We start from the raw sequence: 261,591 nt of genomic DNA on the forward strand, positions 1-261,591 counted from the left end.
TAAAGCGCAGTATTACAAACAAAGTCTAGAAATCAAAGCGCGATTATTGGATGACGCATGTTGAATGCATCTCCTAACACAATCACTCCTTTCTTCTTATTCAACATAGTTGACATGCTCTTAGTTGCCACCACGTTCATCCTATAGCTCCATCATTGATAACTCAAGGATTTTTGTAGGTATCTGAGATTAGAATGAAAGTTACTGTCTATAATATTCGATCAGTCACATAATTATACCCACAATTTAACTAAAACTATGATGAATGCATGTCTATATTTTGCATGGACCGTTTTCAAATGTCAGAATGTGCTCACGTGTATGTCTCATCTACGTACTAGTCCCACTAGCTTAATTAGTAATATCAATTCTCTGTAAAAGCTGATCACAGATTAAGCATCTATTAAACTTGATGCATACCGCAGGAGCCATACTTTTCTCGAGGAAGCTAGACATATTTCACCGACTGTTATAGAAGGAACACTATCGGCAGGAATCTCGGCAATACAACGAACCTCCTCACTGCTTATTTGATAAGTAATGCAGACAATTGGTCTAGAAAGAATAAACGGCCAGTGAGTTATGTACTTAATTATCTCCACTCATGGACATGGACCACATGTTTAAGTGATGCATCCTTTTTTTGCTTTGTTATAACTAAATGGTATAGAGACTAGAGCAACTCTTTCTTGGCTGTTTTATATGAACACGACAACATAAACCTCACGACATAAGTTCGTCAATTATTGGGACGACTGCACCAAGAAGTTAGTGATGTCTACAAATTTCACTAAATTCAATTTGTTGAGAAAATTAGTTTGATTAGGAGTGGAATGAAAATTAGAAAAATCAATTTAGAATTACATTTAAGAGATTAATAATCATAAAACAAACTAAAAGTATGAAGTAGCAAAACGTGATTGCAGATTCTAGGTGATACCTGACTATGTCGTGTTCAACTTGATTAAAAAATATTTTTATTTAAAGGTATGTATTTTTCATGTACTTAAAAATAAAAGATTTTAAGGGAAAAAAATTATTGTCTGAAATTACGTGATCACATTTTAAAAACTCATTTTTGTTAAATTATTGAGCTTTTGATAAAAATAAATCTGGCAATATTATGTGGTAAATTGTGATAGTACTATTTTCATAGATTCTACTATCGTACAACTTCTATTTCCGTATATTACGAAAAAAAATCATGTAAGAGAATTAATGCCAGCAATTGTACGAGAAGTCGTTTTCTTATTACAATCCTTTTCTGTCTACAGAATATACCGACATGTATATATTCCAACTATATATATACTAAATAATAGTAAGCACAGTGCAATACAATTTTAGCAAATGCACAATCACAAAGCTGAACGCTCCATATATGTTGTTATATTATTCGCGGTTCAGAGCATCGATGTTTAAAGAGCTGTTGTGGCCATATAGCTTTTGCGATACGCGATTGCATATGATGGAGACAACATTTGGCTAACCCCTTCAGCCTTGAGATGAGGAACCAACATTTTCATAGACAACTAAGGATTCACATTAAAAACAAAAAAAATCAATATCAAATTGTAATATGGTAAACTAAAAAGATCAACACTCACACATTTACGTAGAATTAAATTTCGACAAAAAAACAACTAAAATATAAGGAGAGACATAATGACTTACACCAAAAAGTCTGAGGCTATGCCAGATGCTAAGAGGAGAGGGAAAAGGAGAGAGAAGTTGACCAATGGAGGATAGTGTAATGGCGCAGAGATGAAAGATGAGAGAGAGTGGACGAGGGTTCATGCCGCCGAGCAGAGCCATCAATCCTGACGTGCGAAAGCCGCCACTAGTGAGGTAATCGTAGCATCCCTGTCTCATTGCTTCTCTTGCTTCGTCCGTCGATGCAATCAGCACTTGAGAAAATGCATTCCCTAGTGTGTTCACCGTCGCCGACATTGGCTTCACAACACAAAATCATGTAATCTTTTCAAAACACCTTTTTGAGGTTGTATAAGCGGTTTTAGGATTCTCATAAGATTAGTATGTGACGTATTACGTATATATGCTCACCTTTCGAATGACATAAAATGACTTAATAACTTCTGAGATTTTGTTTGCATCACCGAGGTTGGCCAATGGCTGGAGAAGGCGGCGTAGAATGAGAACGTCAGAGAGTAAAACCATCATTCCAGAAGCGACTACTGGATGACGCATGTTGAATGCATCTCCCAACACAATCACTCCTTTCTTCTCGCTCAAAGTAGCGTCCATTCTCTTTGTTGGCATCGCTTTTATTTGTGCTCCCTCTTCGATCCCTTTCAAAAATACTTTGCGGAGATTTTGAGGTACCTAAGAAAACAAGTGCAAAGAGATGTTCAAATGCATATATATTCTGCATGGATTCATGAACCGCTTGCAATTGTTAAAAGTGAGTACGTATATTTGGTACAACTAAGTAGTAACACCAAATTAATAGTATTGATATCAACGATTAATAAGTCCACAGTGCATACCTGAGGAGCAATAGAATTTTTGAAAAAGTCAGCCATTTCACCATTTGCCATAGAAGGAATATTGCCGGGGAAAAGCTCCGTAAGACAACGAACGTCGGTGCTGCTGATTTGATACAACATGGTGAAGGAGGGTTTAGACATTATCAACTTTAACCTTTCTGGATCTTCAAGCTGACAATTCTTTGAGATGTAACCAACTGTGTACGACAGAACCTCCGCCTATATCAAATTAACAAAACGAATAAAATTGAATAGTATCCATTATATTCTTAATTTGTGAGTAAAAAATGATAGGAAAATACTATTCAATTTAAAGATATACTCACATTGTTGTCGTTAAGAGAGCGACGGAGGTTAGAGTAGCAACCGTCGCATACCACAGTGAGAGGTGCAAAGGCAGTTGTTTCTTCGCCTGAACTGTTCTTGTACGTAACCCCTTTAATCACTCCTTTCTCTTCTATCAAAGACTTCACCGTCCCTTCTTCAAGTCGCACACTGCCAAATAATAGTTATTGTCAAGTTTAATAGTAGCTTCAAGTCAACGGAACTATCTAGTAATCAATTATAAATTCCAAAAATATTGTATTTATTTACCCCATAAAATAACTTTATGACTAAAAAAAAAGTCTTGTAAGTTTGGTCCGAAAATAAGGTATTTTTGTTGTAAATGAAAGTTTGGTCGAGTTTCTAGAAATTTCATTTTATAGAAAACAAAAAATAATTGTTTGTCAAGGTTTATTAATTAGGTTTTGTCTAAAAATCAGTTAGCAGCGATTTTGATTCATATTTTTTTTGATATATTAGATTACATCACTTACACACCAATTCTTATTTTGGGTCAGCTTTAGTTCTCATAATTCATGGTTTTCCATCTCAAAACAAACAATTAGTAACGTAGAGAATAGTTCAATTGTTGTATATGTTTAACTGAATCCCTTTACCTTTTCTATGTGGTATTTTTAACATCTTAGTAAAAATGGTGAATATATAGAGATACATACTTGGGGAGAGAAGAGGCCTTTTGGCGCAGTCTCTGGACGAATCGACCATTGTGAAAAGTTCGAGCAGATGGTTCATAAGGAAAGTTGTTGTCCTCCACTGGAAAAGGCGCGACTGCTTCTTTACCGTCCTTATAAACTGCTAAGCCGGTGGCTATCTGTGCATCTATTCCCTCCAAACAATCTATATATATATACGCACAAATATATTATCATGAAACGAAGACAAAATATGTCTTACGTTAATTTATGTAAATGTATAGATGAAAAGTGAAGCGTAGTCAACATACCTTGAAGACCAAGCTTAGAAAGCAAGAGTCGTCCTCCTGGTTGCATAAACTCACCCATCATTCTCTCTGGTTGTCTCATGTCTCTCTCTATCACATGTACTTGACGCCCGTCCTTTAACACAAAATTAATAAATACAACTGTTCATTCCAACCTAAATATTGCAATCATATTGTAACTGAGCTATATATTGTATAATATTGTTATTCTACCATCCATGCACAAATAGTTTAAGAGAAAAAAAAAATTAGCATAAAGTGCGATTTTACGTACCTTAGCAAGAGCATAGGCGAGAGCTGAGCCGCCGACACCGGCTCCGACGATGATAACGTCAGCACCACCGTCTCTTCTCTCCCCGGCCGCCACATCCACCAACTTCGCCGCCTTCTTCTTCATGTTGGTGACGTGGAATATTGTCCAAGTCAGCACGAAGGCGAGTAGCGTCCATAAACAAACTTGCGTAAAAGCCATGTCCATATCTATTGTATTATTTTTCAATATGCTTTATGAGATGAGAGAGCTGAGAAAGACGGACTCACCGATTTATAGTCGCCACGGACGTGACATCACCACATATGCTAATTTATAATTATTAAATAAAAATGGCGAGATATCGATATTTTTTGTTGTCCATAGGATTCTTATCAATTGTGACTTGTCTAAGCTGACAAAAACAAACGATATTTTCTTTAGATACAAACACAAGTTATTGTCCACCCTAATAAATGATTATGTTTGCTATATGGAACAAACAAATAAAAAGCACCGGCCACTAAAACTAAAATTATTGACATTTCTGTAGCTCTTGAATGATGAATTAAAGAGTTAAGAAATGGCAATTCATGTTTTGATTAAAAGAGGAACGTACCAAACTGGTTTTTTATAGGAAATTTCATATAATTTTCTCTACCACCAGTTTATATGCGGACAAAAATCAACTTTCATTATAGCTGATGGAGTTTTTTTTTTGTTTTAAATAAATTAGGTCTCATAACCATAATTCTTTTTAACAGAAATATATTGACCATCGATTTAAAAAAAAAAATTGATGACCATTTGATGAACAAGATAGGCGAACATAGTCAAGAGCTTAGCCAGGGGTGGTTCTGTGGGTGTGCAAGAGGAGCACAAGTTCAGGGCCAAAAAAAATTTCAAAATTTTCCACTAATTTGAGGGTCCAATTTTCCAAAAATACAGAATTTCCTCTAAATAAGTGTCCAGATTTATTATCTGACACATGACCAATCTTATGTTTGAGACTTAGCTAAATGATGAATTCAACTCTTGAATGATGAATTAAAACATGTCAATCAATGTTTCGATAAAGTGAAACGTCCCAAACAAGTTGTTTAAGATAAGAATTTGATTTCATATGATACACAGTATTCTCAATCAGTTTATATGCGGACTAAAATCAACTTTCATTTTAGCTGATGATGCGTTTTTTAATGAGAAATAGGTCTCATAACCGTAGTTACTTTATAATTAACAGAATGACCATCTATTTGAAAGAAAAAAAATTGGATGACCATATGATAAAAAGTATAGGCGAAAATTTTCTAGTACCATATGTCAACGTTTTGCGATAAAATATATTTTATTCCCTCTCATTTTGTTTCTATTTTTTCAGAAAAATATGTCTTTATCCGTCCTCTTGGAACATTTACATTGCTATATAGATATGGCATCAACATTTAGAAAATAGTAGCGTCCATAAAGGTTTTGCGATACGCAGCTGCGTTAGCTGGAGACACCGAGACAGCATTTGCCTCCCCCATTCAGCCTTGAGATGGGGACCCAACATTCTCAAAGCCAACTAGTAATTCAGATTAACACAAGTAAATAATATCATTAGTGTAAGATTATAAAAATTAACTAAGAAAACTATATAGAGTTACGTAAAAAACAATTTCTTATACAAAAAAAAAACTAGTAAGGAGATATCTAATAAATTACCGCAAAAAGTTTGAGGCTGTGCCAAATGCGAAGAGGAAAAGGAAAGGGAGAGAGCAGATGGCCATCAGAGGATAGGGTCAATAGAAACTCAGAAAAACGGAGATACAAACGCAGAAACTGTATATAAATCAATAGAAGCTTATAAAAGATCCATGCAGATTTGATATGTGAAAGAATTATACGAACCTTAGCAAGAGCATATGCGAGAGCCGAGCCGCCAACACCGGCTCCAACGATGATGACATCAGGACCACCGTCTCTTCTCTCCTCCACCGCCTTATTATCAAGCCAACTTTGTTGACGTTATCTTACTCCGGTTGGCCACGTACGTGGAACTCCGGTTGGCCACGTACGTGGAACAACGTCCACGTCAACACGAAACCTATTAGCGTCCATAACCACAAGTACGAGAAAGCCATATCCATCATTACCGTTTATTTATTTTTCTATTAATTGCGTGATACTTTAGTCTTTGATCTGATCTATAAGACAATTCAAATAAGCGGAGTGATATATATATATATATATATATATATAGATCATCTTCAGTCGGCACAAGCGTCACGTCATCACATTATAAATATCACTTCTGATAGTTTAAAAAGGAAATCACAGTGAATAAATATACTCATAATTAAATTAATTAAAGAAGTGGCTAGCTAACTATCTTCTGAAGCACTTGAAATTGTGTATGTGTTAACCGAAATTGTAACACAGTAAAAATGAATAGTGTATTTTCGATGATTTGAAATTTGATAATATATTGTAAAAGAAGTGGCTTTGTGTATATAACGATTAGATATATATATATATATTTTTTTTTTTTCCTTCTTGTATCTGATTTTGGGACATATTATGGATTATAAATGTTTATAATATTATTTACTCAGTTAATAATAAAACTTTACACACAAACCTATATTAGTCGTCTCAATTATCTATTCTTCATTGCGATTTTATAACATATACCAATGAAAATGCTATATAGAACAACGAAATTCCAATTATATAATTTAAAGTTGACAATTGTAGGGAAATTGGTTACTAGAACGTGATACTTAATATCATAAAAGTCATTAACCCACAATTGTTAGAGCATCCACAACGCTGTTTCTTAAGCGTTTTTAACAAAAATTTATTAATATAATAATTGAAATGGATTGGATAAAATGTTGAAATGTTTTTTCTCTAGAAACAATTAAAACCGTTTCTTCTGTCACGTGTCAATTTTTAATTAGTTAGCAAAAAAAATTCTTCCTTTCTCTTTCTTCTTTTTTTTCTTATCAATTTCTCTGTCCTTTTTTACCTTTTTTAGTATTCCTCAAATTTAATAATATAAAAATTAACAAAAAAATATATTTTGCATTTCAGCGTTGCGGATGCTTTTAGTTTACGTGTCCTACGTTTGTCTGCCAGTCAATTCGTTATTGCATATCAGATTAACAGCACGCATAATTTTCGTGTTTTTGTCCCTACTTGCACAGAACACCATTTTCTTCGTATTATTCATCTTAAAATTCCTTAAGGTCAAAAATTTTACTAGGAAATCTTATCATAAAAAATAATCAAAAACACTTATGCTATAGATACTTAAACACTTCACAACTAAATATTTCTATAATTAAGCCGATGAAATCATCATACTTAATAATCACTTTTTGGATAAATACGAATCTAACATCATCCACGAAACCGAAACGATAAAGGTGAGAGTTGTTTTTACTTGCGTAACCATATATGGTCATCTTGAAAGAGGAGTTCAAGGTCAACGAATGATGTCACTCATCGTTCCACGTGATCTATAAAATTTGGGTTGCCATACATTTTTAGGGATGAGGTTTAACTCCTTTTTTTGGCTGCTTTCCATAAACACGTCACTTCAGTTCTCACCACATAAAACCTTATTACAAAATGAAAAAAAAAAATCTCACCACATAAATTCATCAATTATAGAATGAGTACACTGTATCTATCTACATATATATATGTATATATATTTATGAATTTATTCTCTTGAAGTTTCCTTCTTCAAATTTACATTCTCTTCTGAAAATATACAAACGTACGGGGAGAGAAGTAAACCAAAAAAAGGTTAAAAATATTAAACATTGTTCAATTCTAAAAGTTTAGTTTTATTTAATGTATAATATAATTTTTAGTTTTTATTATAAAAATTAGAGAAAAAAATTGAACTGTTCAACTCTTTGATTTAAGGTATTTCCTCTGTTTCGTTGAACTTACTGTTTCCTCTGAGGAAATACTACAATTCATTTTGGCTTTCTAAATAAGTGAAATATAAAACTGTTAGTGTTATTTGAACCAAAAAAAAGAAAAACTGTTGTGTTAATTTACAGAAAGCCCAACCCATGAAGACTTCGTCGGGCCCATTAGCCCATTAAGTTCAAGATAAAGATAAGAGCTTTAGTTCGTCTCTATGGAAAGAAAAATCAGAGCAAGAAAACAAAGCAATCATTAATTCAAGAATCATAGGAAACAGAAGATGAAGAGAATTCCTCGTATCAAATTTCCTCAGAGACACTCTACTTCTTCCTCCTCTGCTATTTCATCAGGTTTACATTTTTCTTTGAATCCATAGATCGTCAAAAGAAAAAAAAATCATTTCTTAGTAGATTCTCTTTCACTACTTTTTGCTTTTGTTTTTGTTTTTGTTTGGTTCTTGCTTTATCAGATGCCAATTTCTTCGCATCAATAGCTTTATTTTTGTTCTTCTTTTTTGTCTGTGACATTTCTCAGGCTCTGGACCGGTGCCGGGATCAGTTGCCGGCGGCAAGAAGAATGTGACGGCGAGTTCGGATGTTCCGGCGGCTCCGAAGAACACTGCTGATGGAGGAAAAGCATCTCTTCAGCCGAAACGCACACCTGTCTCCGACAAGGAAATTGAATCCATAATGGTGAGTGAAATTAATAACTCTTAACAAAACGCTTTCATTACGAAAATGGAAAGAAAAAGAAAAACAATTCATAATAACTCAACTATGAATTTTGCAGTTGGGTGGTTGCATCTGACATTCCTGTATTTGAAGATATGATCGACACTTTGGGTTCTATCTCTTTTCGGCTGGTGAAGTTTATTATTATATGCTTTTTTTCCTTTTTCTTTTCTTCTTTTAATGTAAAGAAAGAAAGAACTAATAATGTAGAGAGATGATTTTGTATGAATGATGCTCTTTCTCGTTGTCAAAAAAGGCCGTCCTAGTTTCTACATTATTGTCTTCACAATTTTTTCTTTTTATATGGTAAGTTGCACACTTGCACTATAGTAAAATGATAAATGTTGCATTCTAAAAATAATTAGGTAAATAGCAAAATACTTCAAAGTCAGATTACTACCTTCATCTTCGAATAATTTATTAAACCATAATAAACACAATTCTAGGAATTTTTATCATTTGGGATTCATTGCTTGTAAATTAAAGTTGAAGAAACTGTACTCTTTTAGAACCAAAACAGAAAAAGAAACTACTCATAGCTCGAGTTTAAGCTCCCAATAATTTTCAGCTGGCGAACAAAAATCTAATACTAATATACTGTTATTAGGTTGACCAAAAAAAATATATATACTGTTATTAGAAAACTCATCATCAACTTATTTTAGTTGGTCAATGTATAAAAACCATGTAAATTGAGAACTCCGATAAGTTGTTTGAATAGAATTACTATTTGCAAATCTGAAGCTGCAAAAGAGCTTCAAGCAACAAACTACACACAAGAGGTTAAGACCCCAACAAAAGAAAACCAATCCGCATTACTCTGATTCATGTGCAAGCAAACCACCGGATCAGGTCAAACAAGAGAATAAAATAAATAACAAACAAATAAGTACGTTGAAGAAGAATCAGATCTCAAGTTCTTGAGACCAGCAAACTGATATATGTGCTTTGTGTTTGCTGCCAGATGGTCTGACTATAGCTCGGTGTCGCAGAGACGGATCATTATTTCAGAGACCATTCTCCGTGCGAATGGAATATAACTGAGGCTATACCTGTCATTATCATGTGATGTGTATAAGAAGAAGATGTTCAATCCATAAAGGCTCAAGAACCTTATAGAAACAAATCCGGTTTTGGACTTAAACTTACCAAATAAGTGCACAGGTCTCGCATAGGATGGCAAGCACCGTTAAAATTTTGCTGTGGATCTACAGGAGGTGAGAAAGAGTTTAAAAAGACTGAAATTTCAAGCTGAGAAATATTTGGAACAAACAAAATTGCAGGCTTTTGAGATTGGCTGAGATTAGATCTTGCAGTTACTCTAAGCATCTAGTTTTGGAGCTAAACATGGTCATTGGTTGTTGCATGAGAGAGCAAGAAACTCACCAAGAGAGCGCAAATGAGTGCAACAACGACGCATCCAATATAAATGGATGTAGCGTAGATACGAACAGGGTCCAACATCATATTTATCTGTTGCTCAGCTCCCATGAGGAAAACTGTGCTGCCAAAGAAACATTGATCTCTTGTGGTTTAAAATATAACAATGTGGATATAGAAAAACTGCAAAAGCTTTTGTTAGATATAAGACAATATCATCAGATTCTGGAAACAACGTCTAAATTGGAATTTCACCTAAACAATATCAATGGATAGAAGCAAATGACAGTAAACATCAGAAATCAAAATGACAAAACCTAACTGAAATCCATCCTACGCACACACACACAAAAAAAGAAAGGACTCAAAGATCAAATCTTTGAAAGTTTTAAGAATTGAAATCCCATGAAACCGCTAGATGTTAGTCAACACAGCAAGTTCTCTCCACGACATTCAAGCAAAACATACCTTCCAATAGCGAGTACATTTCCAAATGTGAAGAGCAGTGCAAATTTGATCGGGATAGCAAATACAATCATAGACTGCAGAAGAAGAGTCATAAAACACGAATTACTTCTAGAATTGGCTTCATGATTAACAAAATTATACCAGTTCGATCCATAGAACGTGATTAAGAAGAAGATCAATAAACACAAGCCAATACGAATAAGAAATCGAAACCCATGACATGAAAAGCAACTACAGTCTCTTAGCTAGCTGAGTAGAAACAGAAAATTTCACATTCTTCCAATAAAACAAAGGCATTGATATGTCAAATTGCTCTTTTTACCAGAAACATAAGCAGCAAACCAGCGGCCAAAGACGCTGCGAATCCGTACATTCTCTGCAATTCGAAGAAGATTAGGAAGGTACACAGACAACAACAATCCCTAGAAATCGCGAGGAGAAGACAGGGAGAAAGAAACCTGGGTCGGGGAGAGAGAACAGAGACCCTCCGATCCATCTTCAAGGAAGTTATCGGTTGTCCCGTCGCCGTCTCCGTCTCCGCCACCAGAGAAGAGTTCGTTCAGCTTCTGCATCTCGATTACTGCTTCTGTTTGTTCCGATGATCGGAGAAATTATTAACCAAAATCCAATCAACGACGTGCAATCATCTCTCAAATCTGGGCCACGTTAAGCCCAAAATCAACAGTGACACATATTAGGCTTTGGCATTCGGGTTTTTAGATGGTTTCGGATCGATTATTTCGGATAAGTCGGATCTATTTATTAAATATTAAATAGTGAGGAATCGCGTATATAAAAAAAAATTTCTTGTCACTTGGATTTTATGTGTTGATTTATCCAAACTAAAGAAAGTTAATGTTCATGAATGGAATTTAATTTTCACTTACAATTATGTGTACATAAAGCCAAATGGTGTAAGAAAGTGAATTAATATAATACTACAGTCAAATCCTTATATTACTAAAGCACAAGTCACTTCACCAATTATATGGTGACATGTGGCAAAATTTTACAAAAACAAATAACAGAAAAAAAATCTCAAATAATAAATTCTCAAATTTTTTTTCTCAATTTCAAATCCCTAAAATTTCTTCCTCAACTCCACTATCTCTTACATTAACGACGATGGATGTCAATATTTTTTTTTTAATAAAAGAAATAAATGTGTGAAAAATCATCAATTTATGGAAAAAACTACCCATGATCTCTACTTCTACGGTTATATTTTACTGCTTTACAACATATTTCACGTAATCTACACAGAATAATCATCAGACAACACCACTCACTTTTGTTAAATATTTAAATTAATCCTTAAGTAGATATGTCTCTTCTCTAAATGACATATACGTTTCAGAGGAACTTGGTAAATTATCAGAACCTTATCACAAGATCTATGTATGATAAGCAGCTAAACAGTGGAAGAGGCACTTTGCTTCACCTGTACGATGAAGTAATCCAACAAGAGATGCTAACCAATAATTCCTTTCTTTTTTTCTTTTTTGTATGTCATCTTCATATGTTTTGCTAACAAATTTGATCAAATGCAGTCATCAATTCCTTCTTCAGGCTGATAAAGCAAGGGTGTCCCACGAGCATGCAAAACGAAGCATTCATCAAAGAAGAATTCAACGAAAGCTGCAATTTTCATGTGGATGATGCTGTCAAGAAGCTTGAAATGAATCTCTGCGTCTCTCTTCTATAATCTGAACGTTTCTCCATATCTAAACTAATATTGTGAAAATAGAAAGGGAGGTGTGAATATGAAGGAAGTAAACGAGACCATGGGAACAATAACAGAATAAATCAAAGATGGTGCTGGAGAAGAGGTGGTGAATACAAAGTTGAATAAGAGGCAGCAGAGATTGATACTAACATGCAAACCTAAAGAGTTAACAGCAAACCACCCCAACATTTAGAAAGCAAACCACCTCAATAACTCAAAACGTAAGTTTGTATCTGAGTTTTTTGTTTGTTTGTTTAATATATAATGTCACCTTCTTCAAATTAACGACTATGTTCTAATAGATTTTTTGTTTTCTTTTTTATTGAACCAATTTTCTTTTATTAATATTGAGACTATTGTATATAATAAGGAAATGAAATGTTAAAAAAAAATTATTTTAAATTATTCACAGATTTTACATGCAATAATTGATTGATATAGGTAACGTTATCGGTGCATAGCACCAGGTATAATCCTAGTTAATTTATAATTATAAGAAACCAATTCAAATGATGAGCAACAATAAAAAAATTGTTGACCATAGATATTTATATTAATAATATTTATTACGTTTGATAAGCTATGATATGTTGATATTAGAGATTTGAGTTTTCTTTCGTCTAAAATTTGATTCGTTAGCGTCTTTGATATTGAATTGACATGATATGAATTTAGATTTGGATTAAGTGAATATAATATCGTTGACCTGATATATAACACTCAAACTCAAAATTATTTTGGTAATTCGGAAAGGCATATTTAAGGGAACAATGATTGTGTGACCTCATTTTCACTAATCCAATCTTAATATATCAAAGTATCATACTGTATATTCTAATGCAATGTTAGTAAATCATAGTGCAAACCATTCACTGCAAATCATAGTGTCAGCGTATGGTTTTTAATAATATTTATTAACCATAAAAAAAATGTATTCATTTTATTGACATTTTACTTAGTAAAAATTTGTTGTTTTTGTGTACTCAAACATGGTTTAGAAATTTATTTTAAGATTAGTCGATTGTTTCGATCTTTCTAATAGGTTTGAAAATCAGATGAATTATTTAATGTTCTATTATAGGGAAAACTTTGTAATATTGTTTTTCTTAAATTGGTTTGATGATGTAGCACTGTAGTCTGTAGATAAAGAATGCTTCTTTTCCTTATATGACTTGATAAACCGAAACACTTGTACGCGGTCTCGGAGACTTATTCAATCGATGTATCGATCGATTCACACTTCTTAATATGTTTTTAATTGTTAATTTGTAGAATTTTTGTCAATTTGTAAATAAAGAAGCAGTTGATAAGGTCTGGATCCAAAATGTCATCTTATTTTTGTCAGTGCTTGTGTCAGTGCTAAAGGGACAATATCTCTGGATCCAAAAAGTCTTCTTATTTCTAGCATCCTATATATTAGCAAGATGCTTTGTCTCATGACTCATGAGTGTAACGACTCCTTAGTTCTTTTGTTGAACACTTGTTGTAAGAACATCAAAACATTCAGTTCAAAAAAAAAAAGAACATCAAAACATAAAACAAAAGAACACTTTAGCTAGTTTCACTTCATCAGATTTCGATTAAATTCGATTCTGATTGACCTGTTAAACCACAGAAAAAGGGTATGTTTTTTTTTTCCTTCTTTCTATTTTCACCATTTTCTGCAATTTCCCTGCTTTTAAAAATATTTGTAAAGAGTGACTGATACTTTTGACACAAGGCAATGAGTTCCTACGATGTATTTATAATATGTCATCTGAGAAAACACATAGGTATCAGCTTTTTCTTTCTGTAGTGTTGATTTTTAGTAATAGGAGGAGATCTACACCAAAATTCAGATTAATCAACACAACATGCATTACTATGAGAGTTTTGACAGTGGCCAAAAAGAGGGCATCCATTAAAATTGATTTTCCTGAGTACTTTACATTTTCTACGTGTGTTTTTAGTTAATTTTCTACAAAATATTTTACACTTATGGAATTCATCCCTCGTTAACCTCATGGCTCATGTTGCTAAATAAATGAATGTGAAACTGATATATGTAATAGTGTAATACGTAAAGACCTAACTTTTTTTTTTTTTTTTTTGTAAAGACCTAACTTTGTAGTATATTTGCATTTTGTTCTTCACCGTTTAACTTTAAATTTGTTTGATTACTAATTGGCAATGTTATAGGAAGAAGAAAAAAAAATGGGACTAGGAGCGAGAAACCCAGATAGAGAGATCTTCAGCAATTTTGGCCCCTCCCATCTTACATCTATTGATTGGTCAAAATTTTACTTTATTATGTACTATTTTAAAAAATTTGGTTTTAAACTTCGAAAACATTGTTTCGTATAGGAGTGTAAAGTATAGGAGTTTAAAAAACAAAATTTAAGGAGAATAAACAAGATTGTGAATTGATGTGGAAAACAGATTATAGAACGTAAAGCGTTAACAAGTGTTTTTAGGATAGACAGAGTATGCAAGTGATATTTACTTTTTATAATTTACTTTGAAGAAGTAAATATGTCAATCGAGCTACAAACTTACTATATGAACTCATTGTGCCGTGCACGAGTTACTAAGTCAATATTGACCTTTCAGAATTAGTATGGATAAACACTCATTTTGTTTTTGTTTTTGTTTTTTTCCAATAGGACTAATTCGTACCATCGAACCTCAGTGGCATCAAGTTTGGTAAAAGGAGTGTACACAATGGAAACAGACAGGAAAAAGAAACGGGTAGGTCGCGAGGCTAGAGCGAAGCCCTGGTGGGACTTTTTCCACTTCACTTTACTCGAAGAATTGTTTGACCCAAATGACAAATCCATATACGGTGCCGTTTACGAATACGAGCTCTACAACTTATACCAAAATACCCCTCATTTGAGAGTAGCTCCACGTTACGTGATTGCATTCCGTGGTACGAGCTTACGATTAAAAACAATCTACTGTGATGTGAAACTTGACCTCCGATGCTTCTTCAACTGCCTCCACAGAGGCGCCAGGTTTGTGCATGCTATAGAAGCAATCACAAATATGGTAGGTAAACACCAAGAATCAGCCATCTGGCTCGCTGGACACTCTTTGGGAGCCGGCCTAGCATTGCTGGCCGGCAAGACCATGATAAAATCTGGATACTTCCTCGAGAGTTACATATTTAACCCTCCAATCTCCTCTATTCCTCTAGACCAGCTACTTCAGAGCCAGAGGCTTAAAAGTGTGCTTCGAATCGCCGAGAGTGTCCTCAAATCCACCCTAACTCTGCTCTTGAAGGATCTACAGGTAAATAAATAAAATTTTATATGAAACTCAAATGTTGATTTTCTTATAATAAACTATAAATCTTTTCATTGATTTTTTTTTTTTTTAAATTTACAGCTTGAAGAAGACGATCCAAGACTAGCATCGTGGACACCTTATTTATATGTGAACTCACAAGATATAATCTGTTCAGAATACATTGGTTACTTCAAACACAAAACTATCATGTCTAAGATAGGAGTAAGCAAAATCGAGAGCAGGGGTGCTAGAAGCTCAATTAGGAGTCTATTGGTCCAAAGAAGAAGAACATCGTCACCGTCCGATTTGTCAACCGAACCTCTTCACCTTCTTCTATCAGCCGATATGACTATAAACAGGAACAATCCGAGTGAGTCTAAGACAGTTCATGGGCTTCACCAATGGTGGGAGCAAGATCCGGCCCTGAGGGCAAATTGGGAAAGTTGCTGCATTAGGCCCTGCACTGAAAGCAAAATGGTAAAACTGTTGAATTAGGTCCTAGAATAATGAATTGGTTTCATTAAATCTGTTCAAGTGATCTTGAACGCGGAACCCCCTAACAATCCTTTTCCATTTTGTTCTACTTTTGTGTTTTTTTGTTTTCTCTAGTTTTCCTTCCATTTTGTGTTGCTCTCCCTTCCCCGTTTTTTTTCTTTCTGTTCTTGTGTTTGATCTTTTTTCATGTAACTGTTTATATATATGTTCTTAAAACTACATTTATGTTTACACAACCAAGATGATTTGATATTAGAATCGTATAGTAAAAGTTATAAGTAATTAGCCAAAACCATACCACATTTATTTTAATATATGATATTTAAAATTTACTAGAAAGAGCTAATTTGTGCACTAGCCATATTTTGTCTAAAATTAACCATGTATTAATAAAAAATTAAGTGAATAACACTTAATATACAATTTATATACGAGTGAATACCCATTTGTAACCTCTTTGGTAAAGAGGACATAAAAACTCTCTCTCGACTCTTCTTCAACCCTTCTCTCTCTCTCTCTTCTATGTGAACAAAGAAAATACTTATAACCCTGTCATATTTTCTTCTTCAATTTGTTTTGTTTTGATCTCGATAGACATGGTTGGTTCCATATGGTCGGCTATTTGTTATTGTTACTATAACCTGATATTTTTCTATATATATATTTTTTGACAACCCTGCTATTTTTTTCTATGTACAAGATCAATTCGACGACAAAAAAAGATCAATTCATGGTTTTTGATACAAATTTTCTATATATTTCTTTGATTGACAATTTGTAGATAAAATAATTGTTGATACACTTTTGCACGTTTCAGTGTTAAAGAGATGGTCCTATTTGCACAAAAAAAAGAGAGAGAAGATATGGTCCCATTAATGTCTCCAGATGACCAGATCCATAAAATTTCAATACCCACAAGAAGAAGATGGCCATCTCATCTGTACAAAAACTCAGTTTCTTCCATCAGATTCATTTTCAGAACTCGACTAGTTTTTGATAGATCTCCAAATACCAAAAAGGAGTATGTTGTCTATCTTTCCTTGTTCATTGATTTCAGTTTTTCTCTAAACAAATTTCTCTCCTAGCGATATACTATAACAAATTTACCAATTTTGATGTTTTTTTGTGTGTTTTTGTGTGTGTTTTCCTCATTTTCTCTGCATTCATCAAAGAAAAGTGATTGATGATGATAGACGCAAGAACTATTAACATTTCTTTACAATATGTATTAGATGATCAGGTAGAGAAACAATGGAAGAAGAAGATGATGATATGGTCAAAGAGGGGCTAATGGCCTCTCAAAGAGAGATCTTCAGCATTTCTGGTCCCGTCCATTTAACCTCCATTGATTGGTATTATCTAATTCCATCTCTTTCATTTTATTGCAACCACATCTTTTCTTCCAAATTTATTTCACAGCAAAAAACTCATCACTAATCAGTTTTTTTTTTGGCTAATTCAACGGTTTAGCCATAGTCAACTATCAAATTCTTTATTCTTCAAACTTCCACACCATACATATACAGTATTCTACATTTAGCCAAAAAAAAACAAAAAAAAAAAAAAAAACTAAAAGTCAACGTCATTGATAGGAACAATTCGTACCATAGAACCTCGGTGGCATCATGTTTGGTACAAGCAGTGTACACATTGGAACGAGACAGACAACAAAACCGGATTGGTCTCAAGTCACAAGCCAATCATTGGTGGGAGTTTTTCAACTTCACTTTAGCCGAAACCCTAATCGACCAATCAGATGGCTCCATATACGGCGCCGTTTTTGAGTACAAACTCTTTTCCTACAATTATTACCATAATACCCCTCATTCGAAAACGCCTCCTCGTCACGTGATCGCGTTCCGCGGCACGATCATGAAGCGGCACTCTCGGTCACGTGACCTTAGGCTCGACATACGCTGCATCCGCGACAGCCTCCACGACAGCACAAGATTCGTGCATGCCATAGAGGTGATCCAAACATCGGTGGCTAAAACCGGCAACGCAGCCGTATGGCTCGCCGGACATTCTCTTGGAGCCGCCGTGGCTTTGCTCGCCGGAAAGATCATGACGAGATCTGGTTTCCCTCTCGAGTGTTACCTATTCAACCCTCCTTTCTCCTCTATTCCGATAGAGAAGCTAGTGAAGAGCGAGAAGCTTAAACATGGTGTTCGATTCGCCGGAAGTCTAGTCAAAGCCGGAGTAGCTATCGCCGTCAAGGGTCGCCACCATCACAACAAGGTACTCTTATCCATTAATTATAAACTAAATGTACTTTTAATAAGTTCGTGAATTAAGAAAAAAGTTAATCTGACGACATTTATTGGACCACGGTTGTCTCAGTGTAGTTTACTAGTTTGTCTTAATTAGTGTCTTGTGTATGGATATTATAGACAAGAAAAAAATGCATGTTATTGACATTTTTTACTAGTTTCTCAGTGCCTTGTGTCACAATCCAGATTCAAACTCTTATAATGCATGCATCATGCATGTTAGTATTGTTGGACATAAAAAAAGATACAAGAAACTGGAGGAAGGATATAATTTTGTTTCGATAGGAAATTGCAATTTTTGCTCTTTTACTGGTTCGAATCTGACAAGAAATTGGATCTAAATTATTGACAGGGTCAAGAAGACGATTCGTTTAAGAAACTAGCATCATGGATACCTTATTTGTATGTGAATCCGTCAGATCCAATCTGCTCAGAATACATTGGTTATTTCAAGCACAGAAACAAAATGTTTGAGATCGGAGCTGGAAAAATCGAGAGGATAGCTACGAGGAACTCACTCAGGAGTCTGTTGTCCCGAGGAGGAGGAGGAGGAGGAGGAAGCTCGTGTTCGGATTCTTCATCGGAACCTCTTCATCTTTTACCATCGGCGTATATGACGATAAACACTAGCAAATCGCCTAATTTTAAAAAAGCTCATGGGATCCATCAATGGTGGGATCCTATGTTCAGTGGTGAATATGTTTTGCACCAGTTTAATCAATGACTTCCGCTTTTGTTGCTTCAAAATAATGCTTGAAATCTTTCTACTGTTTTTAATTGTTTGAACTTTTGTTTTTAATTGCTATAATATGTACCTTGTGCGCGATTTGAAGGACAATATAGAAAAACGGAGTCAAAATACTATGAAAGTTTGTATGTTCGTCGAATACTTAAAGAGGAAATGTTATATATCATAGTCGACCAAAAAAAAAAGTTTGTAACATGAATTTTTTTTTTGCTTATTTATCTGACTCTCTTCATTAGAGTAATCTTATGTCTGTATTTAAAGTTCAACATAGAGGTGCATTGCAATGCAAGGAAGCATACTTACGTTATGTTATATTACAAGAGGTTAACATGAATATAAAAAATGTAAAAGGTGTCACTTGGCATGGGTCGGCCTCTGGTTCCGAGAATACTGGTCGAGGCAGCGATCCATAATGGCAGAGACGGTGCTGATAAACTCCTCTTCCGTTGTCTCTGGGGACACAATGGCCTCTGCATCATGGATGATTTCTTCGATCACAGATTCTTTCTTGAGTGTTTCTCTGCACATTATGCTTCCGATGGCAAAAGGTGTGAGACCCTTAGCAGCACCTTTCTTGAGAAGCATTGTCGAGATCCGGAAGACACGGGCGCATGAAGGCGGAATCTCCCAACCGTGGAATCTCAGAAGTTTCATGTCTTGCTCCGGGTCCAGGGAATTGATGTATTCCAATGTCTCTGAAGAGTATGGCTCTTTTGCTTGAGGCCAATATAGCCACTCGAATGTGCAGTCTTCAAACTGTAACAAATAAGATAGAGCTTTAGTCGAATATATTCTGCAGCTGATTTCAATTACTTTTTGGTTGAGATTTTGGAACAAAAGAATGAATGTCGAATTTTGTATATAGTAGACTCGTTTACCTTATTTGGAAAGCAATAGCCGTGGTCAATTGGAGTGAGCACGATTTGACCATCTTCTCCGTCTCGGCTAACCAGAATGTTGCCACCGTGACGATCTGCATTAGCCAGCCTAATGTCCAGAACAGATATCTTGTGAACCTGATCAACTGGGAATACTCGGTATCCCATATCTTCACAAGTACCAACATTGCTCACAAACATCTGCAATGAACCAATCTTTGTGTTCTCGGGAGAGAAACTGTAACCATCGGGATGGTTGAAATCTTTGTGCAAGCATGTGACCATTGTTGTTGGTGGAACTCCAGCGAAACCGGTTTGGTCATGAGGAAACGTTTGTGGTCCAGTCATGGGATAGTCCAAAATGTACGCTGCTACTTCTCTAAAAGCTCCTTCACCAACCCGTGTGCCTTTCTTTAGTCCCTCCCCGTCAACTGAAACAGGCAGTCCGTGCGGATTGTTCACAGCCATTGGCTCCTCGTCAATGGGCTTGAAGACAGAGACATATTTGTGTCCAGATGAATCTTGCATGAAGTACGCTCCCCCTGATCCATCAGATGATTTTATTGGGCCATTTCCCTTCTCCAAGCCCTCTATAGTGTCACTGATAAGCTCTTTGAGCAATGAAGGCAGTTCAGTTTCACGATTAACAACAACAGGCTCCACTAAGAAATCTTGAGGCTTTGCTTGTGGTGATATGTATCTTCTTCTACCATCAACTGAGTTGTGCTTGTGAGTTACATCTTCGATAGAAACCTCAAAATCCTTCCCCACTGGTTTTGCTCTGACTTTAGCGGATTTCCTAATTAACAAGTGAATCACATTCTCTCCTTTTTTACAGAGATCAGTGATGAGTCTCTGGTCATCTAACTCTTCACCATCTAACGTGAGTTCATGATCACAGGGTTTCCCGAACACGATTTCCTTAGAAGCTATTTTCTGCTTCACGTAACCAACATTTCTACTCTTCTCAACAAAGAGCTCAAACTCCTTCCCGCCAAAAGTCTTTACAGAAATGGCTTGGAGATCAGAAAGCCTAATAACCAGATGCAACAGTTTATCATCAGTAAGACCACAATCTCGAATATGGGAATCATTTCGAGCTAGCTCTCTACCATCATACACCAGCTTCTGCTTCTTCACAAAAAATCCCTTGATACTCTGAATCCTTAGCTTCACGGATGCTATTGAATCTGACTCCATGACCCGCATCGGGTTCAGAGATCCCGCAATAGCCAGGAATATCAGGATTGGGTCGTCTAAGTTCAAACCAAACCGTCCAAAAACACCTGGAAAGTTCACAACTTCTTCCAGGGCTGGACTAAGAGCTACACTAGCAACTAACATTCCAACTGTACACTTCTAACCTAAATCCTGAAGGTCTGGATTCCTCGGAAAGAAGAAATTCTAGGAGATCAACAGGAATAAAGGCTGAAATCCCAGAACTCAACCCTTATCTTCTTCCGTGTGGTTTAAAGGACCAAGTTCCTGCACGGATTCAGGAACTCTGAACTGAAGGGCTTTGTAAATCACATCTTGCCAAACGCTATTTCCCAAGTGTTCATATTGAAGTTAAGACAATCCACAACCACCTATGGTCAGGCTTTCATTCGAATTACGGTAGCTAAAGAGTATCTTGTAGTCGCATCAACTGCAAAGAACCTGAACGACCAATGATCACAGGAATCAGCACTGGACAAATGCAAAGGGAAATTTAAAATATAAAAGAAAAATCCAATTTGTTCACAAAGATCATTCACTATCTCTAATTAACCACAGCATATCAAAAATGTAAAATATTCAGATCAAACAAGCAAGATTACAAAAAAAAAAAAAGACGTTCATGCCAACCTCTCCTCTGGTATGGATGATGAACAAGCCTCTAATTTTATCTTCCCGGAATATATAAACCTTAATTTTTTTTGTTCTTCGTCTACATAATTAGAAATCTCTGTAGCTAAAATTAGCTCAAAAGCATAACCAAACAACGGCCACAAATAAGTTTTAAGTCAACGTCTTATTTCGGATTTTATCAAAAGCCAAACAGGCTGGCCTAAGTTTTGAAAGTTTAGCTAAGAAACAAAGTTAATTTTAGGTTGATAAAGGAAAGGATAAATTGGATTTTACCACTAATTCTCACACTTTTACATAAGAGAGACGTTCTAGATCAGAAACGCAACACGCAAAATAATATGGTTCAATCCACATCAACAACAGCAACCACTACAGTTCTCACTTTTCTAATTTTTTTTTTCTTATCACTAAGAGAAATCACAGATCATCTAACGAGCATCCAGAATAAGGAACCGCTACAGAAAATCTCAGAAAATAAAATTACTCACATTTCCCGATCATCGAACAGATACAACTAGTCATTCATGATCGGAAGAGACAACGGTAAGAAAATCGAAAACAACAAATAAATCGATTCTTCAGGGAGATCGAAAATTGAAAAAAAAAAAAAAAAATAATTGGTCCATACCTCGGAATCAAAAACCGTGAAGCGATGAATCAACCGAGCCGGAGAAATCGAAACTAGTTCGTCAAAACCTAATTTCCGCCAAGTATTCGAGAATCGGAAACCCTCTCCATTATCCCGAGAAAATTTGAGCGTACCCAGAAAGAGAGAGACAACCCAGTGACAAGTCTTCTTTGAACAGCGACGAAATTTGTGGGATCTATTTATAGAATTAGACCTCGCTGACTTTTGACGGAAGTTTTATGAGATGTCAAACGCCGTGAACTGCTCTCCACGGCTGATACCGTTTCCGTAACGGACGCAATTGCTTACCGTTTCAGACGACTCTACAAATTCAATAAACCTATGCGATCTCTTTATTAAAAAAAAAACTACAAAATGTATATAAACAATGTGTGAAGATCGTATCATTTTTTCAATAATTATCATTTAATACTATTTGTTTTGGGTCAAGATACTAAAGCTCACATTTAGATATGAAAAAGTGACAAATTAGAAAAAAATAGGCATCTGTTCATTTTTTTTTAGTGCAACCAAAGAATTCCATAAAAAAAAAATCACAGAATAAATATCTTGGTCGACAAAAATGATAACGATTCTCATATTTGTCATCATCGATTACAAATATGAACTTTTTCTTTTAACCACATCACTAAGCCTCTAGCTGTTGTCTAATAGATGGAATAATTAGCATAAAATTTAGATTTACCACGGAATCGGATCTTATAAGTTTTAGTGTTTTACCATTGAATGTTAGTGGCCAGCGCGGGGCCGTTAGAAATAGAAATCCGTCAAAGCTAACGGCGTTTTGGGGGGGACCAGTTGTATATAAAACCGCTACATCGGTTAGGTTTGGCTTGATTTGGTTTACTTTTCACTATACAGACTCCAGATCACCGATAAATAACCGGAAATGTTCTAACATGAAATCAGCCGGTTAAATTACCAACCTCAGAATGAGACTTGAACTTCCTCCAAACACAAATCCAACAGAAACCTTAGGTAATAGCCAGATAAACCAAAATTATTAACGAATTAAACCGTGTAAGATAGTGAACTAATACTTAAACCTATTCAATAGGAATGAGAGATATATCATTCATTATTGCTGGTGAAGAAGAAAAAAACAAGAATGTGAAAACAAAAACAAAAGAATTATGAAAGTATCATCATCATAAGCTCTCCTCTATAAACTCCCATATCCTCTGTTCCATATAAACACGGTCCTTCACCTTCCGTGGCATATGCCGTTCATCTGGAAATATCAACAACTCATAACGCTTTCCCGCTTCAACAAGCGCGTTCACAAGCCTAGCCGTGTGCCTGAAATGCACATTCTCATCAATCATTCCATGTACTAACATCAGCTTCTGCTTATCCGTCAAGTTCCCGACATGGTGCATCACTGAGCTCTTCAGGTAACGCTCCTCAGAGGGAAGGTCCATGTACTTTTCTGTGTAGAATGAGTCATAGCCATCCCAAGATGTAACAGGCGCACCCGAGACTGCGCATTTAAAGATCTCAGGGTACCGAGTCAAGAGTGTAGCTGAGAGGTACCCACCGTAACTCCAACCATACACCCCAATGTGGTCCGGTTTAGCAAGTCCTTGCTCGATAAGCCATTTGGCTCCGGTTACTTGATCCTCTGCATCAACATTTCCACAGTTATGCTTGATCCAAGATTCAAATTTCAGCCCACGCCGTGCAGTTCCTCTGTTATCAAGCTGCCAAAAACCAATGTAAATATACATATCAATTCTAAAGCCTCATCCTTTGAGTGAACCTTATTCAATACTTTCCCAAAGAGAGAGGATAAAGAATTTCAAGAACCTTCCAAACTAAGACGCCTCTGCTTCTCAGGTACTGTGTCCTCATGTCGACTGTATTAATCCAAGAATCATGGACCAACTGAACGCTGGGACCTCCGTAAACGTTGATCATCGTTTTATATGGAGGAGGACCAAATTTCGAACTGTCCGGTTTGTAAACGGCGCCGTACAGCGTTGTCGCTCCATCATTGGCTTGTATTTGAACAAACTCCGGAGGCTCAAGTTTAAGCCTTTTCAGTATCGGTGAAGGAGATGTCTGCTCGTAGAGAATCTTGAGTACAGTCCCGTCTTTCAAAGAGCAAAGAGTAACCCGTGGAGGCGAATCAACTGAATCATGAATGTCGACGAAGTTCCTCATCTCGTGATCAAGCACGACGGTATGTTTTCCTTTCCCACGTGTGAGCCTCAGAGGTTGACACCGAGGTGCATCCCCAGCTTCCAGTTTTGTGTAGTAAAGATTAGTGTCAAGCGGTCCATTGAGAGTTGCAGTGAAATAAACCAAACACGTAGCCTCATTTACGCCTGCGATTTGCTCAACCATCCATTCACCGCTAGTAATGGCTCCAAGGCATCTCCCTCCAGACTCATAAAGATTTAAATGTCTGAAACCGGTCCTCTCGCTGGCCCAAATGAACCCTTCTGAAGGGACTTTCTCCAGAGGAGTAAAACAGTCATGTAAAGTCACCCAAGCATCGGATTCTTCCGTCAAAACTATGTTTGCTTGACCAGTCTTTATGTCAAATCTGATGATTTTCAGTTTAGTATGTGACCTACTCAGAACCTGCGCCATGAGAACGTTACCAGGCATCCAGTTGACTCTACCAAGATACTCGTCCTCCATGTTGCTTCTTCCTCCGCACACAAGATTCATCCAAGTGGTCTCACCGTCGCCAGCTGAAGAAACTACCCCGAGACGGACTGTGGTATTGAGAGCTCCTGCAAAAGGATAAGCATGATCTTCTTGTGCCTCTGAACCAACCGAGCTTTTTCCCTGATGCATTATTCTGAACAAAGGAATCTGTGAGGAGTCGACTTCTGTATAGGCGATATACTTGCTATCTAATGACCACCAGTACCCATTCCTCCGATCCATCTCCTCCTGACATATAAAAAGTTTTCAAGAAAATATTTTCAGATATAACAAACGATTTGTAGCATTAAATATAACAGGGGAAAAGTTTATCACCTGAGCTATGTACTCAGCAATACCATGAGTCTGCAGCAACAAAACATATCAAAATTATCTTCCCGAGAGTATGTTTTCATGGACAAATGAAGCTGACAAGACCACAAGAAAAGTCATGTAACAAAGCTTTACTTACCAGACTACTTCCATTGGCACCGTTTGTTAGCTGTTGCGTCTGGTTCTTTAACAAATTGAGGACATGCAACTCGGAGTCTCTTACGTATGCAAGCAATAAACCATTAGGAGATAGACGAGGATCAATGATTGGAGAAGTGGGTGAATTAGGAAGCATGAGCTCCGGATCTGGTGATGAATAAAGGTCCTTCACATACACCTAAACATGGTCACAACAGTAACCCAAGCGGAGTTAGATTATCTCAGGATTCTACAAAAAGAATGTTACAGGTAAGAAAGACCACTAATGCAGCTGATAGGATTCAGACTCTGGATTATAAAGATACAGAAACATTACCTAATTATTATCATTGAATCAACGATTACAAATGAAGAACCGTTGACAAAATCCTAAGAAAAGAGCCCCAAAGTATCTTGGAGAGTAGTTGAAGAGATTTCCTAACTCTCCCAAAGCCAAAAGGCTCCTAACTAACCACTTGGCCAAAGACCCCGGATATGTTCTAAACCTATTATCACATTCTAGTGCCTATCAGCAGCTTGCAAAATCCATCTCTTTTCAAGTTCAAATACAGCTGGTTGCTCTAAAAGTGACAACTTTAATAAAACTGTCCAAAGGGTTTCAGGATCTAACAAAGAGAGAAGTATTGATAAATAGAAGAAAAGGAGTAAAGGAACAAACCCCGGCAGGTAAAGGCACCAACATGAATTTCATCTTCAAGTTTGTCTTGACCCATTCATACCGAGTTACTCCTAAGCCACGCTCTCGCAACCTCTCCCTTCTCAGCTTCTCTTCCGGTGAAATGTTGCTCTCATCAACTCCACCATGAGGAGGACTAAAAACCAAACTTGTTTCTCCTTTCTTAACATCAAACGCGTACACCCTCCTAGTCAAATTCTCTTCAGGGCTAAACAAGTAAGTGACCAAAGAGTCATCAGGGCTAAAGCTGACTGCGGTTGGGGCTACACAACCGGGTAAAGGCGTCTGAACAATATCTTCAACCGTGAAAGGAGCGTCCTTTTCAGGCATTTCCGCCATAAAGGAAATCTTTTTTTGCTTCTCAAAGGAATTTGATTCGTTCAAGGCCTCGAAGCATGAGATGTAATTTTCAACAAGCTGCAAAATATGATCGAGATATTCATTACTCCAAGCATCAAGCTTTCTTGATCACATAACAAAATTGACAATGTAATATCAACCCTTTGGATTGCACTACAGTTTGTTACATACACAGATACACACACACACAAAAAAGAGTTAACTTTCATATCCGATGATCTGATTGTAATAGAAGGGAAGATAAAGCCTGCAAATCAATCAAATTTAACAAACAGTCTGTTTAATCCTGATGGATAAGATTAAATTTGACCTCAATGCGTACAATCTATCACCGCTCCAGAGGATTAACATCGTCAATGTTTATCCTTTTAATCAGTATCTACTCAATCTCTACATTTCCTCAAGACCAACAAGAACCAATTATAAACATGCGCATGAACAGAGAAAGTAATCATGAACTGAAGTATAAAAGAGGGTCAATCGATGGAAAACCATACCAATGATTTTTCGTAATTGACCAAAAAAATTGTCAAAGAGGAAGAATGAGATTAGAGTTGAAGATGGTAAGGAGACCCAAAAGAATGAAGCTGGTGTGGTGAGATAAGAATCGGAGGAATCTCGATGGGAACTGATTCAGCTATCTGGGAGATACAGAGAGATTCCTCTCCGGTGTAAATTGTAATTACTGAAATTAACGGATGAAGCCTTTTTTGGTCAATTGTTATTATTATATTTTTAAGGCTTTTTTTATTTATTTGTTTTACCAATTTTTTTAATATGAAAAAAAAATACTTCAGAACGATCGAAGACGAAAAATAATAAGTTAGATAAACCATATAAAATATAAATGTTTATGATAAATTGATAAGCTTATGAACTGGAATTTAATCAATAATAAGCTAATTTAAATATTAAACTTTTGTCGACAAAAAAAAAAAATATATATATATATATATTAAACTTTTTATGTCAAATAGAGAATCGAATGGTCCACATAAAATGAAGGACTAAAAGTACCAAGGATATGATCTTCTTTTTTTTTGCTAAAAAGAAAAGAGTACCAAGATATGCAAAAATGTACAACACAAGACAAGTCCAAGAACCTTATCAAGATTGATTTTATTGCAACTATTTCTAAAGAGTAATTGCAATAAAGGGTAATAGATGTTAGCAAAATTAAGAGATATCTTTTGAGTGTAGGTCCTATAAAACTATTCACCATAAAAAGATTATATCACCCTTATTCTCCAAAATTTTGTTATCAGAGTTATCATGATAATTTTTTAATTATTATCAATAAATATTCTAAATAAATTACTGTTAATATACATATTATGCTGATATTATTGTTAATATTTTATATAAATCATGTATTAATATAAAATTGTCGTAATATTATTGTTAACGTGCTATATTTCTCGATTATTAGTGTTAATATTTTATATTTAACAAATATTATTGTTAATATGTTAATATTTTATTACAAAATTTTGGAATTATCGCGTTATAATTATCTGATATATTTGTTACCATTTATAATTATCATATATATATTTGTTAACATGTTAATATATTATATGATAACAAAGTTAACACAAATTTATAGCGATAACTTTCATATTAAACATAAACTTTCATATTTATAGCGATAACATGTTAATATTTTATTACAAAATTTTGAAATTATCACGTTATAATTATCTGATATATTTGTTATCACTTATAATTATCATATATATTTGTTAACATGTTAGTATATTATATGATAACAAAGTTAACACAAACTTATAGCGATAACTTTCATATATTTTATGTTAACTAAATAGTTATCCAATAATAAAAAATATCTTCTCTTAGATGAATAGTATCAACGATGATGAACAGTATCTACAGTAATACCATGTGTAAAAAAAAAACTAATGGCAATTTATGTAAATAAGTAAAATTAAAAGGATAGTAATGGATAAAACAAAAAATTTTTTTTGCTACTTACTTAATTATTAATTTATGAATACTATATATTTAATTTTTTGATTAACCATTGATATAGAATAAATTCACTCATTTCTAAATCCTAACTTATATCTCTATCGTCCACTTTTAAGGAGATTTTGTACAAAAAGATTCAAAAAAAGAAAAGCAGAGAAAGAAGTTGGGGCTTTTTTTTTATCTTCTTTATCTGCAATCTGTATTGGGTTACTTAAAAATTTAGTTTTTGCAACTCCAATTCATCGTCTTCACAAGATGAAACAAAACTTGGAAACGCCCCCTTTATGTCCCTACATTTTACAAAGAAACTTATCATCAATCAAACCGGTCGGTTTGGCTCAAGAATGGGTTCTCCTTTGAGCAAACATTTTATAAATCTTTGAAGTAGTCAATGTAAAACTCACTTTAGATACGGCAAAGTCATGTTTTTGATGAGCGACGGATTCTTGGACACGAAATCTTTCCATTCATCTATATCAATTCTCCCATCGTTCTTGCGATCTGCTTCGATAAAAGCCTGTGCATATAATACAACACCATCTCCTTATATTAAGATTAGAATCTTCAACATCGAGTTAATATACTATAGTGATAGATAGAAAAATAAACAAATAGGTAATGGTGTGAAAAGATGGAGCACCTTATCCACCATTACTTCAATCATATCTTCGGAAAGTATAAGTTCGGATTCGTGAAGAAGAGCGATTACCATCTCTTTCAGCTATACGTAAGAACAACACACAAAGTTATGGTGATACATAAACTATAATCTTGCAGGTTCCAAGAAAACAACCGTAAAATGGACTCACTTCTTCCCGCTCGATGAATCCAGTTTGCCGTAAATCGTACAACTTGAAAGCAACTGCAAAAATTCATGGATAAAACTCATTGTTAGTTAACATAGAAAGAACACTTTAACACATAGAATGAATGTGAAGCAATGTGGAGGGGTTTAGAAAAAGTTACATTTGATTTTTTCATGGACAGATGCATCTGGATGGAAGACACCTAAAGACCGGACAAATTCCCCAAACTCGATCACTCCATTTCGCTTCACATCAAATACATCAAATATCTGCGGATAAAATATCATAAAACAAAACGTCATTTACAAAATACATATGTTTCTTTTGTTAAAAATGTGTAACTTTTTTGTAGCCTGTAGGTAGTTGATATATACGTACCCGATCAGCGAAAAGGTTCTTCCGATTCCTATTTCTGAATAAAGCCAGCTGAAATTCTTCCTACAACATCAATCACACTTTAAACTCTAAGCCAATATATATATATATATATATATATATATATATGAATACAAAAGATCTCAAAAAGCAAAGCAGAGGACTCTGTTTTCGATAATGTTAAAGAGTATATTGGATGAAAAAGAAAGAATGAAACCTTATGAATAAGACCGTCGTCGATAATTGAACTGCTTAGCTTCATGAACAGTTCATACAAAGCCTCCACTTCTGCTACCGTGACTATTGTCCCTCCCAATATCAAAAGTAGAATTAGATTGGAGTTTTGTCCGAAGTCTATTATGTGTATTTTCTAACGAGTATCATATTAACAAGATCAAGAACTTAAAACTGACATGGCGTAGCGGAGGCGAGAAGGTTAGGATCCTCATATCCCGGCGGTCGTGTTGCCTTCTTCCTCTTCGACGGAGAGCAGCCCATACAAACGCAACTTTGATTCTCTCAAACTGTTTATTAGTCTTTGCTTTCACTCTACAACCAAAAATATACTAATCTTGGTTAGAAAACCTTTCCTTTCTTCCTAATAACATGGTGAATCTCTCGGTCGTTAGTTTTACTAAAAAAAAATTAAGAACACGCCAAATTTAATCGTGTGCAATCAATAATATTCAATAGACGTCGACGGCTATATGAACGATTATTTCGTTGGTTTATGAATAATAAATACATAAGATGTAAGTTGGCCAAGTTACCAATTAAATTAAAGATAGTTGTAGCTTTCTCGACAGCTATAATAAGCTCGATTTCCCCAAACATCAAAACACGTTTTGTATACTAATCGAATAGCCAAAACTAGAACATAACGAGCTTTTTCATATTTAATCTATAATTTTTAGAAACTATTCCAATAAACAAATTGAAACCGACACAAAAACAAAAACTATATATTCACATAGACACGACATCGACGTACGAACAGACGTATAGATAAGAGAGAACTTATTTTTCCCTCCTAGTTATCTTATCTGAAATAACAGAGATAACTTATCAAGGTCTCCTATGCTATGATATATATGCATATATAAGATAATGGCATTAACAACAAAGTGCAACACAACCACAAGAACACTTTTAAGCGACCAAAAGCATTTAGAGATCTCTAGAAGTAGTACACTAATTCAATACAGCCATGTAATCAGTAGTCATATGTCGGAAAATCATATGCACGATTTTATTTTTCATCTTTCTCGTACCGAGGCATCTTAACCAAAACCAAAATACAAAAACAATTGTTCAAAAAAAAAAAAAAAAAAGAAAGACAACATCTTGTTACTTTCTTCCATAATTGTAGGAAATTTTATGTATATAATTAAAGAAATAAAAAAGAAAGGGGTTTGATTACACTACTGTCCATAGAATATATTCAGTATTCCCTCAAGATACAATGTCAGGTATGGAATATTGAGGACCCTATACAAATACATAATCATGTTCAAACTCAATATATAAGTAATATCTAAATCCAGATGCAGCGTTTTCATCTCGTTATCTGTAACGACAAAACTGTCCAATATTTTGTTGCTTATTCAAACCGGCCATGCAGTCAAGAAAGATGACGTTTGTTCATTAATTAATATCTCTACAAGTATTTTTTTAAAGGTAAATTTAAATACAACTTGCATGTGTTGACTTTTAATTATTTGTTATATATATATAAATTTATTTTCTTGCACGGTATTCACTCAAGATACAATCCGAAGGTACGACGAGTCTTTGCTTTAAAATTGATTTCTAAGTAAACACCCACCTACCCCCAATTCGATAACCTGGTTTAAGCTATATACCAAATCAAACCAAGCTAAACCGCACAGTCTCTCCCCTTAAAATGATTGGACATAACGGAACTGAAACCAAAGCAAAACCATATTCCATTGGATTATAAAATGGAAACTAGACACTCAATTAGATGGTAATATAAAATTTCAAACGGTTCAGTTCATCCCACCTCGCTATAAAACTCAATATAACCGGATTAAAAAAAAGGGTTTGGTTTGGTTTGTTTTTATTTTTAAATAAAATTAAACCGAACTACAACAATAAATCTTATAACTAGATTCCTTGAGAACCGGACCTATTTTTACCCATTTTCTTCTTTTTTTTGAACAAGACCTAGAAAAACCCAAAAAGGGGCATAAACTTCAAATTGTGAAGCCTCCATTTTTGAAAATTTTTTTTATAAAAAAAAAATCGTTTAGTCTGATTGGATCCTTGAATGTGATTATGTGTGGATGTTATCAAAAAAGCCATTGGAGAGAGAAGAAAGATTTTCTCAGCAGCTTCCGTTAAAAAAAATCTGTTGAAAAGTATTTTCTCGGGGAAAAAAGATTTACAAATACAAGCAACACAGTTGCATTTTGCCAGGGTCAACCCAAGAAAGAAAAAAAATAAACTAACCGAGGATGTGTGAATCTCTGCTCTTCTCGCCTCTTCGCTTCTTCTTAGCCTCTTCGCTTCTTGATCCTGAAAAATTGTGTGGGAGAGGAAAAGAATGGAAGTAATTAAATAGTGTGTTGGGTTTCGCAACACCGGTTCGGTTTTGTATCTATCCGTGCGTGGTGGATGGATCGCGATGTGATGTCATTTTCCAAAATTAAATTGATATTTTCTATAAATCATATATATTGTAAAACGGGTTATAAAAATATGTATTTTTATCAACCCTTCCTTTCCCTTTATGACAAAACTTAAAAAGGTATACTATTGTTTTGAAGCCCCACCGTACTTTTCTTTTTCCTTTCTTTTATGACAGATGATGACAGATGTGAATGGTGACAAATAAATAAAAAAGATTATGAAATTTTTTGAGTATTAAATTTTTTTGAAACCAATACTGTTTAGCCTAATAGCTAATAGCCTACTACAAATTATGTTTAAAATGCTGACAATATTTACTTAAAACAAAAAAATTCTCGGGCTTGGAACTGTTCAGCTCATAAAATACAAGAGCGCTTTGGCTCATTCAAATGTAGATTCCTCTTACACTTTCTTGCAACAAAAAGACATGACAACACTAAGGCTACATGTAACATGTGCCTACTTTTTCTTACCCTTCATCATGATCAGTTTTTCTTTGCTTTCTTAAACATATATGATTTTGTTTTTGTCTCAGGTTAATTTAAAGTATTTCTTTCGATATTATAGTCGACCCATCTTGTCATTTACTTTTTCAATTTAACAAAAATTAGGTTGTGATATCCATCGGGTTCATTAATTACGCATACAGCCTATAGATTTCCTTTATTTTGTTGTCGGTTGAATGGATGCGTAATAACCGAGCAGTAGAAAGGTGGTTTCACTATGTTGGAGAATAACTATGAAACTGTTGCGAAAAAACATTGACTATAGCTGTGGCTAATTTTAAGTTTTGTATTTACCTATAGGCTTTCAACTTAACAAGAGATAAAGTAAAATGTTACTTTTAATTTGTACTATTAAGCCTTACAATGCTGTCATTTTTAGATATCATCCATTTAGTTGGAAACTTACAAGACTGAACCGACCACTATCCAGATTATATTCACAACAAAATATCCTTAAACAAAAAACAATGAAAACAAAACATTGAGAACCAAAAAACAACCCAAAAAACCAAACCGATTACCCGAACTCGCAATACCAACTAGTAAGCCACAATGTTTAATCGTTGTGCTCGTAAGTCCCTTTAAGGCGGATATTCTCTGAGTTAGTCCTCAAAAGAAATTTTTGTTGTATTGTCAAATGTTTCATTAGTCTCCTTCAATTTCTTCTCTAACTTACACAAAGAAAACCTGTCCTCCAGTATCTTCTCTTCCACCATTCTCAGTCTGTCTTTTGCTGCTTCTAGTTGTCTCAGCTTCTCTCCTTCATTTTCCGTTACTGTTATCGGGAAATGAATTTCCGTTTTGCTGACACCCAAAAAAAACCATTAAACCAATGATCATATCAACATCTTCAGTCACATACCCAAACTTTATCTTGGAAAACAAGAAACGAAGATTAGGGTTCAAGTTTCGAGCTTTACTGTCAAAAAGCAAGAACTGAAATGGAAACGAATTAAAAAAATCTCAAGTACCTGCACCCAGAATAAAGAAATCCGTTTCCTTTTGCGATAAAACCATCTAAAGATACTGCACCACCACCATGAATGTGTGGAAGAGCTTCTACAACATGTGCTTGGGTCTCGTAAACTTGTAAATTCCCAAAGAGACCATAATACAGAGTCTCTCTAAGCCCGTGACCCGCATATGTTTTTATGTGCAAGTCCTCAGGAGCTAGATCAATCAAATTCACTGCATAGCCTTTGAAACCCGGTATAGGTTCCCCATCGGGCAGCTTTGGATCATCCATGGCTAATTTCCTCTGAGGATCGTTCTCCACAAGTCCATCAATCCAAGGTCTAAACATCACCAAAATACACATGTAAGTCTGTCAACAGCGTTATTAAAGGTTTTCCTATCAAAAAGTGTTACCTGATTGCATCAAGACATAGAACAAGAAACCGATTGCTTATCGATCTTCCGAGCCTAGCTGCTTCAGTTTGAAGCCTGAGATACTCAGCACTATTAGGTACAAATCGTGACGATCTGCATACCAAAGCTAGCATTGTGTCTTCTCCCAAATACTCAGACAATACCCTGTCATATTCATACCAAAGAACTTGAGATACTCAAGCTTTGTCCCGAGTTTAAGACAATATAATCATAGGAAAAAATGTGGCTATAAATTGATGTCGCACCTGCTAAGGGAAGTGGAGTCAACTGTAGCAAGCGTCACGACCAGGCCAAACACTCCTTTCTTCGACAAAAACAGAGACCTCGGAGACGGAGCATTTCGGTACAAAGAACAGAAAACCGATGCAGCAGTGTCTTGATGCATCTCTTCGATCTTTTTCATGATTATTTCTTTGGTCGATAAGCATTCTGGGAACGCAGCACTGAGATGTTCCAGAGAAGCTGAGACATGGAGGCAACATGAGTAAGACTATGTTCTATCAAACATTTTGTGAAAAGAATATCCAATCTAAACCAAAATAATAGTTACCTTGCAAGGTACGCAACTCTTGCTCAGCATGTTCTTTTTCAACTTCCAAACATTTTAGACGCTCATATGTTTCCGCTCTGCGTTCGATGTAACTACTGAGATTTGCTTTTAGCATCTGCACGAAAAGGAGCATTTTCACACACAAGGCCGAGGCGAGAACTCCGAATACAAGTTGGATCTTTCTTGAATTCATTATGCTTTCACTTAGGCATACATAAAAAAGAAAAAGATCAACAAGTGTGGCTTAAAAAGTGATATATGATCATACCCCAGTGTACTGTTCCATATCCATTGGGCTAGTTTGGCTACTGAGAGCCAATGATGACACTGTCCTCATGGCCAAAACTCTACACTGTGAGCTTGGAGTCTCTTGAGTTGGAGTCACCAATGGATTTGTGGTTGAACCCATCTTTGATTGAGGTGTAAGGCAAATCCTTGGATAAGGTGTTGAACACCCAGCTTCATCAATTTCAAATGTTTGAGGAGAAGTTAACTGAATCTGAAAATCAAGGAGTGAATATCAAGAGGGGTTGTTATCACTTATCAGAAGCAACATGCATTTTCACCTCACTGGTGTATATATATTCAGAAAATAATACCTTTAAGATCATATGAAGCTCGGGATACCTAGAATGGAAAACCTTGAAGGAGAAGGCACCCTCTGTCTCAGGCAGAGAGAGAGAAGGAATTTTGCAGGTACCATGGAGAAAGGCATATCTGACTCCACTCTCAACGCTGCTTGACTCGGATTCAATGCTCATTGTGTGGGAACATCCGGATTTTTCGTCATCATGAATACTTGTATCCAAAGAACCATCTGATTCCGTAACTTTGAAAATGAGGTTTGTAAGATTTGAACCAGCAGTACAGTACTCGGGCAGCTGATCAAAACAATCAGTTTCAGAATGAGAAAGGATTACAAAACATGACAAGTGTGTAGGCAGAGAGACAGAACTCAGAACAAGAGAAACAAACTCAGATTCCGTTATTGAAACAATGTAACTGTTGTTACAGTTACAGATATTTACCTTTGTTAAGAGCACGAGCTCTCTTTTCTCAATAAGAGACTCTTTCTTGAAGATCTCTTTTTTGCCAGACATAACAGCGAGTGAAACTACAGAGAAACAAATATATTATTAGACAATCAGATGATATATTCATTGTTACATCTTACAAAACAATGGCACCAGATGTTACCAGATTTTCCATAGCCTGCTGTGACTTTGAGAATTCCAGACAGATCAATGCAGCCATGACTATCAACCTATGAAATGATCGAAGAAATTCAAAGAAAACTAATGTGGATCCTAGATAATTATTATCCACTGCATACATGCAAAACATTGGAACCGTTAGTAACACGAATTGAAGCAAAGAACCTTCACATACCTTTCGGTTTAAGCCCATCGAGTTCGAGTCTTGGATAGAATAGCCATCAATACAAATCTTAACATTGGTACCTTCTGCAACATGGTTATTATATCCATCTAACATCTGCATAAAAAAGATTGTTCTCAGGGTGATTTGATTGAAATATTGAATACTAAAAAATCACATGCCTAGACCTTGATTGTATATATATACCTGCAAGATATAATCTTCAACAGTAGAACCTGGAAGCAAATTTTCCAAAGCCTGTGAATTATTCTCGACAACACGCTTCAGAGGCCCAGGATTAACTGACATATGAAAAGCTCATTAGGCAAAAACATCAACCTACTCAAACTCTACTGAATCAGGTTATCTTGAATTTCAATACCTATCCTGCTGTTGTCAAATTTTAGTATAGAAAGAAAGCACATGTTACAATCCATAATACATAGCTAGAAGTAAAGTTCAATTGTCTCAGTTCCTTAAGCAAAGCAGTAGTTAAGTGTCTCCCACTACAAGCTTACCTTTACAAAATCAAAACATTAGGCTTACCTTTACAAGCAACCGAGACAGAAAATGGTTCGTCCTTTGAGCATATCTCTAAGGTTGCTTTATAATCTGGTCTGATCTGATCTAAACCATCAGTCTCCACGAGCATATTCTGCATTAGTTTTAAGAAAAAATTGGAAAACTTAAGAGTCAGCTGTGGAAATTTGATTAGTGCTTGAATAATGGAAGGAGATAAATACCTTGACTTTGAGAATTCCACGGTCAATCAGGCTGGCGTCAATCTTTTCAATGGGGACTTCGAATCCCTGGCTGGCTTTTAGTTTAACTTCCAGACTTGGAACACAAGTGAATGGTATATGATTCTCATACTCATCCAAGCAAGCGATAGAGCAAGGAGGAAGAGACGATCCCACACTGTAGATACACACATTATATCAAATGAAGGAACAAGAGAAAGGTGTAATATGTTTACATTTATCAATCTTACCGGACATTAATGGTCTCCTGGTTACTAGCAAGTTTCCAACTTCCCACCTTCGAAGATGATTTGACAACCACCTTTTTCTTACAAGTAATTGAATTTCCCTGAAAAAAGGAAAAAAATAATTTTAGATTATATGATAACAAAAATGGCAGGTAAAAGATCCATAGCGTTACTTACAACAGAGAATGAAAAATTGTAAGTCCCAGCTTTCTTGAACATGGTTGGGAACTTGGACTCAAGTGGAAATATGTAAAGACCATGAAACCCTCCACGTGATGTAGGAAAAGAACAATCCGTATACAAAGGTTCTGCATTCTTTTCCTTTGATTTCATATTGCAGTCTTGTATATATTCCACTTCCACGACCATCTCTCCATCCATCTTCACAATTTGCTTCTGATCCAACTTTTTCGACATCTTTGAAGATGTGAAGCAACCAGGTCTAACAACTGCAACAATCTGTTGCGGAGGAGTTTGTCCGGCACACATTGTATCAGCAAGTGTTGACTCCTATAACATAAGTTCCAAGGACAAGTGCTTAGTTTCATGGAAACAACAGTTTCAAAAGAAGGCCACTTTGGAGTCCCAAATATGCAAAACCATCCAAAACAATTAAAAATCTTTGTAGACACGTAACAGTCATTAAGGTTATTACGGAAAGAAGCAGTCCTACCCCATTAAGGTTCAATGCAGAGCAATCTCTGTCGTCTAGCAAATCGATTCTGGATGGATCTTTTTCCTTTTGCCTTTCGAGTTTTTTATTCCATTCGGTTTCATCCAGATGTACACACTACACAAAATCATATTTCAGAGTGAAGTTAAAAGAAGAAGAAAAATTTTGGTTTCAGGGTTAAGTGATTTACATTTCCAGAGTCTATAATACTGATTGGGAAAGATGAAGACTTTCTAATTTCCAGTCTTGAAATTCCTTTAATGATTGAAAGCTCGCATCCCTCAGACTCAGAGAAATTGATTTGCCTAGATAACCATAAAAAAAAAAAAAAAAAAATTTACAATACAACTAATGATAGTGTACTCAAATTATTCAGAAGTAGATAAAATATAAACAATCACCTGCATATAATCCGGGCATCACCTGCTTAAAAGAAACATAAAAAAAGAGCTCAATCCACAATAACTACAAAACCATGTTTCTCATTTGTAGTCTATATAGAAGTTTACTTACCGCCAGTTTCGTCCTCGAAATTTTCTATAAGGAAATAGTCAATAGTCGCATAGACATCGTTCTTGTGAGCTCCTGTACATGCTCCTTTGAGAATCTTGATCTTCTGTCCACGTTCCCATGACATCCCTTTTCTCTTCATTACATTGTGCACCCTCACAGCTACAAGCTCAAAAGCAGTTCAGTTACAAAATAAACGATTTTATACATTATCAAGATCATGAAGTGTTTGCAACTACATACCTTTACAATCAAGCGAAATGCCAAGAGCTTTGTTATCCAAAGAATCACATATAACAATTGCGTCATCTTCACCTGATGCATGTTCTTCATCATAAGACTTATGCATATCAAGAACCCAAGCCTGAAAACTCTGTTCCAGTTGCACGTAATTCATGCATTTTCCTCCTTTATGAATCACGATACTGACATCTGTAAAACCGAGAATTAATATCTATTCTATAGCCACAAGAAGAATAGCAAAACATGAGATTTTCTAAAACTGACCTGTATCCTTCTCTTTCAATTTACTACCAAAATTTTTCAGAACCAGAGTGAATAGGTTTTGGCTTGCAAGGTCAGTCTGCAAAAAAAAGCATGATCAACAATCGAACAAATAACGTACTGATTACGTTAACTAATCTAGGATAGTGTTTGGCTCACTTTTGAAGGCGATGGGCTAAACCCCGCATCCAAATCTGTAACCACCAAGAGTGCACATGAAACATACACTCATTAACACACAGACATATGTAAAATTGACTATGTATGAGAGAGCTTCTTACCAACAAAGCATTTCACCCTTTGGCAACATTTCTGTAAGGTCGAGGCTCTGGCTCCTCTTTCCATAAACGGAATTGATTTCTATATCACAGTTATTGGTACACACAAACAAGGGATTGGTCAAATTCTTTTAGTCTGAAAACAGAAATGTGAAAAGCGCCAAGCTGACCAGATAATGGGAAACCAAAGAAGACTAACCCAAGGGACTTCTGGGAGTAAACGACCGAGCCTTCGTACAGAAACACGACCAAACGTTTCAAAGCTTTGAGAAACTTTGTTCCCATCCTTCTCTAAGGTTTCCAAAATTGTATTAATGCTCTCCTTACCCTGCAACATGCAAAGTTCAGAGCTTTTAAAACTGTTCAATTCAAGAAAGGTCATGTTCACTTCATTTTGAATAGATTTTCATACGTTGATGATTGGAAAATAAAGAAACTTGAGTCGAGCGTTTGCCTCTTGTGATGTACTCCCTGCACGAAAAAATAGATATATAGCCAGACCAATAATATAAGATAAACGTTTTTGGATTTTTTGGTCTTCTGTATAAGTTCAGCATTCTACAGCACATATATGTTGTGCCAAAGTTTTCCTTAAAAATTCCGATGAAAACAGATATTTTATTCCTATGCAAATGGCTAGCAACAAACATGACTACATTTTTGTTACAAAAGACTCATACTTTCTCCATTCCAAACAAAATATATGTTCATTGGAAAGATGTGATCTCTGGCTGTTATCTAGAAAATGATGATGCAAAGCAGCTAGAAGCATCTTGAACTGTTAAAGATGTGATCTCTGGCTGTTATCTAGTACTCAGTACCTTTTCTTTTGTCAACAAATCGAATCTGAAACCAAAATTCATCACCCTTGGAGGAGTTTAGGTTGGTGGTGGCAACCTCTCCACCAATTACCCCAGCTAAATCTTTTCCATTGACCTTGAAAAAATGTACAAGAAAAATTACCAAGGAGAAGCAAATATTGCATCTAAGAGCAGAGTAAATAAGAATGATAATATCAAACCCGAAACTCTACAGGCGTTAAAGTCTTCCCCGTTTTGGAGATTTCATCACACTACATGTTTACAAAAGCAAAAATGAAAAACTCCGACCAAGAAACGGTAGAATAAAGAGAGTGTCACATACAGTATTGTTATTTAATATTAGCTAGATACCTGGATGTAAGGAAAATAAATATCCTTAAGTTTGCACCGAAGTTGATCTATTTCTGGGATTCTACCTTTGGGTTCAAATATCTCAACCTGGAAACGAAATATATTAGCAATTGAATGTAGCCAGATAAAGAGAAATTCATATTTCAGTTTTCAGAATCTCTAGTCCAAAAGAATCCACGAACAACAATATAAACTAACCAAAGAAATATTGGTAAGAAGTGAGAAAATTACAGAAATCCATATAAAGTTAGCAGCATAGAAAATTCTATGTACCTTTGTGAAGCTTCCATGAGGAGATAACGTAATTTCGTCATCTAAAGGATCCCTCATTCCACCATCCACCTTTAAACACAAAAGTTTAAATCCACTATTTAAGGAAAGGACTTGTGTGCATGACAAGAAATGAAGAAGGCAAATTTACAAATGAATAATTTTGTTACCTTCCAGTTTTTTCCTGAGTTAGAACGATTGCCAATCAAATTTTCTTTATTGAGTTGCAAGGTGAATACTTTCTTTGACTGTTTAGTCTTTGAAGACACCAAAGTACGCCTAATCATGTAAATGTCAAGTGAGTTAAATGCACACACAAAAAAAAAAAGCACATTCAATGGTCGACTTCAACAATGATGGGTGGACAAGAACTGAACACTCACCTTCCCAAATGCATACAAGCATAAGCACCTCCATATCCAAACATCCCAAAGAAAGGCTACATAGAAAGATAGTGAATCTTCATCAGATCAGTAAAATAGTCAGTTTTGGCTCGGATTGAACAATGTATTACACTTTTCCAAGTTCTATACTTATCAATTCAAAGATGTTTTGTTGTGTATAAAGACTCATGCAAGAAGAAAACATTCTGAGATTCTTTAAGCATAGTTAACTACCATAAGATATGGAGGTTTCCCTCCAATAGCTTTGGATTTATGAGATCTATGTATGGACGCCCCTATTTTCCCCCTGCACAAATGGTTTAAAAAAAAAAAAAAATGCTCAAACTTGCAGTATCAAATTGATTAAAGAACATTTGATTGTAAGAGTGTGTGGAGTTATTTGTTTTATAAGTGTCTTACTAATATTAATATTTTGTAATACTGGAAAAAGGCCTCACCATTTAGCAATAGAGTTTTCCTCGCTACTGTCCATTCCAGGACCAGAATCAAAGACTGAAATACGATCTGCGAGAACATCCACGCTGCAAAAACAATCACATGAAATCAGAAGAACAAAGATAGAACTCAGTCTTGATTTTCTGACCTGTAATGACAAGAACAAACCTAATCAGTCTTCGTTCTCCCGTGGAGCAAGACCACACAGCTTGCAATGAATTATCCTGTGATATAAGCAACATGAGAATAAACTTGAAAGCTAACACAAATAAACTTACAATAAGGCAATTCTACCTTTTCAGGTAATAGTTACTGAAACACTTACAATAAGATCCGCAAGAGCTGTGTCGAAGCTATAATTTTGAGGTAGTTCTTTAAGCAGATCAGTGTCGGGTGTTAAGTCCCACATATTCTGCAAAAATGGAATTTTTTTAATCATCTTCACTAAACCAACTTAAGGAGACAATTATTTCCGTAGCATAGTTGTATACAGTATAATACTGACCTCATACATAATGGAAGCTTCTCCAGAACCAGACCCATCCTGATCAAGAGATTAAAATTAAAGAAAAAAAAATCAGAATAACAAAATTAACTACAAATTAACACATAAAAACAGAACAAGCGAAAACAGAGCAAAAAAAGAAGAATACAACTCACATCAAGACGTAGTATATTACACCAGTCAGGCTTAAACATCTCAAATCGAACGGTTCCTTTAATCTTTTCACCGTTAAACTCGAGAAAAGACTTAGCAGCCCTCTCCCAATCAACCTGTTTCCTCTTCTTACCAGACAAGACACAATTTTTCCTAGTTTTTTCAGACACTTCTTTCACCTGGTTAACGAAATTCTTCATTGACATTTCGGATTCTGTGTTAGTGAGTTCGAGTGTCACATTTGTGCTGTTTGGTAACAGAACCTTGAGCTTGTAAAACTTATCTTTTTCTTCATCATCATCGCCTAGATCCAATACTCTCTTGAGCGATCTCTTGCTACTCATCTGAAATGCAAACACATGGTTCAGAAGAAAACCGACCATAAAAAAGATTAAAACTTCCAAATAACTGGAAGCACCAACTACTTCAAAAATCAAAATAAAATAAAAAGTCCCTTGATTTCAGAAGAGTAACGATGTATAGTTGTAAGAGATTAGCCATGAAGAAGAGGTACTATAGATTACCTTTCAAGGGGAAAAGGCAGAGAAAGAAAATGTAAACTCAACCAGATTGGAAGAAGAATAAGAAGAAGCAGAAAGAAGAAGGAAGAGAAGTGAGTGTGTTAGGATTGGAAACAAGAAGATGAAGAGCCGAGGCGTGAGGGAGTAAATGAAGAGTCTCCTCAAAGTTTATATCACACGCTTCCACTCACTAAATTTTTAAAATACAGGTTTTACAAATAAATTGTGATATTATTGGTTTTTTTCATTGGGGCTCGATTTCCCAAGAGAAGCAAACTATTTCAATAAGTCATGATGATGATTGTTGACTTATATCAAATATCTTTTGCTATTAACGTAGATACCCAAATTTTTTTTGTTACTAATTGAATTGCTCCCAATCTTTTGCTATTTACACTTACGTTCTGCTAAATTCATAGAAACCCAAGAAATTTGTTAGTTTACTGAGTCGCTCGATATGTGCCAAAATACACAGATCTTTTGATAAAAATGAGAGAAGTGGGATGGAGCCGACTTTTCTTTCCTTGTAGCTTAATATTAAATGAAAATAGGCATACGAATAACAAACATGCTTTGAAAAAAAGAAGCTTTTATAAACATGGGAAAATATAGACTGAACCAAACAATGCAGATCATCATATTCACAACAGACCAGCCCTAACCGAAATAAGAAACAAGTTTCAGAACTAAAATCAATGACCCCTATAACACCAAAACGATCACCTTAATCTCCATATCTTCTTATGTCCTGAGAGACTGTCATAGCTGCAAAATGTTGGTATTTTTTCGTTGTCTTCTTCAACTTTTTATGTAGCTTCCGCAACGAACCATTCTCTTCCACTATCATCTTCTCCGCCTTTCTCTTCTTGTCTCTTGTTATTTCCAATTTAATCAAAGCCTTTTCTTCCTTCTCTGTTACTGTTATCGGAAAGTGAATTTCTGGTTTGCTGTGACAACCCAAAAACACAAGAAGCAAAGATCATTCAACAGTCACAATAACCAAAGACAATATCTAGAAGGTTTGCAAGTCAAGTCTCGAGCTTTAAAGTCCATACCTAATAACTTAGATGGTTCTAAGGATAAAGATAAAGCAAACGTACCAGCATCCGGAGTATAGATATCCGTTTTCCTTGGAGATCCAACCATCTAGGGACACAGCATTTCCACTATTGATGTAAGGAAGCGCTGCTTCAAGATCCTTTACAGTCTCGTATACTTGTAAGTCTCCAAAAAGTCCATAGAAAAGCGTCTCTCTTAGCCCGTGACCAGATTTTGTTTGTATATTCAGCTCCTCTGAAGCCAACTCGATCATGTTCACAGCATAACCGACGAAACCCGGTATAGGATCTCCATTGGGATGGCAAGGGTTAACCATGGCTAATTTCCTCTGATGATCATTTTCCACAAGTCCACTACTCCAAGGTCTGCATGTTTTGTATTAGAACACCACAAAGCATTTGGCTAAGCAACATTAAGTATTAGCAACAAATCCAAAAAAAAAAAGCAAAAGAAGAGTCCAAATTACCTGGTTGCATCAAGACAAATTATAAGCAGAGGACTGGTTATAGCTCGTTCAAGACTAGCTGCTTCAGATTGAAGCCTCAGGTAATCAGCACTATTCGGTCCAAATTTCGATGATTTGCATACCAACGCAAGCATTGTGTCTTTCCCCAAATATACAGATAATGCCCTGTCATATCAAATAACTTGAGAAATTGAAGATTTGCCCCAGCTGTAGACACTGTGATCAGTAAAACTGTGGCTAGAAATTGATGTCACCTGCTTAGTGAGGTGGATGCAACTGACCCAAGAAGCGCTACTATGCCAAACACTCCTTTCTTTGACAGAAATAGAGACTGCGGAGGCGGAGCCTTTCTGTACAAAGAACAGAAAACTGATGCTACAGTGTCATGGTGCTTTTCTTCTATTTCTCTCATCAGTGACTCTCTGGTGGATAAGCACTCTGGCAACGCTGCACTGATAGGTTCCAGAGAAGCTGAGATGAAATTTACATGAAAAGGTGAGAATTGCCCGTTTATATTCGCCATTCTTTTGTGTTAAAAAATTGTTGAAAATGAAACGATGATTAAGTTTGAATTGTTTCTAAAGTTAAAGATGTAGGCAATGTTTTAGACACCAAATAAAAGGGGTAGTCTTTAAAAAAAACGAAAAAAAAACAGAAAGTGAAAAGGACCATCAATGCAGCTTCAAACCCCATTATAGACCATCAAATTTCAGGAAAAGAGTGTCAAATAAACAATATCTAATCTTCACTGAGATAACAATTACCGTTCAAAGTAGTCAATTCTTGCTCAGCCTGTTCTTGTTCAGCCTCCAAATATTTTAGGCGCTCCTCGATTTCCACTTGGTGTTCTCCGTATATACTGATTTTTTGTTTTAAACGCTGCAGGAGAGATGAGCATTTTTCAAATACGCCGTAAAGATGAACGTGAAAGACAAATGTTAGATCGTTCTACATACTGTATTGCTCTTGGTAGATGAAACAAAAATAAGATCAATATTTGTGGCTTAAATTGTGATGATGATACCTCAGTGTACTGCATTATATCAACTATGTCGGTTTGGCTACTGAGATCCAGTGACGATATGGTCATAACATCAAGCTGTGAACATGGAGTTTGTTCCAACCCTAAATTGGGAGTTGGAGTCAACCCTGTATATGTGGTTGAAGCCATCCCTGATTGAGGTGTTGTAGTCGTCCTTGAATAAGGTGTTGAACACCCAAACTCATCTCTTTCAACTGTTGGAGCAGACGTTAGCGGAATCTGATTACCGAATACAAGAGAATCAGTGTGAAAAAGTGAATTAACACGAGCATCAACTGAAAATCAGGAAATAGTAAAATAGTTCTACCTATGGTAGATACATGTTGCAATATATAACCCAATTCACAAATAACTACCTTTAAATTCACATGAAGCTCAGGATATCGAGAATGGAACACTCTGAAAGAAAAGACACCCTCGTTCTCAGGTAGGGAAAGAGTAGGAACTTTGCAACACCCGTAGACAAAGGCATATCTGATTCCACTCTGCATGTTTCTTGAATCTGAATCGATGCTCATGGTGTGGAAACACCCAAATTTTTCGTCATGATGGATGCTAGTATCCATATCACCATCTGAATCCGTCACTTTGAAGATGAGGTCTACGAGATTCGAACCAGCAGCACATGAAACAGGTAGCTGATAGAAACATACAAATTCAGGAAGAGAATTCAAAGTTTGTAGGAAGAGAGACAAGTTCCTGACAGAAGCTTGGCCGCAAGGTAGTAAACCATAACAAAAATAAATAAATGAAAAGAACCCACACTTCACCAAAAGAATATTTACCTCTGTTACAAGCCTTAGCTCTCGTTCCTCGATTTGAGACTCTTTCCTGAAGATCTCTTCATTACCAGACATAACAGAGAATGAGACTGCAGAGAACCATTAAAGACACTACACAATCAGAAAACAATCGTAAAAAGGAATGACACTAGATAAATATAGAAAATGAAGTCGAGATCATGTTACCAGACTGCCCATAGCCTTTTGTGACTTTGAGAATGCCAGAGAGATCAATGCAGCCACGACCATCAACCTATCAAAATGGTCAACGAACTTTAAAAAGTAATTGAAACGGACACCCAAATCATCTAAGAAACTGAGTCGTCATCCACAAAGTGTTACAATGGCAAGAACGGTATACGATAAGATTCACTCAACAAGTTAAACAGAGAATCCTATAATTTATTAGAGTAAGCTTCTCACACCTTACGGTTGACGCCCATCCAGTGTTCGATACAATAGCCATCAATATGTATCAGAACATCGGTCCCTTCTGCAACATGGTTATTGTATCCATCGAACATCTGCATGAAAATTATGGTCAACTTGATTTGGATGAAAAAGTGATTACTGTATAACAACGTGCATATACTTATAAAAATATACCTCCAGGATAAAATTTTCAACAGTTGAACCGGGAAGCAAATTTTCCAAAGCCTGGGGATTATTCACTGCAACACGGTTCAGAGGCCCGGGATTCACTGAAACAAGAAAAATTTGTACATATTACAATTTTTGTTAGTTCATTTTGTAAGTCCTTACGATGTCAATATTTATAAATACATACAGAGAACAGACCAACTCCTTGGTTTCATAACTATCAGTAAATTTAAATTTTCTCAGTTCCACAAAAGGTGCACAAATTACAGAAAGCTCCCGCTTTCATATTGTTTCAAGTGTGAATACGTCTCTAATGAGTCTTTTGTGAATTTTAATACAAACTTTTTCAGAAAGACTTATGAAGATCAATACTATAGAATTAAAGCTTACCTTTACAAGCGACCGAAACAGAAAAGGGTTTTTCCATTGAGCGTATCTCCAAGGTTGCTTCATAATTTGGTCTGATCTGGTCTAACTCATCAGTCTCAACAAGCATATTCTGCATTAGATTCAGAAAATCACGAAATTATGTAGACTTCTCCAAAACAATAACCACCTCGAATGGTAATGTTTAACTGCCTACACTACGAGCTGTATATAGTATATATTCTTGCTTTACATTAACCATGGAAATACCAATATACCTCAATTTTGAGAATTGATCCTCTATCTATCAGGTTAGCCTCAATGTTATCAATCTTGAGGTGGAATCCAGGGTTAGCTTTCAGTTCAACTTCCAGGCTTGGAACAGAAGTGAACAGTATCTGATTTTCATACTCATCAAAGCACGCAATTCGGAAAGGTGGAAGAGAAGAACCAACCCTGTAGAAACGCAATTATATTGACCAAATTCCACAATCTAAGATTTAACGTGAAGGAGAGTGAGAAAGGTTTGATGAAAATATATGCCATTTCTGTCTTACCGAACGTTGCACAGCAGGGACTCCTGATTATCGTCAAGTTTCCACTTTGCTGCCTTTGAAGAAGGTCTAACAACCACCGTTTTCTTGCACCTTATCGAGTTTCCCTGAATGTAAAGTGTTTGGAGAATTACATTATTACTCGGAAAAATCAAGTGGCAGATAAAACTGCGAGGTGGAATACTGTTAGATTAAATTCAGTGAATCATCCTTTAAAATATATTTTCAGATACAAAAAGAGAAAGGCGTCAAAAGTTACTTACGATAGAGAAAGAGAAATTGTAAGTGCCAGCTTTGTTGAAAAGGTTCGGAAGCTTGGACCCAACCGAAAAGATGTAAAGACCACTAAACCCTTTACGGGATGTAGGAAACAAGCGCTGCGAACACATATGTTTACCAGTTTTATCACTTGATTTCATATTTGTGTCTAGAAATTTTACGTCCATGACCATTTCTTCCCCATCCATCTTAACAATATGTCTCTGGTCCAACTTCCTCGACTGGTCCATCTTCTTCGACGGTGTTAGAGATGTGAAGCATGCAGGTCGGACAACTGCAACAATCTGTTGCGGGGGAGCTCGCCCAACACGCACAGAATCACCAACTGGTAATTCCTGTAACATATGAATACAGAAAACGTTAATATCTGTGATGAGCTTGAATGAAATATTGCTTACTGCTCATTATCAATGTTTGCACGCAAAGGCAGTTGATATCAAACTCTATTACTTAATCTGACTCTATACTCTATAGTTTATACTAAATTTCCTACCCCATCAATGTCCAATTCTTTGCAATCTCTCTCAGCGAGCAAATCAATTGTTGACGGTGCCTTTTCCTGTTGCTTCTCAAGTTTGTTAGTCCATTCGTCCGCATCTGCAGGTAGGCACTATACAAAAACATTTCTCAGATCAAAATCATTAGCTGTTTGCAGAAGAAGAGTATAAAAATAAAGGAGATGGAAATAGTTACGTGATTGACCTTTCCAGAATCGATTATAGTGATCGGTAGAGATAAAGACTTCTGAAGTTCCAGACTCGAAACTCCATCGATGATTGAAAGTGTGCATCCCTCCTTTTCAGGGCAATTGATAGGCCTACAGTTAAAGCTATAAGATACAGACCTAGCAATAAATGTTCAGAACTAATCAGACGGAAAAAATCACCTGCATAAAATCCGAGTATCACCTGCTCAGAAAACACATAACAAGAGAGATTTAGCACAGAGAGTACAACACATGGTTCCCTTTGTAGTTTAAATGACTGCGGATATGGTACTAACCGCCTACTTCGTCCTCGAACCCTTCTATTAGAAAATAGTCGATGGTAGCGTAGACATTATTATTGTGAACACCAGCGCAAGCTCCTTTCAGAATCTTTATATTCTGACCACGTTTCCACGACAATCCTTTTCTTGTAATTACCTTGTGCACCCTCACAGCTAGAGCCCAAGAGCAATGGAAGTATGAGTACCCAATTCAGACAAGGAGATAAACTTTAAAATACGGAAAGAAAATATTCATTAAAGAAAAGCTAATACATACCATCACGCAAAATGCATAGAGCTTTTTTATCCAATGATCCAACTATAAGAATAGCGTCATCTTCACCCGATGTAGCTTCTTCATCATGGGTATCATGCATCTTCATAACCCATTCTTGATAAGTATGCTCCAGCTGTGTGATGCCAAGTGTTTTTCCTTCTCGGTGAATCACAATTTTGACATCTGTAAAAACAAGAGTTCCTTAGAATCCAAGTACCAGAAGAAGATGAAAATTTGCAAAAGGATTTTAAGAAACTGACCAGTATCCTTCTCCTTCTCCGTCAATTTACTATAAAAATTTCTTAGAGCCACTGAGAAGGGATTTTGGCTTGCAAGGTCGGTCTGTAAAAAGCATGTACAATGATCAGACAATAATGTACTGAATACTTAAGTTAGGACAGTGCTTAGCTCACTTTGGAGGGCGTTGGGCTAAAACCAGCATCCAAATCTGCAACCATGGAGAGTGTACATTAAATTCATAAAACAAAAATAATAAAGCAGCCGTACATATACAACTGACTATGCATTGAGCACTTCGTACCAACAAAGCATTTTACTCTTTGGCAACACTTCTGCAAAGTAGACGCTCTGGTTCCTCTTTGCATAAACGGTATTGAATTCTACACATAGTTATTGGTAAACGCAATAAGTCGTATACCTTATTTCAAGCACATTCCAAGAACTTTCACGTATTCCACACCATAATTAGTATAAAAATGGCGACAAGAGAAGACTAACCCAACGGACTTCTGGAAGTAGACGACCGAGCCTTCTTATTGAAACTCGACCAAAAGTCTGGAAGCTTTCGGAAACTTTGCATCCTTCTTCTTCTAATCCCTCCAAAATTTTCTCAATGCTTTCTTTTCCCTGTAAAGCTTCCAAAGTGTTCAGTTCAAGAAAGTAACCAAAGGTAATGTTTGCTTCTTCAGAAAAAATTGTCATACCTGAATGATAGGAAAATAAACAAATTTAAGGCGAGCATTTGCCTCTTGAGGTCTCCCTGGAAAACAATTATATAGTCAGACTCCAAACAAAGAGATAAACATAAGGGGGTTGCGATTTTCCTGCTTTTGTTAGGAGCACATTTCAGCGTTTCTCTGCACACACATGATATGGGCTCTCTAAGAATTCCAGTGTAAGAAAATAGCGTATGTGTTTACCGCCCACAGACACAATTATGACTCATGTATCATTAAATTGGGTTTTAGAAATGTCTCCAATTCACCGCAAACAAGACATCTCTTCGATGGAAGATACCAACACTATTTTTAATAAAGACGCTGCTACCAACTACTGAAGCAGAAGCAGCCGGGAGCTTAACTGATAGAAGACATCATGATCTGCAAAAGGTTTTTTACCTTTTCGATTTTCACTGGTAAGAGTGAATCGAATTTGAAACGAAAATTCTTCACCCTTGGAGTTTAGGTTAGTAATCGCAACCTCTCCACCTGTTATCTCAGCCAAATCTTCTCCATTGACCTGGCAAAATGAAAGAGGACCAGGCAAGTATAATCAAGAACACTGAAGAGTAATTTATCTTGGAATGATAATATCAAACCTGAAACATAGTTATTTAGCTACAAACGATACTCTTAGTAATATCACACGAGGAACACAATTATTGAGCCAATGATAATAATGACAAACCTGAAACTCTACAGGCCTTTCAGTCCTCCCAGTTTTGGAGAGTTCATCGCACTACAGGTTGATAAAGCATATTAATACAACAGTGCAATAAACATGTGTTATGACAAGTTGTATTATTGATAGCCTAAGAATACCTGAATGTAAGGAAAGTAAATATCCTTAAGCCTGCACTGGAGTTGATATATTTTTGAGATGTCAAATTCTGATTCAAATATCTCAACCTAGAAAGAGTATAGAGTAGAAGTTTCAGATTAGCAATTGATAACATATCACAGCCTGCAGTTTTACGAGAATAAAATGTGAAAAGCTAAATATCAAACGGTGATATATAGGATGAACAATATTGGTAACAAACAATCAACATAACCTTGATGAAAAGCATTATAATTCTAGAAATCAAACTAGTTCAGAAACAAAAAAGTTTTTCTCAAAGAAAGTGAACTACTCACAACAACAAAAATGAATCCAAAAGGTTAAGGAGCAATGAATAAAACTGTTTTTCAGTCGACAATATTTTCGACTGTATTTGTTTCTGCATCTCTGATAATATTTTCGACTGTATTTTAAAAAAAAGGTGAACCTTAGTGAAACTTCCATGAGGCGATAACTTCATTTCCTCCTCCGACGGGTCCCTCATGCCACCATCAGTCTATACAAGAAGTTCAGAATTTAGTGTTTACGAAATATTGACAAGCGGAAAAAAGCCAAATTTAACAAATGATGAATCATATTACCTTCCAGCGTTTTCCCGAGATTGACCGGTTGTCAATCAAGGCTTCTTTCTTGTACTGTAGAGTGAATACTTTCTTGGACTCCTTCGTCTTGGAAGACACCAAAGTACGTCTATCCAGGGAAGAAATTTAAACGCAACACGATAATGCAGAAAATTATAGGTTAGGTAAACAGAAGCAGAAGTCGCACCTTCCCAAGAACATACAAGCATAAGGACCTCCATATCCAAACATTCCGAAGAATGGCTACATAGAAAAGGAGTGAATCTTCTTCAGATCAGGTAGAGATACAGAAAGAACAGTCCACGCTAACATATTTTGAGCGAAGGTGCTCAATTATCGATCACATATTTTTCAGAAAAAAATGTATAAACTGTAAGGGAAAATGTAAATTGAAGCTAAGCTATTTGCGACTAATAAATTACTTTGAGGTATGGTGGTTTGCCTCCAATAGCAGAGGTTTTTTGAGATCTATGTAATGAGCCCCCTATTTTTCCCCTGCACAATTTAAACAAACGTGAAAATGTTCAAGTTAAGCAGAGTATCAAATTGAGCAAACAAACTTGATTTAATATCATTATATGTTCTGTGTTCTATAGAACAATTTTCTCTCCGTTCATAATTATAACCCATTAGCCGCCCCTAGTATTCGTAAAGATTACCAATATCTTCCATGTTTTCTTTATAAAATTAAGAACAATCTCACCATTTATCAATAGCATTTTCCTCACTACTGTCCATTCCTCTCCCAGTATCAAAGACTGAAATCCGATCACCAGAAACATCCACACTGCATAAAAAAGTCACATGAATTGAAGCATCACACTCAATTTTGGTCATCTAACCTCTTATGACAAGTACAAACCTAATTAGTCTTCGATCTCCTTTTCTATCTTCAGAACAAGGCCACACAGCTTGCAAGGAATTGTCCTGTGAATTTGGCAACAGAAAATTAAGGATTCTAGAGGAAGTGTAAAAATTATGTTAGTAATGAAACAGTAAGTGAAGCTATATGTGAAAACTTGTCATGTTTAATGGGAAACACAATGTGTTTAATATCAGAAATCAAACAAGCAGATACGACTAACATGAATCCCTAGATAACCATAACTTTAGTTGCAAACACAATGCAGATGAAATATCTTTTCGATTTCTTTCTGTCCTTTAGCCATATGAACATGCTAACACAGAACACATATGATCCATAAGGCGTCCCATCTTTTAATGTAATTTTACTGAAACACTTACGATTAGATCCGCAAGAGCTGTCTCAAAGCTATAGTTTTCAGGTAGTTCTTTTAGAAGATCAGTGTCAGGAGTCAAATCCCACAAGTTCTGCAAAGCCAAGAGTAAACCATCACAGACCAACCTAAGGAGACAGATATATAGCAAGTGTATGTGTTTCAGAACAGTGATGCTGACCTCATACATGGTGGAAGTTATATTAGAACCATCCTGAATCAGATGTAGAAGTTGAGACAGAGAACATCAGAAGACGAAGAGAGAAATAATTCAGGGACTTCTCTCAGTTTTGTCTAGTTATTCTCATGAAACAAAGATATTATGAACAAAAAATAAACTCACATCCAGACGTATTATATGGCACAAGTTGGGCTTAAACGCGGCAAAGCGAACAACTCCTTTCATCTTTCCAGCATTTGACTCGAGATGAAACTTTCGACCCAAGTTCCAATCAACCCTTGTCCTCTTAGACATCAACACACAATTTTTTCTTGCTTTATCGTACTCCTCCTTCACCAGGTTGACAAAACTCTCCATTGGCATCTCAGGATCTGGATTAGTAAGTGTGAGGGGCACACTAGTGCTGTTAGGTAATAGGACCTTGAAGCTGTAAACCATATCCTCATCCTCATCATCATCTAGAATCAATGCTCTCTTGACCAATCTCCTGGAGCTCATCTGAAATGTGAAGACAGAATTCAACATGAAACTGAATAGTCTTAAATTACATAGTACGAGCACAAACAGGATTAAAGTGGAACCTAAACATGGAAATCATTGATTCCTAGGTACAGCAATGGAAATAGGCACATAGCTATTTAATGCTCTTGTATGAAATGGCTAAAGAATGGGTAGATCGCTATTGATGACTCATTAGAGAGAATCTACTAGAATCGCAATACAAGTGTTGCATCCAAAATACAAACTTTCATCCTTGCCTCTAATCGATTAAAATATAAAAGAACTGTGGAAGGCATACACTAATTCAATTTATTGGCTTATAAGACAAGTAATTAAAAGCTACATGTATACATACAAGCACCTACGTAATGAGAAATGATGGACACCGCATTGTCCATCTCCGTGAATATGAGAAGGAATTCATAATTTTTTGAGAAATAAAAAAGAGAAAAAAACAGTTCCATACTTCTATCAAAAGTCTAAAACATAAAAGCGTGTATACAGAATTGAATACTAACATAACAATGTAAGAGGTCAAATTCTGAAAAAGTGCTATTGGAAATAACGTCGGTAAAGATCCAAGCTTTACCGATAACCCAATAAGATAGGCATTAGCTTCTTCTAGAAAGCAAGCAAATTAAACTAAGAGAGGTGTGAAAACGAGGAAGAAAAAGACAATTTACAAAGACACTACCATTCAAGGATATAGAAGTAGTTGGGTATTTGCAATTATACCTGGGATAATTTATTAGAATATCATCCAACCTAAGACACCCCAAAACCAATTCAAGCTTCGAAAAAGTCACATACAAAATCTACCGATAAACCCAGTGACGCCAGAGAGAGGAAAAGAGTGAGAACAGTACCTTAGGCTAGTTAGGTTCACCTACTGATTTCTCTCCGAGATACCCAGTACACAAAATCTGACCAGGAAAAAAAACAGAAGAAGAAGAAGAAGAAGAAGAAGAAGATGATGATGATAGCGAATCAGAACGAAGAAGAGTAAGAAACACAAAATCAGAAACCTTTCTTGTGCCCAAAAAAATGTGGATACCCAACGATTTCGATAACTTTGTAGTGATTTGTTTTCCCTGCTTTACCAAAAAAGTTCAGTTTTTGTTTTTGGGGAAGCTGTAAAATACAAAAAATTCAGCTTTTTGCCAATCATTTTCTCCATTGCGATGAAGATGAAAGACACATTTCTAATTTTCTATCATCCAAAATCATTTGTTTCGCGAGAAGTTTACAGCAAGAGAAATCCGGAAAGAAAAAGGAAAAAAATCCGAACACAGTTTTCAGTGCATACCTTAAAACAGAAATCAAAACTTTGAAAGGAAAACAGAATTTCCAAGTTTTTTCTTTTTAAGTTCAGCAGAAAACAAAATATGTGAAAGGGAATACGAGAAGACAAAAAAAAAACGAGAAATCGATTTTTTTTCTTTCTTTTTTTGTTGAAAGCCTTATTCAGAAGAAATGTTAGAGTGAAAATGAGACATTTACCTTTCAATCGACTCTGTTTCTCAAAACCCAGAGTGAGAAAATGTGAGAATGTTTGTTCCCAGTAAAAGACAGAGAAACGTTATGAGAGAAGAAGAAGAGACTGAGAGAGAGAGAGAGAGGGCAAAAGCTTCGGGCACACGCACTTCTTCTTTTTTCCACTCCAATACAATTATTATACACGTCATATCACAATTCTTGTTTTGTAGTATTTGGCACATCATTACCCAAAACATACTATTTACATTTACATCTACCACTCAATTTGGTTCTGTTTTTAAGTAAATGCTTACACGCGTATAATCGTTATTATAAATCTGACATTTCTTCCATGCAGTAATGTATGTATTGAACTGATCAAAATATCTTCAATTTTCCAAAAAGTAGTAATGTAAAGCAAATAAAAACAAATCCAGCTGTTAACCAAATTTCTAACGGTGTTAACGTTTTTAATGGAACGAAGGAACAAAATGCTCTTATGAACCATCTAAATATAAAGCTTAACATTGCTGTACACGTAGTAGTAAGTAAGTATACACTCAAACTAAACTCAAAGTGTTACCTCCAATATCAACTAAAAACCTCAAAAAAGAAAGACCTTTATTCAAAGGATGGCATCGGTTTTAACTTTTTTGCAAAGTCCGCTTTGCATAGCCCAAAAGAAAGAAAAATAGATTTAGTGATTAATTACAACGCTTCTCTCACCGGTTCATGATTTCTCTCCTCCTTTCACTACATTAAATGTTAGTAAACCGGTATTCCTCTGTTTTAGTTCTGTCAAATGTTGAAGTCAAACCGATCTGGTCTAAACTAAACCAACCGAGCTTCCCGATATATCCTCCCACGATATCTCCGACAACGTATGTAATTCCGGAAGAGGCAACTACAACTGACGTATAATAAGCCGCTGATTTGAGATATGATTTAGGCGGTTCACGTAAGTTGGGGGGTTTTCGGACATAGACCTTGACCATACCGAGCAGAATCACGCAAACCAGAGAGACGGAGAAAACCGAGACGAGCTTGTAGTTCTTGATTCCGGTTTCGTAGAAGGAAAATGCGTAAACCAATGGAGGAATTAGGCCAAAGAAAATGTAAGACAATACCGCAACTAAAATATGCATCCGGATATTAGCACGTCTCCCCAAAAGTTCCTCGTACCGATCTTTTTCTTGCTCTGAACTGTTTCTTAGATCTTGAAGCTGCAAGGATAAACCGGAACCGGTTAAATCAAGAAACCGCTTAAGCAGTTTGTAAAACGTTATTAAGGGCTTCGAGTCGTTAATTACGTTTTGAGCAAGGACGATGAGCCCACCGGCCAAATTTGCTACCGCAAGAGCCAAGATATTCTCTGTAACAATCAAAATTTCATATATCAGCTATCATTTAGATTAAGCACTAATGAGATTATTAGCCAATAAACTAATCTTGCATCTTTTTGCTAAATAATAAAAGAAACACAAATAGCGTTGACTGGTGACATACCGGTGGAGGATCCGGCGGCAGAGGCGGAAGATACAACGCCGAGGCTAGTGATGGTCTCGGAGAGACCGCCGTAGACGGTGCTCTTCAGTAACTCAATGGCTAATCTTTCTCCGTCCGGTTTATTTTGAGCCGGTGGTTCAGTGGTGCTACTACTCTTACTCGCCTCTAATTGTGCTACAATGTATAAATGTAGATAGTGTGGTGTTTTTGTCGAAAGAATTGGATGTAACTTTAATGTTCTTCTTTAAATTCACTATAACGTACCTGGCTCATCAACCGGTTTTTCCCTGACATAATCAAGTTGTAAGATCCTGACTCCTGAAATTTAGAATCAAGAACCCAGGTAAAATTCGAAAATCAAGAAAATTCAAAGAGAATAATTTGAAATGAAACCTGTTTGGAAACAGTTTGATTCACCTGAACGGAGGAAGTGCTTTAGACAGGCCAAGCAAGTGAAAATAAAACCCTCCTTTTTGTCTTCTTGATCATCATTCTTATTACGAGTCTCAGGGACATGAACCTTAACCGGTGGTTCGATCTCCTCGATTTCGCTTGATTCATTAACGACATGCACATCAGATTTCAGGTTCGCAGACAAATCACCTAGCTTCTCATGTTTCTTTTTCTTGAGAATCACCTTTCTGGTGATACACGAGCTACAGCTTGGACAGTAAAGCTCGTAGTTTTCTTGTATCGCAAGCAACTTCTCTAGGTCTGACTTCTCTTCCGGCTCTGATGATGATCTCTCGCTGTTTGCTTCTTTTTCTTCTTCTATCTCACATTCTTCTTCTACCTCACCTTCTTCAGTGCTCCGTTGCCTTTCGTTCTCTGCATTTGGTAAGTTTGTGGAGTTCGACTCTAACCAACTATTACCGCTTTCTTCGTTTGAACCGGGTTCATTATCTGAACCGGTTTCGCTCGTAGTATCCAGAATTATTGGATCTGAATTGGAAGATACAGATGACATGCTTTCATGAACAGACGTGTTTCCTACGAGACCTATTCAGACCAGAAATAAACGAGCGATTGGTCTACCGGGTTATGCAAGATTGTGTCCGGTTAAAGAATTGGGGGTAATTTGAGATTTTCTAAAAGTAGCAGACGCAATTGGATATTGAAGAAATTATGCTTACACCAACTAGTCAACTACCATCATAGCCAAAAAAAAAAAAAAAATGAAATAAACTGATAAGTTGACTTTACCTTGAGATCCATCATCGTCCTCTTCACCCTGCATCTCGGTGGTGTTGTCAGGCGGCGCCGTCACCTCCGCCTTGAATCGAATTTTACCGGCGGGAACATTGTCTTTACCAAATCTATAGGCCTCGAGAAGATTCACCAATAAATCTGCATCAACAATTTCACTCTCACCAAACCAGTCTCCATTAACTGGTCGGTCCAATTTTTCCATATAGACGTAATGAAACCGATGCAACTGTTCTGTATTTCGTTAAGAACTACCAAAGATTTTGAGATATGAGGAAGATTTCAGATTTGCGACTTTTTTTTGGGCTGAAATATACACATTTGTGCCTTTTTATTTGTCTACTCGAATCATCTTATCTTATATATATATGCAATAAACTATATCCACGAGGGAAGCACGAGGCGTTAAATATTTGTGACTTTACTTATCTACAACGAATAACATCAAACTACTTATTTTTGGGATTTTGGTATTAGAGAGAGAGTCAAAGTTAACTAAGTTCCTTCCTCTCCATATGCAACTCTAGCCATTTTTTGTTGGGATTATTTTGTTATTTTAACTTTATTACAGGGTTAATATTCCTCAATTTCAGAAATAGTGTTATAAACATTGAATTTACACAATCTAGTTCCAAAATATTGATTAGTCGCATAAATTCATGAATCCAAAGACAAATAAAAAAACCTTAGGATGTATGGTCAACTCGATAACAAACAGGGTGGTGCACCCAACGTTACAGTTAGTTGGTAATTAACTAATTATGAAAAACATATTCAAAACGTGTAGAAAAAACACGACCAAAATATTTCTTATAAAGCCTATATTTTGCTACAAAATAAGCCCATTTAAAATTTAAATTAGAAACTTTGAGCCCATTGCAATAGCTCAGAGGTTGTAACTTAAATAGTGGAGCCCATTAATTTCACCACGTGGCAGAACGTGAGGCTTCGATTTCACATGAAGTCTGGGTTGTGATCTTTTTCTCCACGTCCTTAATTTTCGCGCTTTTCTGATTGATCATTGGGACTTGGGAGAATAAAAATAATTGGAGTAACACTTAAGAAATTTTATCTGCATAAATCGGAAATCCAAATAAATTTCAAAAAAGTATATTTTTGCAAATAAGCTTAAAGGATTCGAGTTATTTTTTGTTGACTCGAGTTTTTGATGTTCAAGAAATAAAATTACGTTTGATTCTGTTTCAGTTTTGAGAAAAGATACCGAAGTTTTGTCCTAAAAGATCTAAAAAAACAAAACAAAAATAAAAATAGACAAGAATAAAGGTTAGTGAACTATGTGGTTACTTTAAAGTTTTTGGAAGCATGTCGGCGAAGTTCGAAGGATTCTTTCCGTAGTAGATAGGCCACAGGTGGTTTCAATCCTCCCCAAGAACGACCCCAATTCCAAAAATTCTACATTCTCAATCTCTTTGGCTTTGTGTTGCTCGTAATCGATCAAAAAAATCTCCTCTTTCCATCGATCAATGTCTTCGCTTCAGATCAGCAGTGGCTCGGTTAGGTTCGAGCCGGTCGTCGGATTTAACCGGACCGGCCATTTCCGTCCGATCGGTAGTCTCGGTTTCCCTCGTTTTCGCCGGAGGTTCAGTATCGCACGACCATTGCTTCTCCGCCGTTCTTCCTTCTCCGGAGACAAAATCAGTGGCTCTGGAGAGTCTGAAAGTGATGACAAAGGTTTCATTACAGACGCAGAGAGAGATGGCTCTGGCTCCGTTCTTGGCTTTCAGCTCACTCCTCCTCCTGGTACTTCTACTTCATCATACTGTTTCTTTCAACTAACACTGAATTATTTATCCACTCTTGTGTGTACTTTAGGGGATTTTCTCAGTGGAAAGTCACTGAATTTTCTTTTCAAATGTGTGTGTAATACTATATTTTATGATTTCAATTGTTAAAAGTGAGTGATTCTCTTCAATTTTTTTCTTCTTAGCTTGTGGTCCTCAGATTCAAGGCTTCTCTTTCTCACCAACCATAACGTTTTTCAAATCAATAGTCTTTGATTTTCAAAATCAATCAATGCTGAACTCGATTTCTCTCCTACAGGTGAAGAAAACTTCAACACTAGCACAGAAGAAGCTACGCATCAAGAAGACAAGAAAGAAGCTATTGATGAAACAAAGATGGCTGATTTTGGTGTTCCTGGAAATAGAGCTGTTGAAGAAAGAGGAGCTGCGGAAATTTCGATTAATAAAGCCGAAGTGGTTAACAACATCGTGTTTGTTACATCCGAGGCGGCTCCTTACTCGAAAACAGGAGGACTAGGAGATGTTTGTGGTTCTTTGCCAATAGCTTTGGCTGGACGTGGCCACCGTGTAATGGTTGTCTCTCCTCGGTACCAAAATGGAACCCCTGCAGACAATAACTATGCTCGTGCTAAGGATTTGGGCGTCCGTGTCACCGTTCATTGCTTTGGAGCTTCTCAAGAAGTCTCCTTCTACCACGAATATAGAGATGGTGTTGATTGGGTAAACGATAATCTCTTCTTGCATCAATCTTTGTGGAGTTTTGGCTACCGCCATTGCTTTACAAGTTCTTGTTTTTTTAACTCATTCTCAGGTTTTTGTTGATCACCAATCTTACCATAGACCTGGTAATCCCTACGGAGATAGTAAAGGAGCATTTGGTGATAATCAGGTACTGAATCTGATTTCTAATTCTAGCTCGTCTTTTAATGTGTAAATGTTGTGTGTTTTGAGCTTATGTGGTTCACTAAAAGGGCCTCGTCTCACTTTCTTCTGTGCTTACAGTTTCGGTTCACGCTACTTTGCCACGCAGCGTGTGAAGCACCTCTCGTGCTGCCTCTTGGTGGCTTCACTTACGGAGAGAAATCTCTTTTTCTTGTCAATGACTGGCATGCCGGACTTGTTCCCATGTAACCATTTCTTGTTCTCTTTACCTTCTACTTTAAGATAAAACTGAACCAGCTGTGCAGAATCGTGTTTTGAGTTGTGGATTTTAAATCTTGTATATATTGTGGATCCCCTTTGAATCCAGACTATTGGCTGCAAAGTATCGCCCATACGGAGTTTATAAGGATGCAAGAAGCATTCTCATTATACATAACCTCGCTCATCAGGTGAAAAGCAGAAAGCATTTCCCTAGACCTCGAATATATCTCTCCTTGTGTTGTTTTGCTTGTTTAAGTTGAAGGATTTTTTGGCATTTCATAATTTGGTGCTATTACTGAAAAGGGTGTGGAGCCAGCAGCTACTTACAGCAACTTGGGATTGCCTTCGGAATGGTATGGAGCGGTTGGGTGGGTGTTTCCAACATGGGCAAGAACTCATGCTCTTGACACTGGTGAAGCGGTTAATGTTCTCAAGGGTGCTATTGTGACCTCTGACCGTATCATTACTGTGAGCCAGGTGATGAATCTTTTGTAAGTATAATAATGATTGCAAATTAGAGAAATGTGTTCTGATTCCTGCATTTTCAGGGCTATGCATGGGAAATCACTACTGTTGAAGGTGGATATGGCCTGCAAGATTTGCTTTCTAGTCGGAAGAGTGTTATAAACGGTACTGGCCCTATAAACTCTGTCTGTTATCAATTTAACATTTTTCCGAGCTGATATCCCTGCGATGCTTATCAGGGATCACGAATGGAATCAATGTTGATGAGTGGGATCCGTCCAAGGATGAACACATTCCTTTCCATTACACTGTTGATGATTTCTCAGAGAAGGTGATGTGAACTTTTCTTGAGTAAAAGGTGCCAAAACCTAGCAAATCCAGTGGTTTTTGTTAATGGTGAATTGACTTTTTGTGTTTGGTTTGGGAATTGCAGGTCAAGTGCAAGATGGCACTACAAAAGGAATTGGGTCTCCCCATTAGGCCTGAATGTCCTATGGTGTGATTTCAAAAGCCAAACTTTTAAAAAAATTCTTAACAGTAGTCTTCAATGTCATGTGATCAGGCTCATGTTAGCTTGGGAATTTTGACAGATTGGGTTTATAGGAAGACTTGATTACCAGAAGGGCATCGATCTGATCCAAACCGCTGGTCCTGATCTCATGGTGGATGACATTCAATTCGTAAGTGAGTCTTTTGTACGATTTAAGTGGAACGCGCACAATTCAAGTGACTGCTGTGATACTCATTTTGTCATCCATCTCGCAGCTGTTTCGCTCATTTCTTAAGCCCGAGGCAGATTTTTTTTTTCTTTTTTCTTCTTGTGTAGTGGTTTTCTGCATTCTGTAAGTGAAAGACATGTTTTTTTTAATCGATCTGTTTAACGTGGTTTGGTTACTTTTCAGGTAATGCTTGGTTCAGGTGACCCAAAATATGAAAGCTGGATGAGGAGTATGGAGGAAACATATAGAGACAAATTCCGCGGTTGGGTTGGCTTCAATGTTCCCATCTCTCATCGCATCACTGCCGGGTAATAAAAAAGAAAAAAAAAATCTTTCTAGCTTAGAGTCAAACTCCAAAAGGCATGCTTAAAACCTGTTAGATAGTCTTTACTTGATGTGAAGGAGTTATTGAAGAAAACTCAAAATTGCCACAAACATCTCATTGGAGTTTTGTTTGTTTTGTGAAAACCTATAAACAGCTGTGACATTCTTCTGATGCCATCAAGATTCGAACCCTGCGGATTAAATCAGTTATACGCAATGAGATATGGGACCATTCCAGTCGTTCATGGCACCGGAGGACTTAGAGTGAGCTTTTGCAAATCGTGTTAGAACAGAGAATGGTTTGCTAGTTAAAAAAAGGCTATCATTTATAACTTGATTGTTAATGTTTTCAGGATACGGTTGAGAATTTCAACCCTTATGCAGATGGTGGAGCTGGTGCTGGTACAGGGTAATAAAAATATTCTGTTTTTGAGAAAAATTGTGACAGATCAAGTTCAAATGATTTGTGGATCTTATTGGATCTTTATATTGTTTCAGATGGGTTTTCTCTCCCTTGTCGAAAGATAGTATGGTGTCGGTAAGTTTTATCGAACTATCCCATTTCTCTTCAAGATTTTTGGTTATGTTAATGACACTGTTTGTGTTTACTTACTTCAGGCCTTGAGGTTGGCTGCAGCAACGTACAGAGAGTATAAACAGTCATGGGAAGGATTGATGAGAAGAGGAATGAGCCGAAACTATTCTTGGCAAAACGCTGCCGTTCAGTATGAGCAAGTTTTCCAATGGGTTTTCATGGATCCTCCCTACGTCAAGTAGATTACCGGTTTTATCCGAACCGAACCGAACCGAGTTGGACAGGATCAGACCAGACTAATCAGAGGAAGAAAAAAATGGCTCGTGAGGAAATTCTTCACCCGGTTATCGAAAATCCATGGTTTTCAACGTTATCCACAATAAACCGTGTATTTATGTTCTATTATGTATCTTTATAAGTCTATGATTTTTGTTTTTGGGGAGGTATAGAATTTTTGTTTATGAGGCTATAATTGTTTCTTTTGTTGGTCATGGGATCTACCTTTCCCATTTTCATTCTCTGAATTTGATATCTATTATTAGGGAAAACCGATCACCAATGTTAAAGTATGATAAATTGGCAATGATGCTTTCATAACAAACTGGTGGGTTCGATTCTTCAAAACAACTAATTCGATCAAACTTGTTTAATGATAGATGGGGAATGAGTAGTAGAGCAGTAAGTAACACACAAATAAAAGAAACGTAAAATATAATTAATTCCTTTAGACGTGCTTACCTTATTTCTCAAAGATTTTGAAGCATCAACGATTCTATAGCATGACGCTAATTAGAAGGAACAACATTGATTAGACAGATTTTGACTAATAAAACGATGCTACTGAGAAAAATACCATCACTTAATTATAGACGAAACAATTCATTAATCTTATATATATGGTTAACATTTTTGAATTGGATATAGTGACTGATCAATCGATTATCTCTTCTTGTTCTCACGGAAATATAAATCGTAGAAACCTTTTCAGTTACTCAAAACATGTAATCGCAGAATACGTTTGGGAATTAGTCCAAAAAGGTCTCTTGATTATTCTTTGGTTTATTTAGTTGTTAATATAATGCTTCGTTGAAAACGTAATCGTTCGAGCACGCACGATCCTAATTCTCTATCATTACAGTAAAAATTTACTATACCATATTTGCAATTCACATTAAAGAAGGAGGCTTTCTTTTTGGCTTTTTGCTGACCAACTAGTTCACATTTGACTGTCCCTTTTGTTGAAAAGAAAAAGTACTGAAGATATTTCTTATAAAAAATTATACTTTAATTTAAAACAATACCAAATGGATAAAATGGATAATGTCTTTTGTTCACGGTAAAAACAATACTCATAATTAGTGAATCCTCTTACGATGTTACTAAAAAAAAACAAATAGTGAATCCTTTTTACACTATTCTTCAATTTTTTTTTGTAAATAAAATCGAATGTGTAGTGGGGTTTGTATTATCTTTTTCAGTGGCATTAAGTACTTCAACAACCATTTGAAATTTTTGACATCCTGAATAAGCTTTATTGATAAGTTTAATTCCCCTAACAAGAAATGATGAACATAATTAGACCGAGGGTTGCTCCGGAAATGATGGGACAAAAGTGAGCAAGTCAGTGGAATTGAGTTTTCTTGTGATACCAAACACAAACCCCTTTTTCCTCACTTTCTCCCTCCAATTTACTCTCTTTCGTCGCTCCGCATTCCTCGCTTTCCTCTTTGTTCGTACGTGTAACCTTGCAAAAAGTTCTCTCCTTTTTTCTTTTTTCTGTGTTTAAATCCCCATTGTTTCAGTTGTGTTTTTCGAGCAAAATAGCGGGAGGACACCAAAGCGAGAGGCTTGGAGTGAGAAAATCTCAGGTTAGTTACTTGTATTCTTCTGGCTGTCCCATTTCTGTTTCGTTTTTATCTAAAATTTCAGTTATATATGTTGAAAGATTGAGACTTTGGACGACTGTGTTCTCTTTTGTTTTTTTACCTGTGTAGTAAATAACCATCTTCAGGATAAAATCAGTAAATTCGAATTGGGTCTGTTCATATGGTAGAACAAGTTGAACCCTTCTCAATGTTCTTGATTAAGGGTTTTAGGTAATCTGGGTTTCATTTTGGGTGACAATTCCTTTGTTAGGGATTTAGATTTTTCACAAGAAAGAGCTGGAACTGGTCTTTGTGTGTGTGTGTGTGTCCATCTGCTATGGACAAAAGCATTGGAAATAAGCTAGTATTGATTGTTTGAAAGCAATTGCAACTTTTCTCACGGCGTTTTTTTGGTTTTTAACCAATCTGTTGTAGTCTTCTTTCTGGGAGATTCTGTTGATTTCTTACATACTTTTTGTAAAGAGTATTGTTGAAGATTCAGACAAAATCTGTTTATTTCTGATCAAACTGTTGGGTTGCTTTAGAGCTGTGGATTCTACTTCTTGTCTGTTTGTTATTCTTTATTAGATAAGTTAGCGTGTTGTTGTTACCTTAAATTCTGTACAGAATCATAAAAAAATTTGGTCTAAATTCCTTAAAATGCTTTAAACTGTTAGATTCTCTGTGATCTATGATCAAATCTAGCAGCTTGAACAAATCAAATTTCAGTTGCAGCTGATGATACCAAAGTCTTTTTAGGGTGTTAAGAATCAACGATAACTTTTTATTCTCTAAGATTCTTTTCTCTTATTCTTTTATTTCCATGACGGTAACAAGTACATTCAAGATTTTTTCTACGACAATGGTTTCCAATCTCAGCTACAATCTCACTACCTTATTCTACACTCGGAATATTAGTCTCTCATATATATTCCCAGTTTGTTTGTTTTCATTGTCTAAAATTACTTGCTTGGATCTTCTCTTGTCTTCTGATTGTCTACGTTTGAATCACTTTTTCTTATTGTTTGTTCATGTGTTATAAAAAATGTGGCTTTCAAGTATTCTTACAAGAATCACCACTGAAAATTGAGTTCTTTTTTGTCTTCATTCTTATTTGATCATTTCATTCCCACAGTGAAAGAGAGAACAAGATTTGAGATTAATCTTTGAAAGGAAAATGAGTGCAGCGGCTACAATGTCCATGCCCCGAGAAGCAACAAATTACGATGAGATCTCTATGCAACAGAGCATGCTCTTCTCTGATAGTCTTAAGGTAGATTCTAAATCTTGAAGTTGAATAACTTAGTGGGTCTTGTGATCATTGCTACAGAACTCTGAATTTTCTTTCAGTGTTTCTACGAGTTAGTCTGATTATTAGCCAGATAAGGATGTCTAGTAAGAATATTTTGTGAAATTTGTTTCACAGGATTTGAAGAATCTGAGAACACAATTGTATTCAGCAGCTGAGTATTTCGAACTATCCTACACAAACGATGAACAAAAACAGATGTGAGTGAGTTTATTACCCCTCGCTACTCCTTGTTCTACTTCTCGATGATCCTAGCTTACATTTGAATTTGTATAATTACGTGTTTATGCAGAGTTGTGGAGACGCTGAAAGATTATGCGATAAAGGCTCTGGTGAATACAGTTGACCATTTGGGATCTGTTACATATAAAGTTAATGACTTTGTGGATGAAAAAGTCGATGAAGTAGCAGGAACCGAGCTACGAGTGTCTTGCATCGAGCAGGTATCAATTATTCCTCATTAAATTGTTTCTAGAAGATCATTGCTCCTGCTTTAGTTTGTTATAGATACGTGTTTTAAGATCAATATGTTGTTTGGGTTACTGAGTTTTCTTATACATGTATAGAGGCTACGGATGTGCCAAGAGTATATGGATCATGAAGGTCGCTCGCAGCAATCACTCGTGATCGACACTCCAAAGTTCCACAAGCGATACATCTTGCCTTGTACGTTTTGTTTCTCTCTCTCTCCACGCTTCTGCAATCTTTCTTTCTCTTACTTATTTCTCAATTCTCACTATCAAAAAATAAATTGTCTATCAGCGGGAGAAATTAAGAGAGGTGGCAACCTCGCAAAGCTCAAGAATGTTGAAAGTAGTTTTGGTGAAGAAGATGATGAATGGAACCAATTCCGAAATGGTATAAAATTGCCCATTTCATCTATTTTGTTCAAGATTTAAGATTTCTTCCAAACCTGATTCTTGATTTGATCTGTTTCTTGTTACCTAAAGCTGTTCGTTCTACAATTCGGGAAACACCTCCACCTCCCGTTAAGTAAGTTCCCATGTCCCTTGTAACTGACCAGAAAGTTTTAAACTTTTATGTGCCGGTTTAATCCTTTTTTTGTTTGTTTGTTTCAGAAAAACGATACTTCAGTCTCCGCCTACACGGAAACCTCAACGTTCAGCAACATTTTCTTTCTCCTCTATCTCCACGGCACCAAAGAAGGATCAAGGTAAAAAAAAATAACAGCTTTAGCTTGAAACTCCGTTTACAAAGTACAAACCTTTGATTGTGTTTTTTGGTAAACCAGATAAGCGAGCAGTATCACCGCATCGGTTTCCTCTGATAAGATCTGGTTCGGTTGCTATCCGACCATCATCCATCAGCCGGCCAACAACTCCGATCAAGAGTAGAGCAATAACTCCTAAACGGGTAAGCTTCGGTTACATTTCAATCACTGTCTTGCCGGGTTTGGAACGTTTTCTGCTTTACCGGTTTTGATTCTTGATTCTTTCAACGGTTCAGTATCCGTCAGAACCGAGAAGATCGGCGTCGGTTCGGGTTGCGTTTGAGAAAGAAGCACAGAAAGAACCAGAGCAGCAGCAACAACAACAGCCAAGCAAAAGCAAACGGCTGCTTAAGGCGTTGCTTAGCCGACGCAAAACCAAGAAGGACGATACGCTCTACACATACTTGGATGAATATTGAACAGAGGCGCTGGTTTTTGTATTTCTATTGGTAAACCGGAAACTATATTCCAATTTTAATTGCATTTTTCTGTTACATAATATCAGTATGTATGCTTCTGTGAATTTTTGTATACCGTACGTACGACTGTCAAAATGTGAATGCAATATTTTCTTACAAATTTTATTGAAAATGTACAAGAAAAACCGCTGTTAAAAATACGAAACTTTTGTGTCAAACACAAACGAAAACGGAATGTGATGATACGAATGTTTTTAACTTTCAAGTTTCAATCATGTGTGTTGATTAAAATTAAGCTTAATTTTTTCTCTAACTAATCTTTAAGTTATAAATATGTTTTTCCAAACTGAACTACTTAAGGTTTATTAGATTGATTAACAAAATTGAAATATTCGAGTAATCAATGGAAAACTGGTTTAATTTCTCTGCTGTGTGAGGGAAAAAAAAAAAAATTCCCTGCTGTGTTAGTTACAAAATACAAAACAATACATTATTTTGAAACAATACTTTATTATCGTCACCAACAATGAAGGCAGTACAAGCGATAAACAAAGAAAACACACAGAAAACATAAAAGAAAAAGAAAAGACAGAATCGAATCAAGTCTTAGTTAAAACATTGCACATCTCGTAAAAAGATAAAACCAACAACAGGACATGCCATTTCCCAAACATGACACCAACTTACGAATGTTCTCCATGACCGATGCTCATCACTTAGATACCGGTTTGGGATTCGTCTATTGTAGCTTTTTTATGGTGGTGTGGTGGAGGCGGTGATCTCTTGTAAAATTCTGCGCCAAGTGATCGGTGAGAAGAAGGAAGAGAAGCTTGAGGAGAATCCATCGATGGAGGATTGAAATAAGAGGATATTGGTGTGTATTTATCTGCATGAGTATCAAGAAGTTTCCGGCTGGTTTGAGCCTGCACGATCATGATCATCATAGCTAGGAAAAGGCAACATTTCAAAAGATGATTCGGAGAAGCCATCATATTTTTTTTCCGGTGATCAATAGAGTTTTCTTTGCTCACCAATGATGTGTGATGTCTATCTATGTATAGCTCCATAATAGAGGGTTCCCACTATGTATTAGATTGTTTCTTTTCTTCCATAGATTCTTTACAATTATTAATGATCAACCTGTTTGATTTTTGGTATTGGCTATATGATTTTTGTTTGACAAAACAAAAAACAAAAGGTAATACATAAAACCTCTATAAATTAATAATATCAGGATCATAATATTTTATTAATTTATCGTGATATCAATTTATAAAAAAAAATATTTTCCGCTTATAATTTTTTAAAAACGTTTTTGGAATAGTGTTATATTTAAAAAATTTAACAAATTTCGTAATATAAATTATGATTAACAATCATAACTATTGTAATAAAATAGTTTTTAATATCATATTGGATTGTCCATATAAAAATATACATGTTCATAAGTTTAAAATTTATAAAAAAAACTATAACTACTATCCATATTATTGATGATAAAATTGAAGATAACACTACAATACATACAAAAAAATTTACATGTAAGAAAATCAATTATCATAACAAAAATCATCATAAATTTTGAAGGTATATAGTAAAACACTAATAAGAGCTACTTATATAATAATTAGAGAGATAAGATCCAATGAGATTTCAACCTTAAGTCAAAGCAAACACATTACTCATACTTTAGAATATTATATTTATATATATTTACATAAATTTATATAATTATTAATTTATGTTTTCGTTGGGACCATATATTTATATAGGAGTTTCAAAAAAAAATATTATCTTATAATCTTATCGAATTTTATAGATTTTTACATTGGTCTGACTTGGAATCAGCAAAATTTATTAGTTTATAATGATTATTAATTTATCGAATATTAATTTATAAATGTTCTATGATTAAATAATAATGCTAGGGGTGATTTCTAAACCGGCGAAAATTAAACCGAACCGACAACACTGTACCGGAGAGCGTAATGTATATATCTGAGCTGGGGTGAAGAGAACCCGGTTCTATCTATTTACCGAAAGGTGTAGCCATGGCTTCCTTGACCTGCTCTTCGATTTTGCGTGTAAAAATCTCTACTTTTTCGATCAAGCATCCTTCGATTTCCATGTGATTGGTCACTTTCATTTCGTATTTTACTAAACTGAAATTCGATATTTGTATAAATTCAGATTGGTGATGCGAGAATCGGGAACTCACGAGCTTCAAGCTACACAGTCCAGTCTCTTCAGGTCCGTGTGCTTGATTTTTGTTAACGAGTATTCGCCGGGAACTGATTTTGCTTGGTTTATCCAGGTTTCTTGCGGGATTCAAAGAGATGATAATGGGCGCCGTATTTGGCGAAGGAGAACATTGGTAAGAACATTGTGTTCTAATATTCAGTTCCATGTTATGACCAAAGTGGGAAGACTGATTAGTGAATCAAAGCTTTGCTTTTGCTCTTTCACCGCTTTGAGACATTGCTAAAAATCTGCGCTTTTAGGAATACCCAAGGAAGCATTGTTTTTTCTTTGAATTAGCTTTAGAGGATCTCTCCCGTTTCAAGATTTCCTGAGTTGAACTCTAGTTCATCACAGAAACTAGCTTAACGAAGCAAGATATGGCTTTTCTATTAATTAGTCTTTACCTAGTAATCGCGATAGCTTGCATTATTAATCAATCATAATGCACTTGGATTGCATATTATGTATATATATCAAACTATCAGTTTCCGTAGTTTGATCGTGTCATGTTGATGATACTCAATACTCATTCTTCCTTGTTCCTTTCAAAGCTAGAACAATTCGTATTTTGGCTCCAATGTTTCTCAAAGCATTGTCTGGATTCTAAGTTTCTCAAACATTTTCTTTTGCATTGACCAAATATATCAAAGTTTTTATTCAACTACATTTTCAGTTCCTTTAAATTGAAGTCAGATATCAAACAAGTGTGGCATTAATTGCTTCCTGTTTTTGTGAGCAGACAAAGAAGGACGATATGTTGCGTTACAAATTGCAAAGAGTTCCATTTGTGGAAGAACAAGTGAGGAAGATAAAAGAAGTTGGGAAGGTAATGACAATGGATATAGAGCGGTTGCTTTTGAGCGAAGACAATCGCTTTGAATTTGTAAACAGCGTAGCAGCTGAAGCAACAGAGTACGTGGAAAGAAACAGAGACGAATATGGAGGCACCAAAAAAGCCATCTTTCATGTTCTGAGCAATCGTGTGAACGATCTCGGGTTTGATCGCCCTGAAGCTTATGCTGAATCAGATCCTTACAAACCCGGTCCTGGCTTTTTGAAGGAGTATTACACATGAGAGATTTTATATAACAAGAGTCTTTTTAATGTAATTCGCTCGCAGCTTCCTTGTTGTATTAGTATATTACTAAATCAACTTTGTTGTTGTAATTTTGGCAGAACAATTTCCATCTTCAGACTGAGAAAAAAAAAAGAGTTTTGGATCAAGGGTTCTATAAGAACCGTTTAAAAAATCACATTGAAAATGTAAAATGATATTTTTGTGAAGGAAAACATAACTCAAATTATGTATTTTTATTTTAACTTATCTGAAATATTACATAGATTTTCTATTTGGTCAACATTACATGATTATTGACTAATGAATAATCGTAGTACTTTAATTTTCGTTAGGTCTTGTAATTTTTCTTGGTGGTATTGGGTCGGATGGGATGGGCGGCCGAGCCGGCCTTGGATGCGGCTTCACATAGTCCATCTCCAGATCAATCCTTCCTTCATCGGTCACCACCTCTTCAACCTTTTTCAAAACAACAATTTTTCATTATTACTATTAAACTAAATCAGTTTTTTTTTTTAAAAAAAAAAACTATATAAGTTTCGATGCATATTTGCAATCAATATATATAGCACTTTTGGAATTGTGGTGATATATTACCTTGTAGTGGGCGTTGTCAAGATGCGAATTCTCAACGAGTCCTAACATAAGTATAAGAAATCAGTAATAAATGTCTATGGCCATGATTTTGTGGATTTTTAACACGCTGTGATAGTTATTTATGTACCTGAAGAAAACATTGGGAGAAAGAGCAAGAAGGATACTAGGATTACCAGCTTCATCTTTCAGTCAGATTCTGTAATGTCTCTCGGACTTTGGACACATGTGACATGTAAATATGCGTATATACATATATATATATATATAATTTATGAAGGCAACAGATTAATAAAATTGACTAAATTTAGATTTGATATATGATAATATGATATAGGATGAATCGATGACAAATGTCCCTCTAGATTATGTCTATGGTCAAAAAGCGAGTACGTGATCTATTAAATACTAGAGAATCATTGACCAGAATGTATTTTATTTTTTTACTCCTCTGTTTTACAAAATTGTCAGTATAGAATTTTATTTTTGTTTCATAAAAATTGTCCCTTTATATTTTCAATGCAAAAATTAAAACAAAATTCCAAATTTAGCCTTATTGATTTAATATATTAATTAGTAAAAGAAAATAATATAATGTATTAATTAGAGATAATATAGAACTTATATTACTTTTTTTTAATATGTATGAAATGTGTCTAAATGGCATTCTTTGTGAAACAAAGAGAGTAACTCTTTTGTGGTTGTTTTTGTTGCTCTAGTTTTTAAGTTTGTTTCATTAATAATCGGGTATTTTGCTCTGGTTTTTAAGTTTGTTTCATAGATTTAGTATTTTCTTATTATCTTTATGTATAACAATCACTTTGAATTTGTAAACAGCGTAGCAGCTAAAGCAACAGAGTACATGGAAAGAAGCCGAGACGAATATGGAGGCACCGAAAAAGCCATCCTTCATGTTCTGAGCAACCGTGTGAATGATCTCGGGTTTGATCGCCCTGAAGCTTATGTCGAACCAGATCCTTACAAACCCGGTCCTGGCTTTTGAAGGAATATAGTTTTATTTGACAAGAGTTTTTAATGTAATTCGCTCGCAGCTCCCATGTTGTATTAGTATTACCTAAACAACTTTGTTGTTGTAATTTTGGCAGAACAATGTCCATCTCCAGACTGAGAAAAAGAGTTTTGGATAAAGGGTACCTTTTAAAATATCACATTGAAAATGTAGAATGATATTTTTGTGAAAGAAACTCCAAAATGATATTTCTTGTGAAATGAATGAAGTAGTTTCTCTTGTTATTCTAAATTATCTGAAATATTACATGATTCTACATGTGGTCAGCATTACATGATTATTGATTGATTAAGGAATAATCGTGCTACTTTGATTTTCGTTAGGTCTTGTAATTTTTCTTGCTGGTGGTGGTGGGTCAGATGAGTGGGGCGGCCTTGGATGCGGCTTCATATAGTCCATCTCCAGATCGATCCTTCCTCCATCCGTCACCACCTCTTCAACCTTTTTCAAAACAACAACTTTTCATTATTACTATTGAACTAATTAAGTTTTTTTAAAAATATGTATATATATCAGTACCAAATGCATATTTGCAATAATCAATACTATATAGAACTTTTGAAATTGTAGTGTTTTATTACCTTGTAGTGGGCGTTGTCAAGATGCGAATTCTCAACGAGTCCTAACATAATATAAAGCATATTAACATTTGCATAATCAAAAGATTCTGTGAACTCTAAGTATATCTTTCGAGTTTACACAAAATTACCGTATTAAATGGATTCGAATAACAATTTTTCTCAAAAGAAAAAATATCAGGAGTAAATGTCTATGGCCATGATTTTGTGGGTTTTTAACACGCTGTGATAGTTAATTATATGTACCTGAAGAAAACATTGGGAGAAAGAGTAAGAAGGATACTAGGATTGCCAGCTTCATCTTTCAGATTCTATAATATCACTCGGACTTTTAGCACATGTATATATGTATACAGATATATGTATATATACATATAATTATATGAAGGTAATGGATTAACATTGAATAAATGTAGATTTGATATATGAGAATATGATATAGGATGAATCGATGACAAGTGTCCCTCTAGATTATGATGGTCAAGCGAGTATGTGATCTATTAAATACTAGAGAATCATTGACCAGAATTTATTTTAGTTTCTACCTTTTTTGTGGTTATTTTTTTGCTCTAGTTTTTAAAGTTTGTTTCATTAATACTTGGGAATTTTGCTATAGTTTTTAAGTTTGTTTCATCGATTTAATATTTTATTATTATCTTTATATAACAATAAATCGATCAAATGTATATGCAGCTAGAAATGATAACAGAATTTTGTCAAGTGTGATTATGCTAATAGTACTTGATATTGTTGATTCGAAGCAGAACCCGAATATTTATGTGAACCAGAACCCGGATATTAATGGCTGCAAATTACATTATAGGACGATATGCTGATTTAATAAGCCACCAATTTCGAGGGATACAAAAAAAAAAAAAACTTGTGTATTTTCATACGAATGCAGCCTGATATTCACAATTTCCATAGCCTGCAGATATTAAGTAAAAAGGAAAAAACATTAATATGAAAATAATTAAGTTTTTCCAAGTATATTTAAATTGAGAAAACATACTGGGATTTATCGCAGTAATATCTCCAGTCTTGTCGAAATCGCAGTCGAACTCGTGTTTTCCCATCGTCTGGTAAAACAAGTTCATGGCGTACGCTGAATGGGCTTCCACTGTGTTGGGGAAGAAACAAGCCCCACCTTTTATAATGGGCCTACAGTCCAAGCCCAGCCCACATACGTAGTCTATATTCCTTTGTAAAGCCACCGTCTCTGCACCGGACTTTGTGACGCACCAACGCTTCCCCGACGATCCTCTTCCCGGCGATCGCGGATTGTTCTCCGGATTCGACGTTCTAACCTGTCAATCTCCGAAATCCAAACTCGTAAAAATCAAACACTTTCGAAATACAGTGCAATGTGGCTGCGATTACCGTTGGCCGGAGGATTCCGATGTCATAGATCGGTGTCAAATCGGATCGGAAGAGGCCGAAATTACGCTCCGACGTCGGTCCTGATTTGAGATTCTCGTTGAAGAGCGCGAAAATGTACGTCTCGAAAGTCCGATTGGGCATCAACGGCGTTCCGATACCGGAATTTACACGCGCCACCACTTTCTTGTTAAACTCGGCTGCGGTGGCGACATCGACGCCGATTTGACCGCCGTCTCCCTCCGAAGGCCATCCGATTTCTCCGACGACGATCTCGACGTCTGAAAACCCTAGACGATCCATAGCGGAATAGACGGAATCAAGCTGAGCATCGAACATGTTGGTGTACAGAAGCTTCGAATCATGGTCTAATAAGCCTTGATTAGGTCTAAACAGAGCGAAATCGAGCGTGTCGGGTGAGTAGCCGAAGAACGGGTAAGGATTCACAACGAACGGCGAGGCGATTGACCGGAGGAAGCTGAGGAGAGGCTTGAGAACGTGCGTGTCGTAGCCTTGCCGGAATTTAGCAGAAGACGGAGGGGTGGAATCAGAGAGAATTCCTAAGGAATGCGGCGTGGAGATCTGGATTCGACGGTGGAGAGAGGCGGAGACGAGGGCGGTGTGAAGAGATTGCATCGCCGGGACAAGGGTTCTGATGAGGAGGTGATTGGCGGTGGAGATGACTTCGTTTCCGACGAGGATGCGGATGATGTTGGTGGATGGGAAGTGAGGTTGGATGTGATCGGAGATCCATTGTTCGGCGAAGGAGAGATTGGTGAGGTGTGTGATTTGGTGGTTGGGGACGGTGACGGTGACGGCAATACCGGTGTGAGCGAAGGCTCGGAGAATTTGAGGATCGGCGTCGAAGAGGCGGATGCGGTTAATGACGGTGGAATGGAGGAGGAACTCAGCCACTTGACGCGGCGGAGGAAGATTGTTGGCGAGTGTGCCGTAGTTTACACCAATGCTCGCATTGGCTCCTGATATACATATGATTAGCGTTGATCAACATTTGAAACTAACATCTTCAAATTTCAAAATCAATTGAGTGAAACAAAAGCTACATATACATATTCTTCCCTCCCAAATTTTTTATATTTCCAACGCTATTTGGTTCTTTTATACTAGTAGTAGTACTATAGATTTAAATAAAAAAATAAATTGATAAAATGGAAACTACCTGTCGAAAATATGATAAGAGCTACAACCATAGTAAACATACTAATAGGAGAAATAACCCAGGAACAGGAGAAAAATAGTAGCATATAATTCATGGTTAAGGTTTTAAGAGTCGACAATCATAATGGAGAAAGAGGGATAATGTTCCAAGAGTTTGATATTTATCAATATGTTCACCAAAATATGCTTTGCTTTGTCTTTGGGGGATTGTCAGAGGTCGAATCGAGTCAAATTATCGGCAGCAAAGAGTCATTTATATTTTCATTAAAACATGTAAAGTAAACTCTACTAGACTAATCTACAAGTAAAGCCTTATACAGACAAAGCAACATAGTTTTTTTTTAACTCTGAAGATAATCAAACAGATGAAATCTGAATATTGTTCTCAGCAAACTTAAATAAATTATTAAAATTTTGTTTCTTAAGCCATTCTGGAGAGGAAATTTTGATTCAAGTTTTGATAATACTCTATTCTGTACCAAAAAATAAAACCATGGTATTTACACGGAAAAAAAAGACGGGCCTCAGTTACATTTCCCCTATATATTATTAACTTACAAAAAAAGGCAAGTATAATTATACTAATAATAACTTTTTTTACGATAAAAAAGGCAAAAATCTGAGTTACCCTTTCTTCATTTTTTCTCGTTCCCCTACCTCCGAAGCAATTCCAAACCTTCAGCTCCGGCTAAGTCCAAACCTGGTGAGACCAAGCTACAAACCACCGGGTAAACGGGCCAACGTGTTAGGCCCAAACATAGGGCCCGAACAAAACTCCTAAACTTCACCATGTGGCTCACCAGACGACACACGAGTGCGGAGTATAAACTATACGTCAACGTTTTCGACAATAAGCAGCGTTTCGTAGCCGTTGGATTTCAAACGGGAACAGGCAAACCATAGTTGTGAAACAATCTGATCCGTCCATCCCACCCGCCGGTGACTATAACCAATCCCCAAAGATGAGAAGACTCCGACGTTCTCCGGCACGACGATCGGAGAAATCTATAATGCGATCTCCGGATCGCCTTCACCGGAGAAAACGAGCTTGCCAGCTTCTCCTCCGGCCAAGTCGCAGATCCCTTGGGAGAATCGAGAACGTACTCGCGTCCCAAAGAGAAGAGCGACGGCGATAGCTCAGATCCGCCGGAGATTACAGGAGCGAATCCGCACCACGGGATAGCGACTGAAACATCTACGGAGAATTTCTCAAAGGATCGGATTTTGAGTCGTTTAGTGTAGGAGAAAAAACCAGGAGACGGTGGTTCCGGATCGTTTTCGATGCAGTTCCAGACGTAGACGGAGGAATCGTCACACGCCGAGATTATATGCTTCCCGTCTGCTGTAAAAGATGCCGATATTTGATTCCCGGCATTTCGAGATCCTAGAAAGATACATTCACACATTTCAGAATTCGAGATTTTTATTTTTTGTTCGATTAATGTGCTTTTAAAAGCATTTACCTTTGTATTTATGGACAACGTTGCGACCACTAATGATCCTGACTTGTGAATCTGCGGATGCAACCATTACTCTGCTTGGGTCGGTTGAATCAAACTGCGGAAGAAACTAGTTCAGTATCATGAAAAAACAAAAAATCAATCTTTGGGAAACAAATTTGAGAAGAAAAATGCACCTGAAAGCCGATTATTCGTTTATTTGCGGACTTCTTTTTGCTATGCAGACATATCTGGCCATCGAGTTGAAGGCAGTGGCCTGAAGAAAGAATGTAAGAATTACAGGTTTCTAAGCAAATCTCATGTGTGCGTAGTGTAATCATCTATGAGCATTACCTGATACGTTGTAGAAGCGACATTCGCTCGTCAAAGTTCCAACAATCCCTGCCTGAAACAGATCAAAGTGTTCTTGTTTTAGAAAGAAAAACAAACTGAGTCGACTAAATAAATAAAAGAAAGGATTTTTGGCTTCCGAGTCAGACCTGGCCGTCTGGGCGATAACAAACTGCGGTTACAATGCCTCTAGCGTCGGCCCAATCTACAACTTGGCACTGAGAAGTTGACCAGATGCGAACTTTTCCATCTATTGAACCGCTGATGAAGTGATCATCATCAACCGGGTTGAACTGCACAGATGTAACTGCAAATTTGCAAAACATTTTGATTGAATGATCTACTAACAGGGGAGGAAACAAAAGCAATACACAACGAGCAATGCTATCGTAAATACAGAGGAGAAGAATATTACCATAGTTACTGTGAGAGAAGATTCCAAGACACTCTTCACGGCCAATCTGCCAAAGCCGAACGCTATTGTCTACAGAAGCTGACAACAGACGCTGCCACCAATATCACAGAATGAGCAACTCGGTCTAGTTTTTCTGTTCAAGATTACACATACAGGGACTGAATCTACGTTCTTGTGTTTTTGAGATCTCAAAACATAACGAAACATGCATAGAAAAGGGTGTCTAGCTATTTCAAGAAAGCAACTCTCTACAATTCTTGAAGCTGTTTAAGCCTAGAGCAGGTCAACCTAGAGTCTGGTTCAAAGCATTAATGTAAAAAATAAAGGAAAGTCCAAGAAAGCAAACTCACATTGTTCTTGGACCATGAGATATCAAGGATATCACCACTGTGACCGAGAAACTCGTGAACTGGTTTCTCAAGCACCCGGAAAATCTTTGGGGGAATTATAACACAAGCGGACTCTGTTGTCTTCCTTGGACTCATCAATGAGCCAGTAATGCCCTCCTTTTCTACGGCCACAGGTCTCAACTCAGAGAGTTTGCTCACTTCAAAGTATATACAAGAGGGATCCATCTTGGGAACGTCATGTTCATCACATCTTTCGTCTTCAACAATGCTCCAAACCCGCAAAACCCTGTCTTCACCGGAACTTGCAAGGTACCTGCCATCAGGACTAAACTTCATAGCGAGAATCGCTCCTTCATGAGCTTGTATTTCTTGACCCTTGAAAAGAGCAGAAAGCTCCTTGGTCTCTTTCTTAAACTCCTTCACCTTAACTCTCTCGATCCTACTCCCCAAAACCGCAGCTTCACCAGCAGATCTTTCCTTGTTACGCACTCTATTCAGCCGACCCAACCATCTCTCCTTAACCCTCTTCATGATTCCGCCTACATCTCGTTGTTCTGCAGGCGGGTTTGGTGACTTAAACTCAATCTCTTCACCATTTTCTTTCACAATCTTATCTGTTAGACCCGATGCAGGTGATCCAGAACAAAGGCTAGAGCTAATATCATCATCATCAGAACGCAAACTCCTCAAAACCATTCGACTACTTAAACTCCCAACATCTACTTCTTCTTCCTCTTTACACAAACCCTCCTCCTTCACAATCCTATCTACAATCTCCCTTGGACTAAACACAGAAGAATCACATCGACAAGAGCTGAACTCGTCGTCTGATTTCAAACTCCTCAAAACCGCTGCTTCACTAACCGAGCTTGAGAAACGATCCACATTGCCTGATTCAGGTGGCTCCTCCTCGTGATGAGTTTGGCTCACACTTATCCCCATCCAGTTCAAGAACTTCTCTCGACGCTCCTCAGCGTTTCCTGGGCTTTTGATCCAAACATCGTACTGGAAATCGCCAGAGATGGTTGATGGAGTTTCATCGTACTCGATTGTACTGGAACATGATGCGATTTCGTCTTGTGCGTCGAAAAACCGAGATTCTTCGTATTCAATTACAGATTCCATTTCTCCTCTCATTTTGATTCTTAAAGCTGCCTGGAGAGAAAACAACCGAGAAAGTTGTTTCCTTTTTCTGAGAAAATAAATGAGAACCAAGTGTAAGAAGAAGGAAGAAGAGAAATTAGTAAAATAATCAGAGGAAGAAAGAACATTGATAAATGGAAAATATATGCAGAGCTTTTTATAAGAAAAAAAATACATAAATACCTAGAATCAATCGAACAACATAGATCCCGATCAAATGTAAAGAATCGAGAAGTAAAATCAAAAACAAAAAAATAAAGGAAATCTGGATCGAAAATCGAGTTTCAATTCCAAGCCATTAAAGCTGAAACCTAACCTCAAAATGATAAATTTTGGAAGAATCAAATCATAAGAAAAAAAAAAAAATCATATGAATCCAGAACGAAAGGACAAGACATGCAGTGATGCAGATTTTGTTAAGAAATTTTTTAAATCGACGAAAAGGTTTTTGTTTTCAATTTATTTGTTGTTGCTAATAACTTCTTACATGTGAAAGATTTGTTTTTTATGCGGTTCTACGAGGTTTATTTGATGATGCTGGGAAGCTCAAGAAACGAAGACAGCGAAGAACAAGAAGAGCCCATGAGACATCTAGAAGTTGTTTTCACTCTCTTCTCTGGTTTTACGGATTTTGAGAATAAACAAAACTAAGTTGATTTTTGATTTTTGGTGTTTTCTTTTAGTCTGACAAAAAAAAACAAGAAGAAAAAAAAAAGGAAGCGTAGATTGAAGGAAAGGGAGAATCTGTGCCACAGACGAAGAAGAAGGAAATTAATTTAAGTTTGGGAGATTGTCCGAATCTGATTTGGAAGGACATTAATTTACTCATATTAATATATGCGGTCACATTAATAATATTATCGCTTTTTCTTATTTCATTCTCCATTTCTCCTTACCGTCATTTTAATTAATTTTATTTGATTTTATTTGATTTTATTCTAGTCTACCATTTCTCTCTCTTTTTTTTTTTCTCAGGCAAAATCATCCATCTGTTTATTTGCAATACAAGCATTGTTTTATCAGCTCCCAATACAGATATAGACGAAAATCTGGAATAATATAAGAATACTTTATCAGTGTATTAATCTAGTCAATCCAGAAACAAAAATCATCCAAATAATAACCTTTATAGAGTATTGTTATATAATTCAAGAGAAAAATATCAGCATTAGCTTAATTATGTAAATAAACTACTTAGGTATTAATTTGGTCTAGATCTAATTTCAATTTACTTTAAACGTGTCTTTTCTTGACTTTTGCCAAAATACATTAAGGAATGTAGATTTTGGATTAGTTTAAAATTTCACTTAGAATCCTTATAAATCATTTCCTTACTTTAATATCATTAAGTTGTTACATGTGTTGATGGCATATCATACATGACTTAAATCTAAATAGTAAAACAAATCAATGATATCAATACAAATCACTATATTGTATTACGCGTTCCTTCTTTGGTGTTCACTCATAAAATCAAATCCTAGTATTTCGTATACCAGTTTGTAGAAAATAGCTAAAATGGTTTAAACCACTCCACTAACTGATTTTTTTTTTTACTTATTATAGTACTTAGATTATCAAACCATACAAAATTAGAAGCTATTAATTCATGAAATCATATTTTGGTTTTTCCGTGTGAAAAACGCGCCTGCACCCAGCAGCCAGCAGTTGTGTCGATCGCACAACAATTTCATTGGACCTTTTTCGCATCTTCTTAGGCTTCCCATATATCTCTATCTTGAGCTGTTATTTTCATCAGTGGTGTTGCCAGCAGATTTCGTCATTAAAACTACATGTATGAGTTGTTTCTATTAATTATAAACTTATCAGTTTTTGTTATTGATTATGATAACAACTAGCTATGCGAGTATCCTAGTTACAACTTACAGTTGCGGTATTCTTCAAACGATCGACATTTTTAATACAACAATAAACAAGTTTGTGTTTTTTTTTTTTCGAAGAAGAATAAACAAGATTATGTTTGAGAGATCGTAGATGATTGATTTATTGTATACAGGGGATTGATTTCACTTGTATGCAGCTTACGAGACATTGGTTTTTATAATATATCTTGCATGATTTTTAGAATTTTTAGTCCTTTATCTGGAGTACTCAACATTATAATCTGCATACTATTAAATCATAAACACTTTCATATATTTATAATTAAAGAAGAAGTTATACGAATTGCGGTATAACAAAGTTACAAGATGACTAATTTATTTTTATAGCTTAGGAATATTGGATATTTAAAACGACCAATTTTTAGTTTTCGGAATGAGAAAAAACTGTTTAGTTTAGTAAGTCAGCATAACATCGAAGGTTTTATTATTATAAAAAGTAAACATGGTGGGGTTAGGTGCTTCATGTTTGCATATATATATATATATATATTACGTTTTTTTCCCAAGTTTGTATAATTTATCAAGAAATAATTTGGGAGAATATAAATATATAATAAAACGATGCCAAACAAAAAACTATTAAACTAAGCTACATATATGTTTACCATGTCTATCTTTCATGGGTGGTTTAACTATTAAACAACGTAACCTATTGAAACTGTTAGTTCAACAACAACAAAAACTATTGAATTTAAATTTCAATAATATATTTTGAACAAAATATCGTTTGAAACAATAATTTAGGTTCTATACTAATTAAAGCTACTGGTTCAAAACTCAATGGAAATGCTACGCGAACTTATTTTTCTTTTACACATATATATATATATATATAAAATTATATATATATATATATAAAATTATGTTTGCGCGTGTGTATGGATATTTTACGGATTAGGTAAGACACAAGTATAAACATTACAACTATATGTGCTCATAAGATTAGTCCATTTTTACTATTTTAGTAAATTAGTTTTTGTCTCCGTTTGAGCCCGACACAACTGCTCCTGTTTTTTTCCTTTTCTAAATATATTCTCTAATTTTGTTTCTTCAGGTAACTAAGGTAACCAAAACGACAAAATTATTACTACTAGTAAATATAGACTCCTAGGAAACAAATGCGTGTGGATCGTTACTTTGTTAGCAATGACATCATTTTCTTCCAGCTTCTAGCTTGCTCCATTCGAACAAGGATAAACAACAGAATTTGTAAATTAATAATTCTACCAACTCCATAATATATAAATATAAAGGCTTTCTATACCTAATTATGAATATAAACGAGAATACAAATGGTTGAAAATGTTGTTGAAAAGAAATACAGTGTTCTTTCTTTTAAAGGGAAATACAAAGTAGAAACATTTTTTGAGGTTAGTTTGCAAAAATGATGTGGTGGAAAAATTATGAATAAGTGGATGTTGATTTCATGCGTGTTTTAAATAAATGGCTTGATATCGCATAAAATACTATTATTACTCTAAAATGTATTAAGGAAATCTTTTTATTTACGATTTTTGTTTGATATGTAAACTTCCAAAATTTGATAGTAAACACATGTTTAGCTCTTTACGGGTGTCGGAGGTTGCACTGGGTCCATTTTTTGTTTTTTTAAATAGCTTTAGTTTCTAAGAACCTATTTTGTAAAAACAAATAGCAAAAATGTCTAATTAGTTTTCTTTGAGTTATGCTCAATTGCTCATAACCCTTCTTTCATTCAATGGTAATGATTTTCTTTGAGCCGAGCCTGAGTAAATATGTTCTTAACTATCTTTGTTGACAGTTTCCAACGCTCTTAAAACAATAAATTTCTAATCGAACTCAGAAGTTCGTTATCTATATATTATACACATATATACGGCAAAACATAAATCTTTAAACAATACATAACTTAGCTCTTACCTTAGATTTTAAGAAGATGCTTTGAAAATTAGATATGTAAGGACGATAATAATGTTCCGATGCTTTATGAAAAGTGGTTAGCTAAGAAAATCATCTGGCTAACTCAAGTTTTTGTTTCTAGTCTTTAAAGTCAAAACCACTGTCAATTGTGAACATTATGTTAAATTATTCTAAGTTTCCTATCAATTTGGCCGAAACCCATTAAGCAATGTCTACATTTCAAACAAAAACATAAAGCTTTTTGAAATATGATTACATAACCGACGTTGGTGATTTAATTTAAAGATCAATTCGTAGAAGTATGCTTGATCAAACGGTTTACAAATTAATTTTAAAGTAGAGAATAGTAAACGTCGGTAGCCAAATGGGGCCAACTCCCAACCGTGGACACATAATTATTGTCATCATTTTAACCTTAATTAACGACAATTACACCTTCTACGAAAAAGAGAGTGAGTTAAAGCAAAATGAAATTTCAAAAAACTGTCGGTAAAATTATTCAGTAATATGAGGACTATTTTCAAAGAGTCACTAAAATATAATGTGGATTAATCGGTTTTGTAGTTAGTCGATCATCCATCGATCGATCAACTAGGCAACTATCGATTTTTAAGTATTAAAACATTACTTATTTCTGTCTGCTTACTGAGTTTATGGACTTGTAAAGTTGAAAGTGTAATTTGTCCAATATTTTGGATCGGTGTATAGGACGTAAAAAAATAAAGTAGTGTCTTATGTAGCAATTTGAGCCTTTTCTTTTCTAAAGAAAGAAATGATTATGATCCCAATTAGAAACACTAAATGTAGGGAAAAGAGGGGAGACACTGATTAGAGATTATAACCCTAATTAAAAGACAGCCCGACATTAATTATTTATTAATCAAAGTCGCACGGATAGACATTGTTTTCAAAGTGATAATGATATTTGTCTTTCTAATAAGGGAACAAGAGAAAATAATGATGTCGGTAATAGTTGGTTATTCTGATAACCTAAGTCCTAACAACAGTTTCTGTTTACTTTCTTTACTTTACAGTTTACAATTTAAAACCAACAAATGTTGGCATTTTGTCTTCACTTCTGTGGTTGAACAGTTGACTCGAGATAAGGAACAAAATGTTCAACTTTTTTATTAATTATATTATCATGTAACCTAATTGAATTCGTTCATTGCAAAAAAAGGAAGATGTAATAGGAATGAAGAATGTCAGGGAATAAATTTGAAATACATAATATTTTCATAAAAATGTTATCGCAGTTAGTATTCAAATTATAATTAAATATCAGTTTATCATATTTATTGATAAAACTCTAATTATAAAAACAGAGATTCAGTATGTAGTTTCTTCATTAAAACAAAAGACTTGTAGTTTTGATATGTATAAAAGTTACGTTAGAAATTTTGCGGGGATAATTTGATATTTTTTTATATATTTCCATAATTTAAACTATACTTACTGAGAGTGAAAGAGAAAGAGTGAAGAGAAAAGGCAAAGTCCCAAAAAAAAAATTGAAAGACAAGCATTTCTGGTCTGATCAGTCAAAGATAGACCGAAAATAGCCAAAAACAAATGACTAGATAGAAATAGATCAAACTTAGTTCAAAGAAAAGCCATAATGAAATGATAGTATTTTGCCTCATAACATTACGGCGATTAGAGAAAGAGTGGCGTCAATCACGTGAGGACAATATTCAACGAAAAATAGCTTTTATTTACGTATTTGATAACAAGCCTTTAATTGTTTACCTTTTTTCTTTCTCTTCTTTATGGGATACAGAAGATTAGAGAAATATAATTAACCAATTGCGTTAAGAAAAAATTACTATCCCCAAAAAAAAAAATTGCTTTAGAATCTGTAATGGTGAGATTTAAAGAAAAACCGAAGAAGAATTAGTAAAAATGATCATGTTTGATTTTGAACAAATTGTAAATTCTTGTGATGGCGTTCGTTAAGTAGTTACGAGGGCCAAATATTAAGGAGACAACAAATGGTGGGGTGAAAAGTAGCTTTTGCAAATAATAATCATTTTTATCTCGGGGACCAAGCATGTAAATATGATTTTCTCTTTTATTGTTATTTGTTACTGTTGAAGGCACCAAACTCTTAAAACATCCCCCCCCCCAAAAAAAAAAAGATAAGTAAAAAAACATGACTGAAAGTAATTACGCTGGAATTTACTTGGCCGAAACAGTTGTCACTTTCACTAAAACAATAGAACCCGAAAAGACACTAATCTGATACACAAGTTATTTTATGTTGTTATAAGTCGAATTTGAAATATATAGTATCGGTTGTTCGATGAAGATTTTCATATATTTGATATTGATTTTTTAAAAGGATATGTGGTCTCAGGTTTTAAAATTCTACTATTTTACCCAACCGTTTGAAAATATCTTAATAACTAGGTGATGCCCTATGTTGTGCATAAGATTAGTGATTATGTAAAAATAATACTAAGATCGTATTTTCCTTGTATAATGAAATTTTGAAATAGTCTCCAAAATCACTTCTTTGTTTTACAAAGAAAGCAATCGAAGAAAAATCAGACAAGAGGCCAAGTTATTTGTTTAGTCTGAATTTCTTTTTTTTTTTTTGAAAAAAATCGAGTTTTTAGAATAGTTGTCTCTTAAATATGTATGATCCCATCAAAATTGAATAAATTTGTTGGAGAAATGAAAAATGTGTGTGTGGGCCTTGAAAGGGAGGTTGGATACCTTAGTGATGTGCAGAAATCAGAAAGGAAGGGGTTTTTGATGCTAACTCTCAAAGTCTTTGAAGGTACTGTCAGAGACTCTTTAGTCTCTTAGGTGTTACTTTGGGACCATACTATGCTTCTCTTCTCTCCTCTCCTCTCATCATTCCTGCTCTGTTTTTCTTGTGGTCCTTTCTCTTCCCTTCCTACCAACAATCTTTATTTTGCATTATCGACATTGATTGTTATTTTCTTACAAATAAAAGACAAGGCTTCTAGTTTTGGTCCTACTTACATGTAGTAAGGCTTCTTGCTGCATGGTCTAAGCCCAGTTAAAAATGCGTGGGGAGACAAAAACACAGAGACCATTTTGGTTTTCTTTGTGAGAAGCACGAGGAGAAACCAGATAGTGAATTATACATAAGTCTTGAGATACTTAAACACTTAGCAATGTCATAGATTATACATGAAAAGAAAAAAGAGGATAATTAAGAGTCTGGAAATAGCTCAACCACATGAGGACGATGCAGCGGAAAGAAACAAAGCAAAGGAGTCACCGAGGAATAACAAAACGCAAGAGAATCGCTCAAAGAAAGGACACAACACGAATCATATATCATCAGGGGAGAAACCACCGAGCATCCTTGAGGTTAAACTTGGAGAGAACCGGGAAGCGTTTGGTGGTCTTTGTTGCAAGATTGTACACACAGATGTCGAAGCGTGGAGTCCTCCAATCAGGACGGAGACGGTTATCATGTGTGAAGTAGATGGAGTCTGGCTCAATACCAAGGGTATGGTCAGCAGGTACAGTGAAGCCCATATCAAGAAACAGTGCCTCATCATCACCTAGAGAATCCACCTGAACAAGCCTAGTGTCTCTGGTATCAGGGTCTAGATCTTTAGAATCCCTCTTGTACACGCGGAACAACCTATGTTTTTCAAAGTTTTTGTTAGACTCGTAACCTCTACTATGGACAATCAAAGCCTCTCCTGATGTTGTAACAACAATGGTATCGCGGCATGAGATGGTCGTCATTCCGAGTAGTTCCTCATTCATATAATCATCTCTCCACATTGGAAACCTATGGGTCTCGGACACATCCTTGAAACCATCTTGTCCAGAGAGATCCAGGTGTCGAATGTAATCATAAGACGTGAAGATGTAAAGACTGTAACCTTTGAGTACCAGATCACGTTGGCCTCGTAACTCCCTGCGAACATCACCCAACTTGGCTGTTGGAATCTCGCGGTAATGATCATCCCCTTTCTTGCAATAACCTAAAAATTGTTTACCTAGCTCAACATATTGCCAAACAACAACGTAGTCTCCACTCTTGTTGTCTACCCACAAAAGACCTCTCAGATCATTTGCGGTTAAAACAACCCCAGATCGATACGACTCACTAATTACTTTGCATTTCAATTCCTTATCTGCTACTCGCTCAAGCTTATAATAACCACCTTTCATTGATTCTAGAGGTGGGAGATGGATCTTCTCCTCGCTAAAAACGTTTATAATATAGAGATCTGATCGAGAATCTACCACCAGGAACCACTTACTCGAGTTTCCAAGGATTCGGTATCCTGAAAAATCAATACTCGTTGTCTCGTAAGCCCTATCTTCCTCTGGGCTGTATAGACGACACCCATCCTCTTCATCTGGAGACAGCAACAACAATGGAGGAGATCTGCCTACTTTTGGCCGCAACGTTTGTTTGGAACACAAGTACCAATTCGAACACACCAGCTTAGCGCGGTGAAAATCCACAATACACAAACGTTCCAACAGAGATCTCAATATGTCCACAGGGAGCTCGGACCAGCGGCGTGAATCAGGAGGAGTCTCCATGCTTTGTTGCACGAACCCTGATTTACTTCTGAAACGTGAAAATATATCCTTCCTTCCAAAACCCTTTCTACAAAAAAAAAACTTTCGCTTGTTTAATAAATATTTTCTTACATATAAAACACAAGGTTTCTAGTTTTGGTCCGACTTAAATGTATTGCTTCATGGTCTGAGCTCAGTTAAAAATGCATGGGAAGACAACACACAGAGACCATTTTGGTTTTCTTGTTGAACAAGATTATATTTTGCTTATATATACACTTGTTAGGGTTATACAAAATGTTCTGTCGGATATTCATGTTCATATCCATTATAATCATAATACAATCGCTCCCCTTTTGATATGTCTCTATTAGCTACCAGAAGAACCCTAGCTTCTCCGTTGATGTTGAACCTCACACACTTCAGGTTCTGCTTCTTCCTCCCTTCTCTGCAATTCACAAAATCAAAATGTCAACAATAACAACAAATGAGGACAAGCAAATACTAGAGTGTTTCCAGCTCAAATGTCCGTTTTTAGTGTTCAATTCTTGGATCATCCTGTACGGTTCTGGTTCAATTACTTTTTAGATATTTTGTTCGGACAAGGGACCAAATCGAAGGGAAGAGAAACTCACGGGGTGTGATTGTTGATGCCGCTGATGAAGCGGGCGATGTTACTGCGTTTGTCAGGGCAAATAACGAGGCACTGTAAAGGATCAGAGGCATGCAGTAGAGTCATCATGCTGTCTCCATCATAGTCATCTTCTCTGTTGCTCAGATAATCAACATCTCCGACATACTCTGTGATTATAGTTAAGTCTTTAATAGACCTGTCCGCCTCTACTGTGAACCTGTTTCAGGTTTAAAACATCTAATTCAATATCATTCTTGATTGTTAAATGCATTACTTTTGAGTTAAAAAGGTAGAAACAGAAGCTAATACGAAGGTTAAGTACCCTTCATAAGGATCAAAGACGACCATAAGAGGCGGGCATTCACCGCGATCCATCATGTTCTTGCACAAGGCTAAGGTCTCTGCGTCTTGTTTACATAGAACCTGTATGAAATTGAATACAAAAAACATATCTTTCATGAGTTGATACTAAAACAACGCAAATGAGGATGCAAAATATTTTCAAGAAGAACCATAATCAATAACTTAACAAATATACCTGCATGCCTCCTTTCTCAAAAACAGCTTGGTTTACTGATCTTGGAGCCTTGCCAGATACATAAGTGAGGTTGTTGCTGAACTCTGTGTTGGATGCTCTCAACGCGGTGGCGAGGGACGCCATTTGCTCGAGTCTCCTTTGAGGATCAATGGTAGGGTTGTATGGAAGAAGCTTCCTCTTCTTCTTTGACATCACCAAGCTGGTCTTTTTCCGTTTCTTCCCAATGCTATCTACACAGACATTATTCTATGGATTTAGATTTCTTAATACAAGACAGAGATATTGGATTTTGACTTCCAATCTGCAAAATTACAAAGATGCAATTTACCTGGAGAACTTGAGATATAAGATGAGTCTGGAGACCGCTTAATCCGGAAAAAGTCTATGATTTTAGTCTGAACAAGAGGGAAAGCTGCATTTTTACAAAAAAATTCATTTAGTTATTTCAAGGAATGAAATTTCATAGACAGATTCAGCAGAAGACATGATTTCATCAAAATGGGTATCACATAATCTTTTCCTTCTATGATTTCACCGAATTGACCCAAATGAATTTCAAGTATTTAGATCTATTCAACAAAAGTATATAATCCGATAGTCTAAATAGATTCGTTCACACAACACCCAAACCTCAAACCTCAAATCAAAGACAGATATAACGAAACCCAGAATAATCAATAATCTATAGCTCAACAATGGCAATAACTGATTCAAAAGAACAAAAATTGTTTTTTTTTTTAAATTTGTTGATAAAACTTACATTTGGGGATCTGGTGTTTAGAACACGAAGGGCAGAACCAGGAGCCTTTGGGAACTGAAACGAGGATAGGCCTGAGACAGAAAAGATGAAACCCTTTATCGCATTTGTCACAAAGCAGCAGCTTCGCCGGTTGTTTCCCTGAGCTGCATTCTTCGCAGACCGTGTCCAAATCCGAATCGGAATCACCCGCCATGGATTTCCGAAGAACGGATCTAGGGTTTGACGCCTGGGTTCTTCTTCGCCGCGAAACCACCATTGTCGAGCTTTTTCGATTCACCAGCAAGAGAGAAGAGAGTGAGAGATTATAAATGTGAGATTTAGCCGAAAGATTTCGCGCTCTGGATTCGCGGGGAAAAATAGAGACCGGGTTAAATTTGGCGCCACTGTTACGATTCGCGGTTTAATTTCCGGTTTATTTTGGTCTTCGCCAACCGGTTTGGAGAAATCAAACCAAAGCCGGCATAAGTTAAATAGGATCTAAAAACCAACCGGAGATGTAATTTCAGTAGAATTTCTGTGTACGATGGAAACCGACCAGAGGATCTATCTGGTTTCGTCCACCGACTCGCCCGAGTTCACTCGCCTGAAATGTTCTCTCACTCGTTCCACGGCCATTGCCTTGGACGCCGAATGGAAGCCTCAACGCACTAATTCGTCTTCTTCGTTCCCAACAGTCACTCTCCTCCAAGTCGCTTGCCGGCTCGGTCATGGCACGAGTGATGTCTCCGATGTTTTCCTTATTGATTTGACTTCGATTCATCTTCCGTCGCTGTGGGAGCTGTTGAATGATATGTTCGTGTCGCCGGATGTGTTGAAACTTGGGTTTCGGTTCAAGCAGGATTTGGTTTACTTGTCCTCGACTTTCACTCAACGTGGTTGTGATGTTGGATTCCACGAGGTGATTGATTGCTTGTGTTTTTTTTTTCTTTTTCCCGGTTTTATGTTTCTGCATTGAAATTCTTCGACTTTACATCTTAAGGTGAAACAATACATTGATATCACAAGCATATACAATCATCTGCAACATAAACGGTTTGGGAGAAAAGCGCCAAAGGATATCAAGAGCTTGGCAGCTATATGCAAGGAAGTGCTTGACATTTCTCTGTCCAAGGTTTGTCAATGATTCCTTAAAGAACTTGCCTTTTTAGTGAAATTTGAATGATCTATTGTATAATCTCAAACTCCGGAGAGATCAGACTAGCTTTGTCATTCCAAGGGATTACATTTTTAGGCAATCTTCATAAGTAAATAATGTAAGAAATGTAGATGGTAGTTGGTAGAGAAAACCTAAGGCTTTTTAACGAGGTTTTATTCTTTAGGAACTTCAATGTAGTGATTGGTCGCATCGTCCTCTTACAGAAGAACAGAAACTATACGCTGCGACAGATGCTCACTGCTTGCTCCAGATATTCGATGTATTCAAGGCAAGTCTTGTTGAAGGAATCACAGTGGTAGATCCTTCAGAGATAAATGTTGGCCTAAAAGAAATTCTCACTGTATCGGATTGTACCAGTCAGATTGTCACGGTCAGACTGTGCAAGGCGACATATGTAATTAGAGCACTGACTGAAAATGGTCAAAACATTGCCAATGGAGTGGTTTCTAGAAAAACAACGCTAAACACTATGCCGATGGATGAGAATCTGTTGAAGATCGTGAGGACGTATGGAGAAAGGATCCTGTTGAAGGAGTCTGATCTTCTACCAAAGATCTCCAAGAAGAAAACAAGAAGACGTGCCTCCTTGAGGACTGTGAACACAGATAAGCATTTGGTCGGTTCTGTGGACTGGCAAGGTCCACCACCATGGGATTCATCTTTAGGCGGTGATGGCTGCCCTAAATTTCTCTTGGATGTGATGGTAATTGGATAATTTCTGCCGATCTTGTGTTTATTAAATAGCTGATCTTAGTTCTTTTTTTTCTCAAAATGGGAAAGAAAACAGTTTTCTTTATTCAGTATTGTAAGTTTCCTGATCTTGAAACAGATTTCAGTTATTTTTTTTTCCCCAAGCATTTACCACAAAACTCTCTGCTTTGAAATGTAGTTTGTATCTTGAATGTAGCCATTTTCAGTATAATCCATGTGGTATATCATCAGTTGCTTACGAAACTACTCTGTAGGTTGAAGGTCTGGCGAAACATCTACGTTGTGTGGGGATCGATGCTGCAGTTCCACAATCAAAGAAGCCGGATTCAAGGTATTTTTTTTCCAAAGATGCTATTATAATATTTACGTGAAATGGGTTGATCAAGACATCTGATTTAGGTTTCCCTAATGTTGCTGTTGATTTGTTGACACAAATGACAGGGAGTTGCTTGATCAAGCATGCAAAGAGAAGAGAGTTCTTTTGACAAGAGATACGAAATTGTTGAGACACCAGGACTTGGCGAAGCAGCAAATATACCGAGTCAAGAGCCTTCTTAAAAATGAGCAGCTACTTGAGGTACAAATAAGCATTAATTCTCAACAGATAAGCTAGTATATGCAAAGATACGTGATGGGGCATGGTTTGGTTTACTGGATTTCTTCTGAGTTACCACTGAAACAAATTAAGCTCTACAGGTGATAGAGACTTTCCAGCTAAAGATCAGCGGAGATCAGCTGATGTCAAGATGCACGAAATGCAATGGGAAATTTATTCAGAAACCGCTCACCATTGAAGAAGCTATTGAAGCAGCAAAGGGTTTCCAAAGAATACCCAACTGCTTATTTAACAAAAATCTAGAATTCTGGCAGTGCATGAACTGCCACCAGCTTTATTGGGAGGTTAGTCACTCACCCATTTTCTGCCGTTTTGCATATATACCATGTCAACATTTGACTGGGCCATCCATTTACCGATGAGTTATTTGCCTGGGAACAAAATTTTTGTTTTGCTGATTGAAGAGTCATTTTAGTCTAGTCATTTTCAGTTGGCCATGAATATTTATCAAAATCAGAAATTTAACTACGAGTTTAAGAAGATACGTAAAATGTTGACTGAATGAGAGCTATCATAAAACTAGATCCAGGGGTTTTTTGAGCTCCCATCTGTATATCGTCTCTAAAATACACCATTGAATGAGAAAAGATGGCGAGATGCTTAATGTTTGTTATGTGGTTGCAGGGAACTCAGTATCATAACGCAGTTCAGAAGTTCATGGAAGTTTGCAAGTTGAGTGAGTGATTCAATTTTTAGTTCTTCTTTTGCTGAAGTGTTCCAGGTCACTCTCTGGTGATCTCTGTTCCTAAGATGTTTTGGTCAAAGTCTCTGAGCAGAAAAGATGTGTGTTGTAACTTGTGTTGTTTGCACACACCGTGAGTGAAACTTAATTAAATAGTAGAACATGTATTACAGTGACTGCCGAAAGCATCTCCAAAAGTTTACCAGCCAAATCATAATTTTTGTTTTTTGTTTGGGTACAATTGAAAAGAAATCTAAACCGGCTTTTGGAAAATCAAAATTTTAGTGAACTCGGCAACTGTAATCGGTTAGTTATGCCTTTCAGGATAAACCGTATAATTAAGACGAGAAAACCTTTAAAAAGAAAAAGCTGCGAACCGGATGTTTCGATTAAACCGGACGGTTTTTGTAGCTAAAGACTGTCAAGTTTCAGTTAATTTGGTGGAGTAGAAAACCGGACGATTTCACATAGTCGTCGTGCTTTCTCTGTTCGTCGGCGAAGCTCACAATCTACCCAGTCGCCATTGTTCACGGCTTCTTTCCCGAATTCTGAGCCTAATCAATAACCAAATCGTGCTCAGGTATTCTATCGACCCTTGTCTCATACGTTCGATCGCAACCTCTCTTGTATTTCGGTTTGGCCAATTCTCCAATTCATCTTCAACTTCAAGTACCTAAGTGAATTTGTCAAGGGTTTTCTGGAATCTCTTCAATTTTTTTTTGTTAAAACGATGAGAATGCTAATGTTTTGGGGTCAAGCTGGGAAAATGATGTTTTTTTTTTCATCTTCTCAGCATTCAGAGAGGAAAAAACAATATTTGGACGTTTCGTCTCATTCTATGATTCTTTATCCGGCTAATTAGATCTCCGAATCCAATCAATTAAACCACGAAAGTGTCTGAGTGAAGTTGTTTAGCTGAAACCAATTACATCTTCAGATTCGATCGATCAGAACCTTCAGATTTTTGCCTTCGATCATCCAGTTAAGCCGCATCGTGATCCCAGACGACGTCGGAATTGGTGTGCGGATCGATCTCTCACTCCCCGTGGGCCATTGATCATGGAAAGGCCTGGACAAAAAGTTTTGTACGAGATACGTCATCATGCTTCATTGCCTTATGTTCCTAGATATCCTCCTCTTCCTCAGGTACAAGATTCATTCTCATAGAGTCAACTAATCGCTGTGAAATTGTGTTTATATCTTACATTGTGCTTTGCTCCTTTGATCTGCTGGCCAAGTTCAGGCAGATGGAAATGATTCCACAGGAGGGCTTCGGTCCCTTGTCTCCATTAGAGGTTAGTTGCAGATGGTTGATTCTCTAGTTGTTCTACCTACTTTAATTCTCTATCGGTGTAAAAAGCGAAGCTTTATCACGTTCTCTAGCTTTTTTTTTAGTTTTCCAGAAATTGATTGAGTTCTATGTAGCCTACTTTTTTCCTCTTGTTCTGTATCATTATCCTCAGCAACGGCTCATCGTAGGGTTTCCTTTCGTGTGCATTTCTCTTTTTCTTTCAAATAGCATTATATGGCCCATTGCTTGATACATGGTTCTTCATCTCTATCCTCTTATGTTATTAAGGTGTTAGTCAACTCAAGGAAAAGTGGAGTGAATATTGGCATCCGAGAAAAAATAATAAACCGGTTTCATTATTTATTTCACCAAGAGGAGAGTTTGTGGCTGTCACTTCGGGGAATCACGTTACAATCTTGCAGAAGAATGATGATTACAGGAAACCTTGTGGTAGTTTTACAGGTAAGATATTCCAACTGGGTTATCTTCCTCAAAATTTCGCCTGATAAGATTTTTTGGGGACGATTGCCATAGCTCACTCTAATAAACGAGGTTTTAAAATGCTGCATAAATCTTGTCAAACTGTCTGTTTGGTTCTTTGTAATAACAAACTCGCGTAATACTTTACAAATGCGTTTACCTTTTCCTTAAAGTTTATATGTGGATTCATCTTTCTATGAAATCTTAGACTGTTCCATTCTCTTATTCTGTTAATTTTCCCAAAAAAAATGCTTTTCTCACTATACCGTTTTTTCTTTCTTTCTGTTTTCTTAAGCATGGTCCTTTCCATGTTCTCACTATGGTCTTCTAACTTCTGTTCTCTGTACCAGCCAGCATATCAGGATCATTTACTTCTGGAATTTGGTCCGAAAATCATGATGTTCTTGGTCTTGTGGATGATAGCGAGACCCTCTTTTTCATCAAAGCTAATGGTGAAGAAATAAGTCAAGTCACAAAAAGAAATTTGAAGGTTTCTTCATCAGTATTAGGACTGATGGAGGATGACGATGTTTTGCAGACATCATGCTTGTACGTTTCCTTTTGTCTCTTTTTTTTTATTCATTAAGACTTAAAATATTGGGATCCGGATGTGACATTCAGCACCACAGTATGCTTGTTTGCTTAAGCCCTACCGGTTATATGAAAAATTGTGACTGGTCTATCACGATGACATATTCCCTGCAGGTGTTCATTCAGCGTACTGACATCAGATGGACTTGTTCATCATGTCGAGATCAGTAAGGAACCAAGTGCTTCTGTCTTCTCCAAGCATGCTTCAAATGGCGTCCCAGCTTTGAAAAAGCAGTTCCCCAACCATGTTTTTTGCTTTGATTACCTTCCGAATCTTTCTTTTCTTCTCATTGTTGGTAGTGCTGCTGGCACATCACCGACAGGGAGTTCTGGTAGGTTTTATAAACTTATTTTAGTTGAAGAAGTTTAGAACTAATAGTACATATTGTTAAGACGTGTAAAAGACATAAAAGCTACATGCGTGTTGGAAATCAATCAATTTGGCAACTTACTGGTGTGCTCGTTTATAAGTGTACGCATTTCATACTTATCAAATTTTGTGATCGTTGAATGAAAAGTGTTGGTGTTGAACCTATGAACAGAGCTCTTGGATTTATAATTCTCCGATAATTTATTTGTTATTTATGTACTGTCAGGTTCATCGTGTATTTCACTTTGGCGTAAGTGTCAGAATTCAGGTCTGGAACTGTTGTCCACCACGAAGTTTGAAGGCGTGTACTGTGAGAGAAAAGATTCTCAGTTGGCATATCCAAAGGTTTTGATCTCACCTCAAGGGTCACATGCTGCGAGTCTTGATAGCAATGGGTGTCTGCATCTCTTCCACTTGGACAAAGCAAGATTCACACTTTCGTGTTGTACTTCTGAAGACATTTCTGATTCACTGAAGCCAGATAAATCACTAGAAAGTCTAAGAATTGTTGTAGATTTTACATGGTGGTCTGATCATGCCCTTACAGTTTTAAAAAGGAGCGGTAATGTTAGTATATTTGACATCCGTAGATGTGTTATAGTTCAAGAAGATGCCACCATTTATTCTATGCCTGTGGTGGAAAGAGTTAGGAGGTTTGAAGGACACATTTTTCTTTTAGAAAGTTCAACGCAGGAAGCAAAATCAGCTCTGGCCAAGGTTGACAGGGATCCAAGTGAATCGCATCATACTAGTGATCGTGGTATGTTGTGGAGGCTAATATCTTTTACTGAGAAAACAATTCCTGAAATGTATAAAATCTTAGTTGAGAACTGCCAGTATCAGGAGGCCTTGGATTTTGCTGATAGTAATGGTTTGGACAGAGATGATGTTTTCAAGTCAAGATGGCTGAACTCAGAAAAAGGGTTAAGTGATGTGAGCATGGTTCTATCAAAGATAAAAGATAAAGCTTTTGTGCTCTCTGAATGCTTAGATAGAATTGGGCCAACAGAAGATTCCATGAAGGCCTTACTTGGGCATGGACTTCATCTTACTAACCACTATGTATTTTCTGAATCTGAAGATCAAGAATCCGAACAACTTTGGGAATTTCGAATGGCTAGGCTTCGTCTATTACAGTTTAGTGAACGACTCGACACATATTTGGGGATAAGCATGGGCAGGTATATGTCTCTACACTTGCTATCTTCTTTTCCTTTCTTTTCCTTACTAGGGAGTTACATCTAAAACTGGTTAATGATATTGTCTCCCACAGATATTCAGTGCAGGATTATAGAAAATTTCGGAGCAGTCCTATAAATCAGGCTGCAACTGCACTTGCTGAGAGCGGGAGGATAGGGGCCTTAAACCTGCTCTTTAAGCGACATCCTTATTCACTTGCTTCTTTCACGCTACAAATTTTGGCAGCCATTCCTGAAACAGTTCCCGTTGAAACGTATGCACATCTTCTTCCTGGAAAATCTCCTCCGACCAGCATGGCGGTGAGAGAAGAAGACTGGGTTGAATGTGAGAAGATGGTTAAATTTATTAATAAATTGTCTGAGAGTGGCAAGAATGATTCTCAGATTAAAACTGAGCCAATTGTCAGGATGTGTTTGGGGTATAACTGGCCATCATCAGAAGAACTTGCTTCATGGTACAAGAATAGAGCAAGAGATATTGATTCTTCCACTGGGCTGCTAGAAAACTGCGTTTGCTTGATAGATATTGCATGTCGAAAAGGCATATCTGAGTTGGAACAGTTCCATGAGGACCTATCATACTTGCACCAGATAATTTATTCTGATGAATTTGGGGACGAAGTTTGCTTCAGCTTGAGCCTTGTTGGTTGGGAGCAATTATCTGATTATGACAAATTTAAAACAATGCTTGAAGGGGTTAAAGCGGAAACTGTGGTTAGTAGATTGCATGACAAGGCAATTCCATTTATGCAGAGAAGGTATTCGGAGACAAACAACCATAATGAGTCCTTTCTAGTTAAATGGCTGAAGGAGATGGCAGCAAAAAGTGATATGGAATTATGCTCAAAAGTGATAGAGGAAGGGTGTATGGATTTATATACTGTTTGTTTTTTTAAGGATGAGGTTGAAGTTGTTGATTGTGCTCTGCAATGCCTGTATTTGTGCAAAGTTACGGATAAGTGGAACATCATGGCAACAATGCTATCAAAGCTACCAAAGATACAAGGTTAGCTGTCCAGATCCATTGTATCCCCAACTCTAAATCTACATAACTAAATAATCAGATGTCCTAACAACACTTACTTCCATGAAAAATGCAGATATCCATGGTGAAGACATTCAGAAAAGACTCAAACTGGCGGAAGGTCATATAGAAGCAGGGAGGCTTTTGGAACTTTATCAGGTTCAAAAATGCGTCTGCATCTTAAATTAAATACTTAAATGCCTTTTAGCAAACCAATATGTAGTCTTTTTGAAATGACCTAGCTTAGGCATAGACATATGTGCACCTAAAAATGGATTTTATATCTGAAATTTTGTGGAAGTTATAATGCTGCCACGTTTTGCTCCGCAGGTCCCAAAACCAATTAGTTATATTCTTGAGGTTCATTTGGATGAAAAAGGTGTAAAGCAGATCCTTCGACTCATGCTTTCAAAATTTATTCGTCGTCAACCTGGAAGATCTGATAATGACTGGGCATGCATGTGGCGTGATCTGCGACAGTTGCAAGAGAAAGCTTTTCCTTTTCTTGATCTTGAGTTCGTGCTGACGGAGTTCTGTAGAGGACTTCTGAAGGCTGGGAAGTTTTCTCTGGCTAGAAATTATCTCAAGGGTACGGGCTCAGTTGCTCTCCCATCAGAGAAGGCAGAGAGTCTTGTTATTAATGCGGCAAAGGAATACTTCTTCTCTGCTCCGAGCCTTGCTTCTGAAGAAGTAAGTGGTGTTTCTTTCATTTGTGTATAATGCTTTTGTCCCTGCTAAATATATTTATGCAACTTGTCATCCTGTTAAGTTCTCGCGTCTGGTGATCTAGAGTTTTTTCTTTTTTTTTGGGTCACAAAGTTTAGTGTCAACATTTCACTTTTGTGCTTAGATATTTTTTCATTTTATTTTTCAGATTTGGAAAGCAAGGGAGTGCCTGAATATATTTTCTAATAGCCGGACTGTTAAAGCTGAGGCCGATATCATTGATGCAGTTACTGTTAGGCTTCCAGATCTTGGGGTTACTCTCTTACCAGTTCAGTTCAAACAAGTAAAAGACCCAATGGAGATTATTAGGATGGCCATCACAGGGCATCCTGGGGCTTATCTACATGTTGAAGAACTTATTGAGGTTGCTAAACTTCTTGGGTTGAATTCTTCAGAAGATATATCATCTGTTGAAGAAGCTATTGCTAGAGAAGCTGCAGTTGCAGGCGACCTACAGCTGGCTTTTGATCTATGCCTTGTTCTAACCAAAAAGGGACATGGTCCTATTTGGGATTTAGGTGCTGCGATAGCAAGAGGTCCTGCACTTGAGCACATGGATGTAAGTTCTCGAAAGCAGTTGCTTGGCTTTGCGTTGGGTCACTGTGACGATGAATCGATCAGTGAGTTATTGCACGCATGGAAAGATCTTGACCTGCAAGGCCAATGCGAGACTCTGGGAATGTTATCAGAGTCAGATTCTCCAGAGTTTCGCAAGATGGACGGTATTTCTTGTCTGAGAGATTTCCCTCAGATGCTTGATGGGCTAAGCTTTGATCAACAGCTAGATTTGAATAATATCAAAGATACACTTTCTGTTGTGGCTAAGGACTTGCCAGTTGATAATAGCATGGACTTGGAATCTCTTCTAAAGGAAAATGGGAAGCTTCTCTCATTTGCTGCTTCACATCTTCCTTGGTTGCTTAAGCTGGGTAGAAATAGGCAATTAGATAAAAGTCTGGTACTTGATTCAATTCCTGGAAAGCAGTTTTTCAGCACAAAAGCAACTGCTCTTGTTACCATTCTTTCTTGGCTGGCAAGGAATGGTTTTGCACCAAAAGATGAACTGATAGCCATGATTACAGACTCGATCATTGAACAACCGGTAACAAAAGAGGAAGACATTATAGGATGCTCCTTTCTGTTGAATCTAGTAGAAGCATCTAATGCAGTAGAAGTTATAGAAAAGCAGTTGAGAATAAGAGGGAATTACCAAGAAATTCGAAGTATCATGAGTCTAGGGATGATATATAGTTTGTTACATGACTCTGGAGTAGAGTGCACGGCTCCTAACCAGAGGAGGGAGCTGCTACGGAGGAATTTTGAGAGAAAGCAGATAGAAAGTCTCTCTGGTTAGTGTTATCTCAAAATAACTGGTTGTTTCGAGCCTTTTTGATCTCTTGGTGCCATTTTATATATCAGTAATCAATTGTGCTTCTGTTTATTCCTGCTTGCTCTATTTTTTTCAGATGATATGAGTAGGATCGACAAACTTCAATCAACTTTTTGGAAGGAATGGAAACATAAATTAGAGGAAAAAATGCATGTAGCTGACCGTTCTAGAATGCTGGAAAGAATCATTCCCGGGGTTGAAACTGAAAGGTTTTTGTCCCATGATATTGACTACATTAAGGTTGCTGTTTTCTCACTCATTGAATCTGTGAAATCGGAGAAGAAGCTGATTTTGAAGGATGTATTAAAATTAGCTGATACATATGGCTTGAAGCAGTCAGAGGTAAGAAATATACATATAACTCGTTAAAGGTTATATTTTCCGCAACTGCATCTACTATATGTCTGTCTTTTTCTTCTCACCAGGTGATATTAAGGTATTTAAGTTCTATCCTTTGCTCTGAGGTTTGGACAAATGAGGATATCACGGCTGAAATATTACAAGTCAAGGAAGAAATACTTGCCTTTGCTTCAGACACCATACAAATCATAAGCACAATCGTGTACCCAGCGGTTAGTGGTCTCAACAAACAACGCCTTGCCTACATATACAGCCTCCTTTCTGAGTGTTATTGCCGTTTGGAAGCAAGCAAGGAAGAATCATCGTTGGTGCAACAGGTTCAACCGCATGGTTCTTTCGTCGGGTTATCAAATTTGTATAATATTCTTAAGCAAGAATGCAGAAGAGTGTCGTTCATCACAGACTTGGATTTCAAAAATATCGCCGAATTGGGAGGTTTAAACTTTGACAGCTTCAACAATGAAGTCCTTGCGCACATCAATGAGATGAACCTGGAAGCTTTGGCCAAAATGGTAGAAACTCTCACTGGCTTCGTCATGGAGAGTTCACCCAAGGGTCTCGTTTCCTGCCAAAATGTCTACAAACAGTACATTACGAATTTGTTAGATACATTGGAAAGTAGAAGAGATCTTGATTCTGGAAGTGCAGAGAGTTTCCAGGGATTCCTCAGTCAACTCGAGCAGACCTATGAACACTCTAGAGTATATATCAGGATCTTAGAACCTTTACAGGCTCTGGAAATCCTGAAACGGCATTTGACGGTAGTTCTACCGCCAAATGGTTCCGACGTGCACATCCCTGATAGTTCGACATGGCAAGAATGCCTTATCTTACTGATTAACTTTTGGATAAGATTAGCCGATGAGATGCAGGAAGTAAAATCATGTAGTCCAAGTTTTGAGGAGAATCTTACCTTAAGCCCTGAATGCATTAACAGCTGTCTTACTGTTCTCATAAGACTAGTAATGGACGACAGTCTCTCCCCAAGTCAGGCATGGGCTGCAATACTTGTATACCTTAGGTCTGGCGTGGTTGGTGATTGTGCCACTGAAATCTTCAGTTTCTGCAGAGCCGTAGTCTTCTCGGGTTGCGGATTTGGGCCGATCTGTGATGTCTTCTCAGATTTATCCTCTCGGTATCCAACAGCTTTGCAGGATCTTCCGCATCTTTATTTGAGCTTACTTGAACCTATTTTGCAGGATTTGGTATCTGGGGCTCATGAAACACAGAATCTTTACCGATTACTATCTTCTCTCAGTAACTTGGAAGGGAATTTGGAAGAACTGAAGCGTGTTAGGCTTGTAGTGTGGAAAAAACTCGTAGTATTTTCTGAGAACCTGGAGTTGCCAAGTCAGGTTCGTGTCTACTCCTTAGAGCTTATGCAGTTCATCTCGGGTAAAAATATCAAAGGCTCGTCGTCTGAGCTACAATCAAACGTGATGCCATGGGACGGTTCAGCTGAGTTACTATCATCTATGCATAAGAGTGAAGCCACACTTAACCAAGCATTGCCTGACCAGGATGATGGCTCTAGCAGGCTCACAAACACTCTGGTTGCACTTAAATCATCTCAGATCGCTGCAGCGTCCATCTCTCCAGGATTAGAGATATCCCCTGAGGATCTATCGAGTGTTGAGACATCTGTTACCTGCTTTTCTAAACTCTCTGCTGCGGTTACTACAGCTTCACAAGCTGAAGCTCTTCTGGCGATTTTAGAAGGATGGGAAGAGCTATTTGAAGCTAAGAAAGCCGAACTATTGCCATCTAACGAGGCAACTGACCAAGGAAATGACTGGGGCAATGATGATTGGAATGATGGATGGGAGACACTTCAGGAATCAGAACCTGTGGAGAAAGAAAAAAAGGAATACGTAGTCTCAGCTCATCCCTTACATTCGTGCTGGCTGGATATATTCAGAAAGTACATTTCATTAAGCATGGCTGAAAATGTTCTACGACTTATAGATGAATCCCTTCAGAAACCGGAAGAGGTCCTGCTTGAAGAAAATGAAGCAGAAAGCCTGACCGGGATCGTGGCCAGGACCGACCCATTTCTCGCACTAAAGATTTCTCTTTTATTGCCCTACGACCAGATCAGGTCTCAGTGTCTCAACGTTGTTGAGGAACAACTGAAGCAAGAAGGCATTCCGGAATTATCGAGTCAGAGCCATCATGAAGTTCTACTTCTGGTTCTATATTCTGGGACTCTCTCAACGATCAATTCCAATTCTTGCTACGGCACAGTCTTCTCTTTCCTCTGTTATCAAATTGGAAAGCTATCCCGGGAGTTCCAAGAAAAGCGGGTAACACAGGCCGACAACAGAGAATCGAAAACAAGTTCCGAGAGACGGTTTCTGTCATGTTTTGGGGAACTCATGTTCCCGTGTTTTGTCTTAGAGCTTGTGAAGGCCGATCAACAGATATTAGCCGGGTTTCTGGTGACCAAGTTCATGCACAGTAACCCATCTCTGAGTCTGATTAATGTTGCAGAGGCAAGTCTAAGGAGATACCTGGAGAAGCAACTTGAGTCTTTAGAGGATTCGTCTGGTGAGACCACAGAACTTGAAACGCTGAAGAATACAGTGTCAAGCCTAAGGGGCAATTCAAAGGAAGTTATACGATCTGCCTTAGCATCTCTTTCTAGTTGTACAAACAGCAGATGATATATATTATATGAAAGGATGGTGCTTCTTGCGAGGTGAAATGTAATTTAGGAGAGGGTAAATCTGTTTAAATGATAGTGCCATCATCTTGTATTGATACAATTCCAACGAAAACCAGATTTAGTAGGAATTTTTTTTATTTAAAATAACCTCTGCTTTTTGACGGCTTCTATGGCTCCAAAAACCAAGGAGTTGAAAACCTCCATTGTTGCTCTTTGCTTCTTCTATATTTTGGGAAGTGCCAAACCAACCGGTACAAACCGTGAACCAAAACCAAATTTAAAACCGACCGGTTAACGTTTGTCATTATCGCATAAAGAAGGATCTGTATAAGTTTCGGTATTTCATTTCCCGACACAAATTTTGCGAACTCAAATCGCGTAATCCCAAAAATAGATCAGTTCTTCTCCGTTTTCGAAATTTGATAATTCTCCGATTCGTAGATGAGATCGCGATAAACCCTCTACCCTCAGCTGAAATCGATTGTCTATTTTTGTATCCAGAGGAGAAAGTTCATGGTTTTCCAGCGATGAGAGGATCCGCACTACTTGATTTCGTTGTGTTCTTGCTTGTATCTCCATTAGCGCACAGTCTCAAGGGATCTGAAATCTCCAAGTTCTCTGAGAAATCTGTTTCGAATCAAATCTCCCAACCCACTCGGTTCGTCTCTTTGATTGATCGATTATACATGATCTGTGCTTGACTTCATTCTCTTCTCGCTTATTTAAAATTCCATTGGAAGCAAACAAAAATCAAAAGTTTCACTTTTTTTAATCTAATTTATGTGTCATTGTTTTTCATTTGATCTATGTTTTGGTTAATCTTGTTATGATGTAACATTTTTTCAGTGCTTCCGTCTTAAATTTGACATCTTGTTTAAGCCTTTGAGGTTTCTGGATTATCCTATACTTCTTCTGAATTTTGCAATCCCTGTTCTAAGCAAGCTGATGATTGTGATTTCTTCAGAGAATCTCGTTATTTATTGATTTCTACGGTAGACGGAGCGATATCATTGGTAGATACGTCTTCAAAAAAGGTTGATTGGACATTCCATACCAACGAGCCGATATATTCATCCTACAAGGCTCCTCATTATCATTATAGCAACGATGAGGAAAGTGCCCCTGTGCTTGATGATGACTTTTACATGGATTGTGATAAGGATTGGAATCTTTACAATTCCTCTATGCGAGAAGGAAAACGCATAAATGAGGTATATAACTTGGCAATCTTTATTTGTTGTTATTCTCGGTTTTGTTGATGCTAAGGCTGTCTCTCATATGGTCTTAAAATCATTTTCTTAAAGATTGTCTATTGGTTGAACAGTCGTAGAAAAGCAGCTAAACATTTTAAATTTAGAGTTGTAGATATTATATATGAGTCTTTTACATCGTGAAGTACCTTTATATCCTTTTTTCTCTCACTATAGTCTTATCATATGGAACTCTTCTCTTTCAGATAGTGGATGCTTCGAACTTCATTGGAAGTTTGCCGTACTCATTGACGGATAGGATTGTTTTGGGTAAAAAAGACACATCTGTGTTTCTCTTGGATGGCAAGACTGGAAATTTGGTTAAGAGGTACAGAGTGGACGACCTATACTCTAACTCTGTCGTTCAAGATGCTAAAGAAAAGGCTATTGTTTTGTCTGAAGAAGCTCCGATACTACTTGGATCCGGGTTTAAGGAACCAGAAGATCGTCCCGAGCTGGTTTACATTGAGAGAAAAGATTTTAAACTCCAATGTGTATCAAAATTTGGAGATGTTTTGTGGAGTCTTTCTTATGCTGAGATGGAAGCTAAACTACAACATCATGAGAGCGCACAACTCATGGGTGGGTTATCATCATCAGCTGGTATTCCTATTAGAACTACAAATACTCCGGTGCTCCGATTCCGTTATAAGTTTGAACAAATGTTTCCGAGACTTGGTTTCCAAGATGGAGCTTTGTATCTTACATTTCAAGATAGAAAGCCAAATCAGTTGGCTCCTGGAAATGGGAATCCTTTGGCACTTCCGAGCAACAATGAGGCTGAAGAAGTCCTCTCCCTTCCTCTGCCTGAGACTGTAATATCTCAGATCACAGATATCAGTGATGGAAGCTCTACACAGACGGGCGTCGCAAAAAAAATTTCTGATTTGATTGTCCTACTTATCGGCTTTTGCGTAACTGTCCTTTCTCTTTGTGGCCTTGTCTTTCGTCGAATAAGACAAAGCAAGTGGATCAAGGAGCCTTGCGTATCTGAAGTGCCAATCGTGATACCTAAGAAGAAAAAGTCCAAGAAAAATGGGACGACAAAGGCTATTCACAAAAAGGAAAACGGGTATATATCTGGAGGGAACAAAGATCTCTCATTTGAAGAGAACGAGAAAAAATTAGTTACGACCTTCCCTGGCCTTAATAATAGTCCACTGGAAGGATATAGAGTTGGCAAACTGTTTGTCTCCAACAAGGAGATAGCTAAAGGAAGCAATGGAACTGTTGTCCTAGAGGGGTCCTATGAAGGCCGTCTTGTAGCGGTTAAGCGTCTAGTACAAACACATCATGATGTGGCTCAGAAGGAGATTTTGAATCTCATGGCTTCAGACAAACATCCAAATATTGTCCGTTGGTACGCGGTTGACCAGGACGAACATTTTATCTATATTTCATTGGAACGGTGTGCTTGTAGCTTAAACGATCTCATCTATGCATCCTGTGGACTGCTTGAAAATCCAGTGGCTTCAAGTAGTATACATTCGATTCAGATAAACCCAATCCTTGATAATGGCAAGGGTGTTGAACTATGGAAGGAGAACGGACATCCTTCTCCTGTTTTGTTGAAGTTGATGAGGTTTGTTTAGTTTCTCACTTGGAGACTTAAATCAAAATCAAAGATTGCATACATCTTTTTGATCTTTGTACATTTGTGTTACAGGGATATAGTTGCTGGTCTAGTTCATTTGCATGATATTGGAATCGTACATCGAGATCTAAAGCCTCAAAATGTGTTGATTGTGAAGAACTCATCTGTATGTGCGAAGCTATCAGATATGGGTATTAGCAAGCGCTTGCCAGCCGACACAAGTGCCTTGACTAGAAACTCAACTGGTAAGAATCTTGAGAAGTGAGATGATACAATGTAATAATGGAAACAGAGAATGATAGTTTTCTTCTCGTGTATAATTTTTGTTTCTCATGATAGGCTCTGGAAGTTCCGGGTGGCAAGCACCTGAGCAACTCCGCAATGAACGACAAACAAGAGCCGTTGATCTCTTCAGTTTAGGATGTGTGCTCTTTTTCTGTATGACTGCAGGAAAACATCCTTATGGAGACAATTTTGAGAGGGACATAAACATTTTGAATGATAGAAAAGATCTTTTCTTGATCGAGAGTCTTCCAGAAGCTGTTCATCTTCTCTCTGGTCTCCTACACCCGGATCCAAATTTGAGGTAAGGAAATACGGTTGGTACATTTGGTTGACGTTTTCGCTATCGTCACTTGAAAATACTATTTATCAAAACTAGCATTTGCTCACACAAAGTTTACATCGATAACTTGTGGGTTTATCTGTTTGTATATTAGGATTTAATTTAAGTTTGTGGTAGAAAGAGGTCCTAGACTTGATGATTGTATTTCATGGAAACTCTCCTTGTCGCTAACGAAGCTTTTTATATATATTTGAAAATATACAGACCGAGAGCACAAGAAGTTCTGCATCATCCATTGTTCTGGAACTCTGACATGAGACTGTCTTTTCTCCGGGATGCAAGCGATAGGGTCGAGCTGGAAAACCGAGAAGAAGGGTCACAGCTCTTGGCTGCACTTGAAAGCACAGCAACGGTCACTTTAAACGGGCGGTGGGATGAGAAATTGGATAGTATATTCCTAGACAATATCGGGCGTTACAGGCGGTACAAATTTGACAGCATCCGTGATTTGTTACGGGTCATAAGGAACAAGCTGAATCATTATAGAGAGCTTCCTCGAGAATTACAGGAACTACTTGGTAGTGTACCCGAAGGGTTTGATAGGTACTTCTCAAGCAGGTTCCCTAAACTTTTGATTCAGGTCTATACAGTTTTATTTGAATACTGTAACAATGAAGAGTTCTTTTTTAAGTACTCTAAGACCACTGTATTCTAGGTGTCTTTTCTTCTGTTGACTCTGTATAATGAATTTACTACTAAAGTTATATAATTGATCTGATTATAAAAGAAAATTTGTTGCCGATATGTGGAATGGTTTATACGTATGTTGATGCTTAAAGTAAAGTTTTGATTTATGCAATTGTTTGTTAGAAAATTCTTTTTGGATGATGGTGTTAGTTGTTAGTACATTTTTTTTTTTTTGGATGATGATGTTTAGTTGTTAGTACATTTTTTTTCTCATAGTTTGTTGTTAGTACGTTTTTAGTTAATTTGAAGGTAAAGTGTGTTGATCATAATTTGGTGATGGTCTCAGAACTTATACATCCCAAAAACATTATATCAAGGGTTTAATACAATAAATTAGTATCGCAGTAATATTACGGAAAAAGACAAACAAATTTCAACAAATGAGTATATATATTGACTGAAAACTCATTTCAAATATATAAAAAGAAAAAAAAAACTGATATTATGGGGACACATAAAAGTTGGGACAAATCAGGTAGTAACTGAAGTCAAACATGCAACCACCACACACACACACTTTCAAAAGTCAGTGATCTTTCCCTTTTGTGGGTTCACTGTCGACACTTTTAAGGGACTCCATTTTTTTCCTATTTTTATATATAAAATCAAAAAGGCAACTTTGGCATTAATTGTACTACGATCTCTTATTATTAATTTTAATTTGTTAATGGTATTACAAATGTAATCAGATTTGGTAGTAATTGGACCAACAAACATATCTCTCCCGCTCTGGCTTTTGTAACTGCAAAACGCGTGTACCTTTCCATTTTTCGGACATACGAACTTTGAATCCCAATTTCTGTACTGTCCTTAAAAAAAAAATGCAAACCCTAATTTGTACTTCTATGCAGTACACTTTCTCTCCTTCTCTCTCTCTTCATTCATTTCATTTCCCTTCTATAAAACTTTTCATTCAACATTCTCCAATATGTGATCTTCTCTGTTTCTTCTTCTTCTTCTTCTTCTTCTTCTTCTTGGATCTTACGTGAAAACCCGTCTCTAAAAATCCTTCTTTTTCTCTTTTCTTTTGTAATCTCCCGGATCTGGTAAAATTTGCTTACCGTGTGTAGGAAGCAAATCAATCCATCTGGGAGGAACATCGGAATTTCCCAAGTTTATTGTTTTTTCATTCCCCATTAGATCTCAATGGAAAACGAGACGAGTGTTGAGAGAGAACAACACAACAGTAATCACGAAAAACCACCGCCATGGAGGAAACAGATCACGTTTCGTTCGATCGTCGCGAGTTTGTTGATCGGCGTCGTCTACAGTGTCATCTGTTTGAAGCTGAACCTAACGACAGGTCTCGTCCCGAATCTCAACATCTCATCAGCTCTTCTTGCCTTCGTCTTCCTCAAATCTTGGACCAAAGTCCTCCAAAAAGCAGGATTCGTCACTACTCCTTTCACTCGCCAAGAGAACACCATTGCTCAGACTTGTGCTGTTGCTTGTTACAGCATCTCTCTTGCAGGTATATTAGTACACAACAATGTTCACTTAATAATAATAACAATAAAAACAAAAAATTCGATTTTTAACCGATCAAGCTTCGTCATCGCAGGTGGATTCGCGTCGTATTTGTTGGGTTTAAATAGACGAACTTACGAGCTTACGGGAGTGAACACGCAAGGAAACAACCCTCGTGGGATCAAGGAGCCTGGTGTTGGATGGATGACGTCATTCCTCTTTGTTACTAGCTTCATCGGACTAGTTGTATTAGTACCTCTTCGTAAGGTAATTTTACAGATTTATTTTGAGGGATTATGAGAATACAAGTTTGATTCAATGGTCTGATTTTCGATGATGAATGATTATAAAAAAAAAAAAAAAAAAAACAGGTGATGATCATAGACTATAAGCTCACGTATCCTAGTGGAACTGCAACTGCTGTTCTCATAAATGGATTTCACACTAGCAAAGGAGATAAGACAGCCAAGTATGTTCTCTTCTTGGATCTTGCTTTTTTTTTTGTTTGTTTCTCTCTTGTTCATTGATTTAATGATTTTTTTATTGATCTGACAGGAAACAGATTCGTGGGTTTATAAAATCGTTTGGATTGAGTTTCTTTTGGGCATTCTTTGGATGGTTCTATTCAGGTGGTGACGCATGCGGTTTCTCTCAGTTCCCTACCTTTGGATTACACGCTTGGAAAAAATCGTCAGTTTTTTGCTCTGTTTCCTCTGTTTTGATTACCTTAATATTTTCTTTTTCTTTTTCACAACAATTTTGATTGAAGAAACTTTTCCATATCGTTTTGGGGTACAGATTTTTCTTCGACTTTAGTATGACATATGTTGGAGCTGGGATGATCTGTTCACATTTAGTGAATCTATCTTTGCTCTTCGGTGCAATCCTCTCTTGGGGAATAATGTGGCCTCTGATAGCTCAGCTTAAAGGCGAATGGTTCCCTGCTACTTTGCCTGAGAGCAGCATGAAGAGTTTAAATGGCTACAAGGTCTGATTTTTATACTTTGTTTTTTATACATCTCTCACATACAAGATGTGTAAGCTGTGAAAGCAAGAAAAGATGCGATTAGAGTTTCCTTTGTGGTTTTGTTATCATCAGGTGTTTATATGCATTGCATTGATCTTAGGAGATGGGCTTTATAACTTCCTAAAGATACTTCTTTTCACTGGAAGAAGCTTCCACTCTAGACTCTCCAAAACCAACAGCATCAACACATGTAAGTTATCTGTGGATTCTATCTCCCAAACTAAAAACATTCTATATTCTCTTGTGGAAACATTTGTATAACCGATTCATTTTAGTGGCAGAGGTTCCAGAAGATGCCACAAAGGAATCCGAAAGCATGAAACGAGAGAACGAAGTATTTGTTAGAGAGAGCATTCCTCTATGGATGGCTAGTGCAGGATACTTATTCTTCTCCCTTGTCTCCATCATAGCAATCCCTCTGATGTTCCCTCAGCTGAAATGGTACTTCGTCCTCGTAGCTTACCTCCTTGCACCATCTCTCAGCTTCTGTAACGCCTACGGGGCTGGCTTAACCGACATGAACATGGCTTACAACTACGGTAAAGCGGCGCTCTTTGTGATGGCTGCATTGGCTGGAGAAAGCGATGGAGTAGTGGCAGGAATGGTAGCTTGTGGTCTCATAAAATCAATCGTCTCTGTCTCAGCTGATTTGATGCACGATTTCAAGACAGGACATCTTACGCTCACATCTCCACGCTCGATGCTTGTAGCTCAAGCCATCGGGACAGCCACTGGCTGTGTGGTTGCGCCGCTCACTTTCTTCCTCTTCTACAAGGCGTTTGATGTTGGAAACCCGGATGGTGAGTACAAGGCTCCTTATGCTATCATCTATAGAAACATGGCCATTATCGGTGTTCAAGGTCTCTCTGCTCTCCCCGAGCATTGTCTCGAGCTTTGCTATGGTTTCTTTGCGTTTGCTGTTGCTGCTAACCTGGCGAGAGACCGATTGCCAGAGAGGCTAGGTAAGTGGATCCCACTCCCGATGGCTATGGCTGTGCCGTTCTTGGTTGGTGGGTCGTTTGCAATCGATATGTGTGTTGGGAGCTTTGTGGTGTTCGTTTGGAAGAAGGTGAACAGTAAGAAGGCAGAGTTTATGGTTCCGGCTGTTGCATCAGGTTTGATATGTGGAGATGGTCTCTGGATTCTTCCTTCTTCATTGCTTGCTCTGGCTAAAGTTCGAGCACCAATATGTATGAACTTCACGGCAGCTCACTAGGGCAGTGAGATTATTCTCAGAGAGAAACCAAACTCATTTGGTGGAGAAATGTATACTAGTTGTTGTTAGGTTAGGAGTAGACAGTTAAAGAAGATTAAACCAAATATACATGTATTAATAATTTTGAATAAGAATGAAGAGAAAGAGTTGGTTATTCTGTTACCGGGGGAAGATTCTCTTTCCCGGCACAAAAATTGTTTTTTTTTAAAACATACAAAAATGAAAATGGAGGAAGCAAAGCAATTATCTCCAAGGGAACTCGCAGGCAGAGAAACCCACTTCTCAAAGTTTCACTACACACCACACAAATCATGCCTGTTTTGACTCTAGCCTTGATATGTTAAACCGGATAAATCAAATCCTGGACTTGGATTCTTTTCCAAACCCGGCTACTATCCCCTCACGGCTTTCCAAAAAACCCACATTGCACACAAGCACAAGGCAGTTCTTATACCAGATAGCAAATTCAATAACACAGTAGAAGAAAGATTATGGGATCGTATGTTCAATCTTGGTGTGGAGGGTAACAATAAGGTCATGTGCATCGTCTAAGAGCTTCCACACGTCTAGTTTCCCTACCATACTGTGGCACTCCCCCAGAATCTCCTCCATGCTATTGTACTTCTCTATTATGAGTTTCCTCCTCTGCAAAACCGAAGCAGCAATCGCATACAGCAACAAATCGTCTTTGGGAGGAGCTCGCTGCTTTACCCGGCGGCTCCAAGAAGATTTACCAATCCCAGCTCTTATTGCAGCTTGGTCTGCCCAAATCACTTCCCAGAGATACAGCGTTTGCTCCAGCGTCAGTTCTCTTCTAAACATCACAAGAACCATTCTGTACACAAAGAAACAGTCTTCAGCCTTGACTTTCTCAAGATGCTTGTAGAGCTGCGAGTCTTTGGATTTGATAATCTTTGAGACTATGTTCAACTGCCTTGTGATCCCGACTTCATCGAGCCTGAAATTCTGACGAGCCTTCTTCATGAACCCAACAAAACACCAGAATGCCTCATTGTCATCAGGTATGACTGAGAGTATAGGGGAGAGAAGATCGCTCATTCCTTGGCAATAGCCAATCTCAGGGTCATGTAAGGCATAGGCTTCAAGAAGAGCGACAAGCCGTGCAGCGTGAAAGATTTTCGAAGGTTCCAAATGACTATAGTCCTTTAAAACAACTGCTTCTGCAGCACGACGTGCTCTATCCTCTGATACCATAGCTTGAGATGGTGGATATGGTGTCCACTCTGTATCGGCACGGACAGCGTCTAGACGGATAATACGCTGCCACGTCACAAAATCCTCTTTGGTACGTGAGATATATCTGCTGGATGGAGAAGTACTATTTTCATCTTTACTTTCTTCAGTAGAAGGAAAGACATGAACAGAATCATTCTCGTCTGAAGAATCCGAGTCTGAGGACTCAGAATTGAGGCGTCTTGAACCAGTGTAGTCTCTGTCAAGCATACATGAGACGTCACTCATGTACCCAATATCTTCGGTGTTTTCTTTGTCGCTAGAGAGAGACTCGTGAGTGCTGAAAGCATCGTCAGAACACGAACTGTCAGTATCTTGCGCAAGAGACCAACTGTTACGGCCATCTTGAGTAGTTTCATTGGTCTTGTTTAGCTTAAAAGTCCCACTGTTTCGTCTTTGAAGCCTTTTGCACTGCCTGCGCAGTCTCTCATACGCTTTTCTGCATTTGTAAAGTTAAGTGATATCAAGTCACAGATGAACAAGAAAAAAAAAAGAATCAAAAAGATTCTTGAGCAATGAGTGATCTGTTTCTCACCTTCTCTGCGTTCTTGTAGCGCCTCTCTCTTCTTTGGAACTACTGAAATCGTACCTGTTTGTAGAGTAGACAATAAACAAGGGTGAGGAAAACGAAGCAAGAACACTATGATTTTGTGAGCATATAAGTGTGTTTCAACATAATGCGATGATGCTTCTTAGCAATCAATCAAAAATTTGCAACACTTTCAACCCAATTTTCACCATGAGCCAGACAATGTCCGTAATTTCTGAACTTAAACTTACACTCCAAGAAGGAACGGCCACACCTCCGACCGAATGCTAGGATCAATACCCTACAAAGATTTATAAGAACATTTCAATACATTTGAAAAAAAAAAAAAAAAAAAAAAGACTTAACAACTTTACAAGGCTGTGAAGGTTTTGACTCACTCGACTCCGGATTTTCTTCAACAAATCAACTCCACAATTCCGAATTCTACCCTCAGGGGTGAATAGTCTTTTCCAACGCCGTGGTGTGAGGGGCTTTTTTCGTTTTCTTCGTGACCATGGCGATTTGAGTCGATGCCTGAGTAGCAAACAGAAACTGATTCAGAAAAATTCCTGCTTGTTCCGATACAAAATCAACCATGGAGCATAAACAAGACATGTCGATAGAGCAACGCTGCATTTCGGGAACCTTACAATGAAACATAGAGGGAGCAGAAGAAAAGATCATTCCTTTTTTTAAAAAAACGCAACTTTTGTGATCAACCAACCAAGTTTGGATCATCAAATACAAAAGATACATACATATGTTGATCCTATGGTGGAAGTTATAAAGTGGGTCCATTAGGACAAAAGCAAAACAAAATCCAACCATATAATATCATCCGGTAATAAAAGAGCAATCTACTAAATTTCACTTCTTGACACAAGAATTCTATACTCTCATCACGAATCTAACCAAGCAATCGTTGTAAAAATTGATCCTTTCCGAAACTGCCATTACGAAAAAAGGATTCAAGAGTCACAGAAACGCGGATCAAAGACAAAGAGACAGACATTAATAGAGAGATGTAAAAGAGACTCACGGATCGGAAGAAGAAGAAGCTGGAGATGAAGAAGTGACAAGGACGAGAGCAGAGCGCAAGTGGGTCCACGGAGAAGACGACGGGGAAGAGAATAATGGCGACGAGGGGATTGGAAACGAAGACTTCGTTTGAATCCGTCGAAGAGCTTTCATCGAATCCCACCTTCCTCTCTCTCTCTCTCTATCTATGTATCTTCCTCCCCAAAGTTAAAGCTGAATCAAGTCCAAACTTGTGCAGCCTCCAAAAATCGGAAAATCTCCGTTCGAATCGCCAACCGATGTGATCCAGAGCTCCGGCGAGAACCATATGACCTCCTCCGTCTTTGCCGCGTCGTTTCAGCTAGCTTCCGCTTCTCTGTAGAAAGTTGGGATTTTTGTCTCTATCTCTCTCTCTAGAATCTTAGAATGGGAAGTCAATTCCAGAGTAAGAAGAAGGAGTCATAAAGCCTATTTATTTGCCTTCATAAAAGTTTCATATGACCTCCACGTAGAGAAAAACCTGAGATCTACTTTTCTTTTTCATTTATTTAAATCTTATCTAGTTAACGCTTTTCACTATTCAAGTCAATAGATTGTTAAAGGGACATAAATTTCTACAAATCATATATTGATCATCATCAAATTCGAAAAGTTTAGACAAATTAAGATATGTTTCTTGATTGGTTTTCAATATATAATTGACATATATAAAATATTGTGAAGCCAAAAAAAAAAACGATATAAAGAATTGTTTTTAGATTTTTTTTTAATTTTCTTTTTGAAGGAAAAAAAAACGATACAAAATTTGGTTTAAGAAAATATCTCCTCAACTACATATTTTTCTAACTCTCAAATCTAGGCTATACAAACTAGTCAAAACAACCAGGGAGAGAATTATGGTTTTGAACTTTTGATACATTTTGACTAAATCAGAGAAACCGTTGATTTTGACTGCCTTCAACATCCAATGAGACTAGTTTCATTATTTCCATGCCAAGCAAGTATACGCTTTTATTACAACAGTCTCTCTCACAAGTCACAACACAAATGGAGAGAATCGGCGAGTTAACCACTCGACCTAACCAACCATAAAGCAAACCAGACTAGTCTCACATTGGTACTTTAAATGCAAATTCTAACATCGGTTTAGAGCTTGGAAGAGGCCGGTTTATCAAGAAACCAAACCAGCTCATCTTCAGCTGAAACGGAACCCGCAGGTACATCCCCAGTCTTCTTCAGTGCTGCCTGCACGGCTTCTGCTTTCCCAGAACCGCAAACAACTAGAGCTATATGCGCAGAAGAGTTGATAACCGGAAAAGTGAAGGTGATTCTCTCAGACGGCGGTTTAGGAGAGTCGGTGATGGAAGTTACCCATTTCTTGCTCTCGTTGCAGAGACCATGTCCTGGGAACAGGGATGCCACGTGGCCATCAGGGCCCATACCGAGAAGCATGAGGTCGAATTTGGGGAAGCCAGTTGATTCAGAGACGCGGAGGATATTGGTCTTGACCAAATGTTTGAGGCATGTCTCATAATCATCCGCTGCAGCCTCTGCAGAAAGGGATTCGTTGATTGCATATACGTTTCCAGGCGGTATTGGAACCTGAAGAGAAAACATTACATTGTGAAGAAGAAGTTTAGCTGACTCTTATCAGTTCATTGAAAAAGTATTGAACGCTAGTTAAGATAGCAAAGAAGTGTTCAAATCAAAGCCAGTATCAAGAGTTCTATGATTTTAATTCTTAACATCTGTTGACCATTGATTTAGGGATCATATGTATACAGTACTGCAACCTTAAACACATTGAATTTGAACCAATTTAGATAGGTCCCTCCTTTTTTTGGTAGCAATTCAGTAGAAAACAAAGACAAAGATACTGAGTTACTAAGTGGTTACGAGAAGCCTGAATTTACAAGCTAGTGATCAATATGCGTCTAACAAGTAACAATGGACGAAAAGAATGTTTGAATACCTTGGACAGGAAACTATCATATGCCAGTTTGTAGTTGCTGTCGTCGTGGTGCTTGGGAACAACTCTCTCGTCGACCCAGAAAAAATGCCACTTTGACCAATCGATTGAATCAACGTAAGGGGATTCCACTAATTTCCTGAAAATTTAGAGCAAGCATTTGCCAATAGAAGAAACAGTTATTAGGAATGTATGTCAAAGCTATGTTCTTGATTAGCCATAACTGAGAGAGACTCTTCATACTTTGATGAACAAGTTTCTTGAACTGATATGAACCACAAATCAATAGAAAGTCTTTTTGATACAAGCAGAGAAAAAAAATAGGATTTTTAGAACCACAGATTGCAAAACCCAACCCAGAACAGTAATGTCTAATGTGTATCCATCCTCTTTACCAATAATCACAGACACCAAATCCATACGAGATCAAGATATTGGGAAAAGAGACACTAAATCAAGACTTTGCGACCCCGAAATCCAAATCGTTTCCACGAAATCTGAAATTAGAAAAACAAAAATCGAGGCTTTTTCATCGAAAATCAAAGAAAGATAACACACACCGGAGAGATTTGATTAGGGAGCCGCCAGAGACAACGACGGTGAAAGCGCCTCTCTCCTTGCAAAACTTATCGGAGAGATCAGCTGTGAATTTGGCCAAATCAATCGCCAAATTCTCCTCGAGATCAAAGATCTCCACTCTCTTCTTCTCCTCCTTACCGATTTCCGCCGTCTTCGTAGCCATGCTCTTCACCGCCGACAACTTTCCCCGTCTATCAGTTAATATCCTGATAGATCCACTTCCGATCGACGAAACCGATAACGACTCGAAAAGAGAAGCAGTAGAAGAACAAGTGAGATTCTTCGGGAAGAAAGCGGAGAGAGAATCTGATCGAGATGGGAGGCTAGTGGGTAGCGAAGAGAAGAGAATCGAACGAAGGAAACAAGAAGAAGCCATGAAAAAAAGTGAGAGCGTCTTTATAGGGAAAGTGAGTAACTTTGACTTTATGGATTCGAGGACAGGTGGATTATAGCCTTCTCCGACCAAAACATATAAGTATGTATGTTAATGTCTTGTTCTGTCTTCGATATGCTCAGGGTCTGTTCTCAAACTTGGACTGAACCGGTCGTTTAGATACTGAGGTGGTATAATTTTTAGTTTTATGGTTAATAATTTTAAAAAAAAAATTTATGGTTAAAATTAAAACCAAAAAAATGTTTATATGCAGAGGATTTTTTTTCTCGGAAAAATCGATAATTTTTTATTATAATGACCCAAAGTCACAGCCTGGAGAGCCACACATAACTAGAGACACAACAAATCGGCGATTACATACATTTGGTACTGACTGTACGCAAGATGCATTAGCCGGTTAATTATTTGACACACATGCAAGCAAACCGCACCAACTCGGTCTAACGAAGCAACTTAATTAAAGAGATTATTAAAAAAAGAAAAAACCACCATTATTAATGTGACTTGGCTCTCTAGAGCATGGAAGCAGCTGCTTGGTCAAGGTACCAAACATTTTCAACTTGAGCACTAAGATGAGCAGAAGGCAAAGGCTTGTTCTGCTTCATGATCTCGGCGACGGCATGGGCCTGTTCCTTGTCACAAACGGCCATAAGGTTGTACAAAGCTGAGTTGATGACTGGTAAAGTGAATGTGATTCTCTTTGGTGGCTGTTTGGGAGAGTCGGTAATGTAAGTGACCCATTTTTCCTTCTCATTGATTTGATTATGTCCCGGGAAGAGAGATGCCATGTGGCCATCAGGACCCATCCCTAGAAGCTCGAGATCGAACTGAGGAAATCCGGTCTTTGCGCAAATAGGGATTATGTTTTCCTTCACTAGGTTCCTCAGGCACTCCTCGTACAGTGTAGCGCAGTTCTCGGCGTTACCATCACTCGCCAAATGTTTGTCGATTGCGTAGATATTCTGGCTTGGAATTGGTACCTACGTACATGCATGTGATTAAAATTTAATCAAAAAATATACATATTGTTGAAATATACTTCCAAACAGTTTTTTTTTTTGAGTTTTTTAACAGATATTATTATAGTATACAAGCAAGGAATAAGTCAAATGAATAATACAAGAGAGTTTTCAACGGAATTAAAAAAAAAAAAGAGAGAAAAGAATCATAATAATATTATATTATTAATAGAGAGCTTAAACAAATTATTTAAAGTTTAAAAACAAAAACAAATTTTATGTTGTAACAATATACCGCCTATATATGATGAGTTAGTTAATCAGAAAATATAATAACACCTTGCAGAGAAAACCATCCATGGCGAGTTTGTAGTTGCTGTTTGGATCATCCCATGAACAAACCCTCTCGTCCACCCAAAACACATGCCACTTTGACCATTCGATTGAATCAATGTAAGGAGGTTGCACCAACTTGCTGCAATAATAATAATTAATTGATTGAATATTGGACAAAACATATGTATAGGAGAGAGAATTTAATAGATGAATTAGATTTAGAGACCAAAGCCAATCGATGAGATCACCGCCAGAAAGAACAACGGTGAAAAGGCCTTTCTCCTTACAGAACTTGGCGGAGAGATTGGCAGTGTACTTAGCCATTGCCTCGTACAATTCGTTCTTGCTCGGAAACACAACCACCTTCCTCTGTGTAGTTGCCATTGTTGCCTCTAAGAGAGGGAATTTGATCGATGATATTTGTAGAAAAAGATTTCCGGAAGAATTTGTTGAATCTTGAAGGTGTTTTAAGTGTTTGGGCTTCTTGGTTCTTATAGACTATGTGGGTAAGGAGCTCGTGACTAGGACTTAGTTTGGAATAACAAGTGGTTTATGGCATGCACTATTATTAATGTACGTATTCTCGTACTCATTTATTGTGGCTTTATGATTATACGCTTCTGCGATAGAAATATGCCCAAAATTTTTATTCAGAAATCAAATATTAAATTATTTTTGTTTCACTTACAACCCAAAGAATACTTCATTCCTTAAAGTTGGAAATCAACATTGGATTCCGAGGGTTATTAATTAAAATTTTATTCACCGTTTGTTTACCAAAAGTCACAGCACAATTTTTTACAAATTAGTAAACAATTTTTTATTTTTACAAAGTACATATGTTTCATTTTGTATCATTTATATTATTATATAGTTACTGACAGTCTTTCAAAACATTGCTCGCTAATCCATCAATTTGGTGAGTGTTTTTCTTTCCTCAATATAATAACATCAGATTCTAGAATTACTTTAGTTTTGTTAATATGTCATTTCTATTTCGCTTATTTTACGAGAGTGAGAGTTTTAATACATATCAGGTACATAGAGTAAGTTAGACCTGCAGTAAAACAGTACTCTCACATTTAGTTTCTCTCTCGCACATGTAAAATGAGTGTAACCAACCTCAACAATTAAATGCGGTTGGTTAAGGTTAGTTACACTCATTATTTTGGTTATTTTCAAATTGCTAAGGTTGGTTACACTCATTTAATTTTACATGTGAGTGAGAGAAAGTAAATGTGATAAATATACACTACATGGAATAAAACATTCCCTTTTTTTGTCAAAACACTAAAACGTTATCCTTAACAACATAGTTTTGCAATGGATTAGTTAAATGTGTTTGCAATGGAGTAGCAACGATTTAGTTACAGGATGCGGAATTATTGCTAATTAAATGGTCTAAAATCTTTTAAAACCCTTAAAATCAAATTAATAAGTATCGAAATAAGAGTTAAACGGCATTGCAAAAGGCACTAATAACGGCCAGATCTATGAAAATTTTGATCATCTACAGTTGCACACATAGTCACAGCCAGTGACTGACTCAAACACAAGTTACACAACTTGAGAAAAACAACAAATCGGCGATTCAATACATTTGGTACGTACTTCACGCAAAATGCATTATTAGTCGGTTACTTAACACACATGCAAGCAAACAGCAACAACTCGAGACAAGGCTTCTTCTCACTTTCCTCACTAAACCATTTTTAATTCACATATATATGGTACTAAACCATATTTAATTCTGCACAAACTTTAAGCTAAGAAACGCACGGAAACATCATTTCTTTTTCAAGAAAATTTTGGTTTGATTTATTAACGTGTGCAGCTATGCTGTCGAGAGTTGTCATTGAAACGTGCTCGCGATTTCGATTTATTATTACCAGATGATAATCCAATTAATTACAACGATACGGTAGCTCTTGAATTTTGATTTGGTCAAAGTCATATTGATAGATGGTTAGGGAATCAATTTGGCCAAGTGCTTTTGATGGCTAATTTAATAATCTCCACGAGGGAATTCAAATGATAAAACTAAATAAATTAACATATGGTGTGTCGAGAGTTTCGCTGGAACATGCTCGCGATTTTACTTAATTATTTTTAAGAAGATAATCCAATCAAACGAAGAGAATCAATTTGGCCAATAATAACTAAACCGAAAGCCGAAACCAGAACCGAACCAGAACAGCACCTCTCCCATCCCTTCTATAATATAATATGTTTTCCTTTTTTTTTTTTTTTTTTTGGGTTTGGTTCCTCTACAAACAAAATGCTCAAAGAATCATTTACAAAAGTACCTGCTTCCATTTCCACTGTATGTTGTATTTTTGAATCCAAGGTCTCTGATGGAGACGTCGTTTTTGGATGGTTTCTTAAGACTTGATTCACACGTTAGAAGGCTTTTTATGACGATGTGTCACCTAGGTCTTGAGCTCGAGCTTCGTACGGTCACACCATGCAAGAACTTAGCGTAGCCCAAGAAACTCAGCCTTCCGTCCGAACTCCGGATCCAATCTTTGAGCAGAGGATATGCATTTGGTCCCAGGCTCATCTCCTGCATCCCCAATCAAAAAATGTTTTCAATCTTAAGAAGGAGATGGTGGTTACGTGGAATTCATATAGGCTTAGATTAGGATCATACCCCGGCAAGTTCTTGGACGGATATGATTCGGTTTCCTTCGTGTTCAAAGTGCTCAAATGCTGAAGTTGCAATCTGTTCCCATTCTTCAAGAGCCTCCAGTTGGTAAACACTGACCGCAGCCGCACAGAACTCGTCAAAGTCGAGTTTCTTTTGCGCTAGCGGTTGCATCTTCACAAAAAGAAAAGGAAAGAAAAATGGCGAAATTTAATGTAAAGTAGTAATACATTCATAAGACTATAAGAGTATGAGAATCAGGTCAAGAAAAAATCAATCTCAAAATCGGCAGTATTTTTGATGACTCCAGCATGCTAAATCTAAAATCGATGATAATGGTCATAAAGAGAGATGTTAAAGAAAGAGTCGCATTTCTGAAATCTTTAGGATAACCATTTATTCAAGTTATCCGCAATATCTACACTGGTTAAGTGAATCTACAATCATTTTTCGACTATCAACCACCATGAAACCAGATCTTACAATCAGGATTGGTTCACCCATAAACTTCAAAAGCAAAGATAGAATATATAACAAGAGATGTGTTACCGTGTTTAAAACGTCAGGAAGCCTTGATTCCATCATCGCATCAGTAGCGTATCTTGATAAAGCCTGCAGTTACAGTAAAGGATTTATTTTGATGCGTATTAGCTTAGTGTTCTTTTTTTCACAGTGTTTCTCTTTATTGCTTTAGGAAACTATTTAATATCTCTAATTCATCGTTTCCTTTTTCCATATGATACAGTCTTGGGTATAACACTCATCCAAGCTAGAGAGAGAGCTTTTGAGGGTTTATCGGTTTTCAAAGGAAAAGCTTTGAGCTTTGTTTATTGGTTGTTCTGAAGGAAACCTTTTTGGTGTTTTAGTTCCGTTTTGTTTCTTTTTGGATTCTTAGCAGTTAGCTCTAATAAATTTCCATTCAGGAACTGGGACCTCGAGACCAATTAGGGATCCGCATAATAGATATAGATTAACGAATCAAAGACCAAGTCAAAATGCTGTGGCTAAATCAGGAAAGACACACTGACCGTGGTGAAACTGTTAAGCGATAGGCCTCCATCTTTAGGGTCGAGGAGCATGAACTGTGCCTTAAGGAACACAAGTTCCTCATCCGGTATAGCTTTGGAGAGAGCCTATTTAAAGATCAAGATAAGAAACAGACAAACATAAGAATGGAGGTTTTCAAATGAAAAAAAAAAACATCTGTATCAGGAAATCATCCACTGAGTGTCAAAAAGACGAGTAACATATTTGTAGCACGAATAGGCTGGCTATTAACATGAGTAGATCAGCTATGTCTTAGTAGAAAGAGGAAAGATCAGTGCACTTGGTAATCATATGAGCGTATCAAGAAGTTACCTTAAGTGCTGATCGTCTGAAAGGTGAGGCTCGAATATAGGACTTGACCAACTTGTAGACGGAGAAATCTAGAAGCAAACCAGGGTTTTCATCGCGTAACCACGGATGAGCTGCAAACACAGATCATATAATATTACCGCTAATGGAAAGCAAAGAAACCCAGGTGAACTTGTGATATGTAAAGCCACATATTCTTCTTTCCATTTCAAGATCAATGACTATTTCTAAACCAAGGAAAAAAAGAACTTACCTAGAGCTTGAGCAGCTGTCATTCGTTTCCTATGGTCCCTGTTCAGAAGCCTTTTCACAAAGTCTTTGCCAGTAGGAGATATTGAAGGCCAGGGCATATCCTCAAAATTAGGGTTTGCTCTAAGCACACAGCGGAATATTGCAGACTCAGTTCTTCCATAAAAAGGTCTGCTTCCACATAGTAGTATGTAACTTATGACACCGATGCTCCACATATCTGCTTCAGTGCTGTAAGACCTATGGAGTACTTCAGGTGCAACATAGTACGCACTTCCTACAACATCATTGAGACGCTGATCTACAGATATCATCAGAAAACTTTAATGTCAAATCCAGACTTATAATATGCAGAATCATGTAATGAGAAAGATGAACAAGGAAATAGATCACTACCGTATCTAATGAAATCAGACAAGCCAAAATCAATGACCTTGAGTATTGCATCTTCATTTCTGCTTGTAAAGAGAAAATTCTGCATACAGAAATGTACCATTTGTTAAAGCAAAGAAGAGAGCATTAATTGATATATCACAGCAACTTATAGAGGTAGACTGTGTACCTCCGGCTTCAGATCACGGTGCACAACACCTTGAAGGTGAAAAAATGCTGTTGCAGACAAAATCTGCACAAGAATACGTTTGGCATCGACTTCAGGGTATCGACCACCTCTGCAGTAATATCCAAGACAATAAAACCAAGGTTAAACCCATATTCAATGCAGAGATAGCAAGCTTGAGTTACTCTGAATTTACCTCGCCAAAATCCTGTCCAATAGCTCTCCACCTTCGCATAACCTGAAAGCATATTAGAGAGGAAGATTGAATATCTCAAGTCGACTCATTTATTTAGTTTGGTTGCTATATATCAAATTATTACCAAGGAACAATGTAGAGTTAAACTACTTACTCCATAACAACAAAGACATTATCAGCGTCCTCGTATACATCGTAGAACTTTACCATATGCCTATGCCCAGACAAAGCTTTCAGCAGTTTCACTTCTCGACGAACATCTTCAATCGATAAAGCCGATGTCATCTGAAAAGAAAGAAAAAACGACACAATTCATCATCGTAATGTCTAATATCCAAACCAATAATCTACATTCCTTCAATTGGAGCATAATGTACTCAAACGAGATCTTAAAAATGGTTTTGAAAAGTGATTATGTGGTGTGAACAAGAGTAACAAACACCTTAGCTTTAGAGATGATTTTGACGGCCACTGTTTGGCCCTTGATCTTCCCTTTCTTGGCCTTTGCCCAACAAGTATGACCGAAATGCCCTCGCCCTACCTCCTTCCCAAGCTCGTACTTTCCTTCAAAGTTCTTCCCGAACCCAAAATTCTTGTCTAGCCTCTCTCCGCCGCCGCTTTCTCCTCCGACGTCTACGTCTTCGCTGTCCTCCGGGATCGGCTCATCACGAGGCTGCGCCGCGCCGCCTCTTCGCCGTCTTAGCGCCGCCATAATAGGCTTCGCAGGTGACGGTGGCGGAAACGGCCACTTGAACTTCCTTCCCGGAGTTCTCGCCGGAGATGGAGCTACTCCCGCCGGTAACGGGCTCTGAAATGGGCTAATGTTGTAGGAGTTGACTTCGGGACCACCAGAAGCAAGCGGAGACTGAGGAATCGAAGCGTGACGGTGGTTTTCCGTCGGAAGATTCGGAAGCTCGTCGGTTCCGACGGGGATCTCGTCATCCTCGACGGCGGAGATGTTCCGGCTGTAACAATGACCCATGGCCGTCGGATGTGGAGCTCAATTGACTGATCGGTCAGAGTCAAAGCATCGGACGGTGAGGAGCCGAAATTGAATAGTAAGCTCGATATCAAAACAAAAATTGTTTCTTTAATCAAAATAAACTGTTTTCAAAAAGAAAAAAAAAAGGAAAAAAAGATTCGAGCTCGAAGATTTAATGAAACAAAAAAAGAGAAGGCGTTTCTTGTGTGGTTTGCTAAAACGACACAACAGGTGAAAACATGACCACTACAACAACCAAGACCCAAGAGCGCGTAGTGGCATTAATCACATTTAATTGTCTGTTAATTTTCTCATTTAATGTCCTTTTTATGGGACTTGTGTTTGGGGTACACATCATTATTAAATTTTAGAAAAATACGGAATCTATTTTTATTTTGACATCATACGGAATCTAATTATTGGGTGTAAAATAAGCGTCCATACTGATTTTAGAAGAGATTTATCTTCATTTGATTAAACTTGGTGAGACTTTCTTAACATTTTTACCAAAAAATAAATAAATTGGTGAGACGATTAAATGTGAATTCAAAATAATATAAAATGACGTTATTTTATAAAACGTAATATATATATATATATGAACGAATCCAAAACAAGTAGAACATTTCCCACGACATTTTAATTTAATATAATCTCTAATTTGGGAATTAAAAGTCCCCCACATCATTTAAACTAGATAGTTTAGTTCTCAATAAATAAACGTGAAAAGACATATTCGCATCAATATATAGATATATAACATGTAAGATTTTCATTTTTAGTTTGTTAGCTCTCTCATATTCGCATCGCGAAAACGAGTTAATACGGTTACCGACTACTCTATCTACTCCTCCACCGTCAAGTGAAAACGAAGACAACAAAAAGCCACTTTTACATCCCTTTATTTCATATAAACCGGTTTAAACCGCCTGATTCAAATTGGTAAGCAAGTTTAATTTCAAACCAGTGATGTTGATGTATGTGATATTGGTAGCAATTAGCAAATGGTAGCCGGTCAAATTAAGAAGAAGACAAAAAAACGATAACGATGCAGGCAAGACTTTTATTATGGTGGTCGGTTCCATTGGTTAACCTTAGCTAAAAACTAAAAAGCCTAACTCAAAATAAACCAGAACTATTACTGCTTTTGCTGCCTTCATAGAACGACACTCGTTCCTTAACCGCACGGTCCTGTTTTAATCTTTGACTTGGGTATTGTCGAGGGCCGTGATCATGCCTTGTGCCGCAAGATATATCTCACTTGGTGTCTGGCTCTGTGACGGTGAGCTTGTAGTCTCTCTCGGGCTATTCTTCACAATATTGACCGGTTAGCCGACAATGGTCTGATCAGTTGACATTTGTCATTCCGGTTACTACTAAAAATTTTTCAACGTTTGAATACGTTATTTCAATATAACAGGTTAATGTCCCAATCTTAAGCAAATAAGTCTTACAGTTACACAGGAGTCAGGACTTGGTCAACTATATAATCTATTGCCTGATTTATAGTTTATCAAGAAATTTTATCAAATGTCAACTAAAACTTCCATGTGTGTTGTATGCCTAATTATTAGTTGTGATTTCACACGTTGATGTCTAGTTTTGCCAAGGGTGCCCAATGCAAACAAACCAAACCCGATTCAGTCAATTCAATTTAAAAGTTCGATTTATGTTTTTGATTTTAATTGTTTTACTTTTCTATACTAACCTACACAAAAAAAACTTAATTTTTTAAAAAAAAGTTAATTGTAAAATATCTTGTGGTGGATAAAACAGAAGCTGTAAATTAATTACCACACAAAAAGAACCTAGTAAAGTGCATCTTAGTTGTGGAAAAGAGTATCTTAATTCATCACAAGAATAACCAACACTTTTGATTTTAAGCTAGTAAGTATAGGATTTTTTTTATTATTATTAAATGATTTGTATGTGTAATGAATGAATATTGTATTAAAATTCGGACTTCTCATGGTAAATAGTTTTGTTTGATCTATGAATATAAGAAAACATCGCTTTAGGCTAGCAACGGCCAAAATCGTCGCTAAATATTCGCAAACAAAATCTAAGGAAATGATCTAATGTAGAATCCTATTTCATAGCCAAAGATATAACTAAAATTAAAGTAAAAATATGAGCAATACTAAATAACAGAGAAAATAAATACTGGTTCTATAGTATCTATCAAAGACGAAACCAAACAAGATCAATGAAACCGAGCTGACAAAATTTATAAAAACCCAACAACTTTCACATTTATTGAATCAAACACTGAATATAATCATACCAAACAAAAAGGGAATGAATTCATTCAGCGAAAAAGAAAGGATTTGTTTTACCTTTTTTTATATATTTCTTTTCCTTTTCTCGGTATGAGAGAATTATAGAAAGAAGCGCAAATGATCGAATCGGTTAAAGTCAGGACCGGCCGGTCAAGTGCCTCTCAGGAAATCAGATATCGACTTAAAACGGCAGCGTTTAGCATTTCGCCATAAAGGCAGGAGACAAATTCCGTGCAAAAGCTCCGGTGGTTCTTCTACACCGCAGTGTGTTTTCCCGGCGCTCTTCAACTTCGCGCTTAGGGCACCTGTCTTCTCCGACTTCAATTCGAGTTCTATTGAGATCCGTAACCGCTACTTCTGGTATACCGTCGCTTTCTCTGTATAGCCTCTGCGTATTTAGATTGACTAAAGGTCTTCCTTATATTTGGTGTTTTTCCATGGTTTCGAACTCTATTTTTTTCACCAAATAGCTTTCGGATTTAAATAGAAAATAGATCAGAGGAAGAAACCTGTACCCAGTTTTAGCTGATAACTCATAATATTGTATCTCTTTTGTTCCTTGTATCACAGCAAGGTGAAATTTGGAAAGAAACGATGGGAATCATAGAAAACGGAACGATATCAGGTAACTTGCCGAGCAAGGAGGCATTTGTAGTGCACTACCCTGGTTATCCATCTTCTATTTCCCGAGCCCTAGAGACTCTTGGGGGAATCCAAGGAATCACAACCGTAAGACTCTCCTTTGCCTAAGACTTTCTTTTTACCAACTTGTTTCTTTGCATGCTAGTGTTCGTCAGTTTCTTTTTGCTTGTTGCATTATTAGATTTAGCAAAATTGATCACGGAACTGGTGTTTAAGTTGAACATCTCAAAATTGTTTAACATAAAGTTGTTAAGTTGATTAGTAGCAAAACGGTACACAAGTGCTTGACGGTTTATTCGATATGACAATTTTTTTTTATTGTAGGCAAGAGAATCAACGTCAAACAAGCTTGAGCTACATTTTCGCCCTGAAGACCCTTATGCACATCCTGCCTGGGGAGTACAACGTCCTTGCAATGGTTTTCTGTTAAAAATTTCTAAGGAGGATGTTAAGAAAGATTCTCTGCTTGAAACTCAACCTGTTCTTCCCACTACTGATGCATCAGAAGCTTCCCCAGCTCTCTGTGCTGATATCGTAGCTCGTGTGTCTGAATCGTATTGCTTCGATGGTAAGAACTTAGCTCTTCAATTTCTGCGGTCTTTTGCGTCTAAATTTGTTTTACATAGTGAGCATTGGCTTAAAAATTCCCATTGTTTTGAGTTATTTTTTTTCACTCTTATTCATGTGGGTATTGAGAAGGCATGGCCGACTACCAGCATGTTATTCCTATTCACGCGACTACTGCACAGCAGAAGAAGAGAAAATGGATGGAGGTGAAGTCTCTTGCAGGTGGTGGTTCGTCTCCATTCATTTTGTGTTTTCATTATAGTGCAAATGTTAAGCTGTGATAACATAAGTTGAAATAATTACTCTCTAATATCATGCAGGCGACAATGATCTAATGGACATGGCTGATGAAGATGTAATGATGTTATTGCCACAGTTCTTTGCACCCAAAGATATGCCAGACAACTTGGTGTAAGATTACACCGTCTTAATTATTCCTGACAATTTTTATCATTCTTACCTGGTAACACAAATTTTGTCCACGTGAAGTGATCTTTCTTCATCTGAATCTTAGTTACGAGAACCCGATGTTTAGTCTAGATTTTAGTCATAGGATGTCTAGTCTGGAGTATTTTAGTTACAGGCGAACGACGAAGGAAAGCGTAGTTGATTAGAGTGTTTTAAAGTTATATTGTTAATTCCACTACGTTGTTTGATTCACAGGCTGAGACTTCCAGTAACATCTGCCCCAAAAAAGAAAGATGAGGCAGCGACCCAAAATCTTGACGAGGTAAAAGAAGAAGTGAAACTATTCGACGTTTTTGTATATGCTGAAAACAGACTTTTCGAGAAATTGACTCAAACATATGGTCTTTGACTTTCAGTATTAAACATATAGATTCTGAAGCCTGTAATATCCCACAATTTCACTCTTGTGATACATCAAGGGCACGACTCTTCTGTTTTATACTGAATGTTAAAGATGTCATGACATTGTACTTGTGGTTCCTACTTCTTCATTTGCTAATTGCCTAATTGATTTCTGATGATGCAGATAGATATTGGCCCAGTCTTTGCAATTGATTTTAGTGTCACAGATATCCTTTTATATGCTGTACTAATCTTCCAAATCTTAATATTACGGAGTATGAAGCCATGTTTGTTTGAAGCTTCTTTTCATTTTGGAGATCTTTGATCGGTCCTTAGCGTTCATACAGATCCCAAAGATATTGAACTGGAAAGAGTTTATTGCTCCGAGTTCCAACCAATGGCAATGGCAGGTAGCAGTGTCTGCGTTGTTTGAAGAGCGACCTGTGTGGACAAGAGATTCCATAGTCCAACGGCTACTTGATAAAGGTCTTACATGCACACATCATATGCTAAACAGGTGAGTAGATTTGATTCGTTTATTATTTGTATTAGTTTTCTTAGTACTGCAATGACCAACTTTCTGGAGATCTCTCTGCAGGTTTCTTCTTAGGGCTGCATATTATTTCTCGGGTGGTCCGTTTCTTAGGTTCTGGATTAAAAGAGGCTATGATCCACGGAAAGATCCTGAGTCTCGTGTGTGAGTTATATCTCGATAAATTCATTCATATCACAAATGCATAGTCTGTGAAGCGGTAATGTAGAATTCTCATTTTCCACGTCAAAATTTGACACACCACCCCCTTTGTGTATATTTTATTTTCAGATTCCAAAGAATGGAATTCAGGGTCCCACCTGAATTAAGGGGTTATTGTGATGCTAATGCAACTAATAAGTAAGCTTTTCCTTGTAAACTCAATCTTTTCTCTACTCAAGAATCTCAATTTGCCAATATGTATGGGACACAAAAAACAGAAACATTATAAAAAAAATTTGCAAGTATTGATCCATTTGAAAAACTATAAGAACTGTAGAAGAACATGATATTTTGAAAAGAATGGGAAGTGTGTCCTAACTCTCTAGAATCAACAATTCACCTTTGTGTCAAAGAAATTGCATGCATGTTTTTTTTTTTTTTTTTTTTTTTTAATTCAAATTCCATGTAGTAATGTGTCTGGATCTTACGGATTTTAGTCATCTTCCTAGGATATCATCTAAATATTCTCTTTTAACAATTTTAAGATAGTATCTCAGGGAACATATCATGGGTTTAGCATTTATATTGAGAAATTGGAACTGAATCATTGGATTTATGGTTGGAGGGAAAGTGCAATTAAAGTATAAGGTGATTTTTCTTTCCTTCTTATTTGTGACAGGTCAAAGCCAAGCTGGGATGACATTTGTGCGTTTAAAGTATTTCCTTTCAAATGCCAAACATTTCTACAGTTGTTTGAACTTGACGACGAGTACATTCAACGAGAGATAAGAAAGCCTCCCAAGCAGACTACTTGTAATGTGAGTTCTTAGCTAAGCTTTTGTTCATGGCGTGAATACCAAAAAATTAGTCGCTCGCTTATTGTATTAAACAGTGACGGGTAGATATGCCATGTTGCTCCATTACGGGAAAGTTACAGATCAAACCTTTATATGCACTTGCAAAAAGGCCACTACCAAAACACTCACCAATCACACACAAATCCATGTATAACTTAAACACATAAAACTTTGACAAGGCCTTTGTTCTATATGAGGTGTTGGTTATCTGATATGATGTGTTTTGCTGCCAGTATAAAACAGGATGGTTCTCAGAAGCTCTGCTTGATAATTTGAGACTCCGTGTAGCTGTGAGGTTTGTATCTGTGTATCCTGAGCCAGGTTTTGAAGATGTTTTTAAATCTATTCAAGAAGAGTTTGAGAGGTCAGAGAAGACACGACTTCAGAAAGACGCACTGAAATCATGTCAACTAGATCACCAGGAAAAAACTAAGGGTAAGATCACCAACGGAATTTCATTTTTAATATTCTTTACGTTTTAGGCAGTCTATGTGTTGAGCACAGTTCTTCTGTCTAAATGGCCTTGAAACTGTGTTAAAGCATGGACATTGTTGGAAACATGCTCTACGACTTTATAAAAAAAATATAAATGGAACTAATTACATCTGCCAAAATCGATTCCACAACGAGACATGCATCATCAGGAGCTATGCAACCACGTTCTTCTCCTTAAAAAAAAATATTGGAAGTAACAGGTACTGATGTAAAATACTCTGCAGATGGGGAAGATATGAAAAGGTATAAAAACGGAAACAAAGAGAAAGAGGGTGATGTTAATGCGGATGAAGATGAAGACGAAGATGCTGAAGACATGGATGATGAATACGAGGAACGTGATGTTGTAACCATGCTTACAAACTTTATCTTATTTACTTCATCCACTAGTTTTCCCGAAAATTTTGTTTCTTTGTTTTTTTTTTTTCTAATATTTTGTTTTGCAGGCTGCAAATGATGATGAGATGTCGTTAAGCTCGCATGGATGTATCCTTCAAAGCATAAACTTTCATAACACAAGCACCGATTTATCATTACGTTATGCAGATTCTAAAAGTATTAGAATGAGATCAGAGAAGTTGATAACACAACTAAGAGCTTGATTTGGATTTTGTTTTTCTTTAACCGATGATAAAGATGGTGACATGGAGAAAAACTCGAGAACATATCTACAAGGTTTGTTCGACAGGTTTCCAAGCAGTAAACCAGCTTTGAATGGTTCTCTTGACGGAAGCGATGGGGAGTATCAGATTTACGAGGAAGAATCCAACGCTTTGGATGATGATGATAATGATGATGATGATGAGTGAAGAACTTTGAATATAATGTGTACATTTTTTATTTTCGAAACTAATAGGAGGGTCATAAAGGTAAATATTAAAGTGTGAAGATCCATTGTGCAATTAAAAAGAATCTAGTTTATTAAGATTTAAATATGCGAATACCGCTTTTGACCCCTTTACAACCTCCCCCTCATATTTATTTCTCTGGCCGTGAAAAATCTTAAAGCAACCTATAAATTTCTTCTCAAAATATCATTATGCCCTCTCTGAGGTCTGAGCATGAGCCACGATTGAGACTTCGGGGGCATTTTCGTCATTGACATGTTCGTTGGCCCATCTCCGCCGCATACACCTCTCGTGAACCGCCGTAACAACCACCGGCCTCGCAACGCCACCGTCTCCTCCGCACTTCCTGATCTGTTTCTCGCTGCCGTCTCTCTCCTCTTCCTCTGGTCCTCTCCTAAACCTCTCCTCTCCCTCCCTCCGAACAGATTCTCTTTCCCTCTAACTCCTCGCCGCCGATCCACCGCCATGTCCCGTCGATCTCCTCCTCCGCCGCAGCCTCTCTCCCAACGCTTCGCAAACCCTCAATCGCTCTCCGATTGGCTCGAATCGCGATTGCCTTCCGACTCGTTCGCCGCCTGGGGAGTCAAACCGGGGACCAAAAACGTGCACAACCTCTGGCTTGAGCTCTCCGAAGGCGAGACTTCTCTCGCCGACTCAACCCCGCCGGTACGCACCGTAAACGTCGTCACCGTCCGTGTAATCGGAAAAGACGGACGAATCCTCGTGGAATCTCACCAGGAGTTATCCGACGGGAGCATCCGGGAGAGATTTCGTCCTTTATCGGAGAAGATGAAGCCAGAAGAAACCCCAGATGAAGCAGTCTTTCGAGCCATAAAAGAAGAGCTCGGATCTATCTTCAATGGCGACGCCGAGGGTCAGAGAATCAAGCTTCTTCCCGGAAGTTACAGCAGAAGAGTGGAAGAGAAGAACTCGATGTCGTATCCGGGGCTGCCGGCGCGTTACGCTCTGCATTCGGTGGATGCGACGGTGCAGGGACTGCCGGAGGATGATTTCTGCACGGAGGAGAAGGAGTACGACGGAGACTCAACGGAAGATTCGGAGGAAACACGAGCTGCCGGAAAAGCTGTAACTGTGAAACGGCATCACTGGAAATGGGTTAGTCCCGATTCGATTCGACCCTAGAACTCAAAACAGCTTTCACAATTTCTATCAATCTAGAAATTTAATCACAAGTGATTCATCAGTTACATGAATAATCAAGAGCTATGTAGAAATACATACATACATACACATTTATATAATTCTCAGTTTAATCTTCTTCTTCGCTTGGCTTATTGGCTTTGTGCTATAATGTAATACTTGGTTACTGTTGGTTATTGTTTTAGTTGTTTTCAGAAGTTCTGATCTCAATCGAGAAAAATCAAAAGAATAAAAAAGATGTGGCTTGATGAAACTTAAAATTTAATCCCAAACCCGAATGTCTACGAGAACTCTTATAAACTCAAAGTAGAGCTTTTTTAATCTTATAAACTCAAAGTAGAGCTTTTTTGATCTTATAAATTCAAAGTAGAGCTTTTTTAATCTTATAAACTATTCTCTAGAGTTACAGGAAGATAACCCATCGTGTGTAATTACACATCTTAACGTAGATCCTAGCTAAACTCTCAATAACATGCTCCAAAGGCTGTATGTACACCAAATCTTCTTAACACCTCACTACGTATGTAAAGAGTTAGTACAAGAACAGCTCCTGCATTGGAGAATATAAAAATCCCCTAGTTGATACAAAATTGAACTGTATTGATATTACAATCAATTTGTTGGATTCACTGTGGAGCTTGTGTTGACGTCTCGGTGGATTGGACTTGACGAACGAATTGCCCTTTGATTCGTGGCCGTTGCTCTGCCAATTTCTTCCGGCTCTCATAACGGACCTGTATGTCATTCAAAGCCGTTAATACATTATTCTTCTTACAATCCATCATGTCATGAGTATTTTCTGATGAGACATCAAAAAATTTATTACCTTTTTCTCAAAACACCGGTCCTTGCGCTTCATTCGAAATTTGGTCAAAGCGGCTTCCCGTTGCAGAGATTGCTGAATTTTCCCCACCGATGATGAATATCCTTCTTCGTTCATCTTCTCCAGCAGTAGCTGCTGATGATCAGTGTAGTTGCTACTGCAGTGATTGCCTATTCCACTCTGTTCCGTTGCAGAAGAAACGTGTCTTCTCTCCTCTACATCCATGTAACCATCACGCTCTTGCAAGCCCTCGGGTTTACTGTTGAACGGGTGAAACATAGAACTGTACTCATGCGGGCTAACGGAAGTAGGGCTTGGAGAGAGTGAAGCAGGAGCCACCGCAGATGCATAAGCTGTGTTAGTTGGACCCCTGAACTGTATACCCTTGATGGGAATTGGCCTAGGGTAAGAACTCTGTCCAGGCCAAGAATTCATCTGAGTGCTAAACGGTGGACCTGGTGAGTCAGCTCTCGTGTAAAAGCCTGCTTCGTTTCTTCTTGGAGCACTTGGAGGCGGTTCAGATGAATTGTATTGGTTCATTAGCACAATGTTATCGCCTTGACTTGCTCCCGCAACATTCTTTCTTTGTTCAGAAACCGGAGAGAACGAACATTGTGTCTGCAACGGCCTGTGAACGTACCTGGCAGCAAGAACATATCGCACACATGATCAGCAGAAAGAACAAACACTGTAGAATGATTGATAGAAAGAGAGAATCAGGGAATTAGAAAACTAACCGTGTGAAAGCTGAGGCACTAGAAGGATGAAGAGAGGGACGTTCTCCAGAAGACTGGTTCTCAGAAGCGTTGGGTCTTCTCAGAGAGAGATCAAGCTCTATCCGAGATTCGTATTTGGAGTTACTTTCTTCTTTGTTACGTTGTCCATTTCTTCTAAGTGATGCTCCCATGAAGTCAATGGCTTCTTTAGATGAGTCTATAGAAGTTACAGGAAACATGTAGGTGGTTAATGATTCTGATGAACTTTTCAAGTGTCAGATGTTTTGGTAGCTTTCATAAAGAAGAATGTCACTTACTTTGAATGTCCTTCCCTATAAACCGTGGCTCGTTGAATAGAGACTTTGAGCTCTCCATTTGTAACGAGTCTCTCTGATTATCCTCCACGTCTGCGCTCTCACCTTCCATCTCTGGTCTTGAGCATGAGCTCTAAAAGAACAAAATAGATCAAAAAAAGTTTAGAAACAACAAAGGAAAAGAATCAAATTCACATGTAAAAATAAGATAGTCCAGAATCAGATTCTAACCTGAGCATCACCACCATTCCCAATTACAGGATGTTGATCGCTCTCAAATGCATTCCCGTGGTTACTGGTCGAATTGTTTGCAGAGGCTCCCTCTGGTTTCTGCTGTCCGACAAACTCATCCAGTGGAAAGCTACCAAGAGACTGCCAGGAAGATCAAGAAAAAAAACAGAAATCTGAGAACTCAATTATCTTTTAATAGACAACGAAATTTCCCAGAACTTAAATAAGGATGGTTAAGTAGTAGATTGCTCTGGACACAAGAAGGTTATAAAAGATAGCATGGAACATACAGTTTGTCTTCTCCAGACATGTTGCCAGAGATTTCTCAGCTCATTCCTCCTTAACGGCTTCACAAGATAATCAGCCGCACCTTTCAACATGCACTTATACACAGTATTCACTGAGTCCTGTGTCGACATCACTGAGGAGAAGAAAAAAATACAAGACAAGAAACAAGAGAATGAGCCGAGAATCATCTTTAAAGTAAAGGGAAATAAGAAGAAGAAGAAGCATAAGTGTCACATACTTATGACAGGAATGTTCTTGCAGAGATCATGCTCCATGATAAGAGTTAGAAGAGCGTATCCAGAAATTGAAGGAAGATCAACCTCTGTTAATATAAGGTCAACGCTTTCTGGCTTCCCTTTAAGCATCTCCCAAGCCTTCAAGCCATCAGGTACAGCAGCAACTGAGAAGAGACACAGTACACAAAAACATTAAACCATTGAGCTCATTGTATTCTAGAAACTGAGTTTAACTACACTGTAGCAATAATTCAAATCTCTGTTCTCCAGGGGAAGAGGAAAAAAATGACATTTTTTTAATCGAAAACATCATCTGAGATTACAAGAAAAAGTCTTTTACATGCCACATAAGAAATTACAAAAGGCATCATTTTTTTCCTTAAGACAACAATCTTCTTGTTGTATAACCGAAAATAACGAAACATCAGATGCAAAACCGAGAAATCGTTGACTTGCTAATTTGACTTTAATTGTGGCATTTCAAGGCATGATTAGCCGGAGTCATACAGTTAAGAGAAGATCAGATTCACATCATTAGTAGCCGAATCGAACTCGCGGGTTACAGTTCCAGATTCTCTGATTTGACCCCAAATATTCCCAAAAACATTTTGAGGAAGCCAGATCAAGAATTCGAAAGCACAAATTCCTAAACATAAGAAACTCAACGATGCTCGAGCGAAAAACCTCATCAGAACTGACCTCTGTAACTGCATTTCCTGAGGAGAGCAGAGATTATCTGTCTGGTAGAATCGTCAGCTTCGACAAGCAAAACTCTTAACGCGATTTTAGGGAGAAACCTCTCCCACTTCACCAAACCATCGCCGCCGCCATCTGCGGCGGCGTCTTTCCTCCGCATCCTCCGCCGCGCTGCTGACTTTCCTCCGCCAGCCACAGCTGCTTTCTCCACCACCGTCACCTCAACAACTTCGTCGCTCACTTCTTGCATCTCACAGCACTCTGCTTATTAAAACCAGATTCGATTTGAAACTCCGGAAAGAGAAAAGGAGAAGAAGAAGAAGAAACAAACAGTTAGAAAACAAATCAATAATATTTGTGAGTGGGAAAGATAAAGAGGGGGAAAAAAAATCTTATTCCTTCTCTATATTGCGGAGAAAAAGAGAACAAAAATAAATATCTTGAACTCTGGCGAACGGCTGAGATTAGCATCGCGCGGCTACCGGACCGTGATCTAACGGTCACGAAACTAGTAAAAGGATACGAAAAATATCTTGTAGAAGTTAGCTGATATGGCCCACGTTTGCCAAATCAGCAAAATACTGTACGAGACAAAGAGATCCAATACGCCAAATAACCTTTTTTCTTTTCTTTTTAATTGGTGTGGTGGCTGTGGCGTTGATTACTCTGTGGTTCATATTTAAAGTTGGATGTTAATTTTTATGCTTATACCAAATTATTTGTTGCCTATATCGATTCGTATCTATTTTGTAATGTGGATGTGTTAGTGTATTGCTTATTTTATAGCTAATAATCGATTAATAAACATTGATGCTGTTACTTAAGTTTATAATTAACTTAACAAAAAATGCTTAACAACCAATGGAAATTTATATTAATTATTCAACAATCACGTTTTTGATATACAAATAGGCCTCTAAAAAAGCCCACTCGTGACTTTTGGGATAAAATCAACCAAAAAAAAATCAAAATGCAAGTGGTCAACAAAACAAGTATCTATACAGTATATCCAAAAAGAATTTCGTATTGTTTGTTTGGTACATTGGATTGAAAAATTTATTTTCTAAAATATAAGAATATTATTTTCTTTTAAAAAGAAATACAGATATTTCAGAAATATTTTTTTTGGGGTAACAGAGAGATTGGGTCTAGTAGACGAATATTTAAAAAAGATGGGGTGTTAAATTGTTTCAATAATGACACTGCTGCAATGCTGATATTTTATTATTTAGGTTTTTATAAATATATAATTTTTGTTTTCGTAAACAAAAACAAAATCAATTTCTTACAATAGAGTTTTCTAAGGATCAACACTGAAAAATGTCATATAATTTGTTAGAAGTAGTCACGAATGATAATATTTAATATCGATTTAGATATAAAGGGCTGTTATCGATCATAATTTACCGAAATTTATCAGAATCTTGGTTTTTTCTGCTGACGGTATCTGATTATAATTTAGATTGCTTATTTAAAAAGACCACGTGTCAAAGTAGGGACCACTGAAGAGTTTTAAAGTAATTTCCTCGGCTAGATATTTAGGAGGGATAAGGCATTGAGACAGAAACGAGACACTTGTTTAAAACTCGTGGTCTTGGTGGACAAGAATAGTTACACGTGTATGGTGGTAATCTGACACAGCTTTTCACCTTTGATGGTAGCTGTCAGAACCAAAATATCTATTTTCTTGTCTCTTCACGCGCTGTTGTTTGATGGATAAGTCCTACTCGCTCTCTCATACCACTCACTTTCCTCTTATCACGGTATCACTAACTCAGTTTTGACTTTGGACTTTCTTTCTTGTTATAAACTGCGGTCTTATTGACCAATGCTTTCCTTTTTTTTTCCTTTCCTACAAACTAGTATTATGTCTTCATTTAAAAAAAAAAAAGTTTATCTTGTTCCAAACCGGCATTCGAGTTAAGAAACAAAAAGAAATCCCGAGATAGATGTATATATATATACCACTAAATAAAAAAATTAGAAGTGAGCATTTAGCTAATTCAATTCAATTTTATTCGACTTATATAAATTATTGATATTCATACTTAAAAAAAAAATTCATTCGAATCAAAGTTTATATGAATTTGTTTTTTTTATTTTAAAAAATTTGGATCGGATTTAGACTTTGTTTGGGTTTGGTTTCAAAATTAACTTTACTTCAAAGAGTTCAGTTCGGTTCAGAAATTTTGACATCTAAAACCTTTGGATTTTTATACTTGCTAATTTTGTAAATGGCTTAGGTTGAAATGTTGAATATAATAATAATAAAAACAATTGCTGGAAAAGGTTTGGGTTATATAACGATTCTATCATTTAAGTTGAGCAACCAGAAATAAGGAGCAAAATACATTTTTATTGTTAGTTTGATGGTTTAGTTTCCCAAAAGTAGCGATCAAATTTGAAACCAATATTATCGATCAAAACTCCTAACGTATCGATTATTCATGAGTCGACTTTTTTTTTTAATTATCAAATAAATGGCATAGAGTAAAATTATCACTTTATAAAAGTGTTATGCATTGCCTTGGTTGTGGATGATAACGCACGCGTGTGTGGAAGTGTTGTGGTAGAGCGATGACTTTTGCTTTAAGAAATTAAATCTTAAGATATTTTGGCCTAACTTACACCAACATGCCCCATCCTTTTTCAAACAGATATTTTTTGTCTGTGTGATATTTTCATCCTCTCCTTTTTATTTTAGTTTTTTGTGTGGCGCAACGCTTTTTGGTTTCCTTTTTGTTTCTTTACAGTCTGTTAGGATATTTTCTTCCTTTTAGGCTAATTGAGATATTTCGAAGTCGTATCATATGGCTATTTGCTTGTCCATTTATTTAAAAAAGTTAACTAGTAAGATATTAAATGTGCTTTAAACATCCACTTGAGACAATCTACATATCTAACCAAGCAATTAACTGAACAAGGCTAATGATGATTATACGTGGGTGAAGGGTCATTATGGTGGATATGCAAAAATCTGCAAATCAGTCTAGCTGGATTATTGAATTCATGCGAAAGAGATAGTAATCCTTTAAGATTGCTAAAGTTTTCCCGGTTTGTGTGTTTTTGAGTGCCCTACAAACTCTAACCAAATATTATTTTGTAGTGAAATGAGGAGAATTTTTTTTCCGTTTATGTTATAAGTAACACAAATTATGTAGGAATGTGATTGTAGAATAGCGGAAGACGAATGAGTTAAAGACATATGCCGAAAGTTTTGGAAATTAGTGATACGCGGTGATTGGAAAACGAACTCGTTATGGTACGTGGATGAAAATCAAATTTTACCTAAGGCTTATTATAAGAATGGCGTACAATTTGTGTAAACCTTCGTTTAAGCCCGCCTGATCTCAGATTTGGGGTAATTGCCGGAAGTTTGAGCTATATAACAAACGTCTACGAGTTGGTAAAGTGTTGAAGACTTGGGAGTTTTGGGGAAAATGTTATTATGTGATTAATTTCTCTAGACTTTTCAAAACTGGGAATCGTTATTTCGCTCGTTTAGCTGCTACTTTGTCAGCTAATTAACGACTACATCAGATGTATATGTAAAGTAAAGCGTAAGGTGACAAAGTTACTATGTAGAGTTACACATACACTGAAGGAATAATACAAAAACTATGTAGAGTAATTACTGGTTTGTATTTGTGGAGAATGTGGATGTGACGAATCAATTTAAGAGAAAAGTTACATCAAAAAATTCATGTAACTAAGTTATGATTGAACAGAATGAATCTTGATACAGGATAGAGTTTTGCTAAAAAAAAAATAATTAAACAGAGTAGAGTAGACGTCATATTCTCGTGTGAAAGTCAATAACTACCATTGAAGAGGCTGCTATATTCATAATGAAAGATAAATGGTTAATTGGTTATCATTCGGCCACTTTTGATTATGTTATTGCAAATGTGTTGAGCTGAAATGCGTTAGCATATTCTTCATGTCTAGTTTAAAAGTTTTTTCATGATTCATTAACTAGGAGGGGATAACCTACACAATCTTTTTGTTACCGAGATTAATGTTATCTCATTTGTGCGGATACTGAATGGCTGATAGGAAATTTCAACATCAGTGCCTAGAACATCCCTCACTAATAAAGTTACAAAGCTTTCTGGAAGTTTACCTACACTAAAGATTGGTCATGATGTTCGTCTTCATTGTTGTGTATGTTATTAACAAAACAAACGATATTAACTTGTTGAATAATCATAGTGTTATGCTATTCTTCATTTATTTCTCAAATGAAACTTTAACTAAGTAAGATTAGCTAGCTACTATGACTCAAAATGTCATTTGTTAATTTGATAATAATATACTTAGAGGGTGTAAGTTAAGAAAGAAAACCGGCTTTCATTTAGAAGGACAAAATTTAAACATCGTGTCAAAAGACCCAAAAAATTGGTATCAAATGATCCTAGATAAAAAAAATTCGAAAACGATGATAAATGCCATAAGAAAGGGATCGTGAATGCACCTATGAAAATAAGATGAAATAATGTGTATACAAAGAAATTAAAGGGTTCGCTTCATAAATAAACTCCTCCCCAATTGCGTATGTCAGCGTTCTTATCCATTTTTCACCTTATCCAAATATTCCCTTCAAAGCATTTTCCACTTCCAGAGACCAGAGTCTTCACTCTTCACTTCACAATCAAAAAGAATCTTTCAAATCCAATGGCGACACTCTTAGGTTTTTCTCAGACGAAGTTTCATCACTGCAGCGTCTCGATCTCTTCGCCGCCGTGCTCATCTTCTTCCACGGCGGTCTCAATGGTGAGCTCGAGCCGAACTGAATCGAACACGCTCCGGTCAGGTTTCCTCGGCCGTGTCGCTTATGATGATCGGAGACAAGTAGGATCCGGTTCCTGTAAATTGGGACGGAGAAGATCTTTGGCAGTTAAAATGTCGTGGGACGGTCCTCTCGCATCTGTCAAGTTAATCATCCAAGGAAAAAATCTCGAGGTTTGGATTTTTCTACACGCTTGGAATCGAATTCTGAACTAAAAAATTTGTGTTGTTTTCTTGGATTTTGTTGTGGGTTTCGGTTATTGGTAATTAGTGATAGAAAAGTTTTGAACTTTCGGCAAATGTTTGGTAGGTTATGACAAACAAACCTGTATATTCGAAGAGAAAACTCGGATTTTGTTAAAATGGTGCACTCTTTTGTATAGAACCTTACCATATATGATACTGTGTGATACTAATTCTGTTTACTCTCTGGTTATTTGAAGATAGTCCACTCCTAGCTCTTTGCCAATAGAATTTATTCTTTTTTATGAAAGTAGAGAATTTTCGTGTGTTTTGAGATTTTCTATTTTTGACGGTTAAAAGTTTGTTTTCTTCAATCATCTGGTTAACTATGACATTGTTGTGACAGTTATCAGAGCCAATCAAGCAGCATGTTGAGGAGAAAGTAGGGAAATCTGTTCAGAAACACAGTCATCTCGTCAGAGAAGTTGATGTAAGACTCTCTGTTCGAGGAGGAGAGTTTGGTAAAGGACCTAGGATCCGTAGATGCGAGGTAATGATGTCATTCTTATCCATTTTTTGAGTCTTGATCCCTCTAGGTATTTGATTAAGAAGCAACGATGTAGTAAATGTTTGTCCAAATCCATAAACTGTAACTTCAGGAGCTAACATATAGTTGCTATGGTAGTTTAGGTAACATTGTTTACAAAGAAGCATGGTGTTGTGCGCGCTGAGGAAGATGCTGAGACGGTATACGATTGTATAGACTTGGTATCAACAATAATCCAGCGGAAGCTGAGGAAGATCAAGGAGAAGGATTCTGACCATGGAAGGCACATGAAAGGTTTCAACAGACTGAAGGTAAGAGAACCAGTGATTGAGCCGGTTGTGGAAGATGTTGAAGACGTTACTGACTCGAGCCCGGGAGAAGTAGAAGACGAGGATGATTTGATCAAGGAGGTTGGTCCACACTTGCCTTATCACTGGTATTCACTGATATCCAACAACTGATTCATTTGTCAATGTATTTCTCATGGTTCTTCGCAGATTGTCCGTACCAAATACTTTGAGATGCCACCATTGACCGTGTCTGAGGCAGTCGAGCAGCTGGAGTTAGTCGCTCACGATTTCTATGGCTTCCAAAATGAAGAAACCGGTATGCATTTGACATAGTTCTCTTTTCTTTTATATACGCCCGATTGCTTCAAATGCAAAGGAGAAATGAGCGGAAGAAGATCTATAAGGAAGACTCACATTTCGATATCGTTTTTTGGTTGGCAGGTGAGATTAACATAGTCTACAAGAGAAGAGAAGGAGGGTACGGACTGATTATCCCTAAGAAAGATGGGAAGGCCGAGAAAGTTGAGCCGCTTTCAACCGAGCAATTGAATGAACATTCTTTCGCCGAGTAGACTGAGTCTGCTCAAACCAAAACTGATCTTCTACTCTCCTTACAGTTGTCTGTATAGGAGTTAGGGTGCTTGAGAGTACAGTGAAAGAAAGTTGAATCTGTTAGGGTTCAGGAAACAGTGTAAATAAAAAAGGCTGATTCTGTCTACTTTTGAAGTAAAAAAAAAAAAAATCTTTAAATCAGATGAAAGCAATACATTTTCACAAAGAAGAATGTAACATAATAATCATACAACAGTATCATCATATACATGAACGCAAAAACTTAGTTTTGTTTAGTGAATCTATCAGGCCAAGGACCTATGGCCACGAGCCTCTGGTTCACTGTTCTTCTTGCTTGCGAAAGAGCCTTCTTTCCTTGCTTTAGAGGGCAATCTGGATAAGAGAAGGAAGAGACAATAAATAAATATATATAATTAAAGAACTACGTTTTTGTAACATGTTTTTTTGTTGTGATAGACAAGTAGCTAACTGAACTTGCCTCCTCAAGAGTATTCGGTTGGCATTGCTACTTTCTGGATCATTATGAACCTCTTCGATTTGGTATCGTGGATTCTGCAATGAACATATAGATTTTATATTGAGGCATATAATACTTATTTAGTTACTCAGTTTGATTCGATTTGACGGACAAAGATCTTTCATAATAACTTTGCATCTAACAAGTAAGCTACTTGCCTTTTTAAGGTCGATGAACACTTGAAATTACTCAGGAACTAGTTTCTACTGCAATTTCAAAACGTACAGCCTACGATGTACTTCATAAGAGACTTAAACTAGAACACAGACCTAATCTCACAATTCGAATCCAGTTCTACTGCTCTTTAAGGTCGATCAAACTCAATGTTGCGACTAAATCAAAGCATCGTTCTAATCAAGATATCGAATTTGCAATAGCCATCAACAAAATTAAGGAGATTTGGCAAATAGGGTTACTCACATTGTCCGGAACTGATCCTGAAATCTTCATCTTTTTGCATTTCCCAGAGTTTTCACCATCGTCAACGTCGCATTTTCTCTTCTTTTTCTTCTTCTTCTTCTTCAACTTCTTCATCGTCTTCTTCTTCGAAGAGACAACACGCGATTTACCCCTCTTGTCCCTCACTTTCCACACGTTTCTTCTACGGAAGACCAGTTTCTCAGATTTCCAGATCTTGAAGCTAGTGTCGATCACCGTCACTTCGCTCCTCGAAAACCCAACCAGATCCTTCTCTCCTCTCTCTTCCTCCTCCACGCCGTCGGCTTCCGCTACGCTTCTTCTCCTCTCCCTCTTCTCGGGCGCCGGTTTCTTATTGTACGAACTTCGCGACGACGTGGCGAATTCGCGAGCCCCGGGGAGACAATTCGAATCGCGTTTCTGATTTAGCAACGGAACGTCGGCAAGAGTCTCAACGGAGCAATGCCTAGGGTTTGATTGTTTCCTCGGGAGCTTCTTACCGGGAATCGTGGAAGACCGAGAGGAGCCGCCAAAATTGAATAGCTCGGAGAGAACATCGCTCATCACGCCGTACCATTCTTCGCCGGGATTTGGGTCCAATGGAATCTCCGGTAACTCGAGAGCCGAAAGAATCGGAGCAGACGGAGGAGAATCGGAGGCGGGATCTCCGGTGATTTCGTTATGGTAGTTGCGGCGGAGGAAGTCGTCGAGACTAAGAGGATTACCAGAAGCATCGTCATCGTCGGTGGTGGAGAGTCCTCTGCTTAAGCGGAGACGGTCAAGCCAAGTGGAGGCGACGGGCTTGTCGTCGATAACGGAGCTGAGCTGCATCGGAGAGACGACGGAGATACAAATTTGTTGGCTCTTTTTTTTCTCTTCGCTGTAAACTTAAAAAACAGTGCGCCGTTTCGGATTACAGGAAAACAATAATTTCAATTCTGAGTCCAACTACGCGTCGTCTTCCATTTCTTATTTTGTGATATAGCTAGTTTACAAATCAAAATTAGGAGGTTTATTGGATTAGATAATTTTATTGATTTTGAGATCTGAATAAAAAATTTCTATTATATCAACTGATTTTTAAATTGCGAGAAAAGTCCATGAGTTCAGTAGTTAGTTGATCAAAATTTTATTTTTAATTCTTAACAGTTAAATTATGTACAGTATTTAAGTGTTATATACCGTTTACAGTCGACCTTTATAGTAAATTAATTATTTAATCTTGCATGTTTTTAATTGCAACAAAAAACTACTGCTTTTGAAAGTTTGATCGCAAGGTGTTACAATAAACAAACCTAGTTAAAGAAATCAAAGTAAAAACATGGAAGAGCTCATGGGAGAGGAATTATTCTTTTTCTCTAACAAAAACTGATATTCAAATCTCATAAAATTTAGAAGAGAAAAGCTTTTCAATGAGCAAACAAGATAAACACAATAGAAATAAGAAGAAGAAGGTCTTCTAGTCAAACAATCCGAATACCATGTCATCTTCACTCTCTTCCTTCACGTCCTCCTGAGAATACAAAACAATTCCATTAATTAGTTTTGATTGTAAGCTTACAGTTTTATAGTTAGATTAGTATTCAGTAAACGTAACCATGTGCTGATAAATGCAATAGATATATACCTTCTTCTTCTTTATATCTTCAGCTGCTGGGACTGCTTGAGTAGCTGCAGGAACGTCGTTGGTTGCAACCGGAGCAGCCGCACCACCACTGGCTCCAACATTCATGATGAGATCATCAATATTCTTCTTCTGACATAGCTTTGCAAAGAGACTAGGCCAGTATGATTCAACATTGACGTTGGCTGCTTTCACCAGCTTTGATATCTTCTCAGCCTGGTAATTAAATTAAACCCACAATAATCGATTGAGATCATGAAACTATATAGACACGCATCGCAATTACATAGTATATGAATAGATTATACATGGATGAAGGGCAAAGAAAAGATTAACGATCCTAAAGACTATATATAACAGAGGTTACAAATCGAGAAGAAGGAAGAAAACTTACGGTGATCTCAATTCCATCATCGTGGAGGATTAGAGCGGCATAGGTGCAGGCGAGCTCACTTGTAGTGGTGGCCATTATCTCCTTCCCCACTTTTTTTACTCTCTTTGCACTATGATTATTGCTTGCCTTTTTAAGTTTTAAGGACGTTGCTATGTGATATTTATACTAGGGGGTTAGGGTTCTGTGAATTAAGAATCGGACACATAACAGAGAAAAAAGAAAGTTTCCATAAGCTAATTTTCCTGTTTTTTTACGTATTTTTATCAAATATGAGTATCAATGTTTTCCAAAGTCAATTGTCAAAAGAAAATTTCCAGTTTACTCAATTTATATTTTATAACATCATCAAGATATGAGCGCAATAATTGCAATTATTAGAATAAATTAATAAATTTTAATAAATGGTAATGAAAAGCATGTCGACCAAATATTAGACGGTAAACGTCGCTTTTGTTTTTAGAATATTGAAATTAAAAATGGTAAATAGAGAAGAACTTTTTTTTTTGCATAAACATATCCATAGTAATTAACTTTTTTTCGGCAAGTGAAAAGGAAAACCCATTTTTATACAAAAGGAAACGTGGAAGCCAAACATTTTAACCCGGACTTTCCTACTTTCAAATTCATCTGTATCAAAAAAAAAAAAAAAAAAATTCTTACTGATGACAAAGTGCAGTTTGTCTTGTTGACATTCACAAAAGTGGCTTAATTTCCATTTCGACGTAGTTTTACCAAGAACTGTACTTAGAATTGTGTTTCCTAATCGTATTACGCCTACCGAAAAAAAAGAAAAAGCATACAGTATTAGGATTGTGTTTGAGAATTTAAGTCAATTCCCATTCTAAATTCACATATCATTACAGGTGTGTCCGAAGTTCGAACGTGTAACACATATTGCACAATTGTTTTGTTTAGATGGTAACTACCGATTGACAAGTAGAAGACGTTCCAGCATTGTAAGAAAGGTGCATTGTACTAAGTTCCAGTTACAAATCTAAAGACCAGAAACCGCAATATTTTCTGGTTGGGTTTATACACAACAGAGATAACAGTAGCAATTGGTTCATCAATTGAATTCCCTTTTAGTTACAATCAGATAGATACAAGCGCATGCTCCGAACCTACTATCTTACGCTCATGGCGATCATACGGGTCTATGCTAAATCCGATTATTGTCACTTTCACATCTCCATCTGACATCAAGTAAAATGTATAATTAATAATTATAAGGAAATGTTATTAGATTTTCTGCATATGTAATGTTATCGTGCAATCCAAAATTCTCTATACGAGTTACAAAAACCTGAAGCACAAGTACAAGCATTTCATCCGTTGTAATTCCCGATTACCTTATATATGATTATGAGTGACCTATAGCAGAGTAGCAATCTCAGATCCTTATTTACCCTAACCGGTATTTGTATTTGTTACGTAACTCATGATTTGTGTCAAATATGCACCCTAACACTTCCACACTCTAAATTTCCTAGAGACACAAGCCCCTTTGTACATCCCATCAGTGAAGAATCATGAGTGGAGTATCACACCTAGAACCCGAACAGTGCACAACTAATTTATCATATCAAACATTAAGTTAGGTACGAGCCAATTTATGACTACCAAACTATCAGCCATTTCAGCAACTGTTTTGTCAATAAGTTATTTTGGGACATCATAATGTTGCAACCCAAACTGTGATTTACGTATGCATAACAAAGAAACTGGTTTTGTCAAATATATTGAATAATCAGAAACTATAATCCAGCTAAAACCAGATTCGTGTCAAAATCTAGTTGCACTGCAATCAAGAAAAATCCCTAGAACCAAGTTTTGCTACAAGGCTGTCTGTAATAGCGACGAAAGCAAATTAGAGACAGACCAAACCAACAATCAACGCTTATTGATTTCATAGTTAAAACGATGCAAAAAAAGAAATCTCTAACCTCAAACTCTAAGGAGCTGCATTTTGTTAGCAAAAGCGATGCCAATCCAATCAGGCTGTGAGGAAGACCACTGCAACTGGTTAATCTCCGAACCGGCTGAGTAAACCGACATGGGATCAATACCGCTAGGTCCAGCTACAGTCGGAAGCTCCCAAATGAGAGCCTGTGTGTCATCACCACCCGAGCAGATGTGCTTGCAGCTCTGTGGAGCCCAAGCTATGGCGTTAACGCTAGCCTGGTGCCGTTCTAGCTCCGCAACAGGCACCGTTGGCGAGCGAATGTCGAGGATCACAACCTTATTCGAATCCATCAGAATCGTCGCCATGTATCTCAGGTCTTGTTTGTTCCAAGCGAGTCTTAAAAGAGGCGTATCGGGCTGGGGAGACTCGTAAATGATGGTGGAATGTTCCTTGTCTCGTAGATCGAAGATCCTGACGGATCCATCGGCGGAGACCGATGCGAAAACCCTAGCTTCTCCCCAAGCGATGTCGTGTACCTCTTTATCGTGAGCTATGAGCTGCGTCTCCACAACGGACTTCTCGATGTCCCAAATCGTGCAGGTCGTGTCGATGCTGCAGGTCCCGAGTCGTTTCGGCTCCACGTCGTTCCAATCGAAAGAGGTCAACGGCGCGCAGAACTCGCTCGTCTTGCTGTTGTTGAGGACCGAGACAGGCTCCACGGTGGTGGAATCGTCGCTGATCTCCCATAAACGGAGGAAATCGCCGGAAGAAGCGAGGAGATCGCCGGAGGAGGGACGACGGAGAGAGGGAGGGCTGAACATTAGCTTGGTGGGAGGGTAAGGATGTTCGAAGGAGAGATTCGGGAGAGGCTTCACGGTCATGGAATCGGAATCGAAGGAGAGAATGTCGATGCGGTTGTTGTAGTCCTCGAGGAAACTTCCGACGGCGATTCGGTGGCCGGAGGGAGTACCGGCGCGGATTGAAGAGAAGGCCATGGCGTAGAGTGGATAAGGAGAATCGTACGTGACGGCGGTTTCCGATCTGGAGAAGGAATCCGGAGCTGAGTTATCCATTGTCTCTACCTGAAAATGGTTAATCTGATTTGATTCGATGTTGGATTCTTCACGACGACATCTCCGTTTTTCAGAGGAAAATGACAGAAAGTTTGTATAGTCAGTGTCAGTGAGATTTTTGGAGCAGAAGAAAAAATCAAGGGAGACGGCATGCTAAACACTCTGGGTTAGTCAGTATCTTTTGATGTATTTGGGGGGCCTTTTTACACGTTTTTGGGCCTTGTGTCTATAGATAGTAGGCCTTTTCAAACGCTAAGCGAGCTGACACAAACAAACTTTGGGAAAAGAAAAAAAACGAATTTTTACTATTACGATCAGCATCATCGATCCCAACTTTTGTAGCTAATGAGAATTTTTACTTCATTTTATAGTGTATTTGTTCCATTTAGTTATTTTTATTTTAAGATTACGCAAATAACATTTCAATGTTTATTAATCTATAGATTCAGAATCTATTGCAAATATGAAGATATTTTAACCATTTTAGGTGTCACAGTAATCAAACATATTAGGTAACTTAATTTGTTTTGTGGCTTCGCTTTGCAAACATGTGATTGGAGTTCAATTGTTAGCACATTTAAGTGTCTATGTGCATAGAGTATCACTTCTTAAAGAAAGTTTGTGCGTACATAATAATGTTCTCATGACGTCCACAATACGCTCGTTTGTGTGATGGGATGATTTATGAAGTCCACAATGTCCTCATGGGATTTCTGAATTGTCCACAATGTCCTCATTAACTTCCGCAATGTCCTCATGACTTAATCAACTTTATGTTTAAACGTAAAATGTTTTATTGCTAATTTACTATACTCCTCTTTAGCTAATTTAATGGTTTGTGGACTTACGCGATCTTTTCTCTGCGTGAATATATACACATGTATATATAATGTGTGAGGTTGGGGCGAAGTGCATTTGTGTCACTTTCTCTGAAAAAAATAAATGGATTGCATAAATTTCTGCAAAGAGCTATAATAACTAATTTTGTGTGGAAATAAAATAGTGTTAATTACTTTTATTTTATTTTGAAGAGGATAAGACGGAAAATGAAAAGAAAGACAGTAAGAAACAATGACAGGTCCAAATTTAGAGTGAATGGACATGATGGTAAATCCCTAGACATTGACATTGTCTATTTTCTTCAACCCAAAACCCACGTTTACTCCAATTTCATATTTGATAGGACCATAGATTTATTTTATCCACTAGTCCCACGCTTACAAAATAGGACCAGTTGATAATTATGCCGAGAGAGTATATTTAGTCGACATTTAGTCATTTACAATTAAAATACCTTATAAGTTATAAGACAGAAAATATATATGTTTCTATGAAAAATTAGATTTCATATCAATCGAAATCATCAAATCCACGTTACATTTGAAAACTTAATCTTGGTAGACCATATGAAGGAAAAACAGTTTAACACATGAATCACGTAATTCAATAGTGGAGCACAATTTGGTCGTCTTTATGTATGACTCTGCTATATAGCTACGGCTACGCCAAAATATAATATTGTAATCACTAATCAACAAGATAAGAGTTTAACAACACATGAGAAGACAAAATTATAAACAGTTAAACACATGAATCACGTACGATACAAACAAATAGACTTTGAATATTCTAACATTTAAAATGTCTCGTTTACTTACCAAACATTCATACATCTTCATATATTTTTTTCTCTTGGCAATGCATTTTGCCATTTTGGATAGGTATCGGTAATTAATTAATGATTATGGTTATGGAAAACATAGCAGTATTATGATAGCACCGAAATTTCCTATTCAGCAATTCGATCTATTTTTTATTGACACAATAACCCATTTTTCAACAATATATATGTAGAATGATTTTTTATTGGGAAGTTTCATATTAGAATATTAGATCATAATGATCTAGTATATAAATTAAAGTAGCATAATTAAGGCATTTTTAAACTGATAATATCATACTAATTGGAAATTAGATATGCGTTTATAGAACCCAACGATCTATATATGTAACGTAGATTAAATATAGTGTGTACACCCAAGAAAAAAAATCATAGAGTATATCGTTTTTTTGGGTTAGATAGAGTGTATAGATAGGTTACAAAACTTTTTAAGTTACGAAAATACTGCATTTAGTGTCATAACGAGCCATTAATTAGAAGTGTTTGACACGCTACAATACTTATCAGTGCACTTATCAAGATTGACCGACAACAAGTCGCAACCATGACTCTCACTTCCCATATACGATCGTGCTCATTCTTTTGGATAGAATGAGGACCAATGGTTATTTGTTTGGACACGTGTCTTGCTTTCTCTCAATCTCAATATTATTACCAAAATATACGAACATCTTTATCTAGGTGTGTAACTTTCACACGAATTATCAATCTTTGGCTTGGATTCTCTTTTGGGTTCCATTAATCTTTCTTTTAATAAAACAATTAAGTTTTTTTGGTAGTTAAAGAGAATAATATTTACTGAACAATAAGCCATACCCTTATTTTTAAGGAAACTCAAATAGTAGTATTAGTTTACTTATGCCGGCATGCACTCCGAAAACGTATTTAGTGATTTTCCCCAAAACAATTCCTTGAATTGACTGTTAAAGGTAAAAATTTTAATTGAAAATCACTAAAAAGAGTTTTGAACGAGATATTGAAACGAAAAAAAAAAGAGAGAACCAAGTAGCTCGGTTAATGGCTTTTGTTCTCGCACGACTTGCCTTCAAAACTTACCATGGTGAAGTTAATTAATGTTAGAAGGGGAAAAAAGTTTCGAGAAGCAAATAAAAAAAATAAATAAATTAAATTGAAGTAATTAAAACGCCGTTTAGCCACGTACATGGCCCCGCCCACATTTATTTTTATATGATAAGATTCGCAATTATTTTGCTTACCGTTGTTTTTTTTTTTTTTTTTTGTCATCGCTTACCGTTGTTCATTATTTCATCCTAATCTAATTATTTTAAGTCCACAAAATTCTTCGAAGTCCAAAAATAAAAATTCGTCGATTTTCTTTTTCTATTTTGAAACTAACCTCCACCAGCATTATTTTGTCGTTATTGTCTTGTCTTTCTTGAAAAGTTAATATTTTAATGTTGAGTTTGTTAGTTGTCACTTATCATAACTCTTTATATTTGTCAAAAAAAAAATTTGAAGCGGTAAAATATAGAAACGGTTAATCGTGAAAGTAACAATTTTCTTCTCTTTCACATGTCGATTAATTTTTTTTTCTCTTACGATTAAGTATGTACTACCCACGCCTTCGACGACAATCATTCATGACGTCACTGCTATGACGCTTGGATGACATCATTACCGATATATTATTAATGGTCCAACAATATAGAGTTTCGCTGTTTTGTTTATTTTTATGTAAATATGAACTAGCGTTGAGACACACAAAAAAAATTTAACTAGCTGGATCTAGATAAAAACTTATTTTCTATGTTTTAGATCAAGTATCATTTTGTGTTTGTTACAAAGTAAAAGCCGTTTTTTATTTTTAATGCAAAATTATGGACCAAATTCTAATTTTTAATCCTATTAAATAAATTAAAAATGTATGGTATTAGATTTAACTAAGCTTTCTTATTTATAAAAAAAAAATCAACGATACTTACAATTAAAAAGATGGAATAGATACAATATTGCAAATGCAGGTATCTTTTTTTGTCAACACGCAGCAGGTATTTAGGATGATATAATAGTAAGTGTGGTATATTGAAAATTATTAAACTACCGAATTAGCTCGCACAATTTCTTTTGTTATTTTTGTCACCGTCATTGGCTGAAAACTATTCACTTATAAACAATTTTTTTTCTTCTTTTTTTGGTTGCTAAAATATAAATAGTTTCTAATAAAATATAGAAGAAGGTGACAGAAATGTAATTAAATATGTTAAGCTACGCTGCTGAATATAATTTCAGTTCTGTAGATGGTGCAACTATTTTTTTTAAAGTTAATTTATAAGAAATCGAAAGGGACATAAATTAGCATAAGGCATTAAAAATTTCGATCATATTTTATTATATCTTATGGTTAAAAACAGCATTTGTCATTTTCGAAAGCCCTTAAAGCCCCCTCCATACAATCAGACATTCGGTGGAATCAGTCAAATAATTACGTATTGAAGAAATAACAAAATTTAAAACATTAATTTACTGAGTAGGACCGAATATGCTTAGTTTATAAATATACACACGATGCACACCGCATACACACTCAAAGTCAAGCCTTCCTTTATCTCTTCCCCTTAATACTTCTTGTATAACTCCTGATATCATTTATGGCGGCAAAGCTAATATCCACCGGTTTCCGTCACACTTCTTTGCCGGAAAACTATGTCCGGCCACTCATCGACCGGCCACGTCTCACCGAAGTGTCTCAACTTGAAGACTTCCCTCTCATCGATCTCTCTTCCACAGATCGATCTCGGCTCGTTCAACAAATCCACCAAGCTTGCGCTCGATTTGGATTTTTTCAGGTAGCAATATTATACACACCATATATCATATATGTACACGTTTATTTAAGGTATATGGACTTTTGCATCATTTTATATGGGACTTATATATTTCACTAACCTTTTGACAAAAGCACAACTATAAGTGAACTTTCATATAGTTAATAACTTTTCAGGACTAATATTTTGATGAATCTAGGTCATAAATCACGGAGTTAGCAAAGAAACAGTAGATGCGATGGTGAGTGTTGCGAAGGAATTCTTTAGCATGTCTATGGAGGAAAAAATGAAGTTATACTCGGACGATCCAACGAAGACAACGAGATTATCGACGAGCTTTAATGTGAAGAAAGAAAAAGTCAACAATTGGAGAGACTATCTTAGACTCCATTGTTATCCTATCCACAAATATGTCCATGAGTGGCCTTCAAACCCTCCTTCGTTCAAGTAAGCATTTAATTTCCTTCTATTTTTTAGTTTGCATTTTTTTGTCAAAATTTATAGTAAGTATTCTATTGATTTTGTATTAACCTGTATATAGTCAATAATACTATTAACAGTATTTTATTATTTTGAATTAGTAAAACGGTCGGTCAGGTTGTATGTTATATCTCATGGTTTTATTTAATTGGTGATTTCTGAGATGTCAGAATGGCCAAAAATAGACTTTTAGACTATATAAGAGACTTACATAGCTTTTTCTAAACTATCATTTAAACTATCATTTATCTGATTAGATTCTATTTTCTTTTTTCACTGGTCCCTAACTCCCTATGTATATTATATATAATCATAGTATACTATAAATTATTATAAAAACAAATGCTCGAAAGCACCTAGCTAGACTACCTATCAAGAAAAGAATGTAAGACCGATGAGCTAGATCTTCGAAACTATATTTTGAGCGTCACGATTCCTAAAAACACACAACAAACACAAAACTAGAGCACGCACCTGGTTCTCGTTAGATATATTTTCAGCAGGAAAAGCTTTAATGCGATACATTTTTCTAGTATCACCAGAATATTGTTTTCTTTTTTGAACGAGAATAATATTGGTATATTCGTATAAATAGTTTCAGTTCGGCATAGCGAATGTCATTTTGAAGACACAAAAGACGATTCGGATTTGAACTAAAGAAAATTCGACCTTCATCTGAGTCAAGTCAACTGTTTTTGTTTTCTTCTTTAACTAACTATTTTTTCATATAAATTTTTCTTTTAATTGATGGTAAAAGAGGAGTAATTAAATTGGGGTCCCATTTTGGTTATGTTTTCTGATTTGGTTCCCCATGTGCTCACATGGATTGCCAAGATTTCTAGAAATCTTTACGTGCATTGCACAATAGACACTTATATACCTATGCATACATGTGGCTGTTGGGCTTATAATAAGAAGTGGTCACCACACTTTATATTAGAATACGTACAAAACCGTGTGAATTACTCCGACCGACTATCAGGTTTCAACCATAAATAGAACTGATTTCATACAGCAACGTGTGTGTACTGTAGAGATTATGTATTTTAATAAGTACAATGAAAAAAAAAAGATTCGATAAAGATATGTTGGTGAGATAGGACAAGCGGAGGTCGGAAGCAAAATCACCGGCTTCATAATGTTTTAATTCGAAACCTTTTTGTTCTTAATTAAAAAATAGTTTAATCACTTTTTAATATTCAACTATCATTAATTAATCACATGCTAATTTACGTCATAGGGGGCATAAATACAGTTATCATCTATAAGTGAAATGGTTAAATCAGCACACTATAAAAATATGATTTATGTGTGGTAACGGGGAAGATAAGTCACAGGTAAAGCCGCGTAGAGTCAGCGTCGTGATATCATGCCAATCTTCTTCTTTTTTTTTTTTGAATTTTCATATTGACTTTTATTATTGATTTGAATCGGTCTTGTAATTTTCATTTTAAATGACTAGCGGCCTTTAATTTAACAGATCGATGTTTTTTTTTTTTTTTTTAATTTGCCACAATTTCCTTTTGGGTTGGTTCGAAGCTGATAACGTGCTCTTCTTTTCATTTTTTTTTAAAGTTGTTAATTGCAAATGTAATTAAACATCAAACACAGTTTAGTAGAGATTCCGTTGAAAACTACGAGCTAAATGCAACACAAACAAACATTGAAGACCATAGTTTAGTGCTTAATTACCAGAGAAAACAATAAGTTATTATAACAATGGTAAATTATATGAAAATCGTCTTCATCAAAAAAGAGTTTTAATGCATGAAAAATGCTTTTATAAAAAAAAATACTAAGATGAATGTAATTTCATGGATTTAACTAAATCTACGTATCATGTTAAAAGGTGCATATATTGAAAATTTAAGCGATTTGGGTAGCTAACTCTCTGTGTGTGTCTGTGTGGTTTTGCAGGGAAATTGTGAGTAAATACAGTAGAGAAGTAAGAGAAGTGGGATTTAGAGTAGAGGAATTGATATCAGAGAGCTTAGGTTTAGAAAAAGATTACATGAAGAAAGTGCTTGGTGAACAAGGACAACACATGGCAGTCAACTACTACCCTCCATGTCCTGAGCCTGAGCTCACATATGGTTTACCTGCTCATACCGACCCAAACGCCCTCACCATTCTTCTCCAAGACACTACCGTTTGTGGTCTCCAGATTTTAATCGACGGTCACTGGTTCGCCGTTAATCCTCGTCCTGATGCTTTTGTCATCAACATTGGTGACCAGTTACAGGTAACTGATCAGAGACTATAATATCTATCAAAATATTCAGTTATTTTTCTTTTCAATCTTGCAAGGGATATCTGAAAACGTTGGATCAAACTTTTGCGTTTCAGGCATTGAGTAATGGAGTATACAAAAGTGTTTGGCATCGAGCTGTAACAAACACTGAAAAACCGAGACTATCGGTTGCTTCATTTCTGTGCCCAGCTGACTGTGCTGTCATGAGCCCAGCTAAGCCCTTGTGGGAAGCTGAGGACGACGAGACGAAGCCAATCTACAGGGACTTTACTTACGCAGAGTACTACAAGAAGTTTTGGAGTAGGAATCTTGACCAAGAACATTGCCTCGAGAACTTTCTAAACCACTAGATACTATGCAATATATGTCTGTCTTTGTGTTTGTGTAGTAGGCATAGATATACATATCTATGTAGTAGCATGGATGTTCCATACTTCCATTGTATCTAGTCTCCTACGTACCCTTATTTCATTCAAGACTAATGATGTATATCAATAATAATTATAATAATCATTTATCAGTTCTAGTCTACCTAGACCGGTAGATGTATTTATTAGGACTATTATGGGCATATCCGGTGTCCAAAATTTAAGAAAGTATGCCCCCCATATTCAAGTCATAATTTTTTATTTTTACAAGCCATATTTTATCTATACATCTACATTATGATTCCATACTTAAATTTCGAATTCTGTTTCTATATGGATATATTGCAGGTTCATAAACGATCAAATTGTAAAGAAAGCAATAAGTTCACCAAGATAAATGTAACTTAACAAATGTTAATTAACAAAAAAAACGATATTTGATATATTAAAGATAAATGTTTCGTTTTAATTATTTGTATTTATAAATAGGGTTAACATCATCAATTCAAAGAACAACACAAACTTGAAGTTATTTCTTATCTCACTTGAGATAAACACTCAATCCTCATACAGCATATACCTGATCAAATATCAAAGATGGCGAAGCTTAACATTACCATGGTGTTTTTTCTTGTCCTAATTGTGACGAGTGCATATGTTGTCCTTTCATTTGCCGTAGAAGAAACCGAGCCAAAGAAGTTATGGGATCAGTGTGTTGTTAAAATCAGTGTGCATTGAATATCATATGTTAAGTTTTTGGAAATGGAGTTGTCTCTGTTTCTTGCTGTCAGGAACTTGTTAAAAAAGGAAAAGAGTGTTATGATACGCTTATCAAATATATCGCCGATAGACCTACCTTAATTGCAAACGAAACCAAATATTTACAGAAAAGAGATGAATTGTGGACTCAATGTGTTTCTGTCTCAAAAACTATTTAAAATCGCTTGATTCTGTAACAACATAATATATAATATGTGAGTTTAAAGAAAATTGTTAATTTGTTCTTACGTTTATACAATATGTTATATCAATGTGAGACTTTAATATTATTCCATACTTTTAATTTAATTTAGTAGCGTTGTTTCACACGGTTTTAAGCCTTTGACGTGAGCAACAAACAATAAAATAGTTGAGGGGGTCATTAGAGGCACATTATCATCACCGTCTATAAAGTCAATTGTGTGTGTGTGGGGTTTTTGATCTTTAAAAAATAACGGAGATGAATCTTCTTGATTTACCTAAAGAATGCATCGCCGCCGTGATTTCTTTCACCAGCCCTCACGACGCCTGCCGTATCTCCGCCGTCTCCAAGTTACTTAAATCCGCCGCCGATTCCGACCCCGCGTGGGAGAGGTTTCTTCACGAAGAGCATCGTCTGTTTATTGATCGTTCTTCTTCGTCTAGGTTTTCCAAGAAGCAGCTTTTCCTCCATTCCCCTCTTCTCATCGACGATGGCAGAATGGTAAATTTTACACAATATCCCCTGTTTTTTTTCTTCTATGTATGAGATTCAAGAAATTGATTGTTTGAGAGAAATGTGATTTTAGAGCTTTTGGATGGAAAAGAGAAGCGGGAAGAAATGTTTCATGTTGTCTGCGAGGAAACTAGAGATCACTTGGGCTGATTCTCCTGATATCTGGTCATGGATTTCGATTCCGGACTCAAGGTTAGTTAATTTTTGCTTTCTTGAATTGAAAGCTTCTTCGTGTTGACTTCGATTAGTATGTGACAGGTTTGAGGAAGTTGCAGCGCTTGGAATGATATGTTCGTTGGAAATCCGAGGCAAAATAAGCACATCACTTCTCTCCAAAGGCACCAGTTATGAAGCTTACCTTCTTTTCAAGGAAAAAGAAACGGGAGCATTTGGATTTCAGAATCAGCCTGTGAAGACGAGCTTTGGATCCACAAGAAACAGCTTGCTTCCTAATAATAGACAAGAGTGTCTTGTGCATACATACAAGAGTCCTCGTCCTCCTAGGGAAGATGGCTGGTTGGAGATTAAGCTTGGTGAGTATTATGTCGGTTTTGACGAGGAGGAGGAGGAGCTCGAAATGTCAATGTTGGAGATAAGTTATTGTGATTGGAAAGGCGGAATCATTGTTCAAGGGATCGAGATTAGGCCAAAAGCAGAAATCTTTTGATTCAGTGACTCCACTCGCAAGTGAATTCTAGTTTGTTGTGTGATTAAAAAACAAATAATTGAAACGTCTAAGCTATGCAATGCAAGGACATGTACATTTTTCTTTCACGTCGTGGTGTGTGTTTAATCATGATCTTGGTTTGTAACTTGCCTGAATGAAATTTTTGATGGATTTGTCCTGGACCCGTTTCTTCTTTTTCCATTGTAAGGAATGATTGCACTCCAAAACCACACGATCAAACTGAACCATAATCAAAAACAGAGTGAAACAACACTCTTAAGGCTTTTATGAGTCTCGGCTAGACTTTATCTCGCAATCTTCACTATAGAATTGAGAGGTTAGAAGCTTCTAATAATGTTGTGTATACCTTGTTTCAGGTTTTACAAGCAGATATGAGTAATCGCAACAAGATAGGAGAAAGAAAATGAAGATGAAGAACTCAAGTTACTCAACTATATATACTCTGTTTTGTAATAGACCCCTTTCACCGATTCTTTCTTGTTTTCTTTATGGGCTTCGTCTCTTTTTGTATTAGGCCCAACTCTTCTCTTTTCTTCTTTCACCTAGTAGGCCTATTCCTTTATAACCCAAAATTAATGGGATGCGTTAGATTGGGGAAACCGGCCCAAATCATATGGTCATTTATTACGATGCATATGTACTTGAACCGATGAGGTGTGTACATTCCTGCACCAAGTAAGCTAATCTAGTTAATTTCTAGACAAATAATAATATTTTGGTTTAGCCAGACATTGATCCTAACATCGTTAGTCAAATCTTCTAAGTCAAATCATCTAATTTTGTTGAGTCAGAAAACACGTCAATGAAAAAAACAAATTGACTTTTGTTTTTAGTTTTACTAGTAATCGGTAAAAATAGACATACGCAAACTAAACTAACTAAACTTGCCAAAATTTGATCTGGAATTTCTTAAGCAGTATTGGTGGGAGGTAAGACCAGATTTTTTCAATTTCGTATGATTTTCACCTATTTCTTGTCTAAGTATGATTGCTCTTCACATCAAGAACTCAAGAAGCTTGCAGTACGACATTTGCAAGCAACCACATATTAACTTCCAAGACATTGTTAACATAGTTACTCCCAATGAAGAATTTCCTACAGAATGTTTGTGATTTTGTATGTGAGGAGAAAATTTAGTCGTGCTGAAGTTAGAAAGTAATTCTTCTCTAATTTTCAGTCCGTCACACAAATCTTCTTTGAATCATTTGTTTTAAAATGAACTGTATTTATTACGACTATTATGGGCATATACGGTGTCCAAAATTTAAGAAAGTATTCAAGCCATAATTTATTTTTATTTTTACAAGCCATAATTTATCTATACATATACGTTATCATTACGTACTTAAATTTCGATTTCTGTTTCAATATGGATATAAATTATTGTTTATAAACGATCAAAAATGTTAAGAACACCAAAAAGTTCACCAAGATAAATGTAACCTAACAATTGTTAATAAACAAAAAAACCGTTTAGATAGATCAAGATAAATGTTTCGTTTTGATTATTCATATCCATAAATAGAGTTAGCATCTTTGATTCAAAGAACAACACAAACTTGGAGTTATTTCTTATCTCTCACTTGAGATAAAACACTAAATCTTCATATAGCATATACCTAATCAAGGATGGCGAAGCTTAGCATTACCATGGTGTTTTTTCTTGTCCTAGTTGTGACGAGTGCATATGTCCCTTCATTTGCCGTAGAAGAAACCGAGACAAAGAAGTTATGGGATCAATGTGTTATAAAAATCAGCCCAAAGTGTGCATTGGATATCATTGGTCAAATTTTTGGAAATGGAGTTGTCTCCGTTTCTTGTTGCCAGTAACTTGTTAAAGAAGGAAAGGAGTGCCATGATACGCTTATCAAATATATCGCTGATAGACCTATCCTAATTGTAAACGAAACCAAATATTTACAGAAAAGAGATGAATTGTGGGCTTAATGTATTTCTGTCTCAAAAACTAATTAAAACTATTTGATTGTGTAACAACATAATAATATGTGAGCTTAAAAAAACTTGTTAATTTGTTCTTACGTTTATAATATGTTATATCAAGCTTTAATATTATTACATACTTTAATTTAGTAGCATTGTTTCACACGGTTATAAGAATGTTTGTGATTTTGTATGTGAGGAGAAACTTAGCCGTGGTGAAGTTAGAAAGTAAATTTTCTTTAGTTTTCAGTTCGTCACACAAATCTTCTTTGAATCATTTGTGTTAAAATGAACTGTCATGTGATTCGGTCCCCTTCCCATCATGTCGGTTTTATTTTCCACAAAATACAAAAGCCAATAATTATTAAAAAAACTATTATTTTATTATCAGATCCAAACACACACAATTATTTTATTTTATTTTATTAATTTGGTCTCTATTAGTTAATCTCTCAATATCAGTCAGAATGATGGAAGTTTGCGTGACATTCACTGAACATCGTACAGACCTTTTAAATTAGAATTTACTTTTTAATAAGATGCTGAATAATACGTACCAATTATTAACAAGTTAAAAAAAATTCTGAAAAACACAAAATTAAAATATAAGTCGAGTGATCCGGATCAGAACCCACTAATCTCAACATATACAAACTCGTCAGATACAAGCACACAATATCACACATCTGGTCGAAAGCCATAACCAACTGGATTTTATTTTAAGTGATCTTACAGTTATTATATGATTTCTATGCCTTCTGAGTTCTGAATATATCAACTAATATTCTATCGTATATTAGTTGTTGAAAAATCACCAGAATTCGATTTTTTCTTACAGTGATTTAAATCATAATTGACCACTTGTGAATATCTTAAATGGTAAATAAACTCAAATTACTACAAACCACGGGAATTAATTTAGATTTCGACCTAAGATTCCCTTGATTATAAGAAAAGAAAATAATATATTTTCTGTTTAATATCAATGACAATTTTTATATTTAATAATATCATATGTTTTTTTAAAACTATAACCAAAATTATCTCATTTATATTCATAAAAATTATACTTTTTACATAAATAGAAAGATTTAAAAGTTAAAGGACTACTTTATAAATAAAAAAGTTCACCTTTATTATAGAAGGAAAAAATAGAGTCCTTCTATATTTGGAATAAAAAATAACAATTTTTATTTTAAAGGTGAAAATAGAAGTGGGTTGGAACATAATTTCTATTTTCACCTCTAAAATAAAGGTGGTTTGGAGATATCATAAGAGCTAAGCTTGTGGGTTTGGATCGTTGTTGCATCCACAAATAACCACACCCCAAGAAATTATATTGCTGAAGAATCTTTTCTCTCAACTTGGTATAGATTCATATAATACTAAGCTTTATTTGGTAACTGCATTGTCTCCCATAAGTTGCCGTAACTGTTTTTTCATCTTAAGCTCATATTGTAATCATACTGAATAAAGAGGCCAAAAACAAAAGACTTTATCTTCATGCTTATCCGTAATGTTCTTTTCTTTTTTGATAAAGGGCCTTCATTAAATATAGAAACAGACATAGTTTAATCCACAGAGTTTAATCCATAATGTTCTTTCGTTATCTATCATCAATGTTGCATGAATCTTTGACCTCTCCTCTTATTAAGTTAAGCAAAAACTTAAAAAACACTAACGCCATAAATAAGTTTAAATTTATATGATTTTCCTATATTAATTCGCAAATGAGCACTGTAGAAAAACATCAACCTGAAAATAAATGGAAAGTTCCAATTTAATAACACAAGCATAATCCGAAAGTACAGTCAAGAAGAAGAAAATTCGAAAATCTCTTCGTCTATACAAAAGAAATAAATACTCAGAAATTCAAGACAAAAGCGGCGTAATTTGGAGCGCATGATGATGAGATGTCGTTACGAGGCAAGGAAGAATCAGCACGGCCGCCACTAGTGGGAGCTCGAACGCTTCGACGGCGACTTGTCGGTGGTGGAGGGAGGAGTGTGGCGGTGATGCGAGCGAGAGCCACCGTGTATTCTTCAAGCAACTCGGCGGCGATGGCTACTGTTATCATGACGTTTATTTGCTTCTTTGATGTCTTGTTACGAATATCTCTCTAGTAACCTTTTGTAATTTGTGCAAGACAAGACAATGGGGTTACCTTTTTATGAGACGATGTCGTATTTATAGAGTATACGCTTTGAAACTATTGAGTATTGGCCATCAATTCTGGTAGGTTCTGGTCATAAATTATTGTAGCCGTCAGATCTACCAACTTTATCGAATTTAATTTTTGTTTCCACTTTTCTTTTTATGTACTTTTGGGAGTTTGGATTCATTTCGCTGGAATGGTTATACAAAGTTTTTTTTATAACCTAAGAAAGGTGAAATCATACGAACTTAGAACACATATAATCGTGATTATAACATAATTACAAGAATCTAACTAACGTTGATGATTTTTATTTTTTATTATTCTGAAGATTTCTATTAACTATTAGCTAATTACAAGAACTCGAGATCAAAATATAAGTCGGCCGACCAATAATATCGCCGAAATTTGCCAACCGGCCTATGTACGTTGATGTGTTTTTAAAACTGATAATAACAAATAGCATTGAAATGTAAAAAAAGGCTGAATATTAAAAATTTAAGAAAAATGTTTGTAAAACTAAACATAATAATGGATGAATAACATTTTGTATTTTTCATAAAAATAGTGTAAGTTTTGATAGAAATAAATGAATAACATATTCTTTTTTTTTTTTGGGTGATCAGAAGTAACAGAGTTTTCTATTAACTGAAATGCAAGGTAAATATTAAATGGCTATGATTTTGTGCGTCATCCAGTTTAGTTAGAGAAAATAATAAGATTAAACCTACACAAAAGTAATTGTGAAGACAATAAGAACTAAAGTGAACGGGGAAAAACTAGAGAAAAAAATAACTCACGTACAAGAGATTCCTAGTTGAATAGAAATGCATTTATTAAAACTACAATGCTGCACAAAAGACCTAGGTGATAAAGATTGTGGGATGGGCTGAATTTGCTCAAAGTATGAATGGTGATATGGAGCTGGAGTGGGCAACAAGTAGGGAAGATTAACTCCAGAAGCTAGAGCCTGAATGCGACGCGTTGATTTAGGCATTGCAATGAATGTGGTATATATATATTCGTTTTATAGAAGTTGAATTTGAAGGAGATTGTTGGAACATATATCATCCGATTTAAGCCCCCAAAAACAAATTATATATCATCCGGGTGCTATTACTGGATATATAACCAATAAATTAATATTTAGACTTTATGTTAGTAACAAAAATACATGGAAGGTTTCCGGGGTTATCAGAAACAGCTGTAACACATTTAATATGTTCCTAATCATAATCACAACATATCCCATTTCTATGTGCTTCAACCTCCAACTGGAAAAAAAAAACTGGTTATATATATTCAACCGTCCTCATCGGCCGCAACAGTAGTTCTGAACCTTTTTTTTTAGTAGTTTCCAACCTTACTATTGTTAAGCAGAGTAACAAACAAAATTGAGGTCAAATAGAGTTTTTAATGCGTCAGTGAGAAGAGGTCATGTAGATGACGAGAACTTTAAGATTTTTCGAAATCATAATGAGTAATCGTAATGAGTAATCTTAAGTACATGAGCGAGACTCGCCTTTGCATCATTCACTGTGAGAAGCTGATGTGCTTTGATTACGTGGGAAGTTCACAAAAAATATAACTAACATAGGAGGAATCACTCGCTCTGTCTCTAGCCCAAAAGTTGTCATTGGACCAGCTTAATTCTCTCGTGGGCTTGTCATCCACGGCCCAGCTCATATAATCATCACGTCATCGATAGTCGATACGCGTCTCCGGTTAGCAAGTGCATAACCAAATCAAATGCCGTTTCCCAAAGAATCAATCTCACAATTTATTTCTTAGAATTATTGTAATTTTTTTTTTCTGACATAAAGATAATCAGAATGACCTCCAAATTCGAAATTTTATTGATAAACTTTGAACATTTTATGTTTGGTTGAGTGATACATAATGGTGTAAAAAGTAAAAACTGATGACAATTTGGCTTTCGATAAAAATTAAGTTACAATGGTACAACGATATCCACCCATTTTTTAAACTATCAACATCATACACCTCTTATCGATGGGATAAAGATTTTCAAACAAACTTTTTATCAATGTATAGAAGTACTGTTAAGTTCTTCTTTTTCTAACATCTAAAGTTCTCTTTTTCTTGTTGGTCGACTCGAACCTATTAAGTTCTTTTTGAAAAAGAAATTAAAACCTTAAAAGAAATTTGAGAGGTTGAGAAAAAAATAGACAGGGTAGGCTGGAAAAGCTGCCACGTCCGAGAAATGGAGATTGACGTAGCATCAGAAAAAAATAAAAAAAATAAAGGAGCAAACCATGTGCGACCCACACGGATCTCCCATTCCCACTAGATTCTCCTGTCTCTCTAAAGAATATACAAAACAAATTCGAGACTATATACACACATATCTACGTATATGCTTACATGAATATGATTCCGTATGGATCGTTTTTTCAGTTGTGATTACGTATATACCAAATCGTAAGGTATCCATCGATAAATAAACATACCCACCACCAATAATATGTATATAAAAAAATATATAGTTTACACATTTTTTTTTGTTTTTCTGCATCGTTACCTATTTTCTTTCTTTTCGTTTTCTTCATTTTTCTTACGTAATTCCCCTAATTACATATATGTTCCGTAGACAATACGAAACCAAACTAAGAAATGCAACAAGCGTTAGGGTTCTCGTCACTGAAAAGCTGCGGCGGAGGAACCCTTTCGATGACGTATAAAGGCTGATAATAATACATCATCCTCTTCATCCCTTCCTCTTCCGCCGCCACAGCCATCTCCTCCTTTGCCGCCTCTTCTTGCTCGCCACCGTCCTCTTTCTTTTCCTCTCCGGCCTCTTTTTGATCTTCCTCTCCTGCAGTTTCTGCGGGTTTTTCATCATCGCCTTCAGGTTCACCGTTCTCCTCCTTCTTCTCTTCCTCCGCCGCCGGTTTTTCAGGTTCCGGGTCGGGTTGGGGTACGATTCGGGCCTGCTTTTTGGTTCGACGGTAGACGTAATCCACCAGTTTCTCTTCGTCCATCGTCCCCGTCACTATTACTTTTCCGGTGGTGTATTCCGTCACAGTTGTTTGGACCCCTAAGCAACAATATTAGTCAGTCTAAAAGTCCTAACGTTACATCAATAAAAACTTTATAGTACAATATACCAAAGAATATAATAGAACCGCGTCGCCACATATAAATTCCCATTTTTAGGAGTTAACTTTTCCTCTCAAAATCATTTTACTATAAACTAAGAAAAATATATTATACCTTATATATTAAATAAATCAGATTAAATCCTAGAAACCAATCAAAAATCCAAAACTTCTGACCAATATGCTTGTGCACTTATGAAATAATCCAAAAAACCAATCAATTAAATGTCTTCAACAAACTTTAGCTTAAACAAAATATGCTTGTGCACTTATGAAATAATCGTAGTGCACGTGATTCATAACAAGATAATGATTTTCAAAGTGACACAGGACATGAAAATTAAGAGAGTCTATACAGAATGATATAGAATTTTGATATGGGTACATATGTTTTAACGGTGGTCGGTGGGTAAAATCAATATAAAAGACATTTTGTATGATTATGTTTAGGTATGCCATTCATTCAAAACAACTAACTACAAACAAAAAAAATACTTATCAATATAACCAAAATATTTTTGGATTTACCCATTTTTAACATTTTTATATGAAAAAATAGTATTTTTGTTTTGGCTTGATCAAGCAAATCTAAATGTACCTCTCATTTTGAGAATCTTCTTCTTAAGCTGGTCAGCACAAGCTTGGCAGTGCATGTTTACGTCGAGCTCAACAGTGGTCATGAGGCCGGAGACCTGAGAGGTTATGATCGGCGGCAGAGGCTCTCCCTCGGCGGCCGGAAGCGGCGAGAGGACTTTTGCCATTCTTTTAGTCTTCTTCTTGATTTTGTTGCACACTGCTTGTGGATCCAACACTCCCTTTATCGTCACTTGGTTCTCACTCATGTCCATCGCCACTTCTTCCACACCTACACAATTATTTACTTCTCTTATGGAGCTTTATACAATAATATTTAGGTACTTTGAATAATATTTAGTTTGAAATCATTTTTATATATGGTCGTTGGGATTTTGAGAATAAAGCTGTTGGTTTTCATAATAAATTAAACTGAAGTTTTTTTTATAATAATTAATTCTTTAACCGAAACTAATTATTATATATATATATATATATATATTTATTTGTTTACCTCTAATTTTTAGAATAGATCTTTCAATCTTCTTAGCACACCCTACACAATGCAAGTCGACGTAGAGTATGAATGGCGGAGGCGGTGGCGGCGGCTCCTCCTCCACTGTTGGTTTCTCCTCCTCAGACGCCCCTTTCTTCTCCTCCGCCACGTCATCATTCTTCTGATTCTTCTCCGCCGAGGCAGGCTCTGGGACGGCTTCTGGTACGGAGGCTACTTCCTTTGCTTCCTAATAATGAAAACATCAATTAATGATAAATAGGTATTTTTGTTGCAAACTAAAATATTGTATTGGAACTTTGAGTCTTACTGGTTTCACTTCTTCTCCCATGTTTAGAATCAGTGGTTATAGGAAGATTATAAATGCATGAAACGAAGAAGAGAGAGATGTTATGAAGGATTAGTGTGAAGAGGGAGAGTATTTATACGAAACACTCAAATATAAAAAGACGAAGGAGGGAATTGAATTATTGATGAATAATTAAAGTTATAGTATAAGGTAGGAGCTAACAGAACATAAAGCATAAGAGGTTGATTCCATAGCACATGGCTGAGAATTAATCATCCAACATATGTAGAGACACACCCCTTCACCCTTGTACCTTATATATAGATTTATTCTCACCATCAATTATGTTTTAAAAGTTTTTTACAAACAACTTATTTTCGTTTTTTTTTAATTACCATTTTCTTAAGAGGGTCGGGAACAAGATGGCCCGAGGTTGGTACGTTTTATAGACATAGAATGTGGCTGTACTTTATCATTTACCGGTGATATATCGCTAAATGATTTTGTATAGTCATATCGTATTAATTATTGAATTATGGCCGGTTTGTTTCGACGCATGGACGAATGAATTCATACATTAAAAAGTTCACTATATATGTTGGTTCAGTTTTTTTAGTTAGGTTTTTGAAATAAAATATAATCTTATTAATTTTTTTATTATAATTTGTTTTTTTCCCCATAGATCTAAAATTTATGCTTTGAAATTTATAACAAAATGACCAAAAGAACATGCAATTCAACGTAAAATTAAAATGGAGCTATTTGAGTGTAAATTAGATTTTTTTCTAAATTGATGGCATATCTTTTCAATTTATAAAGAATGATTTTTGCAAAGATATTCCGTCTTTTATTTTTTTACAGGCTCACACTTTTTGGCATGAAAATCTAGTTTCTTATACCTCATCGACATCCGAGCTCAGTTTTAAGTTTGATATAACGAGCATCATCATCTACATGGATGCACAAACGAACCACATACATATTATATCCTAATACAACAATGGATTCTTAGCAAATTCCTTCTCTTGATTCCTGAATCCCTCTGTTGTATTTTTTTTTCATGGGAGAAAGGTATATTCTTGATAAAGAGGAAAATATACGTAGGAACGGAATCATGAGATAATATATTTGGCATCGGAAAGGACAATGCTTTGCATCATACTCACCGACTTTCTTGATCACATAAATAAGTCTTCCTCTATATTTTTTTGGATTCTGTTATATTTTATATAAAAACTTTACTTTATATATTTAATCATTTTTATCGTGGAACTTTTTTTTCCAAAATGAAAAATTTCATTTATATATGTTTATTTTTCTGTTCCTTTTTATAAATTTTTCTATTTACCGTGGACCTTTGATTCATATTTGAACAAGATATGAATCAGTTGTTTGTTTCACATATTTAGTCCTTGATTATTTCAAACACAGATTTTCTTGTTTGTCTTTACTACTATATTTTTAACTTTGGAACATTGTGTTTGCCTTTACATATGAAACATTTTCCTTTAGATTTTATTTTAATTACCATATTTTCATATATATTTTTGCTGTAAAAATAGTAACCGCTAAATAAATACAGGAAATTAACGTATGCATTTATGTAAACACTTTCTAAAAAAAAATTAAACATAGGTGAATTCATTTGGAAAATGTAATTTTTATAACATCTTATAGGGTAAATGCAAACGCAAAGGTAAATTACAGATAATATGTTGTCATATTTAATTTCTCCTTGGTCCAAATATTTTTCAAATTGGTTAGAAAAGACAAATCAAACTGTAGTTTTATTAATTGTATGAAACTATTAAATAGTTTACATATTTTTCGTTCGTTAAAGCGGATATAGTGATTTGATTTATTTCCTTTTAGAAGAAGCATCACAATCCTTTACCCACAAGTTCGGTTAATTGTATTCTCGATACTAAGAACAATCTAATCAGTAGAAACGTCATAAAATGTGTTTCATATTTCACAAAAAATTAAGATAAGTAGCAAACATATTTCTTAAAAAGCAGATTTTGGGGATGGATTCAACGTGGGGTGCACAACAAAATTTGAAAAAGAACTGCTAAAATTATTTGTGGTTTAAAAAACTTGTAAAAACTTTTGGCAAGGTGGAAAGTATCAAAGTAGAAAACCACGTGGGATGCTTTATTTAAATTTGGACAAACGAGAGATCATTTGTATATTTTTTTTGGCAGTTAAGACAGATTTTGTAGACTAAGAAGCAGATTGTTGTACTCAATTATTCGACGAATGTTAGTTCACGTGATTAAGAGAAGTTATTGAATTAATTACGGATGCGTTATATATTGACAGTTTTGGGGTCACAAACTAGCCAGAAGTTTTAGAACATGACTTTTCGGTAATGATGGAGACATCATATATTGTCTAATTACATAAATATATAACTTGGATGTGAATACACTTTTTTAATTTGAACTAATTAATACGCAACATGGAACGTCGTTCTTTAAAAATAAAAATGGAGCGTCGCTGATGAAAAAATCTTTGGAACCTCATCTAATCGACTAGTCATCTTCATATCACATATGCACTTTAGGTTACACACCTAAATCAATGTGTATGCATCACCTGTGCCCTGTTTGATATAATAAATTTTTAAAATATAGATACACATATTTTGGTTATCTAAGATAATATAATAAGCGATACAGTTAGATTAACATAATTAGAAATTAAAGTGATCCCATTTTGAGTCTAACCACTAAGATAAAGTAAATGCTAAAAAAATGGTACATGGTAGACCTCGACATGAAATTTGCAATTTGATATATTTAGCTATTAGTTTCATCTCTTTCAAAAAAAAAAATTAAAACGTTACATTCCATTATAACTTATTGTTTTGGTTGAAATAATTTTACATTTAAGTAAAAAAAAAGAAGTATATTAAAGTATTAAGAGAATTCACTCAGATTAATGTATGTAGTTGAGAAGTTTTAATCCATGTTATATTAAAGTATATTAAAGGAGTACTAAATATAACTTATAACTATTTTTATTAGTTATAATTATATTTGTCAAAGTAGATACCTGATTAAGAATATAACTGATCAAATTTGAGTCAAAACCCGGATTATAGATTGGCCATTATGTATAGATAATTTAAAATATTATAGTTGTTGGAAATTGTTAATAGATGTTGATTATAACTTCTATACAACATTTTAAGAATTTAACTTGGTTCATATTCACCTTCTATTTTAACATTTCAATTTTTTAAGTTAACTATATTTATAATTTAAATTTTAACCAAATTAGTCTCTTTATAAGTTAATAATTCATTAAATTAATAAAACTTAAAAGTTTTAACATTATTAATTTAAAAAGTTTTTACTGTATTTATAGTTAGAGGTCTCACTTTACGTCTATACGTTAAAGTTTTTTTGTTTTTTCTAAAGAGTTAAGATTCTGTTCGAATGTACCGATTTAACGTTGTATAACATAGTTTTTGACTTTTTGTTAAGGAAAAAGGATTTAATGGAGATGGCATTGGTGAAATGTGAGGTCATCTAATTTATTTATTATCTACATATTTTTAAAAAGGTAAACAGTTAAGGTTTATGTTTACATGTGACCAGACACCTGGAACTGACTCAGCTTCTACTACAACAACATGCTTATGCCTCATGCATACATTTCTGTGCCTGTCTATGTATGCATCTTTTAAAGTCTATATACATGTAGATCTGATTCAACAAATATACGCATATCTCCATATTTCTTGGTGGGTTTGGCAAGAATTTCTAGAAATGTTTAGAATTACAAATTTTTGAATAAAAATACTCTGCATTAGTAGAATAGACATAAATATATTTGGTACTCGTTTTGTATATGTTTTCAAACAATAAGTATTAATGATTAAGCAATATAAATTAGATATTTGCAAATATACCAAAAATTACAGGTATATATCTTGTGTCTACACTAATTTATACGTTTTATTGTATGCCGCAAACTAACTTTTGCCAAGAAGTTTTGGTAAGTTGGTTGAGAACTTGAGATTATGACTACGGATTATGACTAAAGTTTAGTTAAGTTTTTCTTTGAAACTGCGAATCTGGACATAACTTTCTTGTATACCTATAAGGCTATAACTGAACTTTCAAGTCCGAATACTTTGATCCGATCGTTTTGATAGTATGCTTTAGACGATATACTTTCTGTTTCCGCTATTGTTTTAGTCGAGACCTAAAGAAAAAACTCATTGTTGGATGGGTTGTTTATTTCAAAATTATTCAGATATTGTGACGTAACAAAAACCTTGAAGGCTTTTCTGTTTTTTTTTCTTGGGTTATATTTGCTGAGAAATGATATATCTATTCTTTTGTCAAAGCTGATAAATGATATATAAAGATAAGTTATTGAAACATTTTCTGGAAATAATATGATTTTCCTTTTATACTTACCTGCAACATGCGACGTTAATCTGTTTCAAAAGATATCTAAAAAAGTCAAAAACAAAAGCCATATTGCTAAGCTAATATCAATAGGTAATAACTATAAAGCACTGTATAACAAAAAAAAGAAGTAATAACTAGTCTATATGGTATAACTGATTTACTTTTAAATGCAAAAATATTTTTTGAATAAATAGACGTTAAATATACCTTTGTTTGACCAAAATATAGACTTTAGTTTTATCTAATGTTTGTTTTCGAGCATCGAGTCATTCATATCCACTATTGTAATATTACGCTTTAAAGGTGTCGTCGCCTATTTTAGTCATTATATAATCGGAATATTAAATGAATTAAATAACATGATACGTGAATTCTAAAAATAGTTGGGATAAAGTTAGTTGGTGTTCGGTGCATCGCATGTGGTGACATGAGTCCAACTGCAATAGCGTTAAGATTCGAATGTACATACATATATTCGATGTTTAAGTATTAGGATTTCTCCAAAAAAGTATATTAGAAGGAAAAAGGGAATATTAGAAGGGGTTTTGTTTTTTTTGAAGAAAAATTATTCGAAGGAGTTGTTGTAGTTAAATACAATTGAAATACCGAGAGTTCTCCTCTAGTTATGTTGTAGAAGTAGAGACTTGAAGTTGAAAGTTCTAGTTAAGATTCTTTCCAAGTCATCTCTCACCATAGCGATGGATAAATCCTAATTTATTTGATATAATATATTTTCCCAAACTATTATTTATTTTACAAGATGTGGATTTTTTTAATTCTATTAGATTGCAGGTTGAATTATAGAATACTCTCTCCGTTTTTTATTAATTGTCGTTTTAAAAAATTTTATTTGTTTTAAATTAGTTGTCGTTTTCAGTTATCAAATGCAACATTTATTAGGATTTTATTTTTTAAGATTATTTTTATTATGCAATTTATTTTATTATTGGTTGAATTGTGTTTAAATAGATAATTAATAATGTTTTTATATTAAAAAACTAATACAATTAATATTAATTAAATACGTAACCTTAAAACGACAACTAAATAAATCCAGATGAAGTATATTATTAGCATCACAAATAATATATTACCAACACAATTTTGACCCAAAAAAAGATATATATTACCAACACAAAAATAGAATTCGAAACAAAGAAATCTCTAAGAGTCCTTTTAGATGATCTTAAACACATACGAACTGTAAACTATGAGCAATACAAGTTAACTACTACCTCCTAAACCAGTCTTAGTTAAGCTTAAGCGAACAACAACAAGAAGAAGAAGAAGGAGAGATGAAGAACCCGGCCAAACCCCTATTTTATACACAAATCCGTGCTCTCAACCCGTAAAACCACCTTCTTCCTTTATTCTCATCACCATGAATTTGACTGAAAAACACAAAGCTTCAGCGGAATTTTGCGGTTAGACAGCAAACCGACATTGCAAAGACAACCGCTACAACGCCCGCGCTGAAAAGCCCTTTGTATGAACATCCCATAGCTGCAATCTTCTTGAATATGAAACCGCTCCTGCTATTCCATCTCATGAAATTTCCACACCCTTTCGTTATAGTTTCTCTTGCTGTGTCCATCACCTGTAACCATTTCATCGCGTCCGAGACCAAAGGCTAGAAATTATTATGCATTTTCAAGGGTTCTTATTTGAACATATATGAAAACAACAAACTTCTTCCCTACCTCTTTCTTGACAGTTTCTGGCTTCTGACTGTTATGGTTAACCTGAAGACGCAGCCTTCTTGAGGCATCTCCCTGCATTACAAACTGCTCAGCACAACCCGGGGCCTGTGTCCGTCGTGCCCTAATCTTGATTCCTGTTCCAGATACATCATTGATCATGTTGCATATGTTGACAGGATTCTGTGGCTCATATGTACTTTGTTCAAGCGTCGGTAGAGCTAAATGTTTCGTCTCTGGAAACTCATAGGGAATCTCAAGAGCCGATTCCAAGAGCTCGAACATCATTTCGTCGGCGTCGTTTGTGCCGTACTGAGTCTGAATGTGAGCCACACTCTGGTTACTGAACAAGTCGTTTGAACCAGACTGAAAACCAAGCTCTGATTGCACCTGAGAGTGCAACGGAGAGTACAGATTGCAATCCAGGGACTCCAACTCCAGATATGACTGCCAATCGATATGGTCAAGCTGCTGATTAAAAAATAAAGTTTTGTTAGTCTACATAGCAGTGTACTCGCCTCCTGTAATGAAAAGATTGGATTTTGTTCATCCTTACCTCGGTGGTTGTAACTTCAGGGGCAGAGTTTTCACTATGACATTCACCGGAGACTACAAGAGAAGATTCCCCGTTGTCTGAAGGCTTTGCATCGTCGTCGTCGGTTTTAGGGAAAACCAGAGATACCTCAGACAGTTCAACCTCGGACTTCATCTCGTCCACAACAGCTGGAGACGAGACTGCTGGTTCGACTTCACTCGACTTTAAATCCTCTGGCGCTGCTCCATTCACAACATCTTGCTTCTTAAACAATTTGCATATGACAAATGGGTTCTGCAACCAATACAAATCCAAGAAACCACAATCAGAAACTCGAAAGATCGAAACACAAAAAAAAAGTAAGTGGCATTTTTGGTCTCTACCTGGCCAGACTTTGTTCCATCAAGATCCTTCTCGGTTGCACGGTACTCGTGCATAATCCAACAGGTTCGTGAGCCCTTAGGAGCACGACCTGTGTAGAAGACTAGAGTCCTCTTAACGCCTATAATCTTGGTGTTGCCTGATTTGACCTTGCGATCTTTCCCAGTAGCTTTCCAGTAGCCAGCCACAGTGGCCCGATTCATTCTACTTCCGCTCGGATACTTCCGGTCCAATGGACAGAAGAAGAGCCACTCTGAGTCTGTTGTCTTCACAACAGAAAAATCTGCAACACAACACCACCACCACCATACGAAAAATTTCAACTCTTCACTCGATTATCCAATACATACTCAAATTCACTAATTCCACTACCCAGGACAAGAAAAAATTGATAATTTGTTCCAAAATTGGATGAAATCAAGCCTGAGAGTTAGTGAAACCGGGACTAGAGAGCTAAATTCACTGATTCCAGTACCCAAGACAAGAAAAAGAGCCTAATTTCTTCCAAATTTGGGTGAAATCAAGCCTAAGAGTTAGTGAAACCGGGACTATAGAGCTAATACTATTGCAAAATGTAACTGATCGCTTCACAGACTAATATAAATAGATGTCAAAGTAATGACAGATCGATCAGAGAAAAAACAAGAGATATATGTAAATCGAGACGAGAGACTGAGAAATGATAAAGTGAATACCGGGCAAATCCCATGGCTCCCATTTGCAGATATCGACCTCACGGATTACTCTGACGTCGTCATCGTGGCCGTTGATCTTAAGCCGGAGATAGTATTTGACTAACTCCTCGTCCGTCGGACTAAATCTGAACCCCACCGGTAGTGAGGCCAGCGATAAGACTTCCATGTCTTCTTTCACAGGTATGCGACTTTGAGAGAATTCGAGTTCACAGGTAAAACGAACAAGGGGCTAGTATCCCAGAACTGGATCAGAGATGCGATTCAAAGGTATCGAGAAGGAAACAAAAAACCCAGATTCCAGAATTTGACAAATACGAAAATAAAACCTAGCTAGAATCGATGCGATTTGGTAAAGTGGAGAAGATGAAGAAGTGACACGATTTGGTCAGAGCAGAGAGATATCAATCAAAGAGAGGATGGAAAAAGCAGCGCGTGGAAGTTATTTGGATATTATACACGCGCCACTTTCCCAGAAGGCAGAATACACTCAGAACCACGTTCGTTACGCGTAAAGGGAGAAATATTGAACTACCTGTTTTACCCCTCAAGCAGAGTCGTAAATAATTATTAAGTAAAGTGAGGATGTCTGAAAGAGAGATGCCAGCTAACGAATCATATATTGACACGTAGATGAAGTAAAAGAAGCTTCGTCGAATAGTCCAAATTCTTAGTGGAAAAGTGGACTGCCCATCTTGATACTAGATTTTTGTTGTTTAGGCCCAACAACGACTAAACCAAATGTGTAGTGATCCTTCATTCATCTAACTAACCATCCTTTTATTTTAGTTTGAACGGGCATTGAATTTATTAATTCACATGTAAACACAGATGCATAAATTAGTGTTTGAAAAAATCGAACCTAAGTGCTTGCGCTTGCGTTTGCGTTTGCACTTCAATTTGATAATAATGCAATATTTGTTGGTGTGGTACAGAAGAACAATGCATAAGACCAAGAAGAAGTTGAGTAATCAGAAAACTTTTCGATTGAAAATGTCCAAGAGACTGTTCCTATAGAACTGCTTTAATGAGGAGAAAGCAGCGTTGCTGCTACAGATCAATCTTCTTCTACAGTGGTAAAGCCAGTCGAAGAAAAGGCATTGACTATCACTGCAACACTTGAGAAAGTGGATGAGACAGTAGTTGTTCCAGTTCCACCAGAGAAGGTTGAAGCGGCTGCAACTGAAGCTATTTCATCTGAGAATATGCATCGAAATACATGGTGGCTACTGAACTGATAGAAAAAAAGCAAAGAATTAAAGAAGATAGCAAAGAATCTCTTGTCACGGTTTGGTTTTAGAACATACTTTTTTTTTTAATCTTTTTGTTTTCTGGACTTTGATTTGATTTCTTGTTACTTACCAGAAGAAAGTGAAAATGTTATGAGCTTTTGTTTCAGTTTTTTTTTTTTTTTAATTTTTTTCAATCAGTTCAATTAACTTATCCTTTATGAATTGAATTACACCTAACGCTATGAAAACCAAAAAAAAAAAATTACACCTACGGCACATTTCTATATGGTCCAAATTTACAAAAGTCAGCTAAACTACGAGTAGTTGAATAACGAAGTATCTGATAGTGATCCGGCCCTATCCACCTTCTTTTTTTCAAAAAATAAAACTTTTTGGGAATCAGGACAAGTCCAATTTTGGATATTTTCTTGAACAACGTTCCTCAAATCTGGGTCCAATTTTCCGGCTTTTGAGATTTTCTTGTGACGCAACTGCGTATTTAAGGATGTGATTGGTCTCTTCTCTTCCAACTACTTACAAACATCAACATTTGCTAGCGTTTGCATGCGGCTATATACGTTTGACATCACTTATAAGTTATAACAATTAGTTGATTGTATATCCTGATAACGTTTAAATTTCTCTAAAAGACTAAATCAAATTAATTCATTCACTTCAGCATTTGCAATAGTAGGCAGTTATGAGAAAATAAATGTCTATAACAAATTATGTTGGCATCAAAATAAAGTATTTACAGAAAAAAAAAAACTTTAGTGAAAAACTTTATCGTATTCTACTAAATTTTATCATTTCAAGTTTACATATCTTTACTGGTGTTTCCTAGAAGAATAGAAGTTAGGTATACTGGTGTTTCCTAGAAGAATAGAAGTTAGATGTACCTTGTATTGTATAGTATCTCTAGTATGAAATTTTATAGTTTGACTTTTTATGGATCCGTAACATTTGTCCTATTTACAAAATACTTTTAAGGAGATCTCAAACAATTAATGTGGTTAATTAACCAGAAAACAATTAATGTGGTTACCAGAAAACAATTAATGTGGCTAATCTCGTAATACTACTAATGCTAATTGGCTAATCAGTACGAATAGTTGCTTTTTATATACTAGTAACATAAACTGATTGAGGATCTACATAACTTTAGCATCTGGAAACAAAATTTTAAAACAACACGTGATGGATCATTTTTCATAACACTGATAAGCGAATTCATCAATTTGGCAGTTTTACGGTCGCTACTCTCTACAAGAAATAAAAGTAATTTCCGACAGTTAGATTCGTATTTCACATTTGAAAAGTTTGGTACTGGTACCATTTTATTCACTAAGCATAACTCTTAGACCGAAAAAAACGAAAAGCAATAGGATAACTCTCTGACACGGTTCAACTACCATTGAACCTAAATCAATACAATTTAGAAGATTTGTATGCTCCATAAAACAAATCTCTCCTCAATCTCTCTCAACTACTTGTTACACATTATGAGCTAAGCTTCTAATCTCAGTCTCCTCCGCATCGGCGACCCCAACACTACCTTCCATGGAATCAAACGTTAAATCAAGAAAGTACAACAAAGAAACAAGAACGCAACAAGTTATGAACATCGGGATGGGACCAAAGATCCATAGGAACAAAGGCGATGAGAAGTAGAACGCTCTTAGTCCTAGCGACCAAAAGTAGCTACCACGATTAACCGTTGCAGCCACATAGTCTTGGTTTATCATAAGACTACCATGGCTATGACCACCCGAAGAAACAGCCATGAGCTGTTTAAAGGGGACATTAATGAGGATGCTTGCATGGCTGTAATAACGGATTGATTGGACGTTGAGAAGAAACGCGACTAAGAAGCAAACGAGGATTGCAAAGAACTTGATCGAGAAGGCTCTGTCGCTTTTGTCCCCAAATACAAACCATACCGATCGCTCTCCTGTACCGCTGGTCATTAGTACCGCGATTAGTGAACACAACATTATTGCGGTTGATGCCAATAGAGTTGACGCCATTATGTTGTTCCTTAGCGTTTGAACTGCTAAAACACCGTTTTTTGATGAATCCTGTACTAATTTGTAGCACAAGGATATAAATTAGTTGTAGTTTAATACTAGGACAATAAGTCTAAAAACAAACCAAAAAAGAGGGATATAAATATTAACGGAAAAAAGAAAATGTTTATGAACATTTTTTCAAAGAGTAGCATCCGTTTGTTTTTTCCCAGAAATGCAAAGCATCTTTTCAGTGTCATTTAGCTTTTCACACTTGGAGACTCATTTAATAGGGAAATTTCCAGAATCTTACTGTTACGTAAAGAACTTAAATTTAATTACGTTCACATATGAAGAGAAAAATAATCTCTCGACAAAAAATTACAAACAATATAATATTGTATCAATATATCAAATTTACTTGTCAGTTGGAGGCGCATGCATGATGCCTATACAGACACATATATATTAATATTTATAAACATATATATGCACAATGTATATTCTCAGTATTTAGAGAAAAAAATGTATATTCTCAGCCTCCAATTCCTCCAACACAAGAGGAACTGAAGCCGTTGACAGGATTTTCTTTCCCAGGAAAATCTCTACACATGCATACACTTATCATTTATCACAACTTATTCAAATTGATTAAAAATTTATCGTTATATATATAAACATGTAACAAAAATAGTATGTATAGTCGTATAGAGATAAACACACATCCACACGGACGTGCGAGTAATATGCACGGGATTCTCCTTAATTAGTTATCTCCAACCCTCAATATATAACCAATGAGCTGAATCAAAAAAACCTTCTCCTGGAGAATTTTTTTAAAAATTGTTTCATTTTCCGGGAAAACGTTCATCGACTCATGCAGATTACTAAATATGAAGAGATCGAAATCTATGAAAAAAATAAATCATCTATCAAAATAAAGCAGATAAAAATAAGAAGGGAAAAAAAGGAAAAGACCTCCATCATGGCTTGGACCCAAAGGCGGCGATTGAAGGCGTTAAGGCCTACGACGGTTGAAGATGGACGGTGGATGATGCGGCGGAGAAGCCACAGATGATAGAATACCATCAAACCCATCCCCAACGGCACCAATATGTAATCCAAATACTCACGCTCCATTTTTCTTTCTTTCTTAATCTTAAATCACGATTAGAAAATAATAAAACAAAAAAAGAAATGAAGAGATTGAGAGAATCAAAGAGTCTCAGAATCAAAGTGGAGCACGGGTCTTACGTGGACCCTTCCGCATCTAATGCGGCCCCTTCTCTCTCTCTCTCTGTATTTCGTTTTGTGCCCCCCGGATTCTCAGCCGTTTCCTCTCACTCTATTTACCTCCTTTTATAGATGTGAACCTTTATGTATAAACGTGTGTATGTTATATAACAACATTTACAAACCTTTATGTATACACTCCTCCACTTGTAAATGACAAACCCTAGCTGTTAAGTTTGGACCCGGTTTTGCCATTTGGCTGGCATTCGCTTTTGTCGCCAATGCTTTTAAAACATTGATTTTATTACCAAACATATAGATTTACTTTGAAAAAAAAACACGTATTGCTACTGTAACACCCTGATCCGCCGGGTCGGTTGTTAAAAATCAATTCCCGGTTTATTTAAATTAAACCATTATTTTTAATTAAGCCCAATTCTAATCTTTTTAATCTCTTTTTAATTCTCTGCAAGCCCATTAATCTAACCCATTAAGTTCATCCCATCTAAATTAACCCTAACTATAAATACCTCTCTAATCTCTCATTCTCCATTTTAGAAAACCCTAGCCACATTCTTATCTTCTCTTCTCTTTCTCTCAACCACGCCATCCTCCTTTTCTCTCACCGTGGCTCTCTCCTTCTATCTCTCTCTCTTTCTCTTCCTCTCTCCCTTGGCCGCTGCTCTCTCCTCTCCCATCAGCTTCGCTCCCTCTTTCTTCTCTCTTAAACCCTAGCCGCCGCCGCCTCCTTCCATGATGTTTTTCCGGCGAACCGTGTGGATCCACGAGACGAGTTACCTATCAATCTGTAGCCCCAATTGTTAGCTTTCCAAGGAGACCGAGTTCATCCAGATCGGAGATCTATGCCAGGAGATATCGTTGTTTTCGTGTCGGGCGTCCAGATCTACTTTGTTGCTAAGGTGAGGATTAGATATAGGTTTTCTTTTTATTTTTTTGTCTTCTTCTGGTGTGTGGAGTCTAGATCTGATGAGCCTAGGATGATTCCTTGTGCATTTAGCTAGATCCATGTGTGAGTCTAATGAAAAGATCTAGGATCTCATTAGAGGAAAAACCAGCATGTTTGATTGTTCACTCTGATGTGTGGTTAGTGATTGGTAGTGTAGCTAGATCAGGTGTTCATCTCGGTGATGGTGTGCTGAGGTATGGACTTGTTTGCTGGGCTATTGCTGTCTGTGTGACTATTGCGGTAGTTCAACGGTGAGCGGAAGGTACGCCGATCCTTCCGGAGCCTGTATGGTTGGAGGTGTGTCTGTGTGACTGCCTGATATTATGTCTGTGTGACATGGGAGATGATGTTCTAGTCTGTGTGACTAGGAGGTGTGGCCTTGTGTGATAGGCGGGTTAGAGACACCATTGCTTGCTAGTTGTTTGTGCATCGCTAGGATGCTTGTGTGTTGCTTGTTGGATTTATTCTTGACATGCTGGTTGGAAATAAATGAGTGGGAAAGGAGTCTGGTCTGGTTCTCACTGAGTAATCCCCATTACTCACCCTCCTCTTCCCTTTGTCTTATCAGGTGTAGGTGAAAGATCAGCCTAAGTCTATGTTGTTGATTGTTACTTGGGCGTTTTCGATCCTGGCAGACCTGAGGCTCACCATCTGGACCAAACCAGGCGTCTGGCCGAATGTGGTTAGATGGCCAACCTAACATGCCCGATTTCTCTGGTTTTCTTAGGAAGCCTGGGATAGGAATGTTACAAATGGTATCAGAGCCCAGGGAGATCTCCTAGTTCTGTCCTAGGAGGTCGCGCCCGTGTTTTACAAAAAAAAAATAATATATATTTTTGTGAAAACATTTTTACTAAAAAGTTTTAAAATGTTTTCAAACCTAGAACAACCAACAACTTATAGACGGCTGGTCTTATAGTTTCCTCTATCCTCTTTGTTGTTTGTTGTTAGGGGTCCAGGTTCAGGACGCGAGAAACCGCATGGAAGAGGGTTATGTCTTTAATCATGTGGTAGTTTAAGTCTGTCTTTGGAGTTGCAACAAAATTGCCTCTAGGCAAGACTGGTTATTGGTGTCGTTCAGACTGTACCCGGGTGGTTGTTCTGGAAATACCATACCGTGCGATGCCAGTCCTGACTATGCAATCTTTGGTTCTATAGCAGCCATCAACATGTATGATTAGGTTCATACCTGGTCTACATAGTTAAGGTATTAAAAGGCAGGCGTCGCAAGAGTCCATAGAAATTGTCAGACTGTAAAAAGTCAGGCGAGTTCGATCTCGGAATGACGAGGAACCTAGCTGTGTTATCTAAAGAGAACGGATGTGCTTGAATACCTTTGGGAAATTCACACTCTTATCCGGATTCAGAGGATTTCACGGTGGCCTTAGTGTGTATCCAATCCTGCTCAGCCTTATCAACCAATAGCTTTCTTTTTCCTTTCCTTCCTCCCTTTTACCTTAGACCTTTGTTCAAGACCCGAGAGCCTGCGCGCAAGAAGTTCACTCATTTTCCTCAAGTGAAGTTCAGCAAAGAGCTGGTAGTGAAGCAGAAGAATGTCCTTCCCCTGTTTGTTCTCTTTTTATATTTTAAAAAAAAAGTTTTCAAAGGAGTAGAACTCTATTTTTTATTTGTTTGGATTATTGATTGCTTTAGGTTTCTTATGAATTAGTTAGATTCTATGCAAAAGTTGTTTTCATTTTTCCCTCTAAAAAAAAATGTTATATTCCTCCTTGTCACATTAATCAAATGTTTTTTTTGGATTTTACTCAAAATGTTTTATTGCATCATACCTTAAACTCTCCATCCTTCACGTTTCTGTCTATCACTCTGCGTTCTAAACCTTTAGCCTTCAACTCCTTCTTGGCGCCATATATGGGTTATATGATTTCCTTCTTGTTCTTTCGTCTTAGTCATTATTTCTCGTTGTGCCATGGTTCATTTCTAATTTCCCTTCTGATTTTATTTTTAGTACCATTTCTGCTTACATTTTTGCTCTTCCTTCAAACCTCATTTATGTTTCTTTCTTGTTTCATTTCTGATTTTTCTTCTTGTCTTTTTTTTCTTAACCTCTATCTTCCCTAATGCCATAGTTCCTTGTGGTTCCATTCCTAATCCCCTTCTGAACTTTTATTCCTGTTTCTCCTTTCGATTCCAACTCCGATTTTTTTCTTCTAGATTCATTTCATTTCTTGCTTCCATTTCCTGATCTCATTCCTGACTCCTTTCACTTTCTGCGACCAAGCTCCTCTCCTCCCTTGTGCATTTATTTCTCTTGGTCTTTAGCTTTCGAATTTCCTTTCAGGAACTTCTCCCTAGGATTCGGGGACGAATCCCCTTGAAGGGGGGAAGATTGTAACACCCCGACCCGCCGGGTCGGTTGTTACTAAAAATCAATTCTCGGTTTATTTAAATTAAACCATTATTTCTAATTAAGCCCAATTCTAATCTTTTTAATCTCTTTTTAATTCTCTGCAAGCCCATTAATCCAACCCATTAAGTTCAGCCCATCTAAATTAACCCTAACTATAAATACCTCTCTAATCTCTCATTCTCCATTTTGGAAAACCCTAGCCACATTCTTATATTCTCTTCTCTTTCTCTCAGCCACGCCATCCTCCTTCTCTCTCTCTCTCTCACTGTGGCTCTCTCCCTCTATCTCTCTCTCTTTCTCTTCCTCTCTCCCTTGGCCGCTGCTCTCTCCTCTCCCATCAGCTTCGCTCCCTCTTTCTTCTCTCTTAAACCCTAGCCGCCGCCGCCTCCTTCCATGACGTTTTTCCGGCGAACCGTGTGGATCCACGAGACGAGTTACCTATCAATCTGTAGCCCCGATTGTTAGCTTTCCAAGGAGACCGACTTCATCCAGATCGGAGATCTATGCCAGGAGATATCGTTGTTTTCGTGTCGGGCGTCCAGATCTACTTTGTTGCTAAGGTGAGGATTAGATATAGGTTTTATTTTTATTCTTTTGTCTTCTTCTGGTATGTGGAGTCTAGATCTGATGAGCCTAGGATGATTCCTTGTGCATCTAGCTAGATCCATGTGTGAGTCTAATGAAAAGATCTAGGATCTCATTAGAGGAAAAACCAGCATGTTTGATTGTTCACCCTGATGTGTGGTTAGTGATTGGTAGTGTAGCTAGATCAGGTGTTCATCTCGGTGATGGTGTGCCGAGGTATGGACTTGTTTGCTGGGCTATTGCTGTCTGTGTGACTATTGCGGTAGTTCAACGGTGAGCGGAAGGTACGCCGATCCTTCCGGAGCCTGTATGGCTGGAGGTGTGTCTGTGTGACTGCCTGGTATTATGTCTGTGTGACATGGGAGATGATGTTCTAGTCTGTGTGACTAGGAGGTGTGGCCTTGTGTGATAGGCGGGTTGGAGACACCATTGCTTGCTAGTTGTTTGTGCATCGCTAGGATGCTTGTGTGTTGCTTGTTGGATTTATTCTTGACATGCTGGTTGGAAATAAATGAGTGGAACAGGAGCCTGGTCTGGTTCTCACTGAGTAATCCCCATTACTCACCCCTCCTCTTCCCTTTGTCTTATTAGGTGTAGGTGAAAGATCAGCTTAAGTCTATGTTGTTGATTGTTACCTGGGCGTTTTCGATCCTGGCAGACTTGAGGCTCAGCATCTGGACCAAACCAGACGTCTGACCGAATGTGGTTAGATGGCCAACCTAACATGCCTGATTTCTCCGGTTTTCTTAGAAAGCCTGGGATAGAGATGTTACAGCTACCATTACTAATTAATCTTTGTAAAAATCCTTTAGCCTTTCGTGTTGACCATATTTGAAATTAAAGGAGTTTTCAAAATTTTTTTTCTAATCAAAGGAGTTATCAATGAAATAACACGGAAAAAGCATGAAAAAATTATATCTATTTCGCTTTCCAACAACTTTCACTTCGAATTTTTTTTTCCAACAACTCAAAACTCAAAAGTATGGAAAAGTTTTCTGTAACATTTTTTTTGTCAATTTCAAAAAGTATGCAGAAGATATCTACTACTAGTATACACAATGAAATTAAGTACTATCATCACAAAAGCAAAACTTTTTAGAGCACAAACGGCCCACTAATGGCCCACTTACTGTCTATGACGTGTCTATCTTTATTTCACAGCTGATTTGGCATCGGAACGATGTTGCCATTTCTCGTATACTATTATTGCAAGTACAACAACAACAACACAATTACAGAATTTATAATTTCTAGTTAATTTATCTATTCACCCTATATTCAAGCATGGGGGTGATCAAAGGTAATTCTCACGGCATTAAAAAGAGATAAGATTTCTGAAAAGTCCACAAGCAACATGGTCATAATATTCAATGCAGTCAGAATGGCCGTAACTTGTTCACACTTTCGGTAGATGGCTAAGCAATAAACTTTTGTAATCAGCATTGTAATTATTTGTTGGATAATTAAATAATTCAAATTTAACTAAAAGATGCTATTATGTATCATGAATTGTGCTTCACTATCTCTACCAAAATCTTATTCAGTAGTAAAATAAATAAAAAAGTGTCTTAATTTTTTTTCTTGTTTTGACTTCTGAAACACATATAAGTTTTATCTGAATCTGTAACACCATATCTTTTGTTTCCTTGCAATCTTGACTATATATCATCCGGACTTTAAATAAGATGAAATCCATTTAAGTATAGTATTGTATTCAATTTGTTTTTTTTTGTTTTCTTTATCTTGTGGTGCCACTTGCTAGAGAGTAAAGCCGTTTATTTGTCACTTGCACAGCTGCATGTTCTTTCCACAATTACCACCAAGTCCTAAGAGTCCAATGGGTAGGCTTGAGAGCTAAGAAAATACCTCTAGCATTTAACTGGAGCGAGTGACATGTTACCGTTACCATTACTCAAGCCTTTCGTTGACTTTTTGTTTTGTTTTTTCAAAGAAGAATTTAAACAGTCTGTTTATATTATTTTCAACTATTATTGGATCTGTCTCGAACTAAGCATCCGTACCTCTCTTCACGTGGATGTCCTCGACCAGGTTAACACGTGGCTTTATTCATAAACTGCCAACATGAGATTGTAGTAGGTTCATTTATGATATCTTTTGATAAATATATGTAGTTATAGAATGTAGTTATAAACTTATAATATCAAATTTTAAATGACAAAAAATGATCGGTGCAGCTGTTAAGTGATAAAGTGGAAAAAGATGTGAAGATGCAAAGAAAACGGGTGAAGTTAGGTGAGCCAAAGTCATCGCCCTCTCACTCTATCTTCACGCTCTATTTACCGTTTCTCCTTTTCTATCGTTTTCCTTTTTTTTTCTATAATTAATAAACATTAAGTTTTTTGGCAAAATTTAAAAAGTTTAGATAATAACATATGGTTATACTTATATTTCAGTATAACAACTCAATTAGTATAATCATTGTAACCGCCAAAAAAGGTTCAAACTTTAAATATCGAATTGAGTCAAATAGGTGATTATTACAGAGATAATAGTATAAGATAGAAAATATAGGTGAAATGGGGTGAAAATTGGGTGAGGTTATTTTTTTGTACTTTGTTTTTGTCCGAGTGAGTTGGAATTTAGGAGGATATAATAACCATTGACTAACTGACACGTGACTTGATCTCTTCTCTTTCGAGATAATCAGATAAGACAAACTAAAAACGAAATAAAATTGACGAATTAGTTAAGTGCATGTTTTGAAAAATCAATAAACAAATAATATAAAGAGGGAAAAAGAGGTGGCGGGACCCGTTTATTAACGGAGTTACAAGGCACTGCGAGAGTCTGTTTAATCTATAAATATCTTCCCTTCATCTTCTTGTTCCCCTCACTTTGTTCATCATCTTGCTATCTAGTTTCTCTCGAGTCAAAATTAGGGTTTCGTTGACGCGTCTTCTCTCTCTCCAGGTATGTCTCTGTCTCTTTCTCTTTCTTCTCCATTTTTCTGCTTCTGTTAAAATTTCATTTTCTTCTATCCTTCCGTCGGATCTGGTAGCTATTGCAGCTCGCACTCTGCTACAATTTGATCCAGCTATTTGATTATTATTTTGAAAAATTCTCATCGTTTCATGCGATTCATTTCAAATTTGGATTTGGATATCGTTATTATAGACGGATTTTCTGCTATTTATAGCTTAGCTCGTTCGGAATCTGGCTTAATTGCCTCGTTTCGAATTTGCTGAAGTAGATTCGAGGTTATATATTACACCTTGCCGAAGAAATTTCATGTGGCATTAGCTGAGTGTGGAGTGATCTATCTACGTGTGATGATATTGATTGGTTTCTTCGGCTTTATTGGGTTCTGCAGAGTATAAAGTTTGTGTGGAGCTTTTGAGAAAAAAAGATGGAAGTACTTGGAAAAGCTCCCATGGTTAGCTCTGCCAATGTTATTTACTTGTCTGCCATCTTGGGTCGCGATTGCGATGGACCAATCCAGTGTCACAAATGTGACTGGAAATGTGAGAATGAAAATGTTTGCGGGAACATGTATCGCTGCAAACTAACTGGACTGACTCATGTCTGCGACAAGAACTGTAACCAGCGGATTCTTTATGACAACCATAGCTCTTTGTGCCGAGCCAGCGGCAGGACTTTCCCTCTCTCACCGGCTGAGGAGCAGGCTGTGAAAGGTGTTCGGAGGAAGCTTGACACTGAGAGTCATCCTTCTGAGAGCTGTTCGTTCAAGCGTCGTCGACGTGATGCACAGTTCCATGCTTCTCCGTTCGAGAGGTCTTTTACTGCTGTGAGCCCGATTTGCAGCCCAGCCGGAGACGGGATGGAGTTGAGTTAGATTCCATGTTGATCTCCTCTATTCCTGAGACTGAGAAGCTCTTTATCTCACGTAGAATAACTTCCTTTTCTCTTTCTTTTGAACAAACTATGGATAACAGACATTTGTGCTATTGCTCCAGCAGGGGCAGGGGTCTATGCATCCTCCCCTGCTTGAAAGAGAGCTTTATCTTAGTATTGTTGAACTTTATGTAGTACTTATGTAGGAGAGAGACTTTTATTATTCTACTTTCTCTATTCATTTAGGTGAAATAGAATAATGAACTTGCTACTTACTTCCCTTTGGTGATGTTTGATATCTCTTCTTGTGCACATTTAGTTTTTCCTACACGATATTTAGGCAGGATTTTTATTCAGCTATGTATCTTGTTTAGCGACCTTACCATTACGCAGAGCTTGCCACACCATTGGTGATTTCTGTAAGTGTGGTACTACAGGATTTTTTTCCCACGTTGCTAACCAATGCAGCATAGGTTCTTCAGGATAAGGGATTTTCTGGTTTGTTCTCTTGTAGAATAATCCCCTTAATCCTTTCTGATGGATACCTGATTCTAACAATTTCTTTGTTCTATCCAACTTTCCTTTCCTTGATCGATTAGTTCTAAGGGTCCTGAATATGTTTTCTGTTTGTGCAGGTTTTCAAATGTTGCAACTCAGGAGAGTTTAATTGTGCTTTATATATACATTGATTTGTCTGTTATGTTTCTGATTTTTTTTCTTTCTTTCACATTAAAGGAGTAATTCTAACTGAGTTTAAACCTTGGTTTGCAGGTACTATTGTGTTTGTGCTCAGCAGGCAACAACTCAGTTGGTTTAATTCATTGGTAACGTAAGGCGATGCTCCTAAACTATGAGAGAAAGGAGGGCAATGAGTAGGTACAGTTACGTTGTGGCTGGCAACTGTGCTCAAAATTATCTGCTGGTAATTATGTGATATGACGTTTATGAAATTCTCTCGTTTTTCTTTTTGTTATATTTGCTTGTGTGCTCTGCCGCAGTTCCAGTACCTATTTTGCTCTTAACTTTCATGTTTCTTATCATCTGCCCTTTCCCACTTCTCCCTGGTGTGGGCTGTGTTTGAGGTTCTGATATTTGTCTAATATCTATTTCCAGGTTCTTATGTTATGACTTGTATTATATCTGCCCCTGGTGGAAACTGGGCTCTTATGTTAGTCCGGGTAAGTAAATCACCTCCTTGAATTGTGTATATACAATGATAATCTGAATTAACTCAGAAATAAGAAAAAAAAACATGTTCTCATTATAGAGAATCTAATTATTTGCATTAACAGTAGAAGTGAAACGGGCAATGTTTCTTCAATTTGTTTGTTTTTTTTTTTTTATTGTTGTAGTGGATTTTAATACATTATTTTCATTTTTTAAGCTGACAGAAAGGTAGAAGGTGTAGGCATCCGATGGTTTGATGTAAGAGCTTAGATTTCCTGGGATCGTCGAAGATTCTGTTCCAAAGAAGTTGGCAAAGTATCAAATGTTGACTCGACCGCTACAATAAGCTATTAGCTAGGGATGATAAAATTCACTATTTTTAACATGTTATATCCTGTTGAGTTCAGAAAAAAACGAGATATTTTCTTAAATCTCACGATTTGATTGCTAGAATTTTTGTTTTCATAGTATTGGTGATTCGTATTCATTTGATTATTCAAAAAAATTATAATATTGGTTACTTATTCAAATTTTCACAATTTTGTACCTCAATTTTCTAAGGAACACGGATCTGAATTAAGCTTTTCTTATTTATTTCTTTTGGTGTACAATGGTTAGTGTAGATTCTCTTACGTCTTTTCAAAGAGGATTCGTTATTTCTATTATTTTCCGTTAAAATAATATAAATGAAGAGAGGTTGGGGAAGCAAGGCAAAGAATTGCCTTGCCGGAGAGGCCATTGTCCTAAGAGTAATGCTAAACCTTAATTTATTGTCTTGGGGCTTGAAGCTTTCTAAAGCAACTTCACCGCCTCAACAATGAATCCTTCTCTACCTCTACATTTTACTTGGTATAAACCCTGGTCCAGGGACCTCCCAGCCAAATCCACATTTCTGAAATCTTAAACCTTGAATACGACAATGGGAAGATCACCTTTGGTTCCCATGGTTGTTCTTGTTTATATTTCTCTACTGTTCTCTGTTTCTTATTCCTCCACGTTCGTCATCACGAATAATTGTCCTTTTACTATTTGGCCCGGCACTCTTGCAGGCTCTGGCACTCAGCCACTACCCACCACAGGGTTTAGACTTGATGTGGGACAGTCTGTTAGAATTCCCTCCGTTCTAGGCTGGTCAGGTCGGATATGGGCTAGGACCGGCTGCAACTTTGATGCTAACGGCGCAGGAAAATGTATGACCGGAGACTGTGGCGGGAAGCTGGAGTGTAATGGCAATGGTGCTGCTCCACCGACATCACTTTTCGAGATCACGCTCGGTCATGGTTCTGATGACAAAGATTTCTACGATGTCAGTCTCGTCGATGGGTATAATCTCCCTATAGTTGCTATCCCGACAGGTGGTGGACTGGTTGGAGCTTGTAATGCTACAGGATGTGTTGCTGATATCAACATTAGCTGTCCAAAGGAGCTTCAAGTGATGGGAGAGGAAGAGGAAGAGAGAGGTGGAGTTGTTGCTTGCAAGAGCGCTTGTGAGGCTTTCGGATTAGACCAGTACTGTTGCAGCGGTCAGTTCGCTAACCCAAACACATGTCGACCGTCTTCATACTCTACCATCTTTAAGAGAGCCTGTCCTAGGGCTTATAGCTATGCCTTTGATGATGGAAGCAGTACTTTCACTTGCAAGGCTTCAGAATATGCCATTATCTTCTGCCCTGGCAGGTATAATATCATTTGCCCTTCGCTTTTCAGTTTGTTCCAGTGCTTTCTGCAAACCTTTCAAAAAACTATATTTTTTTAGATTCTGATTGAACAGACTTGAATATCTTCTTGCTCCAGGGTAAAAAGACCGAACAGCCAAAACTCGGATCCTCCAAGCCCGCCTCAGAATCAGTTCGGCCAACCTGTGGCTCCCCCAACTCAGAATCCATACGGCCAACCTATGGCTCCACCAGCTCAGAATCCATATGGCCAACCTATGGCTCCACCGACTCAGGATCAGTATGGTCAACCTATGGCTCCACCAACTCAGGATCAGTATGGTCAACCTTTGGCTCCTCCAACTCAAAATCAGTACGGTCAACCTATGGCTCCTCTGACTCGGAACCCGCCAGGAACAGATCAGAATGGGGAATCAATGACTCCCCCACCTCAGAATCAGGATGGGATTGGTCAGTTCATGCCTCCTCCCACTGTGAATCAAGATCCAAACGGCCAGTTTTTGAATCCCCCAATTGAGGATGAGTGCCAACGAGCTGAAACGGGGAAGGTTGCAAAGACTCAATCCTCGTCTGACATTCTTCGACCTTACCCTGTCTTGTTGCTTCTTGGCCTCAGTCTAACTGCTTTGAGGCAATCATACGCTACATAAATCATCATCATTCTTCCTTTTTAATGAGGATTGGTACACAACTGTGTAGAAGGAAACAAAGACCATATTCTGTGTCTTCCCGGAGATTCTGAACTTTATTAATCAGTGTCCTTATATTACCTTGAATTGTTTGGAGTGGCTTCACAACTGATACATGCAAAAGAACTCTATTTCATGTATATAATGTAATGTTGTCTCAACTGAATAAAGAAATGATGCGTTTTTCTTTAAAAAGATAGAGGAAGAAATCAAAATCAATAAACCATAGTTCATTTCTTGAGTTTTGGCTTCTTAGGAGCAGAACTTCTAGCCTTCTTTGCCGGTTGCTGTTTCTCTTTAGATGGTCTTCCTCTCTTCTTTCCTGAAGCCTGCAAAGATTCCATACGAAACAAATATCCTTTACGGTAACAGATTATACAAATCGTTTTTTTTCATAGGAGAAATTATGAGTTTTGCCAACATACATTTTCGCCTTTTGCTTTGGCTTTGCCATTTGTGTTGGTCACTTCCTCCGCGCCTACACTTTGATCAGCTGACTTTGAGGCAGTCTTGGCGTTTTTGTTAGCTTCATCATCTGAATCGAACGAAAATCCCTCCAGAGTGCCTAAATGGGTTATAAAATTAGCCGAAATAGTGCTACAATAAGACAAGCTAGCAATAATGTCTTTTCACTCTGTTATAGAGAAAACGAGCAGACCTTCCACCATTGTTTCTGCCTCAAAGACATTAGATTGTGGTGTTAGCTGTATGAAGTCATTCATAATAGCTTCAATCTGACAAGGAAACATATGATCCAAAAATTAGGCCAGAGCTCCAATTAACGTTTTAGTTTCCCAACCAACGGCTAAAATTAGTTTCCCAGAAGTTTAAAGGAATATATACAACCTAAGATAGTATCGGCATACATATGTGCTAAAACAAGAAAGCTCTAGAGAAATTACCAACCTTTGCCTCTGACTGACCTACGTTAACCTGTGCAAGATCACTGGTGTGAGTAATTGTATAGCACAGGTGCCCTTACAAGCGAAAAGGGACAAGAAAAAGCAAAACGTACTACGCAAAATGTTCTGGATGGAACAATTGTTGATTTATATATGGTTCCTGAAAAATGAAATGACAAAGTGTTACTAACGAGACTCTAGTCATGAACTGATTTCTGTTACATTTTACTTGTAACCGAATAAGTTCTGTTAGACTCAATAGACATAGCTGATTCTGTACAGGTTTAGCAAAAAAAAAGAAGGGAACCATTTTGGAATTTCAATGGGAGAAACCAAAAACCAGAAGGATAAAGAGGGAAGCCAGCGATATTTATATTTGGAGGAACATACCTTTCAAGTCCAAGTACACGTCCCCTGTTGTGTCTGAAACAACCACGCGTCCAACAGCTCCCATGTCTCCACTCAAATCTATCGAGTCCCCTTCACATTCAACAAGTACCTGTAAATATAGTTCCTTGTTTTTGTTAACCACTGTTTTTTATCTATAGCGAAATTCCAATATTTTCCCGAACGTAAGTGTCACCAGCCACCATAGCAATGATATATAAACGGCAAGTATAAATCCATGTGCAAAGAAACATATTTGGATTACCTTTGTACGATTCACCTTCTCAGAAAGTACTAAAGGCAATCTTGAACTTGAGCCCTGGAATTTGTAAATTTGGTCATAAGGAAGAGCCAGTGAAGAAACAACAATAGTGGTCCTAGCACAAGGTCCTTACAGAAGAAGACTTGACATTCTTATCCGTTGTTACTTCCTTGGCTACTATAGCATCTGTATCTTTATCTGCATAATAGAGGAACCGTTACATTGCTTCAGAAGAATCCTAAATTCAGAAAAATTTGGTAAAATCCATACCATCATTTATCAAAATTTCTTGTGCACTTTCATTCTTGGGCGTCTGGTGTCCACTATTTGGCTTTTTCTTCGGAGATTTTTTCTTTGGAGCCTTCTTAACCGCAGGTTCTCCCTCTTTAGCTTGAATAACAGAGTCCTCATCTTTCTCAGTTGACATAATCATTTTCTGCCTTGAGGGATCACTTGAGGGTGGTTCAGAATCAGATGACAGAAGCCATACAGAATCATCTCCTCCCTGATAAAGAAAAAAAAAGATAAACAGTAACCTGTCAACTTCATACCAAACTAAGAGTTAGCACTTTTAGTAAATTATGTTCCATACAGATCCACACAAACAGCAAATACTAGAAATACAATGCGAAGACAGGTAGAGAGCAGACGAAAGATTGCCATCTAATTTTCAACATCACTCATGCAGCTGGGAAGCTTCTCTGGATGAGGGGTTATAACTTTCATATCACTATCGTGATACTAAATTTATTTATTAAACAGATGCATACAAACAAGAAACGCTCGAATCACTCTAACTAGCCACTAAGGCAAGTATAGACAACAAAAGCACTAAGGAGTACACCAAAGACGGCTCTAAACGTTTCTTACTTGAGCGTCTTTATGCTTGCTAGAGTTTTCTTCACCATCAAATTTCGTTCCATTCGGCTTCTCTGCAAATTGTTCCACAGTCAATAACATGCCTTTAAGAGCTCAACAGTTGAACACTACAACCCCAAAAACACAATTTTGGTACAGCATGTAGAAATCTTTCTAACCTTCAAGGTTGAGACTAGCATCTACTTTCTTCTTTCTAGAAAACACCTGCTCGATGCTCACTTGCTTTGTCACCAACTTCGTTTTGGAACTCTTCCTAGACAGAGACTCCGAGGATACTTTGTCAAGAATGGCGGTAGAGTCACTGTCATCAGTCAAAGGAAGAGACGAAATGGTTTCAGAGTCCTGGTAAGGACTATGATCTGGAGAAGATTTAGACGGCGAGGATAGTGATAACAATGAAGTGGTGGGTGCCTGCGCCAAAAAAGCTTCCGCATTTCAATTGTGTTTCAATCCAGTAAAGGAAAATAGAAATCAGATTGAATCAACAAGAAACCTGGAAAGAGCGAAGCCAATCGGGAGATCCCTCTCTAGAGCTGCTCATAATTCACTTCTTCAGAGCTCAAAACAACAAGCCTAGCTTCTTCCGACTTCGAGCTTCACCCAATTAAACACAAAATAACCTCATAGATACGTGCAATACTTCGCAAATCAAAACCCTAAAAGGGATCTTAAAATAAACCATAGATTGGATGGAAGATACCATGAAATCGAAACTCACCTGAAGTAGAAAACAAAATTGAGCTATTAGCGAATCAAAGGAGTTAGAATTCAGGAGACGAGATCTAGAAAAGGAATCTGGATGGACTGAGGGAGAGAAGCAAAGCTTCCGCCGCCGGCGAGACTGAAGTGTGTGAAAGACGCGGGAAGATTAGCACAAACCGCTTGTTCCGGTTTCCGAGTGTTTGGTCAAATCCCCACGTAGAGATAGAATTGCAAAAGGCCCAATTATGTATAAAGAAAATACTAACATTAAGCCCATAATCGATCTAATATCATCTTTCAAGCCCAATTAAGGCCCAATAACATCGCAGAAAGTAGAAGAAGTTAGAAACGGAGACGGCATTGGAAAGGAGGGAGATAAGACCAGAGGAGGAGGAAGAGAACAAGAAAAGTGTGAGAGTAGAGAAATATGGGGAAAGACGGAGGAGACAAGAAACGTGGAGATGGAGAAACAATGGCGGTGATGAGCTTGATGAAGGATCAACAGAATCCAATTCAGCAATTTCAGGTTAAATTCAAAGAGGTGGAGACTGGTTTCAAGTCGTGGCTGTCGAAACAGAAGTTGCCGGTGGAAGCCGCCGTCGTCACCGCCATGGGCGGTGTTCAGGGAGCATTTATCGGCGGTCTCATGGGAACTCTCTCCCCTGAAATGCCTCAATCCGGCATGGACCCTCAAGCCATGGCGTCATTGAAGCAAACTCAGGTTTCAACTACCATAGATCCTAATCTGATGGATATTTGCACCTAATTCAGTCATTTTCACCATTTACTGCCTATTTTTTGAATTTATGGAAGAGAGATGTGTGAATCTGTAGGCTCTTGTGGGTGGGCCATTGGTCCAAGCTCGGAACTTTGCTGCTATAACTGGTGTTAATGCTGGTATTGCTTGCATAATGAAACGGATTAGAGGCAAAGAGGATCTAGAGTCTGCGTAAGTTTCATTTTTTCTCTGACAAAATTGCAGCTTCATCTTAATCTATGTAATTGCAGCTGTAGCGCCTACTAAGCTTGTATTTGTGACATGTTGTTCATTACTGATTCTTAAATTTCATTAAAAATTTAGGACTTGATCAATCCTATAAACTCAACTCTATATAGCTGACACAGTTGACTGGTCTTAATCAGCTTCTTTGTCAGGTGATAGAACCCATGACAGGGATTAAAATATGACTTTTAGTTTTTCATCATTTAATTGCTTCAATAAAATTACGATCCCTCTCTTATGATCATTTCTTATTCTTAAAATGATCTGCTGCTCCTGTAAGGTTTTTGACCTCCTGTGTTTACATTTGATTGTTAAAGATTCTCAGTGGCTTACTTGTTTCTTGTGTATCTGGTCACACTTGATGGGCTAAGATAGTAATGATTTAAAATGTGCAGTGTGGTTGCGGCATTAGGATCTGGAGTCGCATATTCTCTGGTGAGCGCAGGATTACAAGGACAGCCTATGAATGCAATCACCACTGCCGGCGGTTTTGCTCTCTTTCAAGGCATATTTTTCAAGGTGAGTGATCATATATATAGGAGACTAAACTGTTCTTGAAACTAGGCAGGTACTTCATTAAACATGTGTTTCATCTTTTTTTCCGGTATTGTTCAGTTGGGGGAGAGGTTCTCTAAACCAAGCATTGAAGATCCATATTATACCCGGGCGAGATCTATGCTGTTGAAACTGGGTCTAGAGAAGTATGAGAAGAACTTCAAGAAGGGTTTGTTAGCGGATCCCACTTTGCCATTGCTCACTGATAGGTACTTTCGACTTTTCATTGTTGTATCTAACTAAAGCTGTTTTTATCGAAATCTTATGCCATCTAAACTAAACTCTCTGTGTGTGTCCAGTGCGCTTAGAGACGTGAGCATCCCGCCTGGACCAAGGCTACTGATACTAGACCACATCCAGAGGTTCGAATCTAACTTCTCGCTCTTATTTTACAGTGATGTGAATTTTGGGAATTCACCGAATTGAATTGGATTGTGGTGTGTTGTTTTGGTATGTATAGGGATCCTGAGCTGAAGGGCAAAAGGGGAAGTCGTGGTTGAGACGTAAGAGCCTCTTTGTGTCTTCGGCAGAGTCTTTGTATGGTGGTTATAAGGATCTTAAGCACGATATGTGTTATTATTATTAATATTATCCTCTGATGTTGCTAGCAAGAAACTTTAAATTATTCCTTCTTCCTACGGGCTACGTTTGCGTATATTGCAAATTCATCATGTTAGATTTTTCATTTAATGGAAACCACTCGATAATCTTTACAAACTGGTCAAATAAAGTCAACAACATATCTTCAAACCATTCATGAAACTTCCCTGTTGATTTCTATTAATTTGAAGTGATCAGAACAAGTAAAATTCACATAATATACCATGGGAAATGACATTGTCGGCGGCTCGTCAGTGGTCATTGTGATTTAAAGAAAAAGAAAAAAAACAAAGAAAGAACAACTGTAGTGTTTTGGCTTTAATAATGAGGTAATATCATTCAATATTCTAAATTGTATGTGGTTTTCTTTATATCCCTGTTGGTTGGGACACTTACGTTGAAATGTTTGCCTTAGGTATTAGGCCTTTTTGGGTCTCTGAAAAGTAGGTGTGATAAAAAAGATTTGTAAGATGCACCTGTATTTGAGCCTGTGGCCTCTGTTTCTACCATGTTTCTTGTAAGGTGTAGTTTAGAGCATAAACAACGCAGTTTTTATATGGATCTCTTATGAATAAAAAACATTATTTTAATAATCTGAATTTCTAAAAAAGCAAAAGACGTCTCTAAAATTGAAACTACAAAAGACGTTTTTAACTCAATTTTATTATTAAAAACAATTTAAAAGACTTTAATGGGTCTCAATAATGTTTATGGTCTTAGGTTCTTTAGTTTAAGAGATGTTGTAATTGGCTGAAAATTAATCAAACTCATAGATTTTTTTTTTTTTTATAAACCCTATCGGCTGATCCGGTGCGTAGTGCTATAGTGTGGACTTCTCCCTGGTTCAACGGTTCAACGGACACCATGAGCTTCGAGGGAATTCGAATCAACGGGCCATGAGATCCATGAGATCCAAATGGGCCACCACACTACCTGTCCCGAATCAAACTCATAGATGACCAAAAGGATAAAGAAGCGGCAATTTCGCAGATTTGAGTTGTAGGGAACCATGCATGACCATCCTATATTTCCTTAAAAGACCGATTGCGTTTCAAACCATTCAAAACTGTGGTTGTAGGATTTTTTTGTTTTTCTTTCTTATTTTGTGAAAGTTAGGTATCACATCGACATCTAAAACACATACTAAAGCAAATGACCCCTGAGGCATGAGACGTGAGGCTATGTATCATCGATGGGATCTTAACCAAGTATATCTTTCTCTTTAGGGTTTTGATTTCCTATTATTTTGGGTAGATATCACATTAGCTTACACCATCCCGCATGGGCCCTGAATCTTTTGAACAAAGACACATTCTTCTTAATTTGAGGCAAGAAAAAAAAAATCAAACTCGATGTCAACTGTCAAGATCGATCCTTTTTAGTATTTGCATTAACATGTGACAGTAATGGAATTCTTCTCCTTTAAATTTTAAATACGAACACAAAATAGAAACGGAATTTCCTTTTCTGTTTGGACTTTCTTTTTGCATTTACAATTCACAAAGAAAGTATATAAAAAAAAAACACCACTACTATGAACAGCAAACAAATAATCAATGCAAGAGTGGCGTTGAATCTCATAATTTTATGCTCATTTCTTCCTAAAACTAATTACTAAAACACATGTTATTAACTTGATTTTGCGAGAAGAACAGATCTTTCTCCTCCTCAAGGTTTTCAAGACGTGGCAAATTGGATCTCTCAGAGTAATACGTCAGTTAATCCTCAGCTTCGGACTATCTTAAAGCTGTTGTTTCAAATCGTCATCTACCTAGTCTGGAAAGAGCGCAATGCTCGTATCTTCTCAGACTTCTCCACTCCTTCAGTTGTTCGAGCATCGGTTGACCGTATGATGAGGGACAGGCTGCTATTTTACCCGGCGCGCGTCATCTCTTCTCCTTCCCTGCTCGAGCGTTACTTCCAACATCTAGGTTCCATTAGTTAATATCTTCTCGCTTTTCGTTTATAAGCTGGTTTCCACAACTATGTAAAACTTATTATTAGTATGAATCTTAACATCTTCGACCAAAAAAAAAAATATGTTATTAATTTGATATTTGATATCAAACTTATAATTTCAGTTACTCGAGGTTAACTTATAATATGAAAAAAACAATAACAAAAAAATAGCATTCCTTTTCTCTTAATTGCTCTCCAATTCCAACATTTTTTAACTTTTTTTTTTTATAAAAAAAGGAGGTCATTGTAAAACAAAATTTGTGTTATTCATAGACTTCATCCATATATATTCCAACAATATCATTTTTTTTGCATGGAAATTTTCAAAGATAAAACTCTACAGATTGGCATTGATACGAGCCAATTTTTGGTAAACTCAGATACATCCAACAATCTAAGAATCTACCATTATACACATATATCCTGTATCTTTGTATCTATCTACGGCGAGGCCAAATCGGAGGAGGAGGAAGAGGAGAGACGAGAGAGCTCGTTCATGAGGAAGAGGATTCGAGAGTGGTAATCACGCGCCTGGTCCAGAGACTCGGCTTCGAGCTCGGCGAGCTGAGAACAGAGACGCTCCTCTGCCTCCTCCGCCACCTGCGTTCGCCGCCACAGCTGCAGCATCTCTTTCTTCATTTCCTCCACCGCTTTTTCCATCTCTCCGTTCTTCCGCCGTAGCTCCTCTACCTCCGAAGTCGCCACCGTCACATAGTTTCCTCCTTTCCCCATTTTCTTTAAAGAAGTCTTTTTTTTCTTTCTTTTAAATGGATTTTGAGGATTTCTCTCCTTTTCTTTTTTTTCTGTCTCTTCTTTGAGTTTATATTCTTCTCGGTTCTTGAATGCTCCGTATTAATAGGCGTTTCTGCGATTGGGATTTTTGGGTGCATATATGTCTAGGTTCAATGTATCTAGACTATACCGTGTTCTCGTTTTTATTTTCTTGGTGGGTTATTTTCCTCTAGAACTTTTTTTTTTTAAATTGTTTCTCCGACATACGTTGGATATTCATTATATTAACCAATTTTGAGTGGTTCAATACAATTATTTTAAAGAATACAATTCTTTATACCTGTGAATATATTGGTTCAGTTCAGTTATAACTTTAGTGGGATTTTAGTCAGTTGAATGATACTACTATCACAAAAACTTAAATTACGAAAAATATTTGATGATATTTAATGAAACTTAATTATAAATCATACATTTAGAATATCATCAAAAATTATGGCTATCTTGGTACATAAAATATGGTAAAAAAAAACCGTATATTATTAATGTGTTTTTCGCATGTCATTCAGTAACCAATCACGTAAATATTGTATAATCAGGTAAAATAGCATAATATTTGTTAGACAATTTGCACGGATTCTACACAATCTTAATTATACATATGTGATATATGAAATATTTTTTTTGTTTTCTTGCTTATATGTCATTTTTGTTAATACAAATGAAAGTCGACTAAATTGGCATTGCAACTCAAAATCAAATTCGATGGTTTGTTAGGTGATGATATCATTTTATTTCCCTCGCATCACGCATCGGCTTGGTGATAGTTTTGAAAAACGTATTCTAAACATTTAAGGTGGGAGAGTCTCTTTTTCTACTTATGCAATTATTTTAAAACTTGTTGCACTGTAGATTTTTTTCTTGGCGCAAACGTTGACTGACTCTAAAGAAATACCGGCAATATATAATAGAAAAGCCATTGAACTTGATGAATCCCCCACTTGTTTTAAAAACAAAACCCTCGTTATTTTAAAGATTGAATATGTAGGTATACGCATTTTTATCTACTTTATACGATATATTTATCTAAAGAGTTATACTTTTTTTTTTTTCATTAGTTCTTAGATATCAAAATGTTATTACAAGAAGATTCAAATTTAATCTGTCTTGTGTGATATGCTGGTATTACTTTTAGGTCCATTAGGCGAATTCTCTAAAACTACAACCGTAATATGGTGGTATTACTCTTGCATGACATAAAGAGAAAATATTGTTTCCACTAGTGAATGTGGAAATCAATTTTTCACCTTTATCCCTTCCACTGATACATACCGCCAATTATAGCCCGTAATGAATGGTTTCAAGCGCGAGAGCATTGTCGACGTAATCATATTCCCACATATTTCTCTTCTAATTGGACCATTTCTCGCAAAGTCAAGGGCCCTCACGTCACGATTGTACAGCTATTCTTGTATGGTTAAAGACTTAAAGTTGCAGCTCCGATTTCTTTATCTTACCAAAAAAACTTAATTTTGTTTCTTCTAAAATTTGATGGATTATATTTAAAAGCGTTTACAATTGTTAAACCAAAGTTGTAACCATCGAAAAAACATTAGTTTAAGGAAAAGAAAAGGCTAGAAAAAGTTTCAAATATGCCACGCGAATCCGTTGAACTATTTATAGTATAGAATATGAAAATACTAAGGAGACTTTGTATACTCGTGTAGCCGTGTGTGTGACTCGTTGTAACTGATTCGCAGCTGTTTTGGTTATAATCGGGTGAAATAATGTCTAATTAGTTAAAATTTTCAAAATTTAAGAAAACATAGTTAGTACTTAGTTGTGAAACTTAAAATCATAAATCATGGAATATGATTAGAAAATGCCAAGAAATGGTCACGCACGAGTTGTGAAATGTCAATGTTATAGTTCCAATACACGTCTAGGTTCAATGTATGTCGTCGTTTCTCTACCCAGTTCTTTTAAATTCACACATACCTTATCGGTTCATTACATTTATCTTATGCTATTTCCGTGAAAAATTAGGGTTCAAATTGAAGCGAGGCTCATTACACTTATATTACTTGTTTTTATGTGTGTATGTGTACAATGGTACGGCAGGAAATTCGAATTCACTTTCTTGATCAAATCCAAGACGTTTGTACCGGTTGAACCAAAGGTACCATGCAATAAAATCATGTGTATATTTTGTAGTCGATTTTTAAAAAATTTATATTGCAAAACCAAGTGGGTTGTCAACTGCTTGAAATGTTTAGATGGAATATGCTTTTATGGATGCTGATCAGTGATCACTACCTCCTTGTCCTTACCTTACTAATTAATATTTATCATTGATCAAAATATCTCAATTAGATTTTAAAAACATCAAGTCACGTAAGAAACAAATGTTACGTGATCACCACCCTATATATACTATTAAAACTATAAACTAAGTTCCAATATTGTACCATCGCAAGATCAAGATAATTAAAAAAAGGGTGAAAACAAAAAGAATTTTAAAAAGGAAAATTTGGTGGCATAGTGGTTGATCCTACTCTTTCAAGAAAACCTTTTTGTCACACCGAACCTAAGAAGTTGAGAGTATAAAAGAATGGGCCAAGGCCTTAGGCCTTGTTATAAAGTTTGAGTCTCAAGAAATCGAACAGAAGATGGACAAACAATAAGAGGGAACTTGCGGCAAACAATGAGAGAAGACCAGTTGCTTTAGCTAGATCAGGCTTATAATTTGCCATTGTTCCTAGGTTGGCCAATGTGACATCGACCAAGGCTAATGTAAACCCTATTCAAGGACGTCTCCTTCTCCCTGATCCAAATGGAATCTACTTTAGATTTTGTCCTTGAAAATCCTACAAGTAAATCTAAATGCCTCTCTGGTCTAAACTATTCTGCATTTTGTCCTTGAAAAAGGCCATTATTTCTCTCGCATATCTAAGAAGTCTATCGACCTATTTGGTTTTTTGGGGCGATTGGAAAACTTTATGTCGTGTGTTTTCATGACGTCATGAGCAACGTCAGCAAAATTTGAGCACCTCCATAATTGCGAACCACGGGACCATCTCTCTCCACTCTCAAAAGCTGAAGGAACTCAAACCTTTAAAAATCAACTTTTGCACCATTTCTGTGTATTATCAAGAGCAGACTGATTGTTAATTTTTTTTTTTTGGGACAAGAGAATTGGTGATCAAATTATGACCTCGAAAACGTCAATGACGCAGTCAAATTGTGTTAAAGACAGGACACACTCTCAATCAAATTGTCTTGTGCGAATAGAAAAAATGTCGGCTTTGTGCCCCGTCTGCAACCTTACGCTTCCTCACGACCAAATCGAAAGGTAACGATAAATCCCTAATTTTTTTTTTCAATGCTCCTCTTGCAATCAATCTTCATCACGATTTTTGTTTTCGAGGTTTCAGCCATGTGAATGCCCACTTCGACGACGATAAAATCGATCCACAAATCGCAAGCGATCACCACTTGGCTCTGCAACTCGCCTCTACTTCTGATCCTTCTCCTTCTTCCTCTGCCTCATCATCCGTAAAGCTTTCTTCGACCCTAAAAAAATCGTCTTTTCTCGATTACAGAAAACCCCAGATGACAAAATCGTTTCTTTTCTGCAGAACCTCGACGACAAAGCTGCGTCCTTGGTGCGTTCACAGACCAAGAGCCCGTTTTACAGTGTAGGAAATGGTGGTTTGATTTGTTTGCTGAAGACTTGTCTGGAATCAGAGCTGAAATCGAAGTCGAAACCTTTAGAGTGCAGTACCAGTTTGCTCTCTGGCTTTGTTGATCATTTCCAAGCCTCAAAGGAGGATAAAGGTTGGGGTTGCGGATGGCGGAACATTCAAATGCAATGCTCTCACTTGCTTTCTCATAGACAAGAAGCTAAAAGAGTTCTCTTTGGTGGCTCTAACTTTGTTCCTGACATTCCCTCGCTCCAACGCTGGCTAGAGTTAGCCTGGAACAATGGTTTTGATGTCGCTGGAGCCCTCCATTTCAATAACCAAATCTGCGGTTCCAAGAGATGGATTGGAACCACTGAATGTGCTGCGCTGTTACGTTCTTTCGGGTTAAAAGCCAGAGTTGTTGATTTTGCTCCCAAGAAATCTCAAGCAATGTATCTTTCAGTCCCTGGTTCTACTATTGCTCCCAAGATAAAGTCATATGGTCCCATGGACAGATTTGTGATCAAAAAGGGCGAAAGTGGGAAGGGAAAAACAGTTGACTCTCATGGTTCTAATCTTTCTAGGACCAGCAAAGGAGCAGTTTTAATGGGTTGGGTTTGGAATTACTTCTCAGACAACAGATTAAACGTTTCCTCTGGTGTTCATATGACTAGCAAAGCGTTAGTGGTTCTGTTGCAGTTCTTGATCTCGGCAATGTCTTTTATAACCTCAAAACACATTACTGAGTAGTTGTAATCGTGTGTACTGCAGGCCCTTGTATTTTCAACATGAAGGGCACTCAAGAACAATTGTTGGGATTCAGAGACGGTTGCAAGGAACCACATTTACTCCTCAGTACAATCTCCTGATTTTGGACCCTGGTGATGTGAGTAAACTGATTTTTCATGAATAGGAGAGGGCAATCATGGATATGAACATCAGCGTTTTTACTAATGTTAAATGTGATTAATGATGGCGAGATTTGAATGTGAATGCAGTTTACTAGAGGCATAGAGAAAGCACTTGTAGAGAAGAGAGGGTGGGAGGGATTTCTTAAAAGAGGAGCTCACACACTGACGTGTCCCGAGTATCAGGTCTTAGCTTCGTTGTCTATCATTTCTTTTAATTATGGTATAAATAATCATAGTTGAGTGATTCGTGATTTGTTCCGAGCGTGATTGGGAAAGATTATGATGATGGATAGTATACATACAGATTTTGTACGTTGATAATGGGATCGCTGATGGAGAGGAGTTGGAGCAGCTAAAGACCATTGATAGTCACTTTGTTGAATTCTATTGTCTTCCATAAATTTGAAGAGGGGTTATCGATGGACTCTTAGATTAGTTGCAATTGTATACTGTATATTATATAACATTTTTGTGTACTATATAATGTGGTAAGAATTATTTCAAACAATTTTCATTTGTGCGGATTATAAGTTTCTTCAAAAAATTACCAAAATATTTTCTGGATCATATTATATACCAACATGGATTATTTAAAAAAAACGCTAAGAACATCAAAGATTTGGCTATTTATTAAAAACATTGAGGTGAAAATACAGAATGGCAATTTGAGATTTACCCAGAGATAGCATCACCACACCACCTAAAAAATAGAAATGTCTTTTTCCAAAAGCAAGTAAAAACTTGAGAGATTAAGTCATAAAGAAAAAAGCTATAGTCTTCTTCAAATCCCCCATTTTGGTGATTCCTTCATCTTCCTCTGGCAACAAAACTTTTCAAGCGTGCCTCATATCAAATGAACAACATAACCTCACTGTTGCTCTTCCATGGGCATCCTAAAATTGCGACATTTTTTGAGGTTTTGTTGGTTGTTTAAGAGGCAGATGCAGCAACCTTCTTCCGTACAATTCTCTTTCGCCGAGCCTTAGGAGGTGGAGAATCTGAAACCGAGTCCTCTTGCTTTATACCAAGTAGCCCTGAGACTATTGCGTTCTTTGAGATGAACCATCTTGAAGATGGCTTTGCTACTGCTTCCTCTGAGGATCGGGTGTATGCTTTTGCCAGTAGATCATCCGACTGAGCCAGCGGGTCTGCTTCCACACCTAGCCATATTTGTCTTGATCTTTCCCCTAACTGAACATTCATAATCCTGTGCCATATCCATTCATATTCATTATACAAATCCTTCTAATTCATGAGTGTAAATCTAAATCGACGTTTTTGATCCACAGACCAAAGATTTCTCAAGTCCTAAGACTAAGTTTTGCAATACAAACGTCCAGCGTGTGCCTATGTATGTATGTATGAGAGAGGAGAGTGGGTGAAAGAAAAGAATACCTCACGGCAGTGCCAAAGAAGAGTGCTACTCCTATGACATCAAAGTGGCTGCTCATTGTTCTTTCAAATCCGCATAACAGCTGATATCTCAAGTTTGCATATAATCCAAGAAATGCGCCATAACCAAGAGCGTTTGTGGTGATTGATGGGACTGTCACAGATACTCTGTCAGAACAAAGATACAATACGTCATAATAAGTAAGCAATGAGCTCGAAATAAAATAGATGCTGCCCAGCCAAGAATGTTATAATCACACGACAGAAACAGAAGATATGTGATGACCTGTTTTTCTTCTTTCCCGCCAGAAAGTTTGACAACGAACCCTGAAGAGCCCCTGTCGCGACTCCAAGAATGGACAACTCTGCGGCCTTGTAGAAAAGAGAATGAATTCTCTTTTGCAAGTCGAACTCTCTAAGAGGATAGCTCATTTCAAATATATTATTTGGTAGCTTTTGCAGTGTATTTTGCAGGTCAAACCGAAATGTGTTTCCATAGGAACGACATGGAGCTAGCAACCAAACAGCAGCTGCATTGCATGCTGACACAGTAAGAACATTTATCAGTGCAAGATCCCATTCCTCTTTAATTCTGCAAATGATAGAGAAACCAATTAATTAGAAACCAGAGGCTACAAAACCTATAAACGGGAGAAAGTTTACGTTCATGGAAAGGAAAATACCTATTCTTACGAGTCTTCACCTCCCACCAAACCGAGCATCCAACCGTGGCAGCTTGCTCCAAAAGAAGTCTATAGAGAAACGCAGGATCCGCTAACATCCTACACAAGGCAGTCACATAGTCAAGTATGTAGTCCGAAAACAAAGAAAATTCATGCATATTCCCAAAAGTATGGAAAGTTGAAATTTTTTTCTTTGCAGTAAGAAACTTATAATTTTCGAGACAATAAAGAACTCCACAGGGACATATAAATCTCAGAAGATACCCACAAAATTACCTGCCAACAAAGGCTCTCGACAATCCCTGAGGAAGAGCACGGGAGATCAATCTAGTTGTTGTTGGACGAGCATTTATGGCTAGGAATCTAACCATTTGAGCTGAGCTGACCAGTCCCTGAATACAAGTTTCCAAAAGTTTAAAGATGTCAGCTTCCCAAAACTGTTAAAGGAAAGCTTCAAGGATATCCTACCATTTCATATGCTTGACGGAGGCCAGCAGGCAAATCCATCATTGTTTTTTGCCATTCGTTCAGTACAGCATCAACAAATTTCCTATCAAAAAGCTGGAAAAAACATAAATCTCGTGACTGGGTGCCACCATGAAATCAAATACATGAAAACGAAATCAACAAAACACAAGCATAAAGATCTTTTACCTCGGCGAGGAACATCCTACGCCTAAAAAGTCCACCCTCATCTCCATCATCGTCATCATCGAATTCGTCAAAGTAATCATCATCATCCCCATCATCGTCACCTCCATCGCCACCACCAAAATTGACTGACTTTCCAATGTTTCCACCACCTCCTCCAGTTGCAATCTGCAATGAAACATGAATTAGAGATTCAAAAGGCTATTTTTTTTCTTATCAGTAGAAAATATATTTCACTGAAAAGCCTATATCATTCCGCAACTGCTATCTCCAAGGATCATACTATTCTTAATATCTTCTAAAGATACTACTGGAATTACTTGCATCCGCCGCTAGCACTTTTTTTAAGCTCCAGTATGCTTCATCTCCTTGATGATATCAATCTCGTACTATCAATTCGTTCGGCTTACAAAAATCAAGAAATGTCTGATCCAGAATCAATCTAGTAATTCACAGAAATTGCTAGAAATTGAGTCGAGTGCTACTAATAGCTCCCGAGAAGATTGACCAACTCTTTACCCTCAATAACCAACTTGATGAACCATCAGCATATAAGAACAGAGAAGATATAAGAACCAACGAAATGTTCATGTAGCCAGACGATAGATCAAAAGGATAAAATTTCACAACTGTTCTAAATTCTGGAATAAGATTGCTTAAGTCGGGAACAAGAAAACGCAGAAACTAAAAATTCACGCAATTGACCAAACTATTGCCTAAACGAGAACTGGAACAAGAAAGAAAAAGAAACAGGAGAAGAGAGAGAGAGAGACCTCAGGGCTTGACTCGACTTTCTTCTGGGTCATGTCGAGCTTCCCCTTTTCCAAAGTAACAGCTCCTACCGAGCCGAATTTCCCGCCTTTCATCACTGGACTCATCTGAGCACCTGAAGAAGCTGCAGAGAAGGAGCCAGAGGAAGATGTGCCTAATTCACCGGTACTTGGCAACTGTAAGCAGCGCTCGAGACCTGATACTGAATCTCCAACGGAATCGATAAGGGAAGAGGACGAGGCCCTAATGAAGCCGCGACGGAGCTTACAAGGCAGAGTCACGAGTGGGCGAGGGATGGGTAAACATGGTTTGAGCGGAGATAAGGGTTTGGGAGCGACGACGCTCTGAAAGACCATATGCGACATGGCTCTCGACGAGAAAACCAACCTTGACTTCGGATAAAGATTTTTTGGTGATTTTCCTGAAGAAAAAGGCGCAGAGCCTTTTCTTCTCTCTTAGGGCTGAGAGAGAGAGAGAGAGGGAGAGAGATGAGAAGAAGGAGAAGAGGATTTATCGCCAATCAGACGACTGCAGAAGAACCCAATCTCGCTTTCATCTTTTTCCACCAACTCGAGCTCAATACTTCTGGATGACATAGAGGGTCTCAAGTCGGTTGTAAGAGGCCAAAGAAAGCCTATCAACTATTTAATTCGCATCTTTTTGTTAGCATCTATGAATACGTCCAATTCGAAGTTCCATGGTTTAGTTATTGGCATATGTCAAAGGGAGACTAAATCGAATGAAAAATACAATTATTGGATTTTAATCTAAGATTACATATAATGTTAGGTTATTGGGTTCTATAGAATAGTATTCAGATATGTCAACAATATAAACAATAAACTCCTATCGATTTACGAAAATAACGGACAAAAACAACATTTTGATACTAATCACATCTCAATCAATCAGTTTACACGCTTCACAGATACTTTATCTCAGGGAGGTTTGTTTAAAATTTTAATAATAATAATACAAACCATTTAATGCAATGGACGAAAAAAACAAAAAAAGACATTACAAAATAGAACTAAATTAGAAACGCACATAGTGTGATGATGAATAACATCGTCCTCTTCCGGTGGTCAATTTCGCCACAAAGCTTGATTCTGAATATATCTAAAAGATATACACTCGTCTTTAATTCGGGATCCTTCGGCTTAGTCATTCAAGAAATCAAACTCAATTGGTTGGCTTCTTATTGGAGGACGGGTTACTACTTGTTGCCTCTCCGTTGCTGCATTATCTATTGGTTTCACTGTTGTTGTAACAGTTTCAGTCGGCGCCGGCGGTGGCAGCGGCGTTGTTGTTTGGCTATCATCCTCTGTGGCTACAGCTGTTTCTGTGTTTGGAGTTGAAGAAGGATCGCTTTTGTCTACCAAAGAAGTTTCCTCCTTCTCTACCACAGGAGGCTCAGACACTGTCTCTGTCACTGGTCCATCCACAGGTGCTGTTGACTCAGCATCAGGTGCAGTTTCCGGTGCTGCTGGCTCAGCAACATCTGCAGTTTCTGTTGCTGCTGACTCAGAAATAGCTGCAGTTTCAGGCGCTGACTCAGAAATAGCTGCAGTTTCAGGCGCTGACTCGGTCTGTGGTGGCTCAGAAGAAGGAGGAGCTTCAATAGCCAATGGCTTGGCTGGTTCTTCAATAGCCAATGGCTTAGTTGGTTCCTGTTGTGAGGTCTTCGGTGTGGGTAAGGGTTTTTTGGGAGCAGATATGGAAGCAAAAATCGAAGACATTCCGGGAGGTAGAATCTCGATTGGAGGCTTTTTGGATGCATCCGATAAACTCGTGAACTTTGGATCCTCAAGAGAAGCCAGAAACGCACTTGCAGCATCGGTTTTAGAAGTTGGAGCTTGCTCAATTTCTTTCTGCAGCGTTTTATTCCAAGCCTGGACCAAGTTCTTTAGAGTTGGGCGACCATGTGCCTGAGTGATTAATTACAGCAGGGGAAGTCAGAAACAATACAAGGTTCATAAGAAGGCAAATTGCAAAAAGAAAAACACAAAATTAGGTAAAATTGAAATCTTACATGGGCATGAAGCACGGCTTCTGCGAGCATTCCCGTGTCTTGCCATGCCTTCTCCATGAGCGCGTTGTCTCCCAAGACTGCAGCAGAAAAAGCTGATTCCCGCCCGAGGCCTATGGAGATGAGATTGTTTATCAGACCCTGCAACAAAGTTAAAATAGTCTCTCAATTAGGGACCTTCAAATACATAAGTAAAAAGTCAAATGCAGATTGAAAGAAAAATGACAAACATACAATTAAGCATGTCAATGATTTTTAGATTTCCGTAGCTATCTCAATGTACCAGAAACCAAATTAGAAACTGAAAGAAAGAAAATTGCAAACATACACTTAGGCGTGTCAATTCTCCATGGTTTGCTAGGCGTAATGCAAGGCCTCGCAACTCATGGCCCTGTAAAGCGCCTTTGACCGAACCTGCAGTGGCTAGTCTTTTGAGAGCTTCACGAGCGATGTCAGCGTGTCCGGTGGCATCTGCAGCATCTATTAGGTCAAGGAACTCCTTTGCAAATTTCACTATTCCCTCCACAGCTTCAACAACATCTTCTTTCTTCTCAGCTGTCAAAGAGAGAATGTCACTCAAATCAAGACCTACACCGTCCTGTCCAATGTCCCTACTATTACTCATTGTGAGAAGACAATGAAGAGCCCTCTTCAGATCATTGCTCTGCATCGCTAGATCAAACTCCAGCCTGAGAACCACATAAAGATAAGTCTGATTATTTTGCCTTCTGTGAAAAAGTGAAAATAATCGCTGATAGCATTTTGGTGTGAGTTGACAGCTAAAATGAAGGATACAACATATGTGAGTGACATACTGAATTCTGTTCACTGTCCAGCATATGCATTTCATAGACTAGAGAAATTGTGAATAGTAGGAACAAATCGATGAAACTAGCGGCGCCAAACTTTATATGCTTTTTTACCTCTTAGATATTCCAGGCAAATGAAGAGCTTCTGTTGCGTATCCCATCCCTAACATAAACTGTGCCAGGTCGTCATGATGTTCTCTTCCAAGCCTACTTGCCCTGCACAACAACAACAAAAATGTTGTATAAACATTCCAGCTTGTTTACTACTCACGGAAATACGATATTTAAGGAATGTATCAATACCATTTAACTGCACTAACAGCATCCCCATACGCAGCAAGACAGCGACAGCGTATACCAGGATGGTTCAGTGATATGGCATGGGCACACATGTACCTACCAAGAAAATGGAGGTGTCAGACAGTAATTTATCTCGTTTAAATATTAATATGATCATACAAGTGACTGGAATGAGGATATAGCAAGATATTGTATTCATCATGGTAACTCCGTGACTACATATATTTGTTGTCCGTTGAAACCTTGGAGTGAAAAGGTCAGATGTCAATGAGCCTAGCTAGTGCGTACTAAGAATGAAAAAGAGAAAGCCATAATCTAACTGAATATACATGTCTCCAACGAAGGAATGTTATAACAAAAGTCAGTTTTGTTTTGAGGTGAGAACAGGGAGACTCTTGATACCTGTCAATGAGCCAAAGAACTCCATCCCTTACACCAGCAACAACTAGAGGCCCCACTGGTCGTTTTTGCTCCACTGGGAAACGAGTAACAGCCACTGAAACACCCCCTCCACCTACAGCTACCTCATTGATCCTTCTTTCATCCATGTCATCGCCATCACCTCTAGATTGTCTCGGCAATGATAAAAACGGTGGAACAGATGGAGCATTTTGGAAAGAAGCTAAACGCACTACCTACAATAAAAAGTATACGCATGATGAAGAGACTTGCAAGTTTGACAAGAATTGAGATAGCTGTCGATACAAATGCGGTACAATCCAAGCTTAGACCTGAATTTTAAGCTTCAAAAATATACCTGCAGCATGGGAGACCTCAAAGATATCCTTTCTTGCTTGGCACTCTGGGCACCTTCTACTGTGATTAAGGCTAACTCTCCATGCTCCGCAACTGCTCTAGCCTGTGCCTCCTTAAGTTTCATTTCTTCCTTCATCTTCCTAGTCTCTATATCAAGTTCAGAAACTCCAGCGTCCACAAAAACACATCTGGAAATCCAGGCATGAAAGAAAGTTTTATTATTCCTTCCCAGATATATTGTTTCAGAAAGCAACTATCTGGGTAACCATGCCCTTAACGACGTCAGGATCAGGGAAAATACTTTCAAAAAGTTAGAATCTCTGAGAAGTTGGAATATGCACAGTTTAAATAACCAATACCTGTTGATACACATCTGCTGCCAATACAGGTCCTAAATTCGATTTTTAATTGTTTCAATTAAGTGGAAGCAGCATTCAAGGTAACTGATACAAAGCATAATGAAGTCCTTGTATCATATATAGAACATTAATCTTACTCAATCGTGGTTGGTGTAGCCACAAACAGCTGCCTGCGATGCCAAACAGCTCCAGTTGCATGTGAAATGGCGACATCACCAAGATATCTATACTGAGGGCGCAAGGACGATATGACCATGTACTGTTGATAAGCAAAAGCACAATACTCAACTGTTTGGTCCCATGCCGTCCATTCTGGCTGAGGTAGCATACCACCTACTGGCTCAAAATTTTCCCAACTACACATTGAAACTTCCATGTAGATTAATATGGAACTCAAATATTTCGAACATGATAAAATGCCACAAAATTAGTAGCCACTAATCACCTGTAGAGCTGATAGTTTAAGGGTGCGGACTCAGTAGATCTCTGAGAAGAACCATCATCATAGCTGGAAAACGAAGAAACATTACTGTTTCCAAATCCTGAGAGTGGCATCGACTGAATGGTTGAAATAGCTGTTGCAGCAACAGGACTAATCCTTCGGGATGTGCGATAGCCTATACCAAGTAAAGCACCACCATGCAGACCAATGACCTGCAAGGATAATTTTTGAAGCATAAGTTTGTTGCTTACCTAAGCTAACAAGTCAAGCATTGACATACTGCTCTCTGATAAATTTTCCAAGATTACAAAATATACCACCACCTGAAGTTAAAGGGTTAATCTCCATGCATAAGATTCTCATGTTCAACAACCTTATCCTTTCGGTCAAAATCAATTAATAAACTACTGGATTCCAAGTTAAAATATTTAAACTAATTTTCCAGTATTGTTAATGCAAACTTCAAACAAATTCTTGTGAGCATGATTAAATTTATTATCAATGGAACCACTTCAGTAGATCTGTATTAAGAGGATCTAAGATAAATGAAAAAAGGATGAACCAAACATGAAAGATGGTTATTGTCTAGGATTCTAATTCCCAACTGAGAGTAGAGCACATTAAAAGCGGTTACGAAATGCAATAACTCAAGTAAGATACACATACCGGTTCAGAGCGACCTCCTACAGATCTCATGAGTATGTTTGAGGTTCCATCATCTAAGAGAATACGAACTTGGACAGTAGCAGATGAAGCTGCATTAGCAGCAGCAGCAGCTTGAGCTGCGGCTGCAGCGGCTTCTTTCGCTTTTCTTGATGAGCCACCCTTTGGGATTATAGGCATCCTTTGAGGTAATACAGATTCTAGAATTGCGAATCTATCTCGACATGTGTCCCAAGCCAAAAGTCTTGCACTTCCAGAATCAACAATGGACCAGTCACTAACCTTGTAGATAGAGAAGTACAGGATATCAGGCCATACAACTGCCACATACCTACAACCAGAGAATAAAGTTAGTTGACTAAAAAAAGACAGCACTCAACAAATTAAGCACATAAATACAATTAGCGAGTTATCTAAAAAACTATATTCAGGGAAAGATCGTCTTAAACTAAATGGTTGATATTTGAACGCCATTTCACTTCCCTGTCTAAAGAAGCATCGGGTGCGGAAAACAAAACCAACAAGCATGAGAAAAATTCATCCATGAAACTTGAAGTACAATATATGCCACTGAATATCAGGTAAACAATGAGAGACTTATAATAAGATTCACAAGCCGCATGAAAACAGAAATACAATTTACATAAACAAACAACATTTTCATGCCAAAAAATATGTACTATAGTATATCTCAATACAAAACTTGACGACTGAGAAAAGAACAGGAAACTTACTTCCCTGAACTGCTTACAGAAAGAACCGAGTATGAATCATGTGGAACAGGTGCCACAATCTGCTTTTTGGTCTGCTTTACAGTTAACTGTTCACCTGGGTCTCCCTTAGACATTCCTGATTCGGCCAAGGCACCATTATTTCCAAGGGATGGGTTGGCTGAGTTGGATAATTGGAAGTTTAAGAGCTTTAATTCTCTTCCAAGGATATATACAGCTGAATTCTCCCGGCTTCCAGACAGTGCTGGTAGAGGAGCTGCAGATGGGATGGCACGAGGATCAAATTCACTAACTATAATACCAACATTGGTACCAGTAGCGACGAGATGTGGCTGAAGAGGATGTGCAACCATACAATAGACCTGAAAAAATGAAATTATTAAGTGACTTATGTGAAGTATATACGAAAGCCACTAAAGCAAAAGAAATATAGAAGCGATGATATTAAAATAAAGCAATAACGGAATTTCAAAAATCAACGGGCAGTTCAAGTAGAAAATAAACCTATAATATCATATGCACATTCTGAACAGTTAACTACCAAAATTTGCGTGCAGAATGTCCTTTATCGATCATCATCTAACATATAATGATATAAAAAATATATCTTTCTCCATTTCAACCTATGGATACATTCAGTGTTCAAAATAGCATCAATCTTATGTCTGCTTTTGTCGATGGTTAGGGTTATCGATACATGGAACTGTTCTGCAAGTAGTAACATATTATTAAATAATGCAACTTCTAATTCTTATTCCTGGTCTAGTTGAGTCGGAATATCTTTGCATTCCAAAAGCAGTTTTCGTAAAATTCAAAATAAGTAAGTAGCTAATTACCCTAAGTTTTCTGTGGGTTGCAAGTACTTGAGGCGGAACCAAGGAAGAAAGTTCACATAATGGCCTTGTCAGGGCCGAATAAGTTGGATGCTCAATAGACCTGTGAAAAACTCAAACAATTAGACACTCCAGTAATATAAATAAATATGTTTACCATAGATACTACGAAATTGTTTAAACATAGATACCATATGTGTGAATCTTTAACGCAAGTCAAAATATCAAGGTTTGGTGCTCGAGGATGACACCAAGATGCAACACTGTGGCAAGCTAGCTTTGGGACAGGTTTAATTCTCCGCAGCTCCTGCAGATAAAAAAGTAGACATGTATGAGTTGACAAAAGACATCCGTAAAATATGCAAAATTCATACATGAGATACAACATTACCTTAAATGTCATTGTATCCCATATGGCCAATGTCTTGTCAGCACCAATTGTAATTAATTGTGGAGCATTGCCACTTACCCTTGACAGCTCAACAGCCACCACCCCACCATCATGTGCCTAACAAACATCAGAAGAGAGTGAGAAAAACCTATTAGACAGCCATATCTGGAAGGACAAAACAGTATAACAGAGAAGTGGAAACTATTGAATCAATCAAGCAAACTATAGCATGTCACTTAAACCAAAAGGAAAAAAACAACAAGACCATGTCACACTCCCCTAATCGTTGCACAGACTACTAATCACAAAATAGATGAACGAAAAAATTAATTACTAATTATCCAACATTCAGAAACAGACACACAACGAAGCTTCAGTGAAACTAAGAACAATGGTGCCTTGTCCTCAGCTGTAACCAAATCTAGCAAATCTGCCAGGCCTAAGACTTGAACGGCCACAGTCATATTCTTTCTTGGACTTTGCATGAAAGAGTAGGAATGAAAACAATACCTTTAAGCTAAGCTTGGGTACAAGTTCCCTTGAATCAGTGCCATGATCGGCACTCCATAGTACAAGTAAGCCATCACTGCCACCAGAAACAAGGAGAGCCTGCAATGGCAAGTGGATACTGGTATCATGTATTGCAGATGAAAAACAGAGAGAAAATTGTTGATGAGCGTTCATTAGAAGGCATTAAATTATAATAAAAATGAAAAAGGCCGCTAGTAGTAGAACTGTTGCCAACAACACAACCTAATCATGATATAAAATGAACGTGGAGTACTAAACGACCAATTCGGAAAAGAGATGCCAATGTTTAAATTCCCTCCGCTCCTAATGCTAGGCTAAAGACAAATGAATTTCTATTGAGCAGTTTAAGATATAAGATACAACAACATAACAGTGAGGATATAAGATTTTAAATTGTACGACTCCCCAGTTAATAAACGGTGAAAAGTTGATGTTAGAAAAAAAGAAAAGAAAATGTACAAAACTGCCCAATATCACGTTTTCTTTAACATATCAGTCAACATTCGCAGGTGACTTAGTGCATGTTTGTTTAACTTACATGACATTGTAAGAACTTCTATCTGTCAGATGGTATTTAGTAAATAACTCGAAACAAATTCAGAGGAATAGGAAGCGAAATTTGAGAGTATGTAATTACTTCGCCAGATGATGCCATGAAATTCATCAAGCAATAAATTGATCCTTTATGGCCACCTGTATATCTACGTGCAAGCTGCAAGGAAGTAAACATTCAGGGAAATTAACACAGTTCAGTATCAATAGGTCTCACCCTAAACCCAGCAGAGAAATGAATTAACCATTCAATTCTTGGAAAAACAAACCTTCCATGTTATCATTGATAAAACCCTAATCACACCATCAGTAGAACCAAATGCTACTAATGGGCCATCACCACCAGATGACCTGGTAAGAAACTCCATGCTGCAAAGAAAGGAAGAAATTCTAACAAATTTTGCGGAGCAGTAGAAATCAGAAAATAGAATAACTGTTTGAAAATTGACTAGAACAATAGACATTAAGGTGGTCTGGTATACTTATACACTTAAAAGCAAACATAAATTAGCTTATGCATCAGTACATTTGTCGCAAAAAGTATCAGCGTAGTAACTATTAGAGGTCTTTCCAGGATTCAAGGGACTCGAAGATTGGCAGCCTAGAGTAATGGAGCATCATTCCGGGGGTCCAGTTGTTAAGCAAACCCATGCTCTAAAATAAAAGGGAAAAAAAGGCAATGAGCTTACCAGAGAAGTGACTTGTTGTCAAGCTCTTGCTTTGGCACATCTCGACCACGCATTGTCACCAAGTCCAAGAAAATGGCTTTATTCTCACAACAGATGACCAGAAAATGCCGGCCTTTAGTTGAAGGAGCAGGAGAAGTGAAACCGGATGTGAGATGATTGACAGCTGATGGAGATTCAGCAGCTGCAGAGCGATTGCGCCACAGTTGCCAATAACGCACATCATCGTCATAAAACTTCACCTGCTTGACACTTGTAGATGGAAAGATGGACAGATAAGACAAATTTACTCAGATTGAAAGGGCTGAATGAATAGCATCAGGAAAGATCTCTTACCTTCCTCCTCGAATGGCTTCAGTAGGCTTGCCTTTATAGTCTGAGAAAAACATAAACTTGAATATCAGAATCTGAAGCGCATACTCATTTTACCAGAATCGAAAGTAGGATTGTAGACCAAATTTCAGCTGATAACGAAAATTGACAGAAGCAAGTTGATCATGGCTCACCGGATTCTCCCTCGGCAAGCTTCTCTAACTTGGCACCAACTAAACGGCGCTCGTCAACACCGCCGGCTTTCAATTCATAAATCACCTAGAAAAATGGCCGAATACGTTAGAGATCCTCGATTCGGAATCAGAAGTGAAACCAAAATTAAATCAGAATCTCGATAGAACCAGACCTGACGATGCTCCCAGTTCCAGACGGAGACGTGATCAGTATCATCTGCCGTAACAAGCCATGGATGCGTGGGATGTACCTGTATCTTCACAATCTTACCGTTGGTCTGCCGAAATGCTCTCGCGCGCAACATTTCGATCTCTCTCACAGTCCTCCACGATCAACGAAGCAACTCGAAATCTGAGAACAATTGCATCCGCAAAGACGATTCGGATTCACGAGAAAACCTCAACAGAAACTTCAGCTACACACTCAAATTTCCAGAAAAATGAAAGAAGAACTATGATATAGATCCAGATCAATTAGATCCACAGGTATCAGAGAGCAGCCCGGATCCAATACCACAATCGCCGAACAAAAACTCCGGTAGTGTCTGTCTTCGGACGCGAAAAAGCGTAAAGCGCGAACTGAGAAGGCCAGTCTGTCTAATTAACAAAAAGGCCCAATAACATTTTAGCCATTTTCTTTGTCGCAGATATATACATTCCAAATTTCCAATTACACAAAATAATTGCGGAATCGAAGGGATATAAATTAAAAATTATTTGTACGTAATTTTAAATAAGGTTGCTCTGCAATATATATGTAATTTTTACATGTAATTTAACACCAGATATTTATCGAATCAATAGAATATTCAAAAATAAACTTAGTTTTGAAGAAAAACAAACAAAATAAAATCATATTTTTTCATAAATTTTTGGTTTATGTCTAACACTAAAATTAATTTAGGAAGAATTTTCTAATTTTTTTTTTGTTTCTTGTCGAATTGTTATATGTTGAATCGGTCCACCTCAAAACTGGAAAAAATCATTAGTGTATTGTTTATAGAGTTTATACAGTAGCTTTACAAAACCTCTCATGTACACCACCGCCTAAGGAAAACTAAAAGTAGTCAATACTGTATTCTATGCACACAAGTGCCTAGTTAAGCAACTTCCGGTTTAAGTGATATTACTTCGACTTAAAACAAACTGACTGTGCCAGCTCCGGCTTTTCCCAGTTTCAATAGTCGATAACAACACAGACAACAACTCCTCTGCTTCTTCCTCAGATGGAAGCTCTAAGTTGGTCTGCAGAAGCGGCTGAGCTGAAGCATCGTTCCATCGTTTTCTGCTCGGGCTGCTCTTCTTTTGCTGGTTTTGTCTCCAGTTCCATATACCATCTGAATTGCTTCCTATGATGCGGACAACTCCACCACTACAATCTGTGTGTATCACACTCTCCAAACCAATTTCTCTCTCGATATTCCATACCAAATCTATTGGAACTCCGAGAAATCCTGGCTTTCTGAAATCCACCAAGCTGGGGCTGCTTAGAACCAATACCAGTCTCCCTGTGATTACAACGAAAGCTCCTTCTTGCTTGAGGGCCTTGCACTTCACCAGCGTCTCGCCTTTGATCTTCAGGGTATCTCCAACCTCCATAAGTACTGCTGTCCCGACCGCTTCTTCCCATGAGTAAGGCCTGAGAGGTAGTTCTCTACTCAGAGGCCTGGGAAGGCGAAGCCTATGCCTTTGGGATCTTATGTTATGAAGCCTGCTCCGGTTTCTGATACTCTGTGCGGTTTTTCCAGTTACCTCAAGAATACTAGCCGTTGGTCTCGCCACTAGTCCAGTAATCCCCAAAGCCACTCCTGAACCATATAGAGACACCCAATTAACATGCATCAAACTACTAAGCCAGACACAAAGGACAGCTAGTACACAAACATCAGATGTCTTACCTGAAATGACGCCTGGAAGACCATGTTTCTCAGCTCCTCTTATTGGTGATTGAAGGAGACCAGTGAGTCCCTGTGATGAACATCGTGATGGACTTTCTTAAGGCCAAGTATAAAATCAACAACGATTTTCATCTCATTTATACCCAATCAAAAGAAATAGCAAGAATAAGTGCATTATTAAACTATTCAGCTGCATTATTTTCAAGTCATTACAAGCATACTTTCTTAGGGCATTGGAGTTGATCAATAATCAGACACGGGAAATATCTGAAATAACTCATCTATAATACTAAGTGGGCATCAAAATCAGTATATAAGACACATTTCCAAAGAAAGTGTAAATGATATATACCTCAAACACTTCACCTATAACTCCTTTGCTACGTGATCCTTCGCCCAATTTCTGCTTTTCCATCCTTGCAACATCATGGTCATTGAATGTAAATGCAACAATACCCTGCAACAAATTGAAAATTCTGTGAATATTCCTTGAAGGTTGCCACTGCAACATAGAGTTAAAGCAAACATATGCGTAGTACCTTGTGTGCAGCTTTACTAAATTGAGTGGCAGCATCACTTAAAGCATAAACAGTGCTACTCAAGAGACTCGTTGTTCCATGAGCCATTCCTTGAATAATTCCTGCTGGGCTCTGTTGAAGTAATCTAGTTTAGCATATAACAGTTACAAAAACAGACACATTAACGGAAAAACATTAACAACATGAAAAAGACTTTAGTCATCACCTTTGAGACACTCCTGCTGGGAGCTGACAGGAAATCTTTAATCCCAAGGGCAACATTCCTTGCAAATCCCATGGGATTACCAATAACGCCAGCAGAGCCAAACACCTGTGTTAATAATCAATAGAAAGAGGTATAGTGAATTGGAGAAATACGGGACGATGTTCTAGTGAATAGTATGACTGCTAAACCAAATCAATAAAAAGGAACAGCAAGTGAAATTGGTAATTCCCAGTTCTTACCTTGTACATCTCATGAAGAATTTGACGGGTATAGTGCCCAACAAGGATCTCCTGAAACGATTCCCAACTAGTCATGTGATGAGCAATTGTCAATTGCTTGAGATGTATTCTAGCACCCTCGACATCGGCAAGAGCCATAAGACCTCTCTGGAATCGGATCATAATGATTCAGTTAGCCATATTAAATATGACATAGTTTAATATAGAATTAATAGGGCACTCAAGATGCAATAGTGAATCAACACTATGTTATTACATTCCTTACAACCAGGTTTAAGGAGAGAAGAAACTATTCAGGATCAAAATTCTCATTATCTCTCAAGAAACGAAGAACAATACTCAAGTATCAAGAGTCAACGTTTTGGAGTCCCTAATCTCCCCTAAAGCCGTAACAGCTCCTACCTAAACCATTCAAAGACCCCACTAATCTGTTCTCCCACCCCTGTATTTATAATCTATCAGGTAATCCCAGTGTTGAAAAAAAGAAGTATCAGGTAATCCAGTGTTGAAAAAAAGAAGTATCAGGTAATCCAGTGTTGAAAAAAAGAAGTATCAGGCAATCTCAGTGTTGAAAAAAAGAGAAGAGAATATGGCAAAAAAAGTCAAAAATGGGTTTTTGAATTTTATATGCTGAGAAAAAGGACTATTAAAAACCTAACGTGACAAATCATGTATGCATTGGATTTAAGCAGTAAATCTAAGAAATACTTCAAGAAAAGTGAAGGTACATACATGGATAAGGGACTCCCCTGAAGTAAGAATACCATTCCTAAGCATCCAGGGAGCACTGCAGAAGCTGTCATATAGTGATACAAAAAGGACCCATGTGAATCTACATGTATATAGGATACCAAGAGTATTTTAATCGTGACAGAACAATTTCTAGCTCACCTTAACGTAAACTTAATAGGGGCCAAGTCGAATGTTTCAATATAAATTTTCCTGTGTCTTCGAGCCAACAAGTGAATTTGCTGCCAAGGAGCTCCTATCGGAACCACTATGGGCAGAGATACAATGCTTCTCTGGGTTTTATTAAATACAGGAATGTTTCTTGCATGTGGTGGAGCATCTTCCAAACTTATATCCTTGGAACCAGTGTCATAAATCAGAGGATGTAGTGTTGGATCTGAGAGCGGCAGGAGCCTGGCCTGAGAATTAGGAAGCACTGCTTTTACGAACTCCAATAAGGATAGTAGTGTTTGTAGCTCGAGCTCAAGTCCAAATTCACTAATCCTGCATTTTTTTAAAGAGAAACTGAGATTTGAAAACAAAAAATGTATATAATAATGATATCATGAACTCTGAATTGACGCGAATTTTAAGATTAATCATGCCTTATATTTATGTACTCAAAAGAAACTAGTGAAACATCTTTCTTCCGCCACTTCGCAAGGTCAATGTAGAGTACAGCATCACGGGTATTACTCATAACTTGCTGAACAGTTTCATTTAACAGTCTTACTTTGTTATCCTTAATATCCCAATCAGGAGGAATGCCTCGGTGGTCACGATTGAATGACAATATGACAGGATACGAAGAATTGTGAAGTGGGTTGTCAATCTGTAATGAAGAGATCTGAAAGGAAAGCTTCTGCTGATCTACACTTTGTTTCAGATCTACTACAACATTTGACGCACAAGCATAAACCAATTCCTGTGAGAAGAAAGATTTATGGAGTGTTATAAGAATCTTAGAATGTAAATAGAAGTGCTTTATATTTCCGGGGATGAGTACCTGTGGATGAGAATTAACCACAGAAATACCAATGCTTGGCAGGACAAGCAAGAACTTTTCTGTGTAACGGATGATATTATCCGTCTGAAGCTTTTGCTTTCCCTTCTCATGGAATTTAGAGTCAAACGTTTCCTTTATATCTTTAATGGTGTGATAACTTGAATCTACAACACTGAAAACCTAAAATGGGGAAAGAAGAAAATGAACAAGTTGCATCAACAACATAGAGAAAGCAGTTTTGTCCTCAGAAAGTTATCTAAGTAAAAGACAGTGGTATCAGAGAAAGTGTACCTTTGTAGCTCCTTCAGCACAAATAGATAGCAGCAGTGTCCTTTCAGGTTTCTGAAGCAGGTGAAGTGAAACAATTAATTAGATAATGAAACTCTTCCTCGTAGTGCATCTTTGCATTATTAAATGCAAATTAAACTGGAGTAAAAAGAAGGGCGAAGTGAATGAAACTTTTCGGTCTTATCTATTATATGGTTGTTTTATTTTCATTGTCACTGTAACTTTCAGTGCCTGTCACTCGTTCATTTACCTAATCTAGTCGCATGCTGATATGAATGCATGCTTTGGATTTTTGTATGCATGTAGAAATTATCCACTCCACCTCATTATAGCAGGCCAAGAAAGGCTATGCTGGCCGAGTTCATACTTACTTTGCAAAGGAAAATTTGAAGACACCTCTACCTTAGGGTAAACGTGTCGAAGATCTGACTCAGTCCAATTTCATTCAATTTTTTTTTTTTTTCCAATTTTGACTAAAGAGAGATTGGCTAATATTTTTTCTACTCATAACCAATGCTCAAGAAAGATGCTGCCGATGCCTATTTATGTAAGGAACAGATCATAACGAATTGACATATACCTCGGAGGTGGAGCGCAAGTGCACTGGAATAGGTTGTTTAGTTATCTCAAATGCATAAGAGCCTATAACACAATCTCCGGGAACCTGCATTCCTCAATAAGTAAAAACAACGTTAGAAAAGGAAAAGAAGAGAACAGCGGCAAAGAGAAACGTCAACAGGTCACAAAAGGCTGATTTGTTATTAAGCAGACATGTAATCACCATACCTCAATGGTCAAACGATGTGGACAGCAGGGTTCATCCCAAGCATAAGGGCAAGACGTGTAAGGATGAACTATGGTATCGAAATTCTCACATTTTTGCTGATAAACCCTCAGTCTCTATCACCCACAGAAAAGAGAAAAAAAAAAAGCAAGATTCAGTTCTTTGTAGGAGTAACCAAGGGTTTCAAAATCAATATGATATACATCAGTCATTCAGAAAGCAAATTTTCTAGTAAGAAAATGTTTTTTGCTTAAAGGGATGAGTCTGGTGTTTAGCCATGGTACCCCTTAGCTGACTGCAGAATATAATATCTTTCCTGTTTCATAGTATCCTCTTGCACCTACAACTACACTTGGGTCGCAAAATTACATGCTACAGTAAAGACACAACTAGCATAGCTCATACAATGGATTGCTCAATTTGATGTTCTGAATGCCTGACGTGTTCAGACAATGCTACTTAAAATGTAGAGTCGACGAACTGTGAACTGAAGGGAAGAATAACTAAAATTCTTCAGCTGGATTTAAAGAACCATCAATTATAACGTTACTGACCTCATTCGAGAAATTATCAATCCTGTAAGGCATATAGCCCATGTCATCATCTGACAATAGGATAAAGTTTGTCCCCACATTTCCATGGACACTCCCTACAAGCTTTTCATCTCCGCTTGACATATTGGCATTCTGAACTTCCACCCGTACCATGTTGAAAGCTTTATTAACGTAGTTCCAAATCTTCAGTTGAGTATCACCTAAATGATCTGGCAAGAAGCTGCCTGACCATTGCCACCCAGGCTCATTTACACGGATGGAAACTAGTAACTCCCTGTTTATATAGAAGAGTAAGTGGCGTACAGGTAGAAATCTTTTAACTGTAACTTGTCAGTACAAATGTAGGATAAAAGTAGCAACAGTAATGGTTTTCAAATGAGATCCAGGTTATGAAGGATGAGAAACTGAATCATTCAACAGAACCAATCACAGGGACATAGAGGGGCAACAGTTTAATTTTTCAGACAAGTTAACAGGGGAGTAGGCACAAAAACAAAATAGAGAACTATAAACAACATAACAAAGAATCAACAAGAAGAACAAATATGAGAACTACTTTTATATGAGATGACAATGGAAAGTTGAATGCATGGAGATCAAACAAGAGAAGAGAAAACCACTCCTTAGAACCAAGAATGTGTTGTACATAAGACTTCAATTCAGTAAAAAAATGAACCTTGTAGTATCTGTCCATTGAAGCTGAGAATGCTGTCCAACAGCCAAATGAGAAACTAAATTGGTTCCCTTCTGCTTGTAACATAGGTTCCGGCTACATGAATTACAGATGACGTATCTGCAATATAATTTTTTTTTAGTGGATACATAGGGAAAATATTACAGGAGAACATAGAACATTTGGTGAAACTATTTATCACCTAGGTTGGAAAGTAATTGCTTGTGTTCTCCCTGCTAATGCACCTCCAAGAATAGAACACGTAACAGATAACAAAGATGATTCACCAGGTGACGGTTGTGGGACAACTACATTTGTTGAACCACCGGGCGGAACAAGAGGAAATGGAACAGACCACGGAGAGTATGTGCTATTTGAATTATCTGACCCTGACAGGTCCCTTTTGACTCGAATCATGCTGTCACTGGCCCTGGAAATAGGGCAAGGTGAATAAATGCATGCCTTTACCTTGCTAGGCTCATTACCTTGGCAGCACACCTCCCTTAAACTTTTTGAAGAAAGACTCCTCTTGCGAACAGTTGCTGAGTCTTTTGGATAAGCTAAAGTAGGGACTTGCCGAGTTGATGGAGTCACATACTTATCCACAAATCTATCAGTACTGGAAGCAGTGTTGCAGCACTCCGATGAGGAAGGACTAGAAAGGGAATCCGAAATTGGAACTTTATCTAGCATCTCAGGGGTCAAAATGCCAAGACCAACTTTTTGACTTTGAACAAAATGCTGCTCAGTTAGATTGTAGCACGATGGAAGTACGCTGTAAACTTTTGCTTCATTGGTGCAGTCCGAAACAATCAGAGGAGTTCCAGTGCAGTTATATAATAGGAATGGGACAAAGATGAATACTTCCCGTGCCCCACATGTTACATCCATTGTTTTCTCACAAGATACATAGACAGAACCTATAAGGTAATCAACAAAAATAGACAGAACCTATAAGGTAATCAATATAAAAACTGATGAATAGCCAAATATAAATATAAATGATAAACCTTACCACCACCAAGGTATGAATCAAAGGAAACAGTTTCAGTCTGAGAGAATTTCCCTCCACTGAACTTAGCGACTGTGCTAAAACTTTCTGAGCGTGGAAACTTTAAAGATGATGATCTAGAGCCATTTAATTTGAACTCAAGGACCAGGTCATGTGAAGGATCAATATGATGGAACGGAGTCTCCCCCTAAAAAGATACATTTTCTTGTCACATAATTATTACTATATCAACCCTATAAAGACATTATTCAACTCTATCTTTCAAAACGAAATTGTATGAAAATATCTCTCAGACCTCAGAAAGGAATGCAGCCTGGGTGATGCCACCACTTTCGATAGATAGTGATATTGGTTCTGGAAGACAGTTGCTCACAACAAACGGAGTACTTAAAGTCACTTGATGAATGAATCGCTCTCTTGATTGGTCAAGATCTAAATTTCCATCTGGCAAATCATTAAGATAAAATGATTCCGGCAAGCTAGAGCTCTCAACAGATATGCAACACCGAAATGGTTCATGGCTAGGGTGGCATGGATAACAAGCAAATGATCGGCGAAATCCTATCCTGCTATCTTTAGAAAGAACTTTGGAGATGCTGTGAGCTTCACTCCACAAATAAGAATCTCCGAGGGGACGCCACCGTAGCCGGCCAGATTTAGCCAAGTGTAGAGGCAGTGGAAATTCTTGACCAGGAAAAATAGGATCTAGGATCTGAATAGAATGACATAAGAATAATAAATGATGGTGTTGAGAGGAATAGAACTGAAAGTAGAAACACAGATAGCTCTCCTAGATAGACTTAGCTCTCCAACAAGAAACCTAGACACTTGTTGGCTTGTCCAACGGCAGTGCCAACCAAGGAAATCCCAATCCTATGCCCTCTTCTTCCCTTAGCTTACTTATTTAAAGACAACTCCTAGTGCAAGAAAGGAAATGAGATGAATCTAAAACTTAAGACTTTAGCTAACTGAAAGATAATGCAGGCACGGACATATAAATATTCTGAACCCAGGACATCAGCTGGACATGATCCCATACCCTTATCACAAACAAACAAAAAGTCTGGTACGGATAGATTAAACTAGCATACTAGAATTTAGAATTCAATAACCTTTGGGGAGACACCAAAAGGAATGTCAAAGCGAAGTTCCAAAGGCATGGACGTGGAGTTCAAAATTATTACCTGAAAAAGGGAAAGATCATACGCAGATTCAACATTGATAAGAAATAGAAAGCATACACATTGTAATGAAGTCATACGTACTGTTGAGTATACTCGTATCAACTTGCTCTGCTGATGCAACGAAACCTCAAACACAACAGGAACAACAAAGCTGCTCCCCGAACCAGATTTACTTGCTTTCGGAACATTATTACTGGAGTTTGATGTTTTGGAAAAATCAACCTCAAAATAGGAAAGGCCAATTCGATCCATCGAATGTGGAGGAGAAGCAAAAGATGTTCCATCAAGTTGGACCTTCATATAATGATGTGTGACATCACCAGATTCGCTGCTAAAACAACCAAAATGACTTCGACGTCTATCAGGAATAAATACTGTGTCACTATTATCGAGATAGATGGGAACAGATGAACCGGGTTGCACAATGTTCTGAGCCACCGCAGCTGACATATTGAGCACATTTGAATTATGTCCTCGGAAAACCTGGTACCCCAAAGGAAGAGAAGTCAAATTTTGAAGTACATATGGAGAATATCGTTCTGTATAGGTACTTCCAGTGCAGTAAACTGACAATCCCTTATCATCAGGAACATCCTCTGTTTCCATCAGTAGCAAAGTGTTCGACATCTCAATTATCCTGAAAATACACTTTAACAGGGAAAGGAAAAAATGAACATGTATGGAAAATTACCACAGAAAAACTCAACAGGGAAGAAATTATATCTCATCCTACCTCAAAAAGAGATTCTGTTAAGTTCACATTGAGCTGATTTGATGATGCAACAATTACTTCAGTGAGCCCAGCATTGTTCAGCAAAGCATTTGCCTCAAATTTTTTGGATAGTTTGATATCAAAATTCCAGGGCTCAATAAAAGGCTCCCACAATACCTTCAACATTTATTCACGGGTGGTTATCAGCATACTACCAAACCATAGATACAAATGACAGTAGGATTCTGTTTCTGCCTCGTACCTTGTGCATATTATTATAATTCACTTCAAGATCACATGAAACCAAACACTCCACATTCTTTTCGGTCAGATTAGCTTGCAGGAAAAAGTTTCTCATAAGAACTTCAAGAAGTAGACCGCTACATCCCCACTGCATGAAATTCAAGAGACAAGAGAAGTCTTAGCAGAAGTAACTCAAGACTTCAAGGTGAAGTATTGCATATACAATGCAGGCTATAGGTAAGGAACTCAGAGACAATCATGAGCAAATTATGTTCTAGAAAATGGATCGCAGATTAATTTGCACCATTTTTGCCTTTTCTGACTTGGTTATATATTTAAAACCAACCAAAATTTACCCATTAAACTAAACTTCTCATCAGTGAAGAAAAATTAAGCTCGTCATGACAAGCACTAATTACAAAGTAGTACCATTAGATTCATAAGCAGACATTAACTGATCACGAAGAACAACACATACAGTAAAAAGCATAGTGGCATAACCACACTATATGCGAATGCAGCACTTGATGAATGAAAAAGTCAGGTCAGTAATGCAATGTGTTCATAAAACATTACGTTAGCATGCAGAAATCAAGCAAACAGAAAGAACATATGAGGCCGAATACAGACATGAATTACGGCACAACAGAAGTGGCAAGACAGTAATAGTGATATACACATAAGCAGCCAAAGGTGATACTATGAGGCCACTTCCCTGTTAAATAACATTGATAGAGATATATCAGTATATAAAGCGCAAGCATACCCTTCCATCTGATATAAGGAGAGACACATCTCTTATCTGGACTTTTAAACTCAAGATTTCTTGCAAACTTTGTGACGATGGCGTCTCAGGTGCATCAAATGTAACTCCATGCCAGAAAGATAATACTTGATGAGATGCATGCATCTCTACATTGTCAGACAGTATTCCCGCATCTATGCTCACGATTTTCTTTTTATCCATCTGAATACTAGTTTCTACAAGTAGTTGTGACGCCCCAAATAGAGAGCAAGACCTGACAGTATCAACCCCGGATATTGCAAGAATACCATTGAGCGTTTCAATCTTATAGCTCAATTTAACATCTCTCCCAAGAATGGAGAGTTCACCGCTCCTACTAAGTGCTGTAACAGAAACATATTTACAGTATTTCCCTTTGAAAAATTTTATGTGCTCTTCCTCAGATCTCTCGTGAATATCAGTTGCCATGAATCCTGGAAATTCTGTGTGGCTTATGCAGAGAGGAAAATGGATTGTGACACCAATAATCTCTGATCTTGCAGCAAATGCCATAACCTCACAAGAGTTCTCTGATACCCCAGATTGCAGAACGTTGAAAACCCCATCAATATTGTCACAAATATTCCTTACCACTTCAATAGAATCATGCATATCCAAGTTTGAACCTTTTGACAATAAATGGGCTTGGCTACTGTCTTCCAGTTTCTGGGAACAAGATTTAAGAAGTTCAATAACTTCAATCCAATCAAAAGAGTGTAACCAGATGTCTAGGGATGGGAGAGAAACAGAGAGATCATATTCATTTTCAGCCTGTTCTATAAATCTGACTTTAAGTGCTGAAGGATCCCCATAGGCATTTGTGCATCTAGCTAACATGACTGAGCTCAGCAACGAATAAAGCCCAATCTCGAAAAATTGGACATCCAAGCTTTTAGGGAAATTATTTTTAAGTTCCCCAGAACAAACAAATTTCATGTCAGCCTGAAGCACCGGTAGGAATAGCAGTGTTCCAAGATCTTTCCTTAACCGATGCAGCTTTGTCGTCAAAAGACTGACAAAACATTTGAATCTTATAAAGCTTGTGGAAGATTCAAGGGGTGCAACTGCCAGCTCTTGCTTTAAACGCATCTTCGTATGAAGAAACTCAGGAACATCATACACGAACAGTTTTGATTCTTCACCAACTAAAGAAAGCTGATCAATCACGTCAAGAAACACCCTAAACCCATCCAAGGTATCTGAATCTGCAAAAAAAAAAAAAAATGTATAACATATTTATGCATCACTTGAAAATATGAAATCACTATACCAAGAAAGAGAGAGCCGAAGAGCATAAGTTAACATGATGGGGAACACCACCTACCATCCGCAACAATCTCACAAACTTCAATTCTTGACATAACATATGCCGAATCTGAAAATGAATAGTGATCACAAGGTAATCTAATCCACGCGTCAGCAAGAACTCTAGCAGCCAGGGGGATAGTTCTGCACACAGCATCCTTCTTATATGTTGATATGCCATTCTCAGAAAGCACCAACGATAGCGATATGTCCCGCCCAAATATGTTTAAACAGTCGGTGTGCCCTGCCACATGATTAAGTGGAATAACACATTCCTGCGGTATGTGCTCCACCAAATTGCTCAAAGCACACTCTAAAATGAAGCTAATATATAACTCCTGTATGTCAGCTTTCAGTTGCCGGCAGTCATCATATTCCACAGGAAGAATCAAAGTGGAGTCCAGTATCTCAACTTTATAAGTAATGGCTAACTCAGAATGGGCCTTAGTGAATTTAGTAGCCTGTGGCAATGACTGCAGGTCTGACTTTGAAGTCCAATCAGGAAGCGAGAAGTATCCAATTATTATGGCTAAATATTCCGGCGGCAAAATGCAGCATGAGTGTTGAATACCAATGCTCACTTCAAGTTCAGAACCAGAATGCTCCGAATTCCTTTTCTTTACATGTAGGTTCAAGACTGGCGAGACATCTGTTAGTGAAGGTCTCCAAAGAAACCCGCCAGAATAGTTGGTGAATAAAGATGACTCCAACATCAAGTCTTCCGCAGAGGCAACCAATTCGACACCATCGTCTGAAATGGTAAGCACGTATCTGGATACTGGCAGCATAATAGTTCCAAAAACACTTGAAGAATCATGAAAATGCACATTCGTGTTGGAGACATGCACATCAACGATAAAGTAACTGGTCTGACCAAGACCTCTGGAGGACGCAAGCTCATTCAGAGGACAATCACATTTTGGTTGTAGAGTACAGCTGTTACATTCGCAGTTCAAACCTATGTCTGCCCCGTTCTGTTTATTTCGTAATATAACTGACTTCCTCCAGTCAGAAGTCGAATAACAAAGAGAACTTTTTAGGCTACCAAGAGACCCAGAATTGTAAATGGTCACGAATGGATATTTGTCAAGAGGAATGCCGCCACAAGATCTACTTTCAGTGAAGTTTGAAAATCCAAACCTTTCAAAATCAAACCGAGGAATGTCAGTTGGAGTACTTGTATCTGCAGTCAGGCTAGAAGGATTTGTATCGGCAGAAGAGATCTTATAGGAAGTTATCTTATTCAAAAAACTTGTCAGCAAACCAAATATGTATGGGTAGCAATGGAGTTCAGCACCCCTCCAATAGATTGTATACTTCTGAGAAACAATATTTTTACTTCCGGAAACCTTGCAATTTAAGCTGATAACAGCTTCAGGAGTAGTACCGTTATCGATAATGTTGGTTTGATCGCGACTTTGAGCATCCAACCCTTGTCCATGGGCAAAGGACGATTTGAGTAGATTCCCAGATGAACATAAAATATGAGAATCAGCTGCATCTTCAGAGGAGCAAGCTATCATTTCCAATGCTTTCACACGGACCGACCATTCTTCAAATTTGCTAACTGAATACCTGAAAATGACAATTGTACAGAAGAACTTGTCAGGACCAGAGAGAAAACAAGAATTGGATAGGCATGCTTTTGACAATGGTCAGTAAATGAGTCATAGGCAGAGATCATAAGACCAAATATGTGAGTGATAAAAAGCATGAGAAGATATCCAACTGCTTGGTAAAACAGGCAGACATATATATATATATATATATATATATATATATATGTATAAACTGCATTCATGCTTGTTTAATAGCACAAGGCTACCGTTCCAGTGATACTATAAAAAGTCACAAAATGAGATCCTTGCAACAATTTCCTACCAGATATCAAGCTGATGTATAGAAAGAATAAGCACTGTGCTATTTTCTCCTTCATTTTCAAGATTGACGTGCAACCTAAAAAGTGCCAAGTTGGTATTGATGGTGAAGCGAAAGATGGAACCGGGGTAAGGTGGAGCATCTTGAGCTCTATGATCCTGAATATCAAGATATTCAATCACAGACATGACTCCTTCAAATATCGACGGAGAGAAATGTACATTGATCATAGACAGAGTAGCGTCAACCTGAAATGAATGGAATTACAAAATAATCAATTGCAAAATGTGGTCTCTATTTTTGACGCCCCTGTAAAAGTACAAGCACTTAGTACCAAGGAACAAGGAAGTTATTCATTCACTCAGCAAACTAGACATAGCCACCTTGGAATCTGAGATTAAATTTTAATACCTCCAACTGCTTCAAAATTGACTCCTCCGGAATGATACAAGACGCTAACTTGATAAGTAAAGATGATTTCTCCATAAGGGGAAGTTCTTGGAAACTATGAATCTTCATCAGCTTCATCTGCACCAGATGCAGATGTAAGAACATTTATAAATACTTAGACAACTCCAATTTTTTTTTTTTAAAAAAGGAAAAAAACATATATACCTCAAGGTCACAGATATTGATCTCAAAATGGTCATAGAGATCTTTGTCTTGAAAATCATCCAAGGCTGCAATGGAACTTTGTAACCTATCCACCTTACCTGACTGCATTCTTGGACTTGGGTTAAGAAAATCTGTGCTTCTGGATGTGATAGAAAGAGATTCCAATACCAAGACCTGCACAAGGGAATGCATGAAAAGATAAAGTAAATACTGAGGAGGAAACAAATAAGAAAAAAACAGACAATCAAAATGTTTATATAAGCGAAATACCAGATTATAGCTTTCTGATTCAAGCAATCGCCCAGGGACACTTAAGGTAAGATCTTTTATGTCCAGGTCCAACTTCACTTTATTTCGGCTTGATAATAGATACCTATGAAACAAACCACAACACATATAAGCACCAATCTATTAAGATATGAATCTACGCCTAACGTTTCCACAGAGGAAACTCTTACTCAGTTTTCGCCGCCAATCGCGTTTCACTTTCAAGGCCATTGAGTGATGATAGAACCTGAGCCACATAGAAAAATTGTTATCTATTTTCCGTGTGAGGTGAAAGAAAAATTTCTTGAGCCTTCTTCAACGAATATCTCTTGAAACCATCTATTACGTGTCACAAGAAAAGAAACATCTATTATATGATATAGCCACAACTTTCAGACTTTTGATCATTACGATATCTGAATCTGACATTATACCATACTTGCTTAAAGCTTCTTTGTCAGACCTTCATATTTTTTTTCAAAAAAAACATTACGAGCAAGTAGCAAATGTAGTGATGAAATAAGAGCTCACTCTTTCATGTTGAAGTCTGAAGAATCTTGAACCCGAGAAAAATTTACTGACAGCACGAATGAAATCTACATCATAAGTGGCTTCAACTGGCTGAAGGGTGACCTACAGAAAGAAGAGGGAAATAACTACAGTAAAGTCAATCCTAATAGTTAGCTACGGACAAAAGACCAAGACTGCCGAAAGGAGCAAGCGGTGGGTTTTTCCACAAAAAGGTGATGCAAGGTGCAGTTAGTTCACCTTTAATGACATTGCAACATCATGATCTTGAGGCAACTCCAACCGCATTCCATATGAGGGTTTCATTTCTAGTGCATCACTTTGAGAACAAACCTGCATGAAACATTCTAATTCAATTTTTTACTGAAACCAATGTTAAATGCACTAAAATAGATATTAAAACGGAGTCTACGGAACATAAGTTACAAGTAGATGGTTCATAGCACCTTGTTAAGCAAGCATTAGTCAGACAGTGTTCATGATTTCAAATATTGGTAATTATCAACAAAATGGCATAGGCGTAACAGCTTATTGGGACACAAACCCCTTTCATGGTTAGAATTTCTTTCCCATTTTGAGGATAGACCAGCCTTCCAGAAATAACAGAAACAATCATCGCTGTAGATTCTTTCCAAGACTTGCATTCAACAATCACCCCCAAAATATCCAATGTTGATATAACTTGGGAAGAGCTCCTGTATAGTAAATAGGAAAAAGAACAATGAGAAAAAGAATAGTTAAGGCAGAGATCATGATGAAGTAATTGAGAAATTGTAACTTACCCATTTATATGTTGCAAAGTTGCAGAAATTTTGCGCACTTTGAGTCTAATGGAGCACGTACATATCTTACCGGTCGCACTGGGTCTTCTTGGCGATGAAGAAAGAGGGTGAAACTTTGTTGCCTCGTGTATATCCTGCAGTAAAAGAACAGTTACTATGATGTTGCGTAGTATTTTGAAAGTCCAATGGTATTAAATGTTACTAAAATACCTTGACAACTTCATCGGAAACAACACCAGAAAACTGAGTAGAATCCTCTGTGCCTCCGGCACCGAGCATTCCCCGGGACAACCAGTTCAACCACCCACGCGACTTATTTGATGTAGGATCATCACTCTGTTCCTTTTCAGATGCACTCTGTTCCTTTTCGGAGCCAGTGGCACCACTTGCTGTCATGTTTACAGTCAATTCTGAACAAGCTTCCTGCATAATAAGAATCAAAAAACAAAAGGCAAAACGGAAAATAAGAAAATGCCAGTGGCACGACATCAATTTATTTGTTATAAGAAGATAAATATCTGGACAACCTCTCTTTCCATATATAAAATGCTACAACAGCAACCTAATTTACCATACCTGCATCTCACCTTCTGCGGCAGACCTATAACTTAAGATATCATCAATATCAGACTTCTTCTCCACTTCTTCCAAACCCAAAAGGATAGCTTCATCGATTGACTGCAGGCAGAGGCATAAAGCCCACCCATATTAGTGAAGAAACAACTTGACAAGGAAAACTATGGTTTGAAAAACTACAGAAGAAACAGGCATTACATCAACTCATCATCAAGTTAGAAACCCTACGAATTAGTTGAACAAATATGTCCAGCGTAAAGCATATTAGCAACATACGATGGAGACTAAGGCAAGGCACCAAAAAGTTTAGGGAAGAGAACTTATATTTCTTTCAGCTAGAAATTTACGAACACGTGAACAACTACATTTTCCATGATGACAAGCTGCTATAGAAAATAAAGATTTTCAAGATGTGAGAAAAAAGAAAAACTTTCTTCACTTTCCTTTTTTAGGGAAGCGAAAAGAAAATCCTTGCCTGTTCTCTGCGAAGGAAATCTAGCTTTATCTTGTAAAACTCTATATATCTCCTGCGCATTCTCCTGTATTTTTTTCACGAAACAAAAGTCTGAAAACTAAGCAGACCGCTTGAATATATGGCACGAGTATTTTTCTACCTATGCCATGAAACAGTAAGTTATTTGCATGGAAGTAAAATAAATTATGCAGAAATTTTAAGAGCAATAAATAGATTGTAATTGCTAATGTGATTAAGCATCATCTAATCTTAAAATGAAAAGATGTCAAGAAAGTAAACTTACATTCGCTGTCCAAGAAATCTCCACGAAGTTTTCCACAGTTTCTTCCGTACATCAGATAAAATTGAATTTTGGGCATAATGCCACCAGAGTTTCTGCCACCCTGGTGGTTTCCTCGATAGGGAACTGAAGCAGGGACGATACCGCCCATACCTACACCATTTAATATATTCTTAAATCAATAATTCTTCGAAATGTCCGTATTGCCAAATAATAGAGCTAAATCTTAGAATGATAAAAGTTTGGATGGAGGAAAAATTATCACTACCATAATGAAAGGCTTTACCTCTCACGCAATTGGCTGGTTTGCAAGTAATCTAACAGAATAAGAATTTGCTGCAACTGAAATTCATTCAGAGTCATGTCCTGAAACGCATAAGTGGAAGTTAGAATGAGTATCTTAGTTCTTAACCAAGTCTAACTTCTGAGAACTAACCACATCAGTCAACTCAGCGCTGATAGAATACTGAGGTAGATCGTCATAAAGCTCTCCAGATCGATTGACCTATGCAAAGAAGTGCATCAGGCAAAATAAAGAATGCATATTTTACACAGACCACATAAATGCACCTAAGGATTAACTGATGCACATACATCAATGTGCGTTCTGTATAAATATCTGCAAAATCTTTCACAAGATATAATGTCCATATGGAGCTGACGATGAACAATAATAAAATTGGCAAAAATGCAATGCAAATCATTCCTGGCAACGCTGATAGATAGCAATGTTATCAAAAGTGCACTATAGGAACAAATAAATGAGTTCAGCCTGGAACTATGTGCTAGCTTATCACAAAAGGAATTGGCTTCTTAGACACTAATCAGACTGAAAAAATTCTATAAGCCATCAGGTAAATCAAGAAATAAAGCAGATAGAACATACAACTGTGTGCACCTCATTTTTAATATAACCCTAAAGCTAGAGCAAGCATGCAGCAACAAAGCTTTGACGATAGCGACAGATGTTAAATCACAACAAACTAATGACGCTCTTCTAGCTGCATTACCAATAGTGTTACACAAAAATGGACTGGCTTCAATAAATAACCAAATTTATCGCTTTGCAATCTCGACTGGCACCAGTTGTCAAAACATCCTTTTTTATCAACACTTCGAAAGTCCATGTTTCCCTCATACATGTCGCAATAAATTTCCAAAGCTTCAATCTCCACAAGTTTATTCACTTGCCCCCCTCTCATCCTACCAACTGATGGCCTGAAATTCAACATATACGCCATGTGAAGATATATCAGGGTGCGCACATATCAACTACAGATCTTGGCTCTACCAAAAAAAGATTAGTTCATGGAAGAAATAGGTATTAAGGAAAAAGTGTAGTAAGTAAAGAGGCAGTTGGGGATAGTGGGATATGCTGTCTCACAATGTAATTCAAAAAGCATCTCCTAACCATAAAGTAAAGCAAAGCTACAAGGAAATCAAACACGAAGGTATAATACATTTTTATTGAGTGCCATAGAAGGTGTATCGAGAGATTACCCAACTGGGTTTTGTTTTGAAACTGTCAAGCTTGAAAACCGTAATCCTAATACAACTTGTACCTGCAGACAGCAGTTTATAGCCAAACATATGAAAGCGGGAAAGTAGACCTAACCAAATGATGATTTAAGTTGTAACTCTAGTGAATCGCAAGAAAGACTGATAGTAAATTAGCATCACCCAGCTCATGAACTTGATGCTATCCTTTTTTTTTTTTTGGTCAACAAACTTGACGCTATCTAAATTCGTATAACCAATGGTAAATACTGTGCTCTTACAAATGAGCCAATACAAGATTAAGCTATAGATGTATATCTATATTTCCACGAAAAACAAATGGTGAACGTTATATCACAAGCCCTATGTTCTAGTAACCTATTTTAACTGAACAAGCAGGAGACTTACCGATTCAGGTTGTGCATCAGAGTACAAGATGTGAAAGTTTCTGATGGACACTTGAATGCTATCAAGAATCTAAGGCAATAAAGAAGGAAAGTTAACATAGTAGAAAGAACATGATTGATAACCTCATCCGTAAGCAGGAAGATCTACGCTAACTCAAAAATTAAAATACAGGATCGGACCGACCAAAGATGATAGGAAAAATGTAAGATGGTTAAACTACGTGTAGCATTGCGGAAAATTACGTCACCTTGGCAGCAATGTACGACATAAAAGGATTCCCTGCTGGACTGTCTGGACAAAAAAAATAAAAATAAAATTGAAGGGGCTGTAACATGGGAGCAATCTTTAAAGCTAAACTAATTAGTGCAATGTAACGAAAACCAAGACATCAATGAACTGAGATAGCAAGTATATTGCTCACCGAAGACACGCCGGGACAATTTCGCCAGCTCTGCAGCAGCAAGCTTAGCTTTCTTACCAGCAAACTCTCTTTTCTCAACCACATCTGAACTCCACTGCGATGACCATATAAGTAATTGGGATTAAAAGCAAACGCTTGTCATGTATAGGAAAAGAGGTGTTAGGCAGGGAAAATCACCTCTTGATCATTGCGTTGTGATGCACATACAAAGACATCTTCAAGCTTAATGATGATTGGATCCCTGCCAAGCTTCTTCCATGGAATTTTAATACTCAATTTCCCAACACGGCCTGTAAGAACAACAAAAGATTTGACACAGTGAGAGAAAGCAAAGTAAAGCATCAGATAGAGAAGGCAGACAGAATCGAACAAAGACCCGGCTTCAATCCATTTATATCACCTTGCTTGAGAGCAATTGGCAGCTGCAAATAGTCGAACGCTTCGAGAATCAGTTCCACGTTCTCTAATAGAACTTCCTCTGCAATTAGAACACACACACACACACACAAAATGTGAGTATATTCATCCAATCGAGAGAGCTGTGGTGTTCGTTGAACGAAAGAGGAAGTGAAATACCATTCCAGACAGTGATCTTGAGCTGGTCTCTCTGAATGTCTTTGATGTAGCGACCTAGGTACCCTAGCAATAGCTGTCGCACAAGCCCTTCAAACATCTTCAAACCTCTATTTCATTATCCAGCGATTCAAAACGCGATAACAGTTTCTCTCCGCCGGGAGAGGGAGAAGAAAAAGAAACAAACGGTGGTCGGAGAAGTGTAAACGAGTCGAGGAAATCGTAGGGTTTTTCCTCTGCGTCGAAACAGCGTTACAGAGACTCTGTCTTCTCCAGAAGGCGAATTTTTCAGGCGGTTTCGTCCCCTCCATACCGAACCGGAGTAGACCAAATATGACGGTTGGTTATGAATTTCGTTACACTAACCCGGCTAGTATGTAATTGGTTTTGTTGTTCTTTATTATATATTTCTTTCTCTTCAACAGAGTTGATTTTCTCTAATTGGAGTTGATTATAATGACTCTTAACAGTTAACACACTGCTACAAAATTATCTCGTTCATTACATTTTTCGTTAATCACTTTGAATTTTGGGGTAAATCTGTATCCTATTAACTAGAATTTTTCTTCTAACATTCAGATTTTGACTCAAAACTAATTTTCAGTAAAATGGAAAAACAAACATAGTGTACACAAATAGTAGACGTAGACGTTATTTAGTGGTGGCCAACATTGAGTCATGCATTGATCACCATCACTTGATACGCTTTAAGTTGTCTATGACTAGGCTCATCCAAATATTCGGTTGCCGCCTGAAATTTCACACACCTCTTCTCTAAGCACTCTCACAGCTTCTGAGACTCCATCCTGATATTATTGTTTTTGGATATTGTCAGATATTACTCAAACTACTAAAGAAAACAAAAAAAGATTGAGCTATACATCGAAAAAACTCCATGGGAAGAAAGAATACTTTGATTATGGGCCATGGATCAGTAGGAGAAAAAGAAAACAAAAAACTGATCAAAATTAGTTACCTCAAGAGATAATATTTCAGCGATTTCCATGGCACGAGCTTTGGTTTTTGCAGACAGTGCATCATATATGGCTTTTGCTACCACTTGTGCAGCTTCCATGATGTTCTCATCATTTGTTTCCTCCAGAAGCAGGTGGTTTCTTTTCAATGGTTGAGGACCAACCCCAAGCCAAGACATCTTTTCTGCCCAATAGAACTGATCCAGCACAAATGGGCATATGATCTGTAGAAAGAAACATACACACATTATACGGTCACTTATTGGCAATACAACTTGAGATTCGTTCAAATGAACACCAATACTAGTCTGTCAACTCAGAAGATACAAGATAAAGCTTTAAGTGAAAGAAAGCAAAAACGTTAATCATCATTTGTAACCAAACAGTGCACAAGGCTTTGGTTTATGAGCACGATACTGCAGCGTAACTAAAGAGCAATCACGATTAGAAGACCATGGTATGTTCTTCTAATGTGTAGACACAGAATTCATCAACCGTTCTTAGTTATTGTACAACAAAAAGCCTACTGGTCCGTTTAGGCCAAGTTTTACCATTTTGTGTCAAGTCACATACAAAAACGTCCAAAGATTATATAAGATTGTTGAAGCAAAACATACCTGTGGGATCCCAGCATGTAATGCTGCAGCTGTAGAACCACTATTTCCACAGGGAGACATTTTCATATAAAAACATGACAAAATCAGTTCTCATCTATATATATATACGTCCTAGTTTTTTAGGTAAGAGCATCCAGCAGAAAATTTCACCTGCCACCATGATGAATTGCAGCAGCACATTTTCGAAACAGCCAATTGTATGGCACCATACTAATTCAGATAGACAAAGAGATATGCATGTTATATAGAGCTACAGAAATATTTACATTTGCAATGTCCAATATAACGATATTTCTATATTCCAGAGAAAATAATATCATGTAAAAGAACAATAAACGGCAGCCAAAAATTGGGCAAGTTTGTACTCACCCAGAGAAGCAAAAAAGCTTGCCGTTGAAGATAGAGATTCCCGCATGTAACGGTCGTTCTGCACTTGAAGGCGATTCCTGAGCAATGGTCCAAATTGCTGCATCTAAAGGTTCATAACCCGCTGTGAAAATGATAAATCTGTAGCCTGTAATCTGGATAACAGACTGGAGAACTCGAAGAAAGGCCAGCGGGTTCCTCACAAAACCCATGCTGCGAAAGCAAAGAAAAAGTTATTCCCTTATATTTAGCATGTGCTAAATATCTGACTAGACTAAATATGACTGTTCTGCGCACACAAAATAAATATTGAAGGCATAAAACTCAGAAACGATTTAGAGGGATCAACAGATCAACTTAAAGTTAGACCTTCCAACAGAACTCAACCCTACAAATATAGGACGAGCTGGCTCTAAAGACGATACAAAAGTATAGAACTCAGTGAGGACTGAGCATGTATGAGAATCGTCTGTACCCAGGCGCCCTGCAGAAGGACTGTCTCCACAACTGTTGCATGAAAACTGCCACTCGTTGGGCAGAAACCAAAAGCCACAGACTCGAACACTCAATGGCCAGTAATCTGTTCATATGACAAAATAAATGTAGTGAAATGCAAAGAACGAAGCTTTGCCAGGTCAACTGACTATGCGTCAAACAAGACATTCATTGACAATGATTCTGTTACATTCATTTAGTTTCTATCCCTTTTTCCGGATGGAAAATAGTCATCATTTTTAGTTCAGGTCTGTTGCAGAACATACCAAAAAGAAGGAACACGAAGGTACTACCCAAATCACTTTTCTGTAAAGAAGGTTCTAGCAATCCACAGAAACATATTTCGTTAAAAGAGGCAAACATCCAACGTACCAGGGCATTCGACAATTTCTTTGCTGAAACCATACCTGTCACAAGAAAAATAAGTAACAGGTCACCTACAAACTTATGCGTTGCCATCTAGTTTTTCGATTAATACCAGTATAATACGGCAACTAACTTACTAAAAGTTTTAAAATGCTTTTAAAAAATCAGAATGTAACAAAGAAATATACAAATATAAAATCTAGATGGGAAGAAGATTGCAAAGTGATCGGATGTACTACCAAGAGAATTCACAACTCACAGGACCAGTGGAGATGGCGGCCGGATATGCAAAATTGGAAGGTCTGTTACTGGATCCTGCATCCAATGAGTAGATAGGGTAGCAGGCAATAATTTTTTTTGACAAAAAAAATGTATCCTTCGAGGTCTCTATGTTCTAAAAAACACCTACTGCGAAAGGGTAACAACTTAGGTTGAGTTCCTCATATCGCCATGATCCCCAATCTTCAGTAAAAAGAGGCCACATCCAATGAGTTACATCACTCCAGCTAACCTGCAAAAATATAAAATTATAAAAATTCAGGAGAAAATAACAACAGTGGCATGTTTGTATCACAATCATATGAAATACCTTGTCGATGGGGGCTTCTTTCAAATACTTGTATAACTCCGGAAGTTCTTTCCTAAACTGTCTTTCAAAGCCTGATGGTGGACTGTACAAAAGAAGAATTGCAAGTGGTCATACTTCCATTTCCAGGATGTCAAGCACATACTTCCAAGCTATGAAGTTACCTATACGGAACAACATAAGGAGCAGCTACCACACAACGGATTTCGAAAAGTTCTGCAAGGCTCCATCCTTCCTGAATGTACAATCAGAAAAACTACTGTTAATTCTTTCTTATCATATGATCGTAACCATCATTCAGAACTTCAGATTTTGACTTTTTTCGCTGAGAGCCAAGCTTCATGATGCAACTCTATTGTCATTGATAGAGATAAATTAAACATAATCATGATCCTGGTACAATGGAAAGTATGAAGTAGATGTACCAATGCAAAAAAGTTTATGACAACGAGATCCCCCTCCGTACAAGGACCCTTTCCGAAAATGCTTTTGAATGCAGAATGACACTCTTGTCTGTGTTCCTTTTTTATCCTTTGTTTTCCCTCCAGAAAAAGCATCGTTGCTGAGTCTGAATGTAGCCCACAAAAGCAAAAGGAGGAAATACATACAAAGAAAGAAAGAAAGAAAGTGAGCAAGATGAATGCTTAAAGCTAAGGTGTGAAGAAAACAAGAACTGGAAAAAGGAATTAGCATAAGAGTATTGACCTGTAGCGTCCTGAGTACCCTGAGGTTCACTAGACAGAGCAGGAGGAGAATTGGTAGGAAAATAAGAAACGTTCGCTTTGGTTAAGTGGGAGCTAAGGTTCTGCCAAAAAGAAACAACCTTTTTACTTTTGATTCTCGAAAGTGGAGAAAGCAACATAGTTTCTGCAATTCGAGAACTCTAGGAGAAGAAGAAGAAGAACCCAACCTCATGAGCCAGATGAGACATTAAAACCACAGAGTACTGTTGCTGATCACGAGCGAAAGCTGCGGCAATGGCCTGCCAAAGTAAATAGCTTTTGGAATCGATTTTCTAAGAGAACCCAAATTCCAAAACTGAGAGAGAGAGAATGAGATTACAGCGAGAGGGAAGACATCGCCTTTGGTACCAAAAGCCATGAAAAGAGCGATGGGTTTCCTGCTCTCCGATCGATCCATGGTGCTCATGCTCTGACGAGACGAGAGAGAGTGAGACTAGAGTGTTCACCGCAGCTACAGCGTCTAATATAGCGATCACCAATGAAGCGCGTTTTGCAACCTTCAAAATATTGGATTCGCGTTTGCATCTCAACATTCAGTAAACGCATTTCACATTCTGTTGGATTTCGACCGGAAAAGTTATGAGCAGCAGATTCGGCTCGAGTCTCATCCTCTAAAACCGGTAACTTTGCATAAAAAAAATGAATAAAAACTCAAACTTTGCAAGTTTTGTAACAACAATTTTGATCTACAAAAAACATTAGAAACAGATTCGTTATTTTAATTAAAGAAAAGTACTTTTGAAACTGACTGTAATCAAATCATATCATACTTATTTCTCTGCATATCATCAAGCGCGCCAATTGAATGAGGTCAATTCTGCGTCTTGAAAACCAATCTCCTTCCTTTTTTATTCTGTTTTGATTCATTTTTATAAAAAAGTGAGTTGCTTTCTAATGTGTCAACCGATCACTTCACAACAATGCAAATGAAAACTGAGTCTCATATCTTAATGGAACCATCACTTTTGTTTCACATAGCAAGAGAAATCCATCGCATCAGCTCTAGAAAACAAAAAAGCAGATTCTTTCTTCATTTCTTAAAACTATACATGTGATTCCAAAGACATTACTTTGGCATGTGAAGAACACAACGCAGACACCTTCCTTCTCTCATAAGCTTAAAAGCTTCGTTGATATCATCAAACGCAAGGTTATGCGTGACCAATTCGTCGATCATGATCTCCTACGCCACAAAAGAAAGGTAAAAGAACTGTTCATCCATTAATGGCGATTTTGTTTTATGTAGCTGTGCTAATATACCTTGTTCATGTACTTTTCAATGAGCGAAGGAAGATCAGATTTAGGCTTCCAACCACCAAAAAGAGTCCCTTTTAAAGATTTCCCAGAAAGAAAAAGTCCGTAATGAGCTGAAACTTCAGGCTTCACTTTCGGTACACCTAAAGTAACGGTCATGCCCCATCCCTGAGATATCCACAATGAAAGTGAAAAAGGCATTTGTATACAATTTGGTGCGTAAAATACAAAACAAGGTGAGAAGTAAATGGAACAGAAAGCTCACATCTGAGCACGATTGTAAAGCAGTTGTAGCTATTCCTGTATCACCAACGCATTCAAATGAGAAATCCGCACCTCCTCCTGTCATTCTTTTGATTACCTAAAAATCCCAATACAGTGAGAAAACATGTTATACACGTACTTAAGATGAAGGCAAGAAGCTTTAATGCTATGATAAGCACAAACCAGAGAATCACTGGAACTACCTGGGGAACGGGTTCAGAGAGGTCGTTTGAATTGATGAAATCCGTGACACCAAATGTCTTTGCTGAAACAAGAAAAGAACACTCAAAAGAAGTCCAGAAACACGCTAAGCCGTGATATATCTTAAAGCTATGACTATGATATACCTTGTTCAGCCTTAGCTGGGTTTATATCAACCCCAATTATTTGAGCTGCTCCTCTGAGTTTGGCACCTTGAGCAACCTGCTCATAAGACAGACTTAATCCCACATCAAACCCCATCAACACAATGTACGAAGAAGCATCAAAGTTTATGTACCAATACTTACCGAAAGACCAACAGTTCCAAGACCAAATATCACAACACTTGAACCTTTTTGTACATCAGCAACATTCCATGCTGCACCAAGACCTAGAATTACTAGATTTTTTAGTGTTGGCTGGAAATAAGTATTTGAATTTCATCTTTCTTTTTTTTTTGTGTACCTGCAGCTGCTCCACAGCTCAGAAGACAAATCTTGTTCAGAGGTGCCAGAGGATTGACTTTAACAGCAGAGCCAGAGTGAACCACAGTGTACTCGCTGAAACTTGAAACTGCGCAGTAATGGTAAACAGGTTTGCCTTTAATGGAGAAGCGTGTCTTCTGATCACTATGCATCAAACCTTTCCTCTCCATTCCAAGAACCTGACACATGTTACTTTTTCCAGACATACAATGCCGACATGACCCACACTCTCCAGTAAATACAGCGAGCACGTGGTCTCCTTTCTCAAACTCGGTTACGCCTTCCCCTATGCTCTCCACTATACTGCAGAAACATCCAGGATTCAAACCTGTTTAGCTCTTTCTTTCTTCAGTTGCACAAAGAACTATACCATAAAAACAGCTAATATAAGTGTCTAGCTAACTCTGGATCAATGCCTAAACCACGACAAATCCAGAATACATTCTCCTTGCTCTCCTTTAAACTTTCAGCTCTGAACTAACCGAAGTAAGGTATGTTCCTGAGCTGGCAAAGCTACAATTTACTGCACCACCCCTAGGCTAGTTACAATAGTCCTAGCTAGTCTCAACAAGAGCACTGTATTAAACCGCATCACATTCTTACATTTTTGAAACCCAAGTAAGGTCTGTTCCAAGGATTGTAAAATCTAAAAGCGAAGTTCTGGACAAAAGTGACTTACCCTGCAGCTTCATGGCCAAATATTCGGGGCAAAAGAGACTGTAACCAACAAAGGAGGAGACAGGAACAGAGACTCGTAAATTTGGAAATTCAAAAGGAGATAATTGTAAAGAATGAGAAACGAAACCTGAGATTCCCAAGCGGAGAGGTCGCTACGACAGAGAGATGTACAGACAACTTTAATTCTGATCTCAAGGGGTTGAGGTGGACTCACTTCCACTTCCTCCATAACCAGTGGCTCACCAGCACGCCATGCCACCGCAGCTGCATAATTTATCTTAAGGTTTTATCAAAATCTCTAAAAGAGGACAAAACTCACAAAAAAAAAAAAACTTTTTTTACCTTTGCAGGTTATGACTCGAGGTTGTTCGGAGGAGGAAGACGACGACATTGTTATCCAAATTTGTTTGATTCTAGCACAAATCAAGGAACCCCAGAGTGAGACGAAGGGGATGAAGAAACAGAGCTTCACCTAACACCAAGTCACCAACCACCATGAGCTTAAAAAACCCGACTTTACAGCTTCAGAGGTCCCACATTAGATCCAAGTCATTCCCGCCACCAACCCCTTTCATCAATTAATCCGAAACCTCATCGCATTCGATTCATATAATTTCTAAGTGACAAATAGTGTCGAATCGAGGACACTCGACTCACAAAATCAGATTTACTGGTTTTATCGTAATTTTATATTCACATCTGACTTTCTTCTTACTGAGATTTACAGCTTACTGGTTTTATCGTAATCTTATATTCACATCCTTTTTTTATGCTTTTTCCGTTTTGATGAAATCAGTGCTTAGCTTGTTGAAATTTTAGATTACTACTGTTTCTGTGTTTCATTCCAGGTCCAGGAAAGCTGGTTCGCATAGGAAGAGCAATGAAGGAAGAGAAAATTAAGAAGAGCAATGAAGTGTCCATTTCCTAGTCAGAATTGGTCTTACTAAGAGACCAATAGCCATGTAACTCTGTTTCATTCAGTTGTAGAGCTTATTGGACGGACCTGACTGAATCCTCGTTATAGTAGCAATGTTGGGCTGGTTAAATCAGGCTTGGAGAAGAGTGTTATTGGGTTTATAGTGGGCTCTTATTTACTCCATAGTTAAAAAAAATTGAAACCCAATGTAATGATATTTTAAAAACTTTTTATAATCCTTTGGCTTTGGGTATATATGATCACCTTTGTTTTTTTTCCCCTTAAATAAAATATGATAATCTTTGTTAATTGATCATTTTTTCCACACTTGGTTAAGTTTTCAAAAAAAAAAAAAAAATCAAAAACATTTGGTACCATGTCCTTTATTTATTTATTTATTTATTTATTGAGTTGTGATAGGATGGACTCATACATATGATGCATTGTTATGCATGGGGACATGAAAGACATGTGAAATAAGATGCTTGATATTATTAATTAGCTCTTGTAGTAGAGTGGATTAGGGAGCTTGAAAGTTCTTCTCCCAGGGCTGTCCTTAGCCAAATCAGCCCATTGGTCTCCAATATTCCCAATGATAGTGTAACCACTCCTCTCCAGCTTCTTCCTCTCCTTTGACTTGAAGTTCGCTGTCTTCATGTTCGAATCCGTTGGCCTGCGTTTCCATAAATCATTCATTTCAAATCACGGATGATATACTTAATTACTGTATATGATTAAGCTACTTAGTTTAATTCTTCGTACTTGAATAAGATATGCTTCCAATAGTGGAAGCCAGCAGCTTTGAGATTCTTAAGAGTGACTTCCTCCAACTCTTGGAATCGTTCAGTGAGTAAGACTGGTTCAATCCCGAGTTCGAGGATGTTTTGGTAAAGATGCAAAGTCTCTGGGAGCACGGGAGCTTCTCCGACCTCCAACCACTTCATGAACGTCTCCGGTTCGTGCTTCTCTGTCCTAAGAAACCCCCAAAAAAAAGAACATAAAAAAGTAGTCTTACATGAAATCACAAAAAAAATCACAATGTAGTCATGGAAAAAAAAGATTGAAATCAGAGATGTGAAAATCAATAATACAATAAAATATAATGATGTCTCTGTATATGTTTACATCTAAGCATCTTTGAAAAAATGTGGAGATGGAGGAATTTTGTAGAAGTTCATTAAAAACTATGTATGTATATAATTTTCCTTATAAAAATTAGGAGCCGTTGAAATTTGAAAAAAAAAAAATAATAATAATAATAATAGAGAAGAGACTATGTGTGAATGCAAACAGTCTATATACATGGTAGTGAAACTAATAGTAGTAATATGTGTACCCGTATCCGTATTTGGCGTAAAAGGGAACATTAGACAGGAGGGTGTCGTCTAGGTCAAAGATCCAAACATTGTAGGTATTATTCTTTAGGGCAAGTCCTTTGGCGTAGAAATAAGCTTCTTTGCACAACGTTTTGGAGTCGTAACGGTACTGTTGGGACGTGGTCAAGTAGTCTTCAACATAGCCTTTGCAATTTGCGGGCACAGTCTCGAAGTTTATGATGTTAGAAGTAAAAGAGTAATATCGTAAACGTGTTTAGCTTTGTGAATAAGAATATCTCTCTTATATTAATGCTTAAAAAAAATATCTCAAAACTTAAACACCCAAAAGTCATATGTGAATGCCACAGCTCGACATCTATATATCTTGTTAACATAATTTCATTTTCCTAATTGTATTAGATAACTCCTAAAGCAACTAGAAATACTAGGAAACCGACTAAGCCCTTCTTATCTTAATCCAACTTGATTAAGGATGTCTTGGGCCTGAAGTAATGTTGAAGCTTATCCAACATTCTTCCTCTTAACCTTCAACCTATCCTTAGCCATATCTTGGACACCAATTAAGTTCCTCATCTCTGCAAACTTGACCCGCGTCAATGCTTTAGTTAACATATCAGCCTTTTGCTCTGTTCCTGGTACATGTTCGACTCCAACCAGCTCCCTCTCAACACATTCTCGCAAAAAGTGATACCGTTTGTGAATGTGCTTGCTTTTACCGTGAAACACTGGGTTCTTTGTCAGTTCTATTGCAGACTTGTTGTCAAGTTTGATGATCACTTGCTCTGGTTTCCAACCTGTTACTTCACTTAGTATATCTCGAAGCCATATAGCTTGTCTTGCCGTCTCTGTTGCCGCCATAAATTCAGCTTCACATGATGAAAGAGCTACTGTGTCTTGTTTTTGCGAGCACCATGTGATTGGAGCTGATCCAAGATAAAAAATATGACCTGTGGTACTTCTTCCATCATCGAAATCAATGTTATGGCTGCTGTCACTGTATCCGACAAGCGTTTTTGATGTATCTTGTTTGAACTTCAAACCGAAAGAGACTGTTCCTTTAAGGTACCGTAGTATCTGTTTCATCATCTCTCCATGGGATTTTCGTGGACTTTGCATGTATCTACTAGCAATGCCGACTGAGAAAGCTAGATCAGGACGAGTGTGAAGTAGATACCTTAGACATCCGACATTTCTTCTGTAGCTCGTCGCATCTATATATGGTTCTTCTTCTGCTTTTGAGACTTTAAGTCCAAAGTCCATCAGAATCGTAGTTGAATTACAGCTTTCAAGACCGGCTTCTTTCAAGATTCTGTTTGCGTAAGCTTCTTGCTTGATTTCAATACCGTCTTCTCCTTGGTGAACCTCAATACCAAGATAATATGTGAGTTTTCCAAGATCTGACATTTCAAACTTTGAAGACATACCGATCTTAACTCATTCAGTGCTTTGGTATTATTTCCCGTGATGAACAGGTCGTCCACATACACAGCGACTATGAGTAGACTTCCCTTTTCTTCTTTGCGATATACTGAGGTCTCTTTCATGCACCTTATGAACTTCATACCTTTTAGAATCTGGTCAAGTTTGGTATTCCAGGCTCGCGGTGCTTGTCGTAGACCATACAAGGCTTTCGAGAGTTTGTATACTTTGTGTTCTTCTCCTTTTTTTTCGAAACCTTCTGGTTGTTCTACGAACACGTCTTCCTTTAGTTCTCCGTGCAAGAAAGCCGTTTTTACATCCAAATGGTGAATTTCCCAACCATGTGAAGCAGCTAGTGCCATTAACAATTGAATGGTTTCAATTCGCGCAACCGGTGCGAAGACCTCGTCAAAGTCTATACCTGATTCTTGTATATAACCTTTAGCTACTAGTCTTGCTTTGTATTTGTTAATGGAGCCATCTGCATTCTTCTTAATCTTAAAAATCCACTTTAGGCCAATCACTTTTATGTTACTTGGTCGATCAACAAGAGACCATGTCTTGTTCTTGTTAATCGAATGAATCTCTTCTTCGCAGGCTTTCCTCCATTCCAGTAAACCCTTTGCTTCTTTATAGCTTCTTGGTTCATAGTTTATTGCAAGTAGCATTCTCTCGCATTCCACAGAGGCCTGTAAGACGAAATCATTGAGATGTCCTGGTCGTTTAACTTGACGAGTTGATCGTCTTAGTGCTGGTGCTGTTTCTTGTGTTATGTCGTTTCCCTCATCTCCATGATTGTCTCCTTGATGATCTGTAACATCACTGCTCTCTTCTTCATTATTTTCGTAATCATGGGAATCTTCATCCTCGGTTCCATCTTGATTATGAGCATCAACAATTACGGGACCTTCTCCAGTATCTTCTACATCCCCCCAGGTCATATGAAACATCCTTGGTTCTCTGTTTAGTCCATTCGATGCTTCTTTCCAGTTCCAACTTGTTCTTTCATCGAACACCACGTCTCGGCTTATTACTATCCTGCGATTTGATGGATTGTACAACCTGTAAGCTTTTGAACCTGGTTCAATCCCAAGATGAACAAGTGGTATTGATCTGTCATCGAGTTTTCTGAGACTTGCAGAGTCCAACTTCGAGTAGACTAGACATCCGAAAACTCTTAGGTGCTCCACATTGGGTTTCTTCTTGCGCAAAGCTTCATACGGAGTCATATTGTCCAAAGCTTTTGTTGGAACTCTGTTAATGATGTAGGTGGCGTGTCTTGTTGCTTAGTTAGGCACTTTCTTCTCTTTAAGCATGCTTCTGGTCATCCCCATTAATGTTCTATTCCTTCTTTCAACAACGCCATTTTGTTGGGGCGTATACGGAGCCGTCAACTGTCTTTTTATTCCACTTGCTTCGCAGAATTCATGAAAGTCCTTAGAAGTGAATTCTCCTCCCCTGTCTGTCCTGAGGGTGATAATATCTTCTTTGAAATCCTTCTCAACCAGTCTTTTAAATGCTTTTAATTTATCAAGTCCATCGCTTTTCTCTTTGAGGAGGATTGTCCACATATATCGTGAGAAATCATCTATGATAACGAACTCGTATCTGTTGCGAGCAAGGGTAGGAGGCGTTATTGGCCCACATAGATCTGCATAAAGGAGCTCCAAGGGTTTTGATGCTCGAAACTTACTAGCCTTTGGAAAACTCTGTCGATTTTGTTTTCCAACTAGGCATGACTCACAGATCTTTGTTTCGTTTCGTATTGAGGGAAGACCACGAACCATCTCGTGTTGAGCCATATCTTTGATCGTTTTAAAACTTATGTGCCCCATTCTTGTGTGCCACTTCCAGGTGTTATCCTCAATGTTCGAATGAAGACATACTGGTTTTCCGATTTGAAGCTTGATCTTGTAGAGGCGATTTGGTGATCTGATTACTTTCACCAATAGCCTGTTGTTTGGATCATGAACCGTTAAATAATCTTGCTTCATTCGAACGTCACATCCAACTTCTGTTGCTTGACCTAGGCTCAGAATATTGCTTCGGAGATCGGGAATATAGTAAACTTCTTTCACAAGGATCTGTTCATCGGTTTTACTTTGAAATAGAATGGATCCTTTTCCTTCTATCTTCACACAAGACCCATCTCCAAATTTTACTTTGCCTGTAATGTTCTTGTTGAGCTCTGAAAAATACGCCTTGTTGCCTGTCATGTGGTTACTTGCCCCATTATCAAGGTACCATATATCTTCTTCTCCCTCATAGTTCTTGGGTATAAGTTTGTCTTCATTTAAAAACACGACCTCATGCATGTAGAGGGCTTCGTCTTCGTCTGCTTCCTCTTTTCAACTTCGTGCATATTTGTCTCTTGGTACTTTCGAGTTCTATCAGGACATTTGGAGGCGAAGTGACCTGGCTTGTCACAGCGATAGCAGATGACTCTAGAAAGATCCTTTTTCTCCCGTGTCTGATTTGAATCGTTTTGATTCATCGACCTGTCTTGAGAATTAAACCGACCTCCTCTACCGCGTCCTCTGTTTCCACGTCCTCGTCCTCTTCCGTATGAGACCTGTTGGTCTATTCGTATACAGCAATTTTCCTTGTGTATCCTCTTGATTCTCCTCGCCGAGAATCCGTTCTTCATAGGCTTTTAACCGGCCAATGATGTCTTCAAAACTAGTTGTCTTTAAGTCTAAAACCTGTTCAAGAGAAGCGATGATGTGTATATATTTGTTTCTCGGCAAAGTGTTAAGAAACTTTTTAACAAGTTTTGATTCATCCATCGTTTCTCCAAGGGCAGCTGATTTTGAAGCAAATTCTGATAACTTTCCAGCAAAGTCGTCGATGGTGTCTGTGTCTTTCATCTTCATTCTCTCGAATTCAGACATCAGAGTTTGGAGTCTGGCTTCTCTAACTCGATCGGCACCTAGGTTGCGAGTTTTAATCGCTTCCCAAATTGCCTTTGGAGAATTTTGCTCACCGACTTGTAAGATTAAATTCTCCGGGATGGACTGAAAGAGTAGGCCGATTGCAACGTCGTTCTTGGTAGAGTCTGTTGAGCCGGGATCAATGGTTTCCCAGACTTTGTGGATTCGTAGCAACACTCGCATCCGCATCGCCCATACGGTGTAGTTCGTGGAGGTTAATAGTGGGCATTGTATAGATGATGGGATCTTCTCTTTTGCCTGCGTCGCCGGAACTACGTCTCCCATTGTTTCGTATCACGTTGTCTTCGTGTTTCAAAGCTCAAATTTTGATCGAAAACCATAATGCTCTGATACCAAATAAAAGAGTAAGATCGTAAACGTGCTTAGCTTTGTGAATAAGAATAACTCTCTTATATTAATGCTTAAGAAAAATATCTCAAAACTCAAACACCCAAAAGTCATATGTGAATGTCACAGCTCGACATCTATATATCTAGTTAACATAATTTCCTTTTCCTAATTGTATTAGATAACTCCTAAAGCAACTAGAAACACTAGGAAACCGACTAAGCCCTTCTTATCTTAATCTAACTTGATTAAGGATGTCTTGGGCCTGAAGTAATGTTGAAGCTTATCCAACAAGAAGTCTCAACACCAAGGTGCCAGCTTATGCAGTTGGGGTAGTTGATGGTGAGTCGTTGTTTCTCTAAGAGCTTGGCTTCGTTCTCAAAGATGTTCGTTGATGTGAGCAACTCGATGAGCTCAGGCACAGTTACGGAAGGCCGGCCGTGGGAGACCGTAGCGGCCAAGAGCAAGAGAAGTGAAAGTGTGAGGATTTTCTTTTTTTTTGGGTATGGTTATTGTTTAGTGTGTGATGTTTATTTGTATGATACAAAGGATGGTATTTATAGCCGGGGTAAGTTACGGTATGATTACTTACGATGGGAAATGAGGAGATAAGTGTACGTGTCTGGCTTCGAATGATCGATGCAATGATTAATTGGTGTCCCCATTATGTTGAAGATCTTTCACTTGCACCACTCGTTTTTGGAGCACGTTGTGACCGTGCTAATTAGCTTTTTTTTTTGCGTTTTGTTATATTTACCTTTGGCATTTCAATCTTGAATGCTTGTGAAACTTTGGATTAAGAAAAAAACATTATTGTGAAGTTGTTTCACACATAAAAATATATCAGAGTAAGATGACTTTAAGTAGGACTATTTCTAGCTAAATTAACTCGTTATAAAGTCTTGGTTATTTACTTCCCGTGTGTCGATAATAAAATTCCACTGCAACATGCAACACAGAGTGAGGAAATCAGATTATATTATCTTGTAGAATATTGATGATGTATATGTCTTCGCTTTAAAAGTTTGATATTTAAGACTATGGTGATACGTATCCATAAAAGTAGAAATGTGTGTAGGTCATGTACAGACCAATAACTTTACTCAGAGAATAAACCCTACTACATGGAACACACACTATAATTTGACGTGTTCTGTAAGAGCCACACCATAGGCAATAATACCGAAGGTGAAGATAATCAATCGATGGTGATAAAATAATACACTTGTAAAGACGGCTTTTGTGGACGTGTTTATTTTTATACCGAGATGATTAATAGAAAGTTGTCACGAAAACTACTTTCACAAGACAATGATATTGTGTAATTGATTGTGAATTCGATTGCTCACCAATTGCAAAAAGAAAACGTTAATTATAGATCCATCTCCGACTCTGGCAGAATCATGTCCTTTTCTCTATTTCTTTTTTGGTTTTAAACTTTCGGCAATAATCCTTGTTGGAAGTGTGGCTAGTTCATGTGATTTAATCACATGGATTAAGGATTCGGCTGCATATTTCAGAAATTAGGGAATTTGAGCCCAGTTTTGGCCTACGAATAAATTTTATGTTTAAGGCTTTTAATATTAAGCTAATAATGATCCACTTTTGACCCAATAATGTTTTTTTGTCAACGACCAAATAATTTATACTCCTTTTTTCACTATAAAATAATGAGCCCTAATTTTCTAGACACAGAATCGCCGTCTCTGTTTGATACAATAGACAGCGAAGCCACTTTTAGGTCTTAAAAAGGAAAAAAAAAATTGCTCTATGTCTGAAATCTTCTACTGATATCTTGTGCTTATAATACATACAGTTTCGTTTCGGATTCTTTCGCGTGTTTCCTAACTGATGGTTAATACCGGAGTAGTGATTCAGGCAGCCTCCTTGTCAAAAAAAATAAAACAGTGACATGTCAGAGGTGTTTAACTGCTCCTAGAATGAACTTTTCTTCTGCTCTTCAGACTTGCTGAGATTTTATTTGTCTTTGAAGCTGGTCTAGTAGTCTTAAGCACATTCGCTCTTATAATTTTATATAATTAAATAAAAAAACTTTAAGATTCTGAACTCTGTTAATTAATCGTAATAGAGGGACTTTTCTTGATGATTTATAATTCTATTGATGGTTTGCAACTACATTCTCTTCAAAGAGAGAAGAAACTAAAAAAAAACATACGTTTGGTTTAATGCAAGACTTTGACATGCTCTTGTCTAAGCTAGCTAGTATGTAGGAAGTTTGACTTTGAGTGCAAGTAATCAATTTTTTAACCAAACTATTTAGTCACGTGGAACCCTAATCCTGTGATTAAGCATGCTAAACTTGAATAATTCTTAACTGTAGTAGGCACTTAGTGACCTCTAATATGAAATGAGTGTACAACAACGAAACCATCTACACTCGGTTCAAAATTAGATGCCACCATCTATACTAATTAATACATCAACAATCATTCTTCTAAAGGTTGTTGAAGATTGTGACTCGGGGATGATTTGGTTCATCTGAGATGGTAAATCGCATGGGGGTAATTATTGACTGGTTTGATGAATAGTGCAATAATCAAATAATCTTAATGGTGAAAACATTTTTGAATTGAATAAAACGCTGATACTGATTTATGTAGAATGTTTCTTTTTGTTATACGTATAACGTATGCGCTTAAAAATTATTTTTCAAAAATTTCAAAAACATAAAAAAATTTGATAAATAAAATGAATCAAAAATAGTAGAATCATGTATAAACGTGAAAAAGTAGTACACTTATACCATTCATCCAAAGGCTTAAAACGAATTTTAAGTTGCGTAAGTACTCAGTAATTACTAACTACACTCACGCGATTTAAGTGACTCATAAGAGATGCGTGCATGTCGCCTTCCGAAGTTAATGTTGTTTCCATAATAAACGCGTTGCTTTATCACACGTCGTCTTTTCTGATTCTTTAACAAACTTAGCTTACTAAACGGGAAACAAATTTAGCTTACTAATTAATGAGCTCTCTTAGAGTTTTAGATTCCATGAAGCAACTTGTTGATTATTCTTAAGATATGAGAACTAATTATATGGTTGAACATCCATTAACCAAAAAATGAAATTCTCCATGAGCATGGATTTAGGAGAATCTATGCACATATGTCTCTAAAATATACAAGACAATATCACAAAAAAGATAATTAACTATTAAATCTTATGATAGATTTTATTTTGGAAGTTAATAATTTATGTAATTTTTTAATAATATATGTAATTTAAATGATATGGCAATTATAGTTTTTAAGTTTATATTTACATTAATGTATTCAAATATGAATATCTATGTGTAATTTAAATGATATGGCAATTATAGTGTTCATAAATTTGACAAAAAATATATATATTTATGGGGAAAATGAAGATTTTTTCACTGAGGTCCATTATATATATAGAGAAAAAAGGAAAGATAAAAGAAATCATTAAAGTTGAAGAGGTTGAAACAAAAAGAGGGAGGGAGAGAGAGCAAAATGGAGTGGAGGAAATGGTACTTAGACGCTATTATTGTGCCCTTAGCTCTTGTGATGATGCTTTGTTACCACATCTACTTGTACTTGATGGTTCGTTCACATCCCTTCTCCACCGTCCTCGGCATTAACTCTCGCGGCCGCCGGCTCTGGATTTCTGCTATGATCAAGGTTTTATCACCTCCTCGAATTAATCTATTCTTACTCACAATCTATAACATTAAAAATCCAAAAAGAGAAATATAGTCTAATAGTTTTGTGATGTTGTACGTTGGTCGAGACATGGAGATTCTTATATAAGTCTTAATTAAATTTAAACTGGGATCTCTAATTGCAAAAGAAACAAACAAAAAAAACTACAAAATCAGATTGGATAAAAAATCCAAAAAAATAAGAGATAATCATCGTATTATCGTAATGTTAATTAGTTGAGTTGTGGTTGATTAGTTTTGGTTTTGGTTTGTTTTTGTCAATTTATCATCAGGAGAATCACAAGACGAACATATTGACGGTACAAACACTGCGTAACATAGTGATGGGAGCTACACTGATGGCTACCACCTGCGTGCTCCTCTGTGCCGGTCTAGCCGCAGTGATAAGCAGCACTTACAGCATCAAGAAGCCCCTAAACGACGCCGTTTATGGTGCTCATGGAGATATCGCCATAGCCGTCAAGTACCTAACAATTCTCACAATCTTCATATTCTCCTTCTTCTGCCACTCTCTCTCTATTCGTTTCCTAAACCAAGTCGCCATTCTCGTTAACATCCCTAATTTAGACCCTAATCCCTCTGGTGACTTGTTTCTCACGTCTGAGTACGTGAGCGAGCTCTTCGAAAAGGGTTTATTGCTCAACACGGTAGGTAACAGGTTGTTCTACGCTGGCTTTTCTCTGATGCTATGGATCTTTGGTCCCATCCTCGTGTTCTTGAGCGTTTTGGTGATGGTGCTTGCTCTTTATCACCTGGATTTTGTGCCTTGCAGCAGCAATAAAGAGAAACAAAGTGGATTGTCGTCGCGCCTCTGATCTTCCAAATGTTGATGATGATTCATGATATGATAGTATTGATGATGACGTCATATCCTCCGGCTTGTTGATAATTGCACTTGGATAGTTTCTCTTTATGTGGTCTTGGTTCTATACTTTGGGCCATTTTTTTATTATTTCGCTCCATAAACTCCATCATATATATATATAGCGATATTACTTTCATAGCCATGGAAATTTGAAAGACGTTTTGAATGATAAAATATAGCATAAACACAAAACGTGAAAGAAATAAAACAGAGTATATCAGTCACAGTCATCACCTAATTTAACATGGTGATTTCAAGCATCACTACTTATTTAGATATTCATATTGTAAGCACGTAAACCATTAACAAGATATGAGTTCGAGTTTTACTAGTTATGCATACGTAAGGTAGATCGTAAGACTTTAAAAAATTAAAAGTCCACTAGGATCGAATGTTCTAGTTAATGAAATATTTTATCTTAAAAGCTAATCTAGAATACTTTTGGGTTCTATTTTCGGATCTAACGAACTTTAAATTTTCTAAAGAAACATTTCCTAGTTTGTTTCTTTTTATTGTTTTGTTGTGAACTATTTTAGCTTTTGAAAGGAACCGCAGATCAAAAGGAAATAAAAGTTGGGTAACCCAAAAGTTAAATTAACATTAGAGAAATATAAAAGTATTTCTGGTGCTGGAGAAAAGAAACGTCTTTAGATCTGCTTTCGAAAAAGCATATGACGAAAAGTAAGAGAAAACAAAAGCATGAAAGAAGAAGAGAGGTCATATTGTGTTGTTGATAGTTACCGGAAATTTCTCAAGTTAATTGTTGGGTATTGTTAATGGTGATAAATCATTTTTTACAGTTTTACAATATGATTTTCTTACGGTTTTTCTATCATTCAGATAATCAAGTGATTTCGCATATTACTATACTTATGTAATACTCCCTCTGTTCAGAATTATTTGATGTTTTAGAAGGTTTTTTTTGTTCAAAATTATTTGATATTCTCACTTTTCAATGTAAAATTTAATGAATTTTTATAGTTTTTGACTTTTTATATTCTGCAGTCTTCTTATTAGCTGAATGATATTTAAATGAATTATAAATAATATTTTTAGTATAGGAAAAATAAAATTAAATGAATCCTTAAACTGTGTGCAAAAACTTTAAACATAACAAAGGGAGTATATATTAAACAATATTCATTTATTAATATAATTCTTTTAGCGTTTTCATAAAATTATTTAGTAAAAACTTAATTCAGTTTTTGTGTCTCTATAGTTCTGTCATTCGACTATGCCATTATTGCACCATTCGTCTAATATGTCAATAATCACCAGCGTTGTTTTGGTTCATTTTAAAAAATAATTCACAAGTATATCGTAAATCTTGAAATAGTCGTAGATAACTTCATGTTCAAATTCAGATATGATTTACATTGACAGTGTCTCCGGCTACCTTAGATAGTCTTCTCTAGTTAAAAAAAAAAAAGATTAAAAGTTATCATTAGCATATAATTGGCACCATATTCTCGTATAAAACTGTTGACATATAGAGGCTAAGGAAGAAAATATACAGAGCCTAAGATCTCGCTGGCTTTGCTTTTCTATTCTCTTTTGTTATTGTTGTCATGAAAAGAAAAAAGTTGGAAAATGTGGACGTTGCATTGACAAAGCAAGTTTAATTTTGCTTAGCCATTAAGAAGCTTTTTACAACTTTAGTAAAGCAGGGAGGGTTATATAAAGAAGATGTCTATCACAACTTACTCTTCCCCTCCTCCCTCTTTTCCCACCAATTTTCTTCTTCTTGTGTGTTCACATTGAAAGATATGGATAATCGCACAGCTAAAGACATTGGTGTGAAGAGAAGTGCTTCTGAGTTGGATTTACAAGAGTGTCTCATGACTAAGGCCTTGTCTTCTTCTGCTTTATCCAGACAAGAATCTATTCCTGACACAAGCCCTCTAGACCCTTCTTTTGGTCTCATGAACCAGGTTAGTCTTCGTTGTTTTCCTTAGTTGTCTGTTATGTTCATATCACTGTTGCTTGGGTCTATACAAGATCCAGAGATTGCAGTAAGAATCTTGGTTTTTATTTTGGTTGCAGGATTACACATGTGAGTTAAGAGATAGTCTTTTGTTATCTGAGAGCTTGGTTGCGGCTGGACTTTTTCTCGATGCACAGTCCTCGATCTGCGGTATGTCCGTATCTTGAAATCATGTGTTCTCTGTAATAAGTGTCGGTGCAGTTGATATTAAGTATGGCTTTTATCTGCAAAGAAAATCTGTCAGCTGATAGTCCAGTGTCAGCCAATAAACCTGAGGCAAGAGGAAGAGCTCGGAAAACTGCGAGTGGATTTTCTCATGATCAGTCTGATGAAGAAGATGCAGAGACAGAAGCTGGCCAATCTGAAATGAATAATGACCCCAATGATCTAAAACGTATTAGAAGGTATTGTTTTGCATACCGATAAAAAGTTAGATGTGAAACACAGAGAGAGATAGAAGGTGATCACCCTTTTTTAATTTTTTTTTTCGTGATGTGAACTCAGGATGTATTCAAACAGGGAATCAGCAAGGCGGTCTAGGAGAAGGAAGCAAGAACACTTGGCAGATCTTGAATCTCAGGTAAGGTTAACAAATAGCTGGCTTAATGCTTTTTTCTAATGGGATTCGAGGGTTGTGTTTTTTTTATGACATTTGCTTTCTTGAAGGTTGATTCTTTGAAAGGAGAAAACTCAACACTGTACAAGCAGCTCATAGATGCAGCACAACAATTTCGTAGTGCTGGAACAAATAACAGAGTTCTCAAATCAGATGTTGAAGCTCTGAGAGCCAAGGTATCATCGATCAGTTGAACTTTCAATAGCGGAAGTAATAACTGGATTTTGCTAAGTTAAGTAACTTACAGGTGAAACTAGCAGAAGATTTGGTAGCTAGAGGGTCCCTCACTAGCAGCTTGAATCAACTTCTGCAAACTCATCTAAGTCCACCACCACAGTCCATCAACAGTCTGCACTACACAAGAAATACATCACCCGCCATTACAGTCCACAGCGACCAATCTCTGTTCCCTGGAATCACACTTTCTGGGCAGAACTCAAGCCCTGGACTTGGTAATGTATCCAGCGAAGCTGTTAGCTGCGTCTCAGATATCTGGCCATGAGTCTCTTTCTTAACAATGTGCAATGATCACTCTTCGAATTCCCTGTATGTGTTTCACTATATAACTAGAAACATATAATGAAATCGACATGTCGTTATCAAACTCAAGTTTCGTTAACAAAATTAACAGCACTAGCAACCTTCTTTTGCACCCTGTTAGATATACATGAACTTGGAAAAAATGAAAACAACAAAAATCAGGGTTGTGTATAACATATACTTTATTGCTTGAAATACTGCAAATAGTACAATGGAGTATTATGTATAAGATTAAGATGTATAAGACAATAAATTACATTCCTATAAGGGAGTTGCTCGAACCAGATCTTTAAGCATACAAACAAACGGAAAAAAAAAATATTGATCTTCACACTTTACTTTCCAGCAATGTCTATTACCTGTTTGAGACGATTCCAAGGACCGCTGTGTATATTGTAACATGAGCAGGCAAAACTAACATAGAAAACCAACCTTAGTTGATTAGGGGCGAACCCATCTCCGAATCTGGACCCATACCACTTGCAATGGAGAATTCTTTAGGCAAGGGGATATTTAACTCTGAGCAAACCAGCCTGATGATACTAGCCGTAACACCTCCTAGAGACATCTTGTTGAGTGTTATTGCAATGGAAAATCTGTTTTTGATGTCACAGAAGCCTGTTGATCCTCCCATCCCTGAATGTCCAAAACCAACTAGAGACCCATCTTGTGAATTGACGCGCTTAAAACCAAGTCCAAACTTCCCATCAGGCAGTACTAAGCCACCGTAATCTCCAGCACCCATAAAAGCATCATGGATCCTCGGGTTGCTAAAAATACAGCGAATATCATCTTGATGATCATTGCTACTGATCTCAGTTTTGCCAGCAGAACTGCTAGTATCATTGACTAGCCTGGCTAAACTTTCTGTACTTGACTCTCTGCCGCGAACAGCCCGCATAAACCGCTTCTCATGATGATCTTTAAGCTTTTCTGTAGCTGCCATCTCCTTACCCTTTCTCTTTTTCGTTGTGTCATTTAATGATGTAAATTTCGGAACATGGGTGTGGCTGCCAAGTGGTGGCTGGGATAGAGAGGAATGTGGCGGTGGCACTAGGCCGCCATCTGCTAGGGTTGCATAGTATCGTGCAAGTGCACGAGCCGAGCAATGTCCATTGGCCGCAGGGATTATGGCTCTGCGCACATTCAAGGTGTTGAATAATACTGGCAAGCTGGTTGCCATTTGTAGGATCTTCTCAGGCTGAAATGTGGAAGGAAGCTCAGGCTGACTGGAAATGGACGGAAGCTTGCTTAGTTCATCCATGTCAGCCATCAACGTGGCAAGCCGAGATTCAACACCTATCGTTAAGATATTAGATAATTCTTAACTAAGCTAGTAGCCTAATTAACAGTGTTTAATATTTTACCTGGAGGGATTCCAATGTACAGTTCTCCATCAATTTTTAGGGGTTTTACAATGGATTCTTCAAGGATCTCCTGGAATTTCTTTCCAGAAGCATACTGTTCATGGTTGATGAAAGCAAGATTGACATCAAAATAGTAGAGGTAAGAGTTTTACGCTTAAGCACACAGGTCAACAATGAATGATATAACTAATTTACCTCGATGATTCCACCACATAGCCATCCAAACGTGAGATAGTGATAAAACTGCTGACTGCCAGGCTCTGTTTCAGGTGATGAGTTAGCAATCCGTTTCAAACATTCATCCCAGTCACAAATAAGCAGAGGATTTTCTCCTACAGGGTCAAAGGCACTGTGCAGCCCAGATGTATGGTTTAGCACATGATGGACCTGAAATACAAAACCGAGGGAATAAAATGAAAAGGCAATATCTCACGATAGCTTGCAAAAAAGGTTACGTGAAAGACTGACGGTGTTGGTCCTTATACCTTTATGATATCTTTTCCATTTGATCCGAACCCTGGCCATATATCTCCCACAGTCTGGTCGAGCTGGAGTTTTCTGTATCATTAAATACTATACATTACTAAAGTATGACTAAGCATGAGTTCTGCAAACGAGATCATGTAATTAACAATGAGACTAATATGTAAGAACTAAAGCCAATTCGGAATGTCAGGGAGTATGAAATGAACACATGAGAAATTTTGCAAGCTTTTCTTGTTGTTACTTACCTTTGGTCGACAAGCCAATGCATCATTCCGGCAGTGACACCCTTTGTCACAGAGAAAACGGGAAATAAACTATCAGGTTGAACTGGACGAGGGTCATATCTTCCAAGCACTCCAGCAGCAGTGTCGATAATGACTTTCCCATCTTTATATGCACATACCTACATAAACATGACTAAGTTTAAGAAAAAAAAAAAAAAGAAGGTAAAACTACATCAAAGCTGCCTGCAAGCCAGACCGTAAAAGAGCATTGTCCACCTGAATTCCAAGTATTTTTTGGATACTCCCAAGTTCAGCGAGCAGCTTCCTCAGTTTGGACTCTACATCAGAATGGATTGGCGAATCATGTATCCACTGAGCGTCTACAGTTGGTCCTCGACTGATACTCCTGCAAAATCACATTATAGTCATACGAGGTATATCATAAGGAGATGATAAAATGAGCTGAAAAATTCAAAGGGGACTTACCCCATCAGAACAGATTCGGCAAATGGTCTCATGATGTCCAGATAAACAATCCGAACATTCATAATGGATGAAAGTCCTATATAGTCGATAAATAAAAACAATAAGAAATTAGTGAGGTACTATCAATAAGCAAAGTCCTTTGATGTAAGGTAACGTAGTAGAAGTCACACATCTACCTCTGAGTAGATTAATGACCCTGGCAAATATAACAATATCACCAGGAAATGCATCTACCTGCATCAAATGTTCTCATTAAGATATAGATGGTCACTATAAAGGCAAATACTTGAAACTTGAAAGAAATGCATGCTTACCGGATTGAAGCGTTTAACTTCTTTCGGGCTGAGCTGCATCTTCTCCTGTATAACTTTCATATTTTGCGTTCTTTGATCGTTCAAGGATTTCAACGTTTTCTATAAAGAGAGGTATCTGTAAGAGCGGATCCACTATAGTTACCCAAAAAAGAAAGTCAGGCAATGAAAGGAAGAAGTAGATAACTTACCAGAGCCTCATTTGATGGAGTTGAAGATCGGAAGAAGAGACTCGCCACACTCATAGCCTGATCTGGCAGATCGAGCCGCAGCTTCAGTCCCATTTCTGCAAAGGCAGACAAAAGCGCCACTTGGTCGCCCTGTGACATTACGCAGTTAAACACCAAGCTATGGTCTAGAATTTTACAAACATTTCGGATGAACAGAGTGCAGTTGGTTTAGTTGTTTTTTTAGTTGTTCCACTGTTTAAAACATTTCAATTCTTTTAACGAACAAATTCATCATTCTAATATCCCACAATATGATCTACTAATGGGTTGGGTAAGACAGGGTGAAAAAGAGAGATGTATTGCATAAACTTTCACAAACCTCTGCCGATGCTAGAAACATCTTGGCTAGTGCTTGTTTTAAGGGGTGTGAGAGTTTTTTTGTAAGCCCAAAATCAAGCAAAATAGGACGGTGTGGTGGTTCCTTACTAACAAGAAAATTTCCTGCAACACAGAGTAGATGTATACCTCTATTACATGAAAACTATATGCTAAGCCAGCATGGTGGTTACAACACAGAAAATAATTGGCGGACTCCAGACAAAAATTTCGTGTCAAGGACCATACCTGGATGAGGGTCGCCATTAAAAAACCCATCAACATATATCTGATGGGCATATGCGCGAGTGATCTCTTCAACGATCTTTTGTTTATCCACACCAAAAGCATCTAGAGATTCCATGTCATTCAAGCGAAAACCATCCATGTACTCAAGAATGAGTACACTCTCAGACGACTGTCATTTAGAGCAATAAAGGAGGCGGAAGACATAAGTAGCACGCAAAGAAAAAAAAGGAGCAGCTTTCAGCTTCAAAAGATTTTTGTAATGATGCATTCAAGTCAATAATAAATATCTGAGATAATCTGTCGTACACAATGGCTACATTGGTCCTCTTCACGCATTTTCTAAGTAATATCAAATATAGACAACGTGCTGCATCAGAGATACCATAATACAGCATTACCAACAGTAAACATGACTGATCCATATATATAATCCTTTTAGCATTTGGATGTCTTCTGTGAATCTCACTAAGGGGATTGATGTTTCCATCGTAGACTTAAAACTGTATATGAAATTTATTATGTCTGTATATTTCAGAGTAAGACAAGAGCACAAGAGATAAGAACCTGAATTATATCTGGAATTAAGACATCAACCCGATTGTCACTCTTAACTTCATCATTTGTCTTTTTGCACCCGAGATTCCTGGATACGGTTCTAGTATTTTCTACATATTGAGAAACAGAACATAAAAGGGCATACTCAGGAAATGCAGTTCTGAGTGACGTGTAAAAGAATAGAGACTAGGAAATATACTCAGACTTGGATAGGACATCAACGACACAGAATTCTGCCTATTTTCCTATTTTTATTTTTTACCATGTTGTTATCTCGGACACAG

The 261,591-nt window shown here is 37.1% G+C and overlaps 56 protein-coding genes and 2 non-coding genes across 77 annotated transcripts in view; 23 read left to right on the forward strand and 35 right to left on the reverse strand.

The window, feature by feature from the left end:
* Positions 1–1,204: 1,204 nt before the first annotated feature.
* On the reverse strand, positions 1,205–4,344 carry LOC18011791 (squalene monooxygenase 1,1). The gene is made up of 8 exons (XM_006394611.2): positions 4,067–4,344; positions 3,796–3,907; positions 3,509–3,689; positions 2,834–3,002; positions 2,508–2,726; positions 2,065–2,343; positions 1,675–1,953; positions 1,205–1,532 (listed from the first exon to the last, which is right to left on the reverse strand). The coding sequence occupies exons 1-8, from the start codon at positions 4,268–4,270 to the stop codon at positions 1,419–1,421; spliced, it is 1,557 nt and encodes a 518-aa protein (XP_006394673.1). The 5' UTR covers positions 4,271–4,344; the 3' UTR covers positions 1,205–1,418.
* Positions 4,345–8,166: 3,822 nt separating this feature from the next.
* On the forward strand, positions 8,167–8,977 carry LOC18011792. The gene is made up of 3 exons (XM_006394612.2): positions 8,167–8,319; positions 8,504–8,661; positions 8,759–8,977. The coding sequence occupies exons 1-3, from the start codon at positions 8,250–8,252 to the stop codon at positions 8,774–8,776; spliced, it is 246 nt and encodes an 81-aa protein (XP_006394674.1). The 5' UTR covers positions 8,167–8,249; the 3' UTR covers positions 8,777–8,977.
* A 416-nt stretch (positions 8,978–9,393) lies between these two features.
* On the reverse strand, positions 9,394–11,130 carry LOC18011853 (vesicle transport protein SFT2B). Its single transcript, XM_006394613.2, has 6 exons — positions 11,007–11,130; positions 10,871–10,924; positions 10,549–10,622; positions 10,087–10,204; positions 9,850–9,908; positions 9,394–9,752 (listed from the first exon to the last, which is right to left on the reverse strand). The coding sequence occupies exons 1-6, from the start codon at positions 11,118–11,120 to the stop codon at positions 9,674–9,676; spliced, it is 498 nt and encodes a 165-aa protein (XP_006394675.1). The 5' UTR covers positions 11,121–11,130; the 3' UTR covers positions 9,394–9,673.
* Positions 11,131–14,467: 3,337 nt separating this feature from the next.
* On the forward strand, positions 14,468–16,036 carry LOC18011854 (GDSL esterase/lipase At4g10955). The gene is made up of 3 exons (XM_006394614.1): positions 14,468–14,544; positions 14,917–15,544; positions 15,641–16,036. Exons 1-3 carry the CDS (start codon positions 14,468–14,470, stop codon positions 16,034–16,036), a joined length of 1,101 nt encoding a protein of 366 aa, XP_006394676.1.
* Positions 16,037–16,861: 825 nt separating this feature from the next.
* Positions 16,862–19,135, forward strand: LOC18012031 (GDSL esterase/lipase At4g10955). Its single transcript, XM_006394616.2, has 4 exons — positions 16,862–17,057; positions 17,269–17,388; positions 17,629–18,274; positions 18,659–19,135. Exons 2-4 carry the CDS (start codon positions 17,288–17,290, stop codon positions 19,028–19,030), a joined length of 1,119 nt encoding a protein of 372 aa, XP_006394678.1. The 5' UTR covers positions 16,862–17,057; positions 17,269–17,287; the 3' UTR covers positions 19,031–19,135.
* Positions 19,136–19,297: 162 nt separating this feature from the next.
* On the reverse strand, positions 19,298–22,579 carry LOC18012018 (phosphatidylinositol 4-kinase gamma 3). The gene is made up of 3 exons (XM_006394615.2): positions 22,412–22,579; positions 19,933–21,591; positions 19,298–19,810 (listed from the first exon to the last, which is right to left on the reverse strand). Exons 2-3 carry the CDS (start codon positions 21,274–21,276, stop codon positions 19,409–19,411), a joined length of 1,746 nt encoding a protein of 581 aa, XP_006394677.1. The 5' UTR covers positions 21,277–21,591; positions 22,412–22,579; the 3' UTR covers positions 19,298–19,408.
* An 862-nt stretch (positions 22,580–23,441) lies between these two features.
* On the reverse strand, positions 23,442–27,267 carry LOC18012017 (dipeptidyl aminopeptidase 4). Its single transcript, XM_006394617.2, has 6 exons — positions 27,113–27,267; positions 26,238–26,672; positions 25,560–25,757; positions 25,424–25,453; positions 24,239–25,336; positions 23,442–24,132 (listed from the first exon to the last, which is right to left on the reverse strand). Exons 2-6 carry the CDS (start codon positions 26,592–26,594, stop codon positions 23,581–23,583), a joined length of 2,235 nt encoding a protein of 744 aa, XP_006394679.1. The 5' UTR covers positions 26,595–26,672; positions 27,113–27,267; the 3' UTR covers positions 23,442–23,580.
* Positions 27,268–28,631: 1,364 nt separating this feature from the next.
* LOC18011658 (calcineurin B-like protein 4) lies at positions 28,632–32,338 on the reverse strand. The gene is made up of 9 exons (XM_006394618.2): positions 32,258–32,338; positions 30,199–30,334; positions 30,003–30,085; positions 29,789–29,848; positions 29,571–29,679; positions 29,414–29,466; positions 29,245–29,325; positions 29,009–29,121; positions 28,632–28,894 (listed from the first exon to the last, which is right to left on the reverse strand). The coding sequence occupies exons 2-9, from the start codon at positions 30,281–30,283 to the stop codon at positions 28,816–28,818; spliced, it is 663 nt and encodes a 220-aa protein (XP_006394680.1). The 5' UTR covers positions 30,284–30,334; positions 32,258–32,338; the 3' UTR covers positions 28,632–28,815.
* Positions 32,339–33,317: 979 nt separating this feature from the next.
* On the reverse strand, positions 33,318–42,495 carry LOC18011659. The gene is made up of 37 exons (XM_006394619.2): positions 42,154–42,495; positions 41,999–42,037; positions 41,819–41,905; positions 41,662–41,717; positions 41,496–41,579; positions 41,272–41,344; positions 41,038–41,093; positions 40,825–40,933; positions 40,658–40,726; positions 40,385–40,471; positions 40,234–40,284; positions 40,034–40,148; positions 39,625–39,683; positions 39,412–39,540; positions 39,216–39,294; positions 39,094–39,128; positions 38,938–39,013; positions 38,674–38,862; positions 38,434–38,592; positions 38,322–38,343; positions 38,111–38,225; positions 37,921–38,037; positions 37,425–37,757; positions 37,251–37,348; positions 37,003–37,177; positions 36,806–36,914; positions 36,467–36,561; positions 36,272–36,376; positions 36,080–36,146; positions 35,911–35,996; positions 35,482–35,763; positions 35,151–35,381; positions 34,883–34,997; positions 34,578–34,794; positions 34,312–34,476; positions 33,915–34,238; positions 33,318–33,747 (listed from the first exon to the last, which is right to left on the reverse strand). The coding sequence occupies exons 1-37, from the start codon at positions 42,493–42,495 to the stop codon at positions 33,546–33,548; spliced, it is 4,752 nt and encodes a 1,583-aa protein (XP_006394681.1). The 3' UTR covers positions 33,318–33,545.
* Positions 38,137–38,225, forward strand: LOC112083774. Its single transcript, XR_002897902.1, has one exon. It is a non-coding gene; the product is annotated as a small nucleolar RNA SNORD116 (small nucleolar RNA).
* A 691-nt stretch (positions 42,496–43,186) lies between the features above and the next one.
* On the reverse strand, positions 43,187–54,988 carry LOC18011562. Of its 3 annotated transcripts, none has more exons than XM_024150943.1 (39): positions 54,886–54,988; positions 54,252–54,476; positions 53,047–53,382; positions 52,885–52,917; positions 52,711–52,797; positions 52,328–52,392; positions 52,169–52,252; positions 51,888–51,960; positions 51,653–51,708; positions 51,466–51,574; positions 51,312–51,380; positions 50,866–50,901; positions 50,732–50,782; positions 50,443–50,563; positions 50,029–50,084; positions 49,823–49,951; positions 49,626–49,704; positions 49,498–49,532; positions 49,345–49,426; positions 49,085–49,267; positions 48,823–48,981; positions 48,707–48,728; positions 48,523–48,637; positions 48,314–48,430; positions 47,805–48,155; positions 47,545–47,648; positions 47,266–47,443; positions 47,012–47,120; positions 46,628–46,722; positions 46,447–46,545; positions 46,208–46,274; positions 46,025–46,110; positions 45,596–45,877; positions 45,222–45,458; positions 44,962–45,076; positions 44,452–44,668; positions 44,198–44,362; positions 43,773–44,096; positions 43,187–43,619 (listed from the first exon to the last, which is right to left on the reverse strand). In XM_024150943.1, the coding sequence occupies exons 3-39, from the start codon at positions 53,380–53,382 to the stop codon at positions 43,397–43,399; spliced, it is 4,749 nt and encodes a 1,582-aa protein (XP_024006711.1). In that variant the 5' UTR covers positions 54,252–54,476; positions 54,886–54,988; the 3' UTR covers positions 43,187–43,396. The 3 variants fall into 3 exon arrangements, with proteins under 3 accessions (XP_024006711.1, XP_006394682.1, XP_024006712.1); XM_006394620.2 differs by having other exon boundaries at positions 50,866–50,952; XM_024150944.1 differs by lacking the exons at positions 49,498–49,532; positions 49,626–49,704; positions 49,823–49,951; ... (13 more) ...; positions 54,252–54,476; positions 54,886–54,988 and having other exon boundaries at positions 48,314–48,417; positions 49,345–49,412.
* Positions 54,989–55,413: 425 nt separating this feature from the next.
* On the reverse strand, positions 55,414–57,960 carry LOC18011855 (membrane protein of ER body 2). Of its 2 annotated transcripts, none has more exons than XM_024150945.1 (6): positions 57,571–57,960; positions 56,785–57,366; positions 56,632–56,685; positions 56,368–56,532; positions 56,172–56,233; positions 55,414–56,084 (listed from the first exon to the last, which is right to left on the reverse strand). In XM_024150945.1, the coding sequence occupies exons 1-6, from the start codon at positions 57,776–57,778 to the stop codon at positions 55,620–55,622; spliced, it is 1,536 nt and encodes a 511-aa protein (XP_024006713.1). In that variant the 5' UTR covers positions 57,779–57,960; the 3' UTR covers positions 55,414–55,619. The 2 variants fall into 2 exon arrangements, with proteins under 2 accessions (XP_024006713.1, XP_006394683.1); XM_006394621.2 differs by having other exon boundaries at positions 55,415–56,084; positions 56,368–56,541; positions 57,571–57,958.
* Positions 57,961–58,902: 942 nt separating this feature from the next.
* LOC18012088 (starch synthase 1, chloroplastic/amyloplastic) lies at positions 58,903–63,098 on the forward strand. The gene is made up of 15 exons (XM_006394622.2): positions 58,903–59,334; positions 59,635–60,056; positions 60,148–60,225; positions 60,339–60,463; positions 60,586–60,667; positions 60,783–60,956; positions 61,028–61,109; positions 61,184–61,275; positions 61,378–61,440; positions 61,535–61,624; positions 61,847–61,971; positions 62,143–62,251; positions 62,341–62,396; positions 62,486–62,525; positions 62,606–63,098. The coding sequence occupies exons 1-15, from the start codon at positions 59,058–59,060 to the stop codon at positions 62,762–62,764; spliced, it is 1,974 nt and encodes a 657-aa protein (XP_006394684.1). The 5' UTR covers positions 58,903–59,057; the 3' UTR covers positions 62,765–63,098.
* A 978-nt stretch (positions 63,099–64,076) lies between these two features.
* On the forward strand, positions 64,077–67,508 carry LOC18012089 (protein ABIL3). 3 transcript variants are annotated; one of them, XM_024151561.1, is made up of 11 exons: positions 64,117–64,255; positions 64,325–64,390; positions 65,523–65,660; positions 65,814–65,896; positions 65,989–66,139; positions 66,263–66,362; positions 66,459–66,554; positions 66,647–66,689; positions 66,776–66,870; positions 66,949–67,070; positions 67,164–67,508. In XM_024151561.1, exons 3-11 carry the CDS (start codon positions 65,565–65,567, stop codon positions 67,344–67,346), a joined length of 969 nt encoding a protein of 322 aa, XP_024007329.1. In that variant the 5' UTR covers positions 64,117–64,255; positions 64,325–64,390; positions 65,523–65,564; the 3' UTR covers positions 67,347–67,508. The 3 variants fall into 3 exon arrangements, with proteins under 3 accessions (XP_006394685.1, XP_024007329.1, XP_024007330.1); XM_006394623.2 differs by having other exon boundaries at positions 64,077–64,390; XM_024151562.1 differs by lacking the exons at positions 64,117–64,255; positions 64,325–64,390; positions 65,523–65,660 and having other exon boundaries at positions 65,892–65,900.
* A 378-nt stretch (positions 67,509–67,886) lies between these two features.
* Positions 67,887–68,368, reverse strand: LOC18012003. Its single transcript, XM_006394624.2, has one exon. The coding sequence runs from the start codon at positions 68,336–68,338 to the stop codon at positions 68,063–68,065; it is 276 nt and encodes a 91-aa protein (XP_006394686.2). The 5' UTR covers positions 68,339–68,368; the 3' UTR covers positions 67,887–68,062.
* A 1,005-nt stretch (positions 68,369–69,373) lies between these two features.
* LOC18011978 (protein PLASTID TRANSCRIPTIONALLY ACTIVE 7) lies at positions 69,374–70,837 on the forward strand. The gene is made up of 4 exons (XM_006394625.2): positions 69,374–69,430; positions 69,537–69,596; positions 69,661–69,720; positions 70,327–70,837. Exons 1-4 carry the CDS (start codon positions 69,398–69,400, stop codon positions 70,660–70,662), a joined length of 489 nt encoding a protein of 162 aa, XP_006394687.1. The 5' UTR covers positions 69,374–69,397; the 3' UTR covers positions 70,663–70,837.
* LOC112083415 lies at positions 70,836–71,485 on the reverse strand. The gene is made up of 3 exons (XM_024151389.1): positions 71,387–71,485; positions 71,260–71,300; positions 70,836–71,121 (listed from the first exon to the last, which is right to left on the reverse strand). The coding sequence occupies exons 1-3, from the start codon at positions 71,439–71,441 to the stop codon at positions 70,984–70,986; spliced, it is 234 nt and encodes a 77-aa protein (XP_024007157.1). The 5' UTR covers positions 71,442–71,485; the 3' UTR covers positions 70,836–70,983.
* Positions 71,486–73,754: 2,269 nt separating this feature from the next.
* Positions 73,755–75,246, reverse strand: LOC18012105 (glucan endo-1,3-beta-glucosidase; the record flags this gene model as incomplete). The annotated part of the gene is made up of 3 exons (XM_024151052.1): positions 73,755–73,792; positions 73,877–74,171; positions 74,245–75,246. Coding segments are annotated over 3 exons (1,335 nt in total), but the record flags the coding sequence as incomplete, so codon positions are not given.
* A 634-nt stretch (positions 75,247–75,880) lies between these two features.
* Positions 75,881–79,908, reverse strand: LOC18012106 (uncharacterized WD repeat-containing protein C3H5.08c). Its single transcript, XM_006394627.2, has 8 exons — positions 79,606–79,908; positions 77,976–79,167; positions 77,626–77,716; positions 77,360–77,517; positions 77,214–77,265; positions 77,057–77,136; positions 76,884–76,977; positions 75,881–76,804 (listed from the first exon to the last, which is right to left on the reverse strand). The coding sequence occupies exons 2-8, from the start codon at positions 79,110–79,112 to the stop codon at positions 76,299–76,301; spliced, it is 2,118 nt and encodes a 705-aa protein (XP_006394689.1). The 5' UTR covers positions 79,113–79,167; positions 79,606–79,908; the 3' UTR covers positions 75,881–76,298.
* Positions 79,909–86,233: 6,325 nt separating this feature from the next.
* On the reverse strand, positions 86,234–87,463 carry LOC18011843 (F-box protein At5g25290). Its single transcript, XM_006394628.1, has one exon. It carries the CDS (start codon positions 87,461–87,463, stop codon positions 86,234–86,236), a length of 1,230 nt encoding a protein of 409 aa, XP_006394690.1.
* A 259-nt stretch (positions 87,464–87,722) lies between these two features.
* LOC18011844 (histone-lysine N-methyltransferase ATXR6) lies at positions 87,723–89,646 on the reverse strand. Its single transcript, XM_006394629.2, has 6 exons — positions 89,375–89,646; positions 88,943–89,026; positions 88,615–88,844; positions 88,399–88,499; positions 88,078–88,293; positions 87,723–87,890 (listed from the first exon to the last, which is right to left on the reverse strand). Exons 1-6 carry the CDS (start codon positions 89,628–89,630, stop codon positions 87,731–87,733), a joined length of 1,047 nt encoding a protein of 348 aa, XP_006394691.1. The 5' UTR covers positions 89,631–89,646; the 3' UTR covers positions 87,723–87,730.
* Positions 89,647–89,897: 251 nt separating this feature from the next.
* On the forward strand, positions 89,898–92,741 carry LOC18012301. Its single transcript, XM_006394630.2, has 7 exons — positions 89,898–90,272; positions 90,354–90,485; positions 90,694–91,233; positions 91,496–91,572; positions 91,683–91,818; positions 91,938–92,141; positions 92,482–92,741. The coding sequence occupies exons 1-7, from the start codon at positions 89,898–89,900 to the stop codon at positions 92,539–92,541; spliced, it is 1,524 nt and encodes a 507-aa protein (XP_006394692.1). The 3' UTR covers positions 92,542–92,741.
* Positions 92,742–92,984: 243 nt separating this feature from the next.
* LOC18012302 (MAG2-interacting protein 2) lies at positions 92,985–102,667 on the forward strand. Of its 3 annotated transcripts, none has more exons than XM_024151777.1 (13): positions 92,985–93,119; positions 93,333–93,685; positions 93,783–93,834; positions 94,119–94,292; positions 94,661–94,859; positions 95,016–95,233; positions 95,498–96,452; positions 96,545–97,476; positions 97,571–97,653; positions 97,825–98,184; positions 98,369–99,569; positions 99,687–99,952; positions 100,036–102,633. In XM_024151777.1, the coding sequence occupies exons 2-13, from the start codon at positions 93,599–93,601 to the stop codon at positions 102,631–102,633; spliced, it is 7,125 nt and encodes a 2,374-aa protein (XP_024007545.1). In that variant the 5' UTR covers positions 92,985–93,119; positions 93,333–93,598. The 3 variants fall into 3 exon arrangements, with proteins under 3 accessions (XP_024007545.1, XP_024007546.1, XP_006394693.1); XM_024151778.1 differs by having other exon boundaries at positions 93,006–93,119; positions 93,477–93,685; XM_006394631.2 differs by lacking the exon at positions 92,985–93,119 and having other exon boundaries at positions 93,599–93,685; positions 100,036–102,667.
* Positions 102,668–102,998: 331 nt separating this feature from the next.
* Positions 102,999–106,835, forward strand: LOC18012348 (serine/threonine-protein kinase/endoribonuclease IRE1b). Its single transcript, XM_006394632.2, has 6 exons — positions 102,999–103,293; positions 103,600–103,846; positions 104,092–105,467; positions 105,552–105,724; positions 105,819–106,065; positions 106,309–106,835. The coding sequence occupies exons 1-6, from the start codon at positions 103,163–103,165 to the stop codon at positions 106,757–106,759; spliced, it is 2,625 nt and encodes an 874-aa protein (XP_006394694.2). The 5' UTR covers positions 102,999–103,162; the 3' UTR covers positions 106,760–106,835.
* Positions 106,836–107,733: 898 nt separating this feature from the next.
* On the forward strand, positions 107,734–110,655 carry LOC18012346 (metal-nicotianamine transporter YSL2). Its single transcript, XM_006394633.2, has 7 exons — positions 107,734–108,262; positions 108,353–108,525; positions 108,630–108,727; positions 108,814–108,948; positions 109,057–109,246; positions 109,358–109,475; positions 109,561–110,655. Exons 1-7 carry the CDS (start codon positions 107,938–107,940, stop codon positions 110,499–110,501), a joined length of 1,980 nt encoding a protein of 659 aa, XP_006394695.1. The 5' UTR covers positions 107,734–107,937; the 3' UTR covers positions 110,502–110,655.
* Positions 110,592–113,726, reverse strand: LOC18012347 (GTPase-activating protein gyp7). The gene is made up of 5 exons (XM_006394634.2): positions 113,324–113,726; positions 112,683–112,818; positions 112,536–112,585; positions 112,291–112,344; positions 110,592–112,194 (listed from the first exon to the last, which is right to left on the reverse strand). The coding sequence occupies exons 1-5, from the start codon at positions 113,473–113,475 to the stop codon at positions 110,991–110,993; spliced, it is 1,596 nt and encodes a 531-aa protein (XP_006394696.1). The 5' UTR covers positions 113,476–113,726; the 3' UTR covers positions 110,592–110,990.
* A 525-nt stretch (positions 113,727–114,251) lies between these two features.
* On the reverse strand, positions 114,252–116,279 carry LOC18012233 (probable 6-phosphogluconolactonase 5, chloroplastic). Its single transcript, XM_006394635.2, has 3 exons — positions 115,831–116,279; positions 115,274–115,409; positions 114,252–114,903 (listed from the first exon to the last, which is right to left on the reverse strand). Exons 1-3 carry the CDS (start codon positions 116,223–116,225, stop codon positions 114,448–114,450), a joined length of 987 nt encoding a protein of 328 aa, XP_006394697.1. The 5' UTR covers positions 116,226–116,279; the 3' UTR covers positions 114,252–114,447.
* Positions 116,280–116,641: 362 nt separating this feature from the next.
* LOC18012374 (probable 6-phosphogluconolactonase 3) lies at positions 116,642–118,061 on the reverse strand. The gene is made up of 3 exons (XM_006394636.2): positions 117,765–118,061; positions 117,542–117,677; positions 116,642–117,223 (listed from the first exon to the last, which is right to left on the reverse strand). Exons 1-3 carry the CDS (start codon positions 117,920–117,922, stop codon positions 116,756–116,758), a joined length of 762 nt encoding a protein of 253 aa, XP_006394698.1. The 5' UTR covers positions 117,923–118,061; the 3' UTR covers positions 116,642–116,755.
* Positions 118,062–119,602: 1,541 nt separating this feature from the next.
* Positions 119,603–123,683, reverse strand: LOC18012375 (CDPK-related kinase 4). Its single transcript, XM_006394637.2, has 11 exons — positions 122,985–123,683; positions 122,697–122,827; positions 122,543–122,584; positions 122,350–122,458; positions 122,184–122,262; positions 121,792–122,088; positions 121,542–121,651; positions 121,211–121,315; positions 120,732–120,794; positions 120,189–120,356; positions 119,603–120,101 (listed from the first exon to the last, which is right to left on the reverse strand). Exons 1-11 carry the CDS (start codon positions 123,522–123,524, stop codon positions 119,964–119,966), a joined length of 1,782 nt encoding a protein of 593 aa, XP_006394699.1. The 5' UTR covers positions 123,525–123,683; the 3' UTR covers positions 119,603–119,963.
* Positions 123,684–125,927: 2,244 nt separating this feature from the next.
* LOC18012389 (general transcription factor 3C polypeptide 5) lies at positions 125,928–130,823 on the forward strand. Of its 4 annotated transcripts, none has more exons than XM_024151186.1 (15): positions 125,928–126,163; positions 126,374–126,532; positions 126,770–127,013; positions 127,145–127,234; positions 127,333–127,423; positions 127,676–127,742; positions 128,007–128,049; positions 128,168–128,339; positions 128,421–128,519; positions 128,646–128,714; positions 129,196–129,334; positions 129,607–129,808; positions 130,093–130,202; positions 130,315–130,354; positions 130,505–130,823. In XM_024151186.1, the coding sequence occupies exons 2-15, from the start codon at positions 126,398–126,400 to the stop codon at positions 130,675–130,677; spliced, it is 1,674 nt and encodes a 557-aa protein (XP_024006954.1). In that variant the 5' UTR covers positions 125,928–126,163; positions 126,374–126,397; the 3' UTR covers positions 130,678–130,823. The 4 variants fall into 4 exon arrangements, with proteins under 4 accessions (XP_024006954.1, XP_006394701.1, XP_006394700.1 ...); XM_006394639.2 differs by having other exon boundaries at positions 130,093–130,214; positions 130,505–130,816; XM_006394638.2 differs by having other exon boundaries at positions 130,093–130,211; positions 130,505–130,816.
* A 34-nt stretch (positions 130,824–130,857) lies between these two features.
* On the forward strand, positions 130,858–132,087 carry LOC18012377. Its single transcript, XM_006394640.2, has one exon. It carries the CDS (start codon positions 130,972–130,974, stop codon positions 131,857–131,859), a length of 888 nt encoding a protein of 295 aa, XP_006394702.1. The 5' UTR covers positions 130,858–130,971; the 3' UTR covers positions 131,860–132,087.
* A 163-nt stretch (positions 132,088–132,250) lies between these two features.
* On the reverse strand, positions 132,251–135,604 carry LOC18012390 (two-component response regulator-like APRR5). The gene is made up of 8 exons (XM_006394641.2): positions 135,185–135,604; positions 134,488–134,649; positions 134,252–134,382; positions 133,962–134,102; positions 133,734–133,863; positions 133,438–133,633; positions 132,704–133,340; positions 132,251–132,611 (listed from the first exon to the last, which is right to left on the reverse strand). Exons 1-8 carry the CDS (start codon positions 135,429–135,431, stop codon positions 132,504–132,506), a joined length of 1,752 nt encoding a protein of 583 aa, XP_006394703.1. The 5' UTR covers positions 135,432–135,604; the 3' UTR covers positions 132,251–132,503.
* Positions 135,605–139,746: 4,142 nt separating this feature from the next.
* On the forward strand, positions 139,747–141,740 carry LOC18012376 (ribosome-binding factor PSRP1, chloroplastic). The gene is made up of 5 exons (XM_006394643.2): positions 139,747–140,143; positions 140,559–140,702; positions 140,843–141,109; positions 141,197–141,305; positions 141,431–141,740. The coding sequence occupies exons 1-5, from the start codon at positions 139,856–139,858 to the stop codon at positions 141,559–141,561; spliced, it is 939 nt and encodes a 312-aa protein (XP_006394705.2). The 5' UTR covers positions 139,747–139,855; the 3' UTR covers positions 141,562–141,740.
* A 1-nt stretch (position 141,741) lies between these two features.
* On the reverse strand, positions 141,742–143,442 carry LOC18012403. Its single transcript, XM_024151349.1, has 3 exons — positions 142,500–143,442; positions 142,041–142,114; positions 141,742–141,934 (listed from the first exon to the last, which is right to left on the reverse strand). Exons 1-3 carry the CDS (start codon positions 143,325–143,327, stop codon positions 141,847–141,849), a joined length of 990 nt encoding a protein of 329 aa, XP_024007117.1. The 5' UTR covers positions 143,328–143,442; the 3' UTR covers positions 141,742–141,846.
* Positions 143,443–143,900: 458 nt separating this feature from the next.
* Positions 143,901–144,930, reverse strand: LOC18012400 (60S acidic ribosomal protein P1). The gene is made up of 3 exons (XM_006394644.2): positions 144,515–144,930; positions 144,124–144,336; positions 143,901–144,009 (listed from the first exon to the last, which is right to left on the reverse strand). Exons 1-3 carry the CDS (start codon positions 144,587–144,589, stop codon positions 143,956–143,958), a joined length of 342 nt encoding a protein of 113 aa, XP_006394706.1. The 5' UTR covers positions 144,590–144,930; the 3' UTR covers positions 143,901–143,955.
* A 388-nt stretch (positions 144,931–145,318) lies between these two features.
* Positions 145,319–147,621, reverse strand: LOC18012404 (protein TRANSPARENT TESTA GLABRA 1). The gene is made up of 2 exons (XM_006394645.2): positions 146,458–147,621; positions 145,319–145,707 (listed from the first exon to the last, which is right to left on the reverse strand). The coding sequence occupies exon 1, from the start codon at positions 147,488–147,490 to the stop codon at positions 146,459–146,461; it is 1,032 nt and encodes a 343-aa protein (XP_006394707.1). The 5' UTR covers positions 147,491–147,621; the 3' UTR covers positions 145,319–145,707; position 146,458.
* Positions 147,622–151,693: 4,072 nt separating this feature from the next.
* Positions 151,694–155,240, forward strand: LOC18012440 (protein DOWNY MILDEW RESISTANCE 6). The gene is made up of 4 exons (XM_006394646.2): positions 151,694–151,978; positions 152,157–152,404; positions 154,355–154,679; positions 154,784–155,240. The coding sequence occupies exons 1-4, from the start codon at positions 151,781–151,783 to the stop codon at positions 155,036–155,038; spliced, it is 1,026 nt and encodes a 341-aa protein (XP_006394708.1). The 5' UTR covers positions 151,694–151,780; the 3' UTR covers positions 155,039–155,240.
* A 1,020-nt stretch (positions 155,241–156,260) lies between these two features.
* Positions 156,261–157,342, forward strand: LOC18011821 (putative F-box protein PP2-B12). The gene is made up of 3 exons (XM_006394648.2): positions 156,261–156,518; positions 156,604–156,722; positions 156,789–157,342. The coding sequence occupies exons 1-3, from the start codon at positions 156,276–156,278 to the stop codon at positions 157,195–157,197; spliced, it is 771 nt and encodes a 256-aa protein (XP_006394710.1). The 5' UTR covers positions 156,261–156,275; the 3' UTR covers positions 157,198–157,342.
* A 3,576-nt stretch (positions 157,343–160,918) lies between these two features.
* Positions 160,919–161,331, reverse strand: LOC18013012. Its single transcript, XM_024151738.1, has one exon. It carries the CDS (start codon positions 161,234–161,236, stop codon positions 161,024–161,026), a length of 213 nt encoding a protein of 70 aa, XP_024007506.1. The 5' UTR covers positions 161,237–161,331; the 3' UTR covers positions 160,919–161,023.
* Positions 161,332–163,731: 2,400 nt separating this feature from the next.
* LOC18013013 (heavy metal-associated isoprenylated plant protein 9) lies at positions 163,732–166,215 on the reverse strand. Its single transcript, XM_006394651.2, has 4 exons — positions 165,831–166,215; positions 165,521–165,749; positions 165,032–165,298; positions 163,732–164,372 (listed from the first exon to the last, which is right to left on the reverse strand). Exons 1-4 carry the CDS (start codon positions 165,849–165,851, stop codon positions 163,942–163,944), a joined length of 948 nt encoding a protein of 315 aa, XP_006394713.1. The 5' UTR covers positions 165,852–166,215; the 3' UTR covers positions 163,732–163,941.
* A 5,182-nt stretch (positions 166,216–171,397) lies between these two features.
* On the reverse strand, positions 171,398–173,989 carry LOC18013055 (NAC domain-containing protein 91). Of its 2 annotated transcripts, none has more exons than XM_024151574.1 (5): positions 173,545–173,989; positions 172,852–173,132; positions 172,490–172,762; positions 171,937–172,401; positions 171,398–171,833 (listed from the first exon to the last, which is right to left on the reverse strand). In XM_024151574.1, exons 1-5 carry the CDS (start codon positions 173,708–173,710, stop codon positions 171,645–171,647), a joined length of 1,374 nt encoding a protein of 457 aa, XP_024007342.1. In that variant the 5' UTR covers positions 173,711–173,989; the 3' UTR covers positions 171,398–171,644. The 2 variants fall into 2 exon arrangements, with proteins under 2 accessions (XP_024007342.1, XP_006394715.1); XM_006394653.2 differs by having other exon boundaries at positions 171,937–172,404.
* A 2,110-nt stretch (positions 173,990–176,099) lies between these two features.
* On the reverse strand, positions 176,100–178,111 carry LOC18013056. The gene is made up of 2 exons (XM_006394654.2): positions 177,758–178,111; positions 176,100–176,851 (listed from the first exon to the last, which is right to left on the reverse strand). Exons 1-2 carry the CDS (start codon positions 177,917–177,919, stop codon positions 176,267–176,269), a joined length of 747 nt encoding a protein of 248 aa, XP_006394716.1. The 5' UTR covers positions 177,920–178,111; the 3' UTR covers positions 176,100–176,266.
* A 6,649-nt stretch (positions 178,112–184,760) lies between these two features.
* LOC18013165 lies at positions 184,761–187,486 on the forward strand. 3 transcript variants are annotated; one of them, XM_006394655.2, is made up of 5 exons: positions 184,761–184,866; positions 185,267–185,800; positions 186,520–186,670; positions 186,862–186,926; positions 187,133–187,486. In XM_006394655.2, exon 2 carries the CDS (start codon positions 185,303–185,305, stop codon positions 185,747–185,749), a length of 447 nt encoding a protein of 148 aa, XP_006394717.1. In that variant the 5' UTR covers positions 184,761–184,866; positions 185,267–185,302; the 3' UTR covers positions 185,750–185,800; positions 186,520–186,670; positions 186,862–186,926; positions 187,133–187,486. The 3 variants fall into 3 exon arrangements, with proteins under 3 accessions (XP_006394717.1, XP_024006744.1, XP_024006745.1); XM_024150976.1 differs by having other exon boundaries at positions 185,267–186,670; XM_024150977.1 differs by having other exon boundaries at positions 185,267–186,670; positions 187,140–187,486.
* A 95-nt stretch (positions 187,487–187,581) lies between these two features.
* Positions 187,582–189,340, forward strand: LOC18012487 (pathogenesis-related protein 5). The gene is made up of 2 exons (XM_006394656.2): positions 187,582–188,592; positions 188,710–189,340. The coding sequence occupies exons 1-2, from the start codon at positions 187,835–187,837 to the stop codon at positions 189,239–189,241; spliced, it is 1,290 nt and encodes a 429-aa protein (XP_006394718.1). The 5' UTR covers positions 187,582–187,834; the 3' UTR covers positions 189,242–189,340.
* Positions 189,341–189,396: 56 nt separating this feature from the next.
* LOC18012488 (DNA-binding protein BIN4) lies at positions 189,397–192,610 on the reverse strand. The gene is made up of 13 exons (XM_006394657.2): positions 192,429–192,610; positions 192,204–192,304; positions 191,869–192,121; positions 191,702–191,763; positions 191,102–191,336; positions 190,965–191,029; positions 190,835–190,888; positions 190,573–190,681; positions 190,296–190,342; positions 190,187–190,213; positions 189,939–190,014; positions 189,706–189,845; positions 189,397–189,609 (listed from the first exon to the last, which is right to left on the reverse strand). Exons 2-13 carry the CDS (start codon positions 192,249–192,251, stop codon positions 189,511–189,513), a joined length of 1,215 nt encoding a protein of 404 aa, XP_006394719.1. The 5' UTR covers positions 192,252–192,304; positions 192,429–192,610; the 3' UTR covers positions 189,397–189,510.
* Positions 192,611–192,777: 167 nt separating this feature from the next.
* Positions 192,778–194,700, forward strand: LOC18012489. The gene is made up of 6 exons (XM_006394658.2): positions 192,778–193,133; positions 193,246–193,361; positions 193,811–193,934; positions 194,031–194,179; positions 194,270–194,332; positions 194,431–194,700. The coding sequence occupies exons 1-6, from the start codon at positions 192,840–192,842 to the stop codon at positions 194,468–194,470; spliced, it is 786 nt and encodes a 261-aa protein (XP_006394720.1). The 5' UTR covers positions 192,778–192,839; the 3' UTR covers positions 194,471–194,700.
* A 2,073-nt stretch (positions 194,701–196,773) lies between these two features.
* Positions 196,774–197,350, reverse strand: LOC18013214 (protein RESPONSE TO LOW SULFUR 2). The gene has a single exon (XM_006394659.2). It carries the CDS (start codon positions 197,259–197,261, stop codon positions 196,971–196,973), a length of 291 nt encoding a protein of 96 aa, XP_006394721.1. The 5' UTR covers positions 197,262–197,350; the 3' UTR covers positions 196,774–196,970.
* A 3,060-nt stretch (positions 197,351–200,410) lies between these two features.
* LOC18013212 (zinc finger with UFM1-specific peptidase domain protein) lies at positions 200,411–202,375 on the forward strand. The gene is made up of 6 exons (XM_006394661.2): positions 200,411–200,613; positions 200,696–200,816; positions 200,900–201,624; positions 201,716–201,830; positions 201,943–202,038; positions 202,160–202,375. Exons 1-6 carry the CDS (start codon positions 200,471–200,473, stop codon positions 202,253–202,255), a joined length of 1,296 nt encoding a protein of 431 aa, XP_006394723.2. The 5' UTR covers positions 200,411–200,470; the 3' UTR covers positions 202,256–202,375.
* An 87-nt stretch (positions 202,376–202,462) lies between these two features.
* Positions 202,463–205,888, reverse strand: LOC18013231 (protein RETICULATA-RELATED 1, chloroplastic). Its single transcript, XM_006394660.2, has 8 exons — positions 205,355–205,888; positions 204,585–204,749; positions 204,399–204,491; positions 204,207–204,322; positions 203,931–204,029; positions 203,534–203,839; positions 203,251–203,415; positions 202,463–203,062 (listed from the first exon to the last, which is right to left on the reverse strand). Exons 1-8 carry the CDS (start codon positions 205,715–205,717, stop codon positions 202,786–202,788), a joined length of 1,584 nt encoding a protein of 527 aa, XP_006394722.1. The 5' UTR covers positions 205,718–205,888; the 3' UTR covers positions 202,463–202,785.
* Positions 205,889–206,222: 334 nt separating this feature from the next.
* On the reverse strand, positions 206,223–215,532 carry LOC18013213. The gene is made up of 21 exons (XM_006394662.2): positions 215,114–215,532; positions 214,941–215,025; positions 214,771–214,810; positions 214,438–214,686; positions 214,018–214,117; positions 213,834–213,908; positions 213,176–213,274; positions 212,666–212,782; positions 212,466–212,581; positions 212,278–212,377; positions 211,445–211,803; positions 210,714–211,041; positions 210,051–210,259; positions 209,743–209,961; positions 209,248–209,434; positions 208,893–209,125; positions 208,494–208,586; positions 208,305–208,406; positions 207,710–208,070; positions 207,385–207,522; positions 206,223–207,280 (listed from the first exon to the last, which is right to left on the reverse strand). Exons 1-21 carry the CDS (start codon positions 215,243–215,245, stop codon positions 206,513–206,515), a joined length of 4,110 nt encoding a protein of 1,369 aa, XP_006394724.1. The 5' UTR covers positions 215,246–215,532; the 3' UTR covers positions 206,223–206,512.
* Positions 215,533–215,906: 374 nt separating this feature from the next.
* On the reverse strand, positions 215,907–235,655 carry LOC18013344 (vacuolar protein sorting-associated protein 13b). 4 transcript variants are annotated; one of them, XM_024151267.1, is made up of 47 exons: positions 235,399–235,495; positions 235,223–235,300; positions 235,000–235,112; positions 234,823–234,916; positions 234,649–234,692; positions 234,402–234,470; positions 233,997–234,058; positions 233,507–233,714; positions 232,933–233,001; positions 232,783–232,862; positions 232,500–232,649; positions 232,217–232,280; positions 231,742–231,843; positions 231,376–231,588; positions 231,166–231,299; positions 230,928–231,078; positions 230,624–230,716; positions 230,387–230,488; positions 230,047–230,102; positions 229,859–229,961; positions 229,589–229,762; positions 229,385–229,501; positions 228,977–229,221; positions 227,115–228,670; positions 225,773–226,995; positions 225,026–225,154; positions 224,785–224,940; positions 224,133–224,699; positions 223,980–224,051; positions 223,163–223,579; positions 222,871–223,054; positions 222,058–222,775; positions 221,859–221,975; positions 221,183–221,456; positions 220,631–220,744; positions 220,425–220,508; positions 219,848–219,898; positions 219,557–219,736; positions 219,156–219,475; positions 218,713–219,054; positions 218,554–218,617; positions 217,822–217,968; positions 217,583–217,687; positions 217,378–217,488; positions 217,191–217,295; positions 216,839–216,908; positions 216,057–216,748 (listed from the first exon to the last, which is right to left on the reverse strand). In XM_024151267.1, the coding sequence occupies exons 1-47, from the start codon at positions 235,493–235,495 to the stop codon at positions 216,057–216,059; spliced, it is 10,416 nt and encodes a 3,471-aa protein (XP_024007035.1). The 4 variants fall into 4 exon arrangements, with proteins under 4 accessions (XP_024007037.1, XP_024007035.1, XP_024007036.1 ...); XM_024151268.1 differs by lacking the exon at positions 233,997–234,058 and having other exon boundaries at positions 235,399–235,655; XM_024151270.1 differs by lacking the exons at positions 216,057–216,748; positions 216,839–216,908; positions 217,191–217,295; ... (2 more) ...; positions 217,822–217,968; positions 218,554–218,617 and having other exon boundaries at positions 218,980–219,054; positions 219,284–219,475.
* Positions 235,656–235,894: 239 nt separating this feature from the next.
* On the reverse strand, positions 235,895–240,353 carry LOC18013370 (sterol 3-beta-glucosyltransferase UGT80B1). The gene is made up of 16 exons (XM_006394665.2): positions 240,313–240,353; positions 239,862–240,166; positions 239,710–239,781; positions 239,505–239,604; positions 239,225–239,367; positions 238,964–239,034; positions 238,803–238,884; positions 238,623–238,724; positions 238,473–238,528; positions 238,220–238,254; positions 237,722–237,932; positions 237,356–237,565; positions 237,137–237,196; positions 236,987–237,026; positions 236,372–236,593; positions 235,895–236,201 (listed from the first exon to the last, which is right to left on the reverse strand). The coding sequence occupies exons 2-16, from the start codon at positions 239,946–239,948 to the stop codon at positions 236,124–236,126; spliced, it is 1,569 nt and encodes a 522-aa protein (XP_006394727.2). The 5' UTR covers positions 239,949–240,166; positions 240,313–240,353; the 3' UTR covers positions 235,895–236,123.
* Positions 240,354–240,471: 118 nt separating this feature from the next.
* On the reverse strand, positions 240,472–243,382 carry LOC18013328 (alcohol dehydrogenase-like 6). The gene is made up of 10 exons (XM_006394666.2): positions 242,767–243,382; positions 242,552–242,688; positions 242,426–242,463; positions 241,727–242,049; positions 241,570–241,652; positions 241,408–241,483; positions 241,264–241,325; positions 241,062–241,157; positions 240,803–240,964; positions 240,472–240,725 (listed from the first exon to the last, which is right to left on the reverse strand). The coding sequence occupies exons 1-10, from the start codon at positions 242,813–242,815 to the stop codon at positions 240,609–240,611; spliced, it is 1,143 nt and encodes a 380-aa protein (XP_006394728.1). The 5' UTR covers positions 242,816–243,382; the 3' UTR covers positions 240,472–240,608.
* Positions 243,383–243,838: 456 nt separating this feature from the next.
* On the reverse strand, positions 243,839–250,140 carry LOC18013021 (vegetative storage protein 1). The gene is made up of 5 exons (XM_024151054.1): positions 250,132–250,140; positions 249,674–249,865; positions 244,677–244,906; positions 244,103–244,312; positions 243,839–244,013 (listed from the first exon to the last, which is right to left on the reverse strand). The coding sequence occupies exons 1-5, from the start codon at positions 250,138–250,140 to the stop codon at positions 243,839–243,841; spliced, it is 816 nt and encodes a 271-aa protein (XP_024006822.1).
* A 1,110-nt stretch (positions 250,141–251,250) lies between these two features.
* Positions 251,251–251,392, forward strand: LOC112083781. Its single transcript, XR_002897909.1, has one exon. It is a non-coding gene; the product is annotated as a small nucleolar RNA snoR77 (small nucleolar RNA).
* Positions 251,393–252,822: 1,430 nt separating this feature from the next.
* LOC18013022 lies at positions 252,823–253,922 on the forward strand. The gene is given in 3 exon segments (XM_006394668.2): positions 252,823–253,038; positions 253,352–253,869; positions 253,871–253,922. Coding segments are annotated over 3 exon segments (738 nt in total). The 5' UTR covers positions 252,823–252,870.
* Positions 253,923–255,562: 1,640 nt separating this feature from the next.
* Positions 255,563–257,137, forward strand: LOC18012422 (basic leucine zipper 9). Of its 3 annotated transcripts, none has more exons than XM_024151588.1 (6): positions 255,563–255,875; positions 255,988–256,078; positions 256,161–256,332; positions 256,448–256,508; positions 256,595–256,720; positions 256,792–257,137. In XM_024151588.1, the coding sequence occupies exons 1-6, from the start codon at positions 255,711–255,713 to the stop codon at positions 257,044–257,046; spliced, it is 870 nt and encodes a 289-aa protein (XP_024007356.1). In that variant the 5' UTR covers positions 255,563–255,710; the 3' UTR covers positions 257,047–257,137. The 3 variants fall into 3 exon arrangements, with proteins under 3 accessions (XP_024007356.1, XP_024007355.1, XP_006394731.1); XM_024151587.1 differs by having other exon boundaries at positions 255,565–255,875; positions 256,173–256,332; positions 256,433–256,508; XM_006394669.2 differs by having other exon boundaries at positions 255,569–255,875; positions 256,433–256,508.
* Positions 257,138–257,254: 117 nt separating this feature from the next.
* Positions 257,255–261,591, reverse strand: part of LOC18012423 — a 6,162-nt gene continuing 1,825 nt past the window's right edge. For both annotated transcript variants that reach the window (XM_006394670.2, XM_024150963.1), the window contains exons 7-19: positions 261,317–261,417; positions 260,753–260,921; positions 260,508–260,629; positions 260,150–260,278; positions 259,962–260,060; positions 259,824–259,881; positions 259,648–259,723; positions 259,438–259,567; positions 259,183–259,340; positions 258,937–259,009; positions 258,647–258,838; positions 258,452–258,545; positions 257,255–258,383 (exon numbers count right to left, since the gene is read on the reverse strand). In XM_006394670.2, coding sequence (XP_006394732.1) covers positions 257,518–258,383; positions 258,452–258,545; positions 258,647–258,838; positions 258,937–259,009; positions 259,183–259,340; positions 259,438–259,567; positions 259,648–259,723; positions 259,824–259,881; positions 259,962–260,060; positions 260,150–260,278; positions 260,508–260,629; positions 260,753–260,921; positions 261,317–261,417 — 2,267 coding nt within the window. In that variant the 3' untranslated portion in view covers positions 257,255–257,517. The remainder of the gene's footprint in view (positions 258,384–258,451; positions 258,546–258,646; positions 258,839–258,936; positions 259,010–259,182; positions 259,341–259,437; positions 259,568–259,647; positions 259,724–259,823; positions 259,882–259,961; positions 260,061–260,149; positions 260,279–260,507; positions 260,630–260,752; positions 260,922–261,316; positions 261,418–261,591) is intronic.

Source organism: Eutrema salsugineum, unplaced genomic scaffold, assembly GCF_000478725.1.
Source record: "Eutrema salsugineum unplaced genomic scaffold, Eutsalg1_0 scaffold_6, whole genome shotgun sequence".
NCBI lineage: Eukaryota > Viridiplantae > Streptophyta > Magnoliopsida > Brassicales > Brassicaceae > Eutrema > Eutrema salsugineum.

What these genes read in the sequence shown, in the direction of transcription:
- LOC18012375 (XM_006394637.2), bottom strand. Translation starts at nt 123,524, where the DNA reads ATGGGTCATTGTTACAGCCGGAACATCTCCGCCGTCGAGGATGACGAG. An exon ending in GACAGCTGCTCAAGCTCTAG is followed by an intron (nt 121,652 to 121,791) that starts GTAAGTTCTTTT and finishes CTGTGTTTGCAG; the next exon opens with CTCATCCGTGGTTACGCGAT. An exon ending in CCGTCCAAGAACTTGCCGGG is followed by an intron (nt 120,102 to 120,188) that starts GTATGATCCTAA and finishes TTGGGGATGCAG; the next exon opens with GAGATGAGCCTGGGACCAAA.
- LOC18011853 (XM_006394613.2), bottom strand. Translation starts at nt 11,120, where the DNA reads ATGCAGAAGCTGAACGAACTCTTCTCTGGTGGCGGAGACGGAGACGGC. An exon ending in CACTCATTTGCGCTCTCTTG is followed by an intron (nt 9,909 to 10,086) that starts GTGAGTTTCTTG and finishes CACCTCCTGTAG; the next exon opens with ATCCACAGCAAAATTTTAAC. An exon ending in GAGACCTGTGCACTTATTTG is followed by an intron (nt 9,753 to 9,849) that starts GTAAGTTTAAGT and finishes TGATAATGACAG; the next exon opens with GTATAGCCTCAGTTATATTC.
- LOC112083415 (XM_024151389.1), bottom strand. Translation starts at nt 71,441, where the DNA reads ATGAAGCTGGTAATCCTAGTATCCTTCTTGCTCTTTCTCCCAATGTTT. An exon ending in TCTCCCAATGTTTTCTTCAG is followed by an intron (nt 71,301 to 71,386) that starts GTACATAAATAA and finishes TACTTATGTTAG; the next exon opens with GACTCGTTGAGAATTCGCAT. An exon ending in TTGACAACGCCCACTACAAG is followed by an intron (nt 71,122 to 71,259) that starts GTAATATATCAC and finishes GTTTTGAAAAAG; the next exon opens with GTTGAAGAGGTGGTGACCGA.
- LOC18012403 (XM_024151349.1), bottom strand. Translation starts at nt 143,327, where the DNA reads ATGCAGCTCAGCTCCGTTATCGACGACAAGCCCGTCGCCTCCACTTGG. An exon ending in CAGGATCAGTTCCGGACAAT is followed by an intron (nt 142,115 to 142,499) that starts GTGAGTAACCCT and finishes TGTTCATTGCAG; the next exon opens with AATCCACGATACCAAATCGA. An exon ending in AACCGAATACTCTTGAGGAG is followed by an intron (nt 141,935 to 142,040) that starts GCAAGTTCAGTT and finishes TCTCTTATCCAG; the next exon opens with ATTGCCCTCTAAAGCAAGGA.
- LOC18013165 (XM_024150976.1), top strand. Translation starts at nt 185,303, where the DNA reads ATGGAAGTACTTGGAAAAGCTCCCATGGTTAGCTCTGCCAATGTTATT.
- LOC18013021 (XM_024151054.1), bottom strand. An exon ending in TACGCCAAATACGGATACGG is followed by an intron (nt 244,313 to 244,676) that starts GTACACATATTA and finishes GGGGTTTCTTAG; the next exon opens with GACAGAGAAGCACGAACCGG. An exon ending in TGGAAGCATATCTTATTCAA is followed by an intron (nt 244,014 to 244,102) that starts GTACGAAGAATT and finishes ATGGAAACGCAG; the next exon opens with GCCAACGGATTCGAACATGA.
- LOC18012487 (XM_006394656.2), top strand. Translation starts at nt 187,835, where the DNA reads ATGGGAAGATCACCTTTGGTTCCCATGGTTGTTCTTGTTTATATTTCT. An exon ending in ATTATCTTCTGCCCTGGCAG is followed by an intron (nt 188,593 to 188,709) that starts GTATAATATCAT and finishes TTCTTGCTCCAG; the next exon opens with GGTAAAAAGACCGAACAGCC.
- LOC18012389 (XM_006394639.2), top strand. Translation starts at nt 126,398, where the DNA reads ATGGGAATCATAGAAAACGGAACGATATCAGGTAACTTGCCGAGCAAG. An exon ending in GGAGGTGAAGTCTCTTGCAG is followed by an intron (nt 127,235 to 127,332) that starts GTGGTGGTTCGT and finishes AATATCATGCAG; the next exon opens with GCGACAATGATCTAATGGAC. An exon ending in CGACCCAAAATCTTGACGAG is followed by an intron (nt 127,743 to 128,006) that starts GTAAAAGAAGAA and finishes CTGATGATGCAG; the next exon opens with ATAGATATTGGCCCAGTCTT.
- LOC18012017 (XM_006394617.2), bottom strand. Translation starts at nt 26,594, where the DNA reads ATGGCGGAAATGCCTGAAAAGGACGCTCCTTTCACGGTTGAAGATATT. An exon ending in TGGTGCCTTTACCTGCCGGG is followed by an intron (nt 25,758 to 26,237) that starts GTTTGTTCCTTT and finishes GACCATGTTTAG; the next exon opens with GTGTATGTGAAGGACCTTTA. An exon ending in GTGCCAATGGAAGTAGTCTG is followed by an intron (nt 25,454 to 25,559) that starts GTAAGTAAAGCT and finishes TTGTTGCTGCAG; the next exon opens with ACTCATGGTATTGCTGAGTA.
- LOC18011844 (XM_006394629.2), bottom strand. Translation starts at nt 89,630, where the DNA reads ATGGTGGTTTCGCGGCGAAGAAGAACCCAGGCGTCAAACCCTAGATCC. An exon ending in TAAACACCAGATCCCCAAAT is followed by an intron (nt 89,027 to 89,374) that starts GTAAGTTTTATC and finishes GTAAAAATGCAG; the next exon opens with CTTTCCCTCTTGTTCAGACT. An exon ending in TTATATCTCAAGTTCTCCAG is followed by an intron (nt 88,845 to 88,942) that starts GTAAATTGCATC and finishes ATGTCTGTGTAG; the next exon opens with ATAGCATTGGGAAGAAACGG.
- LOC18013055 (XM_006394653.2), bottom strand. Translation starts at nt 173,710, where the DNA reads ATGGAAGTCTTATCGCTGGCCTCACTACCGGTGGGGTTCAGATTTAGT. An exon ending in ATGGAACAAAGTCTGGCCAG is followed by an intron (nt 172,763 to 172,851) that starts GTAGAGACCAAA and finishes TATTGGTTGCAG; the next exon opens with AACCCATTTGTCATATGCAA. An exon ending in CTGAAGTTACAACCACCGAG is followed by an intron (nt 172,405 to 172,489) that starts GTAAGGATGAAC and finishes TTTTTTAATCAG; the next exon opens with CAGCTTGACCATATCGATTG.
- LOC18012031 (XM_006394616.2), top strand. Translation starts at nt 17,288, where the DNA reads ATGGAAGAAGAAGATGATGATATGGTCAAAGAGGGGCTAATGGCCTCT. An exon ending in CATTTAACCTCCATTGATTG is followed by an intron (nt 17,389 to 17,628) that starts GTATTATCTAAT and finishes CGTCATTGATAG; the next exon opens with GAACAATTCGTACCATAGAA. An exon ending in GTCGCCACCATCACAACAAG is followed by an intron (nt 18,275 to 18,658) that starts GTACTCTTATCC and finishes AATTATTGACAG; the next exon opens with GGTCAAGAAGACGATTCGTT.
- LOC18012106 (XM_006394627.2), bottom strand. Translation starts at nt 79,112, where the DNA reads ATGAGAGGAGAAATGGAATCTGTAATTGAATACGAAGAATCTCGGTTT. An exon ending in TCGCTTCTACAACGTATCAG is followed by an intron (nt 77,137 to 77,213) that starts GTAATGCTCATA and finishes TTCTTTCTTCAG; the next exon opens with GCCACTGCCTTCAACTCGAT. An exon ending in CGTTGTCCATAAATACAAAG is followed by an intron (nt 76,805 to 76,883) that starts GTAAATGCTTTT and finishes GTATCTTTCTAG; the next exon opens with GATCTCGAAATGCCGGGAAT.
- LOC18011821 (XM_006394648.2), top strand. Translation starts at nt 156,276, where the DNA reads ATGAATCTTCTTGATTTACCTAAAGAATGCATCGCCGCCGTGATTTCT. An exon ending in TCATCGACGATGGCAGAATG is followed by an intron (nt 156,519 to 156,603) that starts GTAAATTTTACA and finishes ATGTGATTTTAG; the next exon opens with AGCTTTTGGATGGAAAAGAG. An exon ending in ATTTCGATTCCGGACTCAAG is followed by an intron (nt 156,723 to 156,788) that starts GTTAGTTAATTT and finishes AGTATGTGACAG; the next exon opens with GTTTGAGGAAGTTGCAGCGC.
- LOC18011658 (XM_006394618.2), bottom strand. Translation starts at nt 30,283, where the DNA reads ATGGGCTGCTCTCCGTCGAAGAGGAAGAAGGCAACACGACCGCCGGGA. An exon ending in TGTCCATGAAAAAATCAAAT is followed by an intron (nt 29,467 to 29,570) that starts GTAACTTTTTCT and finishes GAATTTTTGCAG; the next exon opens with TTGCTTTCAAGTTGTACGAT. An exon ending in GATTCATCGAGCGGGAAGAA is followed by an intron (nt 29,326 to 29,413) that starts GTGAGTCCATTT and finishes TCTTACGTATAG; the next exon opens with CTGAAAGAGATGGTAATCGC.
- LOC18012301 (XM_006394630.2), top strand. Translation starts at nt 89,898, where the DNA reads ATGGAAACCGACCAGAGGATCTATCTGGTTTCGTCCACCGACTCGCCC. An exon ending in GTGATGTTGGATTCCACGAG is followed by an intron (nt 90,273 to 90,353) that starts GTGATTGATTGC and finishes TTACATCTTAAG; the next exon opens with GTGAAACAATACATTGATAT. An exon ending in TTGACATTTCTCTGTCCAAG is followed by an intron (nt 90,486 to 90,693) that starts GTTTGTCAATGA and finishes TTTATTCTTTAG; the next exon opens with GAACTTCAATGTAGTGATTG.
- LOC18012377 (XM_006394640.2), top strand. Translation starts at nt 130,972, where the DNA reads ATGTTCGTTGGCCCATCTCCGCCGCATACACCTCTCGTGAACCGCCGT.
- LOC18013328 (XM_006394666.2), bottom strand. Translation starts at nt 242,815, where the DNA reads ATGTCGTCGTCTTCCTCCTCCGAACAACCTCGAGTCATAACCTGCAAA. An exon ending in GAGCTGTGGAGCAGCTGCAG is followed by an intron (nt 241,653 to 241,726) that starts GTACACAAAAAA and finishes TAGTAATTCTAG; the next exon opens with GTCTTGGTGCAGCATGGAAT. An exon ending in CTTTACAATCGTGCTCAGAT is followed by an intron (nt 240,965 to 241,061) that starts GTGAGCTTTCTG and finishes TGGATATCTCAG; the next exon opens with GGATGGGGCATGACCGTTAC.
- LOC18012346 (XM_006394633.2), top strand. Translation starts at nt 107,938, where the DNA reads ATGGAAAACGAGACGAGTGTTGAGAGAGAACAACACAACAGTAATCAC. An exon ending in AAAGGAGATAAGACAGCCAA is followed by an intron (nt 108,728 to 108,813) that starts GTATGTTCTCTT and finishes TTGATCTGACAG; the next exon opens with GAAACAGATTCGTGGGTTTA. An exon ending in TTACACGCTTGGAAAAAATC is followed by an intron (nt 108,949 to 109,056) that starts GTCAGTTTTTTG and finishes TTTGGGGTACAG; the next exon opens with ATTTTTCTTCGACTTTAGTA.
- LOC18012489 (XM_006394658.2), top strand. Translation starts at nt 192,840, where the DNA reads ATGGGGAAAGACGGAGGAGACAAGAAACGTGGAGATGGAGAAACAATG. An exon ending in TTCAAGGCATATTTTTCAAG is followed by an intron (nt 193,935 to 194,030) that starts GTGAGTGATCAT and finishes GGTATTGTTCAG; the next exon opens with TTGGGGGAGAGGTTCTCTAA. An exon ending in ATACTAGACCACATCCAGAG is followed by an intron (nt 194,333 to 194,430) that starts GTTCGAATCTAA and finishes TGGTATGTATAG; the next exon opens with GGATCCTGAGCTGAAGGGCA.
- LOC18012018 (XM_006394615.2), bottom strand. Translation starts at nt 21,276, where the DNA reads ATGTTAGTTGCTAGTGTAGCTCTTAGTCCAGCCCTGGAAGAAGTTGTG. An exon ending in GCTATTGCTTTCCAAATAAG is followed by an intron (nt 19,811 to 19,932) that starts GTAAACGAGTCT and finishes TATTTGTTACAG; the next exon opens with TTTGAAGACTGCACATTCGA.
- LOC18012400 (XM_006394644.2), bottom strand. Translation starts at nt 144,589, where the DNA reads ATGGCCACCACTACAAGTGAGCTCGCCTGCACCTATGCCGCTCTAATC. An exon ending in ATGATGGAATTGAGATCACC is followed by an intron (nt 144,337 to 144,514) that starts GTAAGTTTTCTT and finishes TTTAATTACCAG; the next exon opens with GCTGAGAAGATATCAAAGCT. An exon ending in AAGATATAAAGAAGAAGAAG is followed by an intron (nt 144,010 to 144,123) that starts GTATATATCTAT and finishes TTGTATTCTCAG; the next exon opens with GAGGACGTGAAGGAAGAGAG.
- LOC18011562 (XM_006394620.2), bottom strand. Translation starts at nt 53,382, where the DNA reads ATGAGCTCCAGGAGATTGGTCAAGAGAGCATTGATTCTAGATGATGAT. An exon ending in TTTACTTTCCTTACATTCAG is followed by an intron (nt 50,783 to 50,865) that starts GTATTCTTAGGC and finishes ATCAACCTGTAG; the next exon opens with TGCGATGAACTCTCCAAAAC. An exon ending in AAGAATTGGACATTGATGGG is followed by an intron (nt 48,156 to 48,313) that starts GTAGGAAATTTA and finishes CATATGTTACAG; the next exon opens with GAATTACCAGTTGGTGATTC.
- LOC18013214 (XM_006394659.2), bottom strand. Translation starts at nt 197,261, where the DNA reads ATGGGGAAAGGAGGAAACTATGTGACGGTGGCGACTTCGGAGGTAGAG.
- LOC18013370 (XM_006394665.2), bottom strand. Translation starts at nt 239,948, where the DNA reads ATGAGCACCATGGATCGATCGGAGAGCAGGAAACCCATCGCTCTTTTC. An exon ending in CCGCCATCTCCACTGGTCCT is followed by an intron (nt 238,255 to 238,472) that starts GTGAGTTGTGAA and finishes TTCTTGTGACAG; the next exon opens with GTATGGTTTCAGCAAAGAAA. An exon ending in AAGCTTTTTTGCTTCTCTGG is followed by an intron (nt 237,197 to 237,355) that starts GTGAGTACAAAC and finishes TATCTGAATTAG; the next exon opens with TATGGTGCCATACAATTGGC.
- LOC18012302 (XM_024151777.1), top strand. Translation starts at nt 93,599, where the DNA reads ATGGAAAGGCCTGGACAAAAAGTTTTGTACGAGATACGTCATCATGCT. An exon ending in GATATCCTCCTCTTCCTCAG is followed by an intron (nt 93,686 to 93,782) that starts GTACAAGATTCA and finishes GGCCAAGTTCAG; the next exon opens with GCAGATGGAAATGATTCCAC. An exon ending in GTCCCTTGTCTCCATTAGAG is followed by an intron (nt 93,835 to 94,118) that starts GTTAGTTGCAGA and finishes TATGTTATTAAG; the next exon opens with GTGTTAGTCAACTCAAGGAA.
- LOC18011791 (XM_006394611.2), bottom strand. Translation starts at nt 4,270, where the DNA reads ATGGACATGGCTTTTACGCAAGTTTGTTTATGGACGCTACTCGCCTTC. An exon ending in AAAATTCTATTGCTCCTCAG is followed by an intron (nt 2,344 to 2,507) that starts GTATGCACTGTG and finishes TTGTTTTCTTAG; the next exon opens with GTACCTCAAAATCTCCGCAA. An exon ending in CATTTTATGTCATTCGAAAG is followed by an intron (nt 1,954 to 2,064) that starts GTGAGCATATAT and finishes TGTGTTGTGAAG; the next exon opens with CCAATGTCGGCGACGGTGAA.
- LOC18011978 (XM_006394625.2), top strand. Translation starts at nt 69,398, where the DNA reads ATGGCTTCCTTGACCTGCTCTTCGATTTTGCGT. An exon ending in CCTGCTCTTCGATTTTGCGT is followed by an intron (nt 69,431 to 69,536) that starts GTAAAAATCTCT and finishes GTATAAATTCAG; the next exon opens with ATTGGTGATGCGAGAATCGG. An exon ending in ACACAGTCCAGTCTCTTCAG is followed by an intron (nt 69,597 to 69,660) that starts GTCCGTGTGCTT and finishes TGGTTTATCCAG; the next exon opens with GTTTCTTGCGGGATTCAAAG.
- LOC18012089 (XM_006394623.2), top strand. Translation starts at nt 65,565, where the DNA reads ATGAGTGCAGCGGCTACAATGTCCATGCCCCGAGAAGCAACAAATTAC. An exon ending in AACGATGAACAAAAACAGAT is followed by an intron (nt 65,897 to 65,988) that starts GTGAGTGAGTTT and finishes GTGTTTATGCAG; the next exon opens with AGTTGTGGAGACGCTGAAAG. An exon ending in ATGGAACCAATTCCGAAATG is followed by an intron (nt 66,555 to 66,646) that starts GTATAAAATTGC and finishes TGTTACCTAAAG; the next exon opens with CTGTTCGTTCTACAATTCGG.
- LOC18013344 (XM_024151267.1), bottom strand. Translation starts at nt 235,495, where the DNA reads ATGTTTGAAGGGCTTGTGCGACAGCTATTGCTAGGGTACCTAGGTCGC. An exon ending in CTGATGCACAACCTGAATCG is followed by an intron (nt 234,059 to 234,401) that starts GTAAGTCTCCTG and finishes TGCTGTCTGCAG; the next exon opens with GTACAAGTTGTATTAGGATT. An exon ending in GCGCTGAGTTGACTGATGTG is followed by an intron (nt 232,863 to 232,932) that starts GTTAGTTCTCAG and finishes TATGCGTTTCAG; the next exon opens with GACATGACTCTGAATGAATT.
- LOC18012440 (XM_006394646.2), top strand. Translation starts at nt 151,781, where the DNA reads ATGGCGGCAAAGCTAATATCCACCGGTTTCCGTCACACTTCTTTGCCG. An exon ending in CTCGATTTGGATTTTTTCAG is followed by an intron (nt 151,979 to 152,156) that starts GTAGCAATATTA and finishes TGATGAATCTAG; the next exon opens with GTCATAAATCACGGAGTTAG. An exon ending in TCAAACCCTCCTTCGTTCAA is followed by an intron (nt 152,405 to 154,354) that starts GTAAGCATTTAA and finishes GTGGTTTTGCAG; the next exon opens with GGAAATTGTGAGTAAATACA.
- LOC18012347 (XM_006394634.2), bottom strand. Translation starts at nt 113,475, where the DNA reads ATGAAAGCTCTTCGACGGATTCAAACGAAGTCTTCGTTTCCAATCCCC. An exon ending in TGGCCGTTCCTTCTTGGAGT is followed by an intron (nt 112,345 to 112,535) that starts GTAAGTTTAAGT and finishes CTCTACAAACAG; the next exon opens with GTACGATTTCAGTAGTTCCA. An exon ending in GCTACAAGAACGCAGAGAAG is followed by an intron (nt 112,195 to 112,290) that starts GTGAGAAACAGA and finishes TTACAAATGCAG; the next exon opens with AAAAGCGTATGAGAGACTGC.
- LOC18013212 (XM_006394661.2), top strand. Translation starts at nt 200,471, where the DNA reads ATGACCTCGAAAACGTCAATGACGCAGTCAAATTGTGTTAAAGACAGG. An exon ending in GTTCATATGACTAGCAAAGC is followed by an intron (nt 201,625 to 201,715) that starts GTTAGTGGTTCT and finishes TGTGTACTGCAG; the next exon opens with GCCCTTGTATTTTCAACATG. An exon ending in TGATTTTGGACCCTGGTGAT is followed by an intron (nt 201,831 to 201,942) that starts GTGAGTAAACTG and finishes ATGTGAATGCAG; the next exon opens with TTTACTAGAGGCATAGAGAA.
- LOC18012376 (XM_006394643.2), top strand. Translation starts at nt 139,856, where the DNA reads ATGGCGACACTCTTAGGTTTTTCTCAGACGAAGTTTCATCACTGCAGC. An exon ending in CTAGGATCCGTAGATGCGAG is followed by an intron (nt 140,703 to 140,842) that starts GTAATGATGTCA and finishes ATGGTAGTTTAG; the next exon opens with GTAACATTGTTTACAAAGAA. An exon ending in AGGATGATTTGATCAAGGAG is followed by an intron (nt 141,110 to 141,196) that starts GTTGGTCCACAC and finishes GGTTCTTCGCAG; the next exon opens with ATTGTCCGTACCAAATACTT.
- LOC18013013 (XM_006394651.2), bottom strand. Translation starts at nt 165,851, where the DNA reads ATGGGAGAAGAAGTGAAACCA. An exon ending in TGGGAGAAGAAGTGAAACCA is followed by an intron (nt 165,750 to 165,830) that starts GTAAGACTCAAA and finishes TTTCATTATTAG; the next exon opens with GAAGCAAAGGAAGTAGCCTC. An exon ending in GAAGATTCTCAAAATGAGAG is followed by an intron (nt 164,373 to 165,031) that starts GTACATTTAGAT and finishes ATTGTTGCTTAG; the next exon opens with GGGTCCAAACAACTGTGACG.
- LOC18011855 (XM_006394621.2), bottom strand. Translation starts at nt 57,778, where the DNA reads ATGGAAAAATTGGACCGACCAGTTAATGGAGACTGGTTTGGTGAGAGT. An exon ending in AAAACCGGTTGATGAGCCAG is followed by an intron (nt 56,542 to 56,631) that starts GTACGTTATAGT and finishes TATACATTGTAG; the next exon opens with CACAATTAGAGGCGAGTAAG. An exon ending in TGCCGCCGGATCCTCCACCG is followed by an intron (nt 56,234 to 56,367) that starts GTATGTCACCAG and finishes TGATTGTTACAG; the next exon opens with AGAATATCTTGGCTCTTGCG.
- LOC18011659 (XM_006394619.2), bottom strand. Translation starts at nt 42,495, where the DNA reads ATGAGTAGCAAGAGATCGCTCAAGAGAGTATTGGATCTAGGCGATGAT. An exon ending in GGAGAACGAAGACTGATTAG is followed by an intron (nt 41,580 to 41,661) that starts GTTTGTTCTTGT and finishes TTGTTTTTGCAG; the next exon opens with CGTGGATGTTCTCGCAGATC. An exon ending in AGCTCGTGCTCTTAACAAAG is followed by an intron (nt 35,764 to 35,910) that starts GTAAATATCTGT and finishes TGTTTTGATCAG; the next exon opens with CTGCCCGAGTACTGTACTGC.
- LOC18013231 (XM_006394660.2), bottom strand. Translation starts at nt 205,717, where the DNA reads ATGTCGCATATGGTCTTTCAGAGCGTCGTCGCTCCCAAACCCTTATCT. An exon ending in AAGTCGAGTCAAGCCCTGAG is followed by an intron (nt 204,750 to 205,354) that starts GTCTCTCTCTCT and finishes GTTTCATTGCAG; the next exon opens with ATTGCAACTGGAGGAGGTGG. An exon ending in GTAGGATGTTCCTCGCCGAG is followed by an intron (nt 204,492 to 204,584) that starts GTAAAAGATCTT and finishes TGTTTTTTCCAG; the next exon opens with CTTTTTGATAGGAAATTTGT.
- LOC18012233 (XM_006394635.2), bottom strand. Translation starts at nt 116,225, where the DNA reads ATGGCTTCTTCTTGTTTCCTTCGTTCGATTCTCTTCTCTTCGCTACCC. An exon ending in TCCCTAATCAAATCTCTCCG is followed by an intron (nt 115,410 to 115,830) that starts GTGTGTGTTATC and finishes CTAAATTTTCAG; the next exon opens with GAAATTAGTGGAATCCCCTT. An exon ending in ATGATAGTTTCCTGTCCAAG is followed by an intron (nt 114,904 to 115,273) that starts GTATTCAAACAT and finishes TTTTCTCTTCAG; the next exon opens with GTTCCAATACCGCCTGGAAA.
- LOC18012088 (XM_006394622.2), top strand. Translation starts at nt 59,058, where the DNA reads ATGTCTTCGCTTCAGATCAGCAGTGGCTCGGTTAGGTTCGAGCCGGTC. An exon ending in GTATCATTACTGTGAGCCAG is followed by an intron (nt 60,957 to 61,027) that starts GTGATGAATCTT and finishes CTGCATTTTCAG; the next exon opens with GGCTATGCATGGGAAATCAC. An exon ending in TCGGAAGAGTGTTATAAACG is followed by an intron (nt 61,110 to 61,183) that starts GTACTGGCCCTA and finishes GATGCTTATCAG; the next exon opens with GGATCACGAATGGAATCAAT.
- LOC18012422 (XM_006394669.2), top strand. Translation starts at nt 255,711, where the DNA reads ATGGATAATCGCACAGCTAAAGACATTGGTGTGAAGAGAAGTGCTTCT. An exon ending in CTTTTGGTCTCATGAACCAG is followed by an intron (nt 255,876 to 255,987) that starts GTTAGTCTTCGT and finishes TTTTGGTTGCAG; the next exon opens with GATTACACATGTGAGTTAAG. An exon ending in TGGCAGATCTTGAATCTCAG is followed by an intron (nt 256,509 to 256,594) that starts GTAAGGTTAACA and finishes GCTTTCTTGAAG; the next exon opens with GTTGATTCTTTGAAAGGAGA.
- LOC18011854 (XM_006394614.1), top strand. Translation starts at nt 14,468, where the DNA reads ATGGGACTAGGAGCGAGAAACCCAGATAGAGAGATCTTCAGCAATTTT. An exon ending in CATCTTACATCTATTGATTG is followed by an intron (nt 14,545 to 14,916) that starts GTCAAAATTTTA and finishes TTTTTCCAATAG; the next exon opens with GACTAATTCGTACCATCGAA. An exon ending in TGCTCTTGAAGGATCTACAG is followed by an intron (nt 15,545 to 15,640) that starts GTAAATAAATAA and finishes TTAAATTTACAG; the next exon opens with CTTGAAGAAGACGATCCAAG.
- LOC18013056 (XM_006394654.2), bottom strand. Translation starts at nt 177,919, where the DNA reads ATGGAGCGTGAGTATTTGGATTACATATTGGTGCCGTTGGGGATGGGT. An exon ending in GGGTCCAAGCCATGATGGAG is followed by an intron (nt 176,852 to 177,757) that starts GTCTTTTCCTTT and finishes AAATTAGTACAG; the next exon opens with GATTCATCAAAAAACGGTGT.
- LOC18013213 (XM_006394662.2), bottom strand. Translation starts at nt 215,245, where the DNA reads ATGTTGCGCGCGAGAGCATTTCGGCAGACCAACGGTAAGATTGTGAAG. An exon ending in TCTGTAAGCAGTTCAGGGAA is followed by an intron (nt 211,042 to 211,444) that starts GTAAGTTTCCTG and finishes CTCTGGTTGTAG; the next exon opens with GTATGTGGCAGTTGTATGGC. An exon ending in TTGCCTGGAATATCTAAGAG is followed by an intron (nt 208,071 to 208,304) that starts GTAAAAAAGCAT and finishes TGTGGTTCTCAG; the next exon opens with GCTGGAGTTTGATCTAGCGA.
- LOC18012390 (XM_006394641.2), bottom strand. Translation starts at nt 135,431, where the DNA reads ATGCAAGAAGTGAGCGACGAAGTTGTTGAGGTGACGGTGGTGGAGAAA. An exon ending in CAGGAAATGCAGTTACAGAG is followed by an intron (nt 134,650 to 135,184) that starts GTCAGTTCTGAT and finishes GTCTCTTCTCAG; the next exon opens with TTGCTGCTGTACCTGATGGC. An exon ending in ACCGGTGTTTTGAGAAAAAG is followed by an intron (nt 132,612 to 132,703) that starts GTAATAAATTTT and finishes AATGACATACAG; the next exon opens with GTCCGTTATGAGAGCCGGAA.
- LOC18011792 (XM_006394612.2), top strand. Translation starts at nt 8,250, where the DNA reads ATGAAGAGAATTCCTCGTATCAAATTTCCTCAGAGACACTCTACTTCT. An exon ending in CTCCTCTGCTATTTCATCAG is followed by an intron (nt 8,320 to 8,503) that starts GTTTACATTTTT and finishes GACATTTCTCAG; the next exon opens with GCTCTGGACCGGTGCCGGGA.
- LOC18012374 (XM_006394636.2), bottom strand. Translation starts at nt 117,922, where the DNA reads ATGGCAACTACACAGAGGAAGGTGGTTGTGTTTCCGAGCAAGAACGAA. An exon ending in GATCTCATCGATTGGCTTTG is followed by an intron (nt 117,678 to 117,764) that starts GTCTCTAAATCT and finishes TTATTATTGCAG; the next exon opens with CAAGTTGGTGCAACCTCCTT. An exon ending in TGGATGGTTTTCTCTGCAAG is followed by an intron (nt 117,224 to 117,541) that starts GTGTTATTATAT and finishes GCATGTACGTAG; the next exon opens with GTACCAATTCCAAGCCAGAA.
- LOC18011843 (XM_006394628.1), bottom strand. Translation starts at nt 87,463, where the DNA reads ATGGAGACTCCTCCTGATTCACGCCGCTGGTCCGAGCTCCCTGTGGAC.
- LOC18012348 (XM_006394632.2), top strand. Translation starts at nt 103,163, where the DNA reads ATGAGAGGATCCGCACTACTTGATTTCGTTGTGTTCTTGCTTGTATCT. An exon ending in AAGGAAAACGCATAAATGAG is followed by an intron (nt 103,847 to 104,091) that starts GTATATAACTTG and finishes CTTCTCTTTCAG; the next exon opens with ATAGTGGATGCTTCGAACTT. An exon ending in GTTTTGTTGAAGTTGATGAG is followed by an intron (nt 105,468 to 105,551) that starts GTTTGTTTAGTT and finishes TTTGTGTTACAG; the next exon opens with GGATATAGTTGCTGGTCTAG.
- LOC18013012 (XM_024151738.1), bottom strand. Translation starts at nt 161,236, where the DNA reads ATGATAACAGTAGCCATCGCCGCCGAGTTGCTTGAAGAATACACGGTG.
- LOC18012003 (XM_006394624.2), bottom strand. Translation starts at nt 68,338, where the DNA reads ATGATGGCTTCTCCGAATCATCTTTTGAAATGTTGCCTTTTCCTAGCT.
- LOC18012404 (XM_006394645.2), bottom strand. Translation starts at nt 147,490, where the DNA reads ATGGATAACTCAGCTCCGGATTCCTTCTCCAGATCGGAAACCGCCGTC.
- LOC18012488 (XM_006394657.2), bottom strand. Translation starts at nt 192,251, where the DNA reads ATGAGCAGCTCTAGAGAGGGATCTCCCGATTGGCTTCGCTCTTTCCAG. An exon ending in CGTGTACTTGGACTTGAAAG is followed by an intron (nt 190,343 to 190,572) that starts GTATGTTCCTCC and finishes TTCATTTTTCAG; the next exon opens with GAACCATATATAAATCAACA. An exon ending in CCAAAGCAAAAGGCGAAAAT is followed by an intron (nt 189,610 to 189,705) that starts GTATGTTGGCAA and finishes GAATCTTTGCAG; the next exon opens with GCTTCAGGAAAGAAGAGAGG.